Genomic DNA, 243,793 nt, shown 5'->3' with positions numbered 1-243,793 from the left:
GTTTTTCTTTATCAATCACACCTATACATCAGTTAGGCTGAATGCTAGTGGAAGAGTGCATTTTTTGCCTGCTGAGGATTGGGGTGACATGTACATACCAGAGGGAAAAAAAAAAAAAAAAAAAAAAAAACGTCCCTCCCCGAAATATAATATGGTTACTGTACACGATGAATACCATCGTCTTACTTTGTTATTGACTGGTGTAAATAAGAAAATTCACAACTATGATATTTGTTACAATTAAAAATGTTTTTATTGAACTTTCTAGTATTAGATTATTTCCCACACAGGCTTTGTGACTAGTGGGGACTAGAAGGCAGTACAGCAGTTTGGTCAATGAGAGGATGATTCTTCAGAAACGTCTTTTCCTACAAGAAAACAAGAGACTAATCAATCATACAATCTAGATGCATGGTTATCCCATAGTCAGACAAGACTACAAATGCTATATATATTGCCACTGCTAGAACCAGAACCCACCGCCAACCAACTATAGCCCCTCATTTTTGATTCTGCAGGGAGGGGACAGGATGCAATGGGAACAGTGCCCTGCGCCACCCCACCACCTTTTATCAGGATGAGATATCAGATTTCTTTCCACTGGAAAGGGCATTCCCTTCCCCCTCCCCCTTCCCCCAGTACAGTGCAGACATCCCAACCTGCAAAAACTAATTTCAGGGAGGTGGCAAACTCATTTCAGGGAGATTTTGCATTGCTGCTGAAACCCCCCCCCCCCCCCAATTAAATGCAGCCTCACCGTGTCCATCACTGCAGTATGGTCAGTGCCTGCATTACACGCAGCAGGCATCTTCCGCTGTGTCTCGGAATGCAGTGTGAAAACTTCGGCCGCGCTTTGACAAAAGTCCCGCCATCCTCCTAGACCAGCTCGTGTGATAGAGGCAGTGTTCTGTCTATAACACAAGCTGGTCTAGAAGGAAGGGAGGGACTTGTCACAGCACGGCCAAAGGGCAGGCAGCCCTACTGGGAAACATCCTGGTAGGCCAGTCCGGCCCTGCCTTATGTCACTCAGCCACAGACAGAGCAGCCCGAGCAGTCGTACTCCATTGGGCTGCTCTGTCTGTGGTTGAGTGACAGGCTCAGCCGGGAGATTGCCTGGCATGCGCAAGGGACCGGGAGCCCACACCCAAATGCGGGAGACTCCTGCAACTCACAGGAGAGTTGAGATGTCAGACAGTGGTAAGCTGCTTTTTCATTACAACACTTTTCAGATCTGGCACCAGTCATGTAGTGTGGCAAAGCTTTATAAAATTTCCCCTCTGGGTCCATTCCATGTGATCCGCTACTGCTGGCACCTGTACCCTAGTAATATTCCCCAAGGCAGTTTACTGGGGTACCTTTGGCCACAAATCTGTGTGGAGACAAAATATACTGCATACTTTATGTATAACCATTTTTATATTAAGAGTTGTAATATATTGTGACGCCCTATAGTTCCCAGCATCCTGGAAAAAGTAGGGACACTTATCCCTTAACTAGGGCTTCTTTAAATAACAGCACAAATCAAATCAATGGGTAATTGCATTTTTACTTGTCTATCCATTTCAGGCTGAAAACTTAACACTTCCGGAATGGAATCTGTTTCTCTGTCTGAATGGTTCTTGTATTTATTAAGCAAATGCTAAGATTAAGACATTTTTGGTATGCATGCATTTAAGTGAATTGTGTGCAGTGGGTAGCCTTAATCAGTGGTGACCTGTCCATTAGGGGCGCCTGGGCACCTCCCCCTCTATCCATGGCTGCCACATCCCAATTAAAAACGTTATTATTCACATCCCCTGCCCCCTATTCATGCGCCCCAGGACGCCAGGTGCATGAATTACAGCGGTGGGGGTGTTTTTTGAAGCACCTGATTAGAGCCAGAGGATCTAATAGGCTTCAAAATAGGGTGGCCTCGTGGTGGAGAGTATTTTTTTACATATAATGAATGGTTTCTTAACAGAATTCCAGCTACAAAGTAAATAGCCCAAAGAAAAAAAAAAAAAACTGCTAAAATACACTGTGCCCCTGCAGCAATTAATGTGTTGCCGACTCTAAGTGTCATGGTTCTTCCATGTCTAATGATGGCAAACATCATTCAACCCACTTCCTCTGTGCACATGCTATCCTGGACCAGCCATGGGGAACATAATTCTGTTAGCCTGGGCTCAGGGCAGTGGCGTAGCGTGGGGGGTGCAGGGGTCATGGCCCCGGGCTCGACATTTAGGGGGGCACCAGTGTGGGTCACTACTGGCTGCCTCCTCCCAACTTTAACTTCCTGCGTCCCCCGTGCTCCCCCTGTGTTCAGTGTCCGGCCGGCACCCTGTGATTAGGCGTATGGGGGTCATGCGAGGCGTAGCGCTGGCCTATCTGAGATCGCTCCTGAAGTCCCGCCTCCACACATGACCCCCATATGCTCAATCACAGTGCACCAGCCGAACACTAAACATGGCAGCTAGAGCGAAGGGGAGAGAAGCAAAACTGAGCCGCCGTTGTCGTGGTACTGCCCGGGGGGGGGGGGAGAGAAAGAGGGAGATACAGTGTGGTGGTCAGTGTAGTGGTCACAAGGGGGTGCAAATTACTTGCCTTGCCCCAGGTGCCGACAACCCATGCTACGCCACTGGCTCAGGGTACTACTGCACCAAATAGTGCTCACTTTATGCAAGTGCCAATTATTGAAGCAGTAAGAACAACCAACCTCCTCTAGAGGAAGGGCCTGTAATGCTGACGGATATTCTAGAGGGGAAAAAAAAAAAAAGGAATCAAGGGGACATCAGGAAGGGGGTGGAGGGTGAACAGTCAGGACTCTTGTGGTCACTTGAAAAGACATTGGGCTCTATGTGCATGAGAAACAGATACAACTGTATGCATTTTCATTATTCTACATCAAATGAAAATGGGTGCATCGCCCCACAGCATTAACCAACATCCTTTTTACCTTTATTCTGCATATTAGAAAATATTGCATATACATAGAATTATCCTAAGCGGCCTTACTTTATTTAGCCTAAAGTGCATGGGTGGTGCAATTCAGCAGAGCCATTTTCATCTGTAAAAAATAAAAATAAAAAAAATAAACACCACACATTAAAGAGGCACATGAGATTTAATATAATACAACGAGCAGAAAAAAAAAAGAAAACCACCAATAAACCGCACTAAATCTGTGTGTAAATTAGAATAGGGACAGCAAGAAATAACTCATCCAGCACCAGCAGGTTTACTGACTTTATTAAAATGAGAAGCCATTGTCAAAGGTTAAGGCAGGCTTGGATCCTGTGCCAATTTTTTTTTTTACTGTCCATGTCCCTGCCGAGAAAACTTCCTGCCCCAGACACACCCAGTGCAACGCCAAGTTCAACTGCCAGGTTTTTCCCTCTCTGCTAAACATTATCTATGGGAATTTGGTATCTTTAGCCTTCTGTGAGTCTTTTACCGTGTTAGCCAATAAGGGGCATCACTTCTCAATTCCAATTTCTGTTGTCACAAGGAAGAAGCTAAATGGGAGTGCCATCTGTACTCCATTATCTTCAGTGAAAGGCAGGCGAGACATCAGGAGTCTAAAAGAACCCCCGACATCTAATTAAAAAGAGAACATCTTCACACCTTGGTATAATGATAATCTCATGATCTGGTCTTTTATTCGCATAAGTTAACAGGTATGTAGGCAGGCATAGTATGACCTCCCTGCACAGGTGGCACTGTTTTGCAGCCACCATGTAGAGAGAGGGCCGGGGGAACTCTAGGCGTCATCCAGTGGGCAGTTGTCCAATTCTACTCTGCCCTGGATGACCTCTGTGGCCAACTTTAGTGTGGGTAGTGCTAATAAATAGAACTGCCCCCATCAGTTGGTGTGCATTTTTTGCATGTGGTTAGGTCAGGGACAGGAATCTGCTAGTTAGGGAGAGTACCTAGCATAGGGAGAGGTTCTAGCGGAGGAGGGACAGAATAAGGACTGTTTAGCAGTTCTACAGACAGGAGCCTTTCTGCTACAGGTCTTTGATATTCTGATGCCAACATCTGGCAGAGGGGGTGGCTGGAAGTCAGTCACTCTGCAATTTCTGCAGAGTTCTCTGTAAGTGTTGGTCAGTTTGATGTTGCCAAATAGACTAGGTTACTGTTTAGTTAGAACTTTCACATTAATACACATCAGATCTGAGTCTTCCCTTCCCCCTGGGTATCCAAAGATTCAGCCCCGCCTACAGACATCACAGGCCAACTTTTCTGGACCTTGCAGAATCCATTTTTCAAGGGAAAAAAAAAAAAAAAGGGAAGGAGGGATACTGCAAGACACGTAAATGTCAGACTGATGCCTGTTACTTTATGTGAATAAAGCACAAGATTTTCACTATATCCAAGTATGATCGTGAAGATCCCCAATTCATTATAGCCGCGAGTACTTTTAAATTACTTTTTTCCCCCTTTAGAAATGTAATTTTGCTCTTGGACTGTTCTAAACACAGGAAACATGCGCCACTTTACAGGCATACTATAGACACCCCCCAGGTATGAAATTGAAAGGAATATGTCACTAATTGTTTCACTTTAAGCATTATTAAAATCACTGCTCCCGAAAAAAAAAAAAAAACAGTTTTAAAAAACTTTTGCATTGATGCATGTCACCTGGAGCAGGACCCAGGCCCCCAAACACTTTATGGCAATAACTGGCATATAAGCCTTTAAAATGAGCACTTTTGATTTCTCTAGACTTTTACACAGACTGACTTTTTTGTCATGTACATCCCAAATTGTTCGCTATGCGGCGAACACCTGATGTTCGAGTTGAACTTGCGTCATCCCTAGTTATGACTAAAGAAGGCTGTGTGTCAATGAACGAATGAGAAAATGACACTTTGCTACAATGTAAAGTAACGAGTGTACATCTTGTATAACAGTTTAAATTGGCTGCCCCCTCAAAATAACACAGCCATTAATGTCTAAACTGCTGGCAACAAAAGTGAGTACACCCCTAATTGGAAAATTTCCAAATTGGGCCCAATTAGCCATTTTCTCTCCCTGTTGTCATGTGACTCGGTGTTACAAGGTCTCAGGTGTGACTAGGGAGCAGGTATGTTAAATTTGGAGTCATCACTCTCACACTGGTCACTGGAAGTTCAATATGGCACCTCATGGCAAAGAACGGAGGATCTTAAAAAAAAAAAAAAAAAAAAAAGAAGAATTGTTGCTCAACAAAGATGGCCTAGGCTATAAAAAAAAAATTGCCAAGACCCTGAAACGGAGCTGAAGCACGGTGGCCAAGACCATACAGCGGTTTAACAGGGCAGTTTTCACTCAGAGCAGGCCTCGCCATGGTCGACCAAAGAAGTTGGGTGCACGGGTTCAGTATCATATTCAGAGGTTGTCTTTGGGAAATCGACGTATGAGTGCTGCCAGCATCGCTGAAGAGGTTGAAGGAGTGGAGGGGTCAGCCTTTCAGTGCTCAGACCATATGCCGCACGCTGCATCAAAATTTATCTGCATGGCTTTCGTCCCAGAAGGAAGCCTCTTCTAAAGATGATGTACAAGAAAGCCTGCAATCAGTTTGCTGAAGACAAGAAGACTAAGGATATGGATTACTGGAACCATGTCTTGTGGTCTGATGAGATCAAGATACACTTATTTGGTTCAGATGGTGTCAAGCATGTGTGGCGGCAACAAGGTGAGGAGTACAAAGGCAAGTGTGTCTAGCCTACAATCAAGCATGGTGGTGGAAGGGTCATGGTCTGGGGCTGCACGAGTGCTTCCGGCACTGGGGAGCTACAGTTCATTGAGGGAACCATGAATGCCAACATGTACTGTGACATTCTGAAACAGAGCATGATCCCCTCCTTTCGGAGACTGGGCTGCAGGGCAGTATTCCAACATACCGACCCCAAACACAGCTTCAAGACTACTACTGCCTTGCTAAAAAAGCCGAGGTAAAGGTGATGGACTAAACCCTATTGAGTATCTCTGGGGCATCCTCAAACGGAAGGTGGAGGAGTGCAAGGTCTCCAACATCCACCAGCTCCGTGAGGTTGTCATGGAGGAGTGGAAGAGGACTCCAGTGGCAGCCTGTGAAACTCTGGTGAACTCCATGACCAAGAGAGTTAAAGGCAGTGCTGGAAAATGGTGGCCACAAAATATTGACACGGAGCCCAGTTTGGACATTTTCATTTGGGGTGTACTCACTTTTGTTGCTAGCGGTTTCGACATTAATGGCTGTGTGTTGAGTTATTTTGAGGGGACAACAAATTTACACAAGATGAACACTCACTACTTTACATTGTAGCAAATTGTAATTTCTTCGGTGTTGTCACATGAAAATATATAATAAAATAGTTACAAAAATGTGAGGGGTGTACTCACTTTTGTGAGATACTGTATACTGCAGAAGGGGTGGCCCTTAATCAAGAAATGACCTACCTGTACGTGATTTCTTTCAAGGGCTCTGGGGTGCAAGTGTGCGCTCCCAGAGCCCCACTTCCGCTGTGATTGGACACAGTGGTGAGCCAATCAGCAGGTTTGTAGACACTAAATTTTGCGCAAACCAACCAATATTTGGGTATAGTGTCGCGAGACGGCGCAATTGTCAATTAACGCAGTGCAGTATCTAAAAAAACAGCCGTGTCAGGAAGGAGGTTAAACCTTTTCCGGAACTGAAGTGGTTAAATATAAAAACAAAGTTTAAATCTGCATTTTTATCCCAATTCCAGTGTATTTTTTGCAGACATTATGCGTAGGTCACCTTTCTCATAGTAGTCGTAGACCCTAACTGTTCTTGGCTGGAAGTTCTCCACTCTAGGTCTCATTTCTTGTGTCACATTAAAGGAGACACCTTGACTGGTCATCTGCAAAAGGGAAACAAATAATCAGTTTAAACACAACTTTGTAAAATTGATCACAAAGGATTATGCAGAAGGACTCTAGTTAGGCTGCTAAGCTAAATTAAATTTTTGGCTTTGTTGCAGTCATTGGAGAAGTGGTTGATTGTCTGGTCAGGGTTTCCTAGCTGGGGTTCTTTATTTCTCCCACCTGCATCTGGAAGAAGTTTTCAGGATATAGGACAGAGTCACATGACCAGCATGAATATTATGTTCCATCCAATCCCAGGATCGCCTCCAGAAGGTGGTGGGGGGGGGGGGTGATAAATGCCCTCTCCAGCAGTTCTCCTGGGGCTGCTGCTCCTGGGAGATAGCCACTAAGACAATTGTAGTCTGAGCCTCAGGAGCTGGGATGAGGTCCTGTAGATGATTGCTAAAGGAATTTTGCTGGAGGGCACTGTTCAGAAGTCCAGGTCTGGCGAAGTATCCTGTGACCCTAAACTCCTCTCCTGTTAAAGTTATTCAGCAATAAATAGTAAAAACATATCTCCTAGGCAGAAAATTCCAAAGAGAGGTTCAGTCTGGCATCGTTAGATCCTTGATAGCTGCTGATCTCATTCCAGTATTCTGGTTTTGGCTGCGATGCATTCTCCCCGTTTGTCCACTTGTAAGGCGATTGATGTGGCCAGTCTCTGGGTGGAGACCAAACCAGATTTAAGCCAGCCAAGCCTGCAGTCTCATGCTGGTTAGAGAGTTTGGACATATAATACACACTAGGTTTGTCTGCCCTGTTCCTTTGCCTGCTCTGCTGTCTTGATTGCCTTGTTGATGACCTCAGATTGGATCGACTATTCTATGAACTCTGTCTGCCTTTTGAATAGGGATTTGACCCAGACTGTTCTGAACCTTGCCTGCCTTATATCTGGACTGTCATTGACCCACTCTGCCTGTCTGCCAACTGCAAGTACCCGTTTGCTGTGCTCAGTTCATGCCTGCCCTGGCGTGGTAGTTAGGCACCAAATTCTGCATAAGTCCTGGGGCAACAGAGTACTGGTAGTCCTGATTGCCTTATGGAAAAGTGGGCTGCTATAGGTGAAGAACAGAGGCCAGATATTGTGTCCTTACCACCTGCGTTAGGGATAAGCACGATACTGCTGATGGAACCATCATACATGAACTATATCCTAAGGCCCAGTGTCTATGCATGTGAATCGATTGAGTAGATTAGTCCAATTTAAGGACAAAAAAAATAAAATGAGTAACCAATTTATGGAAACTGGCCCTATGGAAATGGTCTATACTGACAACGCTCTTTAGTGAATATACACATACTTTGTTTTAAAGACCAATGTTCAACCACATGGGTAGCATATCCTACTCACATGTGCCTCTGAAGAAAACATGAATGTTCAATATGCATTGAGCCTGCATCTGGAACATTCTAGTTGATATCAACATGTGTGTACTTTGCTGTAATGCATGGACATGGTGCTACATGTATATTTTATTATTTGCATAGCAAAATATGAATTTTTAAAAATATGTATTTGTGTGGTACCTTATACACCCTTCAAAGTCCTTTAGCTACAAAAATTGGGTCTTCTCTATCCCCTAGATGGAGCCAATATTTTCAGTGTGCGCGAGACATTGTGCGAGCCTCTGTACTAGCAAGGGAGACCAAGGAATATTCTCAGTGGCTCCTCTGGGGGTGAGCACTACATTCAGAATTCACTTCAGGGGAGGACTTACATCGTTTAAATACACAATGAGATGGTTTTTCATCTGTTCAACTTTGGGAAACCTAGATTGCAGCTGAAAGTTAAAAATAAAAAAAACACAAGTATAAGTAAACCAGGTGACACATGGCACATGATACAAGTCTGGTACTAAAGTATATCAGATGCAACCCCTAAAGTGCACCATATAATTTGTTTGGCTCTACAAACTGTTGTACAAGATCTACCAACAACTTCATTGTTCAGGAGCCTAGTTTGTTGAGGTAAGCGTCCCTATCACATAGTCAAAAACAAAAGAATCCTGACAATTATGCCAAAGGTTGTGGGTACCTGACTATATTGGCTTAAGTTTACCTTCTCACATTTTAAAACCATGACCATTAATTTAGGGCCCCAACTCCTTCAATCTTTGTGGCTATAATAGCCACCGATCTTCTGAAGAGGCTCGCCACAAGATTGTGGAGTGTCTTGGGCAATTTGTGCTTATTCAGTCTAAAGAACATTTGTGAGATCAGGTACTGGTGGATGAAAAGACATGGCTCACAATTGGCATTCCAATTCATCCCACAGGTGTTTAGTGTTACAGTTAAAGTGGATGTAAACCCAATGTCATCCTTTCTAAACTACCGCCATAGGGGTTATTTATAAGGATATACATGCCTCCTGCATGCATCTTTACCTGTCAAATGTCTCCCCTCTGTCTGCTATGAGACCCGAAAAACTGCAGATTCTGTGGGTGGGTCTGTTGTCTGGAGCTCGGTGGGTGGAGTCATGATGTTAGTAGACTCCCCGTCCACCTCTACACTCCCCTTGTCAATATGCATATTCTCCTGTGTATTTCTTACACTGAACTTCTGCTATTATCTCCAACATCCAGTGAAAAGACAGGAAAGTAACCACATGACTTCAGCATGCCAAATCATGCTGGAGGTGTGGAACATCTAATTCTGGCAGAGCAGCAGAAGAAAGGAGTGGGAGGGAATTAAAAAAATAATGCATGTCTTAGGCTAGTGCACAAGATATGTAAATCACCTGTCACTCACAGCGAGGGGGAGAATGTGACAAAGTTTTTCTCCGTTTGTCAAGATTTCTCACTGAACAATAAAAGGATTGCTCAGAGATGGAATAACTTTGTGGCAAGACTGGGGTCAAAATAATAGGAAAGGTTATACTTCTCTACATTATATATAAATTTGGGTTTACATCCATTTTAAGGCTCTGTGCAGGATACGCAAGTTATAAAGACGAATGGGGAAAAGACAAACACTTAGTGCATTACCTAAAAAATGTTTTATTCAAAGACAACCAATAGAATGCATACTCCCAAAAGTGCAGCGTTAAACATGTTAGCTGGAAGATGCTACAGTCAAGTCCATAAATATTGGGACAGCGACAGTTCTTATCTTTTTGGCTCTATATACCACCCCAATGGATTTGAAATGAACAAGATGTGCTTTAACTGCAGACTTTCAGCTTTAATTTAAGGGTATTTACATCCAAATCAGGTGTAGGCATTACAACAGTTTGTATATGTACCTCCCGGGTTTTTAAAGGGACCAAAAGTAATGGGATAGATTAACAATCATCCAGCAAACTTTTTTTTTTTTTTTTTTTTTTTAATACTTGGTTGCAAATCCTTTACAGTCAATTAAAGCCTGATGTCTGGAATGCATAGACATCACCAGACGCTGGGTTTCCCTGGTGATGCTCTGCCAGGCCTCTACTGCAACTGTCTTCAGATTCTGCTTGTTCTTGGGGCATTTTCCCTTCAGTTTTGTCTTCAGCGAGTGAAATGTATGCTCAAATCAGATGTCAGGAGATTGACTTGGCCATTGCATATCATTCCACTTCTTTCCCTTAAAAACGCTGCTTGGATTCGCAGTATGCTTCGGGTCATTGTCCATCTGCACTGTGAAGTGCCGTCCAATGAGTTCTGAAGCATTTTTCTGAATATGAGCAGATATTGCCTGAAACACTTCAGAATTCATCCTGCTGCTTTTGTCAGCAGTTACAGCAGCAATAAAATACAAGAGAACCAGTTCCATTGGCAGCCATAAATGCCCATGCCATGACACTACCCCCACCATGCGTCACTGATGACATGGTATGCTTTGGATCATGAGCAGTTCCTTTCCTTCTACATAATCTCCTCTCTTCCCATTACTCTGGTGCAAATTAATCTTGGTCTCATCTGTCCATAGGATGTTCCAGAACGGTGAAGGCTTTTTTAGATGTTTGGCAAGCTCTAATCTGGCCTTGCCGTTTTTGAGGCTCACCAATGGTTTACATCTTATGGTGCAAATGGCACACTTGAAATGAACACTGGATTTTTTATATGCTCCTTGTAAATGGGATAATGAGGGAATGACACACACCTGGTTATGAAACAGCTGAGCAGCCAATTGTCTCATTACTTTTGGTCTCTTAAAAAGTGTGAGGCACATATACAAACTGTTGTAATTCCTACACTGTTCACCTGATTTGGATGTAAAGACCCGCAAATTAAAGCTGAAAGTCTGCAGTTAAAGAACATCTGATTCATTTCAAATCCATTGTGGTGGAGTATAGAGCCAAAAAAAAAAAAAAAAAAAAAAAAAAAAAAATAAAAAGATTAGAATTGTGTCCATGTCCCAATATTTATGGACCTGACTGTATGTGGCGCAAGGTTCAAATGCGCCAACAACCTCCCATATACTAGCTAGCCAATGCTTTTCAGCTCTGACTCCTCTGAGCAAGGAGCAAGGGGGTGCAATGCCAAAACACATCAGTTTGCTACTATACAGTTAGAGCATTTGAACCTTACACCACATGGCATCTTCCGGCTTACAAGTTTAAAGCCTTCCACATTTGCTGCCTTTGTAGTCTCCTATTGGACTCCCCTATCAGAAGCAGGCTGCATTCCACAAGCCTTGGCCCGTGTCGCTTCTGTAGCCATTTCTCTCTGTGGAGGACCTTTGAGTGCTGGGAGTGATTGTTTCTCTCTTATGTGGGTACTCAAGATGCTCAACACCAAAACTGGTCAACCAGGTCTTTATGGAGCTGGTTTTGTACAAAGTGGCACAGTCATTCCTAAACAGAAAAAGGTCTCTCTCAATGTTGCAAAAAAGCTGAAACAGTACTCTTGGTCTGTAAGCTGTAGTAGTTACAATACCCTTCACACAATAAAAATGGATGTTTTACTTCTGGCTGTATGGTATGTTTACAGGCACATTTTTTAGGACTAGTGTTTTCCTTGAGATCACTCCTGTGAATCTGCCACAATCGGTGTTGGAATTCAAGCACTTTAACAATTTTTTATGCTGCACCTGGTAGCCTGCCCCCTATTGTTCCCACAACAAATCCATTATGATGCTTTGCCAGGTAAAATCTACTACATGGCTTTAAGATCGATACCTTAGAAAGAGAATTATCTTCCATTACATAGCCCGATAAGAGAGGGATGTCTATCACAGCCATGTTGGACTTATTCTGCATACCATGATAGCTGAGAAAAGAAAAAAGTAAAGCAATAAGCCAAACAAAAAAACAAAAAACAAAACAAAAAAAAACACACCAAACAACTAAACAGTACAGGGAATTATTCCCACATCCTAACTTTGTATTGGAGCCTTGTGTAGAGACACCTTTTACAAAGCAGTTGCAGAGCTTTCAGCAAGTTTTGTCGAAGGCTTTAAAGTTCCCTTTTGCTCAAATTTGGGGGATGTTAAAAACAGACCTTAAAGTGGCGACTGTCAACACATTTATACAAGTGTATGTCAAACATCAAAGCGATGGATGGTCATTTATAAATGGCACTGGATAAAGTACCACTGGGCAGTTGCTGCACCCATTAACGCCAGTAAAGTGAGCAGTCTTCAATCACCGAGGAAAGCTGAATGAATTAATCCGTGCAATTACCTGCCACCCCACCTCCTATACATTTTGCACATTAGCCCCTTAATTTCCATCCTCCATCTGTATGTAACCTGTACATTAACCCATTTTCCTTTTCCATGTATGACCTGTATGCGCCATATCTAGTGCACCATTACCAGCTCCATGTTGTACCCCCATTAATCACAGCAGGTTGCTTGATTAAAAAAAATCTATATAATAATGATTACCTTGGTGGTGTCTGCAACAAGTGGGTCATTTTGGGGGCGTTTGCCTGCCATTTTTAACAAAGTAAGAAAAACACACTTTCAAAATCCTTCATCTGTAAACCATGTCTAGACTTAAACCACTGAAACTTATTTCTTTCATGTAACACTGTACCCAAATTTTTTTTACATTTTTTAAATGTGTTAAATGGGCTATGGTAACAAACAATGTCCATTATATCACTTCTGAGTTCAGCTGATCTGTGCTCTATTAGCTTCAGTGGTAGGCGAGGGAGACATCAGGTTAACCTGTAGCAGCAAAATGCAATGACATGGGAAGCTATTGAACCTCTTGTGTGAGCAATAAAGTTAATTGTTAGAAAAAAAAAAATATGAAAGCCCCATGTACACATACAGAACATAAAATGCATGTGATGGATGCACCTATATATGGAGAAAAAAAATAAAAAATCACCATGAATGTTGGAGTGCAATAATTCTAGTCCATCATTCATTGTCAATACTAAACTGGTAACTTGTGGGAAATTTCAGTTATCAAGTTGGTGGCCATTTCAAAGGAGTGTGCAATTTTAAGGCTCGACATGTTGAGTATCCGTTTACTCACCACAACCTCCATATTTGACAAATTGGGTAATGTATTGTGCTTGGGTAAAAAATAAAAAAATACATTTTTTTTTTACCAAAAATGTACACTTGATAAACCTTTGAGAACATATTGTCCATTTCATTTTCCAAGGTCTCTGCTTTCAGAAATTATAGAATGTTTGGAGGTAGTTTTACCCAAGCTTCAGACCTAAAAATTTTTTGTATATATTTAATAAAAACTTGTGTTTAGCAAACGTGCTTTAAGATCATGTGAAAAACTGCAACAACCCCCATTTTATTCTCCAAGATCCTTGCTTTCAGAAAATATACTGTTTGGGTGGTTTAACTATTCTCCATGCGTAAAATGGGCATTTTTAACATGTTTGCAATAAATAAATGCCTTTGATAGACATAGCTTTCTGCTTTGCAAAAGCTTGCAGGAAACAAGTTTTTTATACAATCTGAAGCCTAAAAGTTTTACCAGACCATGACCCCAGATCAATGGGGACAAATCAATATTTCTGAGGGAGTGATTAAAAGTGAATTTTGAAGGAGAGTTTGGCTTGCAGGCTATGGAGCGTTTGCTTTAACCTGCTGTTCTCTGTGCAATGGACTAAACAAGAACCTATATACCGAGTTATTTACTGCTGTGAGGAAAGAATGAGAGGAAGAGGAACAAAAAAAAAAAAAAAGGAAAAGAATTCTGCGGTTTCCATCAATTGTTCACTGGTGGCTCCTCATTTGTGCTTGCATTCATATGTGTATACAAGTTATATACAAAGTTATAGGTAGTTATTCAGCAGAGAATTTTTTTATTTTATGAAACCATTTTGGATTAGAGTCACCTTGCTGGTTGGCAGGTGTAAGTGCTGAATAGCAAAAGCTGCTCAAGATCTAAAAGACAATTCTTTATCCTACCTGGCATTCACTTGACAGTCAACCAAGTACGCCACTCCATTCTGACAATTGCCTGGGAATGTGGTCACTGACAGTGAAAAGGCAGAATTTTTCTGTCTCACGGGAACATTGAACTCAACTCCAGTCTGTAGGGAATAGACACAAACAGCAAATTTTATATTGTCTGATTATTGCTCCCTTGAATGCACATGACAAATGCAAAAGGTATCCATTCACTATGGAAAGAAGGAAAGGAGGATCAAAAAGCAGATTGGGTAGGCACCTGTAGATGTTGTACAGAGGAAAGGATCGCTGGTGCTTCCGACCATCCAAGGTGAACGATAAGGAGTGGCCTCGGCCTACATATCTCCAAACCAAACCACACACCCTAATGCGATTTGATGGAGACATGTGGGCCGAGTCCACTCCTTATCTGGTCTGGAGTAGCAGTGATCCTTTCCTCTTTACAGCTACTAGCCCTCTGGATTGGTATCAGGACAAACCTGCACCCCGTGCTCTGGAACACAGGGATATGCTTTTCACCTCCGCTATGAGATCACCAAAAGCAATATAACAGGTTGTAGATGTACAGTTTTGTTGTGGAAGAAAAATATGCAGAGCTTTTGGAGAAAGTCCAAGATTTACTGTTCAATCTGTATTTCCATCCTTCTCTATGATAATAAGCAACAGTTACTGACTAAAAGAAAACTGGATTGTGGAGCTAAACAAGTTCGTACAGGAGCACATCATCTGAGAGACAATCTAAAAGGCGAGTTGTGTGGAAATTTGTGGTCACTGCCAACTGATTTCTGCCAGCCATCAATTTTCATGAGCAAAAAGGTTTCTGGTCAGCTGCATGTCCAGTAAAATCACCTTTATTTCAGCAAGTCCATAAAAACAAATTTTTGAAAAAAAAAAAAACACACACAATAGAGGGGAACAGCATCACCATCTAATGTGTTTTACACTCCTTTAGTGCTTAGTCATAGCCGACTTTCAGCTATGACTAAGTGCTAAAGGAGCATGAAACGTGTTAGCTGCTGATGCTGTTCACCTTTATTTCAGCAAGTCCAAAAAAACGGAGGGGATTTTATTTGATGTGTAGCCAACCAGAATTTTTTTGCTCATTGGGCCAGCACCTGGTGTATGCATTAGTGGAGGTGGAGATGGGAGACTGGCCTAGAACGGTGTTCAAACACATCTGTCACCACCTGAATACAAAACTGGGGAAGACATGAAAGTAGGGAGTGGAGGTTGCATTATGCAGTAAATATGGGATCATACAAAAGGTAAATGGCAGATTTGTGTCCTGTGCACATCGTTTTCCATAGCTACTATCCTGAATCCATATTGTATCCAATTTCCCCAGTGGAAGGGTGGGGAGAAAAAAAAAAAAAAAAAATATTGGACTTTAAAAAAATGTACCTTCTAGAGAGAATAGGCATCCTAAAAATATAAAATATAACATTTTATTACAAAAGTTAAAAGGTATCCAACACATAATGCAGCTAATCAACTTATTATCGACAAAATCATTCCACATAATACAGTAATTTGGATATGGCCATTATCCCTAGAAGGCATATTTAAAGCGGGAGTCCACCGGGACTCCGCGTTTTTTTTTTTTTTTTTTTTTAAAGCCAGCAGCTACAAATACTGCAGCTGCTGACTTTTAAAATAGTGACACTTACCTGTCCAGCGCGCCCGCGATGTCGGCACCCGAAGCCGATCTCTAGGTCGCCTGTCGGGTCCTGCCGCCGCCATCTTGGGTATGGGAATCAGGAAATGGAGCCTTTCGGCTTCATTTCCCGGTTCCCTACTGCGCATGCGCGAATCGTGCTGCGCAATAAGGACGCTCCCCGCTGCCTCTGGGATCTGTGTGTTTCCCAGCAGGCAGCGGGGCACTTGCGGGAAGGGACGGGCACTTGCGGAAAGGGGCGTAAGTTACGCCCCTTTCCGCAGAGAGCTATCCCGGAAGTGGGTGCAGTTACCTGGATTATCCAGGTAACTGCACCCCCCTCCCCCCTGAAAGGTGCCGATTGTGGCACCGGAGGGGGGGAGGGTTCCGATGAGCGGAAGGTCCACTTTAGGGTGGACCTCCGCTTTAAATTCCCAATTTGTATGTCTCTCCCTACCCTCCCTTTTTGGTTTGGTGGTTGAAGTGAAAATTTGATACTATAGAGCTGATTTAATAAAACTGGAGAGTACAAAATCTGGCGCAGCTGTGCATAGGAACCAATCAGCTTCCAAGTTTTATGTCATAGTTTAATTGAACACGTTGATATTAGAAGCCAATTGGCTACCATGCACAGCTGCACCAGATTTTGCACTCTCCCGTTTATAGTACATTTACCCCTATGTGCAGTTATGGTGCAATAAGTCATGGGGCCTTTTCCTTCCAAAGTTAAGTTCCATGTTGAGCATTCACCAAGTTATCAAGCAATAGATCATTACCTGCAGCAGTACACAGCCATTTCCAGAAACCACCATGCTGTATTTCCCAGGAACCGGATTAAGAATCTCAGACTGGAGAAGGATTCTGCTGGATTTGGAAACATTGAATTCTCTGATGACTCGATCTCCATATTTCAGCTGAACAAGGTTTCTGGCATTTTTTTGGTACACCAGAGCTCCATAACTACACTGGGCATCCAGCACTGCCATGGTGTCCTGAGGGACAAAACAAACAAGCAATTCAGTATATCCAAAACACTTAGTTCTGATGTGTAGAAACAATCAGCACTTGCGGAAAAATTAGAGGAGGAAGCAAAGACAAAAGTTTGGTACACAAGACTTATAGAAAATACAATCAAAAGTTTTGCAGTGCAAATATACCAGGTTGCATTACTTTTCAACATTAAACCTCATTTGCCATGTAGTTGCCCAACCCATTAATTTATTGAGGTCTTCCTGTAAGGTTTCCACATCCTGTTGTGAAGTTATTGCCCTGCTTAGCTTTGTATCTTCAACAAACACTGAGATTGAGCCATTTATCCCAGCCTCTATATGATTTCTAAATAAATTAAATTAAGCATAATTGGTCCCAGGACAGATCTCAGACCATAATTATCACCACCCTTGGACAGGGCCCTGTAACCAGTATTCTATCAAGGAACATATGCTATGGTCCACAACGACATACCTCAGTTTCTAAAGTAAACTGTATCAAATGCCTTTGCTTAATCCAGGTATACCACATCCATAGGCCTTCCTTTATCTAGATGGCAGCCAACGTCCTCATAGAAGGATAGTAGATTGGTCTGACAAAAACGATCCTTAATGAATCCATGTTGATTACTACTAAATGATACTGTTTTCATTAGCAAATTCTGAGATATAGTTCCCTTATCCCCTCATCCCCTCTAATCATTTACAAACAATTGATATACATATACGTTTTATTATGGACTAACAGTTACATTGATAAGGACCCATTTTGGACCCATGTTATTCAGTTTGGTTGTTTCTTTGATTGGCGTTTCCAATAGAGCAATAATTCTCACACCCACCAGAGCTCCTGTGTACTTCAAAACTGATGAACTGTAGGGGCTTTGAAATGAGAAGTCCAGCCTGAGCTTTTTGGGCTGGTGTTTTCCTAAGGATTACAGGAGTGCAATTGGTTTTGCAGTTCTGTGACCCGGTTTCAGCGGAGAACGGTCTGAAGTCCACTCTCTGCTGATGTTACCAAGTTCAGGCGAGGCAGCGTGTCATCACGACTTCGGAAGTCTGGATCCCCCAGCTGCCTGGACTGATGGCAGTCTCAGCCTCTCAGCGAGCAGCTGAGACAGCCACTCCCCAACCTCTCCACAGCTCAGCTCTCAAATGAGCATGGAGGAGCAGAGCAGGAGAGATGATGACTGACAGTCAGCAGCTCTCCGCTTGGGGAGGTGAGAGAACCGATCCATTGGCTGTGTTTGTTGGCTCGGTTCTAAGTGAAGAGGCGGCGGGGGGCAGATGCAGCATCAGGCTGATACTGCATCCACCTAGGCAAGTATAAATAGGCAAAAAAAAAAAAAAAAAAAAGAAGATGTACTTTTTTAAAATGTCGCCTATGGAAAATAGAGGGGTACAGAAGTTGGTCACCATATTTTAAGGTTTGAGATTTGACATTGACATGTTTGGTATATATTTACTTGGCGCAACTTCAGCTTTTATACACTTTACCAATAAATAAATTGATTTATTGTGCCCTCAATGTTACGTTTTTTGTGTATTTTCTTTGACAAAAAAAGTTTGACTGTAATGCCTACTTAAAACGGAGGTCCACCCTAAAGTGGACCTTCCGCTCATCGGAACCCTCCCCCCCTCCGGCGCCACAATTGGCACCTTTCAGGGGAGAGGGGGGTGCAGATACCTGTACAGTACAGGTATCTGCACCCACTTCCAGGATAGCTCTCTGCGAAAAGGGGCGTAGATTACGCCCCTTTCCGCAAGTGCCTGCCCCTTTCCGCAAGTGCCCCGCTGCCTGCTGGGAAACACACAGATCCCAGAGGCAGCGGGGACCGTCCTTATTGCGCAGCGCGACTTGCGCATGCGCAGTAGGGAACCGGGAAATGAAGCCGAAAGGCTCCATTTCCTGATTCCCATACCCAAGATGGCGGCGGCAGCACCCGAGAGACGATCTAGAGATCGGCTTCGGGTGCCGACATCGCGGGCGCGCTGGACAGGTAAGTGTCACTATTTTAAAAGTCAGCAGCTGCAGTATTTGTAGCTGCTGGCTTTTAGAAAAAAAAAAAAAAAAGCGGAGTCCCGGCGGACCTCTGCCTTTGCCAACATCATAGAGACCATCTGCTGCATGTGCGTTAAAGACTTGCTTGGCTGACACCCCTTCTGGCTCCAGATCCTGCTTGCGGTTTTACTACGCTTATCTCCAGCTCCCTGACGTTTTTGGCTTGTCCGACTATCCGTTCTGGTTCCTGAACTCTGGCTATGTTTTGACTAAGTTTGTTCTATTTACTTTCATTATTAAACAAGTGTGATTTAACTGTACTTCGGTATACTGCGGTTTCCCGGCACAGCGTCAGAAACCATGAAATGAGACCGGAGTTATTTGGCGTACAAACTTCAGACAAGGGGTCGCACTGGATCCAAGATGGTGTCGCTGCAGCACGAGGCAGACCCCAGTGAAGACTTCCTGTCAGCTTCGGAGGATCTGGTAAGGGACAGACTACACAGATCATCCACTGCAGCTATGGAGAAACACAGATCGCTGCAGAAATAAAAAACACCTCATCAGCAATAACTGATTTAAAAGCTGGCTTCCTCTCCCGCAATGAGTGACTGGCCAGCACAGAGAGAGCAGAGGCTAAAAGACGGCAATAGAGCACTTGGGTATCCACACATGCCACTATATTAAAGTCAATAGACATTTGGAGGACCTTGACAACAGGGGAGAAGGCAAAACAGTCAGGGGGATCCCTGAAAAGTGTAGAATCTGCTCAGATCAAACAAGCTGTTTTCAATGAACGCCTGGAACGTCCTGAAGACACCGACATAGAATTTATTAGGGCACTGAACCCTCACCCATCAGACACAGCACTGAGACATATGCTGCTTACAAAGCTTTTCACTTAATCGCTTGCCAACATTTCACTGTGGCAGAATGGCATGGCTGGGCAAAACGATGCTACCTTAGCAAGTCTGGTTTTCCCAGAGCCCAGTCTTCCAATGGAGAGGACTTACAGGCCAAACCCCGCTTCTTCGGGTGACGAGGCCCGGGTACCATACCATCTTGGGAGTCAAATATCGACCCGAGATATGGATCCGGTTTGTTGTAGCCCTTAGGCCCCCGCAGGGACCTGCACAGAGCTTTCTTCATAGCACATGTTTTACGTGACCAACCACCATAGACACTGGCGAAAAAACTGAGGTGCCTCCCATATGGGAGGGATTATATAGGGGAGGAATTCTCCTTAATTGGGGCTAACCAGTGTCCAATCACCAGAGGTGACTATATAACCCACTATGTAATGAAGCTCCTGTGTCCCGTGATGTATGATCAAGAAATATTTAGTGACTTTTTTTTTTTTACAAAATTAAGTAAAAAAAAAAAAAAATTTTTATTATATATATATATATATTATATATATATATATATATTATATATATATATATATATTATATATATATATATATATTATATATATATATATATTAATATATATATATATATTATATATATATATATATTATATATTATATATTATATATATATATATATATATATATATATATATATATATATATATATATATATATATATATCTCAATTGCTTGGGACAAAAAAAATGTAATATTTAGTGGGCTCAACATGCCTCAGCAATTTCCTAAAATTTAGTTTATTGGAGGTTTCTTATGACAGAAAGTAGAAAATATAATTTTTCTAAATTGTCCGTTTTTCCATTTATAAATCGAAAAAAAAAAAAAAAAAAAAAGAAGGACGCAAATTTAGTTTGGGTACAACCGCGCAATTACCAGTTAAATCAGCACAGTACCAGATTGCAAAAAGTCCTCTGGTCTTTAGGCAGTCAAATGGTCTGGAGCTTAAGTGGTTAATTAGGCAAGCAGACAAGAAGCATAACAATGGGAATATCACCAGATTTATAGCTTCATCTCCAACCCCAATAAACGTAAATACTATACTAGGCCCTTATAACAAGGGAGAGGTATGCCTAAAGGCTGGAAAAAATGAAAAAATACTATTTGGCATATACATGGCTGCAATCATCAGGATCCACAGAACTAAAGAAACACGAAAAGGTTATGGGAAGATGCTCTAAACATGCCTTTTCGTGATGATCAATGGCTACATGCATGTATGTTGGTGCACAAATGCTCAATTAGCACACGCAACCAAAAAACTTCCTACATACTTTTGACAAATTGGTACAATACACCATTTAAAATTCATAAATGGCTCCCCGTGACTTCAGATTTATGTTGGAGATGCAAGGGAGCAAAAGGCATCACACGTACCATAGATGGTGGGATTGCGACCCCATATGTCCATTTTGGCAAAAATGTTTGTGACATTATTAAACACATTTCAGATCCTTCAATTCCACCAATGGCAGCATGCTGCCCATTACACATTTCCAACAACCCAATGAAAAGATATGAGCAATGACTAGATTTCTTCTTACAGCTGCAAAAGCCCTAATTCCCAGATATTGGAAAACCACAAAAACCCCCACTATTAAAGAATGGCTTTAATGTACACGATATGTATGGCATGGAGGAAACAAGGTCTATAGCTCACAAAACTACAAAGAAATGTAACACTTGAGAGTATGGGTTATGTAAAAAATATGCTGAAGAATTTAAATCCCTTACAGCTGTGTGAAGAGCAGACAGCCACCTAGCAACCCCTTGGATTATCTAAATCTCCCATTTCTTTACACTTATCTCCCTTTCACCTCATACGTATTATTTCTATATCTATCCCTGTTACCTTGTAAGGTTACTTAAATTAAAACCAATACCGTTATAACATTTTTAAAGTTAATACACTTTTGTGAATAACACAGTCTGGGCCCCTGGTCAGAACTGGGAAACCCAGCCAGGTTAAATTTTTTTATACATTAAATGTAAAACTAACAATCTGTCAGAGCTACAACATATCGTGCTCTTGTGAATTGTTATATCTTTCATTACGTAGTATACAATTAAGATTTTTTGTGTTATTGTAATGCTTTCATTGTATTGCAATACAAGTTTGAGGAAAAAAAAAAAAAAAAAGACATACAAGGAGGATCATAAAATTTGTGTGTGTTTTTTTTTTTTTTTTACAGAATTTTGCTTCTACTACAGATGGAAGTTTTGTTTACGTAATTTGGCAAACAAATGCAAACCATGCAGTGACCAGTCTACTTGCACCGTTTAGTATACACATAGAAGGTCTCCAGCTGCACTTGGGTGTTGCTGTACCTTTGCACCAAAACTACATAGGGACTACCGGGTCGATTTAAATCCTGTATGCCCAGATGTGATTGTGACTGTAGATGGTTGTCTACTGGCTGCCGTTGTCTACAAATGGCTGCAAACTAAACACAAGCAACATTAAAAATAGGCAAACAAGACAAGAGAAGTGAATGGATGCAATTTGTTTAGCAACTGATTGCAGTAATCCAGAATATATAGCAGTCAGCATTTCATTCTGATGTTGGAATTTGCCCCCTTTTGATTGGGTTTCAAGAGGACTTCCATAGAGCTGAAATAAGCATGGCTTTTATTTGATAACAAAGCATTGGTACTTGGTCTTGTGTATTGGAGTAGAATAGCATGTGGAATTCACATGCTTAAAAATGTATTGCAAAGTAAACCACAACATTCTAAGCAGTTCTGTTTCCCTCTGAAAGCATACTGGCCATAAAGACTCTTTCAAACTCTACAAAACAGTCTGGTCCATAACTGAGTGAAAAATTCTGGAGCATTCCCAAGAACAGAAACCTTACCGATGTGGTGCTGTAAGAGCCATGTATATTCTGCTGCCGAACAAGCCAGCTGCTAATCTTGGCCATTTCATTCAGGTCCTTTGTAGATACTGAAGAGCTACTCTCCCCATAAACCATAGCCTTAAGGACAGTGGCTGTTAGCTCCAACTCTGCTGAGGGTGCACGAGGAGAAAACAGGTAGGGAGTCTGCTGCTCTGGTAGCTTTTTACGTTGCCAGTGAAGAGTGTTACCTGGAGGAGGAGGAGAGCAGAACAAATACACAGTGATTTACCAAAAAAAAAAAAAAAAAAAAAAAAAAAAAGCAAAACAAGAAAATGCAGTCTAAACAAGAACCTATTGTTTCTAATGTAAGAATTAGGCCGTCCATGCAAAGGTGTGAAGCTATGAGTTCTTTTCACCAGCATAGGCATCCATGATCTACAGAGCCCAATCCTTCTAAGGAATAGGGGTTTCAGAGAAAGATGACAGAAAAAAGGTCCATATATTGAGTGACCAAGATTTCATGCTTTTTGACCTGCTGACCTGTGGATAGTTATATCACAGACCCCTGCAGGACCTACAATAGAATGGTGGTATATAGCGACTAACTTCATACCCGACTTCATCACCTCACTGCCAAACTTCATACATCTTTTCCAGAGACAATGAAAAGTCATTTACGAGCTTTATTTTTGTTGTTTTATTGGGGGATACAACTTGGATAGGGATATGGGATGCCTATATAATAAGTCATTGCCATCATATTTACAGGTTTCAATATACTTGGATAATAATTAGAGCCTGAAGCTAGGATGTGAACACTTGGCCAAGTAGAAATCTTCTCCTGCAGCTCCCTGCAGACTGTTACTCCCTCTGCATCTCCTATGCAGACTATTGCTCCCTACATCTCCATGCAGACTACTGTTAACCAAGTTCCCATCCATCACCGTGTGAGGGACAGAAACATCACTTTTTACTGTGTAAAGTAATGGTCTTGGTTCTCGTCACCACCAGCCCAAACGTGCTTCTCCTTGCACAGTTGGTTTCCTCCTGCACAACTTGTAGTTCTATTAGGGTATACCACATCCTCTTCAAATAGGTATGAAGAACTCACTTTAAATAAGCCCCTCTACTGGCTCTGGTGACTCGCTGCTACTAGGCCTGAGACCTGCAGAACCTCTCTCTAGAGGCCTAGTAGGTTAAAGTCTATGTTCTAGGAAATGGACTACTGCTCCCAGCCAGTCCAACATGCAAATCATGTGTTCCCCAGCCACACTGATTTGACACACATCCCCACAGTCTTTTCCCTTATCCAGGATTCTCCATCACCCACCGTGTGTATTGATGCAGACTCCATTAGTGCCCGTGTACTAACAGAGGTCCCTTCACAGACTCCCTGGCACCTCCAGCCATCCACTGTGGCAACACTCACAAATCTTCCAACCTTCCAGCCCCGAGTCCTTGATGAGGAATTTGCCTGGACCATGCGTTCAAACAGCTTTTCCTGCCCTCTCTGCTCCAGTAGCTCCCTGCCACCGACTGTGTGGTGACAGAGATTGCCAACGACCACATGAAGGCAATGTTCCCTCACAGCTCTCCCCGGGCCTTCTCCTGCGATCTCCCCCCCCCCCCCCCCCAGATGGGGGTACGGTCCTGCAGCTGTATAGCACTCCATTCCTCACTTCACCCAGTCAACTCTCCTCCCCAGTAGCATGTGACCTCAGCATATATAGGAGGCCCACCCCCTGCCAATGCCAGTTAGGGATTGGTCAGAGCTCCCGCATGTGCTACCTGCCACTCCAGCTCTAGGTCCAGCCTCTTCCTGAACATACTGCCTGGAAGCAGGGGAGGTGCCTCAGACTGGAGCCCAGGTGTTCACACCCACTGCTACTCTAAACCCTCCCAGCCCCAAAATAAAAATAGACAGACCTAGCTTGCAGCATAAGCCTGCCTAAAATTTTCCTGTGCTGAGTAAACCTAGTAAAAACAACCCTTACTAGGCACCTACCTTATGATAGAGGGTGCTACACTCATACTATCCACTTTAATTTTAGGACATATGTACAGTGCGTGTGTTTGACAATAAAAATTATTTGTTGGCTTTCATACCTTCATTAATGGCCAAAGTTTTCAACTTTTCACGCATAGCATTGGCACGTTCCACATTTCCAGACACCCGGAAGGCATTGTAGAGCATAGCGTAGTTATACACGGACTGATCTTTTTTAGAAGCGGCATCCAGGTAGGAGAGAGCTGGACGTAACAGTGAAGGCTGGGAAAAGGTCAGGATTGGGTGTTCATTACTATACAAAACATATATTGCATTTGCTCTATTTTAATGACAGAAGTCATTCTATCCTTTTAGCTTAAACATCTTTTGGGCATGTCAATGGGAGGTACAAGAAGACAAGGCATTAACCCACAGTAGCCAATGAGAGTTCATTCTTCATTTATTCAATTGGTAGCCAATATTTGCTCATGGTTGTTGCCTTACAATTCCCCTTGTTAAGCTGGCCATGCACTTTGGTTCTGTAATTGCAGCACAGGATGCCACACGTGTTTGTTTATAAATTAGGTTGTAAAAAAAGCAAAGCATGAAAATTAGTTTTTTGCCTTTTTTACAACCCAATTTACAAGAAAATCATGCAAATGTGTAACTTTATTTCAGTACCATTTCTTTGCATGGCTTAAAACAGTCTGCATAATTATGGAATTCTATTACATGCTACAAACCCATAAATACTGCACGTTTCTCAACCTACATTCATACAGCCCAAACGTCTACTTTTTTTAATAGCATTAAGGCTATGCATTTTTTAGTGCATTTTCAGTTTTGCAGAAACACACTACAGTCCATTTAACATGTTTTCCTATGGATGTAGTTCACATCTGTGCATTTTATAGAAAGGCCAGGGATTTTCAGTTTTTTGGTTCCATAGACTCCAATAGATCAACAATGTGTATTGAAAAACATAAAATGCACCTGGAATATGCAAACTGCAATCTTCATAGATGTGAATCAGGCATAAAGAAATGGAAATTTCCATACAGAATTAGATTTTGTACATTAAACACAATACTTATACGATTGTATGGAGCTTGTGGTAGAATCATGGGGTGCTTATCATTAGAACGATTAAGTACAGTTGATTGGGAAAGAAATACGTACAGTAGATGCATAAGTGGTCTGAGCCATGAAAATGACCACAGCACATGTAAAGCCAACGTCATCATCAGCACCTCCCTGAAAAAAAAAAAAAAAAAAAACAGATATAAAGCAGTTAAATCCTACATGTGAATTGGAATCTTGAAACCACTTTGGACTACAATGATGGAACCCATGTAAAACTTCCTCCTGCACCTTGTTTTGGTAGGACTTTTTTTTGGGCATAAAAAATAAAAAAAAAAATAAAAAATCTAAAATAAATAAGCATAAGACTGGGCTTTTTTTGGCTTAGTGGAGCGGCTGCTGATGTGGGAAAGGACCCCACCCTGTTCCTAGACAGCAGCATCAAGCAAATACCAATTATTTTTTTATTGAAAGTCTTTAAGGGGATGGTGCAATGCAGGATTTTACAAACGCCCACTTCTAGATTTTGTTTAAGACATGTGTTAAGCATGTGTAATATCAACTTCTATTCTTATATTCACCAACTATATTATAGTCTCTTATATTCACCAACTGACACAGCTCCTCTCTGCAACAAATGGGTTGTTAGCCTTATCACTAGGAAAATACTAGGCATAGTTGTAACACCACAAAGAACTTAGTTCCGCCCAGGGGGCGGTCCCTCAGGCTACAACCCTCCCGTCTGCCAGACAGACCTCAGTTTTTTGCCTAGTGAAGGAGAAAGACCTAGAAACCCTGCGAGCCCATTGGTCCGAGCTTTTTTATGCAGAAGCTTGGCTTTTTGCGCAAGATGAATGATTCTGTGATCAGCTATCACAAGCCGGCTGGGTAACAGGCTGGATACCCTTATCCTTGTAGTCTCCCCAGTCCGGCCATTGAGCGTGTGCAGGTCGCAGCTACGGCTCGGCAGGCCACGATGAAACCTCAGCTCCAGGAGGTGGTCGGTAAGCTTTTATGCTCCGGGGTGTACACGTAATCGGGCTACTGATGTCTGCGTCACAGTATGCCGAGGCCAGCAGGTACCCTGTACTGATCAGTGCGTAGTTCTGCAATGGAATGTCTCCCAGTTCTTCGAGACTGGCAAGTACAGCTCTCCCTTCTTCGGCGGGGCTGAGCAGCTGGGCATTCCATGTGAGGTCGATTCGGGGGTCCCTCACCTCCCTCTCTGCTCTCCCCTGTCCCAATCCCCCCCCGGGGGGGGGACGCTGCATGTGGCTGCTGAGCGGTATATGTGTGCTCTCACCTGAGATGGAGGCGCTGGCTGGCTAGCGGTGTCCTGGGTTCTCTGTGTTAAGCTCCTGGAAGGTGCCTGTGAGGGTCTGCTGTGGTCGGGTGCGGCGCTGGGTGTGTCATATTGCTTTCTTTCTTGCCTCATGGAGCTGCTGGCAGCCATTTTAGGTGTGGGCAAGGCAGTATGCCCTCCTGGGCTTCAGCAGCCATTTTCCAAGTGCTCTCCTATTCAGGACACTGGTGGACATTTTCTGGAAGCCTGAACAAGTTTTTTTTTCAGTGTTCTCTAGCAGCAGCATGGCTTTGGTGCTTCTCACAGCCATTTTCCCTGTGTTTCCTGTCATTGTACTGGACGCAGGGCAGCCATTTTATTGAAGCCTGAGCACGTTTTTTTAGAACGTTTAGCGCTCATTACGGCGGCTGCCACCGACACAGCGTTTGTTTCCTTTGCACTTGGGAGCACTCAGGGTCTACAGGCACTACTTATGAACAGTGCAGAACTGAGGGTGGCGAGTCCGACGGGAAAGAGCTCCTCAGTCAGCGGCAGCAAGGAGGGTGGGACTGTCCCTGTCCCAAGTCTCATTCGGGTGGCAGACAGGATAGGGTCAGCATGGCTTCAGAAACTGGTGTTTCTTCCCCCGAAATCCAGGCAATTGCAACTGGGTCACCTGCCAACTGCGCAGTGCCCATAGGACACCCTGACGGCAGTCCTCAATTCGTTCATTGCCAAGATGGAGGCGGAGCGTGGGAAGAAAGGTGCTAAAAAGCGGCCCCTGCCCCCCCCCCCGTCCTCTGGGGAGAGCTCTGACGCAGACTCAGACGCAGTCCTGCTGAGTGTGGTGACCCCTGCCCTGTCTTGTCAGACAACGCTGACCAGGACCCTTTGGACAGTGAGGATGAGTCCCCGTCCGGGTCCAGGCGTGACAAAGCGCTTGTTGGAGCACTTATCACAGCTGCGCGAGATACCCTGAAGATTCAGGAGACAGTGGATCCCTCTGCTGATGTACCGGTCCCGGTTTTGGGTCCCGCAAGCCAGCACGTTCACCTAAGGTGTTCCCGTATCGGACTTATTTTGACAAATTCATTTACAAGGAATGGGGTGGCCCGCAACGGACCTTTTTGGTCCCCAAATACATGGCGGTGCGTTACTCTTGAGGAGAGCCTTCTCAAAAAGTGGTCGGCTCCTCCGGTCGTGGATCCCCCCCTGTATCCAGATTAAATAAAGTAACCACGATCCCGATTGAGGGAACTCCTGCATTCAAGGATCCCACGGACAGGAAGGCCAAGGCAGTGGCTTGTTCCTTGTTTATGGTTGTGGGGTCAGCCACGCGACCAGTACTGGCATCCGCACTTGTGTCGCAGACACTGACAGTGGGCAAAACTTTTGCACCGCAAATTGGGAGAGCAGCAGGCTTCCTCTGTCTGCGTGCAACTAGCAGACCAACTAGTGCAAGACCTTAACTATGTCTGACACGGCCCTGGATACTCCCCCTCTGCTATCCAGGGCTTCAGTGTCAGCTATGGTGCTGAGGCGCCTAATTTGGCTGAAATGCTGGTCTGCTGACCAGGCATCCAAAAAAGCCCTGACGGATCTTCCCTTCCTTGGCGACCGCCTCTTTGGAGCCTCAGTAGATGACATTATTAAAAATGCCATCGGTGGTAAGAGTACTCTACTCCCACAATCCAGGAAGGCCAAGGAGCCACGCCGTAGGCAAGGGCCCGCTTTTTCCGCTCACAAACTGCTTTTTCGTCCGCCCGGAGCTTCGACAAAACGTCCCCAGCCCAACAGGACGCCCACGGACGGTCAAAAACGTCCCTGGAACCCCAAGCCTAACAAGCCTTCGAATAAAAGTGCTACTGCACGAAGGTTTGCCCCCACCTATGTCTCGGGGGGGGGGGGTCGCCTTGTGGAGTTTGCAGCCCGGTGGTCCTCCCAGTTGTCCGACCAATGGGTCTGCGATCGGATTTCCACCGGCTACAAGATAGAGTTTCTCTTGGCCGCAAAACAGATTCTTCCCCTCCAGCATACCTGTATCCCTGGCTTGCCGGAGGCCCTCTTGGGGGCAGTAAGGGATTCGCTGAATCGCAGGGTGATTGTACCGGTTCCGGAACGCTTCCAGGGATTCTACTCAAATCTGTTTGTGGTTCCCAAGGAAGGGGTACGTCTGGTCTTGGACCTAAAGACCCTCACTTTGTAAAAGAGCAGAGGTTCAGAATGGAATCAGTTTGCTCAGTAGTCACTGCACTCCATCAAGGGGACTCCCTGGAGTCCTTAGACATCCAGGATGCATACCCACAAATAACCATGTGCCTCTGGCATCAAAAGTTTCTGCGGTTTGCAGTCGGGGAAGCCCACTACCAGTTTGTGGCTCTTCCTTTTGGTCTGGCTTCAGCCCCCCCCCCCAATCCAGATCTCCTCCTGAGGGCATCTTCCACCTCAGAATTAGAGGAGGATGTGGCGATCACCATGCAGACCTTGCAAGAATTTGGGTAGCTGTTGAACCTAAAGAAGTCGGTGCTTGTGCCGACCCAGCATCTGGAGTACGTAGGCTTGCTGCTGGACTCCAGGGAAGCGAGAGTGTTTCTCCCTTCAGACAAATTGCAGACTCTCAGATCTGCGGTAAAACTACTGATGAACCGCAAATGGTCATCGCTCTGCTTTTGCATGCGAGTGCTGGGACTCATGGTAGCTTCCGTCGAGGCAGTACCTTATGCCCAGTTCCATACCAGAGTCCTGCAGAAGGAGATTTTGATGAAGTGGGACAAATCTCAGTTGTCCCTGGATCGATCGACAGATCCAGGTGAGCCAGTCAGAGTCTCTCTGATCTGGTGGTTGAGGTCCCCGGTAATGCAGTCCGGAAAATCGTTCCTTCCTCTGAAATGGACAGTGATCACAACGGACGCCAGTCTATGCGGCTGGGGTGGAGTGATGGGGGTTTAGTCAGCTCAGGGCCTCTGGTCGACGGAAGAATCCAAGTTGCCGATCAATCTGCTCGAATTGAGAGCGATCAGGCTGTGCCTCTCCACATGGTCGATGAGACTGCAAAGGCGCCCGATCAGGATCCAGTCAGACAACACCACAGCATACGTCAATCACCAAGGGGGAACAAGAAGCTCAGGCGCTGCACGGGAAGTCACCCACATACTTCGGTGGGCTGAGCGGCACGTACCGGCCCTGTCGGCCATTTACATCCCGGGAGTGGAGAACTGGCAGGCGGACTTTTTGAGTCGACAGATGCTGGACCCAGGAGAATAGGCATTGCATCCGGAGACATTCAGGTTGCTGCACCTGAGGTGGGGCACACCAGACATGGATCTGCTGGCCACCCATATCAATTGGAAGGTGCCAAGACTTGTGTCCAGGACAAAAGATCAGTGGGCAGACGCGTCTGACGCGCAGGTGGCTCCGTGGGATCAGTACCAGCTGATCTACGCCTTTCCTCCACTGAAACTGTTATCACATCTGCTTCGCTGAGTGGAAGCCGAGGGGATCCCAGTAATACTGGTTGCCCCAGATTGGCCTCAGCGTCCTTGGTACCCAGACCTGGCACGTCTTGTGGCAGACGCTCCCTGGCAACTGCTTTTGCGAAAGGACCTTCTGTCTCAAGGTTCCCTGGTTTTTGTGCCGTTTTTCTTCCACGCAGTTTTTTGTGGGTAAAGTTTCACTAGTTCCCACTTGCCATGGTGGATGAAGTTTCTATGCCGATTTCCCACCCCTCGTTTGGCACTGCTTGGGGACGTCCCATTTGTTACAGAGAGGAGCTGTGTCGATCGGTGAATATGAGAAAATAGGATTTTTTTGTACTCGCCATAAAATCCTTTTGTCTGTAATTCACCGACCGACACAGCACCCGCCCCTCCTTTTATCTTTACGTTATACTGCTTGTTGACCTACTGAGGTCTGTCTGGCAGACTGGAGGTTTGTAGCCCGAAGGACCGCCCCCTGGGCGGAACTAAGTGCTGAGTGTTGTGTTACAACTATGCCTAGTATTCTCCAAGTGATAAGGCCAATAACCCATTTGTTACAGAGAGGAGCTGTGTCGGTCGGTGAATTACAGAGAAAAGGATTTTACAGTGAGTACAAAAAATCCTATTTTTTCCCCGTTTTGGATAGAGTGGAAAGTAGTATTTTAGTGTTGAGCCCCCCTTGAATGCCCCTTTATTTGTCCTGTTGACCACAGTATCCAGACAGGTCACAGTAATTGGAGGTAAGGGAAAATATTTAAATCGGTAAACCTATTTCGATGGCAATCTTAGAATAGATATCCCCTTGCTTTTTGAGATTTTTTTTCCCCTGCTGTGTTTCTGGTACAGAAAGTGAGAGATAGTCAGATCAGATTACATACAATGACAAAAGTTAAACCTCCTCCCTTCATCCTGTAGAGCTGAGGGCCATCTACCATCTAGCTTAGCCATCTCTGTCCACCAGTAAAGCCTAGTACACACCATTATTTTGTTTTTGGTCAACCCAGCAGGTTGAACGAAAAAAAAAAAAAAAAAAAAAAAAAACTGATGGCTCTGGTGGGAACCACTGTACTTACACATTCTGATGCTAGTACAGCAATCTCCCCTGCCAAGCACTAGTGTTTTGACAGGGGGATGGCCCCCTCACCAGAATACTTTGGTCAGTGTTCTCCGCCATTAGCAGAGAGTGCTGATTGGGACCCGTCGGCCACAGTTTTTTCAGTATAGTTTTCCGAATGGCCTGGCTTCTCTCGGACAGGCTGTCATACACAAGGGCCAAATGTTGGCTGTTTATTGAACGGCCGATGTCGCCTGACATTCAGGCCATGTGTACTAGGTTTAAGTATTTAGCACTAGGTTTCTTATTTGCCTCTGGCTGAAAAAGATAATACACAGTGCTCTTACCTTCAGTCCACTGTTAAATAAGGTTCCCACTGGCTTGAACCTTCCAGTATTCAAGTCCTGCAAACCTTCCAAAAAGAGAAGACCTTGCTTGAAGATGTTGTCATCAACAAAGGTATATGGTCTTATATCCCACAAGGTTTTCAAAGCCAACACAGTCAACCTACAAATCAAAGATAAAGTCATGCTCAGGCCATTTTCACCCCTTCCGCTTTTAATGACAGCCCCTCATCCCAATTTATTTTCTTCCTTCCTCATTTTATTGCATCTCCCCCTCCCTTAATAAAGTCTTCTCACAGGGGTCACTGAGGTCTTCATTCTTCATGGATCTAAAAAAGGTGCTGTGTCCTTCAGGTTTAGGGCAACCTATAGGATCCTACTACTGCAGTGGTAGGCAGGTAGGGGGAGATTCTGCTTTAGAGACATGGTCACTTTGTCTAAAACCGAGTGATGGCATCTTTAAATATTAATCAGCAACAAATTAAACTTTAAGCAAGGCAGGTTTTCATTTGAAACATGGTTTGGCCTGTCTCTTAATTTAGGGCATAGTTAAATTAAGAAAAAAAAAAAAAAAAAAAAAAAAGGATAGCAGTTCAGAACCATATTGGTGCTTTGTGAGCCCCACGCATCCAGAGTACTTGATGCAGCCTCAGATGCACCCAATGAGAGCATTACTCAGGTTCATTTAAATTTATTATATTTTGCTCCTATTTTGTGAAGCCCCTAAGTGGACCCTGGTTTTGAACATGGCTTAGAGTGATATTAGATCCTACCTCCTGTACCAATCAGTCTCCATGTGTATAGCAGGTTATAGATAGGTTTCAGCCTCAGTGCACATGTAAGGCGGTATCAAGTAGGAATCAGGATTTTTACATCTACTACTACTCTCCATTACTGTACGCAAGAAGCCTGTGGGGTTCTCGTTTGGCCGCTAGGGATCCCCCGTTCACCTTTAGAACAGAATATTACTGTATGGAGCAGGGGTAGGCAACCCCCAGCACTGATGCCACAAGTGGCCCACAAAGCCTCTTACCGGCACTCAACTCCCTCCCCATCAGCAGCTCCCCCACAGATTGGAAAAGATGGGAAACATTGGTTCTCTAACTGCTGTAGCTGCGATTGTCAGCTTTTGTGATGAAGAGATTGGGTGCAGTTTGCTGGGGGGGGGCAGTCCCCGTTTTCAGGAGGAGGACTGTTTTGGCCACTGCTAAAGCCAATCACAGTTCTGCTAGCCCCATCCACCATCTAGAGCAGTGGTCATGAACCCACCAACAGGCCAGGTTTGGAAGATAACTGAAATACACCACACATGATATTGTTGTTCAGTGATTGCAGTATTCTAGTCTGCATCTCCCCAAGGTGATACATAAAACCTGGCCTGTTAGTGGGCCCTGAGGACAGGGTTGATGACCACTGATCTAGAGGAAGATGACTCACTTGGTCGCCACCTACCAATCTTAGAAAGAAGGGATTTCACTGTGATTGAGAAAACCACAATCAGGTGACAGTTTATGGAATTACTGTTGAGCTCCTAGGAACTTTGTTGAAATTATTCCTGAACCTTTGCATCACTTACTACTGAACCCCTGCACTTTGTGTCCCTTTAAGCCACAACCAGTTTTCAGCGCAATGAAAATCATGCCGAACCACTTTCTCAGCTGCAGGGGCCCCAGCTTGTGAACCTGCACACAGGCTCACTGCTTTCAGAAAATACCCCTGACCTGAGCTCATCATTGCGCATCCATTCCATATGCTTGTATGTGACATCACATACAAGCACGTAGATCAGCAGGATGAGTGTGCCAGGACAGGTAGAGAGGTCTCATCTCTGCTTCCTTTCACCAGTCTGCATATAACGCATATCATAGATAAGGGGCTTACAGCGGTGGGGCAGCTGTGCAGGGGCTTACAGCAGTGCTCTGATGCGTGGCGTTGCAGGAATTGGGGCTGATCTGAGGTATGAGAGTGCAGGATGTTATAAAAAGTCCTTTTTGTGATTGAGAGAGTGAACTTTAAAAAAATTTGTTAAAAATCAGCACTCATTTCATTGAAAACAGCCACTCTGTTCCATCTTGGATACAAGATGAATATGGCTTCTTCAGCGGTTTGGTAGATCCTTGTACTAGTTCATGGCCTGCGATGGTTTGGATGTCCATATCAAAGAGAGATTCCACGCTATACTGACCTGCTTTTAGGGGATAAATACTTGATATCCCCTCTAGACTAAATGTATACCAGTGTCAAAATATCTAGGCTACCGGCCTTTCCTCAGTGGGACTATTCTGTCCTATGTAGATCACTAGTTGTCGCCAACCTCCTGGTCTGATACCCGTGTGTGGTTTTGACGGACAAATCTTTCAATCATTGAGTTACGATTTCTCTTTGTCTGGGTGGAGCACTAACACTTGGGATTTACGCTACAGATTTGGAATTTGCAAGCCCTCTGTCCCTGAAGATCTGCATTTTGTTTTTTCAAAACGCGCTGGTCGCTCTATCAGTTTTGGGCTCTCGTTTCAGCTGTTTCCATTTCTGCTCCCAACATATGCATTTGTTTTTATATCCACTTTGTTGTTGTTATTAATGTCTAATAAATTTGTATATTTTTATATAAATACTGTTTGTGGTCCGTTTAAAGTCCCAATTTGAGGAACCTGCTTTTACTCCATGTATCAGGGATGTGGTCCATAATCAGTATAGTCAGCTAGTTCTAGTAAAATGCTACAAGGACATACATTGTAGAGGAATATGGGGGACTGAGCAGACATTGGCAGACCCAGAATAAATGGAATTGGTCAGCCACAGGTCATACCTGCTTGTGTTACTGAATTCACTAAAAATTTACTAAAGCTGAAAATACAAAAAGCACGAGTCTTGGCTTGTAACAGTGTCAGCACAAAATTTTAATGTTAGTGCTGCAGTCTATTCTTTTTGAAGCTTACCATCCACTTGGCTCAGACCTCCCTGGACCAAAGGCGCTGAAGCTTCCATCAGACTTTCTGAAACGCACTTGTCTTACGTATCCTAGGAATAACCATTACGGAAGTTAGAATTTAGGGTACATGTCAATATTAGAATAACTAGAGCATCTTGCAAAAAAAAAAAAAAAAAAACAACAGTCTTGTAGTACAATTATCGCATCCAAGCTACATCATGGTAGTGGGAAAGCACCAAATTTACATTCAAAATTGAACTTCAATGGCTCAGTGATCCAGACATTAAATATAGGGACATACACTGGGGGGGGGGGTGTACATGGATTGATAGCTTTCTCTGACTGACTAAGCTGTTGATTACAGCCAATGATGCAGTTTCCCTAAATATACAGTATCTGCTCCAAGTTGGTAATCATGGTCATTTCAATCAGCTGGTTAGGCAGTGTTGCTTAAAGTAGGTAAAGCCCAAGTCCACTCAAAGCTTTCAACCTTTCCCACCCCACCTGGTTTTATAGCCGCTGCTGTGGAGACTTTCCCTCACTTTCTGTGTAAGCAAAAGTGATGAAAAATCTGTCCAAAGGGGCCCCAAAATTAAAAAATTAAATTAGGCTTTAAAAGGTGTTTTCAGATCTAGTTATAAAATTAATTTTGCATTTGGTTATATTTTTCCCTTAAAAACACGAGTTTCCCATTGGTTAATGGTTTCCATTGTTAGTTTGAAGAAATGTAATTAAACATTAATCCAAAAGCAAGGATTTGTAGGTGGAGCCATGCAGAACATTACCTTAGGCTCCAGTCACACCTATGCATTTTTAGTGTTTTTTGCATTTTGCAGAAACACACTACAGTCCATTTAACAGGATTTAATATGGAACACATTTTGCAGTTCAAATCTGCAAAAAGCACTAAAAATGCATAGGTGTGAATCAGGCCTAATGCCCCAATGGTCAGCTGTGAAAGGCTGAAATGAACGTATCTCGCCTATAATAACAGAGACAATTAAATCTGCAGAAGATAAATTTGGCTCGCATATGACATCATGAAAACTGACTTTCATGAAATGGCGCACAATCCCCTTCTTTGGCCAACTTGTCCTGCAAATTATTTTTTGGCAAAACAGTTGAATACCCTTGAACGAATAAAGGAAACTTGTAAAAAATAAAATAAGGATTTTCAATTACCATTTAATGCCAAATAAATACAGTAGTTGCAATTTAACAGGAGTGCTTCTATATAGAATGCTTGTAGGAATAAAAGATCAAAATTACCATTAGCCATATATTGCACTGCACGTTGTCGAATTTCTTCAGTAAGACGACCGGTTAAATTCAAAAACTCCATCGCACGCACTATTGGCATTAGTGTAGCAAGAGTTTGCTCTCCGCATCCCGTGGGCTCAACGATTAAGTCCGCAGGATTTGTCAAGGCTCGGCCCAACATGTCCCCTGCAAACAAAAAAGATCAAAAATTCAAGGTACTTTGCTAAATAAACTTGAGGCAAAACTGAAAAGAAATATGGAATTCACAATGGAACTTGTTAATGGTTTCAGTTCTGTCAAAGAAACACACAAGAAATTCAGTTCCTGTTTATTATAGTACTTCTTGTACAATCCTAAAAACAGACCAACTGAGAATGCAGCTTTCTGACCATATAGGCATACAGTGGTGTGAAAAAGTGTTTGCCCCCTTCCTCATTTCCTGTTCCTTTGCATGTTTGTCACACTTAAGTGTTTCGGAACATCAAACCAATTTAAACAATAGTCAAGGACAACACAAGTAAACACAAAATGCAATTTGTAAATGAAGGTGTTTATTATTAAAGGTGAAAAAAAATCCAAACCATCATGGCCCTGTGTGAAAAAGTGATTGCCCCCTTGTTAAAACATACTATAACTGTGGTTGTCCACACCTGAGTTCAATTTCTCTAGCCACACCCAGGCCTGATTATTGCCACACCTGTTCACAATCAAGGCATCACTTAAATAGGAGCTGCTTGACACAGTAAGGTCCACCAGAAGATCCTTAAAAGCTACACATCATGCCGAGACCCAAAGAAATTCAGGAACAATTGAGAAAGAAAGTAATTGAGATCTATCAGTCTGGAAAGGGTTATAAAGCCATTTCCAAAGCTTTGGGAATCCAGCGAACCACAGTGAGAGCCATTATCCACAAATGGCGAAGACATGGAACAGTGGTGAACCTTCCCAGGAGTGGCCGGCCTCCCAAAATTACCCCAAGAGCGCAGCGACGACTCATCCAAGAGGTCACAAAAGACCCCACAACAACGTCCAAGGAACTGCAGGCCTCACTTGCCTCAGTTAAGGTCAGCGTTCATGCCTCCACCATCAGGAAAAGACTGGGCAAAAATGGCCTGCATGGCAGAGTTCCAAGGAGAAAACCACTGCTGAGCAAAAACAACATCAAAGCTCGTCTCAATTTCTCCACAACACATCTTGATGATCCCCAAGACTTTTGGGACAATATTCTGTGGACCGATGAGACAAAAGTGGAACTCTTTGGAAGGTGTGTGTCCAAGTATATCTGGCATAGAAGGAACACTGCATTTCATAAAAAGAACATTATACCAACAGTAAAATATGGTGGTGGTAGTGTGATGGTCTGGGGCTGTTTTGCTGCTTCAGGACCTGGAAGACTTGCCGTGATAAAAAGGAACTATGAATTCTGCTGTCTACCAAGAGATCCTGAAGGAGAATGTCCGACCATCTGTTCGTGTACTCAAGCTGAAACGAACTTGGGTTCTGCAGCAGGACAATGATCCTAAACACACCAGCAAGTCCACCACCGAATGGCTGAAGAAAAACAAAATGAAGACTTTGGAGTGGCCTAGCCAAAGTCCTGACCTGAATCCTATTGAGATGTTGTGGTATGACCTTAAAAAGGCCGTTCATGCTCGAAAACCCTCTAATGTAACTGAATTAGGACAATTCTGCAAAGATGAGTGGGCCAAAATTCCTCCAGGACGCTGTAAAAGCCTCATTGCACGTTATCGCAAACGCTTGGTTGCAGTTGTTGCTGCTAAGGGTGGCCCAACCAGTTATTAGGTTTAGGGGGCAATCACTTTTTCACACAGGGCCATGATGGTTTGGATTTTTTTTTCACCTTTAATAATAAACACCTTCATTTACAAATTGCATTTTGTGTTTACTTGTGTTGTCCTTGACTATTGTTTAAATTGGTTTGATGTTCCGAAACACTTAAGTGTGACAAACATGCAAAGGAACAGGAAATGAGGAAGGGGGCAAACACTTTTTCACACCACTGTAGTTGCCAACTGTCCCGAATTTCCCGGAACATTCCCGGGATTAGGACCCTTGTCCCGGGAAATTCAATTTGTCCCCGTTAATTTCGCCGCTGGCCGCTAGAGGTTCGCGGCCTGCAGAGACAATGTCTCCACCGGCCGCCATTTAAAAGAAGACCAGAAGCTGGTCTACAAAAGAGATCCTGCGGCGCCACCCACCCCCGCTGCCAGTGTCTATGGAAGGTGGGCGGCGCCGCAGTTCAAACTCTCCGTGCAGCAAGTGAGCTCTTGTCCTGCAGTACTGGCACAGCCCGTGTGGTGTCAGTGCGCACGCGGTCAGCCGTGGGATGTCTATGTGCGGCTGTGTGGTAATGTGACGCGAGGCTAGGCCTGGCAGCCGTAGTGAGGATTATGCACTGAGCTCCCGATAATTCAAACCTCTGGGCTTCATAAGAGGCTACCCGGCCGGCTCTATGGCGGAGAGAGGCTTCGACCTGTCAGCCCTCCCGAAGGAGATGAGAGAACAGCTGGCCGAGCTGGAGCTCAAGCTGTCAGAAGGTGAGTGTGGTGTATGTGTGGCTGCCCTGACACTGGAGGAAGGGGGGGGGGGGAGATGAGGTGCTGCTTTTCATCACATCCAGACCTATCACAGGGGACCCCCATGGATCAGGAGAGCCCCAGTAATGACATTGTTACCCTTGTCTTCATATGTCACCCTAGGTGATCAGCTGTCATTCTCAATGCTCAGCCCATCTATGATTGGCACCATTGTCCATGCTGAGTGATGACATGTATGATGAGCCCCCTGTGATGTCTGCCATTGTCTGCTGCCGCTTCCTGGGCCAAGAAATGTGCTGGCATCTTATCAATAAGTGCTAATTAATAGAGGGTGGCTGAGCCTTCCATCTGCCGGGGAACAAAGAGGGTCCCTGAGAATGTGGCTCTGCAGATTGCAGGCATGTCACATGTAGAGCGGGCGGTGGGATCCTTCCACATAGACCGCATGGTGGCTTCACCGGGCAAGGTGGCACCTGTAGTTCTTCAGCAGATGGTAGACACACAGATTGTTTCTGATTAAAGTCGTAATCAGATCAGGTAGAGCAGGCAGTGGAAGCCTTCCACATGGGAGATTGCATGGTGCTGGAGAATCTGTCGGGGGCCAGTCAGAGCGAGTCTGGAGAATGTCGGGGGCCAGTCAGAGTCCCCCCCCTTTCCCTCTCCATCCCTCATTCATCTCAGACTAACCACACCCTTCTAGCCACGCCCATATAAGCCCCGCCGCATTTTCAACTTTCCCCTGTGCCACGCCTATCTGCATGCCCAGCCCCCTAATTATAATACAACTCCGCCTACTGCAAAAAAAAAAAAAAAAAAAAGTGTCATGAATTTTTTTTTTTTTTTACAATGTTGGCAACTATGCACATAGGCATGATAGAAAGGTCTGGTTGGGAGTGGTTTTGAGTTTCAAAAGGTAGTCCGTTTAAAAAGGTCTAGAGAACACAAGGCTAATAGACTTAATTTAGTTGGTGTCTATTTGTTGAGGGAACTCCTGAAAGTAGACATTAGGGATGAGCTTCGTGTTCGAGTCGAACGTACGTTCGACTCGAACATTGGCTGTTCGGGCGTTCGGCGAAATCCGAACTCTTGGTCCGTTTGCGTCAAAATTCGTATGGCGCGCGCGAACCACAATGCACTGCGATACTCAGCGCCATACTCAGTGATACTCTGAAATACCCAGCCATAGACGCCCCCCACCCCTCACCCCCCTCCGATGCTTCTACCGTGTTTCCCCGATAGTAAGACACCCCCGATTGTAAGACGTATCGGGAGTTTCATAGGGGTCGGCTAATATAAGCCGTACCCCGAAAGTAAGACGTATGTCTTACTTTCGGGGAAACACGGGGGTATTGCCGCCTCCAGTGACGTACGGTACTAAGAGTGGGGCGGGGGGTGCGGGCCGCACCCTGGGGGGGGTGCCAGGCCAGCGCCCTCCCCCTCTGACTGAAGAGACAGCGCCGTTTTGATCAGTCTCGGCCGAGCAGAGTGAAGCCGCCTCCCCCTCCTCTTGTATGGCTACACAGTGCTGTGTATGGAGGAGGAGGAGGGGGAGGCGGCTTCAGTGAAGCCGCCTCCCCCTCCTTCTCCTTCATGGACAGCACTGTGTAGCCATACAAGAGGAGGGGGAGGCGGCTTCACTCTGCTCGGCTGTGAGTGACAGCCGCTGCCCAAGACTGATCAGAACGGCGCGACGCAGGTGTCACTGGCTCTGTGCCCTCCCGGAAAAAGGTCAGTGCATACAGAGAGAGACCAAGGAGGGGGAGGGGGAGGGGGGGTGTGAAGAGATTCTCTGCAGCTCTTGTAACCGCAAGATGCAGCTGAGGAGGACTACAAGTCCCAACATACCGGGCTGTGTGTGCTTACAGTTCTCCTCTGCTGAGCATAGCAGCTTTGTATGCTTGGACTTGTAGTCCTCCATAGGTTAAAACAAAAAATTTGACACTTTTTATTCCAATATAAGACATACCCCGAAAGTAAGACATAGTGGGGCTTTTGGGGATAAAAAGAAAGTAAGACACTGTCTTACTTTCGGGGAAACACGGTACCAACTCGCCAGTACGATCAAAGCCAGAATCTTTTTTTTATTTTTTATTTCAGGCTTCCCAGCCTAGAGGTGAGATGTGGGGTCATATTGACCCCCAGATTTCACTGTAAAGAGGACCTGTCACCCCATATTCCTATTACAAGGGATGTTTACATTCCTTGTAATAGGATTAAAAGTGATCAAAAATATATTTTTGGGGAAAAAAATGTCAAACTAAAATAAAGTAAAAATGAAAATAATATAGCAACCGGGGTAAAATGGCGCTACCTAAAAACAGGTTCTCACTTCATCTGGACTCATAAAAGATAGATGTAGGTAAAAGCCAGGGTTTTTAACCAAAGACCCCAATAGCCCCCCTATACCTTATATTAATGAACCCAGGAATAAATGCAAAAAACCACAGCTTCACCCAGAAAATGTTATATCAAACAGTATGTGTAATAAATCTCCAGACCAGCAAAAATATTGTTTTCAAAAACTGGAATTCTAATAACAGGGACTACTAATCAAACAAATTATATAATGTGTCTCCAATCCAACGGAGATTCTGAAATCAAAAACTGATAATGCTAACTGTGATAAATCACAGAAACATATCAGTGCTGAAATAGGCCAAAAAACTCCCCACTGAGTATAATACGACAACCTCAATCCCAAAAACTCAAAAAAGTATTCAAAAAATCGTAAGATCCCACGTGTAACAAACTCCATGTATGACCCACTGCGATTATAACTCAAGTCGCATATATGCAAACATATATATAAAAAGTGTCATTCAATAGTAAACCTATTAACCTAAAATCCCATAAGTGCACTATACCAGGGAGCCCGCAGCAAAAGGACAGAAAGGAATAGGCGAAGGGCGGGCATGACTGGGTTAACAGTTAGGAATGGAAAGGCTAGAGGAGGGACTTAGGTGCCGAGGGGGGACGGGCTGGGGCTGAGTTTACTTATACTCCCGGTGCATCATGGGAGTTCAACAGAAGGTCAGGGGAAACGTTGAGCATGGCGTCGGTGGAGCTGCTCATGGCTCGTGTGCTGGCACAGGCGGCGGAGCGGGGGGATGGATGGCTGCAGGACACTCTGGAGGGCATATTACAGCGGCCTGTGGAGCAGCCCGGCGGGGAGGTGAGGAGCGGTACCAGGACCCGACGATCGCGGCCGCCTGAGCGCTTTTCTCCGGCCCGGGAGGGGGGGGGCAGGGCGGGCGGCGGTGCAGCGGCACGGGCTTCGGCGCCCCCGGCCAAGCGGCAGGCGGCTGAGGGTGCGGGTTCCCCTTCAGTGTGATCCAAGGATGGCGGGGGCGGCCACGCGGGGGAGGCGAGGTGCGGAAGAGATGGCGGCCAAACACAGACGGCGGGGTGAGTCGCGGAGTGCGGGCCCCGCCCCCAGGACGGATTCAGCAGCGGTGGGAGAAGGAGTCAGCGGTGAGAGAGCTGGGGTCCCTGGGCTTGCTGTCTCGGCGGCAGGGGATGCTCCAAGCGTGGCCAGAGGTCGGATGGGACCAGCAGATGCCAGAGCGGAGGCTGCCCGGTCCGTGGCTCCAGGCGCCAGATCCGGAAAGGCCGTCCACAAGTCGGTGGGGGGGCACGCAGCGCGCAGGAGGAGTCGCATGTCCACGGCTGCAGCGGCATCCAGGCCCGAGCTGTCTGGTGGGCCGTCGTCGTCAGAGGAGGATGAGCGGGAGCTGCGGGACGTGGATGATTCGGCGGGGGCGGACGAGCCGGCCCCTGCTTTCGGGAGGAGATCGGTGGTGGAACACAGACATTCGGCTGATGGGGCGTCGCCTGTGCAGCCTGGTAAGTCCCCGCTACGTATGGACGGTGTGTGTGTTTCGGGTACTGCGGGGGGTGGGGGAAGTGTGTGTGTGGTGAGGCTGTGGGTGTTGTTGCAGGGGGGTCTGGGGGTACCTCTGCGGGCTTGCTGGGGTTTTTGGCAGGGTTAAAGGAATTGGTGGCCAGGTTTGAGCAGGGTGAGAGGGCTGTAGCTGGGCCGGCGGCAGCGTGGGTGCCGGCATCCGTGGGGGCGGTCGTGGCAGGCGCTGCGGTGGCCCCGCCGGTGGTGGAATCTCCGCCTGGTGGGAGCACGGTGAGCGCGGCGGTGGCGCCCCCAGTTGGAGAGAAGGTGGCGGTTGCGGCCGACAAACCGGGTCGGCAGGACATCACGCGGCTGGCGGACGCGGCCAGCTGCGAGGTCTACATGTGTTTTGAAGGGCCGTTAGGGGCTCATCTTAAGCAGGAGGTACGGGAGAAGTTGTGGAAGGGTGAGTATGTGGAGATATTCTCCCTTCTTCCGCTGGAGAAGTTTAACCTGGATGGGGTGAAGCCGGACGACTCCAAGAAGGAAGATGAAGAAAAGCGTAGGTATAGGTTGATACCGCGAACGTTTTCAAATTGGCTGCAGGCATTCGCTATTATGGCGAGCGTCATAGGGGAAAAGCAACCCGAACATTGTTCGGCGCTTTTCTGTTATCAGGATGCGATAGGGGAGGCCTATCGGGTTTATGGTGGCACGGCTTGGCTTCGTTATGACGAACAGTTCAGGCAGCGGAGAGCGGTGAGACCGGCGCTACGATGGGACCACAAGGACATCAGCTTGTGGATGCGATTGATGACGTCGGCGAGGGCCCCGGGGCAGTTTTTTCAGGGGGGGGGGCGGCGGTCCTTCGTCCCCTGGACAGTCGGCCGGAAATAAAAAAGGGGTGTGTTGACAATACAATTCGGGGGTGTGTAAGTTTGGGAACAGCTGCAGGTTCAAGCACGAGTGTTCCGGCTGCGGCGGATCACACCCGGCGTCCAGATGCTTTAAACAAGGAAAAGGCCGCCCTGGAGAGGTTAACAACAAGAGGGAGGACTCCGGTGATGGTGGAAAGGATGCGGCCGTTTCTCGGTAGGTATCCGGATAGGGCGGCGGCTCAGGTTTTGGAATTGGGTTTTACTCAGGGCTTTCGGATTCCGTGTTCGCTGGTGGTCGTTCCCCCGTTGGCACCCAACCTGAAGTCAGCGCTGCAACATCCGGAGGTGGTTTCGGAGAAGCTACGGAAGGAAGTTGCACTGGGTAGGATGAGTGGCCCCTTCTCTGCCCCCCCCTTGGTCGGACTTGGTTGTGTCTCCATTGGGTGTGGTGCCCAAGAAGGAGCCTAATAAGTTTAGGCTCATACATCACCTGTCCTTTCCCAGGGGCGGGTCGGTTAACGATGCGATTGATCAGGATGAGTGCTCGGTGTCGTATACGTCGTTTGATGCGGCGGTACGCTGGGTGCGGAAGTACGGAAAGGGGGCGCTGTTGGCCAAGGCTGACGTGGAGTCGGCCTTTCGGTTGTTACCGGTTCATCCGGAGAGTTTCCGTTTGTTGGGGTGCCATTGGGCTGACGGTTTTTACGTTGACCAATGCTTGCCGATGGGTTGTTCGATTTCGTGCGCGTTGTTCGAACAATTCAGTTCCTTCGTGGAATGGGTAGTGCGAGATGTGTCCGGGGTGAATTCCATTATTCATTACCTCGATGATTTTTTGTGTATAGGGCCGGCGGGTTCTAAGCTCTGTGCGATTTTGTTGGCGACGCTACAACAGGTGGCAGGCAGGTTTGGCATTCCGTTGGCTCCGGACAAAACGGAGGGACCTCGCACGGTCATCACGTTTTTGGGCATTGTGCTTGATTCCGAGGCCATGGAATGCCGGTTGCCGGAGGGTAAGCTGTACTGCTGGTGTTCGGTCTCCTGCGCATTTTGTGCGTTTGGTGCGGTCGCACAAGGAAGACTTGAAGGTGTGGAATACCTTTCTGGAGTCTTTTAATGGCAGGGCTATGTGGATGTCGGGTCCGGTCAGCAATTTTGACCTGGAGCTCTTCACCGATGCCGCGGGTGCTTCGGGTTTTGGAGCATTTTTTCGGGGAAGCTGGTGTGCGGGCCCGTGGCCCCCTTCTTGGGTATCTGCGGGATACACCAAGAATTTGGTTTTGTTGGAACTGTTCCCGGTGGTTCTGGCGGTGGAACTGTGGGGTGCGACATTTAAGGACCTAAAGGTGCGTTTTCACGTGGACAACTTGGGGGTGGTGCAGGTTCTCAACCGTAACTCTGCGTCATCGCCGCCGGTTGTGCGGTTGCTGCGGCATTTGGTGTTGCGTTGTCTTCAAATGAACGTTTTCATTCATGCTGTGCACATACCGGGCGTGGAGAATGTGGTGGCGGATGCGCTTTCCCGGTTTCAGTGGGAGAGGTTCCGGGAGTTGGCGCCAGCTGCAGATCTGCATGGCATGCCATGTCCCGAAGGGCTGTGGAACTTAGCTTTGGGAGAGTCTCTGGAGGGGAGTTGAACGGGTCCAAGGTGGGTGGCTGCACGTGTGCTGATCGGGGGATTTCCCCTTCCTTGGTATGTTGGAGTGCTGTTGCTATGCAAAAAAAAAAAAAAAAAAAAAAAAAAAAGAACAATCATTTTATAACGGGGAACGCTGGGACGACAGTCTGCGGGCGAATGTGCTAGTTTGATGTTTGCATGGGGTCTGCGCTGTGGTTGGGGTATGTTGGGTGAGTTGGCAGGTACATATGATAAGGGGGTTTAGGTTTACCTGGTTGGGTGTCGGTGTGGTTTGTCATGCATGGTTCTCTGTTTTTCTTCTATTTTCAGATTCAGCGAAGGGATTGATCTGGATAATGGGCCATTCCTACGTGTGCTGGGGGGCACGGAGGGGTGATGCTAGGAGAGGGGGCAGGCAGCTGGATTTTCCTAGGCGGGACGTCTGCATTAAGTGGTTTGGCTTCCCCGGTATGTTATGGGGGAGGTTGGTTTCGGAGGTGCACCGCTTTGCGTTACGGGATAGACCCCCGGATGTTTTGATCATTCATGCTGGGGGTAATGATCTGGGGTCGCGATCCATGGTTGACCTTACCAGAGACATTAAGGAGGATGTGGGGCGGTTGATGACTGATTTTCCAAAAACGGTCATTGTATGGTCAGACATGGTGGCCCGCACGACATGGCGGTTGGCCAGGTCTGTGGTGGGTGTTAATAGGGCCAGGAAGAAGGTGAACAGGGCGGTTAGCAACTTTATGGTCAGGAACGGAGGCCTGGCCATCCGGCACTTGGAGCTTGAATTCGAGACCTGGGAGGTACCTGCGAGCGGATGGAGTACACCTGAATGATGTGGGCATTGACCTATGGACTCTGGGCCTGCAGGACGGCATAGAAAGAGCGCTTCGGGTGTGGAGGGGCATTCGGGAATAAGTAGGTTAATCCCTCATGCTGTAGCGGGTGTTGGTCTGTGCAGGGGAAGGAGATATAGAAAGTAAAGTTCAGGAACTATCGCTGGATGGCTCCTGATGGTGGTTTCCGGACAACTAAGGTAGACGGAAAGTGTTATGGGGGCACTGCGGACAGTGTTTGTCTCTGAGCCTGCTTGTCGGCTTGAGGCCTAATATTACACTTGGAGAGGGACCGCAGTGCCAGTTGGGTTATTTGTTATAGAAGTTTACAAAATGCCTGCACAGACCAATGCCAGATAGTGTTTTTTGATAAATGAAGTTTTTATATTCATACAGAATTTTATTGGTTTATTGTTTATTTGTTATTTAAAATAAAGTAGGCCACTACGGCCTTTGTTACTCCAACCCGGTGTCGTCTCAATTTAATGGGGGATAATAGGGTTAAGTGTGGGGGGTTGGAATGAGTATACTGTTATACAACAGTCAAGTGTTTAATGGAAAAAAATGTATATATAATGTATCAATCACTAAAAAAACCCATCAACCTGAAATCACATAGGTACACTATATAGGTGTTTAGTGACAAAGATATATAACCAATAAATAAATGTGAAAAATGTGCAAACACTCAGAAATCAAAAAACGTGACAATACCAAGTGAAAAATGTGGAAAATGTGTATGTCTATACACACAGGGGGTACTATGAAACCTAATATAGTACAACCCCTAGTGATGAAAACCCAAAGAAATGCTTATAAAAACATAAAAGACTTATAAATATGTGAAAAATACAAAATACGGATAGAAATAATAATTATATAATATATAATTGGGACTCATTTAATATATATATTTTCTTGTTGCTTATCAGATATATATATATTTATATATTTTTATATATATTTTTTTGTTCTTCATTCTTATTTTTTATTTTACTTTTATTTTTATTTTATTTTATTTTTACTTTTATTTTTATTTCTATCCGTATTTTGTATTTTTCACATATTTATAAGTCTTATGTTTTATAAGCATTTCTTTGGGTTTTCATCACTAGGGGTTGTACTATATTATTAGGTTTCATAGTACCCCCTGTGTGTATAGACATACACATTTTCCACATTTTTCACTTGGTATCGTCATGTTTTTTGATTTCTGAGTGTTTGCACATTTTTCACATTTATTTATTGGTTATATATCTTTGTCACTAAACACCTATATAGTGTACCTATGTGATTTCAGGTTGATAGGTTTTTTAGTGATTGATACATTATATATACATTTTTTCCATTAAACACTGGTATAGTGCACTTATGGGATTTTAGGTTAATAGGTTTACTATTGAATGACACTTTTTATATATATGTTTGCATATATGCGACTTGAGTTATAATCGCAGTGGGTCATACATGGAGTTTGTTACACGTGGGATCTTACGATTTTTTTGAATACATTTTTGAGTTTTTGGGATTGAGGTTGTCGTATTATACTCAGTGGGGAGTTTTTTGGCCTATTTCAGCACTGATATGTTTCTGTGATTTATCACAGTTAGCATTATCAGTTTTTGATTTCAGAATCTCCGTTGGATTGGAGACACATTATATAATTTGTTTGATTAGTAGTCCCTGTTATTAGAATTCCAGTTTTTGAAAACAATATTTTTGCTGGTCTGGAGATTTATTACACATACTGTTTGATATAACATTTTCTGGGTGAAGCTGTGGTTTTTTGCATTTATTCCTGGGTTCATTAATATAAGGTATAGGGGGGCTATTGGGGTCTTTGGTTAAAAACCCTGGCTTTTACCTACATCTATCTTTTATGAGTCCAGATGAAGTGAGAACCTGTTTTTAGGTAGCGCCATTTTACCCCGGTTGCTATATTATTTTCATTCTTGTAAGAAACCCAATAGGGGGTTTCTTTTCTTCGGGGGCAGCAGCCTATATAGAGTTTTATATACAGGTATACTAGACACATAGAGGATTTATATCTATCCGGCTAAGGCTTGGGTTTACCTACTCCTGGTGGTGATTAGCGCGGTTCTTCCATCCTTAAAATAAAGTAAAATAAACAATAAAAAAAAAAAAAAAAAAAAATTAAAGTGCCCATGTCCCCATGTGCTCGCATGCAGAAGCGAACGCATGCGTAAGCCCCGCCCACATATGAAAACGGTGTTCAAACCACACATGTGAGGTATCGCCGAGAACGTTAGAGCGAGAGCAATAATTCTAGTCCTAGACCTCCTCTGCAACTCAAAACATGTAACCAGTAAAAAAAAAAAAAAAAAATTTATGAAGAAAAAATTACTAATCTGCTAAATTTTATAAAAGAAACAAAGAAAAATTCATTTTTTCGCAGAATTTCCGGTCTTTTTTCTTTTATAGCACAAAAAATAAAAAAAACAGAGGTGATTAAATACCACCAAAAGAAAGCTCTATTTGTGTGAAAAAAAGGACAAACATTTCATATAGGTCCAGTGTTGCATGACTGAGTAATTGTCATTCAAAATGTGAGAGCACCAAAAGCTGAAAATTGGTCTGGTTATTAAGGGTGTTTAAGTGCCCAGTGGTCAAGTGGTTAATAGAGCTTGCAGTCAGTAGTGTTAGGAGATAGTGCGGGCTGTCTGCGTGCTCTGTACCCAGTACATACCGCTATAATATAGGGCAGGCCCCTACTTTCAAACATCCAACTTACAAACATCTCCTACTTGCAAGGAGACAGCAGCAAGTGAGATGAAAAAAGACAGATGGCAAAACAAATTATACAGGGGTGATAACCCTTCCCTATGTTTTCCAAAAAGCTTAAAAATAGTTTTCCTGATGCATCATGGCAGCACACAGTGGGTTGTGACTCCGCCTCCACAACCTGATAGGACTGGTTAGCTATAAGATTTGAAGAGGAGTCCACCGTTGCATTCTCCTTTTTTTCCTCACCTGTATGGGACATTACGTTTCGAGTTCGGTTAGCATGGAACCCCTTACCGCACTACCCCAGCTAGGTTCAGCCTCTCCTACTTGGAAGTCCCTGTCAGTACGGTCTCTAAATGAGCCATAACGCAGGGAGCCCCACTCTGGTGGTCTCAGGGGCAAAATTACAAAGCAGCGGACTTTTAAAAGGAAAAACCTTAACCACTGGGCACTTAAACACCCTTAATAACCAGACCAATTTTCAGCTTTCGGTGCTCTCACATTTTGAATGACAATTACTCAGTCATGCAACACTGGACCTATATGAAATTTTTGTCCTTTTTTTCACACAAATGGAGCTTTCTTTTGGTGGTATTTAATCACCGCTGGGTTTTTTATTTTTTGTGCTATAAAAGAAAAAATACAGAAAATTCTGTAAAAAAAATGAATTTTTCTTCATTTAAAATTTAGCAGATTAGTAATTTTTTCTTCATAAATTTTGGCCAAAATTTATACCACTACATATCTTTGGTAAAAATAAGTACAAATTGGTGGATGTTATTTGGTCTTTGTGAAAGTTATAGAGTCCACAAGCTATGGTGCCAATATCTGAAAATTGATCACACCTGAAGTACTGACGGCCTATTTCAATTCTTGAGACCCTAACATGCCAGAAAAGTACAAATACCCCCCAAATTACCCCTTTTTGGAAAGAAGACATTCCAAGGTATTTAGTAAGAGGCATGATGAGTTTTTTAAAGTTGTCATTTTTTCCCACAATTCTTTGCAAAATCAAGATTTTTTTTACTTTTTTTTTTTTTTTTCACAAAATTGTCATATTATCAGTTTATTTCTCACACAGCATATGCATACCACAAATTACACCCCAAAACACATTCTGCTATTACTCCCGTGTACGGCAATACCACATGTGTGAGACTTTTACACAGTGCGGCCACATACAGAGGCCCAACATGCAGGGAGCGCCATCAGGCGTTCTGGAGCACCCAGGACAATTCTGACATTTCTCTCCTACATGTAAAAATCATAATTTATTTGCTAGAAAATTACATCGAATCCCAAAACATTATATATGTTTTTTTAGCAAACACCCTGGAGAATACAATGGTGGTCGTTGCAACTTTTTATCTCGCACGGTATTTGCGCAGCAATTTTTCGAATGTTTTTGGGAAAAAAAAAAAAAACACAGTAAAGTTAGCCCAATTTTTGCATAATGTGAAAGATGAAGTTACACCGAGTAAATCAATACCCAACATGTCACTCTTCAAAATTGCACAGGCTCGTGGAATGGCGCCAAATGTCGCTACTTAAAAATGGCCATAGGCGACGATTTAATTTTTTTTTTACTGGTTATATGTTTTGAGTTACAGAGGAGGTCTAGGGCTAGAATTATTGCTCTCGCTCCAACGTACGCAGCGATACCTCACATGTGTGGTTTGAACACCGTTTTCATATGTGGGCGGGACTTACGTATGCGTTCGCTTCTGCATGCGAGCACATGGGGACAGGGGCGCTTTAAAAAAAAAAAAAAAAAAAACATTTTATTGTTCATTTTACTTTATTTATTTTAGTTTGACATTTTTTTTCCCCAAAAATAAATTTTTTGATCACTTTTATTCCTATTACAAGGAATGTAAACATCCCTTGTAATAGGAATATGGCATGACAGGTCCTCTTTACAGTGAGATGTGGGGTCAATAAGACCCCGCATCTCACCTCTAAGCTGGGAAGCCTTAAAAAAAAAAAAAAAAAAGATTCTGGATTTGATAGTATTGGCGAGTCGGTAGAAGCACCGGAGGGCGGCGGGAGGGGGGGGGTGTCTATGTCTGGGTATTGCAGGGTATCACCGACTATGGCTGGGTATGGCTGGGTATATCAGAGTATGGCTGGGTATCTCAGAGTATGGCGTTGCAGAGTATTGCGTTGCAGAGCATTGCAGAATATTGGAGGGTGTTGCAGAGCATTGCAGAGTGTTGCACGGTATTGGCGGGTGTTGCAGAGCATTGCAGAGTGTTGCAGGGTATTGGTGGGTGTTGCAGAGCATTGCAGAGCATTGCAGAGTGTTGCAGAGTAATGGCAGGGTATTGCAGGGTATTGCAGGGTAATGCAGAGTAATGGCAGGGTATTGCAGAGTAATGGCAGGGTATTGCAGAGTAATGGCAGGGTATTGCAGAGTAATGGCAGGGTATTGCAGAGTAATGGCAGGGAATTGAGGGGTTAATTTTCGGTGAGCAGCGATGTGGGCACTGCAGATGCAGCCCACATCGCTGCTGACACCGATCTCCTCCCCCTCCGCTGTTCCGATCGGTACAGAGAGGGGGAGGGAGGAACCGGCGTCATAACATGACGCCGGTTTGTTTACAAGTGATCACTCCGTCATTTGACGGAGCGATCACATGGTAAACGGCCGCGACGAGCGGCCGTTTACCGTGATCCGTGATGCGCCGGGTCCTGTGGACCCGGCGGTCACGGATGCTCTCGAGTGCGTGCCCCAGGGGGCGCGCGAGAGCGGAATTCTGGGAGGACGTCATATGACGGCCTCCCAGTTAAGAAACCACCCTAAAGCCGTCATTCGGCTATAGGGCGGTTATTAAGTGGTTAAAAAGGTTGTAATGAATGCAGCGGTCTCCCCCTTCCTATCTGTTGTGCTCCCCGGCATGTCTCCTTTTCTGCCTACCTTCCGTTTTCAGTCCTGTTTTCTTCACCTTTTTTTTTTCTCTTTCCTCCTTTTTTTCCCCTCTGGGCACGCTGAGCCCTGTAGTTCCACTGTGCTGTGACCTCTCCATCATGGCGGTTCCGTTCGGACGATCGGCGCTCAGGAAGTGACGTTTTCCCCTTGCCCTCTGCATTTGCCAGCATCCAAGATGGCGCAGGACGGCGCAGGTGGCCAGTGCGCATGCGCGGCGGTGACGTCACTCCTCCAGCGACGGCGGGCTATTTAAAAAATGTCATTTTCGTTTGGAAGTGCTGCTTGTGCTTTCCACACCATCTACCATCCTGATCTCTGCACACAGCCTGCTGCCTTGCAAGACAAGTCCTCCTGAACTCTGGTAAGCCTCTTTTCTTTCATCTTTATGCACTTTGCCATTCATTTATGTGCTGCACCTTCTGCCCATACTCTGCATTGGCTCTTACACTGAAAACCTCTGGTCACAGGTGTACTCTATTCTTCCCTATGGAGACCGCTGCCTTAGTAGACCATCCTAGAACCGCAAGGTAAGGGGATGTATGGATTGGTAAGTAGTGAAGAGGAGAAAAAGAGAGCACTGCCACTAATACCTTTCATTTTGGTAGCTCTGGCAGGTCTTCGGGGTCATCCCATTCTAAAAGAAAGGAACGTTCCCCCTCAAGACACTCTCACTCTCGGCGAAGTCAGTCAAGGTCTTCCCATCATCGCAGAGAAGCGCCATCCTCACATCGAGAGGAACACCATACCCGTCCTGCGGTTAATACCTGCTGGGTCTGTGGAGCGCAAGCATTACCTAGTAAGCTTGTTTGCCAAATCTGTCTGGAGGAAGCAACTCGGGACAAGGAAGCTGACGCTAGAGAAGCCTCCAATATTATAAGAGACTCAGTTAAGGAAACAATCCTACAGGTGACAGCTTATGATCCAATCAGGTCATCTAACTCAGCCTCAACCTCTCACACCCCTCAGGATCCAGATGACTCCCCAGAGGAGGAGGATCCCCTGACCCCTACAGTTTTCGACTTTGCATTAATAAACCCTTTTGCGAAATCGGTTAAGGAAGCGATCGGTTGGGAGGAAGAGAGAGATGTCCCGCCTAAGTTAAGGAAATACTTCCCTAACCTAAAAAAAGACCCTGAGGTCTTCCCCTTTATTGAAGAGCTAGAGGAGCTCATAAAAGATGAATGGCAAAAACCAGAAAAGAAGTCCGGCTTAAACAACAGATTAGCGAAGCTCTATCCCCTAAAAGAGCCAGCAGTGAACCCTCTTATCTCCGCTCCCGTGGTAGACTCCTCACTGATGCGCTTAGCGTGCCATGTAACCCTACCAATAGAAGACGCCGTAACCTTTAAAGATGTGATGGATCGCAAAATCGATCTCGACTTTAAGAAGGCCTACTCAGCAGCGGGGGGGGGGGGCCTGTAGGCCAGCAATCGCTCTAGCAGCGGTCGGTAGAGCCATCACCTCCTGGACGTCTGGAGTTGAAAAATTAATTGCAGAAGCAGCAGACCAAGACAAAATTATTTCAGCACTGCAGGAACTCAGCCTTCCGGGTGATTTCGTAGCGGAGGTGGACGTTATTCGGTCCTCAGCAAGAGCAATGCTGGCCTCAGTAACTTCCAGAAGGGCTCTCTGGCTAAAACCTTGGGTTGCTGATGCGACTTCCAAATCCAGCTGGTGTAAGATCCCTCATGATGGCACTAACCTTTTTGGTTCAAAATTAGATTCTGCAATATCAAAGGTCACGGGGGGAAAATCGGGTCTAATACCGTCGGACAGAAGATCCAAGCAACAGAAAAATCCGCCCTTCAGACGTCACCTTCTGGAAAGGTACCGGGACGCAAGGTCTTATAGACCCAGGAAAGAATTCAAACGGAATTGGCGAAGCACACAACCCTCTTTTGTGAGAGTCCAAAAATCGAAGACAACCATGCCGGGAGACCAACAAAAATCTTTTTGATGCCACGCATGCCCAGCCCGCAATAGTAGGTGCGAGGCTGAGACTATTTGCCCAAATTTGGATAGACAAAATAAAGGAACCCTGGGCGATATCCACCATTCAGCAAGGTCACAGGTGGAAGTTCAAGCGAAAACCGCCAAAAAACCACTACAAACCTACCAAACTTCCCTTTTTGCACCTAAAACGAAAGCTTTTGGTCAGATACATTATGGAGTTACTCCAGAAGCAAGCAATCATAGAAGTTCCACAGGAGCAGAGAGGAGAGGGGTTTTACTCTCCCCTTTTCTTGGTGTCAAAGAAAACAGGAGACCTGAGGCCCGTGTTGGATTTAAAGAAGTTAAACCAAATGATTCTAGTCGAATCATTCAGGATGGAGAGTCTCCAATCAATATTACTAACAATAGGGGAGAAAGATTGGATGCTCTCGGTCGATTTATCCAACGCTTATCTTCACATTCCAGTGCATCAAACCTTTCAAAAGTACCTACGCTTTGTGATAGGCAGGCAACACTTTCAATTCAAAAGCCTCCCATTTGGGATATCAACGGCACCCAGGACCTTCACAAAGGTGTTACTTCCGGTTATAGCACTATTGAGAGAAAGGGGTCTAAGAGTCCTACACTATCTCGACGATATTCTTCTTCTAGCAGATAGTCGAGAAACACTTCTACGACATGGTTCAATTCTGATTTCCACGCTCCAGCAATTCGGGTGGATAGTGAATTGGAGGAAGAGCAGCCTGGTCCCAGTACAGAAGATGGTCTTCCTAGGAGCCGAATTGGACACCAGATCCAACACAGTAGGGCTTCCCCAGGAGAAACTTCATCCTCTTATCCGCAAACTGAGAAAGCTACTATCGGTAGACCACCTGTCTGCAAGAAAATGCTTAAGTGTTCTGGGCTCAATGTCATCAACCTTTCTAATGGTTCAGTGGTCTCAATGGAACTCGAGGGTATTCCAGAATTCGTTCCTAAAATAATGGAACGGGGTGTCAATGTCACAACAAATAATCACCAGGGCAGTCAAGGAGTCAGTACGTTGGTGGACTCAAACCAGCAATTTAACTCGCCGTCGTCCCATCGTTCATCCACTCCCAGAAATAGTAACGTCGGATGCCAGTTACCTTGGCTTCTGTCCACAAGGGATAGTCTCAAATGTTCTGGAACTCAGGGCTGCATGGCAAGCACTTCTAACTTTCAGTCCCCTCCTTTCAGGGAAGAGTGTCCTCCTGCGTATGGACAACACAGTGGCTGTGAACTATGTCCACAGGCAAGGGGGCACCAGAAGCAAAGTCCTAATGCAGGAGGTACGACCTATAATCGAGTGGGCTGAAGTCTACCTGACGGATCTGAAGGCAGTATATGTACCCGCGATTCACAACCAACTCGCGGACGATCTAAGTCGAATATTTATTTCAAACAACGAGTGGTCTCTCAGTCACAAGGCCTTTACTCTTCTGACACACAAATGGGGTGTTCCCGATATGGATCTGGCAGCAACTCCAGCGAATCGCAAATGTACTCGCTTCTTAGCAAGGACCGCCTATACAGCAGCAACAGGGATCGACTGTCTCCACCATCCTTGAGAATTTCGCCTAGGTTACATATTCCCTCCGGTGCCCTTTCTGGCCAGACTGAGGACTTCGTCTTCCACGGTAATAGCAGTGTTGCCCTTCTGGCCCAGAAGACCATGGTTTCCGACCATCCTGCAATTAAACACAGAAGAGCCTCTCCCACTTCCGCTGTTCCCAGACTTGCTCTCACAGGGGAAATTTCTACACCCGTCACCAGAGCGACTACACCTGACGGCTTGGAAACTGAAAGGGAAAGGTTACTAGATCAGGGTTGTTCATTAAGAGTAATAGCCACCTTACAACAAGCAAGGAAGAAATCGACAAACAACATATATAATAAGATTTGGAAAAAAAATTCTGCAATAGCCCAACTACAGTCCTGGAATCCCCTTTCTCCATCAGTCTCTCAGGTGTTAGAATTCCTACAACTAGGCCTAGAGAAAGGTTTAAGGTCAAGCACCTTAAAAGTTCACGTCTCTGCCATATCCGCAATGACAGGAATCAAGTGGGCTTTAAACCCCCTCATCATTCAGTTTCAGAAAGCATGCCTAAAAATAAGGCCTCCTAGAAAACCAATTTTTCCGACCTGGGACCTATCGATCGTCCTGGAAGCTTTAACAAAAGAACCTTTCTCGACGGGGGGATCAATATCCCTATGGGACTTGACACTAAAACTATCGTTTCTAGTTGCAATCACATCGGCCAAAAGGGTCTCTGAGCTGCAAGCTCTATTAATCAAAGAACCACACCTAGTTTTTTTTCCCAGACAGGGTCGTACTCAGACCTTCGGAATGGTTTGTGCCAAAGGTAGCATCTAGCTTCCACTTTAATCCGGAGATCAATCTTCCTGTTTTTCTCAACACAGATGGAAATCCACACCCTCTGGACGTGAAGTCTGCAATATCCGCCTACCTAGAGGCTACCGCTCCATTCAGGAAGTCAGAAAACCTCCTGGTCATTCCGCATGGCGCCAAAAAAGGTCAAGCGGCTTCTTCAAGGACAATATCCTCATGGTTGATTAAAGTCATCAAGAAAGCATATCTAGTTCAACACCTTCCAATACCGGAAAACCTGAAAGCGCATTCAACGAGAGCGATGGCGACCTCATGGGCAGCGTACAGCAGAGTATCACCAGAGACTATTTGCAAGGCAGCAACCTGGTCGTCAAAAACCACATTCATGTCACACTATAGAATAGACCCGGCTCAATTAACTACGGTTGAGTTCGGGAGATCAATTATTCAATCAAACTCATCCATATCCTGTACTTGAGTAAATAAAAAACTTCTGAAAGGCACCCTCCCATGTAGCGAGTTATTTCCCACTGTGTGTGCTGCCATGATGCGTCAGGAAAATGGAAAATTGTATACTCACCTTTCCGTAATTTTCCTTTCCTGACGCATCCCATGGCAGCACACAGAATCCCACCCCTCTAAGGTGATAGTTAGTGAGAATGCAACAGTGGACTCCTCTTCAAATCTTATAGCTAACCAGTCCTATCAGGTTGTGGAGGCGGAGTCACAACCCACTGTGTGTGCTGCCATGGGATGCGTCAGGAAAGGAAAATTACGGAAAGGTGAGTATACAATTTTCCGTTTTTTTGACTGGAGCTACACTTTAAAAATGTACCAGTTGAAAATTACAAACAGATTCAACTTAACACAACAAACGGACACAGTCCCTGTCTTGTTTGCACCGCCTGTATACTGCTGTTCTGAGTATATAGGGCCTGGGGGCCACACGCATTTCCTTTTTTTAATATGGGTACAGGGTTCCCCTTAATATGCGTACAAGACCCAAATAGGCTGGTAATGGGCAGGGAGGGCTACCCATGCCATTTTTCTGAATGATTTTCAACCATATTGCAGGAACCAGATATAACATTAAAACCGCAAGCAGTTTTAAATGGTGTTATTTCCATTAAATGTCATTTTGTGCAGGGACTGTTCTAAACACGGGAAACACGGGGCACTTCACAGGCATACTACAGACACCCCCCAGGCACCATATTTAAAGTAATATTTCACTTTTTTTTTTCACTTTAATCGTCATTAACCACTTCAGCTCCGGACCAATAAACACCTTAAGGACCAGAGGTCTTTTTGCAATTTCGCACTGCGCTGCTTTAACTGGTAATTGCGCGGTCATGCAATATTGCACCCAAACGAAATTTGCGTCCTTTTCTTCCCACAAATAGAGCTTTCTTTTGATGGTATTTGATTGCCTCTGCGATTTTTTTTTTTTGCGATATAAATGGAAAAAGAGCGAAAATTTTGAAAAAAAAAAAAGATATTTTCTTCTTTTTGTTATAAGAAAAATCGAATAAACTAAATTTTAGTCATACATTGAGGGCAAAATTTATTCAGCCACATGTCTTTAGTAAAAAAAATGTCAATAAGCGTATATTTTTTGGTTTGCGCAAAAGTTATAGCGTCTACAAACTAGAGTACATTTTCTGGAATTTACACAGCATTTAATTTATGACTGCCGATCTCATTTCTTGAGGTGCTAAAATGGCAGGGCAGTACAAATCCCCCCCCAAATGACCCCATTTTGGAAAGTAGACACCCCAAGGAAATTGCTGATGGGTATGTTGAGCCCATTGAATATTTATTTTTTTTGTCCTAAAGGATTGAATAATGACAAAAAAAAAAAAAAAAAAAAACTAAATGATATATTGCTCACACATGCCATGGGCATATGTGAAATGACACCCCAAAATACATTCTGCTGCTTCTCCTGAGTACGGGGATACCACATGTGTGGGACTTTTTGTGAGTCTAGTCGCGCACGGCACCCCGAAAACCAATCACCACCTTCAGGATTTCTAAGGGTGCAAATTTTTGATTTAACTCCTCACTACCTATCACAGTTTCGAAGGCCATAAAATGCCAAAATAGCACAAAACCCCCCCAAATGACCCCATTTTGGAAAGTAGACACCCCAAGCTATTTACTGAGAGGCATGTTGAGTCCATGGAATATTTTATATTTTGCAAAAAGTTGCGGGAATATTACAAACTTTTTTTTTTTTGCACAAAGTTGTCACTAAATTATATATTGCTCACACATGCTATGGGCAGAAGTCAAATTACACCCCAAAATAAATTCTATTGCTTCTCCCGAGTACGGGGATACCACATGTGGGGGACTTTTTGGGAGCCTAGCCACGTACGGAACCCCGAAAACCAAGCACTGCCTTCCGGATTTAAATATAAATATAAAATGCTACCAAAAAACCTGTTAGCGATGGCAGGGATCAGGCCTGACTCTGCGATCGCTGCAGTTATGTGTTTAGTGTTTTGTAAGTGACAGTGATCGATCGATACTGCACTTGGGTGGGCTGGGCAGAGGGGCAAAACGCAGGTGCTAGCAGGTATCTGGGCTGATCCCGCTAACAATGCGTTTTTTTGGAACCCTAAACTGCTGGGGACGCTAGTATAAATCTGATCAGATCAGATATTGATCTGTTCAGATTCTATAGCACTACGGGAGGTGTATGCTTTGCGTGTGGGTGTTAGCGGTACTGGCACTAACCTAGCGCTGCCTGGGGCGACGCAGACCCTGACCCTAAAACCTAATTGATATCGCCCGCCGGGTGATCAGGGGGTTAAACCTTTATTGGGTAATAAATGGTGGGTGCCCTGATGCTATAAAAAACAAACTAACCAGAGTCACCCGTAACACTTATACGGTGATCAGTGGTGAAAGGGTTAACTAGGGGCAATCAGGGGTTTTCACATTTTTATTAGGTAGTATATATGGGGGTCCCTGGCGCTATATAAAAACCTGACGGGGAACCTAAATAACTAACTGGCTAACCAGCGTCACCAGTGACACTTATACTGTGATCGCTGGTGAAAGGGGGTGAAAGGGTTAACTAGCAGCAATCAGGGGGTTAAAACCATTATTGGGTAGTATATTGGGGTACCTAGCGCTATAAAAACCTGGCGGTGAACCTAAAAAAATAACTAGCTACCTAGCGACACATGCAGCGATCAGAAAAATGATCGCTTAGCGACACTGGCAAAAGGGGGTGAAAGGGTTAAAACCATTATTGGGTAGTATATCGGGGTACCTAGCGCTATAAAAACCTGGCGGTGAACCTAAAAAAATAACTAGCTACCTAGCGACTGTAGCGACACTAATGCAGCGATCAGAAAAACGATCGCTTAGTGACACTGGCAAAAGGGGGTGAAAGGGTTAACTAGTGGCAATCAGGGGGTTAAAACCATTATTGGGTAGTATATCGGGGTACCTAGCAATATAAAAACCTGGCGGTGAACCTAAAAAAATAACTAGCTACCTAGCGACACATGCAGCGATCAGAAAAATGATCGCTTAGTGACACTGGCAAAAGGGGGTGAAAGGGTTAACTCTAGGGGCAATCAGGGGGTTAAATCTTTATTGGGGGGTGATAGGGGGCTACCCTGGACCTAACACTAACTGTCCTGACAGTTTTTACTGTCACAACTGACACTGAATGCATTGATCAGTAAAGAAATGATCAATGCAATCAGTGACACTGTGACCGGGGGGGGGGGGGGGAGGGGGGGGGGGGGTTGTGTGCCTGTGTGTACCTACATGTCAGTGTAGTGTTGGTGCACACTTACTATTAGTCTTCTCCTCATAGTCCGGTCAAAAAGACCGCCCCGAGGAGAATGACATCACTTCCTCCTTCCTGTGTAAACAATACACAGTGGGAGGAAGCTTCTCATTGGCCAGGAGCGATCCAGAGGGGGTGGCCGAAAACCAACGGCCATCCCCTCATCACGGAGCGCTCCTGGAGCGAACCGGACCGTCGTATCCAATGGGAGGGGGTCCGATCGGACCCCCCACCCGCTGGAAGGCAGGCACGTACATCTACGTGATTGTGCCTGCCTGTGCCATTGTGTTGACGTACATTGGCAATACGGCGGTCCTGAAGTGGTTAAAATCAGTGCTCCCGCCAAAACGGCCGTTTTTAAAACTTTTTTTTGCATTGACCCATGTCCCCTGAGGCAGGAGTCAGGTCCCCAAACCCTTTTTAGGACAGTATCTTGCATATTAGCCGTTAAAATTAGCACTTTCCATTTCGAACGTTCGAGTCCCATAGACTTCAATGGGGTTCTAACGTTCGTAACGAACGTGGGGGGCCGTTCGCAAGTTCTGGTGCGAACCGAACCGGGGGGTGTTCGGCTCATCCCTAGTAGACATGTGCATTTGTTTTTGTCTGAATGCATTTTCATCTGAATTTCAGGTATTTTCGTTATCGTTTTAACAACCGATAACGAACGTGCAGAATCCGAAAACCGAAAGATCCGACCTAAACAAGTGCTTCATTTTTGTTTTCGTTGTGACTACAGTTCGATATAGATAGAAGATTCGACATGACGTTGACAATAGTGATCTGTGTCCATCGAACCTGTGGTCAAATGTGCCTAACCTTAGCTCTATTAGTCCAAGATTATTCAACAGAGAAAAGATTTGACATGAAGATTCAATGAATGATTGCAGCGTCATACAGTTTCGCTGTGCTGTCTAATCTTCTTAGAACATTCGACAGACACCATAAGCCTTCAATGACAGAGTTGACCTTAATTATTTTGGATGGATGCATTTTTTAATAAAACTAAATAAAAATGAATTTCGGGAGTAACTAAAATGTATTTTTCAGACGAAAACGAAATTCAGAAACAAAATATTTCAGTGTGCACATGTCTAGAAATAAGTGCAGCACCAAAAAGATTAACTAATGAATTGGTCGGGTTTGGTTCTTCTCAGTATAAGATTTCAATACCAGTTAGCACACCTTGGACTGTAACACCAATTCTCCTCACAGAGGCCACTTAGGACACTTTCTCAAGCCTTGAAGAGTGACTTTCCACAAACAAACAAACAAACAAACAAACAAACAAACAAACAAACAAACAAACAAACAAACAAACAAACAAACAAACAAACAAACAAACAAACAAACAAACAAACAAAACAAACGTTGCTAACATTGTATATGCAGGCATGTAGTATTTCTAATACACTCGTTTTGTATTTTGTGTGTGAATTCCATAGTCCACAACTGGCTGTACCAAGTGTAACTATACCTAAGCCCAGAGTAAGTATTCTCATGATTTAGCTTGCTTCAGCAGAGTGTGCTTGAGTTTCCGGATGAAGAGAGTTTTGTTAAGGGTTTTAATAGCCTACCCAATCAGAGCCTCATCTTTGGTCTGCATTAGTTCCCTGCTTAAGCTGGCCATACACAATTTTCTCCCATTTAGCTCACCGATTTCCCAATATATGCCAAGCAGTGTAGCTAGAGTAGTAGTATCAGCTGTTGGCATTCAGATATTTCATTGAGATTGGATGCAGATGTCGGTTGAAAATTTTCAGATCAGCTCTTGACAAAAGCTGATTGATAAATAAGTTTAGACGACCTTAGGTGTTTACTGACAGGGCACCCCACAGCTTAAATTTCAGCCACATTCAGCAGGATATGGACCCAATTCAAACAGTATATGGCCAGCCTAAGGATAGCTAGTGACCAACCTATTGTGGGGGGGAGAACCACAGACACACTGCATTGCATATGTATTTGATGACTTTTCCTGCAAAGAAAATATAAGAACCCAAAACAGATTTTAAGAGTTCAAACTCGACAGGTTTTAAAAAAGTTATTGTTTATGTCCCATTGGGAAGACTTCACTTTATTTCCTGTCCAAAAGACAATAGGACTAGGGATGAGCTTCGAGTTCGAGTCAAACTCATGTTCGACTCGAACATTGCCTGTTCAGCGAACAGTGAACAATTTGGGCTGTTCGTAGCAAATTCTAAAAGCAGGAACACCCTATACAAGTCTATGGGAGAAATCTAAAGTGCCAATTTTAAAGGGTAATATGCAGGTTACTGTCCTAAAAAGTATTTGGGGACCCGGGTCCTGCCCCAGGGGACATGGATCAATGCAAAAAAAAAAAAATTTTTTTAAAAACGGCCGTTTTTTCAGGAGCAGTGATTTTAATAATGATTAAAGTGAAACAATAAAAGTGTAATATTCCTTTAAATTTCGTAGCTGGGGGGTATCTATAGTATGCCTGTGAAGAGGCGCATGTTTCTGGTGCTTAGAACTGTCCCTGCACAAAGTGTCATTTGTGCAGGAAAAAAAGTCTTTTAAAATCACTTGCGGCTAAATTGTCGGGTCCCGTAATACAGAGAACACTCAATGAGTGTTCTCTGTATTAGCCGACAATTCATTCATTGATAAAAAAAAAAAAAAAAAAAAAAGCGTGGGGGGTTCCCCTAAATTCAATTACCAGGCCCTTCAGGTCTGACATGGATATTAAAAGGGAACCCCGTGTCAAATTAAAAAAAAAAAATTGCCGTGGGGGGTCCCCCTAAAAATCCATACCAGACCCTTTATCCGAGCACGCAACCTGGCAGGCCGCAGGAAAAGAGGGGGGGGGGACTAGAGAGCGCCCCCCCTCCTGAACAGTACCAGGCCACATACCCTCAACATTGGGAGGATGCTTTGGGGGTCTGTGACCCCTCAAAGCACCTTGTTCCCATGTTGATGAGGACAAGGGCCTCATCCTCACAACCCTGGCCGGTGGTTGTGAGGGTCTGCGGGCGGGGGGCTTATCAGAATCTGGAAGCCCCCTTTAACAAGGGGACCCCCAGATCCCGGCCCCCCCGTTTGAAATGGTAAGGGGGTATTTCACAAAGAAAGTGTAAAATGGTTAAATAAGACAAACACACTTTTGAAAAATTCCTTTATAAAAAAAAAAAAAAAAAAAAAAAAAAAAAAAAGATTTCAGCGGTGCTAATCCACTCTTGCTATCCAGCGACGAATCTCCGGGGTCCAGCGATGGATGATCATATCCAGCGACGGGGGATCTCTCAGTCCAGCGCTGTCCATACATCCGTCTTCTGTCTCCAGTGCGGAGACACTGCGGAGATCCCAGCGCTGACGTTTCTTATATTAGGAGGGCGGGGCCACCCGTCACCTGACCCCGCCCCCTCTGACGCTGGTGAAGGGAGCCAGGGGTTCCCCAGTGACGTATGGGTGACCCCGCCCCCTCTGATGCAGCGGAAACCTGTGTTACATCAGAGGGGGCGGGGTCACCCACACGTCACTGGGGAACCCCTGGCTTCCCTCTCCAGCGTCAGAGGGGCGGGGTCAGGTGACGGGTGGCCCCGCCCTCCTAATATAAGAAACGTCAGCGCTGGGATCTCCGCAGTGGAGACAGAAGACTGATGTATGGACAGCACTGGACTGAGAGATCCCCCGTCGCTGGATATGATCATCCATCGCTGGACCCCGGAGATTCGTCGCTGGATAGCAAGAGTGGATTAGCACCGCTGGAATCTATTTTTTTTTTTTTTTTTTAATAAAGGAATTTTTCAAAAGTGTGTTTGTCTTATTTAACCATTTTTACACTTTCTTTGTGAAATGGTAGGGGTACTTTTGTACCCCCTTACCATTTCAAACAGGGGGGGGGTCAGGATCTGGGGGGTCCCCTTGTTAAAGGGGGCTTCCAGATTCTGATAAGCCCCCCGCCCGCAGACCCTCACAACCACTGGCCAGGGTTGTGATGATGAGGCCCTTGTCCTCATCAACATGGGGACAAGGTGCTTTGAGGGGTCAGACCCCCAAAGCATCCTCCCAATGTTGAGGGTATGTGGCCTGGTACGGTTCAGGAGGGGGGGGCCGCTCTCTCGTCCCCCCTCTTTTCCTGTGGCCTGCCAGGTTGCATGCTCGGATAAAGGGTCTGGTATGGATATTTAGGGGGACCCCCACGTCAATTTTTTTTTAAATTTGACACGGGGTTCCCCTTAATATCCATGTCAGACCTGAAGGGCCTGGTAATTGAATTTAGGGGAACCCCCCACGCTTTTTTTTTTTTTTTTTATCAATGAATGAATTGTCGGCTAATACAGAGAACACTCATTGAGTGTTCTCTGTATTACAGGGAGCCGACAATTTAGCCGCAAGTGATTTTAAAAGACTTTTTCCTTCACAAATGACACTTTGTGCAGGGACAGTTCTAAGCACCAGAAACATGCGCCCCTTCACAGGCATACTATAGATACCCCCCCAGCTACGAAATTTAAAGGAATATTACACTTTTATTGTTTCACTTTAATCATTATTAAAATCACTGCTCCTGAAAAAACGGCCGTTTTTAAAACCTTTTTTTGCATTGATTTATGTCCCCTGGGGCAGGACCCAGGTCCCCAAACACTTTTTAGGACAGTAACCTGCATATTACCCTTTAAAATGAGCACTTTAGATTGTGAACGTTCGAGTCCCATAGACTTTAATAGGGTTCTAAAGTTCACACGAAGTTTAGGTCTGTTCGCAGGTTCTGGTGCGAACCGAACAGGGGGGTGTTTGGCTCATCCCTACTCTCCAGTACCTTTTCAGTGTGTGTATTTATGTGTGTAAACTGTATGTGTGTGTACTGTATGTGTGTTTGTGCACTGTGTGGCCCCATAATCTATTGCCCGGGGGCCCAATTATCTGTTGCCCAGGGGCCCATAATCTTCTCCTATTGTCCGGGGGCCCCTTGAGTTTTCAGTCCGCCCCTGGTCTTAGTGGTGACCAGGACAAGGCATTAATCTCCCCCAGCAGAGACAGAATGCTGTAGGAGTTTCTACAGCATTCAAAAACAAGAGGTTTGATTTTAGGAAGAGGACTTGCTCAAGACATTTTTTCCAGCAGTGCATCCACTGTAGGATGGTTGCAATAAACATTTGATTACATTAACATTCCCTCTGTGGCAGCTTGGACAACTTTTTTTTTTTTTTTTTTTTTTTTTTTACATTTTAGAAAACAAAATGCAGGAATACAAAAAACATTTATGGTAAGCTCCCATCTATTTTCACTGAGGAAGTGTGCACACTTCTATTATCACTATTTATCGTAACAAGGTATAGCACTATACTTTTTGGTTTGTAAATGTTATCTAGTTTGTATCGGAGTATTGTGTTAGCTGCTTATTATATATCCCTGAGAGCACATTTAGGCCTGAGCGTGAATCTCTTTCAACTTACCTATTACTTGAACTTTCGCAAACATGGATCCAGGCACAATGCTTCCGGAGGGGTTGATGTCAACTTTTACGATGGAGTTTGAACCTGCGATAAAAAATAAAAAACTATAAAACCTCCACAGTTCTTCAGGACAGTCAGTTCATATTGAGAGCACAAAATGAAAACGCCATTCTGAAGACTGAATGCAAAAGTAAGACCAACCTTGATTTACTAGTCAACCAATGGTCCATGGACTATGAGAAAATTTTGGTGGCCCCCAGTGGTTCTGCCGCAAATCAACATTGTGTATGCGTATGAGATCTTTAATGTGAACATTGCAATGATAAAAGCACAGATTCATTTTAAGCTCTTCATACAATACTATATTTAAAGCAGATTTTTCTTGAGACTGCTGTAAATGGTTAGTTGAATTATATCCATAACATACTCAAAGAGGTGCTGGGAACTTTTAGACTTGCATGTGTAGTCAAATGAAAGAAAACTTCATACATGCTCAACAGATCTGGTAAGGCAGCTCCCACACAGCACTACTTACCTCAATGGACATGCAAAAGTAGCTCAAACCATAGAAATATGGAAAGGAGAACCAGACCAAAACCAGATAAAAGCTCAAGATTTTAATTGTTAAAAAAAATAATTAAGTCATACAAACCTCTAATGTATTTGGGGAGGCAACACCACTCCCCTATCATGACTATATTAGAACTAGTACTGAACTCTCCAAGTAACAACTTGACAGCAGTTGCTGAGTGGAAATCGTATACAAGACGGTTTATTCTATACCCATAGTTTTAGGCATTTCATATGAAAATTCTGAGAAAAAAATAAAATAAAAAACCTGTCCAAGTTGGTGTGCAACAATGTTTTATGATGTGAACAGTCACATACTTAAAGCTTCCATGTCTCTTTGGAGTCTACTAGCTTCAAGTGATACACACCCCGTTATAAGTATTTATAGCGGTTCTAAAAACTTAAGGTTTCTTTTTACCTCAATGAATTGCATTAAGGCAAAAGCCTTTTGTGTCCAAGATCCTCCCCAAAGACCCTCTCTTACACTTACATGAACCTGATCGAGCCAGAGTTGTGCACGAGAACAGTGGCTATCGCTCCATCCCCATAGTGCAGATTGATAGCAGCAGGAGCTATTGGCCATTACAAATGGGTGTACTTGCACGCTGCTATGTTTTGCTATGGAGTGCTATAAGACTACAAACTTACTAAGTGGATCGCTCGCAGTGTCCTTTGTTATGAACTTGCTTGCCTATCCATCTTTATGTTCCCATATCCAAAAAAATACCCGCTTCCTTAATTAGGGTTCACCATAATGTGCTACAATCACCCACATACATTAGTGATAATCCCCTCTTCCGATGTGCCCTCACCTTGGGGGGGGGTAAGACCAACCAATGAGCTATATGCACTTTTGTCCCTCTGGTGATCTGTTTTATGCTGTTTCACTCATTTGCTGGCACTCTTGAGATTAGAATCCTCCTTCTCTTACACTTATCGCCATACATCCAAATCATAAAGAGAGAAAGCTGGACATAGTGCTTTATCTCTTAAAACAACCGGTTTATTATGAAACCAAGTATTAAAAAAAAAAAAAAAAAAAAAAAAAAATCCTGGTGTATAGAGTACCAAACTGTAAAAAGCATTCAGTCCTCACAGTGCAGGTATAAGACAGACAGTATTACAACGGTGTGCTCATAATGCACGCATTAGCATGACAGATTGGCCCCTCCTATACACGTTATGACACAGGGTCACATAGCTTCCTCATGGGGATAATAGGGGAGGGGCCAATTTGTTGTCCAGCTTTCTCCCTTTATGATTTGGGTGTATGGAGAGTACGGAGGATTCTAATCCTTTTGTTGGCAACCTTGGAGTTTCTAATCTCAAGGTTGCCAACAAAAGGAGTGAAACACCATAAAACAGATCCCCCAGAGGGACAAAAGCACATAGACCATTGGTTGGTCTTATCCCCCAGGTGAAGGCACATCGGAAGAAGGGATTATCACAAATGCGTGTGGATGATTGGAGTACATTAGGGATGAGCCGAACACCCCTCGGTTCGGTTCACACCAGAACCTGCAAACGGACTGAAAATTCGTACGAACTTTAGAATCCCATTAAAGTCTACGGGACTCAAACGTTCAAAATCAAAAGTGCTAATTTTAAAGACGAATATGCAAGTTATTGTCCTAAAAAGGGTTTGGGGACCGTCTCCTGCCCCAGGGGACATGTATCAGTGCAAACAAATTCTTTTAAAAAAACGCCTGTTTTTCGCGGGCACTGATTTTAATGACGCTTAAAGTGAAAAATAATAAAAATGAGAAATAAAATATTCCTTTATATATCGTGCCTGGGGGGTGTCTATAGTATGCCTGTGAAGTGGCACAGGTTTCCCGCTTTTAGAACACTCCCTGCACAAAATTACATTTCTAACGGAAAAAAAAAAGTAATTTAGAAGTGATTGCGGTTTTAATGCAATGTCTATTCCCGGCAATACGGATGAAAATCATTGAGAAAAATGGCATGGGTAGCCCCCCCCCCCCCCGCCCATTACCAGCCCCTTTGGATACGGATAGTAAGGGGAACCCCGTACCCAAATAAAAAAAAAAAAGAGAAAGGTGTGGGACCCCCAGGCCCTATATACTCAGAACAGCAGTATACAGGTGGCACAAACAAGACAGGGACTGTGTAGGTTTGTTGTATTAAGTAGAATCTGTTTGTAATTTTGAACTGGTAAATTTTTAAAGTGTAGCACCAGTCAAAAATTTTTTAAGCTTTTTGGAAAACATAGGGAAGGGTTATCACCCCTGTATAATTTTTTTGGCCGTCCGTCTTTTCATCTTACTTCCTGTTGTCTCCTTCCGTTTGCAAGTAGGAGATGTTTGTAAGTTGGAGGTTTGAAAGTAGGGGCCTGCCCTATATGCTCTGCAGTAATTTGGGCCTAAGGTGTTGGTGTTGCCACAACACTGTAAGCCCTCAAAGTGATTCTTGGTGGGCGCCCTGCTGTGAACCATTATATCAAGAATTGTAATTACATGCCATTGAACAGTGGTAGAAAAATTGGGCTTTTGGTGGTTGTGGTGGTGCTGGTGCCACAACACAAAGTCCTCACAGTTACTCTCGGTGGGTGCTAGAACAGGCCCTGCTGTGAAATATATCAAGAATTGTAATTACATGCCCCTGTTAAACAGGGGCTAAAAAGTTGGGCCGTAGCCACTGGTGGCGGCGCCCAGAACCAAAAATGTTCTTCCAAGCTATCAGCAGGATCATAGAGGAGGAAAAGGATAGTCAAACAGCATAACAGGATAGTCACTCAGCATAGGCAGTCTTGAAGGGATGTGACATTTCAAAAATGATTATTCGGTTACATCAGCTTCAGGTGCTTGGTAGCTGGTGGTGATCCAAGACTGATTCATCTTTATGAAGGTCAGTCGATCAACCGAGTCGGTGGACAGGCGCACCCTGTGATCGGTTACAAAGCCTCCAGCAGCACAATGTGCGTTGTGAAAGAACGCTGGATGCAGGACAGGCCAGTAGCTCAATTGCATACTGTGCAAGCTCTGCCCAGTAAGCCAGAGGATTTTCAGTGGGAAAGGTGTCCAAGTCTGACCTTACCCCTAGGTATTCCTGCACCATGTAAATCAGAAGCTGGTGATGGTTGCTAGAACCCATCATATCTTGGGGCTGCGGACTAAAAAAAAAAAAAAATAAAAAAAAAAAATAAAAAAAAAAAATTGTCGGAACGCATCAGTCAGATGGCCACCTTCTCCACCACTCCTTCTGTGACTGACCGAAGCCTCAGCAACACGTTGTCCAGGACCAGGAATTTGTAACCTCCCAGTCTCTGGGAACGCAATGCACAGACCTTTCTGCAAGGCCTCCCGGAGATGTCTCATCCTCTGCTCCCTCTGCTACAGCAAGATGGGGTCTGCAACCTTACCCTTGTACCGTGGATCAAGGAGAGTTGCCAGCCAGTAATGATCCCTCTCCTTGATCCAAAGAATACAAGGAGCCTTCCGCAGGCTTTGCAGGATCAGGGAGGCCATGCAGCGTAGGTTAGCTGAGGCATTCGGTCCGGAGTCCTCTGGGTCACCAAGGACGTCATGATCCACAGCCACAGGTTTCTTGGGACTGTAAATCATCCCTAAAAGACTGTTACTAATGCTAAGTGCTAGGCTCCACCTCCATGCTGACACAATCCTCCTCATCCTCTTCCTGTGTGATCGGCAGGACAGCAGGAACACTGTCTGGATAAAGGGGGCCTTGAGAGACAAGGAAGTCCTCCTCTTCCTGCCTCTGTTCTGCCTCAAGTGCCCTTCCACTATTCCACGCAGAGAGTGTGCTCCAACAAGTGGACAAGAGGTACAGTATCAAGAGTCTAAAGTGTAAGCGCCGAACTTATATATACATTAATATAAAAGTGAAAAAAAGGGAACAAACAAACACCAATATGTGCACACACCTATAGCAGATGAACACAACGTGACCCCCAAATATGGGGATATTTATGACATATGATTGAAAAACTGGATAGTGAATATAGTGATAATCAAAACATATGTATCAATCCAACTGGACATATACGTATATATTTCCGTGGAAAGCTAACCCAAAAGGTCACACTGTATCATAATGCGACCCAAAAACTAAAAAGTGGCAACAAAATATAAAAGAAACATCAATGTGAACACATGAAAATATAAATAATGCAGGTGATGAAGTCCATTAAATAGAAAAAGTGCATATGTAAGTCCCAATAAACTTCAGTGTCCAAAGAGGTCCCACGTAACAATGACCAAATGTTGTTCCACCCAGTGAAGCTCCCACCACCGTAAGAAGCGCAGGCTTACCAGATGGACATGACCCAAGTAGACGTATGTCTCAAGGGTCAATAATAGCTTGTAGTCTCGGCCAATGCGATCCTGGATTCAACATTCAAGTCCTACCACACATGGTTCATTCGATATGGACGACTGCGTGTAATCACTGTTTTCGTATATATGGACAGCTCCGACAACAGTTCAGGCATAAAAGATAAGGAAATGGAGCCGACATAGCATAATAACAGTTTTAAAAAAAGATTTTTTATTAAAAAGTATTAAAACTCACATTTCCATAGTAGTCAATAGAGCGTATGAGAGGAAAAAAGGCAGTGGCAGAGTCCTCCCGACGCGTTTCGACCTACAGGTCATCACCACCCCAGCCCCCCCCCCCCACCCCAGATGATGACCTGTAGGTCGAAACGCGTCGGGAGGACTCCGCCACTGCCTTTTTTCCTCTGATACGCTCTATTGACTACTATGGAAATGTGAGTTTTAATACTTTTTAATAAAAAATCTTTTTTTAAAAACGTTATTATGCTATGTCGGCTCCATTTCCTTATCTTTTATGCCTGAACTGTTGTCGGAGCTGTCCATATATACGAAAACAGTGATTACACGCAGTCGTCCATATCGAATGAACCATGTGTGGTAGGACTTGAATGTTGAATCCAGGATCGCATTGGCCGAGACTACAAGCTATTATTGACCCTTGAGACATACGTCTACTTGGGTCATGTCCATCTGGTAAGCCTGCGCTTCTTACGGTGGTGGGAGCTTCACTGGGTGGAACAACATTTGGTCATTGTTACGTGGGACCTCTTTGGACACTGAAGTTTATTGGGACTTACATATGCACTTTTTCTATTTAATGGACTTCATCACCTGCATTATTTATATTTTCATGTGTTCACATTGATGTTTCTTATTTTATATTTTGTTGCCACTTTTTAGTTTTTGTGTCGCATTATGATACAGTGTGACCTTTTGGGTTAGCTTTCCACGGAGATATATACGTATATGTCCAGTTGGATTGATACATATGTTTTGATTATCACTATATTCACTATCCAGTTTTTCAATCATATGTCATCAATATCCCCATATTTGGGGGTCACGTTGTGTTCATCTGCTATAGGTGTGTGCACATATTGGTGTTTATTGTTCCCTTTTTTTCACTTTTACATCAATATATCTATAAGTTCGGCGCTTACACTTTAGACTCTTGATATTCTCTCAGCTAAAAAGATCCCAGTTTTAGCGTGTTAGCAGCCTTTGTTTTAGTTATATTTTTTTCATTGCCGACTACTGCGCAGTATTGTTGTATATACAAGAGGTACAGTATCACTGATGCATGCACTGTCACTGCTCACCATCCTCATGGCCTCCTCAAATAGTGACCGGACAGTGCATGCATCCCTGATCCCCACTGGCATCTGGGGAAAAAAAAAAAAAAACCACACAAGCTCCCCTGACCCTGTCCTGGCGCCGTAGTCACACATGTACTCCTTGATGGCCCTCTGCTGCATGTACAGCTGCTGCAGCATAGCCAACGTTGAGTTCCACCTGTTTGGCATGTCACAGATAAGGCGGTTCTTGGGCAGGTTCAATTCCTTTTGGAGCTCAGTCAGCCAAGCGATGGCATATGACCGGCGGAAATGAACATAGACTTTCCTGGACTGGCTCAGGACATCCTGTAAGCCCAGGTATCTGCCCAAGAACCATTGCACCACCAAGTTAAGCATGTGAGACAGACAGGGTACATGGGTCAGTTGTCCCTGTTGGAGGGCAGAGAGGAGGTTGGTGCCATTGTTGCAAACCACCATTCCTGGCTTAAGCTGGCGTGGCATCAACCACCTCTCAGTTTGCCCCTGCAGAGCTGACAAAATATCTTCCCCAGTGTGGCTCCTGTCCTCCAAGCACACCAGTGCAAGCAAGGCATGGCATCTTTTTGCCTGTGTGCGTACGTAGCCCCTTGAATGCCTACAGAGCACCTCTGGTTCCGAAGACAAAGCACAGGAAGAAGCCACAAAGGAAGAAGAAGAGGATGGGGTGGAGGAGAGGTGTGTCACAACCAGTAGTAGCATTTTGGAGGCGTGGTGGCGGAACAACCTCCAACACTACTGCACCTTGTCCTGCATCTTTCCCAGCTGCCACAAGAGTGACCCAATGGGCCGTGAAAGACAGGTAACGTCCCTGTCCATGCCTGCTGGACCATGAGTCATTGGTAATATGCACCTTACCGCTGACAGCCCTGTCCAGCGAGGAATGGACATTGCCTTCCACATGCCGATAGAGAGCCAGAATCAAATGCCGTGAGAAAAAGTGGCGTTTGGGAACCTGCCACTGAGGAACCACACATTGCACAAACTCACAGAAGGGGGCCAAGTCTACCAACTGAAAAGACAGCCATTGAAGTGCTAGTAATTTAGCCAAGCTAGCATTCAACCCCTGGGCATGTGGATGGCTGGGAGTGAACTTCCAGCGACGGTCCAGCAGCTGGGGCAGGAAAGTTTTCCTGGTAAAATCAGACATCGATTTACTGCTAGCAGAGTGCCCGCACGTACTTGGCTGTGAGACACCTAATTCTACACCTTCATTCCTCTCAGTGCAGGTTTCAGAGAGGACTGAAGGTCTAGTGGGGTTGGAGATGCCAGCTGATGAGGAGCAAGGAGAGGTCCGCTTTGTTCTTTGGTGTGGGTCTTTAAGGTACGCTTGCCAATGAACTGCATGGCAGGTCAACATATGTCTGGTCAAGCATGTGGTGCCCAAGCGTCTGATGTTTTGGCCACGCGAGATACGCTTGAGACATACATGTTGCAAATAGCAGCAGTGCGATCTGATGCACTCATCTCAAAAATGGCCCACACAAATAAACTTTTGGAATAACGCACAGATGCAGCGCCCTGCACTGGCGGAGCTCTGCGGTGTGATTCAGTCGGTGTGCTGCCCTTAAGCTGGCCCCTGGAGGGCATCCTGCCTTGTTGGAGATGTGCCGCTAGGGATGAGCTTCGTGTTCGAGTCGAACGCATGTTCGACTCGAACATCGGTCGTTCGTGCGTTCGCCGAATTCCGAACGTTTGGGCCGTTCGCGGCAAAATTCGTGTGGCCCACAATGCACTGCGATGGCGCAATGCATTGCTGTCTCACGATTGGCCAAGCATGCACTGTGACCCCGCATGCTTGGCCAATCGCAGCGCCAGCAGCGAGGAGAGCCATGGTTGTCCACAGGCATCCTGCCTGTGGCCAATCATAGCTCAGGCTGTGTAGTGCACGCCCCACACTATATAAGGCCGCCATTAAGGCGGCCTCGTGCAGTGTGTTGGCGTCTGAAGCAGTGGGTGTTCTGTGTACCTTCAACACAGTTACACACCAATCGTTTTTGGCTGATTTACTATCTTGCTCTTGTGTAGTGGTTACTGTCTGTGCCCTGACCGCAGTATACACCACTATATTCACCTCACCTATATAGCTAGTGATCTAGCTTTAATAATAGAGCTTGCAGTCAGTAGTGTTAGTGCGTGCTGTCTGCGTGCTCTGTACCCAGTACATACCACTATATACACTTGCATAGCTGTTCTCTATTTGAGCCCGATTGTCATCTGCAGGAGTTATTGGAAGTTGTGTGTGCTTCCAGCACAGCACAGTATACATCTGTATATACCCCTTTAACTCTGCTGTTTTCTGGTTATTGTCTGCGTGCCCTGACCGCAGTATACACCGTGATATTCACCTCACCTATATAGCTAGTGGTTCATCTTTAATAATAGAGCTTGCAGTCAGTAGTGTCACTCAGGAGATAGTGCGTGCTGTGTGCGTGCTCTGTACCCAGTACATACCGCTATAATCCACCTACATAGCTGTTCTCTATTTGGGCCCGATTGTCATCTGCAGGAGTTATTGGAAGTTGTGTGTGCTTCCAGCACAGTATACATCTGTATATACCCCTTTAACTCTGCTGTTCTATAAAAAAGGCATCTGCAGGAGTTAGTGGGTGTTGTGTGCCTCCAGCACAATATAAACTACCCAACTACTGTTTTACCCAACTCCCTTCAGGCCATTACCATGTCTGGAAGGCCAGCAAGGAGAGGCAGACAGGCGCGAGCCGATAAAAGAGGGCAAGCAGGCTCTGTGTCTAGAGACAACAGTGCTGGTCGTGGACGCGGTGCATTGTCATCAGCAGGGGGCCATGGGACATGCTTGTCCTTCTTTTCTGCAGCTGGACATGTTGAACCGCAACATGCCAACGACTTGGTAGAGTGGATGACCAAGCCCTCTTCATCCTCCTCATCCTCTCTCACCCAGTCTCAGGGTAGTAGAAAAGCAGCTGCCAACACATCGTCGTCCCTCCTCTCAATGTCATCATCAGTGACTCCTTCCCTAGACCCACCACGTCCTCCTGAGGAGTCTCCTGAACTCTTTGAGCACAGTGTTGGGTACATGCTCCAGAAGGATGCCCAGTGTTTGGTGGGCTCTGATGATGACACTCAGCTAGAGGAAGGCAGTAGCGTGAGCGCAGAGAGAGAGGATGCTCAAGAAGCACAGCAATCTGGCAGTCATGTTCCACAAGCTGCAGCATACTGCCAGGTTTGCTACAGCGATGAAGAGGGAGGGGATGATGAGGGCACTGACTCCACGTAGGTGCCTGGAAGGAGGGAGGAGGAGGAGGAGGCACATGTCCAACGAGGCAGGATGCCCTCCGGGGGCCAGCTTAGGGGCAGCACACCGACTGAATCACACCGCAGAGCTCCGCCTGCGCAGAGCGCTTCCTCTGCGCGTTATTCTAAAAGTTCTTTGGTGTGGGCCTTTTTTGAGACGAGTGCATCAGATCGCACCGCTGCCATTTGCAACATATGTCTCAAGCGTATCTCACGTGGCCAAAACATCAGCCGCTTGGGCACCACATGCTTGACCAGACATATGTTGACCTGCCATGCAGCTCGTTGGCAAGCATACCTCAAAGACCCACACCAAAGAACAAAGCGGACCTCTCCTTGCTCCTCATCAGCTGGCATCTCCAACCCCACTAGACCTTCAGTCCTCTCTGAAACCTGCTCTGAGAGGAATGAAGGTGTAGAATTAGGTGTGTCACAGCCAAGTGCTTCCGGGAACTCTGCTAGTGGTACATCCACGTCCGATTATAGCAGGCAAATGTCCCTGCCCCAGCTGCTGGACCGGCGGAAGAAATTTACTCCCAGCCATCCACATGCCCAGCGGTTGAATGCTAGCTTGGCTAAATTGCTAGCACTTCAACTGCTGCCTTTTCAGTTGGTAGACTCGGCCCCCTTCCGTGAGTTTGTACAATGTGCGGTTCCTCAGTGGCAGGTCCCCAAACGCCACTTTTTCTCACGGAAGGCGATTCCGGCTCTCTACCGGCATGTGGAAGGCAATGTCCTTGCCTCGCTGGACAGGGCGGTCAGCGGTAAGGTGCATATTACCGCTGACTCATGGTCCAGCAGGCATGGACAGGGACGTTACCTGTCTTTCACGGCCCATTGGGTCACTCTTCTGGCTGCTGGGAAGGATGCAGGACAAGGTGCAGTAGTGTTGGAGGTTGTTCCGCCACCACGCCTCCAAAATGCTACTATTGGTTGTGACACACCTCTCTCCTCCACCCCCTCCTCTTCTTCCTCCATGGCCTCTTCCAGTGCTCTGTCCTCAGAACCAGCGGTGCTCCGTAGGCGTTGCAGGGGCTACGCAAGTACGCAGGCAAAACGATGCCATGCCGTGCTTGCGCTGGTTTGTTTGGGGGGACAGGAGCCACACTGGGGCGGATGTTTTGTCAGCTCTGCAGGGGCAGGCCGAGAGGTGGTTTACGCCACGCCAGCTTAAGCCAGGAATGGTGGTTTGCGACAATGGCACCAACCTCCTCTCCGCCCTCCGACAGGGACAACTGACCCATGTGCCCTGTGTAGCTCACGTCCTTAACCTGGTGGTGCAGCGGTTCTTGGGCAGGTACCCCGGCTTACAGGATGTCCTGAAACAGGCCAGGAGAGTCTGTGTGCATTTCCGCCGATCATTTAATGCCTGTGCTCGGCTGGCTGAGCTCCAAAAGGAGTTGAACCTGCCCAAGAACCGCCTTATATGTGACATGCCCACCAGATGGAACTCAACATTGGCCATGCTGCAGCGGCTGCACACGCAGCAGAGGGCCATCAATGAGTACCTGTGCGACTACGGCACCAGGACAGGGTCAGGGGAGCTTGGTTTTTTCTCACCACGCCAGTGGGGCATGATCAGGGATGCATGCACTGTCCTGTCACCGTTTGAGGAGGCCACAAGGATGGTGAGCAGTGACAGTGCATGCATCAGTGACACTGTACCTCTTGTCCACCTCTTGGAGCATACGCTGCGTGGAATAATGGACAGGGCACTTGAGGCAGAACAGAGGCAGGAAGAGGAGGACTTCCTTGCCTCTCAAGGCCCCCTTTATCCAGACAGTGTTCCTGCTGTGCCACCCATCACACAGGAAGAGGGTGAGGAGGAGGAAGAGGAGGAGGAGGATGATTGTGTCAGCATGGAGGTGGAGGCTGGCACTCAGCATCAGCAGCAGCAGCAGCAGCAGTCTTATAGGGATGATTTACAGTCCCAAGAAACACGTGGACTTGTACGTGGCTGGGAGGAGGTAGCTGCGGATCATGTTGTCCTTAGTGACCCAGAGGACTCCGGACCGAATGCCTCAGCTAACCTACGCTGCATGGCCTCCCTGATCCTGCAAAGCCTGCGGAAGGATCCTCGTATTCTTCGGATCAAGGAGAGGGACCATTACTGGCTGGCCACTCTCCTTGATCCACGGTACAAGGGTAAGGTTGCCGACCTTATCTTGCCATCGCAGAGGGAGCAGAGGATGAGACATCTCCGGGAGGCCTTGCAGAAAGCTCTGTGCAACGCATTCCCAGAGACTGGGAGGTCACAAACTCCTGGTCCTGGACAACGTGTTGCTGAGGCATCAGTCAGAAGGAGCAGTGGAGAAGGTGGCCGTCTGACTGATGCTTTCAGACAATTTTTTAGTCCGCAGCCCCAAGGTATGATTGGTTCCAGCACCCAACGCCAGCGTCTAATTTACATGGTGCAGGAATACCTAGGGGCAAGGTCAGACTTTGACACCTTTCCCACTGAAAATCCTCTGGCTTACTGGGTCTTGAGGATGGATCACTGGCCAGAGCTTGCACAGTATGCAATTGAGCTACTGGCCTGTCCTGCATCCAGCGTTCTTTCGGAACGCACCTTCAGTGCTGCTGGTGGCTTCGTTACCGATCACAGAGTGCGCCTGTCCACCGAATCAGTTGATCGACTGACCTTCATCAAGATGAATCAGTCTTGGATCACCCACAGCTACCAAGCACCTGAAGCTGATGTAACCGAATAATTTTTTTTTGAAATACCACATCCCTTCAAGACTGCCTATGCTGATGCTGAGTGACTGTCCTGTTATGTTGATTGTCTATCCTCTTCCTCCTCCGCTGATATGTTGGAAGAACATTTTTGGTTCTGGGTGATGCCAGCAGCCCAATTTTTCTGCCCCTGTTTAACAGGGGCGTTTAATTACAATTTTTGATGCAATGCTTTGCAGCAGGGCTAATTCCTGCAATAAAACTACAGTATATGGCAGAGGTTGCAGTGTGATGGCACCAGTGCCTAAGGCCCAATTTTTCTGCCCCTGTTTAACAGGGACATGCAATTACAATTCTTGATATAATATTTCACAGGAGGGCCCCTTCCTGTGCCCACCCAGAGTAACGGTGAGGACTTATAGTGTTGTGGCACCAGCACCACAACCACCAAAGGTAAATTTTTCTACCACTGTTCAACAATGGCATGTAATTACAATTCTTGATATAATCATTCACAGCAGGGCGCTCCAGCGCCCACCAAGAGTCACTTTGAGGGCTTACAATGTTGTGGCAAAACCAACACCTTGTTCCGCCATTTCTGCAGAGCATATAGGGCAGGCCCCTACTTTCAAACATCCAATTTACAAACATCTCCTACTTGCAAACGGAAGGAGACAACAGCAAGTGAGATGAAAAAAGATGGACGACAAAACAAATTATACAGGGGTGATAACCCTTCCCTAGGTTTTCCAAAAAGCTTAAAAATAGTTTTTTTGACTGGAGCTACACTTTAAAAATGTACCAGTTGAAAATTACAAACAGATTCAACTTAACACAACATACCTACACAGTCCCTGTCTTGTTTGCACCACCTGTATACTGCTGTTCTGAGTATATTGGGCCTGGGGGCCACACACATTTCCTTTTTTTTAATATGGGTACGGGGTTCCCCTTAATATGCGTACAAGACCCAAATAGGCTGGTAATGGGCAGGGAGGGCTACCCATGCCATTTTTCTGAATGATTTTCAACCATATTGCAGGAACCAGATATAACATTAAAACCGCAAGCAGTTTTAAATGGTGTTATTTCCGTTTAATGTCATTTTGTGCAGGGACTGTTCTAAACACGGGAAACACGTGGCACTTCACAGGCATACTACAGACACCCCCCAGGCACCATATTTAAAGGAATATTTCATTTTTTTTTTTTCACTTTAATCGTCATTAACCACTACAATACAGGGCACTTTCACCCCCTTCCTTCCCAGCCCAATTTTCAGCTTTCAGCGCTCTAGCGCTTTCAGTGACAATTGCGCGGTCATGCTACACTGTACCCAAATGAAATTGTTATCATTTTGTTCGCACAAATAGAGCTTTATTTTGGTGTTATTTATTCACGACTCCGTTTTTTTTTTTTTGCGATATAAGCGCAAAAAAAGCGGAAATTTGGAAAAAAAACTATAATTTTCTTTTTTCTATTTGAAAAGAAATCCAATAAAATCAAATTTTGTCATAAATTTAAGCAAAAATGTATTCTGCTACATGTTTTTGGTAAAAAAATTCCGTTAAGTGTATAATAATTGGTTTGTGTGATCACGGACATATGTACGCAAATGATCATGTACATATGTGTGCAGGTGATCACGTACATATGTGTGCAGATAATCATTGGGACATGTGATTTTAGTGGGACATATGTGGGGGACATGTTTTTATTATTAGGGACATGTGTTTTTATTATTTGGGGACATGTATGTTTTGGGGACATGTGTGTTTTGGGGACATGTGTGGGGACTGTGTTTGTACTGTGTGGTGTGTTGTGTGTTTACACTACACTGATGATCAGTGAGTAAAAAGCTGTAAAAAGCAGCCCATACTCACTTATCATCAGCCGGCTGCAGCGATCTGCTCTCCTCTCCTCAGCGGTGACTTCCGTGTGAGGAGAGGAGAGCTGATTGCCTAGCAACCGGCTGTTTGTTTACATCACATGACGGCCGTGATTGGACACGGCCGTCATGTGATCAGGAGGGCCAATCACAGAGCCCTCCTGCCAATCTGAGATGTGCCGTGTCCGGATGACACGAGCACATCGGGATCGCGCCGCTGCGCGGGCACGCGCGCGATCCCGCTACTCCTGAAGGACGTTCCTGAACGTCCTATCAGGAGTAGACGGCTCCCACCCGGCCGTATATATGCATTGGCCGGGTGGGAAGTGGTTAAAATCAGTGTTCCCGCCAAAACGGCCGCTTTTAAAACTTTATTGCATTGACCCATGTCCCCTGAGGCAGGAGTCAGGTCCCCAAACCCTTTTTTAGGACAGTATCTTGCATATCAGCCGTTAAAATTAGCACTTTCCATTTCGAACGTTCGAGTCCCATAGACTTCAATGGGGTTCTAACGTTCGTTACAAACGCGGGGTCCGTTCGAAAGTTCTGGTGCGAACCGAACCGGGGGGTGTTCGGCTCATCCCTATGTGCCGCCTCCTCTCGCCTATCAGGCACCCATGTGGAGTCAGTGACATCATCCCCTCCCTCATCACTGGAGCAAACCTGGCAGTATGCTGCAGCTGGTGGAACATGACTGCCAGATTGCTGTCCTTGAGCATCCCCTCTCTGGGCTCACGCTACTGCCTTCCTCTAGATATCATTATCAGAGCATTCAAAAACACTGGGCATCCTCCTGGAGCATGTAACCCACACTGTGCTCAAACAGTTCGGGGCACTCCTCAGGAAGACATGGTGGGTCTATGGAAGGAGTGACTGATGCCATTGAGACAAGGGAAGAGGCTGCATTGGCAGCTGCTTTGCCAGTAACCTGAGCCTGGGTGAGAAAATGAGGGTTTGGTCATCCACTCTACCAAGTCTTCGGCATGTTGTGGCTCAACACATCCAGCTGCTGAAAATAAGGACAAGCGTGTCCCATGACCATGTGCAGACGATGCACCGCGTCCACGTCCAGCACTGTTGCCTCCAGACAGAGCCTGCTTGCCCTCTTTTATTGGCTCTTGACTGTCTGCCTCTCCTTGTTGGCCTTCCAGACATACGAATGGCCTGCAGGGAGATCAGAACACCAGCAATTGGGGTAGCTTTAAGTGCACACTGAGCAGACGACACATTACACCGACTAACTGCTGTAGCTGCCTGTGGTATAGGACTAGAACACCACAAGCAATTGGGGGCAGCTTCAGGTGTACACTGTGGAGGGGGCACAATACACGACTAATTTCACTAGGTTCAAAAGAAATGTAGACACTGCCCCTGCCTGTCTTCTGTCTCTCTATGAGCTGCCGCAACACACTACGCAAGGCCGCCGCATAGGCAGCCTTATATAGTGTGGGGCGTGTACTAAACCCTCTGAGCTATAATTGTCCACAGGTATCCTGCCTGTGGCCAATTATGGCTCTCCTCGCTGCCGGCGATGTGATTGTCCAAGCATGCGGGTCATGGTGCATGCTTGGACAATCATCAGCCAACAATGCACTGAATACCATGCGAATGTGACACAAACGGCCCATAAAGTTCTGGCTTCGCCGAACACATGTTCGACTCAAACACCAAGCTCATCCCTAGACTACATAGTGGTGAATACCAATTAAGGAAGCAGTTATTTGGATATGGGAACATAAGCCTGTTTTTTTTTTTTTTAAAGAAAGATTGAGCATATGCAAGCAAATGCATACCAAAGGAAACTTTATGGACTGATGCATTGAGTGCTTTGTTAAGCTATTGTTATATATAGTTTGACATGATGTGCCGATTTTGCTATGCAAGCAAATTTAAAGGGAGCCTTTGGCTTCTGCTGCTGTCAATCGAATCCTGCAACTTAAGGGAGCTAGTGGCACCTGCTGTTGTCAAATTATGTGATGGGAGGCGGTGTGGGGTCTGTCAATGAACACCGGCAGAGGGGCTCAGGAGCAAGACCACGTGAGTACCCCACCCTTAGCAAGTGGCTTTCTAGGGGGGTACTCAAAAAGTTGGAAGAGCCAGGAGCGCCAGTAGGAGACCCCATAAGAGGAAGATGGAGGCTGCTCTGTGCAGAATTATTGCACAGAGCAGGCAAGTATAATATATAGTCTTCAGCTGCCCCCCCCCCCCCCCCCATGGCTCCTTTACTGAATCTTTAGTGAAGTTTTTACTAAATCTTTACCTGTCCTTTTTTTACTTTGACCTCAGATCTGTGAATGGAGCAGCAGCAAGCCCCTCCATCTGCCACCACAGCAGAGGGATCCATAGTTATTAATGGAACAGTGCAGTGTCATCATACATTAATACTTCCTCAAGCTTTGTAACTGCTGGGGGACACAACTGGGTACAGGAGCTGCAGCTTGAGAGTTTGCAGAAGCTCAAGAATTGCTACCGTAATCCACTAATCATTGTTTCAATGCTTGGCAGGTTCAAATGCAAAAGGTTGTGAAATGCACTTTAAATGAACAGGAGTACTTTTTTTTGCAAATGGTGGAATGTGTCATTAAATGGACCAGTAACAGTCCTAGGAAGCAACCAGATATTCTCTTACCTTTGACACAGACAAAGTCGGTTTTGGTGACTTCTTGTTTGATACCTTCAGGCTTAAATAGAAAAAAAAAAAATAAATGTATTTTTATACTGTCCTATCAAGCTATAACCAGTTTAATGCATAGACATGATTGTGGAGTTAGGCAACATTTAATATTAAATGTTATGTAGTGTCATGCATTAGCATATGTATCCAAGTATAAAATGTTGGCAGTCCATAAAAGTTTTTCACAAAAATAGGAGAGCACAAGTTATAAGACAGAGCAAATGTGGGAAGAGACCCATACCAACCACGAGAGCAAAAAGAATGACAGAGAAATATATACAGAACATAGACATGCTACAACATATAAGACTTCTTTTCCAGGTTGTAAATTTTAGCATTTTTGTCTTTGTCAACTCACCTCCACAGTGAAACTCCGCACTATGGTGTCCTTGCGGTTTGATTCGCTAGGATCAACAGGTCCCTCACATGATGCGCCAATGTGAATTGTTTGAGCCGTCACAGAGACATTAGCAACACCTGTACAATTGAAGTACATGTTATCACCATTTTCACAGTATACATTGGTATGGACATCAGTCATGGGCTGCAGTGACCAAAAGGCAGATGCGAGTGAGGAACTGGTGCAACAAACTACAGCAAGGTTTACATATTAAGGCCCATTTATCAAGGAAACTCAGTACTTCAACCATGCCTACGTTTCCCTCCCCAGCAATTCTGACACTGAACTTCTCACATGCTGAATCTTCTGTGAATTTATGGGAACATTTTATACAACATACATACATAAAATCACTGCTAGTCTGTACAGTACATATGGTTAGAACAGCTCATGATCCATGACGGCAAAACTTCTCATGATAATCATACCCAAAGGACAACTTCTTTTGCAAGACCTGCTTACTACCTCTATTCCTTCCAACTTTTAGGCTGTAGGGCATGTTTGAAAGCTTCTCATTACTGGCTAATGACATGTTAGTATAGGCTTAACATGTTTTAATACCTTAACAACAATTCCCATAGCCCTGTATATTCTGCTTCCTGAGAAAAGGCATCTGAAAGTTTTTTGATGTAGTTAACACACGAAAAACAGTGCCACATCATTGGTGCCAGGGGGAGTAATTGTGCCCCATCAGTGGTGTCAATGGCAGGAATTATGCCCTATTTTTGGTGTCAGTTGGAGAAAGTGCGTTTTTTTTTTTTTTTTTTTTTTTATCAGTGGCAGGAACGGTGCGCCAAAGGCCAGATAAGAGCTAACAAAGGCCATATCTAGCCCATGGGCTGCAGTATGGAGACCACTGCTCTATAACAAATTGATCCACAACCCTGGGGCACACCACTTACAGCATTAGACCATTTGGAGAAGGCGTCATATCCCTTTCTTAATGCAACTGGTTTCCTATCCATGTACATACATTGATGTAATTTGTCCCACACCACTTTAATAAGGTGCAAGGTTAATCCCACCAACATCAAGAAATTCCTAGAGAAACCATAAGGTTCTTTGAATCTCTTGTAAAGAAAGGTTTAGACCATGAAGCGATAACCAACCAAGCATACATGGTCTACCTATACCCACGGTGATTCTGCATGCAAGCAGAATGACTGGGTAGAAGAATAGTGCTCTATTGGCATGAATTATGCCCCATTGTTGGTGTCAGAAAAATTGTGCCTTTTATCAGTGGGAGGAATAATGCCTCAAGGACCAGCTAAAGGCTATCAAAGGCCACATCTAGCCCACACACTGCAGTTTGGAGACCACTGCTCTATATCAACAAATTGAACAGCATTGGCCCAATACAGAACCCGGAGACACATCATTTACAACATTAGACTAGACTATTTAGAGAATGAGTCATATCTGTCTTCATGTAACCAATTTCTTATCCACGTACAGATGAATTTTATAGATTAAAGTTTTATGTTGTAAAATAGCAAAATGTTTCAGTAAATCTAGATAAAAACTTCATACTATACCATGTTGTACTTTTGTAATTCTTTTTTTTATTAAAAATTGAATTATTGTATTACCTATGGATGTAGCATTTATCTTCCAGGAGTAGGAGACTCTTTTCTGTGAGCAAACGCATTTCACCGATTCTGTGTGAACCGGTTTTGCTGCATAGTCACCTGAAGACTGTAAATCGACACGTACCTGGGGAAGCACAATACAGAGAAGTCAATAGAACATTCTGATTGCAGAATCACCAAGACAGCCCTTGTGTCTAGTAGGCAATATGCTCAGAATTCGAAATACCAATCTTCTCAGATGGCAATTCTGGAGCTGCCTGCCAATGAGGGCATGTAACCCTTCTCTTGACTGGATTACTAAAGTTTTTACACTAGGTTTAACTTTGTGGGGAGGTACAGCATAGAGCCTTGACAGTAAGCACTCCGTCCAGTTGCAGAGAACTTGTATTAATGTAGAATCCAGAAAATCACAACCAACCAGGTGGGAAGGCACCTGACTGGGAACTCTCACACTATAATAGCAGTGTGTAGTGGAGCAGGTATCAGACGTGCCAACAGAGTCTATCGTGAGGGGTGGAATACAGCTTGGCTGGTCATACCCAAATGGGGAAATTTCAAAGGAAGGATGGCATGTTCCTATCCTTTCACTACTCATCTGGAACCTCTCCATGCCACTAATCACTGTCAGTCAGCTGGGTGACCTGTCCCTACACTACCCACATGCGCGTCAAGCCTGAGAGCAGGGTCTTAAATAGAGCCAAGATGGCCAGAGTCACATTGGATGGCAGCCAACCAGATTGCTTCCCCAGGGATCCAGGAAACCATGGAGGAATCATGTTCCTCTTGGCTTCATCTCCCCTGCAATGTGACTGTGGTTCAGTGCCACCTGCAGTGGAGAAAGCCGACTGCACCTGCCCAAGATTTAATAAAACTGAAAAAAAAAAAAAAAAAACTTGATCAAATATCTGACTAAACAAGTATACATGCAGTCAAAATGTACAGTTTCTCCAAGTTTTAATTGTGGAACAACATCTATGTGCATATCACATTACTACCAAATAACCAAAAATAGAGACAGACAGTCACCTTGGCACATTTGTCCATATAGTTAGCAACAGAGGCCACTAGAAGCAAGATTTCTCCACGAACTATGGAATCTGGAAGAGAGAGGTCTACAAACATCTTCTGGAAAGAAGTGAAGTTGGCTGGGTATTTGGTCATGCCAAAACCAGTCCCATTGGAAAGACACACCACATCACTTTTCCACTTTGTGATGGTGCCTGGGACCTCAAGGATTGAAATGGTACCACTTTCCCTGAAAATTGGATTAGAAAATTAAATATACAAATGTTAATGTATGTAGCAGACATCTGGTTTTTTACATCAGGAACAAAATGGGTGGGGGCAACCTGGTAAAGGATGTAAAATGATCAATCCTGTCCTGATATTCACACAGCTTTGCCCCATTAAGCAATCCAGTTTGCAGTGGGAAGGAGGATTTCTCTCTACTGTAGTTCAGCAACAGATCTTCTACATCCCCCTCAACTGTAGGTAGCAGGTTACACTGCACTTAGCTTAAGATCTTGGGGGGGGGGGGGTGGTGGTAAAGCTGGCCTATCTGCAGCTCCACTGCTTCAGCCAACAATCACACAATCAGCCAATGACAAATGCTAATGACTTTTGGTCACGTGCTTAGGCTCTGTAAAACACTGAAGCATGTTCTGTGGAACAGGTATTTTTAAGTGAATGGGAAGAATAGAATGTAGAAGCAGCATTTCTCAGCCGTTCTATCACAGACAAACCCTTGAAATAAATTTCAGCAACCCCAGTTTAAAATTATATTTAAATCTCAAAGTTGTAACTCTCTCAAGTATTTAGAACATGAGGACCCTGCAAACACCAGTGGTCTGGCGCAGAAGTGCCCCATGACACCGGTGGTCTGCAGGAAAGGTATCCCCATGACACCGATGTACACTGTGGTCAGGTAACATGCTGTTAACAACAGCTCATCAGGTGCTCAGTCATCTAATGAAGAGCAACATTTTTCTTTAAAAAGGTTTGTACTTTTGAATCTGATGATCAAAACTAATAGAAGAATTTCAAAATGGCAAATAAGTTTTTTGGTCCTTTTATTAGTTAGTCTAGTACACCCATACATTGGATGTCATTTGTGCCATACCACTGACTCAACTGAATCAGGCACAAGGTCAATCCCATCAATATCAAGGAACTCCTAGAGAAACCCGAATACCACGTACACACGACCGGACTTTGACAGCAAAGGTCCGACGGAACGAATCCATCTGACAATTCTATTGCGTGTGGGCTTCATCGGACCTTTGCTGTCCAAAAATCTGATGGACTTTAGAAATAGAACAGGTTTCCCATAGAACAATCCATTCGTGTGTCTGCTAGTCCGGACGGACAAAAACCGACGCTAGGGCAGCTATTGGCTACGAATTTATTCTAGTCCGGTCGTACGTCATCACGTTCAAATCCAAAAAGTATTACTGCAAGTTGACATATTTGCAATAAAAATTTAAATTATTTAACCAGAGAAAGATTGATTTAGACCATTGGGTAATGGCCAACTAAGCATAACTCTACCCAAAGTCATTCTGGGATTGTATTTTACACACATATTTGCAATAGTTTTTTATCCTACCCACAAAAAAAAAATAAAATAAAAAAAAATAAAAAAGGGACAAACTCACCCCACATATGTGGTCCCAATAAACCACACTTCTGGAAAGTATGTCCGCATGGTTGTCACTGGGGCTCCAGCATTTTCTAGAAAAGGAAAATATTCTATTTGCATACAATTTGTTTGCTTTATGAAAAATAAAAATCTTGAATTAGCAAGTCAAAATGGGTTAAAGAATGAATGAGGTATGTCTCAGCTTGAGGCTTTTGGTATCCAGACCAGGTGAAAATTTTAATGTGCCCTTAAGATATATACATACCTCCAAACCATCCCAAATTCTGTAGGATTGTCTCCTGGGATTTTAGCAAAGTCCCAGAGTCCTGCAGATTCAGGATGTGTCCTAACACGCTAATACATGAAGGCATCTTATGGGCAGCGGTGGTGAAGATTGTACCCTCCAGGCCACAGCCTTGCTCAGGGTGGTTTCCATGATGGTGGAGGAGAGGAGGAGTAGAGCGCCTCAACTTAATGCAGGGCTTTGCAAAAAATGCAGAGGGGCAGTGAGCATCAGCAAGATAGGCAATAATGGCTGCATTTTTTTCTTGCACCTGTACTGCAAGCAACTTTTAGACAGAAGAACCTGCATACTGAGGACCGCCCTTCCAGGTCCAGAAAGTGAAGGGTCACTTCTCCAGGATATGGTGTGTGGTGCTTTTATACTTGTGTGTAGAAGGTAGCGGCAGCAAGCAGGGATCTCACCAACTGTATGCATATTGCCAAACAATATATTCAGCAATTCATTCTATACTCTGCACTGTGTTCTCCATTTCATAACCACTTCATCGTATACTCTGTCTGCACTGTACGTTCTATTCCACACAGATTCATTCTGTACTCTGCACTATACATGCCTCATTCCACACTGCCTTATTCTGTATTCTGCGCACTCCCTATGCCACACCACCTCATTCTGTATTCTGCGCTGTGCATTCCTTATGTCACACTGCCTCATTCTGTACTATGTGTTCCCTATTCCACACTACCTCATTCTCTACTCTGCACTATACATTCTTTATTCCACACTTTAGCCTTTGCTGCACATTACATACTCCAGGATTACAGCATTTATTGCCTCACCAGTTACTGGTTGATGTGTAGAGCAACAAATTTTAAATGAAATTATCCTTTGAAGTAGGATCAAAGTGTTAGCTGTCTGCATATATTTTATGCAGTGAAAGGCACGTGTAAGATAGTTTGTTCAAAATGTAACTTTTTTTTTTTTTTTTTTTTTTTAATATTGATTAGGGATGTGTGTCTAAGACTTATTAGTGCCTTTTTAATTAGAGTATTAAATTGTGGCATATGTGCTATTTAGGGTAATTTAACCATATCCCATCCCTTGTGTGTACCTTATGCCCAAGTTTTAAAGAAAAACCTAAATCAATATTTGCTGTGACCACCCTTTGGCTTCAAACCAACCCCAGTTCTTACACTTGCACAAAGTAGGATTTTGTAGGAATAGTCAGGTGTATGATTAACCAATTATACCAACCAATCAGGAGATAATGATCATCAATTTCATATGTAGGTTGAGACACAGTCATCAACTCAAAACAGAAACAGCTGTTAAAATGCTTAAAAGGCTTAAAATGGGTGAGCAACAGCCAAATTCTCCTACTAAAAAGGTGAGATTGTTGAAGTTTCATGTCTTAGGCTTAGTTGCCAACATTGTAAAAACAAAATGTATAGGGACACTTTGTAGGCAGAGTCTTATAGTTAGGGGGCGGGGCAGCCAAAAGAGGCGCAACACTTGGTGAGCCTCTATTTCTGCACTAGGGCGTCCACCCCGAGTGCTCCACCCTTTAAAGAAAAGAAGGTTCGGACTTTCATGTTTTCTTTCGATGCAAATAGGTCCATTTGCAGAACTCATCTTTGTGTAATTATCTTGAACACTTCTTGGTTTAATCTCCAATTGCCTGCTCTCAATATTCTCCTGCTGAGAAGGTCGGCTACTTGGAGTTCTCCTTTTAGGTGGACTGCTGATAGGGAAAGAACGCATTTTTCTTCCCAATTTAGTATCCCCTCTGCCAGTGACCTCAAAGTTCCACACCATGTTCCCCATTGCTTGTTTACCTGAGCAACTACGGTAACCTTGTCAGACCGGACCTGTAAATGGTGACCCTTCAATTGTTCCTCAAAGTGTTTGAGTGCTAGAAAAACTGCCTTTAGTTCCTTCCAGTTTGATGATCTTTCCACACACCTCGTGTTATCCATGGGCCTAGATGGGCCCCCCAACCTATGCCACTTGCATCTGTAGTCATTACTTGAGTGACTGGCAAGCTCCACATCCTTCCTTTGGTTACATTTTCTGGCTTTCCCTACCACAATAGACATTTTTACTTGTGTTGGTATATGTACCCGAGTGTCTAGTGAGTACTGTCTGATTCCATATTTTTAAAATCAATATTTGTAGTGGCCAAAAAAGCATTGCACTGCCGGGATTGCTGAGGTTAATAGTCCCAAAGTGGCCATCGTCCATCTTATTGTGCATGGTTGCTTTTTTTTAAGCATCTTTTTTGTACCTTTTCTCTGGGTAAAAACACCTTTTGTTGTTTTGAATCTAGGATGTACCCCAAGTATGTAATCTGCTTAGAAGGGGAGCAGGTTGGATTTCTCTAGATTTAGTAACCACCCAAGTTTTTGTAGGAAATCCTGGGTGTAGTTCAGATCCTTGGTTAATTTTTCTGGAGTGGTGGCAAAGCGCAGCAAGTCATCTAGGTAGGCAATGACTGCGATGCCTCCGAGTCAGAGTGTCGCCAAGGGTTCTGCCTCCATTTTTGTAAATATTCAAGGTGAAGATGAAAGCCCGAAAGGAAGAGCCTGAAACTGAAGGTGGCATATCTCTTCCTTCGTTTTTATTGCCAGTCTTAGATATTTTTGGCATTTTTGCTCTATTGGGATGTGTAAATATGCATCCTTTAGATCCAGGGAAGCCATGTAGCAAGATGGCTGTAATAGTGCCTTTTACGAAAAAGATTGAGTCCATCATGAACCATTTGTAGGTCACCGATTGGTTCAAGGATTTGAGATTTAAATATCGGTCTGAATTTCCAAGGGTTTCTGGACCACAAACTTGTTCATACTCCTTATGTCCTTTTATTTTGTACTTCATAAGCTTTAATAAAAACCTTTGATTGTGAAAAAAAACAAAAAAAAAAAAAACCCTTGCCAATTTTTTCTTGTGGTACATAGCTTACCACTTGTTCTATTAGTTTCTTTAGAGCTTCCAATAGACCTCTGGCCTTTTCTTTGTTTCTTGCCAGTTCAGTTGCATAAAACCTGCTTGGGGGTAGGGTTGAAAAGTCCAAACAATACCCCTGTTGCAGAATTCCTAGTATGAATTGGCTTAAGGATATTGCCTCCCAATCTGCCCCCCACCGTGACCACCTTGTCACCGTTTGTTACGGGTTTGCTCAGGATGAAAAATTTCCCCTCCTTTGCCTTTCCCTCTCTGGTTCCAGGGTCTCTTGATTCTCAGCCCTGGGTGGTCCAAAGCGAGGACTCGTATCTGCTCTTGGTCTTTTCTTTAATTGTTGTGGTTGCCCCCAGGTTGGTTTACGCTCCAACGGAAATCCTCTTTATCTGCTGTGCGGTCTAGTACCTTTTCCAATCCCAGCACAAACAACAAGTCCCCTGTTAATGGGATTCCACAGAGCTTAGCCTTAAGCCGCGTACACACGGGCGGACTGTATGGCCAACTTAGTCAGTCGAAACACATTTCAGCAGACAATCCGCTCGTGTGTGGGCTTCAGCGGACTTTCAGCGTGCAGTCTGGCGGACTAAGTATTTCGGAATTTCCGTAATACTGTCCGTCATACTTTGGTTTCAGCGGACAATCCGCTCGTGAGTAGGCTAGTTCGACGGACTAAGAATGGCGCATGCTCAGAAAGGATTTACACGGCGGAAGGTTGCATTGCTGTGTATTGGACTTCCTATTTCTAGTCCCGTCGTACGTGCTGTACATGTCATCGCGCAAGCTTTCGACGGACTGTTTGTGCATCCGTGTGTGGTCAAGTCCGTTCATTCGAAAGTATGACGGACTGTCCGTCGGATTGTATGACGGACTAAGTAGGCCATACAATCCGCCCGTGTGTATGCGGCTTTAGAAGCGCAGTCACACTGCCACGTCTAACCACAAGGCTCTTATTGCGGAATTTGACAGGACTGAGGACCTTGCAGCCATCTGTACTGACTCCGTGGATACATCCACTATATAGGCAATACCCCTGAGAAGCGTAGGAAAGGTTGAGAATATTTGCTCCTTTGGTGTTCCCTCCTCAATGTGGGCCTGTATCTGTGCAAGCCAGAACTCCATGTTTCTGGCCACCACAGTCAATGGCATAGCTGGCTTTGGACTCCCTACTGTAGAATCCCACGATTTTTTCAGAAGAGAATCCATTCTTTTGTCCATTGCATTGGACCACACTCCCATGTCTTTGAAGGCTAGGTCTGTATGTCTAGAGACCTGGGAAAATGCTGCGTCTAGTTTAGGAACCTTGTACCAAACAGACACAGGGTCATCTGCAAATTAAAAATATAATTTTTATAACAGCTTACCTGTAATATACTTTTCTTGGAGTACATCTTGGGACACAGAGCCTTAAGTAAATTAATGGGTTATGGGCCACCTTCAGGTGTTAACACTGGTATACCAAATACAGAAAGTTGACTCCCCTATATAACACCTCCTCCTTCCAGGAGTACCTCAGTGTTTGTAGCCAAGCAATATACTTAAACCCCATAAAAAGAAGGGAGGGCCCATGATGTACTCCAAGAAAAGGATTTTACAGGCAGGCCATTATAAAAATCCTATTTTCTTTATCGTACATCATGGGACACAGGGCCTTAATTACTTAATGGAACATCCCATAGCAATGCTACTTGAGGGGAGGGAGACAACCCATAGGGCACCCCCAGACCTGAGGGCTTATACTGCTGCCTGCAGAACACTGAGCCTGAAGGCGATACCCTCATTCCTCCTTACATCCACTTGATAAAACCAAGTTGTGGCCTTGCAGATCTGAGACATGGAGGCCTGGTGACGCACCGCCCAAGAAGCACTAGCCGTTCTGGTAGAGTGCGTCTTAACTTAAAAGAGGGGAATTTTACCCTTTAAATCATAAGTTTGAATATCACTTGTCAAATCCACTTAGAGACAGTGGATTTCGACGCTGCCTGTCCTTTCGGACCCTCTGGCAGAATAAATGAGACCGTCTTAAGAATCTGAGCAGTTTCCTTTAAATAGATTTTCGCTGCTCTCGCCACATCAAGACAATAGTGACTTTTCTTCCCTGGAACATGTTTTTTTGAAAAAAACGATGGCAGGACAATATCTTGGTTCGGGTGAAAACCTGAAACTACTTTTGGCAAAAAGCCTGAATGAGGAGGGTGTAACACACTGTTCTCATGGATCATCAAATATGGCTCTTTACAAGAAAGAGCAGCCAATTCCTCGTTGAGGATATAGCAACCAAATATACCAGCTACCTTGTCAAAAGGACAAAGGGAATATGATGCATCATGTGTTCAAATGGCTGTTTTTGTAACTGACAAAATTACATTCAAGTTCCAAGGGCTCAAGGGCGATTCAACTGGCAGATTAATCCGCATCACCCCTTGCATAAAACCCCAGACTTAAGAATGCTTGGTAAGCAGTCTTTGAAATAACATTGATAAGGCTGAGACGTGGCCCTTAACAGTACTCAGGGCCAACTTAATCTCTACGCCTTATTGTAGAAAGGCAAGAATTCTGCCTATGATATATCATATCTTAGAGGGTGCCAACCCTTGGATTCACACCAGGAAACAGAAGCCTTCCTAACTCTATAATATACAATTCTAGAAGCTGGTTTCCTTGCATTAACCATCATTGAGATAACTGACCTGGTAAGCCCATATTTCTTCACAATATGAGTTTCAATAGCCAGGCCATTAAATTTAGCGTTCGTAAAAGTAGGATGGAATATCGGCCTATGTGCGAGCATGTCTGGCCTTAGTGGGAGGGGCCATGGACCTTCCACTGCCATCTTTACGATTTCTGCATACCATGACCTTCTGGGCCATGTTGATGTTACCAGAATTAACAGCTTTCTTTCCAGCTTGATCCTGCAAAGAAGTTGTGGTAGCAAATTAATAGGGGGGAATGCATAGATCAGTGAGAACTGATCCCACGGGGTTACCAGCGCATCTGTTCCACATGCAAATGGATCCCTTGTCCTAGACACAAAGTTGAGTAACTTTATGTTGAATCTGGACACTAAAAGATCTATGGCCAGAGTCTCCCATCTTTGGCAAACAGCCCAAAAAAACTTTGGGGTGAAGAGGCCATTCCGCAGAAATAACTACTGGCGACTCAAGTAGTCTGCCTGACAATTCTCTACTCCCGGAATGAAAACTGCTGATAGGCATGGGACATGCTTTTCTGCCCAAGTTAGAATATGGTCCACCTCTCTCTCTGAGCTGAGAGACTCTTGGTGCCCCCTTGGTGAAAGATGTAGGCCACAGCCGTGGCATTGTTGGATTGGATCCTGACAGGAAAATTCTTTAACCTAGAAGTCCAGGTTTCCAGAGCCAGATGCACTACCCAAATCTCTAGGATGTTGATGGGCAAGGCTCCTTCGGTTCTTGACCACTGTCCTTGGACAGTTTTCTCTAGTACTTAGATGCCAGCCTGAAAGGCTAGCATCTGTCGTTACTACTTTGATAAATGGTCTGAAGGACTTTCCTTTCAGATTCTGGGTTAGTAACCACCAACTGAGGCTTTGGGAAACTGATCCAAGCTTTGGACTTGCCAATGCGGCTGTCCAATTTTATTCCAGACAGGATACTGTTTACAACAGTCTCAAATTGAACTGGGCATAGGGAACTGCTTTGCATGAAGCTACGATCTTTCCCAACAACCTCATGCAAAGGCGAATTGAGGGATTTCTTTAACCTGACCATCTGCACCAGCTCTCATATGGAGCTGACCTTTGTCAGAGGCAAAAAAAAAAAAAAAAATGCCCTTTTCTGGGCTGTGCCTATGATCAGGCCCAAATACTCCAGCCTTCTTAGTGGTTTTAAGGAGGACTTCTTTAGGCTGAGAATCCAACCCAGACTTTCCAGGTAACTGGTTGTAATGCATACACTTTGCTCCAAACAAGCCACCAACTGGTCTATTAATAGATAGTCTAGGTTGTAGGCAAGGCTACAAAATTGAAAGTGCTGTTCTACTTCAAACCGCAGAAACCTCTGGTGAGCAGGAAATATAGGGACATGCAGATCTGAATCTCAGATGTCGATGGATGCCAGAAGTTCTCTTCCTTGTAGGATGGAAACTACTGGACTTGATTGACTCCATGCAAAAGGAGCGGATCTTCAGGAACTGGTTCAGATTCCTTAGATCTAGAATGGGTCTGACAAACCCCCATTTGGCTTTGGCAACGTAGACAGGTTTTAAAACCCTGAACCTTGCTCCTCTGTGGGGATCTTTATGATCACCCCGAGACAATAATTGGTCCAATGCTTTAAAACAGGGATTGCCTTTTACCCGGATCCTTGGGAACGTTTGATCTCAGAAAACGAGATGGTGGAAACTCCCAAAATTCTACTTTGTATCCTAGGAGACACCAAGGAGAGAACCCATCTGTCCTGTATTTCCCAGTTGCTAGACTGAGTATTTCATAAGTCTTCCCCCCACTCCGGTGAGGGGGGACACATGAGGCTTTAGTATTCTGCTTTGCAGATTTATTGGCCCAGGTCTTTTGTGCCCGGGTCTGACCCTGACGTTTCCTTTGAGTGACGGTGGAGGCCGTCGCCACTGCCTAGAGGCAGATGCCCCTGGCGTAGGAGAAAAAAAAAAAGAAAAAGTGTTTAAATGGACGTTTAAACTTTGACTGGCAAAAGAGTACCCTTTCCATTAGAAATCGCCTGGATGTAGTTATCCAAATTATCGCCAAATAAATCGCTTCCCATGAAAGGGGAAACTAGTCTGAAGCTTTTTGCACGCTGCATCACGTTAGGACCCGATTAGGCATCCTCCCTGTCTTCCGCCCTAGTGTATGCAATGTGTGCGCCATATGAATGCGAGATTGCGCACACAGCACTGCCCATCTGAGCCACGTCTCTCTGCAATACCCACCCCCCTCCCTTATTTTAAAATGACACTAGTCCGCGCGCAGACGGCATTCCAGTCTGCATGTGCAGACTCTAGAGCCTGCAATGCTGCCTGTCCAGGCTGGGGATACCCACATGAGAGTTCAACAAAGGCATGTCTGATAGTACAAACTGTGGAAGCCGTTACTGCACCTCTTCAGGAGGGGAGGAGAGGGGGAGGGGAATTTGTGTCAGCAGTGTTTGTTTGGCTCACAATTTTAAAGGAAGACCTTTCTTATACATAAAAATCACCGCTCTAACTACAGCCACTCTGTTACAAGCATACAGGCTACATGGGGTGGGGTCAGAGCGTCAGTGGAGCTCCTGGCCCCGCCCCCTCTGCTGGCATGCGAATACAGCCTCTATCCTCTGTGCACTCTGTAAAACGGTCACCCGGTAATCCCGTGCAGTATATCTACACTCTTTGACCCTCTCCTGTAGTATTAAGGTGCCGCTTTACTTGCTCATGGGATTGCTCCACTGCTCAGTGAGTGGCAATGTTGTGCATTAACCTATAGCAACCAGTGAGCGCTAATAATGTGCAGTAACCTCTATCAACCAAACGGCAAGCAGAAATTATGTGTTGTAACCTCTAGCAACTAGCCAGTGAGTGGTGAGGATAAACTGTAACCTCTAGCACAGCAATCGCTGTGTGATCTGGTGCAGTAAGCCGATTTTGAGTCTGTTATTTTTTGTATGTCTCAGAATGGAAGAGAATGTTTGCCCAGGGCCCAATCAAAATTAAAGACGGCCCTACACACCTGCTGCTATAGTCAGACACAGAGCTGCTGAAAAAGGCATTGTACAAGGCAAATGTAATATACTCCCTCTAGAGGAGACATTGTAAGGCATACAAATGAAGTGCCAACCCCATTTTGGAGGTGGGAGTGCAGCTACCTGGCTCAGAGATCCCCTCAGCCTTTCAGCAAAATGTTTTGGAAGGGAGGCAGGACTTGGGACTAGAGAGCTCTGGACCAATCATTTGAGGAGGCCCAAGATGTAGTGTGCAGCAGGAGTAGGCTTGAAGGTCTGGGGTTCAGAGGCCCCAGAGCTGGATAAGCCACGCAGTCATCACAATGTAATCCAGAGGAGAAAATAGGTGACTCAACCGGGGATGCGCCGGACCATACGGAGGAGGAAGTAGGTGTAAAGCAGACGGAGGAAACCGGGATCGACTTTCTGTGGGAAACATGGACTGTGGATGGGAGGTGAGCAAAGGAAGTGCAACCCAGTGGTGCTCATCTGTAAACTTGCCATGTGCCCAATGACCTAGTGAGAGACACTTTCCAGAACCAACATTGGGCGGATTTGCAAGAGTCAAGGAATTAGGCAGGTGAGGCCTTGGGACTTTGGAATCTACAACCCACAGTATTATTCAGAGTAATGCTGGTCAGGTCAACAAAGGGAAGTACACAGAATCAGTCAGGAACCAGATTAGAGGCAATTCATATCCTCTACTTAAATGCAACCTCCATTCAAGCTCAAGAAATAAAGCCTTTTAAAAAGATAGACTGTCTGCTGTTTGTGGATCTTTGCATGGGAGGAACAGAATCAGTTAACACAAAAGGTAATTAACAACTTTGCAGCTCCCAAGGAGTAGTGCCCTACACAAAGTTTTATTATGGAAGAAAAAAAAAACCCATAGGTGGACCTTTTACGGTTCCTAGGCTTCTTTTCTTACCTTATCCTTGCTGCAGGATACTGCTGAATACCAGAACCAAACTTCACCCATCACAGTGGGCAGCGTAGTTAAACCTTCAAAGACCAGGTCCCTTTTAATAGGGGTTCCACTCCTTTGGACCTGTATAGCACCCCTCAGGAGAACTTTAGGTAAAGTAGGAAAGACCAAAAAGTCCTGGTTCCTAGGGTCCAGGCCTCAAAGAAACGTTACAGGCAAAAACTCATTCTTCTATGAGGAGGGGTTATATAAGGGAGTCAACTTGCTGTATTGGGTATACAGTGTCAACACCTGAAGGTGGCCCATAAACCAATAAGTAATTATTTAAGGCTCCGTGTCCCATGATGTACGATAAAGAAATCTTTAAAGCTTTTGAAAAGGAGTGTTTTCCTACCATTCCTTAGTCTCTACTAAGACTTCATGGACCGGGAAAGGTTTCCTCTAGCTCTCCTAGGCCCTGGTACATTTGGTCATGTAATGTTAGGGTCTTTTCGGGTTGCATACCTAGGGTAGTATAGATGGCCCCCAGAAGGTTCTCTACTTGCTCCAGCGAAAGTTTATACTGGGATGGTTTCTGGAATCACCTTCCATTGCTTCCCCCCCCCCTGATTCCTGGGAACCAGAAGCTGCACTATTTGGCTCCTCCTCAGCCTCCTCCCTGGAGGCTGCCGATGGGCTCACACTTGGAGGGTACCTGCAACTTTGGCAATGCTACCTGCCGAAGTGGTGGAGGAGCAGTTTGAGGCTGTGGGATCTGCAAACAAGGTTTTGAAAGACTGAAAGATATTGGATAGTTCTTTAAATGAGGCTGCTAACTCATTGCCTTGTTCAGTGGAATGTTCCTGAACTACCATGCCTATGCATTCATTACAGAATGTTTTTACCCAGGAGTCCCTTAGTGTGGTTTTACATGAAGGGCTCCTCTTGGAACTAGGAGGTGGTTTAGTTTTGTCTGTTTTGCACTGAAATATAGGCACCAAATATTTTTTTTTTTTTTTAAAGAAAAGGACATGTGAGCTTCCTTCCCCAGGGCCCCATGGTTTATCCCCTGGCACTGAGGATATAAACCCTCCTCAGCTGGCAAGGGTTGGGGGGGGTAAGAGATGAGGTAAGGGGAGCTCCTCCCTAGGACCCCTTACCTTGGAGTGACTGGAGCTGGCCTCAGTTGGAACAGTCTGCCATTCCTCTGCATCGGATATGTTAAAAAAAAAAAAAAAACAGGTCTTGCTTGTGCTGCCAGTGGAGCCTAATGCTGTCTCTACAGCAATGTGGCTCTTCTCCAGTCCTCGCCCAGCCCCTCTTCAGTGATCTGTGGCTGGAACCAGAAGCTGCATGTCAACCGCCCCTTCCACTGGACATGACGTCACCCAGCTAAAAGTCAGTGTCTCCCCTCTGGAGGAAACTACTGAGGAACCAGCAAGGGAGGAAGAATTTTAAAAGGGGATGGCGCAGTGTTTCCTGCAGAGGGGAGGAGCCAATGTCTCTGGTGGCTGTCCTGAAAGACGATAAAGGGAAAATGGGTTCAACTTAAAGTGGTTGTAAACCCTTACAACACACTTTGACCTACAGGTAAGCCTAGATTAAGGCTTACCTACACGGTTTAGGAGATATTTGCCGAAAGACAGGCACCGATGTCTACGGCGCATGCGCCGTAGACAGCGGCACACTGAGCGCGCCATCCGTCAACGGCGAAGGCGCTTGGCGGCTCCCGTGCGCGGGAGTGACATCGCGGCATCGCCGAATGACAGCGGCGGAGCGGCGAGACCCACCGAGAAGATGGATGCGCCGGACTACAGGGGACAGTGGTAACTTCGCTGGCTCCTGTGTCAGGTGACACATAATGGGCTACTATGCGATGCATAGTAGTCCATTATGCTTTACCTTTGCAGGGAATGAAAGATTAAATATTGGGTGTGGCTTATAGTAAATATGGCAAATATTGGGTGTGGCGAAAAGGGGGTGTGGTTTGAGATGCATGAGAGATGGAGGGAGAAAGAAAGAATTAGGGAGAGAAGGAAGGAAAGAAAGCGGGATGGAGGGACAGCATGCCAAGTTCCTACACCACAATAGACACTCCAAATACCTGCTGTTAGCACATCAAACATCCCGGCTAGGGATGAGCCGAACAGCCCCTGGTTCGGTCCGCACCAGAACCTTCAAACGGACCAAAAATTTGTACGAACTTTAGAACCCCATTAAAGTCTATGGGACTCGAACGGTCAAAATCAAAAGTGCCAATTTTAAAGGCTAATATGCAAGCTATGCAACAGACAACACCAGCAATAAGGGGCATCTTCAGGTGTATAGGCACATCTTCAGCTGGAGGCACAACACCCACTTTAACTCCTGCAGATGCCTGAGAAAAGAACAGTGTCCCTGCCTATCTAGCCCTTTCCCTGCACACTGGAAAACACTACACAAGAACGCCGCGCTGGCGGCCTTATATAGTGTTGGGCGTGTACTAACCCCCTGAGCTACAATTGGCCACAGGCATCCTGCCTGTGGCCAATTATGGCTCTCCTCGCTGCCGCGCTGAGATTGACCCCGCATGCTTGGCCACAGAGCATGCTTGTCCAAATCATGAGCCAGCAATGCACTGCGAGGCGTAGTGCATTGTAGGCCGTTCGTGCCACACGTATTTGGTGCGAACGGTCCACAAAGTTCTGAATTCACCGAACAGACGAATGCCCGATGTTAGAGTCAAACATGCGTTCAAGTCGAACACCGAGCTCATCCCTAATCCCGGCACCATGGTTGGCATAGTGTCAGGATGATTGAAGCGCATTATTTCTATTATTACATTGCAATATAAAATTAAATAGTTCAACTTACCATAATGCTGAATCAATGGGAGCCCTGAGCGTGTCACCTTACATGTCATCTGCAACCAGGTGCCATCATGCGTCCCCAACAGAGTCCCTCCTTACATCAGGTGTCCGCAGGCAGTGGAGTCCCTTGGCTCTGCCTCTCGTCGGCAGCAGTTCACGGGGCGGAGGGTTGGCGGCAGCTCCATTTAGGTCTCTTTCCCGTGTGGAGAGGGGAGAGGCCTCCAATCCGTGCAGCTGACTTCAGTGTACAAGAGAATTGTCTACTTGTACACTGAGGGAAAAAAAAGCTGATTGGCTGCACGGATCAGAGGCCCCTCCCCTCTCCTCTGAACACAAGGGGAAAGAGCCAGAAAGAGAACCCACGGCAGCAGACATTTTCAGAGCCAGAGTTGCTTTTTTTGCCAAAACCAGTCCCGATTCCCGGGAGAAAAGAAAAATCCCAGGATTTTCATCAGGACGGAGGGTCCAATTATTGGGATTGTCCCGGGAAAAAGTTGGACTATTGGCAAGTATGCACAGGTCATACACCATGGCAAGACTGAGCACAGCAATAAGACAAAAAGGTAGTTCTACTGAATCAGCAAGGTCTGAGGCAAAGATTTCAAAGCAGACCGGAGTTCCAGTATGTACTGTTCAAGCTCTTTTGAAGCACAAAGAAACGGGCAACATTAAGGGCTTTGATCAGCCTAGGAAACTTAAAGCGTAGCTCCACCCTAAAGTGGAACTTCCGCTCATTGGAACCCTACCCCCCTCTGGTGCCACAATTGGCATCTTTCAGGGGGGAGGGGGTGCAGATACCTGTATAAAAACAGGTATTTGCACCCACTTCCGGCATAGATAGCCGCAGATTCTGCGGGTATTTACGTCACTTCCTGCGGGGCCCCCGCTGTCTGCTGGGAAACACACGGATCCCAGAGACAGCGGGGACCATCCTTATTGCGCAGTGCGACTCGCGCATGTGCAGTAGGGTACTGGGAAGTGAAGCTAAAGATGGTGGCGGCAGCACCCGAGAGCTGATCGAGAGACCAGCTTCGGGTGCCAACATCACGGGCGCGCTGGGCGGGTAAGTGTCCATATTTTAAAAAAGTCAGCAGCTGCAGTATTTGTAGCTGCTGACTTAACAAAAGACGGCAGAACTCCCGCTTTAAATGCAGCAGATGAAAGACACGTCATGCTTACTTCCCTTCCACATCTAAAGATGTCCAGCAGTGCCATCAGCACAGGACTGGTGGAAACCAGTGGGACCTAGGCACACCCATCTACAGTTCAGAGAAATCTGACCAAAAGTGGTCTTCGTGGAAGAATCGTGGCCAAAAAGTCATCCCTCCAACATGGAAACAAGGCTAAGTGACTCAACTATACAAAAAAGTAAAAAAATAGGAACTGGGGTGCAGAAAAGTGGTAGTAGGTGCTCTGGACTGAGTCAAAATGTGAATTACTTGACTGTAGCAGGAGGCAGTTTGTTGGGGTAAGAGCTGGAGAGCGGTACAATGTGTCTCCAGCCAACTGTGAAGCATGGTGGAGGCTCCTTGCACATTTGGGGCTGCATTTCTGCAAATTAAGTTGAAGATTTGGTCAGGATCAATGGTGTCCTTAATGCTGAGAAATACAGGCAGATACTTATGCATCATGCCATACCATCAGGGAGGCATGCGATTGGCCCCAAATTTATTCTGCAGCAGGACAACGACCCCAAAACATACAGAAAGTAAAAAGATAAAAACCACACACCCACACCTTTGGTGTAAAGAACAAGCAGTCCTGGAAGTGATGGTTTGGCCCCACAGAGCCATGATCTCATCATGGAGTCTGTCTGGGATTACATGGAGACAGGATTTGAGGCAGCCTATATCCACAGAAGATCTGCGCTTCGTTCTCCAGGATGTTTGGAACAACCTACCTGCTGAGTTCTGTGTGCAAGTATACCTGGACGACCTGAGGTTGTTTTTAAAAGGCAAAGGGTGGTCAGTCACCCCAAATATTGATTTGGATTTCTATTCTGTTTATTTGCATTCCATTATCTTAATTGAGAACAAATAAAACTATTAACACATCTGTGGCTGAAAGCATTTTTTTTTCGCACCTGCCAAAAAAATGTAAAAAAAAACGCACACCACACCCTTTTGCACAATAGGGGTGTGTAGATTTTCTATAATATGTATATACACACACACACACACAATTATAATAAAAAAGGTCAAACTATGGTCAATTTTCCCATTATACAACCCTGTTTTTTTATCCTCAATTTCTAGTCCAATGCAAAAAACAAACAGCTGATTTTATCATTTTACAGCAGCCTTGCAGTGAAGAAGCTGCCTCCTAGCAGGACAGATGCAAAAATCACACTGGAAGGAGAACAAATCGAATCATAGAAAAGAAGTGTCGTTTGTGCTTAGAGACACACACACACACAAACTAGTAAGAAAAAAAAAAAAAGAAGAAGAAAAGTTTTGGCAATAGCAACTTCTTAAAAGGTTTACACATTTTCATAACATATGTATTATATAGATTACTCTGGTTTTTATATGGTTTTAGTAGACCAAGGTATCACACTGAACTTTTACCTGATACAGTAGTTGAGATTTCAGCGGTATTTATGTTGGATAATGAAAACTCCCCAGCAGCAGCAAATCTCCTAGACGGCTGTTCAAACATCATTGAAGGAAAAAAATTTGGTCGCGAGCACAGCTGTGGCTGCTGGGAGGGCGTATCAGTGATCACGTGCATACCAATACCCTGATAGGAACAGAAATGTGACAACATGCAATGTGCAGGAGCGCATTGAAATAAAAATAATTAATTTATATTTTTGAATATATTCATATACAGTATATAGACATTGTGCCTTGAAAAAGTAATCATACCCCTTGAAATGTGCCACATTTTGTCATGTGACAACCAAAAACAAAAATGTATTTTCTTGGGATTTTAATGCGATTGACCAAAATAAATAAAAAAATGGCACATAATTGTGAAGTGGAAACAAATACATACAGACCTCCCATTTTTTTGTAAATATTTTATTCTATCTTTTCTTGTGAGATCACTGAAGAAATGACAGTTTGCTCTAATATAAAGTAGCGATTGTACAGCTTGTATAACAGTGTAAAAATTAGCTGACCCCTGAAAATAATTCACACAGCCATTAATGTCTAAACCACTGACCAGAGTACACCCCCAAGTGAAAATGTTCAAATTGGGCCCAATTGGCCATTTTCCCTCCCAGGTATCATGCAACTTGTGTGTTAAATTTGGTGTTTTTGCCCTCACTCTCATACTGGTCACTGGAAGGTCAACATGATGCCTCATGGCAAAGAATGGAGTATTAAAAAAAAAAAAAAAAAAAAATTGATTGCTCTACACAAGGATGGCCTAGTCTATAAGAAGATTGCCAAGACCCTGAAACGGAGCTGCAGAACTGAAAACATTTTTTAAAAAAAAGACCCCCTTAATGGGACTTTAAATCAGACCACCAACACCAAACGTATGAATAAAACATAGAATTTTATTTATAGAATACAAAAATGATGAGACAGACACAATGTCTCCAATAAAATATACAGCAAAAAAGTACAAAATATATAAATAAATAAATGTACAAGAACCACTAATACTCTCATAGGTATCCCAAAACCCAACGAGTTTCCAGTTTGTTACAAAACTTTCATCACGGGTAGAGAGCAGGAGATAACAATATTGTGGTAATTCTACAGTAGGGAGACAAAAGAGAAAAAAAATAAAATAAAAAAAATAAAAAAAATAAAAAAATAAAAAAAAAAGGGGGGGGGGGGGGGGGGGGTTCCACGCCCCCGGCCCATGTTTTTAAATATTACCCACCTTAAATGGACACGCTCCTCTATATATGGTGGTAAAATTGCCAAATTAACCCCCCCCCCCCCCGGTGGAAAAAAAAGGTTTATATTCACTTCCAAAGGGGTATCAAAATGAAAACCCCTTTTCAAGGACATTTGCGAGGGTTGGAGTAGAAATAGATGTAGGTATATGTGAATGTCTATATCCAGTGCAACTCCGTTAGTGGTTACCCCCACAAGCCAGAACAACGAAGAGTAAAACAATTGTGCAATATGAAAATCATATACACAAATAAAAGACAGACAGACACCAACTCCGCCCCTTCACACCGGTGTAAGTATAACAGTGAAATCAGTTAACAAGACTACTATAGCTTACCCATAGGATAAGGGGGGGGGGGGGTAAGAATGACCTAGCAACGTGGCTGTCAGCCCCAAATGCGGTTCCCACAATAGCCTATGGGTGTGGATTCCTATGAAATTATTACCTGTAGATAAACCAATGATTCCATAAGGTTGATGGTGAGAAACTGTCACCAAAAATGCCACAATCTAAATTACTACCGAGAGGCCGGGGTGTACGATACGCTGTCTCCTTAGGCTAATAGTATTGCTCACTGGGGGACGGCTTACTTGTGTTTAAATAGGTGCCTGGCGCACAGACACCAGTGTTACGAGTGACACCAATCTGTCTGCGACCAGGCGTCCAAGCATAGAAGAGATGCCATCAGGACTGCGCATGCGCGGGCACACAACCACAAGACGACCACGTCATCCACCACGTGCTTACGTAATGGCGTAACCGCGCATGCGCAAACGACATTCAACAAGATAAAAAGGTGGAAGAAGGGCGGAACTGCATCATGGCCCAACTGCACATGCGCCGTGATGCAAGTACACAACAGTCAAAAAAGGCCACATCTCGTGTAGGCCGCCCCAACTCGCATATTCAACAGCCTCCCGATGTCCGCTCCACACGTCAGGGAAACACACACACACCATATCTCAATGACACAAACTAGGAAGAAAAATAAATAAAAAATTCACAAGGGAAAGCATACAAGCAAAAATCCATACGCATATAAAATATACTTCCACAGTTCCCATCTATCAAAAAAATTATTAACCCTCCAGCCCATCCCAGGTACCAGATGTAAATCCTTCTAGAAAGGGTCTGAAGCTAATAGAGTTGTTGAGGCCAGGCGGTCGTGTGGCACGCATGGCCACTATCCACCTTGTCTCATGCTGTAAAAAGGTCTTGTCCCAATCCCCTCCCCTAGAATTGGGATGTACACAATCAGATACTATCTGGTACAGATATAGCGACAATATATATCTTGTGTGGACTGGCACGTTGGAAACCCTCAATGTATGATAGCTATGGGGAACAATTTCTACCTGAAATTCACCATGACGTGCAATTTTGCAAAGGTGAATTTTTTTGGGATGTTACACTATTCAAGAACTCTGATGGCCAGCTGTCGAGTTCCTTGTACCGCAAGGAAACAGCTGGCAACACAATTTTGCACGCAACAAGTTCCCACCCGGCCCCACTGGTGTGATCTATCCCCCATTTCCAGTGTTTACGAATTCGAAGGAATTGCGCTAGTGATTTTACGTTTGAGGTTGAATCAAGAAAATTACAACAGCGGTTGTTACAACGTGGCTATTATCATACTTGCCTCAAAAAGGCTTTTAATAGGGCACGTATGCAGACTAGACAAAGCTTGATTTTTGAGAAATCGAAATCAAAAAAGGTGTGAAGTCAACATTGGAACAAAACAGATTAGTTATGATGTATAGCAAACATCTGACCCTTAGGAACATCCTGAAGAAACATTGGCACATACTTCTTATTGATCCTACAATCAATCAATTTCTGAAGTGCCTCTGATCACTTTCAGACGCACAAAGTCCCTAAGGGACAAAATTAGTCACCAGCGAGTCCACAGGGGAATTTAGGGACGATCCCTGCAAACACCGGTGTACCTTTAAATGTGGGGGTTGCCCTCAATGCCAATTTATCAATATAGAGAAGACGATTAAATTGCAAAATGGCAAGATATTCAAACCTCTACATTTTGCGAATTGTCGCACTTTTGGAGTAGTAGACCTATTGACTTGCTCCTGCGGATGCTTTTACGTAGGAAAAATGAAATAATAACTATGTAAAAGAATAAGCAGACACATACTGAGCATACGTGTATGCAACCCTGATTTATCATTAGGGCGACATGGGCAATTTCCCTAAAATTAGGTTCCTGGTACGCGATCATGTACAACCCAATTCTAGTGCACATGCTCAGCGTCATCTCTAGAGGTTGTCTTTGGGGGAAAAAAAGCTGCGCATGAGTACTGCCAGCATTGCTGCAGAGGTTGAAGGGGTGGGGGAGGTCAGCCTGTCTGCGCTCAGACCATACACTGCATTAAATTGGTCTGCATAGCCGTCATCCCAGAAGGAAGCCTGGAAAGATGCACAAGAAAGCCTTCAAACAGTTTGCTGAAGACAAGCAGACTAAGGAAATGGAATTACTGGAACCATGACCTGTGGTCTGTTGAGACCAAGATAAACTTGATTCCGATGACGTCAAGCAAGCTAAAGGGTAAATGTGATGGACTGGCCAAGCATGTCTCCCGACCTATAGCCTATTGAGCATCCTTAAAAACAGAAGGAGTAGCGCAAGGTTACCAACTTCCACCAGCCCCCTGATGCCATCATGAAGGAGTGGAAGAGGACTCCAGTGGCAACCTGTGAAGCTCTGGTGAATGCCATGCCCAAGAATGTTAAAAAGGCAGTGCTGGAAAATAATGGTGACCACACAAAAAAAAAAAAATTTAGACACTTTGGGCCCCATTTGGACATTTTCACTTAAGGGTGTACTCACTTTTCTTGCCAGCAGTTTAGACATTAATGACTGTTATATTGAGGGGACAGAAAATTTACACCGTTATACAAGCTGTAAACACACTACTTTACATTGAGGCTTTACAATGTAGCAAAGTGTAATTTCTTCAGTGATGTTGCATGAAAAAAAAATCATAAATTTATTTATTTATTTTTTACACAAAAAATAGGATTTTTATAACAGCTTACCTGTATTTTTTTTTTCTTTGAAGTACATCACAGGAAACAGAGCCATAGTAGTTACTATGGGTTATAGGCCACCTTCAGGTGATTGACACTTGCATGCCCCAATTTAAAAAACGCACTCCCTATATAACCCCTCCCACTGGTGGGAGTATCTCAGTTTTGTATACCAAAGGAGGGAGGGACCTCGGTGTCCCGTGATGTACTTCAAAGAAAAAGGATTTTACAGGTAAGCGGTTATAAAAATCCTTTTCTTATCTTACATCACGGAACACAGAGCCACAGTAGTTATGTGGGATGTCCCATAGCAATGCCAACTGAAGGGACGGAGACAACAAAAAGTAGGGCACAAAGACTAGGAGGACTCATGCTGCAGTACATTGTGCCTATAAGCGATATCCTCATGATGTTTTACATCCACTTGATAGAATCTGGTAAATGTATGGACTGAAGACCAAAGTTATGGCCTTGCAGATCTGAGCCATGGAGGCTTTATGATGCACTGCCCAAGAAGCATCAGACCAGGAGAAATGCGCTTTAAAATGGGGGGGGGGGGGTGGGGGAAAAAAAAAAAAAAAAGGGCTTTTCCCTCTTTAAACCATAAGCTTGACCAATCACTTGACTAATCCATCTAGAAATAGTAGATTTCGATGCCTGTCCTTTTTGGGACCATCTGGCAACAAACAAAACATCTGTTTTATGAATCTGAGCGGTCACTTTCAATTATACTTGACCGTTCTCACCACATCAAGAGAATGTAGTAGCCTCTTTCTTTCACAGAACGAGGTTCTGGAAAAAAAAATAAAAAAAAAAATGTACACACACACACACACACACACACACACACACACACACACACACACACACACACACACACACACACACACACACACACACACACACACACACACACACACACACACACACACACACACACACACACACACACACACACACACACACACACACACACACGGCAGAATATCCTGGTTTAAATAAAAAACCGAAACTACCTTGGGTAAGAATTCAGGATGAGCCCACAATACCTCCTCATCCTTATGAATAAACTAATATGGCCCTTTACAAGAAAGGGCAGCCAACTCTGATACTCCTCCTGTAGAAGATATGGCAACCAAGAAAAATGTTTTTCCTCATCAAGAGGTTTAAGGGAATATCTCGTATTGGCCCAAAAGGCTGCTTCTGTAAAGACAGGACCAATTTAAGTCGCAAGGGTTCAGGGGAGACCTAACTGGAGGATTAATCCGCGTTACCCCCTGAATAAAGTTACGAACCAAAGTGTGAAGCAAGTGGTCATAGAAAACAAACAAAAAACAAACCAACCTACTAATAAGGCCAACATCTGGCCTTTGATAATACTCAAGGCCAGCTTAATTTCTAATCCTATCTGTAGGAATAGAAGGATCCCACCTATGACATATTTCCTGGGGTGTCAACCCCTAGATTCACACCAGAAGACATATGCCTTCCAGATTCTATAGAATATGACTCTGGAGGCAGGCTTCCTAGCATTAACCAAAAGTAGAAACTACTGAAGCCAACAGCCCACAATCTTTCAGAATATGGGTCTCAGTAGTCTAACTGCTAAATTTTGCATTTGTAAGGTAGGATCGAATACCGACCTTGCGAGAGGTGGTCTGGCCATAGCGGTAGGGTCCAAGGGTCCCCTACTGCCATTTTTTTTATGATCTCAGCAAACTAAGATCTCCTGGGCCACAAGAATCACCTCCTTCCCTTCTTGTTTGATTCTGCGAAGAAGACACGGAAGCAGCAGAACAGGAGGGAACACAGATCAGTGAAAACTGATCCCATGGAAAAACCAAGGCATCTGTTCCGTATGCCATCAGATCCCTTGTCCTTGACACAAAGTTGTCACTCTTGTTGTTGAACCTGGACGCAACCAGATCCACGTACGGAACTCCCCATTTTTGGCATATCGACAGAAAAATGTTGGGGTGAAGGGACCATTCTCCCAGGAACAATTGTAGTCAAGTAGTCGGCCTGACAATTCTCTATCCCTGGAATGAAAATTGCTGATAGGCAAGGAATGTTTTCCCCAAGATCGAATAGGATTCACCTCTCTGGGCTGTACAACTTCTCGTTCCCCCTTGGGGACTGATATAGACCACAGCTGTGGCATTGTTGGATTGGATCCTACATAGGACAATTTCGTAGTCTGAGCATCCAGGCCTCCAGGGCCAGGCATACTGCTCCAATCTCTAGAATATTGATGGGCAAGGTCATCTCTGATTTGGACCATTTCCCTTGGACAGATGCTTCTTCCAGGACTGCTCCCCTGTCCAGAAGGCTGGCGTCTGTTGTATCCACCTTCCAGATAACTGGTAGAAAGGATTTTCCTTTTCAAGATTGGACATAAGCCCTTAATGGAGGCTCTGACGCACTTTGGGGGATAAACGCATTGGGAAGTCCAGAGCTTGGACATTGTTCCGAGTTGACAGGATACAGTTTTGCAGCAGTCTTGAATGAAATAGCCTCAAAAGAAGCCACCATCTTTCCCAACAATTTCATGCAAAGTCGAATAGAAGGATTTTTCATCTTGATCAACTGAATCAGTTCCCTTATGGAACTGATCCTTTCCTGTGGCAAAAAGACTCTGGGCTGCCTATGATCAGCCCCAAGTACTGCCATCTCCTTTGTTTTAAAGGAGGATTTCTCTAGGTTGAGAATCCAACCTAGGTATTCCAGGTAGCCGACTGCGGTGACCAAACTTTGGTTTTAAGCAGGCTACTGTTAGACAATCCTATTCTTGATAGATCAAAGTAGGCTAATATCGTTCTACCTTGAGCACATAAACTGACTAAAGGAGGAGCCAGGACTTTTGTAAACACTCTAGGTGCAGTAGCTAGACCAAAGGCAGCTACAAACTGGAAATGAAGATTTTCTACCTCGAAAACGTAGAAGTTTCTGGTGAGCGGGGAAAATCAGCACATGGAAAAGCATCCTCGATGTCTATTGACGCCAGAAGTTCTCCCCCTTTTAGGATGGATACTACTGATTGGATTGACTCCATGCGAAAAGAACGGATATTCAAAAACCTAAATCTGAGATCTAAAATGGGTCTGACATTCCCATACAGTTTTGAAAGTTTAAAGGTTTGAATAAAACCCTAATCCTCGCTCTACCAAGGGGACCACTGATGTCACTCTGACACAAGATACGATCCAAAACTAGAAAGACTTCTTTTCACTGGATCTCTGGGAAAACGAGGAGACAGAAACACTGGGAACTCTAGTTTGTAATCTAGAGAAATTGGAGGAAAAACTGTAGAAGCCTTTCCCCCACTCGAACGAGCGGAGGCGCCCTTTCACAAGGCTTTAGTATTTTATGGGTTTCCTCCCCCAGGTCCTCTTGACCCTGAGGTTTACCTTTTGAACCCGATGGTGGAGGCAGTCGTGACTGCCTGGAGGCTGATGCCCCTGGCACTGGAGAAGAAGCATGTTTAAAAGAAAAATACTTAAACTTCTTAATCTGAAAAAAAGGGAACTTTTCCAATTTGAAATTCTTTGGCTAGACTTGTCCAGATTGTCTCCAAATAACCCTTATCCATCCATAAAAAGGGAAAACTTTTAAAGCATCTACTGTAAAAAACACAATGCTTCTGATATGCCGGCCAAATCCTGGGCCTGGTGATTAACAATAACTGAGCACCTCTATAAAATGGTCCTTTATGGTCCCGATCGCTGCCAGAGCAGGTTGAATGACTGAACCTGCAAGCAAAGTTTTTTTTTTTTTTTTTTTTAAAAGGAACACCAACTTATCTGTTGGAACTTCTGTCCAGGAGATGTTCATATGCCAAATCAGGTTTGTTTACAGAGGATATAGCAGCGTTGATTGCTGGAACTCCCCATTTCTTATAAAACCTCCATAGAATGAAGTATTGAAAACATTTTCGTAGGAAATAAAAATAAATTTAAAAAAAGTTCATCTGGGTGCTCTCACTCAGCATAAACAAGCTTTCCTAGCCAAGAATGGAGAGGAAAGCATGAACAGATTGGATTCACTAAAGCCTCCCCAAAGTAGAAGTGGGCTCATCGACCGACTGCGTTACTGGGAGTAAAAATGTGGAGCGGACCAATTCAGTGAGAGATTGAACCAACACCCTTTCTTGCGAACCTGATACTTCCAAGAGGAGACATCAGCCTTTTCCTGGTCCTAAAGAAATTCATCCTCTCTCGCCCCTTGTTCCTCAGTACGAGGGTCCTGAGCAATGGACGGGGACTTGTTTCACTTAGTCCCACTCTGGAATGCGATTAAACCATCAAACTTTTGCTTCAAGCTTAAAAAAAGGTTGAAGAAAAAACAAAAAAAAAACAAAACAAAAAAACCTCCTTAGTGATCTACACAGGGGCTACAGTGTTAAAAGCAGCTGCATCATCAGCCCCTCCTGACGGCTCACTCTGACCAGCCATATTACTCTCAGGGGAGGATGCCATCTTTACTGGGATGGATCTAGGCTTCAGTGTGACTATAGGAGTCTTTCTAGAGCCCTCTGATAGGTTTATCACCCCCCTTCTGACCTTAGCCCAATGCACAAAGTAGAGGTACTACCAGAAGGAATTCATCCACTGCTTGAGCAATAGTCCATCTCTGTCACTGCTATTAATGTACAGCTTGATGCAGTAGTAAATGTGTCACAGGAATGGCTGTGTCACAAAACCTTATATGCCAGTGTCCCTCCTACAGTATGAATGGTAGCTTTTAAAACATACCTTCCCGCGCTGGACACAGCGCTAAGCCCTGCTCCCCCCCCCCCCATGGCCTAATCCTATAGGATCCACAGAGAGGGAGGAATGGTGAGGGGGGGGGGGGGGTCTGGAAGCAGACGAGCGGTTCACATTTTATTTTTTTTATATATATATATAAACAAACACACACACACACTCACAGAGGAGGCTGGTAGGGAGATGGAAACCCCCCCCCCCCCTCCCCAGACTTACCGGAGGTCTACTGCTTGGCTGGGGGGGGGGGGGGGGGGGGGCGGCGGAAGAGAAACCTGCTGCTTCCTGGACACATGGGCTCTGAGAAGCATGAGACGGTAAGTGCTCAATACAGCCCCCAGTGGTGACACATAGGCGTAGGCACTTACTAAATGTAAAAGGAGACAATCATAAGAAAATGAAAAGCTTCTTAGAAAACTTCACTTACCTTTCCTGTCGCAGGGTTTTCTGTGGTAAACTGACCCAATCTTCACTCTTCACGGTGGGTTCCATTAAACCTTCAGAAGCTGGGGATCCTCAAGGAAACCCACAATCCTGGACCTGCAATAGCACCACCTCCAGTAAAAAATGTATGGCCTTAATACCAAAAAATACTGATCCCGGGATCCAGCTCTAAAGAGGAGCGTTACAGGCAAGACCTTGTTTCTTTGGATACAAGGCCCAGGTACCATTCAATTTGGTGGAAAAGACACTTTGAATGGATCCGGCTGCATGGCTAGCCCCAGCAAGGATTTCTCCAGTGGAGCACAGCACAGGGCACTTTTCAATTTAGGGCATGCCAGTGTCCATCACCTGAAGGTGGCCTATAACCCACATAGTAACTACTATGGCTCTGTGTCCTGTGATGTACGATAAGAAATGTGAGAGTGTACTCATGAGATACTGTACATACACACTATATATTATATTTATTGGCGTTTAAAGATGCCCAGCTGGGAGTGAAGTATTATGGAGGCTGCCTTTGCTGACAGCCTGAAGATGCTAGCTGTAGGGATGGGCGAGCAGTCCGGCCCGAGCAAGAGTTTGCCAAACAGGCAAATGTTTGGCCCGAACACCCAAATTTGCAGGGTATTCGCCCCGACGAACACCCTGCAAAGCACCGAGTGCTGCTTGCTTGAATAAGGGTCTCGTATAGATTTGGGGGTACCCCATGCCATTTAACCACTTCATTACCTGCCCATAGTCATATGACATCCACAGGGGGACCTCCCATCCTGGGCAGGCATCATATGACGTCCTTGGCCTCCCAGGGGGCACGTGCACCACATTGCTCTGACCCAGTGCGCGTGCCCAGCAGCCATGATGTCCACCGGGCACCCGCGATTGCTTGTGAACACAGCAGGACCATGGATCTGTGTGTGTAAACACAGATCCATGTCCTGTCAGGTGAGAGGAGACTGATGGAGTGTTCTCAGTACAGAGGAACACCGATCGGTTGCCTCCTCTTGTGAGTCCCTGCCCCCTACAGTTAGAATCACCTCCTCACTAGGAAACCTAATTAAGCCCTTGATCACCCCCTAGTGTTAACCCTTCCCTGCCAGTCACATTTACACAGAAAAAAAAAAAAAGTGACATTTTACAGCACAGATCGCTGTATAAATGTGAATGGTCCCAAAAATGTGTCAAGTGTCCAATGTTTGTTGCAATTCAGTCAAAATTTTCGCAGATCGCCATTACTAGTTAAAATAAATAAAATTGACATAAATCTATCTCGTAGATGCTATAACTTTTGCGCAAACCAATCAATATGCACTTATTGTGATTTTTACTACCAAATGTAGAATATGTAGAAAATTGGGATATTATATTATAGCAAAAAGTAAAAAAAGTGTGTTTTTTCTTCAAAATTGTCACTTTTGTTTATAGCGCAAAAAAAAAAAAAAAAAAAAAAAAAAACCCAAAACACCCCACAGAGGGGATAAAATACCACCAAAAGAAAGCTCTATTTGTTGTGGGGAGGAAAAAATAAAATAATTTCATTTGGGTACAGTGTTGCATGACCGTGCAATTGTCGTTCAAAATGCGACAGCGCTAAAAACGAAAAATTGGTCTGGGCAGGAATGGGGTGAAAATGCCCTATATTGTATGTACTGGGGGGACCCCAAGTAGTTAAAATTTCTTTGATCTGTATTGCTGGCAATACATTACAGCCGCAAGCAAATTTAAATTAAATTTGCTTTAGAAATGTCATTGCTACGTCATGTTTAATACATCACACAGATGCATCACTTCACAAGCAGACTAAGGGGACCCCCAGGCACAATATTTAAAGGAATTTTTTACTTTTTATCGTTTCATTTAAGCATAATTAAAATCATTGCTCCTGCAAAAATAGTTTGGCCCATCCTTGACTAGCTGCCCAAGAACACACATGCATTCCTGATCTGTATACTTTCAGTGCCCAGTGGTTGAAATCATTGATTCAGGATGACAGCCAGGCAAGAAAGATATACTTACCAATTTTTTTTAATTACTTAATTTTTTTATATTTGGTTTTTGGACTTTAGTTCTGCTTGGCTACCTCCAAGGTAAGCCTGCTCACCAAAGCAATAGTTTTAGGTAGTACATCTACGATCATTTTATTCCACATCAAAAGTAAAACTAAAGGCTCCTATTAGTCTAAAACCCAAGGTCCCCCTCCTAGACAAGAGGGAGTGTTCCAGAAAACAAGCGCTGCCAATCCAGAAAGCAGTGGGTAGGACTGGGTGTGGCCAGGTGCTGACTGATAAGCTACAGCTTGTGACTCAGCAGTGGCAATTCTGATAGCCACGCCCCCTGCATCATCATCGCAACACACTGTAGTACAAGCAAGCACCTCCAACCTGGGGGGGGCGCGTGGCGTAACTCTCAGTGCAGCATTGTTGCCACACAATCACAGGAAGCTGAATTAGTTGGACTTTACTTACAGGATCAACAACAACAGGTATGTGTGGGACTTTCAGGGGACCAAAAGACGACCAACAGTAGAGATGCCCTTATAGTCAAGTGCTACATCACATTATTTTGTATGGGCTATAGTTTGGTGTCAGGTGAATGTATGCCAGTAATGGATATACTTTGGTTCTCACAGAACCTCTCCCTTCAAATGCTTTTTCTCCGGCAAAGATCAGAGCCATCTTTGTTCAGACATAAATCGATGGTCACCATTTACTATGGCATGTACAGTAAATCCTGGTGCCTCTGCAGTTCTTGGCTGAGTTAACACAATCTCTAAAAGGCTGCAGTAGAGGCAGAGGTGTTTTACTTAGTGACTTGCTGCTTACATTTTATAGTCTGAATGATCACGGGAAAACAAGGTGAAGCCCCCTTCTGCCTGGAGCAGGCAGACAACCAGAGATTAGCAAAATTGATAGGCTTTTGAAACTATCAAAATGCAAGATATTGAAAAGGTAAAATTACAGTCCTGACAATAGATAAACAATCAGCAGGTCCTCCCATGGCAAACTTAAAGTGGAGCTCCACCTAAAAGGGAAGTTTACTTATTTGCCTCCTCTCTCCCCCCCCCCCCCCCCACCTCCTAGATGGGGTGATGTCAAACAAAAATGATACTGTTATATTTTAGGACATGTCATGAATGTATTTATGCAGAATTGTGAACATTACCAAGTGGCCTTCTTTAAAACACATTTTTTATGTTCTACTGCACGTGTCAAACACAAGGCCCTTGTACCCAGGTTTTTTTTTTTCAGCTAGCCATTCTACCACCTCTGGTTCTCTGAAACTGCACTGAACTCTGTACATAGCACATACTTAAACTCTGCATAAAAACACACTGCTGTTATTTATTGCCCCTTTAAGATCCTCCCACTGTTAGTGCAATTTGGCCAAACCCTCCTGCACCCAATTCCGAGAATAGCCTTGGACAAAATTTTATATAGTCTCAGATTCAACCAGGTCCTTTGATTGGAATCATAATAGTGATGTGGCCTGGGATAAAATGAAGTTTGACACCCCTGTTCTGCTGCTTTTGAGAGTGTAGGCTTGTGGACCGCGAGCAGTGAATACTTACACCATAAACCTTACTGACATCTTCTTCCTCAGGGAAGCTAACAGGTTGCCAATAAGTACCATTGACCAGAATCTGTTTATTATTATCAATACAGGGAAGCTGAGGAGGTTCTACATTGAATCCTGCGGCATAGTATCCATTCAGGCTGGTGTACTGAAGAGAGTTATACACCTGTAGCAATGGGATAGAATTACATTCAGATCAATATTAAAGAGGAACTGTAGTCTGCACACATAAATTTGTAATAAAAAACATCTTTACCATTCTGAAGCTTCCCTCCAACCACTTTGCATTTTTTATATATACTGTGATTCTGTACTTGCCAAATATTCTGCAGAAATCTCCCCCACCAAGTCTGACTGCAGCCATTTTAACTGTGGGCAGCTGAAGATGCTACCTGTTCACTTACTGTATTTACACAGATGCACATATACCTATGCATTCCTGCTCATTTCTCTTCTGTGGCGTTTGTCATCTCTGCCCTCATCCAGCTTTGCAGTTTGGATTGGCCCTCCTATGACTCATCCCCCTCCCTTGTTGGCAAACTCACGAGCTGTGCATGAGGTCATTTGCCTAGGCCAATTACCAGACAAAAAACAGGAAGTGGGCTGTATAGGGCATTTACTGGCAGAAAAAAAAAAAAAAAAAATTATATATATATATATATATATATATATATATATATATATATATATATATATATATATATATATATATATATATATATATATATATATATATATATATATATATATATATATATCTATATCCAAAGTAAAAAAACAACAAGGGCAGAAGATTTAATAGATGGAAAGTTGTATGCATAGAGCTGACCATTTGGCTGGTCCTGGTGGTATCCCAGGTTCTTTCCCACCAATGTAACCGCAGTCAGGTGCGCAACAGAATCCAAACTTCTGGCTAAGTGAATAGTCTAAGGGTTTCCTTTCTTAGTTTATTGCTGGATAATTTGAATAGGGCAGAGGGAGCGGTGAGGTACTCCAGAATGTCAAATAAGAGATCCCTTTCTTCTGCAGCTATTCCGTCGAAAAGTCCATTAGCAATAGTTCTGGGAATGGACAGCACTGAGACTTCATAAGCAATGTTCCAGGGCAGGCAAGCCTAAGTCTCTGTGCAACTGGTGGTGGGGTGGGTTGGGTAGTTTAACAGCTGTAAACACCCAGACCTTTAGTTTGAAGAGTCTCTCAAAATTAAGTCCTCCCCAACCATAGCTTAGCTGGGGCCTTGCTGAGTTATTGATATAGGTGCTGGGATGCCCAAGAGGGTAGTAGCCCTCCAGGCTGGGTGCTCCTCCTGGACAGGAACGACTGACTCAGACTATTCTCTTTAGTCACCTTCTGAGCATGCATCCCCAAGAATTGTCAGGGAGAAGGAAAGAAGGAAAGAAGTTCCCCACCCCTATTGTCTATGACAATCCTGCGACTGACCTCAGTGTGCAGACTAGGTGCACCCCCAAGATTAGCATTTACTAGAGCACCTGACATCAAAGTGGATGTTGAAGACGACAACCCCTTTGCATACCGCCAACTATTTTTGACCAATGAGGTTATTGAAAAATTAAATTATGAGACAAACTGGTACCAGGAGCAGGGGTTTTCAAGGATCAGAAATTGGGAACCAGTGACCAAAGAGGACCTTTGGAAATGTTTCTAATTCTTCAGGGAGTGGTAGGGAAACCCCTGCAGAAGTGGTATTGGACAACCCATAAATTACTAGCCACTCGATTATTTGGCACGATCATATCAGAGTACAAATTTTCCCTGATAAGGAAGTATTTGCACTTTGAAAATAATGAAGCATTTGATGAAATTACCCATCCCAAGGGGGAGAAGAGGACTGCAGGTTTGCTTTGGAGAAATCTGCTGTAAGGCTTCTTTAGAAGCCAAGTACAGATTCAGTTTACTCAACTCAGAAATTGTGTTTAGTGCACACCTTAGGTGATCTATTGCATATATGGCACCAGCAACCAGTCCATATAGGATTTCAGAAAAGGGCTCTGAAGTCATACAAGCCTAAGCTACCTCCACCAAGTAAGCAGTAGGGTAAAGAATCATTAACATGTATCCCACATGCAAGTATGAAGAGCATGACTTAAGAAGAAAACTGCTTTTAAGCAAACACTGTCCAAGGTCAACGCTTCAACCGCATCAATATCTTACCGTAGCAGCAGAAAAGCTTTGCCCTGCATCAAGAAGCAGGAGGCTTGAATCAAAGACACGAATGAGGCAGGAAGAGTCTGAGGTGGTTTTCACTTCCAAGCCAACAAGAGAGCCAGGGGTTTCTGTTGCTGATGTGAAGTTAGCAGAAACCTGGAGGAGAGCAATTGTATAAATAGCATGTAATACTGCATTTTTCACAGCTGTCAGTCACAAACAATGGTTCCCAGCAGATACAAGTTAACTTTTTTTTATTAGTTTGTTATGGAAAGTATGAATGCTGCCAACTGCCTTGGTTTCAAGGCTTTACATTTTTGACCTAAACAAAGAAATAAAGAAATTCTAAACCAGCCATTCTCAACCAGGATTCCATGGAACCCTATGGTTCCTCCAGAGCTTGCTAGGGGTTTCTGGAGCTTGAGCCTTGAGGGTTGATTGATCTTTTTTGGAGCCTGTAAAATTCCTGAGCCAACACCACTTAAAGCTAAGAGCAGGACACCACTTCATATTTTTAGCTGTCTAATGGTGGCATTCTGACCACTACTGAAAAAGGGTTGCCATCTTCCTACTGATTACCAACTTAAGTGATTTTTTTCTCAGACACTCCAATGAATGTGTTTTAGCAAGGATTCTGAAAGATCTGAAAATTACAGGGGTTAAAAATGTTGAGAAAGGCTGAAACTTGTTCACAGCACATTTGAGCCACTTCCAATGCCCTGTACACACGGAAATTCCGACTAGAAATAGTCTATGTAAGCTTGTTTTCGGAAAGTCCAACCATGTGTATACTCCATCAGACATTTGCTGTCAGAATTTGACAGATGTTTGAGAGCAGGTTCTCAAATTTTCCCCAAAAAAAAAAAAAACCCACACACCTTTAGTCAGAAAATTCCAAGCGTGTGTACACAAGTCCGAGGCACAAGGTTCCACACCTGCTTGGAATCAAGCAGAAGAGCCGCACTGGCTATTGAACTTAATTTTTCTCGGCTCATCGTACATCACAGCGTTCTTGACGTTTGGAATTTCCAACAACATTTGTGTAAACGTGTGTATTCAAGACAAGTTTGAGCCAACATCCTTTGGAAAAAAATCCAGTTTTGTGGTCGGAAAATCCTATTGTGTGTACAGGGCAAAAAAAAAAAAAAAAAAGGACCTTGTGTACCTCACATAATATACCATCTTCATAACACCACAAACATCACACAATACATACCGTGCCTTTATATTAACCTTAAAAATTAGGTGCCAGGGAGAACATACTGTAACACTATCAAACGTTTCATGTTGAAACATCAAAAGTTATGTTCCCAATTCTTAAATGAATTGAGAGAAGACTATAGACTAGACAACTATAGAGACCCAGTTATAGCGCCTAGTCACACTAGTCCTAGTGGAAGGGTTTTACTGCATTAAAAATGCACACAGTAGTATACCATAGAAACTATTATTTGACTGGTTAATAGCCATGTTCGTATCAACAGTTTAGCATGAAAGACATGATGAGTAACTGAGCCTATTCACACCCACGTGTCCGTTACCATATGCTGCATGCAAATGGAACAGGGTAAATCCAGCCTAATATAAAAGAAGAATACACCAGCTACAACCAATGAATGACTTCTGTATGCTGCCATTTTGGAAGCTCCTATATGTAATCCAAGCCCCGACCATTGTCCATAGGTCCCTTCTCCTGGACACAGGTAAAAGCTAAGCAAATCCATTCAGTCCACATGACAAATATGCTATCAACCATACACATTTTAGAGGACTCCTTGGAGGCCATAGCTTCTACAAAATTTTAGAAACAAGTTTCCATGTACCTGGTTTTTGAAGCATTTCTCCAAATTGAGATTAATGGCATCCCCCACCATCTCATCCTTCAGCATGTACTGTATGGCATATTGAACAATAGGGACATGATCAGGAGATGCCTTGTAGGTTAGGTTGAATTCTCCTTTAAGAGCTGAGGAGGAAAGCACAATGTAATTAGTTGGCTTTATAAATGGGAAAAAAAAATAAAATAAAAAAATAAAAGCACTTTCATCACCTCGCTAGCTTGTGAGGAACAGAGCTGCCAGCCTAAAGTTTTGGTAAAAACAAAAATTTAAATGCTCTAATGAAGGCAGCTCTCCTTTCACAGGGGGAGGAATCCAATTTTCTCAGCAGAGGATCTGTCCACTGATCAGAGCAAACCATGGGGATGACAGGTCAGTGTCAGTCCATGTCTGCTCTGCATAAACTGACCAGAGTCCATGGACCAGTGGGTATAAATGTACTTCTCCTGTCTCCTCCATTTACATCCAACTGCCCTTTGACCCGAATGCCCTAGATGGAGGGGGGTGGGTCCCCCTTTTTTTTTATATAAAGTGGACCAGATTGGATTGAAGTTAGGCAGGTGTCAAGGGACACAAGTCCCTTGACAACTACTGGTCCATAGGGGTGAATGGGTCCACCTGAAAAACTGAAAGGGGCCTGAATCACTTCAGCTGTAAAAAAAAAAAAAAAAAAAAAAAAAAAATTGAATACATACGAACATCTAAGTGAAAACCACACACACACCTTACAGATCTGAGCCACGGAGGCCTGATGACGCACTGCCCAACAAAACCCATTCCCCGATCGCATCCCTGCTCCATACATTCCCAATCCCATCCCAGGTTCATCCACTCCCCGATCCCATTCTGGCTCCACCCCCCCCCCCCCCCCTCCACATCCCATCCTGGTTCTAGCCATCCATCCCCACTCTACAGTGCCTTGAAAAAGGATTCATACACCTTAAAATTTTCCACATTTTGTCATATTACAACCAACAAATCTAATTTTATTGGGATTTTATGTGATTGACCAACACAAAGTGGCACTTAATTGTGAAGTAGAAGAAAAAGAGTTTTCAATTTTTTTTTACAAATAAATATCCAAAAAGCATGGTGTGTTTGTATTTAGCCCCCTTTACCCTGATACCCATAATTAAAATATAGTGAAACCAATTGCTTTCAGAGGTCACCCAATTAGTAAATGGAGTCCACTTGTGTGTAATTTAACTACACTAAAAATACAGCTGTTCAATGAAGCCCTTAGAGGTTTGTTAGAGAACTTTAGTGAACACACAGCATCATGTAGGGCAAGGAACACATCCGGTAGGTCATAGATAAAGTTGTGGTGAAGTTTAAAGCAGGGTTAGGTTATAAAAATAAATTCCAAGCTTTGAACATCTCACGGAGCACTGTTCAATAAAATCATATGAAATTGGAAAGAGTATGGCACAACTGCAAAGGCATGGCCATCCAACTAAACTGACAGGACGGGCAAGTAGAGCAATAATCAAAAGCAGCCAAGAGGCCCATGGTACCTCTGGAGAGCCTGCAGAGATTTACAGCTCAGTTGGGAGAATCTGTCCACAGAACTACTATTAGTCATACACTCCACAAATAGGTATGTTTAACAGCTTACCTGTAAAATCATTTTCTTGGATTACATCATGGGACACAGAGCCTTAAGTAATTACTTAATGCGTCATAGGCCACTTTCAGGGGATGGACACTAGTATACCCAATCCAAGAAGTTCACTCCCTATATAACCCCTCGTCCTTTCAGGAGCACATCAGTTTTTGTAGCAAAGCAAATATACTTAAATCCCCAAAAAGGAGGGGAAAGGATCGGTGTCCCATGATTTACACCAAGAAGAGGATTTTACAGGTAGCTGTTCTAAAAATCCTATTTTCTTTATCGTACATCATGGGACACAGAGCCTTAATTACTTAATTGGACATTCCATAGCAATGCTACTTGAGGGGGAGGGAGACAACCCAGAGGGTACCCCCAGACTTGAGGACTTATACTGCTGCCTGCAGCACACTGCACTTGAAGGCAATATCCTCATACCGCCTTACATCCAGCTGCTAAAATTTTGGAAATGTATGCACTGAAGACCAAGTTGCGGCCTTACAGATCTAAGCCACAGAGGCCTGATGACGCACTGCCCAAGAAGCACTAACCGCCTAAGTAGAGTGTGCCTTAACTTGAAAAAGGGGGAATCTTACCCCTTAAATCATACATTTGAATTATAACTTGCCAAATCCACTTAGCGACAGTGGATTTCGACGCTGCCTGTCCTTTCTTAGGACCTTCTGGCAGAATAGATGAGACATCTGAGCAGTTGCCTTTAAATAGATTCACTGCTCTCACCACATCAAGACAACGTAGTGACTTTTCTTCCCTGGAACATTGTTTTGGAAAAACAATGGCAGGACAATCTTTGTTCAGGTGAAAACCTGAAACCACTTTTGCAAAAAGTCTGGATGAGGGCGCAACACTACTCTCATGACCAATCAAATATGGTCCTTTACAAGAAAGAGCAGCCAATTCTGAAACACTCCTTGCTGAGGATATAGCAACCAAAAATACCAACTTCCTTGTCAGAAGGACTAGGTGAATATGTTGTATCAGTTCAAATGGCTGTTTTTGTAACAGACAAAACCAAGTTAAAGTCCCAAGGGTTCAAGGGAGGTTTGATGCACTAAAAAATATATAGGTGTGAATCCAGCCCAAGGGCATGTTTAAATCGGTCCTTTAGGGATTGGCAGATGCTTATTGCAGCAACTGTAGGCTGAGTAATGGCACCTGCCATGGAAAAAAGATTTTTACACTGATTCTAACTTTTTATCTGTTGGATCCTTAAGCATTTGTACATTGTCTACAGGACAAGTTAGGCCTTTATTCATGTTAGAAATCGCAGCATCAACTGCTGGCATTTTCCATTTTTGGAAGAATTTCTCCTCCAGGGGATAGAGTATTGAAAATCTTAGGAGGGAGAAAATGCTTATGCGGGTGATCCCATTTCAGCATGCTCTAGTAATGCATGTTCAGGAAACGCATGCAAAGGCTGAGAAGGTTTTAAAGGAACCCAATCTAGCGCGCTTCCTATCCATTTGAATGGAGGATGCGATTAAAACCACTAATCTTCCTTCCAGACCCTGCAGGGAGGAGGAAATGACATCTTCAGTCACGTATACAGGGGCTGAGATGTGAGAAGCAGCTGCACCATCAATTTGTGCCAATGGCTCACCCTGGCTTGCCATAACTGGTAATTCAGGCAAGGATGACAGCGTGGAAATGCGACATGAGATCCTAATGCCTGGGGGGGGGGGGGTGAAACCTTTACTTCTTTGGTTTTTGTGACGTCTTTAGCAGGCATTAGGGATGAGCCGAACACCCCCGGTTCGGTTCGCACCAGAACTTTCGAACGGACCCCAAATTCGAACGAACTTTAGAACCCCATTGACGTCTATGGGACTCGAACGGTCGAAATTAAAAGTGCTAATTTTAACGGCTAATATGCAAAATACTGTCCTAAAAAGGGTTTGGGGACCTGGCTCCTGCCCCAGGGGACATGGGTCAATGCCTAAAATGTTTTTAAAAATGGCCGTTTTGGCGGGAGCACTGATTTTGATGATTAAAGTGAAAAAAAAAAGTGGGGTGTCTGTAGTATGCCTGTGAAGTGCCACGTGTTTCCCGTGTTTAGAACAGTCCCTGCACAAAATGACATTAAACAGAAATAACATCATTGAAAACTGCTTGCGGTTTTAATGTTATATCTGGTTCCTGCAATATGGTTGAAAACCATTGAGAAAAATGCCATGGGTAGCCCTCCCTGCCCATTACCAGCCCCTTTGGGTCTTGTACGCATATCAAGGGGAACCCTGTACCCATATTAAAAAAAAGGAAATGCGTGTGGCCCCCAGGCCTTATATACTCAGAACAGCAGTATACAGGCGGTGCAAACAAGACAGGGACTGTAGGTTTGTTGTGTTAAGTAGAATCTGTTTGTAATTTTCAACTGGTACATTTTTAAAGTGTAGCTTCAGTCAAAAAAAACTAGTTTTAAGCTTTTTGGAAAACATAGGGAAGGGATATCACCCCTGTATAATTTGTTTTGTCGTCCATCTTTTTTCATCTCACTTGCTGTTGTCTCTTTCCGTTTGCAAGTAGGAGATGTTTGTAAGTTGGATGTTTGAAAGTAGGGGCCTGCCCTATATGCTCTGCAGAAATGGCGGAACAAGGTGTTGGTTTTGCCACAACATTGTAAGCCCTCAAAGTGACTCTTGCTTTGCGCTGGAGCGCCCTGCTGTGAACGATTATATCAAGAATTGTAATTACATGCCATTGTTGAACAGTGGTAGAAAAATTGACCTTTGGTGGTTGTGGTGCTGGTGCCACAACACTAAGTCCTCACAGCTACTCTGGGTGGGCACAGGAATGGGCCCTCCTGTGAAATATTATATCAAGAATTGTAATTACATGTCCCTGTTAAACAGGGGCAGAAAAATTGGGCCTTAGGCACTGGTGCCACGACACTGCAACCTCTCCCATATACTCTAGTTTTATTGCAGGAATTAGCCCTGCTGCAAAGCATTGCATCAAAAATTGTAATTAAATGCCCCTGTTAAACAGGGGCAGAAAAATTGGGCTGATGGCATCACCCAGAACCAGAAATGTTCTTCCAACATATCAGCGGAGGGGGAAGAGGATAGACAATCAACATAACAGGACAGTCACTCAGCATCAGCATAGGCAGTCTTGAAGGGATGTGATATTTCAAAAAAAATTATTCGGTTACATCAGCTTCAGGTGCTTGGTAGCTGTGGGTGATCCAAGACTGATTCATCTTGATGAAGGTCAGTCGATCAACTGATTCGGTGGACAGGCGCACCCTGTGATCGGTAACAAAGCCACCAGCAGCACTGAAGGTGCGTTCCGAAAGACCGCTGGATGCAGGACAGGCCAGTAGCTCAATTGCATACTGTGCAAGCTCTGGCCAGTGATCCATCCTCAAGACCCAGTAAGCCAGAGGATTTTCGGTGGGAAAGGTGTCCAAGTCTGACTTTGCCCCTAGGTATTCCTGCACCATGTAAATCAGACGCTGGCGATGGGTGCTGGAACCGATCATACCTTGGGGCTGCGGACTAAAAAATTGTCTGAAAGCATCAGTCAGACGGCCACCTTCTCCACCGCTCCTTCTGACCGATGCCTAAGCAACACGTTGTCCAGGACCAGGAGTTTGTAACCTCCCAGTCTCTGGGAACGCATTGCACAGACCTTTCTGCAAGGCCTCCCGGAGATGTCTCATCCTCTGCTGCCTCTGCGATGGCAAGATAAGGTCGGCAACCTTACCCTTGTACCGTGGATCAAGGAGAGTGGCCAGCCAGTAATGGTCCCTCTCCTTGATCCGAAGAATACGAGGATCCTTCCGCAGGCTTTGCATGATCAGGGAGGCCATGCAGCGTAGGTTAGTTGAGGCATTCGGTCCGGAGTCCTCTGGGTCACTAAGGACAACATGATCCGCAGCTACCTCCTCCCAGCCATGTACAAGTCCACGTGTTTCTTGGGACTGTAAATCATCCCTACAAGACTGCTGCTGCTGCTGCTGAGTGCCAGCCTCCACCTCCATGCTGACACAATCATCCTCCTCTTCCTCCTCCTCATCCTCTTCCTGTGTGATGGATGGCACAGCAGGAACACTGTCTGGATAAAGGGGGCCTTGAGAGGCAAGGAAGTCCTCCTCTTCCTGCCTCTGTTCTGCCTCAAGTGCCCTGTCCATTATTCCACGCAGCGTATGCTCCAAGAGGTGGACAAGAGGTACAGTGTCACTGATGCATGCACTGTCACTGCTCACCATCCTTGTGGCCTCCTCAAAACGGTGACAGGACAGTGCATGCATCCCTGATCATGCCCCACTCGCGTGGTGAGAAAAAAAACCGAGCTCCCCTGACCCTGTCCTGGTGCCGTAGTCGCACAGGTACTCATTGATGGCCCTCTGCTGCGTGTGCAGCCGCTGCAGCATGGCCAACGTTGAGTTCCACCTGGTGGGCATGTCACATAAGGCGGTTCTTGGGCAGGTTCAACTCCTTTTGGAGCTCAGCCAGCTGAGCACAGGCATTAAATGATCGGCGGAAATGCACAGACTTTCCTGGCCTGCTTCAGTACATCCTGTAAGCCGGGGTACCTGCCCAAGAACCGCTGCACCACCAGGTTAAGGACGTGAGCTACACAGGGCACATGGGTCAGTTGTCCCTGTCGGAGAGGAGGTTGGTGCCATTGTCACAAACCACCATTCCTGGCTTAAGCTGGCGTGGCGTCAACCACCTCTCGGCCTGCCCCTGCAGAGCTGACAAAACATCCGCCCCAGTGTGGCTCCTGTCCCCCAAACAAACCAGCGCAAGCACGGCATGGCATCGTTTTGCCTCCGTACTTGCGTAGCCCCTGGAACGCCTACGGAGCACCACTGGTTCTGAGGACAGAGCACTGGAAGAAGCCATGGAGGAAGAAGAAGAGGAGGGGGTGGAGGAGAGAGGTGTGTCACAACCAATAGTAGCATTTTGGAGGCGTGGTGGCGGAACAACCTCCAACACTACTGCACCTTGTCCTGCATCCTTCCCAGCTGCCAGAAGAGTGACCCAATGGGCTGTGAAAGACAGGTAACGTCCCTGTCCATGCCTGCTGGACCATGAGTCAGCGGTAATATGCACCTTACCACTGACCGCCCTGTCCAGCAAGGACATTGCCTTCCACATGCCGGTAGAGAGCCGGAATCGCCTTCCGTGAGAAAAAGTGGCGTTTGGGGACCTGCCACTGAGGAACCGCACATTGTACAAACTCACGGAAGGGGGCCAAGTCTACCAACTGAAAAGGCAGCAGTTGAAGTGCTAGCAATTTAGCCAAGCTAGCATTCAACCGCTGGGCATGTGGATGGCTGGGAGTGAACTTCTTTCGCCGGTCCAGCAGCTGGGGCAGGGACATTTGCCTGCTATAATCGGACGTGGGTGTATCGCTAGCAGAGTTCCCGGAAGCACTTGGCTGTGACACACCCAATTCTACACCTTCAGTTATCTCTGAAACCTGCTCTGAGAGGAATGAAGGTCTAGTGGGGTTGGAGATGCCAGCTGATGAGGAGCAAGGAGAGGTCCGCTTTGTTCTTTGGTGTGGGTCTTTGAGGTACGCTTGCCAACGAGCTGCATGGCAGGTCAACATATGTCTGGTCAAGCATGTGGTGCCCAAGCGGCTGATGTTTTGGCCACGCGAGATACGCTTGAGACATATGTTGCAAATAGCAGCGGTGCGATCTGATGCACTCGTCTCAAAAAAGGCCCACACCAAAGAACTTTTAGAATAAAGCGCAGAGGCAGCGCCCTGCACAGGCGGAGCTCTGCGGTGTGATTCAGTCGGTGTGCTGCCCCTAAGCTGGCCCCCGGAGGGCATCCTGCCTCGTTGGACATGTGCCTCCTCCTCCTCCTCCTCTCTCCTTCCAGGCACCCACGTGGAGTCAGTGCCCTCATCATCCCCTCCCTCTTCATCGCTGTAGCAAACCTGGCAGTATGCTGCAGCTTGTGGAACATGACTGCCAGATTGCTGTCCTTCTTGAGCATCCCCTCTCTCTGCGCTCTCGCTACTGCCTTCTTCTAGCTGAGTGTCATCATCAGAGCCCACAAAACACTGGGCATCCTCCTGGAGCATGTACCCAACACTGTGCTCAAAGAGTTCAGGAGACTCCTCAGGAGGACGTGGTGGGTCTAGGAAAGGAGTCACTGATGAAGATATTGAGAGGAGGGAAGACGATGCGTTGGCAGCTGCTTTGCTAGTACCCCGAGACTGGGTGAGAGAGGATGAGGAGGATGAAGAGGGCTTGGTCATCCACTCTACCAAGTCGTTGGCATGTTGCGGTTCAACATGTCCAGCTGCCGAAAAGAAGGACAAGCGTGTCCCATGGCCACGTGCTGATGACAATGCACCGCGTCCACGATCAGCACTGTTGTCTCTAGACACAGAGCCTGCTTGCCCTCTTATTGGCTCGCGCCTGTCTGCCTATCCTTGCTGGCCTTCCAGACATGGCAATGGCCTGAAGGGAGTTGGGTAAAACAGCAGTGTAATGGAGTCACACAACACCCACTAAGCCCTGCAGATGCCTCTATTAGAGAACAGCAATAAACGGTAGATACAGGTGTATATTGTGCTGGAGGCACAAAAAACCCACTAACTCCTGCAGATGCCTTTATTATAGAACACCAGAGATAAAGGGGTATATACAGATGTATGCTGTGCTGGAGGCACACACAACTTCCAATAACTCCTGCAGATGGCAAGTGGGCTCAAATAGAGAAGAGCTATGTAGGTGGATATAGCGGTATGTACTGGGTACAGAGCACTCAGACAGCACGCACTATCTCCTAACACTACTGACTGCAAGCTCCATTATAAAAGATAGATCACTAGCTATATAGGTGAGGTGAATATAGCGGTGTATACTGCGGTCAGGGCACACAGACAACAACCACTACAGAAGAGCAAGATCGAAAATCGGCCGATAACGATCGGTGTGTACTGTGTTGAAGGTACACAGAACACCCACTAACTGCTTCAGACGCCAACACACTACACTAGGCCGCCGCGCTGGCAGCCTTATATAGTGTTGGGCGTGTACTACACAGCCTGAGCTATGATTTGTCACAGGCATCCTGCCTGTGGCCAATCATGGCTCTCCCCACTGCTGGTGCTGTGATTGGCCAAGCATGCGGGGTCACAGTGCATGCTTGGCCAATCATGAGCCAGCAATGCACTGCGATGACGCAGTGCATTGTGGGCCGTGAGCGCCACACGAATTTGGCACGCAATGGTCCATAACGTTTGGAATTCGCCGAACGGGCGAACAGCTGATGTTCAAGTCGAACACGAAGCTCATCCCTAGCAGGCATAGTCCTAAGTACAAAAACAGAGGAACTATACAAATTGCACTTAATCTCTGAAAATAATCAAGACATTTAAAGCCTCTATAAAGTTCAGCCTGTCCTTCCTGTATCAGGAATGCCAGTTTTGCAACCCATGTGTGTCCCACAGCTCCTGTGTTGCAGGCTGCTTGTCTCTTCCTCATCAGCTCAGGAGAGAGACTGTCACAGCTGTAGCCTTCTTTGTTTTATCCTGCCGTGCGCCCTTTTATATTTAAAATGTTTCCGCCCTTGTGCATGGCGTTTTTCGGGTCCATAGACCCAAACACAAAGGGGGGGGGGGGTAGGTAGAGACCCATCCAGCAGCAGGCAGACAGAGTAAAATCAGCCACCATAAAACAATTAACAGTGCCAGCGGGACCTCCGCACATGCCCCGCGATATGGGGGGGGGGGGTCTGTGTAAGGGGGTACAGCGCTCATGTCCCCCCTAACCCTTTGGTCCCATCAGGGGGAGAAAAACATTTAACATTTTGTAGATTTTATACCTCTTATACCTGAGCTTTACAGTGAAGACAGTAAGTTATGTGCATAGACTCCCTTCTAGTGGAGAATTAAGGCATGACAAAATTTTCCCCTAATGGAAGAATACATAGACGTTTTTAATACCCAAGTTTTTTCCTCTACCTTATCCCCACCGCAGGATTTTCTGAATTAACAGACAATCCGACCTTCACCCATCACAGTGGGCTGTGTTTAGCAAACCTTCAAGAACTGGGTTCCTAGATATCGGGGTTCTCCCTTGGACTTGTAAAGCACCCCACCAAGAAAGCTAGGTAATGTAGCAAGACCAAAGCCCTGGGTTCCTGGGGTCCAGCCCCACAAAAGGAGTTACAGGCAAAACCTCGTGCTTCAGATACGAGGCCCCAGGTACCATCCTTTTAGGCTTTAGTGGCACTTTGGATGGATCTGGTGTATGGAGGCTCTTTAAATCCAGCATGGATCCCTCTTGGAGCTCTCAGAGCACTCATGACCAACACCTTAGACACGGGCGATTTTTTTTGGTCCATGAGCAAAAACACTATGGTGTTGATTTACTAAAGGCAACTAGTCCGTGCATGTTGCAAAGTGCAGTTGCAGGGCTTAGTAAATGAGATAAAGCTTCACTTCGCAAGGAATACCCAATCACATGCAACTAAAATAAAAACAGCATTTTGCTTACACATAATTGGACGATGAAAGTCAGAGCTTCTGCTCATTTACCAAGTTCTGAAGCAACTGCTCTTTCAGAGTGCAACTGCACAGTCAATTTGCCTTTAATAAGTCAACCCTTATGTGTGGCAGAAAACCAACACTGCACAGCACCCTGAACACACCATCCCCACCATGAAACGTGGTGGCAGCATCATGTTGTGGGGGTGCTTTTCTTCAGCAGGAGCAGGGGAGCTGGTCAGAGTTGATGAGAAGATGGATGGAGCCAAATACAGGGCAATCTGAGAAGAAAACCTGTTAAAGTCTGCAAACAATTTGACACTGGGGCTGAGGTTCACCTTCCAGCAGGACACCCTGAAGACACAGCCAAAAGCTACAATAGAATGATTTAGATCAAAGATTATTCATGTGTTAGAATGGCCTAGTCAAAGTCCAGGCCTAAATCCAATTGAGAATCTGTGGTAAGACCTGGAAATTGCAGTTTAGATGCTCTCCATCCAATCTGACAGAGTTGGAGTTATATTGCAAGGAAGAATGGGCAAAAACTTCACTCTAGATGTGCAAAGCTGGTAGAGACATACCAAAAAAAAAAAAAAAAAAAGACTTGCAGCTGTAATTACAGTGAAAGGCGGTTCTACAAAGTATTGACTCAGGAGGGCTGAATACAAATGCACGCCACACATTTCAGATATGCATTTGTAAAACAAAAAGGAGAAAATGCATTTAATCATTTTCCTTCCACTCCACAATTATGTGCCTTTTGTATTGGTTGATTACATAAAATCCCAATAAAACGTATGTTTTTATTTGCGAAAATGACAAAATTTGGAAAATCAAGGGGTACAAATACTTTCAAGGCACTGTATTTATTCCCCTGATCCCATCCCAGCTCCATCCTTCCCCTTGAACCCATCCTGGCTCCACCCACCCTCTTCATGCTTATTGTACATAGAGATCATCACAGGCCTCAGATCAGCCGCATTCCGGCTGAGTGGTGTTCTGCTCCCCGCCTCCTCCTCTGTGTACAGGAAAAACACAGGACGGCGGGGGGGTTCAGCGCACGCTGCCCTGCACCGTCTGTCAGACAGCTGGGGAGAGATGCTGGCTGTATGCAAAGATAGTGTAGCTCGCGGCGTACGGGAACCAAGATGCCCTGCACACACCGCTGGCATTCTGGGACTCAGCCCCAATTCACCAGGACATGGATCAAATTCCAGGACAAACCCAGCAAATCAGATGGTTGGGATGGTATGTAGCTACAAAGGGTGAGCCACTCAATATTGAACCCTATGGACTAAGGCTAGGATGCCATTAAAAGTTCATGTGCCCCAATACTTTTGGTATTATAATGCATTTCTCACATGTAGTAGGGAGGCAAGGGTTTTTACCCTACAAATGCTAGCTGCTTTTAACATCTCTTCGGATGATCACCTTCAAATTCCCACTCATATGGAATTTAACAGCACGGTACTACACAACAAACAGCTTGGCACCTTTCAGCATATTTGACAAGAGAAGAAACCCCTGGCAATCTGAACTTACATTGTGACACGTCTACAGAATGTTCACCGGTCTCCATAATCTTTGCTCTTGCAATGACCTGCGATACAGTAAAAGTAAGAGGATTATTGGACTATAGATTATTAAAATACAAATGTATGGCGCATGATAGATTACAATATGGACACCAAACACACATTCGACTCACCAATAAATCCTAAACCAAACCTGGTTTAAAGAAGGGGCAAATGGCAAAAGTATTCAAGAAAGTGGTTCAGGATCAGCACATTGTGAGAAATATAATATATTATATGGTTCTAGCTTTGTAAACGTACACTTTGCATTACAATAGGAGTCCAGTTTAAAATGTGAAGCCTTAATGTCCAGGATATTACATTAGAATTGATTGTAGTAAGGGACAAACTCCAATTTCTTTTTTTAATCACAATGGCACTGCATAAATGGTCTATATCAAAAGCTACAAAAAGTTAGGCAGGGGAAAGCAATTTAAATGTACTAAAAGGTTAGCATTATATACGGTTCTCCAGGCGCTTCAATGTCAGATATTACAGCTCACACATCTCCGTAACAGATTCAGGGTTTAAGTTAGAATGCCATCCTGAAACCATTTTTCAGAAACTTACTGATTGTTAGGGTAGATCCTGCCATAGATACCCGTTCAGGGTATCATTTTGAAACTGGCAATATTTTGCATTCTTGCATTATCCTAAACCCATCATATGTCCAAGAACCCCATGATACTTTCCAGAGTCCATCATGTGCTCACCATGTAGACAAATTTGATGGTGGTTTCTCCTGCAGCCAGAGCATCTTTGCCAAATGTGTACTGAACCCGGATGTTGTGTGTTTTACCACACTGCAGATCTTCTTTGGGGCCCTGCAGCTGCACAAAGCTATCCGTGCGAGAGAAGAATCGGCCGACAGAGCGATAATCATTGGAGTAAGTGGGTACAATCCAGTTGCCATCATTGCATTGTTCTTGGTTTTTGTAAATCAGCTGTTAAACCAAAAGAAAAAATATAATTACAATACACCTTAGCTGACACTGAACTATTAGGGCAACCTATTCATCTTTGTCATTTTCAAAATTGCCAGCATTTATTGAGCACCAACCTACTATTCAGGTTCTTTAAAGTCCAATGCCATTTTAGTGTTAATTTTTTGTGAATAGAAAGTGCATAGGCAGGTGCCCAAAATGTCATTTGAGTTTTGCAATTAGAAGTTACCATTCAGTTATGCATTTGCCCGTCAGGAAAAGCATGCTGAAGCCCATGCTCAAAGAAATGTGCATTGCATGCAGAACAGTCCATAGAACTGTGCACAGAACTAGGACCCTGCGTGCATCTACACAAGTTCTTGTGCATGCATGTGTGTATTGGCACACAGTATGAACATGAATGTTTGATGGACTTGGCACCCAGTGGTCTATTTAAAAAGACCTACAGGACTCAGGATCATTGCCAAGTGGTCATCAGCTCCTACTGCTTGTGACCTGATTCTGTATACATCTGTACCCCAGCCTGGCTTATTGACACTGCTTGTTCCTGATCCAGATTCTGGTTATGACCCAAACTTTGCTTCTTGTATGCCGCTTTGGCATCTCCTTTGCCCTCTTGATACCAACCTTGGCCTGGTTTTGACTCTGTATCTAAGCTACACGGTTGTTTCTTCTCTGTCCATCTGACAACACATCTGAAATCCTACATCTGCCTGCTGTCTACTTACTCACTTCAGCTCCACTTCAACTATCAAGATATTCCAAAATGTATCTCCTATGGGCAACTGTGTGCTCTGTTATACCCTGTCATCTTCCCCAAGGGAAACAGGACAAGAGGTGTAAAGGCCAGCCCTCTTGTCAACTCAGAGAAGCACGGATTAAGAATGCAATGATATAAGGAGTGCTGGACATGACAGTGTGGATGAGGGACACAGAGGGTTAAGCTTTATGGGTGGAGTTCAGGAAAAGGTTTGCAGGAAACAAGTTCAGTGTAGGGGAGGGGTCACATAAAAGGGAGAGGTGTGGCTTTAAGGAATCATTCGGAGCCCAGTGTGACACAGAGGAGGCAGTTTTTTCGCTGCTCCTCTGCTATGGCGGACCTCGAGGGACTCGACGGGCGGCGGAGGTGCACGGTGCGGACTGGCTGCGGGAACGTGTGGGTGACCTGACGGACGGCGATGTGGATGGCGGCGGGACAGGTGAGGTTCCACTGCGCGCGCGGAGGTCTCGGCCTCCGGCGCGTTTTTCTCCTGGGCCTACTCCTCGGCCGCCTCGTGACTCCCGGAGCCCGGGGGTGGACCGATCGGTCCCCCCGGCAAAACGGCAGGTTATCGGCTCCCCCCGGTCCGGGCGGTCGTTGCGCCGCCGAACGGAGGGGGCGGGGCTTCGCGGCCGCATGGAAATGGCGCCGGGACCGCACGGGGCCCGGTGGAGGTGGGGGGGGGGAGTGTGGATGGCTCTGGGTCGGCAGGCCAAGGGGGGGTGCACGTGGCGGGGGATCTGCGGCATGCTGGGTCTGGGGCCAGCATCCGCGCGGTGGGGGGGAGGGGGGCGCTCCGGGGGGGGTCGCTTGCTGGAGGGGGGGGGAGGGAGGGTCGCAGAAGGCTGCCAAGGTGCCTGGCAGGGCTGGTTTTAGACGCCGGCATGCCGGGGGCGGCGGGGGGAGGAGGACATTGCCTGCAGTCCCGGATCGCAGGGACCGGATGGACCGCGCGGAGCACAGGGGGATTGCCGCGTCCCCGGTGCGCGCTGGAGAGGTCGGTTCGGAGAGCGAGCTGTCCCAGGAGGAGGAGGGGTCCTTTTCTACACCCGGACCGGTACCGGTCGCCGAGGCCCCTGGGGGCCCGGGTAAGTTGCGGGAGTCTACATTGCTGGCGGATGCCTTGCGGGATCTGATGGGGGTGGCGCAGGGGGGTGCGGTACCCACGGGATCCCGGGACGTATTGGGGGGGGTTGCGGCAGGTTCAGCGCAAGGGGCGGGGCCTGTGGCCCCGGGGGGGCCGTCAGGTCAGTTGCAGGAGCTGTTGGGGGGCTGCAGGCCCTGGTTGGTAAGTTTGCTGGGGGCTCCGGGTCGCCTCAGGTGGCCCCCTGGATGGGTACTGTGGGGGGGGCCGGGGGGGCGGAGGTCATTCCTGCGCGGGATGCACCGCCTGCTGCGGTGTCAGGGAGCATGGATGCGGGGGCTGTGGGCTCGGGGGTCCCCCCGGTGCCCGCGGACCCGGGGGCGCGGTCTGACCTGGTTAGGATCGCGGATGCTGCCCGGTGCGAAGTCTATGTTTGTTTCGAAGGCCCATTGGGGGCGCATTTGAAGCAGGAGGTGCGGGACAAGATCGGCAAGGGTGAGTATGTGGAGATTTTCTCCTTGCTCCCCCTCGAGAAATTTAATTTGGACAGGGTTAAGCCGGACAGTTCCAAGAAGGACGACGAGGAGAAACGTAGGTATCGGCTGATCCCGCGCACATTTGCAAATTGGCTTCAGGCGTTCGCTATCTTGGCTAGCGTGATAGGGGAAAAGAACCCCGAGCATTGCTCGGCGTTATTTTGTTACCTGGACGCGATTGGGGAGGCTCACCGAGTGTATGGAGGGCTGGCTTGGCTGCGCTATGATGAGCAGTTTCGTCAGCGCAAGGCAGTGCGGGCTGACCTGCGGTGGGATCACAAGGACATAAGCCTCTGGATGAGGCTTATGTCTGCTCCGCGGGCGCCCACTCCGTTTCTTCAGGGGGGGGCCGGGAGTGCGTCTTCCTCGGGACTGCCGGCCGGAAAGAAGTGGGGGGTGTGCTGGCCCTTTAATGAAGGGGCTTGTAAATTCGGAGGCGCGTGCCGCTTCAAGCATGAGTGCTCCGGGTGCGGCGGCACCCACCCCCTGTCTCGCTGTTTCAAAAAAGGTCAGAGTGCCAGTGCCGCCGGTCACAAAAGGGATGACGCCGGTGAACCTGGGAAGGATGCTTCCTTTCCTAAATAGGTATCCGGATGGTGCGGTGGCGCGTGGGTTAATTCTGGGTTTTCGGGACGGTTTTAGGATTCCCTGTTCTTTGGGAGGGGTGCCGCCGTTGGCCAGGAATTTGCGATCGGCTTTAGATCACCCGGGGGTTGTGGATGACAAATTGGGTAAAGAGGTGGCGCTGGGCCGGATGGGTGGTCCTTTCGAAGTGCAGCCGTGGGGGGACCTGGTGGTCTCCCCGTTGGGTGTAGTTCCTAAGAAGGAGCCGGGGAAGTTTCGCTTGATTCATCACCTGTCTTTTCCGAAAGGGGGGTCGGTCAATGATTTCATTGACCCGGAGGCGTGTACGGTTTCCTACACGTCTTTTGACGCGGCGGTACGGTGGGTCAGGCGGTATGGTCGTGGGGCTCTCATGGCCAAGGCGGATGTGGAATCGGCGTTTCGCCTTCTGCCGGTCCACCCGGACAGCTTCCGGCTGTTGGGATGCCATTGGCGGGGCAAGTTTTATGTGGACTTGTGCCTGCCCATGGGTTGTTCCATTTCATGCGCCTATTTTGAAGCTTTTAGTTCATTTTTGGAATGGGTGGTGAGAGATGTTTCGGGCCTGGAGTCGGTCATCCACTATTTGAATGACTTTCTGTGCGTGGGCCCGCCTGCCTCCAATGTGTGTGCGATTCTTCTGTCCACGTTGCAGCACATTGCGGGCAGGTTCGGGGTGCCGTTGGCGGGGGATAAGACGGAAGGCCCGGTGACGGAATTGAGTTTTTTGGGAATCGTGATTGATTCTATGGCAATGGAGTGTCGCTTGCCAGAGAATAAATTACGGGATCTGCAGGCGGAGTTGGCAGGCATGCAGGGCCGGCCGAAGGTTCAGCTTCGGGCCCTGCAGTCCCCGTTGGGCAAGCTGAATTTCGCTTGCCGGATCATCCCTATGGGCCGTGTGTTCTGCCGACGGCTGTCGGGGGCCACTGCCGGGGTAACCGCCCCTACCCACTTTGTGCGTTTGCGAAGGGAACACCGGGAGGACCTGCGGGCTTGGCATGAATTTTTGGAGTCGTATAATGGGCGGGCTATGTGGATGTCGGGGCCAGTGAGCAACTTCGATGTGGAGTTGGTTACTGACGCGGCTGGCTCAACGGGTTATGGGGCATTTTTCCGGGGTCGGTGGAGTGCGGAACCTTGGCCACGCTCATGGGAGGTTGCGGGGTTGTTGGGCAATTTGGTTTTGCTAGAATTGTTCCCGATAGTGGTGGCATTGGAGCTGTGGGGGGCGGAGTTTCGTAATTTGAAGTTGCGCATCAATTGCGATAACATGGGGGTGGTCCAGGTCCTCAATCGGATGACTGCTTCCTCCCCCCCGGTCATCCGGCTGCTGCGACACCTGGTCTTTCGCTGTTTGCGGCTCAATGTTTACGTTTATGCTGTGCACATACCTGGGGTGGAGAATTCTTTGGCTGACTCGCTCTCTCGTTTTCAGTGGGACAAGTTCCGGCAGCTGGCGCCGGGAGCGGAGGAGTCGGGGGCGCCATGCCCCGGGTGGATGTGGGAACTTCCCTTGGAATCGCCGCAGGTTGGTTAAAAAGGTCGTTGAGTGAGGCTACATGGTCCGCTTATTCTAGAGTGTGGGCGGAATGGTGGGCGTTCCTGCGGGAGGTTGGAGTGGCTGGTCGGGGCTCCGACCGGCGCTGGGTGGTATTGTACTGGGTTGCCCGGAACATTGAGACGGGCCTGTCTCCCGCGTCTATTGAGCGGAAGCTGGCGGGGTTGGCCTTTTTGTTCAAACTGTGGGGGGAGCCGGACGGGACGAAGGATTTTTGGGTGAGGCAAACGTTGAAGGGGTACAGGAGGGATTGGAAGGGTAGGGATGCGCGCCGGCCGGTGTCATTTGACAATTTGGTGGCAATTTGTTCTCGGCTGGTGGACGTTTGCTCGTCTGCTTACGAGACCGTTTTGTTTACGGCAGCGTTTTCGTTGGCGTTTTATGGGGCTTTTAGGATTGGGGAGTTGGTGTGTCGCTCAAAACGGGTGGCTGGGGGTCTGTTGGATCAGGATGTGCAGGTGGTTGCGGATCGGGTGAGTATACGGTTGCGTAGGTCTAAGACTGATCAACGGGGCAGGGGAGTGGCGATTACGCTGCTCGCCCTGCCGGGCTCAGTAGTGTGCCCGGTGGCGGCGGTACGGGCTTTCCGGGCGGTACGGCCTGTGGGGGCGGGCCCCTTTTTGGTGCACGAGGAGGGCTCTTTTCTATCCCGTTTTCAATTTGTGTCGGTCTTTCGGCAATGCCTGAGGGCGGTGGGTTTGGATGAGCGGGACTACGCGTCCCACTCTTTTCGGATTGGGGCGGCCACGGAAGCGGCTCGATGTGGGCTGGAGGAGGCGGTGGTTCGCCGGATTGGTAGATGGGAGTCCCGGAGGTTCCGGTCCTATGTCCGGCCGCAGTTGCTACTGGGGTAAGGAGGGTGCGGCTGGGGGGTTGTTTGCTGTGGGATTTATGGGGGGGGGGGGGGAGGACTGTGCTTGTAACATTCCTTTGGTTGTTGTGTTATTTCTCTTGTTTTCATTCCAGATGGAGGTTCTCAACGCCTCGTTTGGATCCTGGGGCATTCGTACGTCTGCTGGGGGGCCAGGAGAGGTGATTCTCTACCAGCAGGCAGGCAATTGGGTATCCCCAGGGAGGTAGCTAGGGTGATGTGGTTGGGTTTCCCGGGCATGAGGTGGGAGCGTGTCATGAGGGAGGTGGAGCGCTTCGCTTTGAGGGATAGGCCCCCGGATGTGCTGGTTGTTCATGCGGGGGGCAATGACCTGGGAGTTCGGAAAGTGAAGGACATTTTGGCGGATATCAAGGCGGATGTGTTGCGCATGCGAGTCCTTTTCCCGGGCACCATTTTGGTGTGGTCGGACATTGTGGCCAGAACGGTGTGGCGGGGGGCCAGGTCTTTAGCCAGCCTTGAGAAAACTAGGATTAGGGTTAATAAGGTTGTTGGGCGGTTTGTAGTGCAGAACGGGGGCATTGTGGTAAGACACAGGGAATTGGAGGTGAATGTAGGGCTTTATCTTAGGCGGGATGGCGTTCATCTATCGGATGTGGGGATTGACCTCTGGTCCTTTGGCTTACAGGAGGGCATACAGAAAGCTCTTCGGGTGTGGGGCGGCCCTCAAGGTTGAGGGGGTCACCCTTTCGGGCTGTGGCGGTGTGTTTTCTGGTGGTTTCTGACGGTAGACAGGTACTCAGAAGGGATCTGAGGGTGTGGGGGGCTCATCTAACGATCGGCCCCTCTGGGTATTCCTGAACGTTGGAGGGAATACGGTTATGTTCACTGGCGGAAGTTGTCTCCGACCGGTCACAGGTGGAGGCCTTTGGGAAGTTGGTCAGGTGTACCGCAGTGATTGGGTATTGGTTTAAGTGTGGTCACCGTCAGAGATCACCAGAATGGGCAGTTAATCTTAATTAAAATGTGGTTTAATGTTAATAAAGTTATTTATATATTTATATATATTTATATATTTATATATTTTCATATTTACAAGTTATTGGAGTAATTTTGAGTTATGTTTAATAAAGGCTGTTGTGGCCAGTTTACTCCAACCTATGGTGTGGTCTCGTTTCTAATAGATAAGGAATAGTATAAGGGGAACATTCAGACTACACTAGTCATGCCTCAATCAGGCAAGTGACATTGCTGTTTGTTCTGTGGTGCATTGGTTGATCATGGGAATGAGAAGGTCAATACACGAGGAGATGCAGAGTTGCACCTAGTGGGTATACCCTTTGGTGGGACCCTGAAATCAGGACGTTACCATCATCCCGGAATCAAAATTTTTTATATATATATATATATATATATATAGAGATATATATATATATATATATATATATATATATATATATATATATATATATATATATATGTGTATGATGAGATGCCACCTCATAGCCCAGGCCAACAGTTAAAGATCATCATGTATAACTTGTTGCATTGCTATGTGATTCTTGAAGAACTGTACAAGAATGCCGTTTTATTCATTAAAAGAAGTTGTTGGTCAAGTGGATTCTCTGGTCTGGTTTACTGTGACCACAGGGAACGTACGATGCTGCAATGAATGGTAACAGGGAATGAAGTGTAAACCTTCACGTTAACCTGTGTTATGGAAACATAAGGAGGCAAAAGAAAGGAAGAGCAGCCAGTTTGGGAGTGGAGGATGGTGATAGCGGTTGTGGCGAAGGGGTGGATTGGTGGCTGTGTGGTCTACCTTTCTAAGCAGCAGGGACCTTATGATGGAGAATTCTGCAAAGCAGCAGACTTCTCCTAGGAACTGGCCCACGAGTTTATACAAATAGTTCCCTCATGCCGCATACACACGATCAGAATTCTTGTCGGAAGAAGCTCTGATGGTTTTCCTGATGGAATTCCGACATAAATTCTGCTCAAGCTGTCTTGCCTACACACGGTCACACCAAATTCCGATCGCTTAGAACACGGTGACGTACAACGGGACTAGAAAAAGGAAGTTCAATTGCTTCTCTTAGTTGAATCTGAGCATGCGTGATTTTTGGCATGTTGGAATTGCATACACGCGATCGGAATTTCCGATCAAAATTTTTCGTCGGGAAAATTGAGAACATGCTATCAATTTTTGGCTGGAAGAAATTCGGACAGCTAAATTCTGATGGAGCATACACACGGTCGCATTTTCCGATGAAAAGCTCTCATCAGTCCTTTTCTGGCCGGAATTCTGGTCGTGTGTATGCGGCATTAGGGCTGAAGATTAAAAGTGTAAAGTGTAATGTTAAGGAAATATGTAATATGCATTTTCCCCATTTAAAGTCATCCAGTTGTCTCAATATTTAAGAATACCTCCAAGCCTTGATTAAGGGTTCAAAAAAAAAAAAAAAAAAAAAAAATTTGTATAAATTGAATACAATCCCAAAAAACGTAAACTCATGCATCTGATTAAATAAATGTGTATAAGAACTAGTAGAGGAAAAATCTGTGTTCATTTCCCTCAAAAGGACTTTGTAGTCAGTGCGGGGCTAGGTATAACTGGCAATGGAAAGCAGGTTCCAAGTCTGGTGTGGTCCAGGTGACTGCCCCCTTATGTGGTCCATTTATTACACAATAAATCTGTCTTTAGTGAGCGGATGCCCATGGTGACCAATCTCATGTCATCCTTTATTCTGAAATGTGAAAATGTCCCAAAAAAGGTCAAGACCAAGAGCCCACTTTGTGCATTCCCAGCGTTTGCTTTTTTTATTTTATTTTGGAGAGGGTGGGGGAAACAAAACACTAGTGTCACTATGCAAGCAAGACATACTTACTACATACCCACTATGGTCTTAAGCCCCATACACACTATCAGATTTTCTGCTGATTTTTGTCTTCAGATTTACCAAAACCCTGTAGTGGAAAGGCCTGCCTGATTGCACACACATTGAATCTCCTAAGGTTTGACCTCATATTAGATGGTTTTGGCAAATCTGAAGAAAAACTCAGCAGAAAATCTGATAGCGTGTATGCTGCTTTATAGTGCAGGAGGTTCTTGAGTCCACATTAGGGACCCTAACTGAATAGAGCTTGCATGTTCCATCTTGCATTAATGTAGGGTCTTTTAGATCAGTGGTTCTCAACTCCTGTCCTCAGGACCTACTAACAGGCCAGATTTTAAGTATTACATTGGGGAGACGCAGACTAGAATACTGCAATCACCGAGCAGAAAATTATATCACCTGTGATGCATTTCAGATATTTTGAAAACCTGGCCTGTTAGTGGGTCCTGAGGACAGAAGTTGAGAACCATGGCTTTAGATGGCACGGTTTCCTACAGAGCAGAAGACACTCTGGGTGGTGAATTGGCTTCTTATCAATTAGGTGCAATGCTTGTCTGTATTACTTACAATAGAATGTTAGACTTACTGAACAGCGTTACATAGAATTACCTTTAACTGCTGCAGAATTATTTGGCTGTACACTGCATTATACACTCACCCGAAAGTTGACATTTGAAGTGGTAAATTTTGAGGTATCAACTTCATATTGCGCTTGTCCGTTCTCATCAGATGTCAGGTTCTGAAGAGCCTTTCCGTCCATTTGGAGTTCTACTACCTGGCCACTCTCAGGCTGCCCCTGTGCATTCTCAACAATTATCTGAGGAAAAATGTCAACACATGCATTTATCACAATACCCGTTTTAGTTAAAATATATATGTTTCAGCTTGTACATGTTCCATCAAACAACGCGATAAAAAAAAACAAACACACAACACCAGCATATTTTCAAGCTTCTCTGCTTTGCCATGAGCCCCACCGCCCCCTCCTCCACACACACACACACACACACACACACACTTTGTTTACCAGTTCATGCGAGTTCTCCCATGTATAACCCAGAAACCCGATCTCCCATATTCATCCCTCTTTTCATGATGAGCAGATAGTACTGATGCGTAGACTGTGGGACAGACTGGAGGTAGGGCAGCTATAAACTGGAATACTGTTCAGGCAAAAATAAACTGGTCTCCAACGTGCCAAGCCACTTCATAAAGCGCTGACCCCTTCCCGACAGATAGCAAGTTGGGTTTGACTTTACAGTGTTGGTTGACATGGCTTATTAGTCCACATACTATACACACACACAAAATATGGTGGGGCAACCATTGCTGAACTTTTATCAGCAGGTCACCGAGTTTGGAAAGCGGATCAGCATTCCTGTTGATAGTCTTTTCAGAAGCAGAGGTCAGCAATGGAAGCAGCCATCTTGTTCCCATAACATGTATGTTTTTAGACTCTGAATCATGCCAGAGTATGCAAATCTGACTCATGGTGACAAGCAGAAGTTTTTGCTAGAGTATTACAGTCATACAATTGAGAAGTTCTTGGGAGTTTAACAAACAAAAAAACAAACACTGTATTGGCCACTGGAAGCCCAAATCTGCCATTAAAATATTACATTTTATTGTGCATTGTAAAAAAGGTTACAAGTCAACTCACCCCCACAGTATAAGGAATTCCTTTTTTGAAATATGGAAGCATAACCTTAAAGTCAAAACGTGCTCGGCCTAGCTCGCTGGTGATAGAGATGGTTTTGGTTTCAGTTGCTTGGACATCTGTCACAGAACACAATACAAATACTCATGATCATGTATATACACATCAGGAAGGCTACTGGCCCGTACGCATGGTCAGACTTTGACAAACATACAAATTAGCTGTTTTAAGGCAACATCGGACCGTGAGTACGCTCCATCGGACAAACTTTTTCCTTTTTTTTTTTTTAAATCTGACAAATGTTGGCCGCGCGAACAGACCAACCTTTAACACCACAAGTCCGATGGAGCAAAGTCTGATCGTGTGTACAGAAAACCATCGAACTTTACAAACGTGCATGCTCAGAACCAAGACAAAAGATCAGACAATACAGAAGTTGACCAAAGGCGACGGTAAAAAGCAGGAAAAAAAAAAAAAAAACACACGCACGTGATTTAGTGAAAGTTGGCTGAAAAAGTCCAATTGTGTGTATGCTTAGAAAGTTCATGGCCAACACCATTTGTACAAAAGTCCACAGGAAAGTTTGTATAAAGTCCGATCGTGTGTATGAGGCTTTAGAGTACAGTCATATGTCTGATGCAGCCCAATTATGTTCACTACAGTGAAAATAAACTGGTTCTCTACTGACCGGCCACAAAGTGGTCAGTAGGTAAACTGAACACTGCCTAGAAGCCCCTAGGAGAAACAGTGCAGTAATTAGCACTCCCCACTCTTGACAGGGTTGTGGATGAGATGTTTTTTCCTTAATCTCTCCAAGATCAGTGCTTGCATTCAGATAGATTGGAAGTAACCCTTCTTGAACAGAAACTGAAGCCATAAAAAGTAAATTCTACACATGGATGACATCTTTGGCACCAAACCCCTAAATTAGAATTATCAATTCTAAACAAACAATCTGAATGGGACCATTTTTGGGTCATGTTGCACTGAATTTCCCTTGGTTGTCAACTGGCTGCTGGGAGAGTATTTAGTCCCTCTTCTGCTTTGCTGGGATTTTGCCTTCTTCTGGATCAACTGTGGGTATAGCTTGGACTATGTAACTGCTTGCGCCAGTGTTTTGCTTGCTGCCAAATACTGCCAGCCCATATCTTGTTCCTGCTCTTTAACCGCTTGCCGGCCAGCTGCCGTTGTAGGTGTACGTTGGCTCCTTTAAGTGGGATAGCAGGTGCGCACACGCTACACTGCGAGTGTGCCGATGCACGTGACCACCGGCCACGTGCAATCGTGGGCAGGAGAGGCAGATCGCGAGTTCCTACTAGCTAGGAACAGCAATTTGTCATCTCCTCTAGTCAGACCCATCCCCCTACAGTTAAAACACACACTAGGGAACAATTAACCCCTTCCCTGCCAGCAAGTTACAGCGCGTACAAACTAGGGTACATTTTCTGGAGGTACTAAAATGGCAGGGAAGAACACCCCAACCCCCCCCCCCCCCCCCCCCCCCCCCCCCATGACCTTATTTTGGAAAGTAGACACCAAGGAAATTGATGAGAGGCATGTTGAGCCCATTGAATATTTTTTTTTGTCACAACTCACAAGTGATTGAAAAAATGACAAAAAAAAATAAAATTATACACAAAAAGGTTGTCACTAAATGATATATTGCTCACACATGCCATGGTTATATGTGGAATTACACCCACAAATACATTCTGCTGGTTCTCTTGAGTACGAGGATACCACATTTGTGGGACTTTGACAGTCTAACTGCCTACAGGACCCGAAAACCAATCATTGCCTTCAGGCTTTCTAAGGGCGTACATTTTTGATTTCACTCATCAGTTTTGGAGGCCATGAAATGCCCAGATAGTTTCCCCCCCCCCATGACCCTATTTTGGAAAGTAGACATCCCAAGCTACTTGCTGAGATGCATGTTGGGGTATTTTGCAGATCTTTGTCAGTTTTAAAAAAATTGGGATAAAAAAAAATATAAATTTTTATTCATGTTAAAAAATGAGATCCGCAAAATAAATACTTGCCATGCCTCTTAGCAAATACCTTTAGAAAGCCTGAAGGCAGTGCTTGTGTCGGGGGTCCTGTACACAGCTAGGCTCCCAAAAAGTCTCACATGTGGTAGCCCCGTTCTCATGAGAAGCAACAATGTATTTTGGGGTGTAATTTCACATATGCCCATGGCATGTTTGAGCAACAGATCATTTAGTGCAATTTGTCCCAAACTTGTGGCAAAATATTAAATATTCATTCAATGGACTCAACATACCTATCAGCAAATAGATTGGGGTGTCCACTTTCCAAAAAGGGGTCATGGTGGGGTTTGAACTGTCCTGGCATTTAATGCACAACTATTAGACGCTTATGTCACACATCACCCACTCTAAGCATGTGAAGACAAAGCCCTGACACTTTGTTTACAATTTTAAACTGTTCCTTTCATTTTTTATTTTTTATTTTTATTTTTTTTATTATTTTTATTGTTCTCTCAGGGAAGGTCAAGAGAAAAAAAAAAACAACAACATTTTTTTTGCCCATGGACCACATGTTTGTATGGTGTTTGGGTGTCTTATTAACTGTAAACCAACTCATTTCTTTCCATGGGCATTTTAATAACCGAGATTCATTATTAAACTGATCCAGGTCTTCTAATCATATTGTCTTTGGCTGGCTCTTTGCCGCCCCCCAGTTCATCCTGAAGCTTTGTATAGCCCATAAGACAGATACTTTTTTGTACCAGCACCTGGCCTTACCAGCAACTAGGTACAGCGCCAACTACTGATCGTTAAGGTCAACCCCTCCCATATTAAAGGTTATATTCGTGGACACAGATGGGTTTCTGCACAACACCAGTCGCCGTAGGAATTTGGACTGTCATGTCTGCATGAAGGGGAACAGAACAAAAAATTCCGATTATCCCTCCACTTCACACCAAGCAAATTACTACACGTCAAGCAGGCTCTCTCCCCCAGCCTAAGATGGGAATCTACAAGCCGCTGGAGTAAGCCCTGGCGATTAGATTGCACGGTGCCATAGGCGCCAATTCCATGATCTAAAAAAGTGACTAAGAAACGCTTGTGTAATAATTGTCCACATACAAATGGTACCCCTTGCCGAATAAGGGTGACAACAAGCCCGACAATCTTACCAGTGCTCCCTATGTAGTCTGGGCAGTTCTCCGGCTCTACATGACCATCTCTTCCCTCGTAAACCATAAAACTATATGTACAGTATCTCACAAAAGTGAGTACACCCCCCCCTCACATTTTTGTAAATATTTTATATATCTTTTCATGTGGCAACAGTGTATATTTGCGGTCCCCTCAAAATAATACACATCCATGTCTAAACAGCTGGCAACAAAAGTGAGTATACCCCTAAGTGAAAATGTCCAAATTGGGGCCAAAGTGTCAATATTTTGTGCAGCCACAATTATTTTCCAGCACTGCCTTAACCCTCTTGGGCATGGAGTTCAGAGCTTCACAGGTTGCCACTGGAGTCCTCTTCCACTCCTCCATGACATCACAGAGCTGGTGGATGTTGTTAGAGACCTTGCACTCCTCCACCTTCCATTTGAGGATGCCCCACAGAGGCTCAATACGGTTTAGGTCTGGAGACATGCTTGGCTAGTCCATCACCTTTACCCTCAGATCCTTTACTGTAGTGCTGGTTTGACTGATCAGGGTGTACTAGGCCGCTGGTGCTTGCTAGTTCACCATAAGGATGAGCAGCACTAGTACTGTCTCTCTGCTCCATACGAGAGCCCTGCGTTTCTTGCACCTCAACGGACAGCAGAAGAACCGGGTCTGGTACGCCTGACTTTGGCAGGGACCACAACTTGGAGCCATCTGTCAGGGTACTGCTGCTGTCTACAGGATCGTATTCTGATCTGACAGATGAGTGAATTCCTCTTGGTCATCTGTCATGCTCAGAAACGTGTAGGCCTCTTCACTAGTGTGCCTTAGATTTGACATTTTGGTCTCTAAATTTACTGGTACACTAGTGAGACTCACAGGGGGAAAAAAAAAAAAAAAAAAGCTTTGGACTGTCAGCGACCAAATCAAACGCTACAAAAAAAAAAAAAAAAAAAAAAAAAAAAAAATATATATAGCATTTGCAGGCATCACTCTGCAAATGCTGCAGTTAGGCGTGTTGTGTTTTGTAAGCGACAGTGTTCAATTGATACTGCACTTGGGTGGGGTGGGCTAGGCTGGGCGGAGGGGCTAAACGCAGGTGCTAGCAGCTATCTGGGCTGATCTCGCTGCATTTGAGAACCCTAAACTGATGGGGATGCTAGTATAGATCTAATCAGATGTCGGTCCGTTCAGAAACTATACTACTAAAGGGAGGTATATGGTGCGTGCGTGGGTGGGTGTTGGCACTAATCTGACACTGCCTGGGGCGACGCAGACCCTGACTGATGCTAAAACCTAACATCACCCGCCGAGTGATCAGGGGGTTAAACCTTCATTAGGTAATATACGGCAGGTGCCCTGATGCTATAACAAACTAACCAGCGTCACCCATAATACTAATACGGTGATCACTGGTAACAGGGGGTGAAAGGGTTAACTAGGGGGCATTCAGGGGGTTAACTTTTATTAGGTTATATATGGGGTTACCTGATGCTTTAAAAACCTGACGTTGAAACCAATCAACTGGCCAACTAGCGTCACCCGTGGCACAAATACAGCGATCGATTAGCGACACTGGTGACGGGGTGAAAGGGTTAACTGGGGCGATCAAGGGGTTAAACCTTTTTTAGGGGGGTTGCTACCAAGTGCCCCAACACTTATTTCCATCACAAATGACACCAATGCAGTGGTCAGTGGAAAATCTGAAAACTGCAATTAGTGACAGTGACAGGGGGGGCTGGGGCGATAGAGGGGTGGCACGTGTACCTGTGTGTACTGGTGTTAGTGTAGTCTTGTGCAACTCACTGGAATCAAAAAGGACTCAAGGAGAGACCTCACTTCCTCCCGTCTGTGTTTACACTTAGACAGGGGAAGGTTTCCATTCGTCAGGAGTGATCACCAGGTTCAGACAATAAATCATTGATCTGGCCCTGGGGACTGTTCGGTCAGATTCACTAGAGGGAGGGCAGCATGTAAATCTCCGTGCAGCTGTCGGGAACTGGTTAAAGCGACTCAGTGCTGTATCGCAAAAAATGGCCTGGTCATTGAGCAGCCAAATCTTCTGGGCTGAAGTGGTTAATCATGCTCTCTGCTTAATACCTTTACCCTGAATCCTGCTGCCTTGTTCTTACTCCCTTGTTCTCTATCCCAGTTTTGGTTTCTCAGTTCTATATGTTCCCTGCACCTCCAGTTTTACCCAGCTTTCTGGTGTTCTCCATTAGCATACATTGTATATAGTTTAATATTTAGGCTATTAGGCATCTGGTTCACATATATTTATATGTTTGCTGGTGTTTGGATATCTTATTTTACTAATACATTCTCTTTAATATAAGATGGCCTGGTCTCAGGTCCCCAAGTGTAGCCACACATATCTGGCCCTAATTCCAGACACCCTTGCAATTGTGGAAGCCATGTGGAAACCATCAGTGTCAGAAAGGATTGGCTGCCTCCATCTAAATGTTCTGTCCCAAAAAAAATTAAGTCCATGTACATGGCCTTATGGCCAGTTACAATGGAAGTAGTATGCTTAACGATGAGCTTTTTATTTTGCATGGCTCATTCACATGGGCATTCTGCCCTATACAGTGTGAAGAGCCATTTCTCTTTCTGTACCAACCTCGAGCTGCATGCAGCCAGTGCACATAAGTGAATATGAATTGGCTGTAAAGGCTTATCCACACAGCCAAGTCTCATAAGTACACAGGACAGATGCACATTCCCCTAGTTTAAAAGCCTGTGCATCTGGGTACCTGTCCCTGCATATCTGTCTGTGCGGGCAAGTACAGACAACCAATGCATATCTATTCATTCATTCATTCTTATAGGCTGCACGCAGCTCCGTGCTATGACAGAATGCTAAAAATGTACTGCACTTCCTGGCTCAACTTTAGTTATGATTTCTTGTACAGGGAGAAAAAAAAAAAAAGGCTCACGTGAATGAGCTCTAGGAAGGAGGGCAGATTGAAAGTATTTTACCAAGTATGTATGCAATAGGGGGTCTTCCAATTCAGGGTTGCTTGCCAATTGGCAAAGCAGTCTAAAAAAGATGGAGATAAATTAGACAAGGCCAAAGCAATCAGTACTAAAGTCTAGATTGGGAAAGTCCTGGCACACGTCCAATAGTGTAAAGTCAATATTTTTTCCCCAGTTACACATCTATAGCATCCTCATGGAATACCATACAAGGAAACATTCACATGGCAGGTTGGCCTACACGCTAATACTATATACATATTCACATAGTGGGGAAGGGGGAAAGGGGAAAATTTGGGACTTTAAATGAGGTCATAGCCTCCATCCCTATCCATTGTAAGGCACAAAGTTAAAAAACAGGAGCTGAGCGGGACTTTAAATGAAGCACGGGGTTAAAAAAGACAAATTGGTTATTGAAAAAAAATACTTACACGCTTACACTTACAATACTTACACTTACAATACTTAAACGCTGATTTTGTTCTCACTTATCAAACGCCCTTGTTGTCCCGGTGATTGCCTGTGTGTGCATTCTGCAGGCCTCTTTGCCGCCGGATGGGCCTCCTCAGCTCCCGTACCATCGCTTTGGGTGCCTGGTGGCTTTCAAAACTGCTCCTCTGACTGCATGGCTATGTGTAAGTGACCACTAGGTGGGTTTTTCAACCTCCCCATGTTCCATCACTGCAAAAATTTACTACTATTCTGTATTTTCAGACCAATCACGAGTTTGCTCCTGATGAGCGGCAGTAAGCCGCGAAACACGTAGAGCTAATAGTTGCCGTGCATTTTGGTACCCCAACTCTAACCAGCATTAATTTTTGAAATACTGCATTAATTATGTTTTTTACCAATTTATTGCAACAACCAAGAAGTCATAGATTCAAAGTTGTTGCCTATACTGTATTATTTGTCTAATCTATTACTATATTTGGTTATTCCATGTATATAATGGAGGTGCGCTTTTTTAACTTATTCTGTATCGGTCATGATGATTGTATAAAGCAAAATGTTGATGTCAATAATGTGTCTGTCCGCGCACCTCTCTAATATACGTTATTATGTCTTGTTAGAAAAACGAATAATAAAATTTTTCCTTTTTTTCAATAACCAATTTGTCTTTTTTAACCCCGTACTTCATTTAAAGTCCCGCTCAGCTCCTGTTTTTAACTTTGTGCCTTACTATATACATATCTTTAATGCATCAAGTCAGGGTTTTATCAGATCAGCACACAAGTACTTCCTTTGTAGGCAAGGCTGTGCCATTTGCAGGGTGCAGTGCAAGCGACTACCGCTTGTGTATTCTTCCTTGAAGCTCGGTTCACACCTAAACCAGCCGCAAATTGCACAGCAATGCTGTAGTCCCCGTTTGCCATTTCAGGGGCGAATCAGGGCAAAATCTATGCCCGAGTTCAGCCCTGAAACTGAGCCAAAAGGCGCACAGCCTTTCTGTGCAATGCACTCTTTAGCCACCCTGGAGATATGTGAACTGGCTTTATAAAGAGCCGGTCACATTCTCCTGCTCTGTAAATTGGATGAGGGGAAACCTGCATCCAATTCACATGTGTGTGATTCCAGCCCGAGACTTTTCAATTTGGGACAGGCTTTAACTGATTTATGTAGCTACAACATTAACACTTATGGCAAACCATTCACTTACTTGTCCCCTGCTCGGTCAGGGTGGCCTGCATATTAAATGTCATCAGATATCCTGAGCGGTCAAGCTGGAATGTTGAGAGATCAACATTTCCTTTAAATGTACCCTCTGAATTGGTCTATTGGGAAGAGAGATAAAAATAAATAAAGTCAGACAAGCTGAAACACCACCTGAAGGCTGGTGTCACCTTACAGAATGATCCAGCAACAATGTCCCAAACAGAGTGCTTTAAAAGCTGACACGCTCAACCCATGGCACGTCTGATGTGGCCCCCTCAACCTGAAACCTATGGCAACCCACATAGCCTCATTCGGGTGCATGCTGCTCTACTCCAAAATACTGTTGCAGGTGGATCTCGACTCAGACAAGGGGAGAGGAGCCTTTAGCAAAGAGGATTACATCTAGTGGCATCTATACAGGGGTTCTAAAGGTGGATTCTCACAATTGCGTGTAAAGCTTGGTGTAAATCCAGGAGCATGTGCAAGCATTGTGTCATTTTATGTAATAAAAAATTTACTGCACTATAGTAGTAGTGCAACAACTAGTACATTTACGGCGGCAAGGTGGCTCTATTGCGCAAATCATGTACCTGTACGCGATTCTGTTCAATAGACACCGATTTGCCACAGGGGGAGCCAATTAGCGGGCCTGGCAGATGCGATGTCCGCTGGCCACCCACGATCACTCCCCACAGAAACAGAACGACGGTCTGCCGATGTAGTCAAGCAGACCTCCACGCTTGCAGGCATGGACACTGATCTAGTGTTCCTGCTAATCAGAAACACAGATCAGTGTTAATGCAGTGAGCCCCCCCCTCCCAGTAAGAAAGCACAATTAGGGATTACGCTTAACCCCTCAAGGAGGGGGTCCTGTGTAAGTACACCTTACATATTCTGTAAAAGGTGAACATACCCTTTAACTTTGCAAAGAAAACCCAATCATGTGCATTTATTGCTTGCATGAGATTAGATGGAAGTCAGCAGAGCTTTTTACACATTTACTAAGCTCTGGAGCAATTGTACTTGCAGAGTGCAACTGCACAGTGCATGGCGTATCTGCCTTTAGTAAATCACCCCAATGGCTCCTGCTGTTATCAATCTATCCAATGAGGAGAGAGACAGCAGCTGGAGCTGCTGGGCTTGTGCACATCACTGGACCGGACCAGGCTACAGCACAGGTTTGCTTTAAAAAGGTGAAAAACCTTGGAGACTTTACAACTTTAAGTGGCCTGTGCTCTTCAAAAGTTTGAGAGCCCCAGGCTTTTAAGGCTTTAAGAAAGCCCATTGAAGTAAATGAGAAGTTGTGCAACAGCTTTCTGTACATCACAGTTTATAAAAAAAAAAAACACACACAAGTCGCAATAATTACAGTTTATATTGCAAGCAACCATTCAGACCATAATGCAGTGAGAATATATCCTGCATAAAGTGTTGTGTTAGGCAGCATGTCAATTTGTAATGAGTTGTCACAAAAACAGGTCTTGCACGATGCCCTCTTCTTGCCCCCCCCCCCCCCCCCACACACAGTGTACCTGTATCTCTGTGGTGGGCTACAACACAGGAGCATTGCAGCATACTGAAGATGTGCAATTAAGTTTGAATGACATTGTACATCTACCATGATTTGTGTCATTACAAGGTACAGTGTGAACGATTGTTACGGGTTGGTGTGGCACATGATCTTAATGAATCAAAATCATAAAATGCAACTATTTTGGAAAGCAAGGGAGAGAAATGTGGGTTAATGGCAAAGTATAACATTTGCAAGTATGATTGCAGTTGGCTCTCACCATTCCAGTGAATGGCACGCAGATACCATCAGGACTCCTATTGCAGGGGTTTCCTCTGTAATAGTTTGTTGGCGGTCTGCATAATCTGCCGGATATTTGTCCTGGAACACCCTGATCATATGTGTACCTGGGAAAAAATTAATATGACTTATTTATGCACACTGATCTTGAAAGGTTGTTTGTTGACAGGTTAGAACCAATCTGTGTTCTGGCATTTAGAACTATTTAAAACAAACACAAACTTAAGGGCCGGTTCACACTGCAGGCGCGGCGAGGCGTCTCCGACTTGCCTCGCCGCGACCTGCGGCGGCCTCGGCGGCGACTTGCAGAGGACTTCTGTATAGAAGTCAATGCAAGTCGCCCAGAAGTAGTACAGGAACCTTTTTTCTGAGTCAGAGCGACTCGAGTCGCTCCTCTCAGAACGGTTCCATTGTACAGAACGGGGGCGACTTGCGGGAGCGAGGCGAGTCGTGTCGCCTCGCATCGCCTGCTGTGTGAACCGGCCCTAAGGGAACTAATACAAGGTCCACCCCACTCACTAGGGCTGTCTGGTGGAAAGAGCGAAAAATAAAAAAGTTTTTTTTTTCCCCCCAAATAAAGTTTTTATATGTCATCTCAGCAGAGAATAGTACAAGAACAGAACAAAGTAATACTGAAAACATGAGTACAGCAAGTTCAAGCAGTGTAGTAGAAAATACTAGGCAGATAATGTGGGTATTTTAGTAATATTTGTTCCATCTACTACTTTGTCTAGACAGCCAGAGAAGCATGGAATAAGGACTGAAAAGTACTAAGGAGTGCAGGGGCATGACAGGGTGACTGAGGGACTCACAGGGTTAACATTTGTAGGTGGAGCTGAGGAAAAAAGTTAGAGTGAAGAAGTTTTTGGTAAAAGGGGAGGAGCCATATAAAAAGGGAGGGGAGGAGCCCAAGGGATCATTCGGAGCCCAGTGAGAGCTGACCTGGATGGGATTTTCGAGAGGCTGAGATGGGCGGCGGAGGTGCGCGGAGCGGAGTGGCTGCGGGACCGAGTCGGGGACCTGGAGGATGCCGCGGAGGATGTCGGTGAGGCGGGTGAGGTGCCGCTGCGCGCGCGGAGGTCTCGGCCTCCGGCACGTTTTTCCCCAGGGCCTACACCTATTCCACCTCGTGACTGTCGGAGCCCGGGGAGGACCGCTCGGTCCCCCCGGCGAATAGGAAGGTGCCTGGCTCTCCCTGGTCCGGGCGGTCGTTGCGGCAAAATGGGGCCGGCACCCTGAGAAGGGGGGGGGGTGGGGGGCTCTGGGTCCAGCCACCGTGGGGGGGCAGGGTTTGGCACGGGGTGGGTTCCAGCTCCCGGGATGGGGCGGGTGGGATGAAGAGAGCCGCCAAGGTGCCTGGCAGGGCTGGTCTCGAACACCAGCATGCCAGGGGTGATCAGGGGCCGTGGACACTGCGGGCTATGCCTGCACGCGCTGACCAGGTCTGCGATTCGCCCAGGGGGATGGCGGCTTCCCCGGCGCGCACCGCCGAGGACAGGTCTGAGGGTGAGCTGTTGCAGGAGGAGGATTTTTCACACACAGCGCAAACAACCATGACTGTTGGCAAGGCCCCGGTGCGGCCAGGTAAGTCACATGATCCTTTGGTTCTGACGGAAGCCTTGAGGGATTTGCTGGGGGGTGGCAAAAGGGGGTTTGGGGGCCCCGGTATCGCAGAGCGGCAAGGGGATGGGGCAGAGGGCCAGTTGGCGGGGTGGGGCTGGTCGCCCCGGGGGGGCCCACGGGACAGCTGCAGGACCTTTTGGAGGGGCTGCGGGCCCTGGTGGGTAAGTTTGACAGGGGTACGGGGGCGCCGCAAGTGGGTCCCTGGATGGCTGCGGGCCCAGGGTCGGTGGGCAGGGGGCCGGGGCCACGCCGGTGGTGGACTCCCCGACCGCTGCGGCTTCTGGGGGGTGGTGGACATGGGGCCTGGGGGCACGGGGGTCCCCCCGGTGGTCGCGGAACCTGGGGCGCGGACTGATGTGGCCAGGATTGCGGATGCTGCCCGGTGTGAAGTATATGTTTGCTTTGAGGGCCCGCACTTTAAGCAGGAGGTGCGGGATAGGATTGGCAAGGGTGAGTATGTGGAGATTTTCTCTTTGCTCCCCCTTGAGAAGTTCAACTTGGATAGGGTCAAGCCGGACAGTTCCAAGAAGGACGACGAGGAGAAGCATAGGTATCGGCTGATTCTGCGCACTCTCGAATTGGCTTCAGGTGTTCACTATCTTAGCTAGCATGATCATGGCTCTTCTCCCCTAGCATTGCTTGGCGTTCTGCTATATGGACGCGATTGGAGAGGCTTATTGGGTGTATGGGGGGGGGGGGGGAGGTGGCATGGCTGCGTTATGACGAACAGTTCAGGCAGCGGAAGGCGGTGCGGTCGGAACTGCGCTGGGACCACAAGGACATCAGCCTCTGGATGAGGCTTATGTCTGCGGCTCGGACTCGGGCCGGGAGTGTGTCGTCCTCAGGGCTGCCAGCCGGAAAAAAAGTGGAGGGTGTGCTGGCCCTTTAACGAGGGAGCTTGTAAATTCGGGGGAGCATGCCGATTTAAGCACGAGTGCTCCGGCGGCGCCCACGCACTGTCCCGCTGTTTTAAGAAAGGAAAGCGTGCCGGCGATGTTGCTCACAAAAGGGATGATGCCGGTGACCCTGGAAAGGATGCTTCCTTTCCTAAGTAAGTATCCGGATGGTGAGGCGGCGCGGGGTTTGATTTCAGGGTTTCGGGACGGTTTCAGGATTCCTTGTTCATTGGCGGAGGTGCCGCCAGTGGCTCGGAACTTGCGATCGGCTTTGGAACACCCGGGGATGGTAGATGAAAAATTGGGCAAGGAAGTGGCGTTGGGCCGGATGGGTGGGCCTTTTCGAGGTGCAACCGTGGGGTAACCTGGTGGTGTCCCCGCTGGGTGTAGTACCTAAGAAAGAGCCAGGGAAATTTTGTTTGATTCATCACTTGTCCTTTCCTAAAGGGGGGGTCGGTCAACGACTTCATCGACCCTGATGCGTGTACGGTCTCATACACGTCATTTGATGCGGCGGTGCGGTGGGTCCGGCGTTATGGATGCGGGGCTCTTATGGCCAAGGCAGATGTGGAATCGGCGTTTCGACTGCTTCCGGTCCACTCGGACAGCTTCCGGCTGTTGGGGTGCCATTGGCGGGGCAAGTTCTATGTGGATAAGTGCCTGCCCATGGGCTGTTCCATTTCCTGCGCCTACTTTGAGGCGTTTAGCTCATTTTTGGAGTGGGTGGTGAGGGACGTTTCGGGCCTGCAGTCGGTCATCCACTATTTGGACGACTTTCTGTGCGTGGGCCCGCCTGCCTCCAGTGTGTGTGCGCGCGATTCTTCTGTCCACGTTGCAGCACATTGCAGGCAGGTTCGGGGTACCATTGGCGGGGATAAGACGGAGGGACCAGTTACGGAATTGAGTTTTTTGCCAGTCAATTGCCCGAGAATAAATTACTTGATCTGCAAAAGGAATTGGCGGAGATGCAGGGACGGCAGAAGGTCCAGTTGAGGGCCCTGCAGTCTTTGCTAGGCAAGCTAAATTTCGCTTGCCGGATCATCCCTATGGGGCGGGTGTTCTGCCGACCGCTGTCGGCAGGCCACGGCCGGGGTGAGTGTGCCTAACCATTTTGTGCGTCTGCGGAAGGAACACAAGGGAAGACTTGCGGGCGTGGCACGAATTCCTAGCCTCTTATAACGGGCGGGCCATGTGGATGTCGGGGTCGGTGAGCAATTTCGATGTGGAATTGGTCACTGACGCGGCTGGGTCTGCGGGTTATGGGGCGTATTTTCGGGGACGGTGGAGTGCTGAACCTTGGCCGCGATCTTGGGAGGTGGCAGGGTTGTTGGACAACCTGGTTCTGCTCGAACTATTCCCGGTGGTGTTAGCATTGAAGCTGTGGGGGGAGGATTTTCGTAATCTGAAGTTGCGCATTAATTGCGACAACATGGGGGTGGTTCTGGTCATCAACCGTATGACGGCTTCATCGCCCCTGGTCATTCGGCTGCTACGGCAGCTGGTGTTTCGGTGCTTACGGTTCAATGTTTACGTTTATGCAGTGCACATACCTGGGGTGGAGAATTCTTTGGCTGACTCGCTCTCTCGTTTTCAGTGGGACAAGTTCCGGGAGCTGGCACCGAGAGCGGAGGAGTCTGGGGCGCCTTGCCCCGGGTGGATGTGGGAGCTGCCCTTTGAGTCGCCGCAGGTTGGATTCAGAGGTCTTTGAGTGAGTCTATGTGGGTGGCCTATTCTAGGGTGTGGTCAGAATGGTTGGCTTTGGTACGGGAGGTTGGAGCGGTTGGTCGGGGTTCCGACCAACGCTGGTTGGTGCGGAACATTGAACTGGGATTGGCGCCTGTATCGATTGATCGGAAGTTGGCGGGGGTTGGCATTTTCGTTTAAGCTGTGGGAAGAACCGGTTGGGACTAAAGATTTTTGGGTGCGGCAAACTTTGAAGGGGTATAGGAGGGAACGGAAATGTCGGGATGCACGCAGGCCGGCGACGTTTGATAACTTGGTGGCGATTTGTTCTCGGCTTGTGGAAGTTTGTTCTTCTGCTTACGAAGCAATTCTGTTCACAGCGGCTTTTTCTTTGGCGTTTAGGATTGGGGAGTTGGTGTGTCGGTCTAAGCGGGTTGCTTGGGGGGGGGGGGGGTTGTTGGATCAGGATGTACAGGTGGCTGCTGATCGGGTGAGTATACGGTTGCGGAGGTCCAAGACTGACCAGCTGGGCAGGGGAGTGGTGGTTACACTGTTGCCTTGCCGGGCTCAGCAGTGTGGCCTGTGGAGGCGGTAAGGGCCTTTCGGGCGGTGCGGCCCGGAGCCTTTCTTGCTGCATGCGGGGGGCTCTTTTCTCTCCAGGTTTCAATTCGTGTCAGTTTGTCGACGGTGCCTGTGGGCTGTGGGTTTGGACGACCGGGAGTACGCGTCGCACTCCTTCCGTATTGGGGCGGCCACTGAGGCTGCCCGATGTGGGCTGGATGAGGTGATTGTTCGCCGGATCGGACGTTGGTAATCTAAGAGGTTCCGTTATGTCCGGCCGCAGTTGATCCTGGGGTGAGCTGGGGGCGCGGCTGGGAGTGTTTGCAGGATGGGGTTGGGAGTTACAGGTGTTATGGTGTATTACGTTGGCTGGTTGTTATATGTTCTGTGTTGTGTTTTTTCATTCCAGATGGAGGTTCTTCACGCCTCCTTTGGAGCCTAGGGCACTCGTACGTGTGCTGGGGGGGCCCAGGAGAGGTGATGCTCAGCCGGCAGGCAGGCAATTGGGAATTCCCAGGCAGGAGGCTAGGTTGATGTGATTGGGATTCCCGGGCATGCGGTGGGAGCGTGTGATGAAGGAAGTTGAGCGCTTTGGGATGAGGGACAGGCCCCCAGATGTGTTGGTCATTCACGCAGGGGGAAATGACCTGGGCATACGGAAGGTAAAGGACATCTTAGCAGATATTAAGGCAGATGTTTTGCGCTTAAGAGTCCGCTTCCCGGGTACCATCTTGGTTTGGTTGGACATTGTGGCCAGAACGGTGGGCTAGGTCTGTGGTAAGCATCAACAAAACCAGGATCAGGGTGAACAAAGTGGTTGGGAGGTTCCTTGTGCAGAACGGTGGGATTGTGGTGAGGCATCGGGAGTTGGAGGTCAATGTTGGCCTTTATCTGCGGAAGGATGGTGTTCACCTATCTGACATGGGTATAGACCTCTGGTCTTTGGGCTTGCAGGAGGGCATACAGAAGGCTCTTCGGGTGTGGGGTTGCCCTCAAGGTTGAGGTAGTCACCCTTTTGGGCTGTGGCGGTGTGTTCTCGTGGTTTCTGATGGTAGACTGTTACTCAGAAGGGATCTGAGGGTGTGGGGGGCTCATCGAAAGATCGGCCCCTCTGGGTATTCCTGAAAGGTGGATGGAATACGGTTATGTTCACTGGCGGAAGTGGTCTCCGACCGGTCACAGGTGGAGGCCTTTGGAAAAGTTGGTCAGGTGTACCGCAGTGAGTTAGTATTGGTTTAAGTGGGGTCACCGTCAGAGATCACCAGAATGGGCATTTAATGTTGTTTGACATACATACATGTTATTGGAGTGAGTTTTCATTTATGTTTAATAAAGGCTGTTGTGGCCAGTTTACTCCAACTTATGGTGTGGTCTCGTTTCTAATGGGGGGGAAGGCATTGGAAAAAAGGTAAAATAGAAGGGGGGGGAACATTCAGGCTACACTAGTCATGGCCTATTAAAGCAAGTTGGAAAACAAAAAACCCCAGCACACTTACTGCCTAGGTTACCAGGTGAACAAAAAAAAAAAAAATTCAGTCACCATAGGCATGCTCAGGGGTTGTGCCCGGGCATACCCCAATCACTACATGCGGTGCAGACTTCTCCCCCCCCCCCCCCCATTGCCTAGGTTTCCCCCATGTTAGCCCCCTGCCCCACAGTGCTTCTAGCATCACTCCTCTGCCCCAGCTGCTGCAGGGAAGGTTTCAGGATAGAAAGTGGGGGAAAAGGCTAGCAAATAATGGGTTTTTTATATACAGCTTACCTGTAAAATCCTTTTGAGAGTACATCACGGGACACAGGAGCTTCATTACATAGTGGGATGTCCCAAAGCAATGCTCAGATTAAGGGGAGGGAGACACAGATCATAATTATAGACCGTCAGGGACTGGAGGACCTAAACTGCAGCCTGTAGTACACTGCGCCCGAAGGAGATATCCTCTTGCCCTCTGGACATCCACTTGATAGAATCTGGTGAATGTGTGGACTGATGACCAAGTTGCAGCCTTACAGATCTGAGCCAGGGAGGCCTGGTGATGCACTGCCCAAGAAGCACTTGCAGCCCTCGTTGAGTGCGCTCTCACTTGAAAGGGGGGAATCTTCCCCTTTACACTATAGGCCTGAGAAATAACCTGTCTAATCCACCTTGAGAGAGTGGATTTTGACGCCGCCTGGCCCTTCCGGCAAAATAAACAAGCAATCAGTTTTCCTTAGTCGAGCAGTTGCTTGAAGATATATACGGATTGCTCTAACCACATCCAGAGTGTGCAAAGATTCTTCTGCGGACTGTGGGTCCGGAAAAAAGGATGGTAGGATTACGTCTTTATTCAAATGGAATCCCGAAACCACCTTAGGTAGAAAGGACCTGTTGGGACGCATGACCACCCGGTCCTTATGAAAAATTAGATACGGCTCCTTGCTGGAAAGAGCTGCTAGCTCTGATACTCTTCTAGCCGTAGATACGACTACCAAGAAGACCAATTTTTTAGTCAGGAGAACTAATGAAGCCAGATGCAAAGGTTCAAATGGTTGCCCCTACAAAGCCGAGAGAACCAAATTCAGATCCCATGGGCATACCGGAGGTTTGACTGGCGGCCTTATCCGCATAGCCCCCTGGATGGAAGCCTGTACCAGGGAATGTGATGCAAGTGGCTTCTGAAAAAACACTGACAGGGCCGAAATCTGCACCTTGATAGTGCTTATGGCCAAATTCGTTTCTAGGCCTGACTGGAGAAAGGCCAAGATCCTGCTAATGACATACTTTCTAGGATGCCATTTCCTGAGTTCATACCAGGAAACATATGCCTTCCAGATTTTGTAATAAATAAGCCTGGAGGCCAGCTTTCTGGCATTGACCAGAGTCGAAAGGACTGGCCCCGAAAGGCTACGGTCTCAGAATGTGGGTCTCAGCAGCCAAACCGTCAAATTCAGACTGCGTAAAGCAGGATGGTAGATTGGACCCTGTGAGAGCAGGTCTGGCCGGAGAGGGAGGATCCATGGCCTGCCTACTGCCAACTTCATGATCTCCACGTACCATGGTCGCCTGGGCCAAGCCGGGGCCACCAAAAGGACCGACTTTGTCTCCCTCTTGTCTCTTCCCAGGAACCGCGACAGAAGCGGGCTCGGGGGGGGGGGGGGGGGGGGGGGGAAGGCATAGATCAGATTGTACTGATTCCAGGGAACTGTCAGAGCATCTGACCCCTGAGCAAGTGTATCTCTTGTCCTTGACACAAAATTGTCCAGTTTCCTGTTGAACCTGGATGCAAACAGATCTACGTCTGGAGTACCCCACCTGTGACATATGTTCCGAAACACGTCGGGGTGCAGAGCCCATTCTCCTGGGCACAACTGCTGGCGGCTCACAAAATCCACCTGCCAATTTTCCACTCCTGGAATGAAGACTGCAGAAAGACACGGAACATGCTTTTCTGCCCAGACAAGTATGCGATTCACCTCTTTTTGGGACACCAGACTCCTGGTACCGCCCTGGTGATTGATATAAGCCACTGCTGTGGCATTGTCGGACTGAACCCGAACCGGGAGACCTCGTAGTCTGTAAGACCACTTTATGAGAGCCATATAAACTGCACGGATCTCCAAGATATTTATGGGCAATAGCTTCTCGATCGCAGACCATTTCCCCTGCGAGCACGTCTCCTCCAATACTGCTCCCCAGCCTGTCAGGCTGGCATCTGTCGTGATAATCTTCCATGGAAGAGGAAGAAAAGTTTTGCCCTTCAGCAAATTGTTTGTAACCACCAGACGAGACTCTTGCGTGTCCCTGGGAATAGACGCATAGGAAGATCCAAGGCTTGGGGCTTCCTGTTCCAAGCCGCAAGGATGCATCTTTGCAGAGGCCTTAAGTGGAACTGGGCGAATGGGACGGCCTCGAAGGAGGCGACCATTTTTTCCTAACAGTCTCATGCACAACCGAATGGGGGGGGGGGGAAGATCTCCTGCCCAGAATTAGGCGCACCAGATCCCCAATGACCAAGGCCTTTGGCCTTGGAAGAAACACCTTGCCCTGAGCGGTGTCGATGATCATGCCCAGGTATTCCAACCTGGTAGCATGCTGTACGGGCAACTTTTCTAGGTTTATGATCCAACCTAGGCGTTCCAGGTGTTCTAGCGTTCTGGTGACGCTGTGGTTTAGGAACGCTGCCGTTTTCTCCATGAGAAGCAAATCATCTAGATAAGTCATGACAGCTATACCCTGAGCTCTTAGGTTTGCTAAGAGAGGGTCCAGAATCTTTGTAAAGACTCGAGGGGCCGTAGCAAGCCCGAACGGCAAGGCCACAAATGGAAAATGGTGCCGCTCTACCACGAACCTTAGAAATATTTTTGGTGTGCGGGAAAAATTGGCACATGGAGATATCAAAGATGCATATCTATTGATGCCATAAATTCTCCCCCTTGCAGGGAGGAGACCACAGTGCGGATTGACTGCATTCGGAAGGACCGGATGCGTAAAAAACGGTTCAGATCCTTCAGATCTAGGATAGGTCTGACACTTCCATTTGGCTTTGGAACAGTGAAGAGATTTGAGTAAAACCCTGAACCCTGTTCTTTTGGGTCCACTTCTACTATCACACCCTGGGATAGTAAGTGATCTAAGGCCAGAAATAGCGGTTTTTGCTTTACTGGATCCCTGGGGATCCTTGACCTTAGAAAGAGAGAAGGTGGAATCTCCTGAAACTCTAGCCTGTAGCCCAGAGATACCGAAGAGATCACCCACTTGTCCCGGATCTCTTCCCGCCAGGCTGCTGCAAATCGCAGAAGCCTCCCCCCCACTCGGCCGAGCGGGGGCGGCCCTTCACAGGGAAGCTTTTGGGCTCTGCTTGGCAGGCTTTCGCCCCCAAGTCTTTTTCTGTCCCTGGGCTTGGCCTTGAGCCTTTCCTGTAGAGAAGGGCTGAGAAGGCCGTCGCCACTGCTTAGAGCTTGATGCTCCGGGAGAGAGAGCACGCCTGAATGAAGGACGCTTGCTCCTTTTGACTGGAAGGAGACTAGATTTACCCCCTGAAATTTTTTGGACAAATTTGTCTAATTCTTCTCCAAACAAAACGTTCCCCTTTAAACGGGAACCCATTCAAATGCTTCTTGCATGACAGCTCAGCTGCCCAATTCTTTAGCCATAGGGCCCTTCGCATGTGTACCAACATGAGGGACAAACGTGATGCTTGTTGGACAGAATCCAAAATCGCATCAATCATGAAACACAGAATATGAGGCATTTCTGCATACTTCTCTACTTCCTCGCTGGGAAGGAGCCCAAGCATCTGCTTAACCTGTTCCTTGAGGAACTGACACAACCCCACGGCTGCGACTGTAGGTTGCACCACAGCGCCAGTCATGGAAAAGGAGGCTTTTAATAAGGTTTCCAGCTTCTTATCAGTTGGATCTTTAAATACCTGCGCATTATCCAAGGGACAAGTCAGGTTTTTATTCACGCAAGAAACAGCCGCATCAACAGATGTGACCCCCCACTTCTTGGTGAAACTTTCCTCCAGAGGATAATGCATAGAAAAACTTTTTTTTTTTTTATAGGAGGAGCAAACAGTTTATCGGGATGTCCCCAATCCTCATACAACAATTTATCTATTAAGGGATGAATTGGAAAGGAATAGGCAGTCTGCGGGGCTTTCCTGACTCCCAGGGAAGAAACCGAGGATGAGTTCAGCAGCAGGCATTCTGAATGTGGTACGCACCAATTCAGTATAATACTGCACCTGTTTTCTGAGCACCTGGGAGGAGGGGACTCTCTCCTCTTCCTCTGATTCATCCGACTGCTCATGATCCCTGTCCCCAGACAGGGATCTCTCCTCATTTTCAGAAGAATCATCTGAGAGAGGAATTACAGCAGAGGGAGGGGGATCTACCCCTTTTCCTGCTATCTTTCAGGGAAGCAGAAATAAAATTCATTATTCTCCCTTCAAAACCCTCCAGTGTAGCCCTAGGGGAGTCCTCAGTGACATAAACCGGGGCTGGGACATTAGGAGAGGCTGCAAAACCTGACAGGGGCACCGACTCGTCTTGAGAGGCTGGCTCCAGTCTTGCAGGGGGAGATGGTAACTTACAGGCACTTTTAGAACCCCTGGACCTAGGTGGTGATTTACCAGTGCCTTTGCTACCTCCCCGAGACCCTCTTACGAGGAGACATAGTCCTAAGCTACAAAGCAGAGGTACTAGTACAAGTGCAATCACTGTTGTGACATACATACATACATACATACACACACACACACACACTTAAACTGCACAACCTGATGCTGAGTAGGTGTCTAAGGTTTGCCTGGATCCAATCCCCATGGATGCTTACTGCCCACAGCTCCTGTGTCTCCACTTACAGCCCCCTGACGCTCTGGGCTTTTTAAAACTGGTGCCTGCGTACTACAGCGCCGTGCACACCAACGTGCACGGCTCACAACCACACTCCCCCCTCCTCCATTAGGCCGGGAACGTGCACAAGGACCGTGGGATCCAGGGGGGGAAAGGAGAACTCCACCGGAGCGGTGTGGGACCCCCAGACTACGTGGGACCCCTGTATTACCTGGTTGTGGCAGGGATTGCAGTGGAGACGTGAGACAGCTGGAGAACCAGGCTTCACTGAGCGTGTGTACTGAAAGGCATTTAAGTATGCATCTGGCTGCTCTTACTTCCTCTAGTGGTGGAAACCAGGTAAGACATACAACTACTCACAATGAAGAAATCCATCATATAATATATAGGATTAACTTCCCTTACCTGTCCCCGCCACAGGAATTGCTGAACCAGACAAATTCCAGCCTTCACCCATCACGACGGGCAGTGTTAGCCAACCTTCAGGTTTATCTGGGGCTCTCTCGGAAGAGCCTCCTACCTGGACCATGTAAAAGACTCTGCCAGAAACTTTCGTGCGCTCTGTGTAAACAGTACACCAAGTCTGGTTTTCCCAGAGCCCAGTCTTCCAATGGAGAGGACTTACAGGCCAAACCTTGTTTCTTCGGCTGACGAGGCCCAGGTACCATACCATCTTGGGAGTCAAATATCGTCCCGAGGTGTGGATCCGGTTTGTTGTAGCCCTTAGGCCCCTTCACAGAGCTAAAGTTTTACGTGACCAACCACCATAGACACTGGCAAAAAAACTGAGGTGCCTCCCATATGGGAGGGGTTATATAGGGGAGGAATTCTCCTTAATTGGGTCAACCAGTGTCCAATCACCAGAGGTGCCTATATAACCCACTATGTAATGAAGCTCCTGTGTCCCATGATGTATGATCAAGAAATGCAATTCACCTTTACCAGTGCCTTCCTTTTCTAAATTAAAAGCCACACTCACTGGGGTTGATTTAGTAAAGACAAATAGAATGCACTTTGCAAAGAGCAGTTGCTCCAGAGCTTAGCAAACAAGCAGAAACTCTGCCGACTGCCATCATCCAATCATTAAAAATGTCCTTGCATGCGACTGGGTATTTTTTGCAAAGCTTGACCTCACTAAGGTCCAAAGCAACTGCACAGCATTTGCCTTAGTAAATCAACCCCATTATGTTAATTCATAAGATGATGAATAGCAGTGGCAGCTGGTGGTATATTTGTGGGGGGCGGCAATCCACCAGCTGACACCTGCTTCTAAAAACAAAAATCACCCCATTGAAATTTATGCATCCAGCATGTAGATTAGGGGTGGGAGCATGAATTAGGGAGGCGGTGCTGAATTGCTGGGCTGCAATTTGAAATGTTGGTTTTTAGATTTACTACTGTTTTAACATCTGCTGCACCCAACATAAATAATTTGGGGAAAATAGGACGAACAATGGGGAACAAAAGGAACATCTATCCAAGTTTCCTACACAGTTAGTACTGGCTAGTTACTCTGAATAAGAGAAACTGAAAATTAACAGGCTTCATGTAATGTGATCAAGAGTTTACTGCTGCCCTCCGATGGTCCCTATTGACGACGTTGATGTGATGGGAAAATAAGCATGGATTAGGATGCAACGAACAAGTAGTGTCAATCACTAAATAGACATTCATGGGCAAAAAAATAAATAAAAATAAATTTTAACTACAATGTTCTTGATTAACCTACCTGGCATTCACTTCGACAGAAACATTCTTGTCCAGAATGGTTACACTATTGGGAGCTTTCAGCATTAGGCTAAACTTGGGCAAAGCTGGAATAAAGAAAAAAAAATAATAATAATTTTATTTATCTTTAAACGTTGGCGCTTGTTAACTTCAGGAGGAATTCAGGTATCAGTGGCAACCCAAAAAAGGTTAAATGGGAGAAAAAAAAAAAAAAAAAAAAAAAAAAAAAAAAAAAACAGCAAGCATCTAGAGCTGAAGCAGAGAAGATGGCACAAAATGACAAAAGGCTGACAGAGTACAAAGTGGTTGGTGCTGGGGGTGGAGGCGAACCCAAAAGGCAAGTCAGCCATGATATGCAATGGAAAAAGCTGCCATTGGCTTCCAACAGAAGTGCTCAAAAGAAATCACTAGTCATACATACCATACTGCTCAGCCTTGATCGTTTTAGTAACTGAGGTGCCAGATTGTCTGTTAGCTACGATCTGAAAATTTCCAAGATCTGGGTCATCAAGCATCGTGAAACTTAAGTACAGGAACGATCCCATCGTACTCCGATGCAGCCATTGATGTATCCGATTCCCAGCTGGATCCTAAAATTTTGAAATTCAGGCAGTTACAGAATAAGAACTGAACAAGAGACGCAGCAATTGAGTTACTCCAACAAGACCATAGACAATATTAGTTAATAGTCAAGATTAACAAAAAGGATGTTGGGAGATAAACATAACCAGCAGATATTCCGAGGTGTCCAAAAACCTTGTGAACATGTCAAGGAGCAAGCCTTTTCTGTGCTTTCAAATGTAGTTGAAACAAATATTTGTTGACTGCGCTTCAGGAGGAGAAACTGAAAAAAAAACACCATCTAGTCTCCATGGGTAAACCACTGTATGCTTCTAGCATTTAACCCCCATTCCTTAATTAGCCAATAGCCCTGCATCTTTCTTCAATAACAGACCCCCTACCTTATATGGGCCGGGTAAGTCACTTTCCCCTTGCTAATCCTGTCTCAAAATCTTTCTCCCCCCAATGCCTCCTTTCCTTTGTGACGTTATACCCAAGATGTGTTTTAGGTATACTTTTTTTTTTTTTTTTTTCTTTGGCTTGCCCTCTCTCCCACCACCTTTCTCCTCTTGTGCCCTATCGTATGGGCATAACTTTCCGACCAAGCACGCCATTGACACGCATCTTCCTGCTGCTCTTAGTTTTGGAACTTGTCAGCCTATCCCTTACTATGAAAGTGTAATCCAACTCCTAAGGCCAAACATTTAGCTTATTCGTTATACTGTGGTATATTGCAACAGCAGTACAAAAGGTTATCCTTTACCACCTTAGCAATTTCACGAGTCATTATTGATTTTTTGCACTTGGTAGAGCCACATTTCTCCAAGTATCAGTTGTCTGCCAGCTTGTTATACCATGCTACAATGTTTATTTGAGAAACTGTACTAGAGTATTTTGGGTACCATATGGCTGGTCATTTTCCCATACTATATAGGTCACTTTCCTATTACACTGTACATCATTCACAACCAGGCTTTGGCCAGAGGTTGCTAGTGTTCATTTACCTGCAGCTGATTGACTCAATCTGATGGTGCTTGCATAGGCCTGGGTCCAATGCCATTTGGCAAAGTCAGTACCATGAGACCATTGATTTTTTTTAATTGTCTGCAAGGATGGCATTCTTCCTACAGACCAACAACGTAAGGGCCATTCTATTGCCCCTTGGTCTAGTTTTAGCAGGGGTCCCCAAGGCCTGAAAAATTCCAAGGGTTCCTCTGGGGTAAAAAGAAAGAAAGGCTGCTGTACTCCAAAACTAGGGATGAGCCGAACACCCCCTGGTTCGGTTCGCACCAGAACTTTCGAACGGACCCCAAACTCGTACGAACGTTAGAACCCCATTGAAGTCTATGGGACTCGAACATTCAAAATTAAAAGTGCTAATTTTAATGGCCAATATGCAAGATACTGTCCTAAAAAGGGTTTGGGGACCTGGCTCCTGCCCCAGGGGACATGGGTCAATGCAAGAAAAAAAAATAATAAAAATAAAAACTTTTAAAAAACGGCCGTTTTGGGGGGGGGGGGGGGGGCACTGATTTTAATGACGAGTAAAGTGGGAAAAAAAAAAAAAAAAAAAAAAGTGTGAAATATTCCTTTAAATATGGTGCCTGGGGGGTGTCTGTAGTATGCCTGTGAAGTGCCAAGTGTTTCCCGTGTTTAGAACAGTCCCTGCACAAAATGACATTAAACGGAAATAACATAATTTAGAACGGCTTGCGGTTTTAGAGCGGGAGTCCGCCGGGACTCCGCGTTTTTTTTTAAAAAGCCAGCAACTACAAATACTACAGCTGCTGACTTTTAAAATAGTGACACTTACCTGTCCAGCGCGCCCGCGATGTCGGCACCCGAAGCCGATCTGTAGATCGTCTCTCGGTGCTGCCGCCGCCATCTTGGATATGGGAATCAGGAAATTGAGCCTTTCGGCTTAATTTCCTGGTTCCCTACTGCGCATGCGCGAGCCGCGCTGCGCAATAAGGACGGTCCCCGCTGCCTCTGGGATCTGTGTGCTTTCCCAGCAGGCAGTGGGGCACTTGCGGAAAGGGGCGGGCACTTGCGGAAAGGGGCGTAATATACGCCCCTTTCCGCAGAGAGCTATCCCGGAAGTGGGTGCAGATACCTGTACTGTACAGGTATCTGCACCCCCCTCCCCCCGCAAAGGTGCCAATTGTAGCGCCGGAGGGGGGGGGGGGGAGGGTTCCGATGAGCGGAAGGTCCGCTTTAATGTTATATCTGGTTCCTGCAATATGGTTGAAAATCATTGAGAAAAATTGCATGGGTAGCCCTCCCTGCCCATTACCAGCCCCTTTGGGTCTTGTACGCATATTAAGGGAAACCCAGTAACCATATTAAAAAAAAGGAAATGCGTGTGGCCCCCAGGCCCTATATACTCAGAACAACAGTATACAGGCGGTGCAAACAAGACAGGGACTGTGTATGTTTGTTGTGTTAAGTTGAATCTGTTTGTAATTTTCAACTGGTACATTTTTAAAGTGTAGCGCCAGTCAAAAAAACTTTTTTTAAGCTTTTTGGAAAACATAGGGAAGGGTTATCACATCTGTATAATTTGTTTTCTCGTCCATCTTTTTTCATCTCACTTGCTGTTGTCTCCTTCCGTTTGCAAGTAGGAGAGGTTTGTAAGTTGGATGTTTGAAAGTAGGGGCCTGCCCTATATGCTCTGCAGAAATGGCAGAAAAAGGTGTTGGTTTTGCCACAACATTGTAAGCCCTGAAAGTGACTCTTGGTGGGCGCTGGAGCGCCCTGCTGTGAACGATTATATCAAGAATTGTAATTACATGCCATTGTTGAACAGTGGTAGAAAAATTTACCTTTGGTGGTTGTGGTGCTGGTGCCACAACACTATAAGTCCTCACCGTTACTCTGGGTGGGCACAGGAAGGGGCCCTCCTGTGAAATATTATATCAAGAATTGTAATTACATGTCCCTGTTAAACAGGGGCAGAAAAATTGGGCCTTCGGCACTGGTGCCACCACACTGCAACCTCTCCCATATACTCTAGTTTTATTGCAGGAATTAGCCCTGCTGAAAAGCATTGCATCAAAAATTGTAATTAAACGCCCCTGTTAAACAGGGGCAGAAAAATTGTGCTGATGGCATCACCCAGAACCAGAAATGTTCTTCCAACATATCAGCGGAGGAGGAAGAGGATAGACAATCAACATAACAGGACAGTCACTCAGCATCAGCATAGGCAGTCTTGAAGGGATGTGATCTTTCAAAAAAAAAAAAATTATTCAGTTACATCAGCTTCAGGTGCTTGGTAGCTGTGGGTTATCCAAGACTGATTCATCTTGATGAAGGTCAGTCAATCAACTGATTTCGGTGGACAGGCGCACCGTGACCGGTAACAAAGCCATCAGCAGCACTGAAGGTGCGTTCCGAAAGAACGCTGGATGCAGGACAGGCCAGTAGCTCAAGTGCATACTGTGCAAGCTCTGGCCAGTGATCCATCCTCAAGACCCAGTAAGCCAGAGGATTTTCAGTGGGAAAGGTGTCCAAGTCTGACCTTGCCCCTAGGTATTCCTGCACCATGTAAATCAGACGCTGGCGATGGTTGCTGGAACCGATCATACCTTGGGGCTGTGGACTAAAAAAATTGAAAGCATCAGTCAGACGGCCACCTTCTCCACCGCTCCTTCTGACCGATGCCTCAGCAACACGTTGTCCAGGACCAGGAGTTTGTAACCTCCCAGTCTCTGGGAACGCGTTGCACAGACCTTTCTGCAAGGCCTCCCGGAGATGTCTCATCCTCTGCTCCCTCTGCGATGGCAAGATAAGGTTGGCAACCTTACCCTTGTACCGTGGATCAAGGAGAGTGGCCAGCCAGTAATGGTCCCTCTCCTTGATCCGAAGAATACTAGGATCCTTCTGCAGGATCAGGGAGGCCATGCAGCGTAGGTTAGCTGAGGCATTCGGTCCGGAGTCCTCTGGGTCACTAAGGACAACATGATCCACAGCTACCTCCTCCCAGCCACGTACAAGTCCACGGGTTTCTTGGGACTGTAAATCATCCATACAAGACTGCTGCTGCTGCCGATGCTGAGTGCCAGCCTCCACCTCCATGCTGACACAATCATCCTCCTCTTCCTATTCCTGTGTGATGGGTGGCACAGCAGGAACACTGTCTGGATAAAGGGGGCCTTGAGAGGCAAGGAAGTCCTCCTCTTCCTGCCTCTGTTCTGCCTCAAGTGCCCTGTCCATTATTCCACGCAGCGTATGCTCCAAGAGGTACAGTGTCACTGATGCATGCACTGTCACTGCTCACCATCCTTGTGGCCTCCTCAAACGGTGACAGGACAGTGCATGCATCCCTGATCATGCCCCACTGGCGTGGTGAGAAAAAACCAGGCTCCCCTGACCCTGTCCTGGTGCTGTAGTCGCACAGGTACTCATTGATGGCCCTCTGCTGCAGCATGGCCAACGTTGAGTTCCACCTGGTGGGCATGTCACATATAAGGCGGTTCTTGGGCAGGTTGAACTCCTTTTGGAGCTCAGCCAGCCGAGCACAGGCATTAAATGATCGGCGGAAGTGCACAGACTTTCCTGGCCTGCTTCAGGACATCCTGTAAGCCGGGGTACCTGCCCAAGAACCGCTGCACCATCAGGTTAAGGACGTGAGCTACACAGGGCACATGGGTCAGTTGTCCCTGTCGGAGGGCGGAGAGGAGGTTGGTGCCATTGTCGCAAACCACCATTCCTGGCTTAAGCTGGCGTGGCGTCAACCACCTCTCAGCCTGCCCCTGCAGAGCTGACAAAACATCCTGTCCCCCAAACAAACCAGCGCAAGCACGGCATGGCATCGTTTTGCCTGCGTACTTGCGTAGCCCCTGGAACGCCTACGGAGCCCTGCTGGTTCTGAGGACAGAGCACTGGAAGAGGCCATGGAGGAAGAAGAAGAGGAGGGGGTGGAGGAGACAGGTGTGTCACAACCAATAGTAGCATTTTGGAGGCGTGGTGGCGGAACAACCTCCAACACTACTGCACCCTGTTCTGCATCCTTCCCAGCTGCCAGAAGAGTGACCCAATGGGCCGTGAAAGACAGGCAATGTCCCTGTCCATGCCCATGCCTGCGGGACCATGAGTCAGCGGTAATATGCACCTTACCGCTGACCGACCTGTCCAGCAAGGCAAGGACATTGCCTTCCACATACCGGTAGAGAGCCGGAATCGCCTTCCGTGAGAAAAAGTGGCGTTTGGGGACCTGCCACTGAGGAACCGCACATTGTACAAACTCACGGAAGGGGGCAGAGTCTACCAACTGAAAAGGCAGCAGTTGAAGTGCTAGCAATTTAGCCAAGCTAGCATTCAACCGCTGGGCATGTGGATGGCTGGGAGTGAACTTCTTTCGCCGGTCCAGCAGCTGGGGCAGGGACATTTGCCTGCTATAATCGGACGTGGGTGTACCGCTAGCAGAGTGCCCGGAAGCACTTGGCTGTGACACATCTAATTCTACACCTTTATTCCTCTCAGAGCAGGTTTCAGAGAGGACTGAAGGTCTAGTGGGGTTGGAGATGCCAGCTGATGAGGAGCAAGGAGAGGTCCACTTTGTTCTTTGGTGTGGGTCTTTGAGGTACGCTTGCCAACGAGCTGCATGGCAGGTCAACATATGTCTGCTCAAGCATGTGGTGCCCAAGCAGCTGATGTTTTGGCCACGCGAGATACGCTTGAGACATATGTTGCAAATAGCAGCGGTGCGATCTGATGCACTCGTCTCAAAAAAGGCCCACACCAAAGAACTTTTGGAATAACGCGCAGAGGCAGCGCCCTGCACAGGCGGAGCTCTGCAGTGTGATTCAGTCGGTGTGCTGCCCCTAAGCTGGCCCCCCAGGGGGCATCCTGCCTCGTTGGACATGTGCCTCCTCCTCCTCCTCCTACCAGGCACCCACGTGGAGTCAGTGCCCTCATCATCCCCTCCCTCTTCATCGCTGTAGCAAACCTGGCAGTATGCTGCAGCTTATGGAACATGACTGCCAGATTGCTGTCCTTCTTGAGCATCCCCTCTCTCTGCATTCACACTACTGCCTTCCTCTAGCTGAGTGTCATCAGAGCCTACAAAACACTGGCCATCCTCCTGGAGCATGTACCCAACACTGTGCTCAAAGAGTTCAGGAGACTCCTCAGGAGGACGTGGTGGGTCTAGGGAAGGAGTCACTGATGAGGACATTGAGACGAGGGAAGACTATGCGTTGGCAGCTGCTTTGCTAGTACCCTGAGACTGGGTGAGAGAGGATGAGGAGGATGAAGAGGGCTTGGTCATCCACTCTACCAAGTCGCTGGCATGTTGCGGCTCAACATGTCCAGCTGCCGAAAAGAAGGACAAGCGTGTCCCATGGCCACGTGCTGATGACAATGCACCGCATCCACGACCAGCACTGTTGTCTCTAGACACAGAGCCTGCTTGCCCTCTTAATCGGCTCGCGCCTGTCTGCCTCTCCTTGCTGGCCTTCCAGACATGGCAATGGCCTGAAGGGAGTTGGGTAGTGTATATTGTGCTGGAGGCACACAACACCCACTAATCCCTGCAGATGGCTCTATTAGAGAACAGCAATAAAGGGTAGATACAGGTGTATATTGTGCTGGAGGCACACAACACCCACTAACTCCTGCAGATGCCTTTATTATAGAACACCAGAGATAAATGGGTATATACAGATGTATACTGTGCTGTGCTGGAGGCACACACAACTTCCAATAACTCCTGCAGATGGCTCAAATAGAGAAGAGCTATGTAGGTGGATATAGCGGTGTGTACTGGGTACAGAGCACGCAGACAGCACACACAAGCTCCTAACACTACTGATTGCAAGCTCTATTATAAAAGATGGATCACTAGCTATATAGGTGAGGTGAATATAGCGGTGTATACTGCGGTCAGGGCACGCAAACAACCACTACAGAAGAGCAAGATCGAAAAATCGGCCGATAACGATCGGTGTATACTGTGTTGAAGTTACACAGAACACCCACTAACTGCTTCAGACGCCAACACACTACACAAGGCCGCCGCGCTGGCAGCCTTATATAGTGTGGGGCGTGTACTACACAGCCTGAGCTACGATTAGCCAATCATAGCTCTCCTCGCTGCTGGCGCTGTGATTGGCAAAGCATGCGGGGTCACAGTGCATGCTTGGCCAATCATGAGCCAGCAATGCACTGCGATGACGCAGTGCATTGTGGGCCGTGAGCGCCACACGAATTTGGCGCGAACAGCCCATAACGTTCGGAATTCGCCGAACAGCCGATGTTCGAGTCGAACGTATGTTCGACTCAAACACGAAGCTCATCCCTAACCAACACGGGCCCAATACCCTTGTAATGTTCTGCATGGTTAAGCATTTAAAGCCATACAGTAAAAGGAAGAGTTAAAGCATTGAAAACACAACAGGGGCTTAAGGTGCAACTGCAGAGGGAAATGTATGCATTTGATTTTTGCTGAAAATATCAGTTTAGTAGGAAGGAGGTGGTCAACTAAACATAGAAACGTCTTCACAGGCGAACCGGTTGTCTTTGATATAAGTTGATCAAATAATTGACTTCTGTTTCAATGCTAGGAAGACTAGAATTCTCTACCAATTAGCCTTAAAATTTTAACCACAAAGTATGTAGAAAGTTTGCATTGGATTGTGCTCACAAAACTTCTTAATTTAATCAAATTTTTTCCCTTACCGTTACATAGATTTCAGGGAACTAAAGAGAAAAGAAAAAAAAAAAAAAAAAAGTTAGTTAGACAAATGGATTGATGGTCACATACATTTTGCATATGCTGTTGGAGACTAAGACCCCATGCACACTACAACTTTTGTAGTCCAATTTCCTTTAGATTTAACAAAATCATGTAGTGCAAGGGCCTGCCCGATTGCATACAAAATCAAAACTCTTAAAGTGTTACCAAGCACAGTAAATATGAAAATAGTTCACCATCCCCCATAGCTTATAAATCATTTACATTAAAATACTGCCACCATATACCTTTTTGGATGATCTGAATACCACGGTTACATGATAAACTGCACAATTTGTCCAGTGCTGAGAGTTCAGGTAGGAGTAAATTTCCACCACAGCTTGTATACACGCCCATATGCATGATGTCAATATGTGTCCTGGCTAGCACTGAGAACAAGTAAATGTTCTCTCCAGCATAAAAAGCTACAGGACGACGAGGGGAGGGCGACAACGAGGGGAGGACAACAAGCGTGTACAGAGCGTTCCACTGTAAAGTGAGCTTTATACTGGAGATGACTATCCAAATAGCAATGCCCCTTTTGCTGACCCCAAACATTTCAGGCCGTCTAAATCATACAAAGCAATAACAGTTAGCTACAGTAAAGACAAAGCCACAAACTGGGTACACCATCAACATCCCGTGTAAATTGGATATAAAAAAAAAAAAAAAAATAAAAAAAATAAAAAAAATAAATACATTTTTAGGGTCACCCTTTAGGCTTGTAAATTGGTTTCATAATGAACATGCAGGCTTTTCAATCTGGAAGTTTACTGCAAACAAATGTATGTTTTCCAGCAAGTTAGAATTTGCTTTGCCCTCTGCCCTGAATGGACGGCGATCAAAAAACTATAAGATATTGAGCATACCCCCCCCTTTATTAGCGCAGTTAAGCACCAAGCAAGCAATTCAGCTGTCTTACAGAATAATGGCATCAGTGCCATAAGATAACTGAATGACAATAGGTTTGATAAAGTACTGAACCAAGCCGCTGTGCACAGAAGAACCACTATGGGTGAATACATTTTTTTATTGAAAGCTGTAGATTTAAAAGCCAACTTTGGGCTTGCAGCAAAAATATGTAGCACTATCCGTGGCCATTCAACTAGCATAAAAATGTATCACTTTCTGGGGAACCAGTCGTCTGGAGAAGAGGAAGCCTACAAGTATAGGAGAGCAACCCCCCCCCCCCCCCCCCCATTCTTTCCAAGACTAAACAATCAGTATATTCAGGGTCTGAATGCCAAGCATTCCATCTTTTAGCTTATTCAATTTTAGCAATTGGGTTTTAATCCACTTTAAAATTAGATCTGAACCCTACTCACCGTTTCCTCCACTGGGCGTAAATTATTGTCCATTGACATCACATACACCTGCACTGTAGACAAATAAGACAAGATGTGCACCAATTATTGACACTCAACACAATCCAGTATCCAGACAGAACTAAAGATTGAAATAGAAGCTATGGTTTAAAGTTGTGGCCAGCTGTATCAGATGATCCAGATCTCCAGAAACTAGAGACTTAGTTGCTGCGCTTCTTGTTACGCTAACGTCACGTACACACAGTCCGGCAGCAAAATCCATGTTCCCCCCCCCCCATGACAGATGTTGGCTCAAACTTGTCTTGCATACACACTGTCACACAAGGTTGTCGGAAATTGAAGAAAAAAAATAAAATTGTACTTTGGGAATTTCCAACAAGCACCCAGCGAACATTTTCTGTCGAAAAATCCAACAGTATGTATGGGGCATAAGAGTTCCCAGGCAGATGCACCAAGTGTGACCAGGATTTCCACTTGTACCCACCAGGAATACACAAGTCTTTCTGGTTAGCATTGTGCACATAATACAGGGAAGCCGTTTCTGAAGTCAGGGATGGCTACAAAATGGTAAAGTGTACATCTAGGACACAAGTTGTAGTTTTGGATAAAGTAAGGGTTCAGTTTTATGGCCATCCAGTCCAGTTTAGTGCAGCACCTCTTAAACCAGGTTTATTAGTAAATTAAACTGTGCTAGGTGTTAACTAACCCTGCTGATTTGTAGTCTGATCATTTGGGTTTTCTCCTAAGCCTGGTTTAACTGAGGTTCCTCCCTTCTGTCAATAGGTGGCACTATAGCCTTTGACATTAGCATGATTAGCTACAGCGAGACTGCATTATGAATATGCATATCTCTCTGGGAGAGAGGATATACATTTGGAGAAAATCATGTGATCAGGGTCCTCCCACCCAGACTTTGGTCTGGTGTGGATGTGTGAGGCCTGGAGTCTATGCTACATTAGATATGTTCCTTCAGGGAGATAAGGGTTTCACCAGACAGGAGAGAAAACCTGCACCAGGAACACCTCCATCCCTCCTTAGTAGATTAGGAGGAAGGCTAGAAATCCTGTCAACCTTGTTTGTCTGGGTCAGTTACAAATTTACCTTCACTTTCTGTCTGGGACAAAGTGAGGGCAAATGTGTCCAAACAGAGCAGAAAACACACACACACACACACACACACACACACACCCCCCACCCCCCCCCCCCTACACTGACAGTTCTAAATCATAACCCCTATCCAAAGTTTGGCTGCACACAAACTAGCATGAAATTATACACACTGTTGTGGAAATTTGTTTGTAGAACATTTTATTCTAGGATGTGCGTTTTATAGATTGTCATCTGTCTCCCTGTGTCTGGTTTAAGTGAGGAGCGCTCTAGCAGAGCACAGTTGGGTCAAATAGAGACCAGTGGTAAAAACTGTCAGTATGAAAACCTTCTCATGGGATTTGAGACGTGTTCTGTGTCTGCGGACGTTTGTTGGTTTGTAGGTACCAAGCGCAATGTGCTGGGCTTCTTGCCTTCAAATGGACTATGTGAATTATAGAAGCGAAGTCCACATAATGAGATAAAATATTATGTTTATCTCTGTGTGGCTACATTATCCCTTTTGGATACATATCTGCTTTAATAAGAGGACATTGGTATCTGCCTGGTTAATATACTCGTACCGTATATTGACAACACCAGTAGCAATATCCCCGCAGATATTCTCAAGCCTGCAAGAACCATTAGAATGAGCTCACGCTATATTGTTTACTTTGAAACAGTATCTGCTGTGCTGCATGTAGTGTGTAGATGTGGCTGTGTGCATAGCATACAGCCAGATTGCTACGTCAACGCACACATTTTTTGTTTTACCATTAGGGGGGGGAAGTCATATTTGATTGCATACACATGTTCTGCATATAAGTACTACACAGTGGTTGTGCTTTTGACTCTTCTTCATAAATACAAGTCTAAGCAAGTAGACTCACTAAAGAATGCACTCCTTGTGTGGCCAATATATCAACAAGTCAAAAGGCAGAGTCAAACGTAGAGCTCCTAGTAGCCAACTTGCAAACCTCTAAAAGGCATTAAAATGATGGAACACAAGTTTGAAAAAAGTTCATCAAAATATCACATATATAATTTTATGTGTAATAGCTATTAAAATAAAACACTTTACCCTTCTGGCCACCCTTGTACAGTTCCTTGTCTGTCCGGATGAAGGCAACATTGCCAGTCGGAGCGAGGACCACAGACCTGCGAGCCGTGTAGTTGTAGTTCCCACTGACAGCTCTGACAAGGAGGAACACTGGAGTTGGTTCTGTCACCGCTGGCACCTACATAGATGGGAGGGCAATTAGAGCCCATATGGTTAATGAACGGATTGGCATTTTGTAATAACAGATGAAGCTGCCCATATGAAGAAGAAAGAAGAAAGAAAGTGTATGTGGTTTTGTTTGAGAAACGACGGAAGAAAGAGAAACGACGAAAGAAAATCATCAAGGCATCAGGAGGGTGACTTCAAGTAAAGTCCAGCTGAAGTTCGAGCAATTACTGTATAACAGTTATTATAAACAGTGCCATTTGCTGCAGAAAAGCTAATTTGGCTGCATTTCCCTTTTGAATCACAGGAGTGCTGTGACCTGTGACCAGCTGATGTCGGAGCCGGTCCAGGCTGGGGCAAGATTGCGACAATATGTTTGGGATCCATCCACAACGCTAGATGGGCACCTGGCTCAGCCTCTCAGTGAGCCTCTGAGAGGCTAAGCCAGACACTTCTGCCCCCGCCAAAGCTCAGCAGTCCAGTGAGCAGAGTGTGGTGACCAACAGCCACCAGCTCTGTGCTCATGGAGCTCTGAGAACAGGACGCTCAGTCTTTGAATCATCAGGGGACAGCTGCACCATTGGACCAATGTTCCTTTCACAAAGGCAAGTATTTTTTATTTTTGCCCCAAATAGCCTGTGCTAAAAAGGATGATAGAGAACTGGACTGTTGTGGAACTGAACAGAGGGGGCAACACATATTTCTCCACCATGGCTAGAAGTCAAATATTTAAACACTAACCTGCAATTCATAGGTTTTAAAGATGTCACCAGGTGGGACCTGTTCATCGATAACAGTGTAGTTTGTTTCACCAACTTCAAGGATGGCCTGAACATGCATGGGATCGGTGTGTCGTTTGACTGTTAGACATGCCTTTCCTGTCTCTCCACTCTTCAGGAGGCTAGGGATGGAAACTGAAATTTGTCTGAAAAAAAATAAAAAAAATAATATGTATATAATATATTTCGCAATAAGTGTTCGATATGTGCAAAAGTAATAGCGTCTATAAATTAGGGGATAGTTTTAATGGCACTTTTGATTTATTTTTTTATTACTAATAGCGTGATGAGCTATTTCAGTGATTTTTTTTATCGTGACTGCGGACAGGGCAGACACTTGGCGCCATTATGGGACCATTCACATTTATTCCTTTCATGATAAAACCTATTTCTGACATTTGGTATTTACAAGTTAAAATCTGTATTTTTTGCTAGAAAATTTAGAGTTTATTGTTCCTCCTTGATGGTTGACATGTGCCATCGACCATGTGGAGAGACATAGCCTGATCGCTCAAAGCTCGAGCACATTGATCGGCAACTTGGATCCCTCCCTTGACCAGAGGCCCTGGGTCAACAGTTCTCCACCCCAGCTGGACAGGTCACTGTCCAATGTAGGAGGTAGGAACGACTTCCCGGGGACCTCAGCCACCAGAGCAGGGAGTCCCTGACTGGGTCACCCGGATCTGCCAATCCAGGGATAATGGACATTTGTCCCATTTTGTCAAGATCTTTCTGCAAGACTCTGGTGTGAAACTGAGTGTACGGTAGCGCCTTGAAGGAGGCCACCACGAGTCCCAGGACTCGCATGCAAAAGCGTAGCAACAACCACCTGCGGTTCATCAATAGTTTTACTGCAGCTCTGAGAGTCGGCAGCTTGTCTGAAGGGAGAAACTCTCACTTCCATGGAGTCCAGCAGTAAGCCTAGGTACTCCAAGCGCTGAGTCGGTATGAGCACCAACTTCTTTAGGCTCAACAGCCACCCAAATTCCTGCATGGTGATCGCCACATCCTCCTTCAATTCTGAGGCGGAAGATGCTCTCAGGAGGAGATCATCTAGGTAACCTATGATCGCGAGCCCGCGTTGTTGCAACAATACCAAAATTGGAGCCAAAACCTTGGTAAAGACTCAGGGTGCTGATGCCAAGCCAAAAGGGAGCACCACAAACTATTAGTGGGCTTGCCCCTACTGCAAATTGCAGAAACCCAATGCATATAGGTATGTGCAGGTATGCATCCTGGATGTCCAAAGACGCCAGAGAGTCCCCTTGATAGAGTGAGTGACTAATGAGCGAACTGATACCATTCTGAACCTCTGTACTTTTACAAAGTAATTGAGGGTTTTCAGATCAAAAGATTGTAGTCCCAAAAATGCAAGGGTTACGTCCAAACAGATTGAAGTAGAGACCCTGGAACATTTCCGACTCTGAAACAGGCACTATCACCCCGCGGATTAGCGGGTCCCTTACTGCCCCCAATAGGACCTCCCGGCGAGCTGGGAGTAAGGGTATGCTGGAGGGGAAAAAAAAAAAAAAAAATCTGTTTGGTGACCAAGAGAAATTCCATCTTGTAGCCAGAGGAAATCAGTTTGCGGACCTATTGATTGGACAGCCGAGAGGCCCACCAGGCTGCAAACTCGCGAAGGCGACCCCCCCCCCACCCGAGAGATGGGCGGGGGCAAACCTTCATGGGGTAGCACTTTTGCCCGCAGGCTTGCGGTTCCAGGAACGCCTTTTTTTCCCTCAGAGGTCGTCCTGTTGGACTAGGAGCGTTTAGCCGGAGTCCTGGACGGACAAAAAGCCTTGAGTGGAAAACAAGGGCCCCTTAGTCTTCCTGGTCTGTGGGAGTAAGGTATTCTTCCCACCTGTGACATTAAGGTCATCCAACGAGGCTCCAAAGAGCCGCTCACCAAGGAACGGTAGATCTGTCAAGGCTTTTTTGGATGCCTGGTCTGCAGGCCAGCATTTTAGCCAAATCAGGTACCACTGCTGACACTGAAGCCCTGGAGAGCAAAGTAAGTGTATCCAGGGCCGCGTCACAAAACGCACTTAAGGCTGTGTACCAACTGGTCTACTAGATCCACACAGACGGGAGTAGTCTGCTGCTTATCTAATTCGCAGTGCAAACGGTTTCCCATTGAGTGTCTGACACAAGTGCTGTGGCCAGTACTGGTCGCATTGCGGACCCCACAACCCATAAGCAAGGAACGGGCCACTGCCTCGGCCTTCCTGTCTGTAGGGTCTTATTTTTGTATCTTGGTTTTTATTGTGGTTTTGCACAAAACATAATACAAGACACGCTTTGTCATGTAACCAATCTGGAAGCTCAGTCCCTCAAGAGTAAGCATAACAACATTAGTGAACATGTTTAACATTCAACAATAACTTCTGAGAGGTTGAGAGCGCCATCAGTCAGCCCCAAACACCCCTACTGGCTGTGTTTGGGGGAGAGAGACGGCGCTTCCCATCCCTAGGCTTTAGTGGGTATAACAAGTTGCAATGGTAGGGGGCAAAAAAATAAAAAAATTATAAAGGGGTTCATGTTACCATACATTTCAATAATTGTGTTTCTTATTTGGTTTTCCTTGTTGTTTCTCTGCTTCTCTCCGTTTCCTCAATGTAGTAAGAATGAATATCAAAACTATGGCGATGAGACACGAAAAGTCACAGCGGGATACAGGAGGATGTGGACATTACTGAAGTGGGGGGAACAGACCAGCTGAACACTTCTTGGGTCTTTGATCCATAGGTCCCAGTTCCTGAAGAATTTGCCTGTAGTGAGATAAGCCTTGGCAAAACTATATTCCATTTTGAAGTTACCGTTAAGGATTGTAATGACATCTTGGATGTTGGGAGGAGAAATCTTTTTCCAATTTCTGGCTATTAGTTGAGCAAATGACATTACCGTATATACCCGAGTATAGGCCGACCCGAATATAAGCCGAGGCCCCCAATTTACCCCCAAAAAACTGGAAAACTTATTGACTCGTGTATAAGCCGAGGGTGAGACATGGCTGTCCATCCCTGTGTGTCCGTCCATCCCTGTGTGTGTGTCCGTCCATCCCTGTGTGTGTGTCCGTCCATCCATCCATCCCTGTGTGTGTGTCCATCCATCCATCCCTGTGTGTGTGTCCATCCATCCATCCATCCCTGTGTGTGTGTCCATCCATCCATCCATCCCTGTGTGTGTGTGTCCATCCATCCATCCCTGTGTGTGTGTGTCCATCCATCCATCCCTGTGTGTGTGTGTCCGTGCAGCCTTGTGTGTGTGTCCAGCCTACCTGTGTCCCGAGCCGCCGTCCCGAGCCGCCGTCCCGAGCCTCCTCCGTCCTTCCAGGATCGCCGCTCTTCTCGGCGGCCATTCTAAAATTCAAAAGCCGCGCCTCCGCCTTCGCCTGTGATAGGCGGAACACTGAATTTCCCAGCAGCCTGTGTTCCGCCTATCACGGACATCGTCTCATCCTCGTCCGTAGTACGAGGATGAGCGGATGTCCGTGATAGGCGGAACACTGACTGCTGGGAAATTCAGTGTTCCGCCTATCACAGGCGAAGGCGGAGGCGCGGCTTTTGAATTTTAGAATGTCCGCTGTCTGTCTGCTCGATACGCTGATCGAGCAGTCAGACAGCGGTGACTCGAGTATAAGCCGAGGGGGCACTTTCAGCCTCAAAAAAGAGGCTGAAAATCTCGGCTTATACTCGAGTATATACGGTAAGTTGCAGGAATGGAAGAGATGTCGATGGTATGAATGCCTGCCTCGAGCAAAGAGTTCAGTTGCAGATCCGGGTGTAGTAGTGAAACGGCTGGCAGCGGCATATATTGTAATATGGAGTGTGGTATGCCATTCGATAGTTGAGGAAGGGATGCTGTTATCGAGTCCATTTGGGAATGTGTGGGCATAGGAGCTAGAAGAGCAGCACAGAGATATAGCTGGAGGTCCTTAGCCAAAACAGTTGCTTCTGTGACCAGTTGTAGGCTATTTCGGTGTTCCACCACTGGTTAAGCTGGTCCAGTATGACCGCTTTATAGTACAAGCCGATGTTCGGAGTTCCCATGCCACCCAGTCTCTTGGGGGCCATTAGGTTGTTTTTATGTATTCTGGGCTTCTTGTGCTGCCATATGAAGGAGTTGACTATAGCTTGAAGAGATTGTAGTTGTGTTGAAAGAAATGGCATTAGCATCGTATGAAATAGATGCAAAAATGTATCTCCTACCACACATTTTGTAAGTGCTATTCTTCCGGCCCATGATACAAAGGGGAGATGCAAGTCAGCAGACAGTTTGAGCCTTTCCACGAGGTCTGCCAGATTGATGCGCAGGATATTTTTACTAGGTGAGAGTAGGTGGATCCCTAAGTAGGTAATGGAGGAGTCTTGACCATGCGAATGGGTATTGTTCAGAGATCTGTTTGGTAGATTGGTGAAGTCCAATCGCTAGCATAACAACTGATTTACTACGATTTACCTTATATAGGGATATTACACTGAACGAGAATATTTTGAAGCGCCAATAGGGATGGTTTTGGTTCGGTAATTGAGATGATTACATCATCTGCATATAGTCCAATTTTATGTTCAGTCTTCCCTATGACTATCCCTTTAAATTTGATTTTCCGTCCAGATCTTCTGAGCTAGGGGCTCCATGACCATGGCAAAAATTAGGGGCGATAGTGGGCACCCTTGCCGAGTACCATTCGAGATACTAAAATGGATCAGATATTACACCCGTGGTCCACACTCTAGTGATGGGATTCGTATACAAGCCGAGTATGGCTGTCCGCAGTGTGCCCGATAGGCCAAATCTGCGCAGGACCGCTTCTAGATATGTCCATTGCACCCGGTCGAATGCCTTCTCCGCATCCAGAGAGGAGCAGAGAAGGCATTCAACGGTTTTCTGCCCACTGAATGAGGTCTATGAACCGACGGGTTCCGTCGGATGTTTGCCTGCGGGGTATGAAATCCACCTGGTCGATATGTATTAAGTGGTGTAGAACTGAAGAAAGTCTAAGGGCAAGTAGTTTTGCGTATAACTTAATGCCCGTATTAAGAAGGGAGATGGGTCTGTAATTTTCTGGGACATCATGGGATTTGCTTGGTTTGGGGAGGGTCACTATAAGGGCTTCTAAACATTCTTTAGGTATTGCTCCAGTGGAGGCAAATTGATTAAGTGTCCCGCATCGATGAGGTGAAAGTATGTGTTGGAATTGTTTAAAATATTCATTAGCGAATCAGTCTAGTCCTGGGGTTTTGTGTAATGGGAGGGAGTGGATGACCTTGTTAATTTCGTCGGTGGTGAAAGGGGCAGAAAGAGTAGCCAATTTTTCTGGAGTCAGGCTAGGGATTTGGAGGGACTCGAGAAAGGCAGTTATGTCATTTGAGTGCGGAGGGGCGGTGCCCTCTGTGGCATGTAGATTATATCATTTGTTATAAAAGGTAGCGAATGTATTGGCTACGTCTAATGGGTTAGTCATCCTAGTTCCTTGTGAATTTAATAAGAAGGGGGATTTTGGATCTGACTTGTTGTCTTTTGATTTGCTGAGCAAGAGAGGCACTAGATTTGTTGTTAAAGGAGTAGGAGCGCAGTTTCAATCGTTGAATGTAAAATTCAAATCTGTTATGTAGGTGTTCTCTCAGTTTACGTCTGATCAGTTAATCGCTGCGAGTGTTGCCTGATTGGGTGAGGCTTTGTTAATATTTTCTAAAGGTTTGAGTTGTTTAAGCAGTAATTCTGTCTCCTCCATTCTCTTTTTTCGTGCTTGCGCTCCAAATTTGATGAGGAAACCCCGTAGAAAGGCTTTGTGGGCCAACCAGATCATGGATTGGTCACTAGTACCGTGTTTTCCGGCGTATAAGACGACCTTTTACACTTAAAAAAAACTGAGCAAAAAAGGAGAGGTCGTCTTATACGCCGGGTCAGCTGCTGGGATGCCTTCTGGATGTCCGGTAATACTGTATGTAGCTTCGGCTACATACAGCCTATACCACTGAACCAATCCCAGTGAGCAATGTATTCAAATGAATACAGAGCCTGCTCGGATTGGAGTAGCAATCTCTGCCAATCCGAGCAGGCTACACACAGTAGCCTGCTCCGATTGGCTTTGAGAGTGAGGCGCGGGCTGATGTAACAGCCTCCGCCAATCCCAGCAGGCTTTGTATTCATTAATAGAATACATTGCTCGCCGTGATTGGCTCCAGCACCAGCAAGAAGGAAGAAGGAAATGGCTCCAGCAAGAACGAAGAAGAGGGATATGAAGCGTCGGAAGCCTCGGAATGGGGGGTCGTCTTAAACGGTGAGTACGGGCAAAACATTTTAAAAACCTGCACAGTTAGGGGGTCGTCTTATACGCCGGCAAATACGGTAGATTCACAATTAGTTTCAAAGAAGCCCTCAAGCTCGGATCTGATCTTTCCCTCATATTTTGGATTATTCAAAAAGAGATGTGTTCATTCTCCAAGGGGGTCGTGTGTTTAAGTTGTGGGAACATTTTCAAGGTAATCGGAGCGTGGTCTGACCAAGTGATAAGACCAATTTGTGTTTCTGAAATAGTCAATAGAGCTTGTTTGTTAGTGAGGAAAAGATCAATCCTAGAGTAAGAGCCCCCAGTATGAGAGTAAAAGGTATAGTCGCGTTCAACGTCATGCATACACCTCCATGGATCGTATAGATCTTCATTGGCTATAAATGAGTAGAGAGCAGAAGTTGGCCTTCTGCGTGGGTTGGTAGAGTCTAGCGAGGGATCTGGTGTGTCATTGAAGTCACCACAAATAATTAGGGCTCTATTTCTATATGGGTCTAATTTGGATTTGAGTTTTTTGAAAAAAGATTTTTGGCAGGAATTGGGTACGTACACATTAACCACTACAGCCCTGGACCAATAAACACCTTAAGGACCAGAGGTCTTTTTCCAATTTCGCACTGCGCTGCTTTAACTGGTAATTGCGTGGTCATGCAATATTGCACCCAAATGAAATTTGCGTCCTTTTCTTCCCACAAATAGAGCTTTTTGATGGTATTTGATTGCCTCTGCAATTTTTATTTTTTGCGATATAAATGGAAAAAAAAAAAAAAAAAAAAGAAGATTTTCTTCTTTTCTGTTATAAGAAAAAAATAAAAAAAAAAATAAAAAAGAGAACAAAATTTTAGTCATACATTGAGGGCAAAATGTATTCAGCCACATGTCTTTAGTAAAAAAAAACCAAAAAAAATGTCAATAAGCGTATATTTTTTGGTTTGCGCAAAAGTTATAGCGTCTACAAACTAGAGTACATTTTCTGGAATTTGCACAGCTTTTAATTTATGACTGCCTATCTCATTTCCTGAGGTGCTAAAATGGCAGGGCAGTACAAACCCCCCCCCCCCAAATGACCCCATTTTGGAAAGTAGACACCCCAAGGAAATTGCTGATGGGTATGTTGAGCCCATTGAATATTTTTTTTTTTGTCCTAAGGGATTGAATAATGACAAAAAATTTTTTTTTTTAAAAAGTTGTCACTAAATGATATATTGCTCACACATGCTATGGGCATATGTGAAAGGACACCCCAAAATACATTCTGCTGCTTCTCCTGAGTACAGGGATACCACATGTGTGGGACTTTTTGGGAGCCTAGCCCCGAAATCCAAGCACCGCCTTCAGGATTTCTAAGGGCATACATTTTTTATTTTACTCCTCACTACCTATCACAGTTTTGAAGGCCATAAAATGCCAAGATGGCACAAAACCCCCCCAAATGACCCCATTTTGGAAAGTAGACACCCCAAGCTATTTGCTGAGGGCCATGTTGAGACTATTGAATATTTTTTTTTTTTTTTTTTTTTTATTCCAAGGGATTGAATAATGACAAAAAAAAAAAAAAATTTTGTTTACAAAAAGTTGTCACTAAATGATAGATTGCTCACACATGCCATGGTTATATGTGGAATTGCATCCCAAAATATATTCCGCTACTTCTCCCGAGTATGGGGATACCACATGTGTGGGACTTTTTGGGAGTCTAATCATGCACGGCACCCCGAAAACCAATCACCACCTTCAGGATTTCTAAGGGTGCAAATTTTTGATTTCACTCCTCACTACCTATCACAGTTTCGAAGGCCATAAAATGCGAAAATAGCACAAAACCCCCCAAAATGACCCCATTTTGGAAAGTAGACACCCCAAGCCATTTACTGAGAGGCATGTTGAGTCCATGGAATATTTTATATTTTGCCACAAGTTGCGGGAATATTACAAACTTTTTTTTTTTTGCACAAAGTTGTCACTAAATGATATATTGCTCACACATGCTATGGGCATAAGTCAAATTACACGCCAAAATAAATTCTGCTGCTTCTCCCGAGTACGGGGATACCACATGTGGGAGACTTTTTGGGAGCCTAGCCACGTACGGGACCCCGAAAACCAAGCACTGCCTTCCGGATTTAAATATAAAATGCTACCAAAAAAAAACTGTTAGCGATCGCAGGGATCAGGCCTGACTCTGCGATCGCTGCAGCTATGTGTTTAGTGTTTGGTAAGTGACAGTGATCGATCGATACTGCACTTGGGTGGGCTGGGCAGAGGGGCAAAACGCAGGTGCTAGCAGGTATCTGGGCTGATCCCGCCAACAATGCGTTTTTTTGGAACCCTAAACTGCTGGGGACTCTAGTATAGATCTGATCAGATATTGATCTGTTCAGATTCTATACCACTACGGGAGGTTTATGCTTTGCGTGTGGGTGTTAGCGGTACTGGCACTAACCTAGCGCTGCCTGGGGCGACGCAGACCCTGACCCTAAAACCTAATTGATATCACCCGCCGGGTGATCAGGGGGTTAAACCTTTATTGTGTAATAAATGGTGGGTGCCCTGATGCTATAAAAAAGCAAACTAACCAGAGTCACCCGTAACACTTATACGGTGATCAGTGGTGAAAGGGTTAACTAGGGGCAATCAGGGGGTTCAAATTTTTATTAGGTAGTATATGGGGGTCCCTGGCGCTATATAAAAACCTGATGGGGAACCTAAATAACTAACTGGCTAACCAGCGGCACCAGTGACACTTATACTGTGATTGCTGGTGAAAGGGTCAACTAGGGGCAATCAGGGGGTTAAAACCATTATTGGGCAGTATATGGGGGTACCCAACGCTATAAAAACCTGGCGGTGAACCTAATAACTAGCTACCTAGCGACAGTAGCGACACTAATGCAGCGATCAGAAAAATGATCGCTTAGTGACACTGGCAAAAGGGGGTGAAAGGGTTAACTCTAGGGGCAATCAGAGGGTTAAATCTTTATTGGGGGGTGATAGGGGGCTACCCTGGACCTAACACTAACTGCCCTGACAGTTTTTACTGTTACAACTGACACTGAATGCAGTGATCAGTAAAGAAATCATCAATGCAATCAGTGACACTGTGACTGGGGGGGGGTCTTGTGTGCCTGTGTGTACCTACATGTCAGTGTAGTGTTGGTGCACACTTACTTTTAGTCTTCTCCTCGTAGTCCGGTCAAAAAGACCACCCCAAGGAGAATGACATCACTTCCTCCTTCCTGTGTAAAGGATACACAGTGGGAGGAAGCTTCTCATTGGCCAGGAGCGATCCAGAGGGGGTGGCCAGAAACCAACGGCCATCCCCTCATCACGGATCGCCGTATCCAGCGGGAGGGGGTCCGATCGGACCCCCCACCCGCTGGAAGGCAGGCACGTACATGTACGCGCTTGTGCCTGCCTGTGCCATTGTAATTACGTACAATGGCAATACGGCGGTCCTTAAGTGGTTAACAAGTGCCATGGGATGATTAATGGAGGCGGAGGGGATGATAAAGCGTCCCTCATCTGTTTCAATGTGGTGAAGGGTAAAGGGAGTTGCAGCATTTATTGCCATCATGACTCCACTTTTTTTTTACTGTGGTTTAAAAAAAAATAAAAAAATAAAAGTAGTGTGCAAATTTCTTATTCCTACAATTTGGTGGGTTGGTTTTGTTAAAGTGTGTCTCTTGGACACACAGGATATGAGCGTTATACGAGCCTGCTTCTTTCCATAAGAGATTTCTCTTGAAGGGGGAATTAAGCCCCTTTGCATTAATTGAGGTAATGTTAATTGCCATTTCCCTGGTGAGTACAGTATTCACGGGTAAGACAGAAGTTGAACGGGACTAAAGCTTTTAGAATATTTTTGTATACAGCTGGTTAGGATGATAACAATTGCCAGGAGGAGAGGGGGATAAAAAAAAAAAAAAAAAAAAAAGAATTTATATAAAAGTTTTTAAAGAAAACACAGCAGTTGACACAGTTCAATTATAGGTACTGTTGAGGTTAGAAGTGATAACAGCGTATTGGGTATGTATATCAAGAGGCTTCCGCGCTCTATGGACAATAGAGGAAGAAGGTAAAATAAGAGAAGCAGCAATCACTATACGAGTTGGCTCTCAATGCTGTATACTTAAAATAAGGGGGGGGGGGGGGGGGGTTGTGTTGCGCTACCTTAAAAACCAGATAATATGAAAGAATAATAAACAAACATAATACTAATACTGGCAAAAACGAGTGCAAGTGCAAATGTGTATTGAAAAAACAGTGCCAAGTGCTTACAAGTTTTATAAAAAGTGCATACGTGCATTTATACATAAACTATTTAAAAGTGTCTATGTGCATCTTTCAAGTGTCACAAATTCGAGATACATTTGCTACATGCAACAAAACGCATATACCCAAATAAAAAAAACCGGTATAAAATTGCAGTGTATATTCAAAATTAAAACACACACAAAAAAAAAGAAAATTAATTCCAAACAGGAATCAAATAGCAGCAGATGAGTGAGTTATGCTAATAGTACTAATAGCGGCAAATGAGTAAATTAGGCTAACATCAGTGAATCACACTATAGTGTCCCATACATGATCCAATCGTGCAAATTGAATAATCACAATCCAAAAAAATTATTAAAGTGCAGTGTGCCAAGCCAACATTCTTCTGGTGATAATCCGTGCCAGTGATGCTTATGCTATGTAATTACCTCACAGCTGCAAGGTATGCAGCGAGAAACAAAGCAACTAGATGGCAGAAAATGATCAAAGGGATGGCTGCACAGCAAGCTTCTGGAGATATCACAGACTCCTCCAATTTCCTCGTGAGTTGTAAATGACAGGCAAGCTCAAAAGGATAAGTCAGAAAGGTCCACCATAGTGTAGTATTTCAAACCAACACTTATTAAAGTTAAAACTTGTCTACTCACAAGAAAAGTGGAACAGTGCACAATTAAAACAATAGACCGGCGAGCGCCTTGCTCGGGTGTAAACGTCACTTCCAGAAGTGACGTTTACACCCGAGCAAGGCGCTCGCCGGCACTGTTTTTTCAATACACATTTGCACTTACACTCGTTTTTGCCAGTATTAGTGTTATGTTTATTAATTATTCTTTCATATTATTTGTTTTTTAAGGTAGCGCAACACAACCCCCCCCCCCCCTCTTATTTTAAGATAACAGCGTATTGCTCTTATAAGGAGTAAGGTAGCAAAAACAGTAAGAGAAAATACAGAACTTTGAAACCAAGTGGGCTTAGCACACTATGAACCTGGGGGGTGAGATTCTGACATGTCGCCCCAGCAGGGGAATTCTATGCTGGGGACAGGTGATCCAAATGCAACTATCAATTATCAGGCTTTATCCTTGCGGTGTCGAGGGTGTGAGGCTGAGGAGGCATTCTGATTATTGTGCCCACGATGGGTCGGTGGAATAGGCAGTAAGCCCCAGTTAGTCAGACAGTTTCTTGTATCCATCTTTAGGAGACATTATTGGGACAATTTTTTGCTGGTACGTTACCAGGAGCTTTGTAGGATATCCCCAGCGGTAGGTAATTTTGTTCTCTTGGAGAACTGAAGTGACCGGTGCAAATGCCCTGCGATAAGTCAGCATACAATGGTATTTTAGAGTAAGGTGAAGGCAGGGGTTTTAGACTTCTGGCCGTGTATAGGATTGGTTCCTTTATATGAAAAAAATTAATTCTGGCCAGCACATCTCTGGGTGTATCCGCTGGAAGGTGGTCCGGTTTGGCGATTCTGTGCGCACGGTCTATAGTTAAGTCGTGAGGGGATAAGTTGGGGGATCAGCGAAGTAATGAGTTGTTGTATGTACTGTTGTTGTACTCAGTGGGTGGCACTGCCTCTGGGATCCCCCTGAATTTGATGTTCCTTCGGGCCCAGTCTTCGAGGTCAGCCATTTTTATTTTTATGTATTTCAGCTGCGTGATGCTCACGAGCATCCAGTAACTCATTGTGTGCTTTGCTCATTTCTGACACATGTTCCTCTGTTGTGTCTACCCTGTCTTCCAGGCAATCAAGTCTGTCATGCACTTGTGAGAGCGACATCTGCAGCTCCCTATGCAAGTCTTTTTGTAAAGTAAACAGCATTGATTTTAGCATACTTTCTGAGACAGGGTTGTCTGACAGGTACAGTAGCTAGGGAGGACATATGAGCCATGTTGTGAGAGACTAGAGCTGAAGCAGTGCCATGGTGCTTTTTGGCTTGGTGAGCTTTAGTAGGAGAGTTGCAGAGGGATGAGGCAATTCTCTTACCTCTATCCTGTTGGAGCGCTGCAGCATCCATTTCAGGGGGTGGAAGGCTGTCCATGTCCTCTGGCTCTCCCATCCTGGCTCTCCTCAGCGCTTTGCGGTTGAGAGTAGTGAGGCTGCATCCCGCCGTGCTGTGCTCCCACCAGCGGAGTTCGGCCGGCGCCATCTTGGCTTTTCTTCTGCTCCATGCGGCCGAAATATTCAGTCAAGCGGTGAGGATGTGAGGGTGGATTCCGCCTGCCTGACATGCCCGAGGGTGTCCCGCAACTCTCCTCTCCCTTTCCGAAGAGAGGGGAGCCATCTGTAGCTGTTCCGCTGCTCGTATCCCCTCTGCTCTGGAGCAGAGCTTAGACACCAAGCTTCCATCTTGCTCCGCAGCTGGCCACGCCCCCGTCTGTAGGGTCTTTAAGGCTGGATTCACACCTATGCAGTTTTAGGGCCATTTTGCACTATAGTCCATTTAACATGGTTTCCTATGGAACACAATCTGTAGTGCAAAAAGCACAAAAAATGCATAGGTGTGAATCCAGCCTAAAATGTAGGAGTCCCCCTCTACCGGTATCAAGGTGACTTTATTTAACCTGGATACTGGGGTGGTCCACGACTGGAGAAGCTGATTTTTTTTTTTTTTTTTTTTTAAAGAAGGCTCTCCTCAAAAGGGTATATTCTTTGGGACCGAAAAAGGACTGTTGTGGCCATCCCCATTCCTTGTATATGAACTTATTGAAACAAGTCAGATACGGAAACACCTTAGGTGTACGGGCTGGCTTACGGGACCCAAAAGCGACCGCTACTTCAGCAGAGGGACCTGCTGTATCCTGAATCTTCGGGGTATCACGCACAGCTGTGACAAGTGCTCCAACTAGCGCTTTGTCATGCGCAGACCCAGACGGGGACTCATCCTCACTGCCCGATCGGTCCTGGTCAGCGTCATCTGAAGCAACAGAGCAGGGGCAGCTTTCTACCACCTTGCGCCCACACACTGTCTACACCCTGGCAATGAACATTTCAAGGACTGCCGACAAAGTGTCCAAAGGCACTGCACTGTTTGCAGTTGCAGGGAGTTCTGGGGAAGAAACCAGTTTCTGAAGCCATGCTGACCCACCCTGTCTGCCACCTTTGGGGACTTAGGACAGGTGCACAGCCCCACCCTCCTTGCTGCTGCAGACTGAGGGGCCCCCCCACCGCAGGACTCACCACCCTGACCAAGTTCTGTGCCGTTCAGCTACCAGTGCCTGTGTCCTGCGTCAGCTCCCAGGTGTCCCAAGTGAGAAACCACACTGTTCTGAGCAGCAGCGGCCAGTGCTGAAAATAAAAACCGCGCTGGACTTCAACAAAATGTCTGCCCTGTATAAAAGGACATCAATCAGAGAAAAATGCCACTGAGGCAAACCAAAAACATCCGTCAAACAAATGTACACAGTGAAAGGACGGTGAAAATGGCAGCAGAATGATATACATATGAATACTGCCAGTCTGCCACGCTTTACATATGAATGCCGCTACCATTTACATATAAAAACACAGGGTCTGCAGGAGAGTCAGCTGTAACAATAAGGCAGAGCTGGGCAGCATTAGTAACATAACTTCACACAGATATCAGGACACAGCATGGGACAAAGGGGATTTAAACTGATAGTCGCAAAGTATGAGGCAGCTACTTTGGGCCCCACAACAATGACAGGGCCCTTTTGCCCTGCCTTAAAAATGGCCCTGTGTTGAAAGCATTTCTTTGTCATGATTAAAGACCTAGCAGCCTAGGACGAGAACAAAGTCCACCCACACTATGCTTTCAGTATAGATCTGCTTTGAAGAAAAACCAAAATTCATTTATTTTGGTCCAGGGTCATCATGTAGCGCCCGCGCCCCATAGTGCCATTTGTTAAATTTAGGTTTTGGCCTCCCTGTAGTCATGGAGAGCATTGCTTGATTTTTTAAGTTTTCTCCGGCAGTATAGGATCAATTACTCCTCCTGTTTCCCAGGGGACCCCGTGACATAGTGGGTGGGAGAATATGACCTCAGCCTGCAAGCCAATATCTCACTAGCCAATCCCTGGAGGTGTATAGTCACTAGTTGTGGCTTGAGTGCTTTTATTGTTACCTATTTTTTTTTTTTTAAGATTTGAAGACATGTGCAATTCGTTTAACAAATTGCCGCCCCCCCCCCCCCCCCCCCTTCAAAAAAATAAAAATAATCTGTTGGATAATGCACTAGGTCAATGTGCCCTCTTTTTCATAATTTCTGGAAAATGTGTGACTGGCTGACAAGTCCCTATCAGAATGGAATCAAGGATCAAACTGCCAGACCAATCTAGTCTGTCCACTAAATCAGATATCTGGTTCTTGAATGAGAAGCGCCTGGTAAAAGTGTTCATTTCACGGAGGACTTTTTTTTTAGTTCTTAATTAGGAGCATCAGATACAGCCAACAGAAGCCTCATCCTTCTTCAGGGCTTGAGCAATCTGCATGAATAAACTCAAAACAGGAGAGCCGGTGTTAAGGTTTGATGAAGACTTGCCGCCCGACGACACTGTAGACAGATGGCTGCCCACAGTTCTGTCAGGAGACTCTAGTCTTCTTGACTATGATGCACATTTGTAACAAGCGCTCCTCCGAACATATTCAAGAACTTGCTATCTGGAAAGTGTCTACTTGTGTCGCCATCTGAGGGGTAGCAGCCTAGGACCAGAATAGGGTCCGCCCATACTAGACTTCAATCAGGGATTTGCTTTACAGTAGTAGAAACCGGTTCTATTTTTAATCGGTTCAGCACGTCAGGTCACGTGCATATCAGACATCAGATGTCCTGCCTGTGGGAGACAGATTACTGCTCCGGAAAGGAGAAGAAAAAGGAGACCATTTTTAAAAAGATTATATTGTATATTATGACATGAATTTGTTACTAAAAAGGCCCACTTTAAACCATGTATCAGCTGCTTTTTTGGGTATTTTTGTAAAAAGACTTCCTGGGATCTACGAAAATGTGAAGACGTGACAAAGCAACTGTTGTAGCTTGGGACTAAAACCCCTTTCACACTGGGGCGTTTTTCAGGCGTTTTTTCAAGCGCTTTAGTGTTAAAAAAGCGCTTGAAAGAAGCCTCATCTGCAGTCCCAATGTTAAATGTCAGCGCCCTAAAAATGCTCGTAAAGCGCCGATTAAACTAGCAGCGCTTTACCAGCGTTTTTAGAGCGTTAATGGGGCGCTTTTAACCCCTGCTAGTGGCCAAAGGGTTAAAAGTGCCCACAAAACGCTGCTGCCAGTAGCGTTTTACAAGCGCTTCCCATTGATTTCAATGGGAAGGGGCATTTTAGGAGCGTTGTATTCACCGCTCCAAAAGCGCTGCAAAGAAGCTGCTTGCAGGACTTTTTTTTGACGCTCTGCCAGCGCAGCGCCTCAGTGTGAAAGCACTCGGGCTTTTACATTGGGATTGCAGTTGCAGCTTCTTTCAGGCGCCTTTTTTAACGCTAAATCGGCTGAAAAACGCCCCAGTGTGAAAGGGATCTTGGTGTGAAAGCACTCGGGCTTTTACATTGGGATTGCAGTTGCAGCTTCTTTCAGGCGCTTTTTTTAACGCTAAAGCGCATGAAAAACGCCTGAAAAACGCCCCAGTGTGAAAGGGGTCTAAAATCCAAACTTCAGTCTGATGTAACCATTATAATAAACAGCTGAATTTATAAGATTTTAAAACATCTTGGCTGACTTCCAGAAACCACACACACCCTACAAAAACCTAATAAAAATTATACTAAAGGGTGTAATAATCGAGGAACATGTCATTAAGCTGTAATAAAAAAATCTTGAAGTGTGCTAAAAGGAAGCAGATCATAATATGATCCTGTCCATGTGTCCTTGATAGACAGTGTAGACTAGAGAGCCATAACCACAAATCTTTATACAGGATGTTGGGTAGCCATGAACAATTTTCAGATGTAAAATTTTATAGATTTCAATTTGCCCCAGAGAGCATGAGTTTCAATGTACAAATTTGCAATAGACTCAATGGTGTGAAAATTTTAGGGCTCAGGTCTTTGGGCAACCACTAAGGGATGAATTGAAACAAAAAGGTTAAAGCCTCATACACACGATAGGACAGTGATGGCGAACCTTGGCACCCCAGATGTTTTGGAACTAAATTTCCCATGATGCTCAACTACACTGCAGAGTGAATGAGCATAATGGGAAATGTAGTTTAAAAACATCTGGGGTGCCAAGGTTCGCCATCACTGCGATAGGACTTAGTACAAACTTTCCCTTGGATTTTTGTACAAAGGGCGTCGGCCCTGAACTTGTATTGCATACACACAGCAGGACTTATTCAGCCAACTTTCACCAAATCATGTGGTTTTTCTGCTCTTTGGTCAACTTCTGTATTGTTAACTGATCTTTTGCATTGGTTCTGGAGCATGCCTGTTTGTACTTTGCACAAAAGTCCTATGGTTTTCTGTACACACGATCGGACTTTGCTCCATCAGACTTTTGTTGCCAGAAAGTTTGCCTGTTCACACAGCCAACAAAAGTCTGATGAAAACCAAAAAAAAAAAGTTTGTCCGATGGAGCGTACACACGGTCGGATGTTGCTCCAAAACAGCCAATTTGCATTTTTTGTTGTCAAAAAGTCTGATCGTGTGTATGGGCCTTTAGACATTTGGAAACCCTTTAGATTTAGGCTACTTTCACACCGAGGCACTTTACAAGCACTACAGTGCTAAAAATAGCGCCTCCCCTGTTTGAAAGCCCGAGGGATTTCACACTGGAGCGGCGCACTTGCAGGACGGTCAAAAAAGTTCTGCAAGCCACATCTTTGCAGCACTGTATTCACCGCTCCTAAAAGCACCCCTTCCCATTGAAGACGATGAGGCAGCACCACTAAACCGGCAATATGCAGGCGGTTTTAACCCTTTTTCAGCTGCTAGCAGAGGTTAAAACCGCCTCACTAATCGGCCAAATAGAGAATAAGTTTAAAAATAGGTAAACCCACAAGTGCTTTAACCACAACTATTTCTTTATATTGGCTTTTGAAAATGTACAAATGCAACAAAACTGGGAAACACTTTTTAAAAAGGGTGCATTTTATATAAACTCACTGGCCACTGGGTTGGACCAAGTTTTGCCTCCAGAACTGCCTTAATTCATTAGGGAATAGAATCAGTCAACAAGGTGTTGGAAATATTCCTCACAGATTTAGGCCCATATTGACATGATTGCATCACGCAGTTGATGCAGATTTGTTGGCTGCACATCCATGGATGCAAGTTTCCAGGCAGGACCCATGCTTTTACACCAAATTCTGACCCTACCATCTGAAAAGTGAGACTCAGACCAGGCATCTGTAGCCCATCTGCTTTAAGGTTTGATGTGTTGTGCATCCATCTGACAACAAGGTATTTTCCTCCACACAACTGCCACTTGCCGGACATTCTCTTTTTCAGACCATTCTTTGTAAACCAGAGATGGTGTTGCATGAAAAGCCCAGTAGATCAGCAGTTTAACCACTTGCTTACTGGGCACTTAAACCCCCCTCAGTCCCAGACCAATTTTCAGCTTTCAGCGCTGATGCACTTTGAATGACAATTGCGCGGGCATACAACACTGTACCCAAATGAAATTTTTATATTTTTTTCCCCACAAATAGAGCTTTTTGGGGGGTATTTAATTACAGCTCGGAGTTTTATTTTTTGCTAAACAAAAAAAAGATGCAAAAAAAATAAAAAAAAATGTTTAATAGTTTGTTATAAAATTTTGCAAACGGGTCATTTTTCTCCTTCATTGAAGTGCGCTGATGAGGCGGCACTGATAGGCTGCACTGGTGGACACTGATAAGCATAGTTAAGGCGGCACCGATAGGTACCACTGATAGATGACACTGATGGGCACGGCTATGTGGCACTGGGGTGCAGCACCTTTGTTGAGGCAGATTGTGGGCACTGCTGGGTGGCACTGTGGGCACTGCTGGGTGGCACTAGCAGGGCTGGCCATGATCGGGACTGATGTCCCGATCACGGCCGACCGGTGATCGGCTTTTTTTAGCCGATTACCGGCTTCGTTATATCACATGATCAGCTGTCATTGGCTGACAGCTGATCACGTGATTAGGGGGGGGGGGGGTCGGGATCAACCCCTTGCACGGATCGGTGATCAGGCGAGTCTCGTAGACTCGCCGATCACAGAGCGCTCCCCTCAGGGGGCGCGCAGGGCGCTCGTGCACGGGACTACGTCTATTGACGTCGTCCCGGAAAAGGAGATCCGCGCTGTAGCCGTCATTTGGCTATAGCGCGGATCTCAAGTGGTTAAATACTTAGACTAGCCCAACTGGCACTAACCACCATGCCACATATATCCCCTTCTGATGCTCGGTTTGAACTTCAGCAAGTCCTCTATACCAGTGGTCATCAACCCTGTCCTCAGGGACCACTAACAGGACAGGTTTTATGTATTACCTTGGGGAGATGCAGACTAGAATACTGCAATCACTGAGCAGCAAATGATATCACCTGTGATGTATTTCAGTTATCTTGCAAACCTGGCCTGTTGGTGGGCCCTGAGGACAGGGTTGATGACCACTACTCTATACTACGTATAGATGCATTGAGTTGCTGCCATGTGATTGGCATTATAACAGGTGTACCTAATAAAGTGGCTGGTGAGTGTACAACTATATAGATCAGACCAAAATGAGGGAAAAGTGGGACAAATCAGGGACAGTCTCTGGAAATCAGGGACAGTCTCTGGAGATACGCATTATGAAAAGAGTAGGCTCAGTGATTGGGTAGGTCCTTACATTGTTCCAAAATTATGACCAACTTTAGGGGCTGGAAAGAATTCTGCATGTCAGAAAAGCTGAGTGCTCAGGTTAACAAAACCTTTGTGCCAGTTGGATTTTAGACACAAAGTGGGAGCATTCTCAGTATCCCGTTTTGATTTAATAAATCCCATTTAAGCAACTGCAGCAGTTTTTATATAAAGAAACATTTGCTTTGGCTTCAAGTGCATAACTAAAAAGATAGGCTATAGATATGGTGTGTTAACATGGTAGTAAATCCCACTTAGTAATTCCCCCCCCCCCCCCCCCCTCCCACATACAGGTAGGCCTATAATAAGGCTTATCTGTAGGTATGAATATCTCCTAAAACGTGTACAGTTTAGGAGATAGTCACCCTGGATGCAGACAGCCACGGTGCCAGCAGTCTGAAGGGCACCCATGAACATGCATGGGAGGGATGTCATTGCAGCTCTAGCCAATCACAACTGCAGTGTGCAAACCCAGGAGAAAAAGACCAGGGGAAGATGTCGGCCCTCAGAGGCAAGTACTGCCTTGCAGTATAAAAACAAAAAAACACTCCCCCCCCCCCCCTCAATTTCGGGGTCCGCAGCGGCGTAGCGCTTATTAATTTCTGCTCCTGTTTAGCTGTCTGAGACTGAGTACAGGACAGGAGTCGGGACACAGAGGCAGAGGCGGAGCCTCCATGGTGCTCTCCTCCAATCCTCTGGCTGTAGAAGGGACAAGGAGGTGGGCGGAGCCTCCCCATTCCCTGCTGCTCTGGAATGTGTGCAGAGATCGTGCTGGGACTGCAGCCAAGCTTGTAAGGTAAGTTTTTTCATTGTCAGGTTTTCAAAGTACTCTCACCTCTCCTCCCCCCACCATACACACACACACACACACACACACACACACACACACACACACACACCCTCCCCCCCCCCCCCTACCACACACACACACACACACACACACACACACACACACCCTCCCCCCCCCCCCCCCCACCATACACACCACACACCCCCCCCCCCTACCACACACACACCCTCCCCCCACCATACACCACACACACACCCTCCCCCACCATACACCACACACACACACACACACACACACACACACACACACACACACACACACACACACACACACACCCTCCCCCCCCCCCCCCCACCATACACACCACACACCCCCCCCCCCTACCACACACACACCCTCCCCCCACCATACACCACACACACTCCCCCCCCCCACCATACACACCCCTCCCCCCACCACACACACACTCCCCCCCACCATGCACCACACACACACACACACACCCCCCCCCCAACACACACACACCCTCCCCCCTAACACACACACACACATACCCACCCTCCCCCCCACCACAAACCCCCTCCCCCCACCATACACACACACACACACACACACCCTCCCCCCCCCCCCCCCCCACCATAGTAATTGTTGGTTATCCTCGCGCTACAATGGTTAAACAAAAAGAGCTAATATGGTTGCAGCAAACCACCGACAGAGGTGCAAACCCTCCCCTCAAGTAATACTAGTGATAAAGAATGGTGTTGCGCTCCACACAAAATCTAAAGAAAAAAAAAAACACACCTATGCGATTATAATAAACAAATAATTTAAACTGTATCTATACCCTATATGCATAAAATCATTATAAAGTGACTAATAGGGTATTCAGAATATACACATATTCCTAGTATCATTTATAAAGTGATCAGTAAAGAAATTAAAATAGTCTACGTATTCCTAATAAAGTGCAAGTGAAGCAATAAATAGCGAAATCTCAGGTAATAATAATGATAATCTAAAAGGGTGTGCAATCCAAGATGTGTCTCAATCCATAAAAGTGCATCCAAGTGAAAAAATATACGTTTAAAATTGTATAAAAGTAAAATCCAGCAAATAAATAAACAAAAAAAATATAAAAATATACAAAAAAAAATAAATAAAGCTAGATATAAACCACAATCCAAAAAAAATTCTTAAAGTGTCTCCATTTGTCGAAAAAAATGGCAATCCATATCAGGTCATGCAAATAAGTGAATCCACACTGTGCTGTGTAAAAGGTTAATTCTGTGAACAAACACGGGATAGTTCCACCGGTAATCTTACAACTCCTCAAAGCAAGTGCTCACACACTGAGTGCAGTGGGTACCTTAGCTCACTGCTGTCAGTTAGACAGCAATATGCTCCATTTGGTTAAGGTGTATATCCTCAGTTGATATAGGCACCCCAGACAATTCCCCCCAGGTACTCAGCCATGGACCACAGATCAAACCCGGAAAAAAGAAGAGGGGCTCCAATAGTGAAGTAATGTCACACAGATTTTATTGTAATAAAGGACAAAGTCCTGGGTACTCACATTTAGTAGCACAATTGAAACGTTACAGCAAAAAAAAAAAAAAAACGAACGGACTCCTCGTTCGTACCCCGGACGTCGCTTCCGGTATCCTCCTAGGCAAATCCTACGCGTATCGTCATTGATCACGTGACTTCATCAGGCGCCATACACACACACACACCCTCCCCTCCACCATACACAACACACACACACCCTCCCCTCCCCCCCCCCACCACACACCCCCCCTCCACACACACTTCCCTACTGACACCGTCCACTTTTAAGGTAGGCCATTTTCACTGACATTTCTTTTATTAATCGAATCTTATTTTATGGGTACACTAAATGCTTTTGTTTTATTTAATCATGCCCGTTTAAGTCCCCCCACTTTTAATGCATTTTGGCTATAGCAACTGTTCACTGTAGCCCACCTCATTACTACTTTTTGGGTAACCCAAGGTATTTTACAATCCTATAGCGTGTACTACAAAAAAAATTGCCATGCGCCGTGAAAATGTTCGGGTTTGGCTTGAAGAAAAGGTGCCAACCCTAATCAGACTCCTGAACCATGCACTCTACATAATGCACTCCTGAATCCTTCCACACTTTCATACCATTTGATTGTACTGGGGTTTGTATGTGGCTGTGAGACTCGTGGCACAGCAAGCAAAACATTTTATAGGTACAAGAAAACCTAGTTATTGTTTAGCCATGCCCATTAAGCCCCTCCTGCCACAGTGCAAGTAGCGCGCCGTCAGGCACTTCCTCCTGCAAGTGTCCCTCATGCTGAGATTCAAGAGTTGGGAGGCATGCTCTTTGTAAAAAGACAGGTGATCACATTTTGGCAGTCTGCAGGAATGTACTATACTGAGGAAGAAAATAATAGGCTACACAACTGAACAAGGGCAGTTGATAAATTTGAGGTCATTCATACGGCTGTAAAACAAACAGTTAAGTGCCTTGGGAGCTACTATGTACCACCTATAAACAAACACTCAACTATTTGAATCACCAAATATATGGTGCAACACACACACACGAAACTCATTCAAATAGCAAATCAACCCCAATTTTATTTTCTAAAGGGAACTAGATTGGGCACTTTGCTGTTGCTCCAGAGCTTAGTAAAACAAGGTAAAGCTTCATTTTGCAAAGAACACTGAATCACGTGCAAGGAAAATAAAACAGCATTTTTTTATGCTGCTGGCCATGTTTGAGCCAGAATGGATAAAAAAAAAAAAAAAAAAAAAAAAAAAAAAATTATATATGTATAAAAGCCATCGTCCTCTGTCACCCAGGCTCAGAATAGTTTGCCTTCCAATGCAGCTGTCAAAGTGGCCTATTCCACCGGCCCCTTGTCCAGTCACTCCTTCTGCACCCCCACCATCATGCACGGAGGAGTGCCCAGAATTATTCAACCACAGTGTCTGGTACATGCACAGCGATTTGAAGGCTCTGATGAAGGGGAAAGGGGAAAAGGGAATCCAAGAAGGACAAGAAGGACAAGAAACAGGCAGTCATGTTCCCCCAGCTGCAGTATACTACCAAGTTTACTCCACTGATGAGGGAATGAGGTCACTGACTGTACTTGGGTGCCTGGGAGAAGGCAGGAGGGAGGAGGGTTGTGTCAGCATGGATGTAGAGGATAACACTCAGCAGCAGTCTTAAAAGGATGGTTTTCAGTCCCCAGAAACCCAAGGAGTTGTATGTGGCTGGCAGGAGGTAGTTACAGATCATGTGATCCTTAGGGACCCAGAATCAAATGCCTCTGCAAACTTGTGCTGCATGGCCTCCCTGATTCTGCGAAGCCTGCAAGATGACCCTAGGATTTGTGGTATCAAAGAGAGGGATCATTACTGGCTGGCAACCTGTCTCAAGCCACGTCACAAGGGTAATGTTGCAGAACTCATCCTGCGTTTGCAGAAGATGAAACATCTTCAAAGGGCCTTGAAGAAAGGTTTGTGTAATGCATTTCCAGACCCTGGGAGGTTACAATTTCCTGGTGCTAGACAATGTGTTGCTGAGGCTTTATTCATTTAGGTCATAGGAAGAGCAGTGGAGAAGGTGGCTGGCTGACTGATGCCTTTAAACAATTTCAGTCCTCAGCGCTAAGGTCTGATCGGTTCAAGCAACGATCGCCATTTTTTACATGGTGCAAGACTATCTAGAAGCAAGAGCAGACTTGGAGACCTTTCCAACAGAGCATCCACTGGGTCTTGATAGACCACTGGCCAGAACTTACTGTTGGAGAGTTTGTAACAGATCATAGAGTGCACCTGTCCACAGACTTGATAGGCTCACATTCATGAAAATGAATCAGCAGCTATCAAGCACCTGATGCAGATGTAACTGAATTCTTCAAGGGGTGTGGGATCCCTTGAAGACTGCCCATGCTGACTATCCTATTCCTCTTCAATCTTGATGCTAGCTTCCAACAATATTTTTGGTTTATGGCAGCACCCAAGGCCCAATTTTTCTGCCCTTGTTTAACCACCAAGAGTATACACGATCAGAAGGAAAAAAAACAAAAAAAAAAAAAAAAAAAAAAACAAAACCCACACGCGAGAGCGAGAGACAGACACACACACACACACACACACACACACACACACACACACACACACTTTTCCCTACTTAGTGGATGCATATTTACCATGTGGGTACATTGGTCTATATCATCAGGCATGCTGTCATTGATATTATGACCTTGATACCATTAGGTTATACTATTTTATTTTTAGAATCATGCGTTACTGTATATGCACAGTACCAAGCTTATACTATGTGCACGTCCTTACATGCATATGAAATGAATATTTTACAATAAACATTCCATGGTGAAACTTAAACATGGTCAAATTTACCTCCACTATCCATGTGCTTCATTTAAAGTCCCAATCTCGCTATTCTATCTACCCATTATCAGGATGGAGGCACTCAATGGTGCTTCATCTAAAGTCCCAACTCTCCCCCCTATTCTAGCATACTCCCATAAAAGCTTATGGCTCAAAAACTGATAAATGCAGAATAGCTGCTTCTTTAAGCTGTCTTACAGCTGAAAACCTCCCCTCAAAACCCACTAGTTTTCCCAGACAGCAAAAAAAAAAAAAAATGCCCCCTGCCAAAAACCGCTGATAACAGCCTGTATATAAATAAAAAGAAAAAAGTCTGAAGACAAAACAGCAGCTGTAAAGACATCCAATGTGCATGATGCCCAACATCCCCTGATGAAATCATGTGACAATACATGTCGGGATTGGCTGACAGGCACATTGCAACAAGCTTGTCGCTTGTGGATGATGTATTGTATTCCATCTTGCTTAATGGACAAGTGTTTTGTTTTTATGAATATTTTATACTATATGGACATTTCCCTTCTTCGCTCTACATCCCCCCCCCCCCCCACCGGGATGAGAGCATTGCTCCCAACTATTCCTGATTTCAAACGAAGTCCCTCATTTCGGTCTGATCTATAAAGTTTTTTTTTTGTTTTTTTGGGTGGTCAACGTGTTGACGCCATCACGTGACTATTGGGCGCTCGTTTTGCCGCCCGGCATTTTACTTGTGAGTATGTTTTTTTATGATCCAATTTCCACGCTTTTTATGTGGATTTACGCTATGGGAGTTTCTTTCATCTATATTCTATGAGCGATCCTGCTATTGGAAGTTGTTTGGAAGGGGTTGATGCTATCCTGATCCGATGGTCCCTTGGGAATCTTAATGATATATGCAGAGATTCCTTTTTTGGTTTGGTAAACACACAGATTTTTAACCAACACAGTGGTGGTGAAGGAAGCCTAGATTTTATACAGATTCTGGCTGGAGGAATATCTTCAATCCAACGGACTGTCGCACTTATTTTTCTTCTTTTTTTGGGAGCACTTTATTGGGCACGTTTGTTCATTTTATTCATTGATGGTTGCACGTTTCTCTTTTTAAGCACTATGAGTTTATTAACGCTTATATTTAATTATGCATTTGAAATTTCAATGAATTAATTTGATATTTAATATTTTCAGTGAAACTGTTTAGCGCTGTATATGTATTAATTTCGTATATATGTCACTATTGATTTGGTTTTTCAAATGCTTACTTTTATTATAGCAGTCACAATAGATCGTGGCTGAATTTGGTTGGAGTCTTTGAATGCTCGCCAGGGACTATTTTATGGGAGAGCGCGGTTATACTTTTTATTTTATGTGATCTATAAAGTTGTATAGAATAATGCACTCTTTCAAAAAAGGGTTTCCCAGTGCTTAACCCATCATCCAAAATCTAAATTGTTGCATTTTTTAAATTTCAAAAGCCAGTTGAAAGAAGAAGTAGTAGTGGTGTAAAAATTAACTAATTTTTTTTGGGCTAATTCTCCTTTACAGGGGGCACGACAGTGGAATTTACCATGCCTACATAATTTTGCTACTAAGTGTGCCTTACCTCCCAACTTTTTGAGATGGGAATATGGCGAGATTACATTATAGAGGAATCACTGTCCACCATTGACTCTTGGGAAAACAAGAGGAGGACCTTGTAAGGAAATTGAGATAGATATAATCTCTTTTATGTAAACACCCCCCATAAGATATTGCAATCACTGGGTTTCCAATGCCGTTACCTTATAGTAGTAAGGTGAGAGGCAAATTCACACAGAGTTGTCATTGCATGGAATGAAGAGACACTCGTTTGTACAAGACTGTACCACCACTCCAGTTTCTCATCTTAATCTCAAGAAGATTGCTTCAGAGACTTTATGCGTCACACTGAACAGTGAAGTGAAGGTGTATGTTGATCAGCTTGATGAAGATTGATTGATTAATCACCCACATTTGTTTTATGCCTATACCTGGTTTGTTACAAATCTTCTGTTACCTGTTTAATTGTTAGAAATTTGTCATTTGAAGAGTTTATTTGCATGTTTGGTTTACACTGCCACCTTGTGCACACCTTTATTGCCTTTCCATTTTCAGTACGTTCTTTATTTTGTGACACTATGGGGCCGATTTACTAAGACAAATGCTCTGCGCTAGTTCACACTTCAATTGGTGCACCAGGAAAATCATTGCTCATTCGGGCGCACTTTGAAGCGCAACACGATAAAATATGTAAACTGCAATTGGTGCTAGGGTAACTGTGGTTCTCTCATTGATAACGCACATAAAATTGGTTACTTTCATCTCATTGGATGTGTCTTGTTAGGCAATTAGCAGGTGTTCTCAGTGAATTAATCTTTTTTTCATGCTAATCTCATTCCTATCACTTCTAAGATATCTTTGAAATTAGTTTTTCTTCCATTTGCACCCAAATCTTTCAATACATTACAAAGAGGAGAAAAAAAAAAAAATAATCTGTTAGCCCGCCAACTACTGCCATATAAACTGGTGGACTCGGAGGCCTTTCGAAAATTTTTGCCCATTGGACCACCACAATGGAAGGTCCCAGGAAGGAAGTATTTCTCACAGAAGGGCATCCCAGAGCTATATGGCCACGTTCAGCGGCAAGTGAATGCATCTCTGGCACACAGCGTTGGTGCCAAGATACATCTGACCACAGACATGGTCTAGCAAACATGGGCAGGGAAGGTAGATCACATTTACTGCCCACTGGGTGAACCTAACGGCCGTCAAGCATGTAACCCGTGGCACCTGTGTAAATTTGGTTTTACCGCCACGGATTGCATGCAGGCCTGCCTCTTCTCTTCGGCTGACTCCTTTTCCACTGAGCCGCCCAAGATCCCCAGAACCTATTCGACATGCCAAGTGAGACGTTACCATGTTGTGCCTGGAAGCCAAGAGCCACACTGGCCCTGCACTCCTTTCAGCTTTGCGTTCACAGGCAGATCAGTGGCTAACATCGCTCAATTTCACAGTTGGTAAAGTGGTTGTGTGACAACGGTGCCAATCTGCTTAGCGCATTGAAACAGGGCAAAATTACACACACCCCATGCATGGCACACGTCTTAAACTTGGTAGTGCAGCGAGTCGTTGTCAAATACCCTGGGGTCCAGGACATCTTGCGGCAGGCAAGGAAAATCTCGGTCCATTTCAGAAAATCTTACACAGCCATGGCTCGCCTTGCTGACATTCAGCGGCGACACAATCTGCTGGTCAGACGTCTTATTTGTGATTGCCCGATGCGATGGAACTCAACCTTCTATATGCTTGATAACTGCACGTTTCTGCTGGAGCAGCTTAACAACTACCTGTATGAACTCTGCAGCAAAACAGGTTCTGGGGAGCTTTGTTTTTTTTCCACTGCGCCAGTGGCTGCTCATGCAGACTTCTGCGGCCATTTGATGAGATCACCAAACTGGTCAGTCACAGCCATGGCGCCATCAGTGACATCGTACCTTATGCCTTCTTTATGGAGCGTGCATTGAGTCATGTCATTGATCAAGCCGTGGAGGAGCAGGAAGATGAGGAAGTCGCAATGCTGGATTAATTCCCGGGGGCGGGGGGGTGCTACTCTGAGACAAGTCAACAGGAGTCAGAGGAGGATGGTACCAGGGCAGATGAGGAACAAGAAGAGCATGCTTTAAACCGTTCTGGGATCCCTGTTGTGTGTGGATGGGGAGAGGAGAACAAGGAGGATGATATTGTCCTGGATGATGAGCAGGAGCCAGGCCACCATACCGCTTCCAGTTTAGTGCAAATGGGGGCCTTCATGCTCCAGTGTTTTAACAGGGACCCCGTATAAAAAGCATAAAGGTCAAGGACCAGTACTGGGTGGCAACGTATTTAGACCCCTGGTACAAACACAAAATGGCGGAAATGTTACCACCGTCACAGAGGGCTGTCAGAATGGAGCACTTCCAGGCCTTGATTCGAGAAATGCATCATTCTCCTTTTGCGTGCGCTGGCAGAGGAGAAATTCCCACTCCTAGAGAAAGAGTTGCGGGTACCAAGCCAACAGCGGCTGCAAGAAGAAGAGGGCGGTTTGAAGATGTGTTGGTGACTTCTGAGGTCATTCTTTCAGCCGACCCATCGACAGGTCTAACCGGGTCCAGCATCAAGGAACGCCTAGACCGACAGGTGTCCGACTACATCGGGTTAACAGCCGATGTGGATGCTCTGAGAAGAAGTGATGAACCCCTGGACTACTGGGTGGGCAGGCTTGACCTCTGGCCATAGCTTGCCCAATTTGCAATGGAATGTTGGCTTGCCCCTCATCCAGTGTCCTGTCCGAAAGGACGTTCAGCGCAGCGGGGGGGATCGTGATCGAAAAGCGCACTCGCCTAGCTCACGACAGTGTTGACTACCTCACATTTATAAAAATGAATGAGGCATGGATCTTGGAGGAATTCAAACACATGTGACCAGTAGACCATGTATATGCATAACGCTATAAACGATTTATTTAAAATCGAGCACAGACTTTTCTACCTTTGGCTCACTTCCTTGTACAAAAAAAAAAAAAAGCACCCCGTACTATATGCCTGTACCGTCCTGTTTGAAGAGGTTGAGCGGTGTCATATTTTTGGGTCCCACAGCGTGTTGCTGGTATCAGTGCTCTCTATCTCGGAGCTGGTGTGGCGTCAGTGCTCTCTCTCCCCATCGCGGTGCTGGTGTCAGACAGTGAGGGAGATAGCAGCGGAGAAGCCAATCAACAGGCAGTGCCAGCACCATGGCTGAGGATCAGCACTGGACTGGCACCTCTGGAACACCGCAGTGGAGCCCTGCATAGGTGGGGGGTAAGGGCCAGGCAGAGGGAGGGGCTCAAGCACAGGTTGGCACACGACTGCGCTGCCCTGACTGTGGCACTGATCATCTCCTGCACCCCCTTCATAGCCTGCCCTGACCTTGCCTCTCCTCCATGGCCTTCATGTGTGCCTGAATTGTCAAAATTTCACAGATATATAAAAAAAAAAAAAAAAAAAAAAAAAAAAGCTTGTTGTTGTCGATCCCAGATTCACTTAATACTTTTGTTATGTCAGTGTCCATGTTGTGGGACTGTGTGCACAGCTAGTAAGTATTTTGTGGCTGAAAATATGACCTACAGGTTTTTAAGGTTCGCCTGCCATTAAAGTCAATGGGGTCTGCTGCGAACCTTGCGGTTCACGAAACGTCCCGTCGGAAGTTCGTCCATCACTTCCGATTTTTTATTCTGTCGTACGAGAAATTGTGACTTTAGGGCCATTGACATGCATCACAACTTAGGAATGCATCTTTTCAAAGTTCAACTAAATGAAATCCTGTCATTTTTGCTTGGTGATAGAGTGCAGAGGGATTAGAAGTCTTGACGGTTTTTGGGGATATCTGTACCCCTGATAAGGTGATGACACCTCCCAAAATTTTGCCACTTTCTCCTTCAAATTTATTCACTTCCTGTCACATAGCTAAACAGGAGGTGAGGTTAAAACCCTACCAATGTCTTTCCTTGGGGATACACAAGTCAATCTAAAATAGTTTCCCCATTAGGGAAATTACACGCTAGCATTTCTCTGTACACCCCAAATTAGGAATCTTGGACTTTGAGGTTTATAGACTAAAGGCAAATCCACTTTGCTCTACAAGTGCAGTTGGTGGAGATCCTAAAAGGAGGGGAAAGGGAAAAAAAAAAAAAAAAAAAGGGGGCGGGGGGGGTTCAAACACTCACTTGGGTTTCCTTAAATGCCCACAATTAGAATAGGGACGGTCTTGAGCTAGATTTTAGTGCAGTGCTTCTCAACCCCATCCTTGAGTACCCCCCAGCTATTGTAGAAAAGATAAAATTCACAAAACATCTCCTCATGGTGGAGGGTACTTTAGGACTGAGGCTGCGAACCACTATGCTAAAATGCATATGCTACCATGAAGGCACCAGAAAGGTAACTTTTAGACAAATCACACCTCTTTTTTGATTTGCCATGCCAATCAGCCTGGTTAAGCTACAGCATGAAGAGTAAAATAAATTTGCTACAAATTTTATTGGTCAACGAAAAAGAACCCCCCACCACACACACACACACACACTTGAGAATGATTTAAAAATAGTCACAACATCTTGAGAGATTTTTCTAAATGCAGCACAGATAAATCAACGTGAACAACCTACACACATTGACAGCATCAAATATATTTCAGGGGAATATTTATTTATATATATATATATATATATATATATATATATATATATATATATATATATATATATATATATATATATATATATATATATATAAACCCACACAAAAACTCTGACCATGCCCACAAACATCCAAGTGCTGTACGCACAAAAACCAAAAAAATAAAATAACCCACACATTAAAGTCCCTGAGCATGCCCAGACCAACCCAAAATGCAGCTAGCACAAAATAAGCCACCCCTGTCAAAAATTAAGCACATCACCCAGCATGTCCTTATTTAAGGAAAAAACACCCCAAACACACCAGAACGCATCAAAAACACATACAGACATACATCTGGACTGCGTTTCTATGTAGTGAACTAGCCCTAAAGCTAGTAACTTGGGGGGGGGGGGGGGTACTCTGTAGTGGCGCATCACATCTGTAGCATGCATCCAAAAATGTACAGCTTTTAGAGAACCCTCCCCCCCCCCCCCCCCCCCCCATATACAAAATAGACATTACAGCTGCAAAAATTTTAAAACACAAAATAGCCTGACAACCCCCCCACCCCAAATACATACAAGGCCATTTGGCTCTGTAAAGGCTTAAAATGAGAACCCCCACATGAAAAAAAATACCACCCCAAAATAAAATAGTGCCACTCCCACTCACTAACAAACCCCTAGCCAAACACACAGCAAGCCAAACCATGAAAGGGGGTTGGATGCTTGGGGGCTGGAGGGGCCCGGGCACCCCAAGTCAACCACCTTGTTCCCATATTCAGAGGGACAAGGGCCTCTTCCACACAACCCTAGGCTGGGCTTGTGGGGGGGGGGGGGGCTGCAGAGAGGGGGCTTTACAGAATGTGGAAAGCCCCTTTAAACAAGGTGCTTTGGGGTTGGTATTGGGCTGACCACAACATGCCCCGTAGGCAGCCAGCTATGTTCAGTGCATGTGACCTTGTATGGCTCAGGAGGGGGCAGGGTGATCACTCTTCTCACTCCTTTCCTAGCTGGCCCTGTTGTATGCTCTGAAAAGATGTGGTTTGTATTGGTGAAGGCAGCTCAGCTCAGCCCAGCCTTTTGAGACTGGAATACAGCATTCCCTTTTTTTAAAAGCAAAAGCTAGCCCAAGAAAATCATATGCATTAGAGGGTTACATGCCCTTTTAGGAGGAGAGATGGAGAGAGGGAGTCTTTACATAATTTTAAACAAGGTGCATGTCACATGCTAACATAACCTGTGTGCAAATTGTCAAGTTTCAAGTTGCGCCCATTCAACCCACACAATTGCATTTGCTTGACATTTACTACAACTTTGGCTGCATATTGAGCATGTGAAAACAGCACAGCATCACTTATATACGCACAAATTAGAATTTTTATTTTTAAATTTATTTTGACATTTAAAATATTACAAAAAGTAAATTTTTTTCAACTAGACATATACCACATTTAAATAAATACACAAGCATAGGTGTGAAAGAGCCAACAGTTACATAGGAACTACAAGCAAAAGTAGTATAATAGTTCCCATAAGACATTACTTACGGCTCTGCATTGCCTGCAGGGATGATACACAGAAGGCACAGGGCCAGCAGACTTCTCAGCTCCATACTACCAGGTACACAACTTCTCACACCTGTCTCAGCTCTTCCTCCCTCACCTGTCTATATACACCTGAGAACAGGGGTTTGGACTTCCTCCTTCCTCGTTCTGCTCAGCCAGGACACGGCAAGATGAAGTAATAGGCTACATTTACCGCCCCTGCTTTACATATCACTAGGAAAGCAAGTCTTTTGGATTTGGGGACCGGATCTGTAATATATGAAAATGTGTTTAGCCACTTGACCTCTGGAAGATTTTACCCCTTTCATGACCAGAGCATTTTTTTGCTATTCAGCAATGTGCTAATTTAACTGCCAATTGTGTGGTCATACAACACCGTACACTAATGAAATTTATATCATTTTTTCCCACAAACAGAGCTTTCTTTTGGTGGTATTTGATCACCACTGTTTTTTTTTTTTTTTTTATTATTATATAAACAAACAAAGAACAAAAATTTAGAATTAAAAAAAATGTTTTCTACTTTAATATCTAAAGGGTAACTCCACTTTCGTACAAATAAAAATAGCAAATAAAGAAAAAAATAATAAATGTAAATTTTGCTGCACCAGGTTCTATACAGATGTGCCACTTTACAGGCAGACTAAGGGGACCCCCCCCCCCCGGCACTTTAAAGGGTAACTCCACTTTTGTGGGAAAAAATAATATAGCGTATACAATTGCGACACATATTGTCATATTGTAATTTAATTTTATTAAAAATGACCTTTCCTTTTCAATCTGCAGCTCTGTAATTTTGTGAAATTGCAATGCAATATAGCTACCTGGAGTTGTTCTGTACACAGAATGTGTACAGAACGTGCCAAGCCCCCCCCCCCCCCCCCCCCAGTAACATAATTTCCTGCTTGTATGATTGGCTCTCTGATTTTCCCAGAAGTCTGCACTAAGATGCAAGTCAGATTTCACCCCCTTCAACAAAAATATCATTTTTGGTGAGATACTCCCAATAGAAACACGTCTAAAGGGATGCAGACCCTGCAGCTTTCCTCATTAGTGTCCTGCAGCTGCATAGCTGATTGATAATTATGAAACCACTTACATTAGATTCACTTTCCCACATGGGTACAGACAACACGCACAGGAATTTCTTCAGAATAACAAAACATAGGAATCTGCAACAAAGTTTGTTAAAATCCTTGCAATGTACATATATCACCCAGAGGGGAGTGACCCTTCTTACTGCTAGGTGAGAGTGCTAACCACTACACCACTGTGCCACCCAATCCCAATATTCTGGAATTTACAGTATGCAGCTATAGACACGATACTGGAATGGCAGAGATCAGCAAATTATAGTGTTACTGCGATCGCGCGGTGGGCGATCTGGCGCTAATTTACACTTGGGATTGGGATGGTCACTAACTGACACTGACATTGCTAGTGACACTAATACAGTGATCAGATATAATACTGTATAATAATAATGTATAATATAATACTGTACACTGACACTGTACTAACGTCACTGGCTGGGAAAGAGTTAACATCATGGGGCAATCCAGGAGTGACCTTTGTGCCTAACAAGTGTAATGTGTGCTGCTTTTATTAACAGATCTGGCTGTTTTTTCTGTCTGCTTTTCAAGAAGAAACAGCCAGATCATTGTTCCCATGCACAGAAATATGTGATTGGACACAGACGATCAGCAGGTTTCAGCTGAAATCACTGGCTCCCAAACTTGTGCTGTGTCCAATCACAGCACAGGATGGCAGGGGGCGTGTGACCCGAACCCGGATGAAAGGCTGTGGCGTACCGGCCTGCACCTGCTGCCCATCCACAGTAAATCTAACTGATGGCAAGTGGTTAAAGGCAAAATGGTTTTCTTCTTTAGTTTTAGATAGGGGGGGGGGGGATAGAATCCCTGTCAGGTGGGGGGGGGGGGACTAGAATCCCCTGTCAATTTTTTATTGCTGTGTCCCTGTTAGGGTGTTTTGCTCTCTATTATTATTCTGGCAACCACTGAAATTATGAGTTGTCACCAGAACAGTAATGGAGGGGGAATCTTCCAATGCAGATTTTTTTTCCAGTGACAACTAAGAGGGGAATTCCACCATCTTGGAAAGACTCTCTCACTTTCTGTTGGGTCTACAGGACATTAAGGGAGATCTATCCAAGGGGACACAGATGACCAAAAAGCAAAGCCTACAAGGGATTTTAACCATCCACATCTCCAACCAAAATGGGGTCAAATGTTTTGGCTTAATAAACTTGTAGCACCCTGGAGTTTAGGCAGGGATGTGCCTCACAAATTAACTTGCCAGGGGTAGTTACCCTGGTTGATTGTTAGAGATCTATTGATTCCTCCCTAAGTTTGGCCTAATTGCACTTGTTTCTACTACCACTAGGTGGTCGGGTACTTGGTGGTGCTAGATATGAGAAGTGCAATGCAAGTTCAAGTTATGGGTATATAAGTATCCCAGCCAATGGGCAAGGGTTTCTTTGAATCATATGGCCTGCTGGAAGCGCCTATATATTTGGTTGGAGTCAGGTGATCTGTATTCTGTGCCACCTGGACAGCTGTCTGGGTGGATGTATGTCATGTGCCCTGGGCTGCTAGGCTGGAGTTTGGGCCTATCCCAGGGGTGTCTGACTGCTAGGCTGTCTGAGGGCCTATCCAGAAGCAAGAGAGCAGCGCAGGGTTGTGATTGCAGCTTGCAGTCCAACCAGAAGTGACGGTTCTGCCGGCCATAGAAATTTTCAATCTTCAGGGATAGAGAGGAAGCCATTGCCACTATGGAACCAACCACTTTATTACCAGGGACCACAGTGAGTAACTGAAGTAAGTATCAGAGCAGTATTATCACCGAACGGGCACAGTGGAGCATCAAGAAACTTCAGGCAGTGATCAAGTCAGGGACCCAGCCAGCGGAGGTGACGCTTGCAGAGCAGCCTTGTATGTCAAGCCAGGGACCGAGCGGGCCAGTGGGGTAAATCTTGAGGAGTATTGGGAGTGACCAGCTAGGGACCCAGCAGAGAAGTGAGGGTGACACTTGAGGAAGATACCACCGTGAAGATTGGCGGAACTCAAGGGATTCAGCGACAGTGAATCTGTGGGTCTAGCGAGAGACCGGGAGCTCAGTGGACTGAAGAACTACAAGGAAAAGTTGTTGAGAAGTTGAAAGGACTGTTACGCTTTGTGTTAGGAACTGTTAAAGGGGGTGGGGGGGCAAAGATGGCACACTGAGTGGATGTCTGTGAGAGAGCTCCATTACAATCCTTGGCTTCATTCTCTCTGCCGGGCAAAAACAGCTACTATATTGAGGCCGTAGACACACACATGTGCTGCCACTCATCCCGGGCATTGAAAGGAAGGGGTAAGAAGCTTAATTTCCCCCCTTTGCCAGAGGAACCCTCCCCGGCCCGCAGCAACCGCGTGGGGACACGTGCACGCGCCACCATTAACAGGGTATCCCAGACCGAGCAAATGAAGCAGCCCTTTCCACTCCAACCGGATCTTGCAGATGTTCTGGCAGCCATAGCAAACTGCCAAGCCTCCATAACACCCCTGACCACTAAGGTCGATGCTGTGCAGCTGGATGTGGGGCTTATTGGGCTGGACATGGACAAAATAAGATCCCGGCTCTCCTCTGCTGAGCAGCGCCTGGGCCATGTGGAAGACACGGTGGAGAGCCATAATACCGACCTCTGCACCTTACACACAAAAATAAGGGCTCTGGCATACAAAGCCGAGGATGCTGAGAACCACAGTAGGAGGAACAATCTCTGCATCGTGGCCCTGACGGAGGGGGTAGAGGGCCCGCATCCGACTGACTTTGTGGAAAAGTTACTGTGAACCCTCACCCCCAATTCTCGCCCTTCTATGCAGTGGAAAGGGCTCACCATATCCCACCTGAGCCTGGCTGCAGGGTGCACCACCTCGCACATTTATACTTAAATTTGTGAACTTTAGGGACAGGGATGAGGTGCATAATTAGGGCAGCTAGGTTGCAAGGAGAACTAGCATTCCAGAACAACAAGCTCCTCATTTTCCCGGATTGCTTAGTTGAAACACAAAAATTAAGATGTTAATTTGACCAGGTTAAAGCAGCCATGCGTGTCAAGGGTATTCGATACAGTGTTCTTTTCCCAACACGTCAACACCTCCCCCAGAGATGCATCTGCATAGCTGGAATCTCATGGTGTCATGTCTTGTTTGAGCGCTACCTCTGCTGTTTGCTGTATTGCTCCCTCCTTGACTGACTGATACCCCATGTTCTGATATTTTGTTACCAGGGGATCGCTGGAGGGGTTAATATTCTCTAACAGTAAGTTACTACAATGCACCTGTTGTGCCTGGTATTGACTGCCTGTTTGTAACATACTTAAGTGCCCCTGGTATGACCAAGTGAACTCCATTGCATTTGAACTTCGAGGTTTAATTTGTGCCCCCATTATTCGTGGCAGCACCGCTCTGATAGCTTTTGCTAGGAAGTTGGCCAATGTGTTATGAAATGTGCTATGTACATGATTACCTCATTGCCTACATGAGTGCAGACTCAATCTGGAAGTGACTCCCTTGGCTCTATTACCAAGCCACTGGCAGACTCTAGTGGCCTATCTCAGGAAATGCACGGCTTGCTATTCATAATCTTAACTGCTGACTGCTGCGGCTAGTACATTCTTCCCACTCTCCCACACTACCCACACTATCCCTACTGCACATGTATGGGGTTTATCCTGCTAATCACTGCATTGCTGTCTCCTTCTCTTTTGAACTGGTGCCTCCTCCATCCACCTTACTTTCATTCCTGCTGGTTTGCATTTTTGTATTACAGATGAAGCCCTCCACATATCTGCAATTTCTCCCCACATGGTGGAGCCTCTATTATAATAGCAGACAGACCAACTCCACTATGAGACCATGCCCACTGGTTCACACCCCCTAGCATTGGGTGTATAACATTTGGGGATTTAAGCATTCCTTGGTTGGGGTGGGGGAAGGTCTCTCTCGGAGTCTGGAGTCAATGAGAATGGCAAACGTGATCAACTTCTCCTGATCCGTAGGTATGTCTCCTGCTGCTATCTCATCTTTGATTTTATCCAAGAAACCATGAGAAAAAGCAGCTACGAGGGCTTCATTGTTCCAAGTGACCTCTGCTGCCAGAGTACGGAATTCAATGGCGTAATCAGCAACAGTTCTCATACTCTGATGGACATGAGGGTCTTGGCAGCAGAAGTGGAGTGTGCAGGAATGTCAAATTCCTTTTTTAAAGGAAGTCACAAACTCAGGGTAACTCAGGACAATGGGTTTTTGCATCTCCCATTGGGGTTTTGCCCAGGCCAAGGCAAAGATATAATGAAGCCTACTTTGCTCCTGTCCGTGGGGAACGCCTGGGGCAGCATTTCAAAGTATATCCCAACCTGGTTGAGAAACCCTCTGGATTGAACTGGATTGCCCCCAAATCGTTGGGGAAGCGGATCGAAACCAGACATACCTCTTATAGAGGTAATATTCGAGGCGGGTGCCTGCACAGAGACTGAGAGTAACAGCAGGAACAGCCACAATGGGAGGATCCAGGTGAGCAGTGCGAATCAGGAGCGTCTGTAATGCTTGGGGCAAACTGATCCATGAGGTGGTCCTGCTCATTCAATCTGGAGAAAATATTACCAGACGGTGGATCGACTGCATCTTCTGAATTCATGGCCTTTGCTTACTGTCGGAACCATGAGTCAGACAGACAGAAAATGTAGTAAAAATCACACCTTTTAATTTAATGGTAAAAATGGTACAAATAATAAACATAGTCAAAACATGGACAGGGTATGGTAGCCAAAGAGGGTAGTTAGAACAAGCCAGTAAATCAGGAAGCCAGAGATCAGCATAGTCGGAGGAAGCAGACAGGATCACAAACCAGAAGGGACGTCAGCCAGGCAAGTCTTCAAAAGGAACATAGCAGAGTCTCCAGATATGTTTTATCAAGGCGAAGGCACAGAAGAAATGAACCAGGCAGTTTAACCACTTCAATACAGGGCACTTTCACCCCCTTCCTTCCCAGCCCAATTTTCAGCTTTCAGCGCTCTAGCGCTTTCAGTGACAATTGCGCGGTCATGCTACACTGTACCCAAATGAAATTGTTATCATTTTGTTCGCACAAATAGAGCTTTATTTTGGTGTTATTTATTCACGACTCCGTTTTTTTTTTTTTGCGATATAAGCGCAAAAAAAGCGGAAATTTGGGAAAAAAACAATATTTTCTTTTTTCTATTTGAAAAGAAATCCAATAAAATCAAATTTTGTCATAAATTTAAGCCAAAATGTATTCTGCTACATGTTTTTGGTAAAAAAAATTCCGTTAAGTGTATAATAATTGGTTTGTGTGATCACGGACATATGTACGCAAATGATCATGTACATATGTGTGCAGGTGATCACGTACATATGTGTGCAGATAATCATTGGGACATGTGATTTTAGTGGGACATATGTGGGGGACATGTTTTTATTATTAGGGACATGTGTTTTTATTATTTGGGGACATGTATGTTTTGGGGACATGTGTGTTTTGGGGACATATGTGGGGACTGTGTTTTCACTGTGTGGTGTGTTGTGTGTTTACACTACACTGATGATCAGTGAGTAAAAAGCTGTGAAAAGCAGCCCATACTCACTGATCATCAGCCGGCTGCAGCGTTCTGCTCTCCTCTTCTCAGCGGTGACTTCCGTGTGAGGAGAGGAGAGCCGATTGCCTAGCAACCGGCTGTTTGTTTACATCACATGACGGCCGTGATTGGACACGGCCGTCATGTGATCAGGAGGGCCAATCACAGAGCCCTCCTGCCGATCTGAGATGTGCCGTGTCCGGGTGACACGAGCACATCGGGATCGCGCCGCTGCGCGGGCGATCCCGCTGCTCCTGAATGACGTTCCTGAACGTCCTATCAGGAGCAGGCGGCTCCCACCCGGCCGTATATATACATTGGCTGGGTGGGAAGTGGTTAAAAAAACCGAGAAGAGGCTGGCTGTAGATTGGACTGACGAGCAGGAAATAATCACAAGGTGAGTGGAACGATGAGTACTGGCAATTAACCAACAGCTGAACAACCTGAGCACGGAGGGCAGAGAGCCCAGCCCTGACAGGCACATGCCCAGTCAGATTAAAATACTGGTATATTTTTATAGATTTTGTATAAACATCAAGTATATTTAATAATGGAAGATATTACTTGGCAGATGGTATTCAGGCCTCTTGCACACTGATGCCTAAAAAGACATACAGGCTTTTATTGTTGCTGGTCTAAATTTAGCCCATTGTTTTCAATGTGCCTGTAGACAAAGGTGCACAAGCATGCTGTGTATATACAGTAGATGATTAAAAAAAATGATAATACAGAAATCCATGTTGCCGGTTAATATTTTATGCACGTGTAGCCAGCAGCTGGCTGTCTCTTAGAGTTTCCAGCCCCCCCCCCCCCACACCTGCTCTCTCTCTCTCTAGTGGCCGTTGCTCGGCCAATCAGCAGAAGCAGGACAAGGACAAGGGACCACTGCAAAGCATGCTGGGACATGTAGTCCCTTGGAGAGACTGCTGCAGTGCATGAGATGGCTGCAGAACTATAGATCCCAATAGACTTGGAGACACCAGGAGGAGTGAGGGAGGATTTTTACTGCACTGCCCAGGAAAGTTTGGGGCTTTTGAACCCAGAATCTAGACGAGCATGGCCCTTTTCCAGTTCGCTCCTTCTTGCCCTAAGGACCACAGCGTGAAGGAACCTGATCCTGCTATTTCATGTTTAAGGTACCAGTGGTTAAAGTGAATTGTCGGCTGCACTGGCCGCACCTGCAAACCAGGCGCAGAGAGGCTGGAGCAAATCCATCCACCACCAGCTCACACCGCTGTTTGCCATGGCTTCGAGGACAGACTGAGGAGGGGATACAAGACAGAGGAAGGCTGGTTTTGGGAAGAAGAGAAATATAAACTAAGTTATGTGGATTGCGGCTGCTTTCAAAAGGTGTGGGGTGATGGGTGCATGGGGCACAATTAAACGATGGAGGCCCAGTGTTTGGGGATATATCCAGGGCGGGCACCACCATAAGGCAGCATAGGCAACTGCCTTAGGGCACCATGCTCGTGGGGGCGGTAAAATTCGCTGGTGAAGACAGACCCTGCTGCATGTACCGGATTCTGTGCACAATTTGCCCCCTCCATCTCCCTCGTTCCCGATGTCTTACATTCTCTCCTCCCCCACATCTCCAACTCCTTTTTTACAGCGCTGGCTGTGCGAGGGCTTCCTGCAGGGTTGAGTGCTCCCCAGTCGGGACTCAGCTCTATTGCTTGCCTGCATTGCAGCCCTAGAAGTGGCAGTGGGAACAGAGGGGAGATAGCCACTGCAAAGTGTAAAGTAACAGAAGTACGGCATAATACAGGGAACTGGAGCAGGCCGGGTTGTGATGGAAGCCCTGCCTGCATGTCCTGGCTTGCCACGATTTCCCCCACTCTCCCCTTCTTGGATCTGTTATTGGAGAACAGGCAGCAGTGCCGCTCTCCTCCAGATGACACCATGGATTACATTGGAGTGCATTGTATACAGCGGAGAGCAGATATGCAGGATATTTGTACAGCGGGCAGCAGATTTGCAGGGGGGTGTATAGTAGGGAGCAGATATACAGTGGGGTGTACAGCGGAGAGCAAATATGCAGGGGGGCTTTGTACAGCAGGGAGCAGATATGCAGGGGGGGTTTACAGTGAGGAGCAGATATTTGGGGGGGGGGGGGTGTACAGCAGGGAGAATATATGCGGGGGTGTACAGAGGGGGGCAGATATGCAGGGGGGGGTACAGAGGGGAGCAGATATGCAGGGGGTTTACAGTGGGGAGCAGATATGCAGGGGGGTGTACAGTGGGGAGCAGATATGCAGGGGGGTGTACAGTGGGGAGCAGATATGCAGGGGGGTATACAGAGGGGAGCAGATATGCAGGGGGGTGTACAGTAGGGAGCAGATATGCAAGGGGGTGTCAGAGGGGAGCAGATATGCAGGGGGTGTCAGAGGGGAGCAGATATGCAGGGGGGTGTACAGAGGGGAGCAGATATGCAGGGGGGTGTACAGAGGGGAGCAGATATGCAGGGGGGTGTACAGAGGGGAGAAGATATGCAGGGGGTGTACAGAGGGGAGCAGATATGCAGGGGGGTGTACAGTGGGGAGCAGATATGCAGGGGAGGTGTAAAGTGGGGAGCAGATATGCATGGGGGTGTAAAGTGGGGATCAGATATGCAGGGGCTGTAAAGTGGGGATCAGATATGCAGGGGGGTGTACAGCGGGGAGCAGATATGCGGGGGATGTACAGCGGGGAGCAGAGATGCAGGGGGTGTACAGCAGGGAGCAGATATGCGTGGGGGTGTAAAGTGGGGAGCAAATATGCAGGAGGGTGTACAGCAGGGAGCAGATATGCAGGGGGTGTACAGTAGGGAGCAGATATGCAGGGAGGGTATAGAGTGGGGAACAGTTGTGTTGGTCGCAGTGGTGGCTGGTGAAGTTTTTGGATGGGGGGGCGCCAGACCCCGCCCATCATGACCCCGCCCACCATTTTGGCCCCTCCCACTTCTCATAAAACACACCCCTTATGTAATTGGAGAGCATACCAGGCCCTTAGGGGTCCCCCCCAGATCCACACCAGACCCTTATCCAAGCACGCTACCCGGCCGGCCAGGAAAGGGGGTGGGGACGAGCGGGCGGCCCCCCCTCCTGAGCCGTACCAGGCCGCGTGCCCTCAACATGGGGGGGTGCCTTGGGGGAGGGGGGGCGTGCGGCCCCCCCACCCCAAAGCACCTTGTCCCCATGTTGATGAGGACAAGGGCCTCTTCCCGACAACCCTGGCCGTTGGTTGTCGGGGTCTGCGGGCGGGGGGCTTATCGGAATCCGGGAGCCCCCTTTAATAAGGGGGCCCCGGATACCGGCCCCCCACCCTATGTGAATGAGTATAGGGTGTCTTGTCCCCCTCTTCGGTTCTTCTGCCGGCCACCGCACCTTCTTATAGCTCTTTTAGAGGCGGTGGCCCGGTCTTCTGCTGCTGCCGCCGCCGCCGCCCGTTCTTCTTCTTCTTCTTCTCCTTCTTCTCCAGGAGATGTTGCCTCGATGATCTCCCTGGCCGGAATGCCAGGGACGCGCTGCGCTGCTACTTATATAGGGACAATGGGGCGGTGTCACATGGGTTGATGTCACATGGGTTGGTCACATGGGTTGATGTCACAGTCGCCATGTGACATCAACCCATGTGACCAACCCATGTGACATCAACCCATGTGACACCGCCCCATTGTTCTTCTATAAAAGTGGCAGCGCAGCGCGTCCCTGGCATTCCGGCCAGGGAGATCGTCGAGGCAACATCTCCTGGAGAAGAAGGAGAAGAAGAAGAAGAAGAACGGGCGGCGGCGGCAGCAGCAGAAGACCGGGCCACCGCCTCTAAAAGAGCTATAAGAAGGCGCGGTGGCCCGGCAGAAGAACCGAAGAGGGGGACAAGACCCCCGAAGTCGGGAGAAGAGGCCGGCGGCGAGGAAGAAAGCCGGACTCCTCCGCTAGCAAAAGAGCTACAAGAAGATAGCGGAGGAGTCCGGCGAGAAGACCCCCGAAGACGGAAGACCCCCGGAGCTGTGCAATAAAATATTTTAACCCTGTGTTGTGTTTTTTTTTTTTTTTACTTTTTTTCACAGGTGAATGGGTAGGGGTACATTGTACCCCATACTCATTCACATAGGGTGGGGGGCCGGTATCCGGGGCCCCCTTATTAAAGGGGGCTCCCGGATTCCGATAAGCCCCCCGCCCGCAGACCCCGACAACCAACGGCCAGGGTTGTCGGGAAGAGGCCCTTGTCCTCATCAACATGGGGACAAGGTGCTTTGGGGTGGGGGGGCCGCACGCCCCCCCTCCCCCAAGGCACCCCCCCATGTTGAGGGCACGCGGCCTGGCACGGCTCAGGGGGGGGCCGCCCGCTCGTCCCCACCCCCTTTCCTGGCCGGCCGGGTAGTGTGCTCGGATGAGGGTCTGGTGTGGATCTGGGGGGGACCCCCACGCCGTTTTTTTCGGCGTAGGGGGTTCCCCTTGGAATCCATACCAGACCTAAGGGCCTGGTATGCTCTCGGAGGGGGAACCCACGTCAAATTTTTTTGCAGAAATTTGCCGTGGAGTTCCCCCTTCAGAGCTCATTCTCTGATTGGCCCCGGCAAAAGTCGCCTGGCCTGGGGAAACCTTTCTGGCTGTGAAAGCTTTTTGCATTCATTCAGCTAAATGCACGAACATTCTCCACAAAGTAGAGGCTAGAAAGCCTTTATGCGGTGACTCACCTCTCACTGTCTGGCAGCTCCGCTCGGGCTAAGGAACGGAGCTGCCTACGTCACTTCCGGGTTTCGTGAAGCAGCCGAAAGCCGGAAGTGACTGCCTGTCTAAGAATGACAATGCTCCCGCCCGTAGAATCACAGTGATTTTACGGGCGGAAGCTAGTCGGCGTTCTGCAGTGCGCCGCAAGGCGGGTTTTTAACCCGCAAATGAAGCGCCATGGATGCAATCTTGTGATTGCATGGACGTGGCGCTTCTCATAGTGCACTGTGACCGGCGCCACAGTACACTATGTTAAATTGTTAAATGACATTTTTTTTTTTTTTTTTTTAAATGTCTTAAAGGGCCCGTTATTTTTTTTTTTTTTTTTTGTTTTTCCTTTTTTTTTTTTTTTTTAAACTTTTTTTTTTTTTTTTTACACCTAGGGAGAGGGGGGGGGGGGGCGGCGCCCGGGCGCCCCCTATGGGCGGGCCGCCACTGGTTGGTCGGTGAGCTGTGGGGAACAGGTATGCAGGAAGTACAGTGGGCAACTGGTTTATAGGGGAATACAGTGATGAACAGGTGTGCAAGGTGCTACAGCAGCAGAGTAGGTGTGCAGGGGACTACAGTGATGCAGGAATTGGGGTGATCTGAGGTGTGATGGAGCAGGAATTGGGGTATACTGAGGTCTAAATAATATGTTTTGTGTGTTTAATACTTAAAAGGATACCGTATATACTCGAGTATAAGCCGAGATTTTCAGCCTCTTTTTTGAGGCTGAAAGTGCCCCCCTCGGCTTATACTCGAGTCATCGCTGTCTGCCCGCTCGATCAGCGTGTCGAGCAGACAGACAGCGGCCATTCTATGATTCAAAAGCCGCGCCTCCGGCTCCGCCTTCGCCTGTGATAGGCGGAACACTGAATTTCCCAGCAGCCTGTGTTCCGCCTATCACGGGCATCGTCTCATCCTCGTACTACGGACGAGGATGATACGACGTCCGTGATAGGCGGAACACAGGCTGCTGGGAAATTCAGTGTTCCGCCTATCACAGGCGAAGGAGGAGGCGCGGCTTTTGAATTTTACAATGGCCGCCGACGAAGAGGGCACGGGACGGAGGCAAGGCAAGGCACGGCACGGGACGGGACGGGACGGGACGAAGGCACGACACGGGACGGAGGCTCGGGACAAAGGCTCGGGACACAGGTAGGCTGGACACACTCCATTCCCATAGCTAGTTGCTCATTTAAAAGTTTTTTTTTTCCAGCCAAGTGTTGATGCTTTGTAAGTGCTTTATTTGTGCTTGTACACACCTTTTGTTAAAACTCTTATGTCTTCACTTAGAGTAACCTCAAGATTTTCTTCCAGCTGCTTTTCTGATTGCTATTTGTTCTCATCAAAGGTTCTCTGAGTCCTCTGCAGAAGTTGCTTTTAATCACTGGAACATTGTGCAGTCACAGGTCATCTCACTGTAGAAAATACACCCTTGTACTTTTATTTGCGAAGATTTAGTGGGAAGGTCTGAGCCTCATATCTTTATATGAAACATCATAACTATGTCAGAAAACACATTTTATTGTCTTTAATTTACAGAAGACTTGAATAAGAATGCCACAGGCAACAACTGAATGATGAAACCTTCTAGGAAATAAAAATAAATAATACTCTGAGGGTGAAATTATATATACTGAGCCCAGCCCTGACAATACACACACACACACACACACACACACACACACACACACACACACACACACACACACACACACACACGGAGACACACACACACGGATGGATGGATGGATGGAGACACACACACACAGGGATGGATGGATACACACACACACAGGGATGGATGGATGGAGACACACACACACAGGGATGGATGGATGGATGGATGGATGGAGACACACACAGGGATGGATGGATGGATGGATGGAGACACACACACACAGGGATGGATGGATGGATGGATGGACACACACACACACAGGGATGGATGGACGGACACACAGGGATGGACGGACACACAGGGATGGACGGACACACAGGGATGGACGGACACACACACAGGGATGGACAGGCATGTCTCACCCTCGGCTTATACACGAGTCAATAAGTTTGCCAGTTTTTTTGGGGGTAAATTGGGGGCCTCGGCTTATATTCGGGTCGGCCTATACTCGAGTATATACGGTAAGTTCACCTTTGTAAATGCAATTTTTGCTGCAGGTAAAAAAATGTGCATTGATTATTTTTTTATTAGGAGCCTGTAGAGCATTGCACCCGTGATCAACAGATCGCGGATGCGATCTCATGCTCCTGCAGACTATTCGTTTATCTGTATGACAGGAAGAATCAATTAACTAGCAGCACTCAGCAGTGCCATGGTAAGCCATTAAGAACTACAAGCTGACATCTGCAAAGGCTGTTGGTACTTGTAGTTCTCCCATTCATAGAACTTTTTTTTTCTTAAATCATGACAGCGGGTGTGTGGAGAGGATCCCTGGCCTGCTGTTACAACGGAGGATCAAGGGGATGCAGGGCTGCTGCAACAGTGACATGTCACCCCAACCACAGATTTTCTTTAGAAGTCGGAACAGTTTGCAGCAGTGGCTGGGGCTCAAAATGCCACTTTGCCTACATAGATAAAAATGCTTGCACCGGCTCTGGATATATCTCCAGAAGTTAGGAGAAGCAGAAGGGGGAGGTAATATGGGAGTGTGATTTATATGAAATAACATATTTTAGCATCCTAGAGGTTTTATTAGCATGTGGATTCAGAATTAGCAGGCATTGGTGAGTGCAGTAATAAGGAGAGGACAGAAGTGAGGGCGATGTATATAAGCTGTGGGGTGGAGACGAGGGGTTAAGAAAATAGAGTGTAAGGAATGAGGGCACAACTGTAATGCCACGTACACACGACCGGTTTTTCCGTCAGAATAAACTCACTTTTTTTTAAGTTTTTTGAGTTCCGCTGAAACGGACTTGCCTGCACATGATCACACCAAAGTCCGATCGTTTAGAACACGTTGACGTACAACACATACGACGGGACTAGAAAAAGGAAGTTAGAAAAAGGAAATAGCCAGTAGCCAATAGCTGCCCTTGCGTAGTTTTTGGTCCGTCAGAACAGCATATAGACAAACGGTTTTCCCGATAGAAATTGATCCGATGGAATCATTCCGTCTGACTTTTTCTGCCGGAAAGTCCGACTGTGTGTACATGGCATAAGAAGGAGAGATAGAGAGTGCATGTTACAGAGTGGAAGGATTAAGAAGACTGGGTAAGAGATGAAGGAGCTTGACTATGGTATTAACTATGGCTGCACCCGTTACCAATAGCCCATCCCACCCCCCAATGATCACACAACACGGGGTGGAGTGAATTGGCCACAACAGCCATTCTTATTTTTATTAACCAAAATATAACTTTTATAATTAACATAAATAACGTAATAACCTTTTTACCTATATATCTATATATCTCTTTTCCGTTTTATCACCACCATGGGGCACAAGGTTCAATAGGCATAACACATGACTGTACCTGCTAGCCACTTCTCAGGCCTCAAGTCGCTAAAGCCTCAGACTCAGAGACAACTAGCAGGTACCCATATACCAACTGGGAGCTGCCCTCAGACGGGTCCCTAAACCATGCCCTTTAGGTGCCCATATGACCTTCACAAGTACCTTGCACCCCGCCAAACAACCACCAACCAGTATTCCGACCCCCTCTCCCTACCATCACCACCATCTCTTCAAATCTTAGGGTGGGTGGGTGGGAAGCTCCTTACCCTCGCGGCTCCTCGTGCAGACTGGCCCCTCCCCTTCTGCTTCCTGCCTCACAGAGTATGGAGCCCGCCCATACTTTGATCTGTCCAGCCCCCGGCATTCACCCCTTGCCTGGCTCCGCCCCGTTAACCCCTGTCATGCTGGCCCTCCGCCGAATACCTTCGCCATTGCTCCGTGCCTATCTGGACTATGGTATTAACTATGGCTGCACCCGTTACCAATAGCCCATCCCACCCCCCAATGATCACACAACACGGGGTGGAGCGAATTGGCCACAACAGCCATTCTTATTTTTATTAACCAAAATATAACTTTTATAATTAACATAAATAACGTAATAACCTTTTTACCTATATATCTATATATCTCTTTTCCGTTTTATCACCACCATGGGGCACAAGGTTCAATAGGCATAACACATGACTGTACCTGCTAGCCACTTCTCAGGCCTCAAGTCGCTAAAGCCTCAGACTCAGAGACAACTAGCAGGTACCCATATACCAACTGGGAGCCGCCCTCAGACGGGTCCCTAAACCATGCCCTTTAGGTGCCCATATGACCTTCACAAGTACCTTGCACCCCGCTACCGCCACTCAAACCTGACACCTTAGGTTTGAGAGGCCCTCCACACCCTCAGGGCCCTCTGCACACCCTCCTCCAAACCCAGAGACCACATGTTGATTCCCACATCGGTCAAATGCACACCATCCCCTCGCAAATATCTCCAGGGCTCCTCCTCAAGCTCATGGTGTCTCACCGCTAAACCCCCATTCCTCCTCAAGAATCTGGCCACCTCCCGATTAATTTTTACCCTGGACCTATTGATGCCCACCACAGACCTGGCCCACCTCCATTGCATGCGTGCTACCATGTCAGACCAGACTATGAGCAAGTCTGGGTAATCCATGCGCAGCCGCAAAAAATCAAATTGAATGTCCCGGATGAGCTCCCGCATGGGCCTCAGCCCCAAATCATTCCCCCCAGCATGAAGCACCAAAACATCGGGGGGCCTGTCCAGCCTAGCATAATGTTCAAAATCCGGAACAATTCGGCTCCACAGCAGGCCGGGCCTACCGATCCACCGAACCACAGCCTCTTCCCGGGGAATGCCCAGTTGACGTCCGTCAGGCCGTACGTCCGCTCTTCTCGCTCCCCAGTGGACATACGAGTGTCCCATTATCCAAATAAGGCAGGAGCCCTGTCTGAAAAGAAAAAACAACACAGCACATCCCCAGTATTAAAGGTGCCCAAACCATCCTCCCCTTTACCATAACCGAGGGGACAAACAGGACTAACCACACAAATATTCACTCAAAGCAACTGCGGACAAACATACAGGCGGAAACGCCTTGATTCCCACCTGTCGATGCGCCGTAATACCCCCTCGCTTAACCCCCAGCGGGCTGCCTCAGTAGCTGCCCCAATCCGAAAGGAGTGGGACGCAAAGTCTGAAGGGCAAAACCCCAATACCCCCAGACATTTTCTGAACACTGCCGTAAACTGATACCTAGACAATGCCAAACCATCCGCATGCAACAGAAGGGGTCCTGACCCAGCTGGGCGAGACTCCAGGAAACGAGCCACCACCTGTACCGGGCAAACCGGAGACCCGTCCACACCAAATAACTCCACCCTCGCCCCCCGCCCGACCTGGTCAGTCTTGGACCTCCGGATCCAAAAAAACCCCACTGCAATGCACATCGGCATACTGCAATCCATCAAACCCCCTTTTCGATGAAGCAACCAATTCCCCGATACGCAGCTCCCCAAAAAATGCCAAGGAAAAAGCCGTCTTAAACAGCAGGACCTCATATTCCGACGAACACACTCCGGGCAGCGCCCGAAACAATGCTCCCAACAACTCAAAAGACACCGGGCGGCGACAATCCGCTGATCGACGGCCCCGGCGGTATCCCTTAACCGCTTGCCGCACCAAAAAATCCTTAGTGCAATCCTTGCAACCCATCAAATTAAACAAGAACGCCAACCCCGCTAACTTACTGTTCAATGTCGACATCGAAGCTCCCATTTCTACATTCCGTCCGATAAAATACAACACCAAGAATACCTCATCCTCGACTTCAACCACCTCACCCAAAGTCCGAACCATACCAAACCACTCTTCCCAGGCTCTTGAATATGTGGACCAGGTCTCCTCACTCACCGACCGTCGAATCAGCGCCACGGTCACTCCAAGGCAATCCGCCACAGCCACGCCAGACAAGGAACTCCCGATTGCGCCGCTCCCGGCACCAACAAACGAAACTTGTCCCACTGAAACCAAGAAAGAGCATCTGCCAATGAATTAGTGCACCCCGGGACATGAACAGCATAAACAAACGCATTGTATCGCAAGCATGCCAACACCAGATGCCTCAACAAACGTACCACCGGTGGCGAGGACGCTGACACACTATTAATCGCCTGCACCACCGCCATGTTATCACAATTAAAACTGATCTTTTTGTTACAAAACTGTGACCCCCAAAGCTCCACCGCTAGCACAATCGGAAATAGTTCCAGAAGGGCCAAATTCCGAGTACATGCCGCCTCACGCCATTCCAACGGCCACAGGCCCGCACTCCACTGGCCCCCAAAATACGCCCCATAACCAGCAGATCCCGCTGTATCCGTGAACAGCTCCAAGTCAAAACTGGACAATGCTTCCGACATCCACATAGACCTGCCGTTATAAAAATCCAAAAAGGATTCCCAAACCCCCAGATCAGCCTTATGCTCCCGCGTCAAGCGAATGTAATGCCCTGGCGCTGAAACCCCCGCTGTAGCTGCCGCTAGCCGGCGGTTAAAAACCCTGCCCATCGGCATGATTCGACAAGCAAAGTTGAACTTCCCCAGAAGCGACTGAAGCCGTCGCAGCGTCAACTTACCAGCACCTCGCGCCGCAACCACCGCCGCCCGCAAGTTGGTCAACTTGTCCTCAGGGAGGCGGCATTCCATGGCCACGGTATCAATCAAAATCCTGAGGAAACACAAGGCCGTCACTGGGCCTTCCGTTTTCTCCGCTGCCAGCGGAATGCTAAAGCGTTCCACCATGTGCTGCACAGTCGCTAACAAAATCCTACACTGCTTAGATTCGGCCGGCCCAATACACAAGAAATCATCTAAGTAGTGGATGACCGACTGAAGCCCAGCCACTTCCCGGACCACCCACTTGAAGAAAGAACTAAAAGTTTCAAACAAAGAACAAGAAATGGAGCACCCCATGGGCAAACACTGATCAACAAAGTATGACCCCAGCCACTTGCAACCCAACAAACGAAAACTGTTCGGATGCACCGGCAACAATCTAAACGCGGATTCGATATCCGTTTTCGCCAATAAAGCTCCCATATGCTCAAACCCAACGCACCGCCCCGTCGAAGGAAGTGTAAGAAACTGAACATAGATCCGCATCTATGAACTCATTCACCGAACCCCCTTTGGGATAGGACAGATGATGAATTAACCTAAACTTGTTGGGTTCCTTCTTGGGAACCACCCCCAAAGGGGAAACTACCAACCTATCCAGCGGCGGGGAGGAAAAAGGACCAGCCATGCGTCCCAACTCCACCTCCTTCGCTAACTTCGCAGACACCACCTCTGGATGGGCCAACGCTGACTTCAAATTATCTGCAGGAGGTGGTGGTTGTGCCAGTCTACATGGAATCCGAAATCCCTCGACGAATCCCGAAACCAAGCAGCTCCGCCGCCTCCCTCCGTGGATACCTACCTAGAAATGGGCCCATCCTTGTTATGCTCACTGGCGTCTTCCCTTTTTCCTGCAAGCTCCCCCTTTCCACCCTTGCCGCGTTGTGCACATCTAGTAAAGGGATGGGAGCCACCGCAGCCGGAGCACTCATGTTTAAATTTGCATGTGGTGCCGAACTTGCAAGTCCCTTCGTTGAAAGCCCAACAACACCCCTTACGTTTGTTGGCCGACTGTCCCGAGGCAGAAGATCCGCCGGCCCCCGCCTGAAAAAACAAATTTCCAGGCCGCACCAAAGTCATGAGACGCATCCAAAGACTAATGTCCTTGTGATCCCAACGCAATGACGGACGGACCGCCTTTCTCTGACGGAACTGCTCATCGTACCTGAGCCAAGCAAAACCCCCGTAAACCCGGTGAGCTTCCCCTATCGCATCGAGGTAACAAAAAAGCGCGGAGCAGTTTTCTGGCACCCTTTCGCCCACCACACTAGCTAGAATGGCAAACGCTTGAAGCCAATTAGCAAATGATCTGGGGATGAGCCTGTATCTCCTCTTCTCCTCCTCCTCCTTCTTGCTGTCATCCAACTTACCTCTGTCCAGATTAAATTTCTCCAGCAAAAGAAGCGAAAAGATCTCAACATACTCCCCTCGCCATATCTTTTCGCGAACCTCCTGCTTCAGGTGTGCTCCCAGCGGCCCTTCAAAACAAACGTACACCTCACATTTGGCAGAATCTGCCAAACGTACCCTGTCCACTTCCTTCTCCTTCGACTTACCTTGGTCACCATCCGCCGCACTTGCGACTCCAGCTCCAGTCCCCTGTGCCCCCGACCCCGGGCCAGGAGGCGCCCCCACAGCTGCCAATGGCGCGGCCAGCACCACACCTACCGCCCCGGATCCCCCGGGCCCTGTTCCACTCCCGATCGCAGCCGAGGAAGGTACCCAAGCCGCCGTGGGCAACGCAGCACCCTGCGCCGGAACCAGCCGCCCCAAGATGTCTCTCAAACCCGCCAGTAACAGCGCCAGATCCTGTGAACCGGACCCTGGCCCTCCAGAATCCAACCCCCCCCCCCCGTCCCTGAGACAGACACACCATGCTCCCCACCCCCAGCACTCACACCCCCAGCCCCAGGCGCACACATAGAAGACAACAAAGGGTGGCCATACGGCCGCTTACCAGGCTGCCGCGGAATTGGACCTCCACGAGCCGTCATCACGCTCTCCATCGCTGCCGGCACCGGAACGGACTCGTCTGTGCTCCCATCTTCCAGCTCTCCCTCCAACAAGGGGGCGTCCTCCCGATCTCCAACACTGCCCCGAAACTACCGGCTGCTGGACGCCGCCACGGCCGTCTGTGCTGTCACTCCTCGACATAGTCCAGGAGGGCCCAGGTTGTTCCTCATCACTGACCCGACGGCACTTAGCAGGGCTGGTGCCGCTCTCGCCCCGCCTCTCGCAGTTCCACTCCGGCCGTCCCTAGCTGAACCGCTGCCGATCACCATCCGATCCCTCGCCCCTTCCTGAAAGGGGGGGGCACCAGCCATTCCAGGCATCAGGCTGGTCCTCGAATCCATAGCTCCCCCCGCCGAGCCACCCGGGCGTCCTCAGAGGCCGACCCGGGCACCGCACTGCGGCTCTGATCCCCCGCGGAGAAATGGGCTGCGGGCGAACCCCCCACCCCATCCCGCGAGTCCTGCTGTGGCAGCGGATTCCTCCCGGGCCTACCCGCCCCCGCTTGAGTACAGCGTTTGCGTGCAGGCGCCGGAGGGTCCCTAGAGGCTCGCTCAGAGGGGCTCCTAGCACTGTGCTGGACTCTGGAGGAGAGTTCCGGGCTGAGGCGCTCCAGAGGCCTAGACCTCCTAGGCCATGATGCAGCAGGGTTTGCAGGGACAGCCCCCCCGTCTCCTGTCAATAACCCCCCCACCTGGGCATGCAGCCAATCGGTGCCGTGCACCGCCGCCGCATCCCGCAGCTGTTGTAACAGCCGCTCAACGTCCGCCATGGCCGGCCGTACGAGCAGCAACAATTTTTTTTTTTGTTCGGATACTAACGCAGCCGCTCGAGTGCCCCGGCGGCGATCCGGAACGGGGGGGTGGGGGGTTTCGCGGGGTGCGCGACTGCAACTAACAACGGCCGCAGGGAAGGAAGAAGCTCCTTACCCTCACGGCTCCTCGTGCAGACTGGCCCCTCCCCTTCCTGCCTCACAGAGTATGGAGCCCGCCCATACTCTGATCTGTCCAGCCCCCGGCATTCACCCCTTGCCTGGCTCCGCCCCGTTAACCCCTGTCATGCCGGCCCTCTGCCGAATACCTTTGGCATTGCTCCGTGCCTCTCTGTATAGGAAAACAAGGTCACCTGCAGTTTGGTATCTTGCTGTGGATTTTTACTTTGTGCAGTCACTGAAGTGCAGAGCAGAAGTTCCCACATAATCAAAGAAACACACTTTATTGAAAGAAACTCGGCCTATGCCACCCAAGCCATGTGCTTCCCCCATAAATGTGGTCTAGCTTTATACTGTTACGGATAGGGGTGGTATTTGTCAATTAGTCAATAAGGAGTTAATAAAATGCACATGACTAGCATAGCAAACTTTTCACACCAGAATCAGACTTACAAGAGGAGTAATAAGGCAGAGTTGTAAAGATTACGATCATCCCATAATTTAGGTAAAACACTAAAGAACAACATAAACATCACAATAATGTTGTCAGGGCTACATATGGTTAAAAGCAGCAGCATACCATAGACACATAACCAATCAGTTAGGTTTCAGTTTTAGGCGGATGTGAAAAGCAGCAGCATACCTGTAAAGGGACAGAGATGTTCATCAGAAAGAGTATAAGTGCCCACTTAAAGAAACACACTTTATTGGAAGAAACCCAAGGTCCTTCTCCTTTTTAGTCCAGAGGATACGGTGTTTATGCTTGCCAAAAATTTAAAATTTTGGTTAGTCTGACCACAGAACAGTTTTCCGCTTTGCAACAGACCATTTTAAGCCCCCTGTTCACACCTATGCCAATTAGATGCGGCTTACACCGCATCCAATTCGCAGGACATTTTAAAATACATTCATTTTAATGCATCTGGTTCACATATGTGCATTGCATTCGCACTGCGCATTGCACAAAAAACGCGTGCGGTTTCTGGGCATTGCGTTGCGAAATTACAAGCCCATTATCCTCTATGGGAACGCATCTGATTCGCAGATGCATTCCGTTCTGAACACAAATTCTCTCCTTCTCCTCACTACACCCCCCCCCCCCTCCCTGCTCACTGATCCGCAGCTAAAATGCAGAGGAACCTCTGAACAACTGATTTTTATCTTCGCAGTGAAACTGGAGCTTCAATTCGCAACGCACATGTGCGAAACCGGGCTTAATGAGCTTTGGCCCAGAGAAAACTTCAGCATTTCGGAATCATGCTTGGATATGGATCATATGTTCAAATATTTTATTTAAAAATAAGTAAAATTCATACAGGTATGTCTCACTATCAATAAGAAAAAAACATCATACTCAACCTCCTGGCTCTCTCGGCAGCTTTATTGCTCAGATTAGTACCTCTTGGTTCTTCTGACCATTAGTACCTTTTGATCCTCCTGACCATCAAACATTTTAAAGGCTTATATGCAAGTTATTGCCATAAAAAATTGCAATTTTTTCAGGAACAATGATTTTAAGAATGCTTAAAGTGAAACCATAAAAATGAAATATTCCTTTAACCCCTTGCTTACTGGGCACTTAAACCCCCCCCAGTCCCAGACCAATTTTCAGCTTTCAGCGCTGATGCACTTTGAATGACAATTGTGCGGGCATACAACACTGTACCCAAATGAAATTTTTATCATTTTTTTCCCACAAATAGAGCTTTCTTTTGGTGGTATTTAATCACAGCTGGGAGTTTTATTTTTTGCTAAACAAACAAAAAAAGATGCAAAAAAAAAAATTATGTTTAATAGTTTGTTATAAAATTTTGCAAACAGGTAATTTTTCTCCTTCAATGAAGTGCGCTGATGAGGCAGCACTGATAGGCTGCACTGGTGGGCACTGATAGGCTGCATTGGTGGGCACTGATAGGCTGCACTGGTGGGCACTGATAGGCATAGCTAAGGCGGCACTAATAGGCACAGATAAGGCGGCACCGATGGGCACAGATAAGGCGGCACTGATGGGCAAAGACAGGCACAGATAAGATGGCACGGATGGGTGGCACAGATGGGTGGCACTAAGGGGCACTGATAGGTACCACTGATAGATGGGACTGATGGGCACTGATAGGTGGCACTGATAGGTGGCTCTGATAGGTGGCACTGCTGGGCACTGATGGGCGGCACTGCTGGGCACTGATGGGCACTGATGGACGGCACTGCTGGGCATGGATATGTGGCACTGGGGTGCAGCACCTTTGTTGAGGCAGACTGTGGGCACTGCTGGGTGGCACTGTGGGCACTGCTGGGTGGCACTGCTGGGTGGCACTGTGGGCACTGCTGGGTGGCACTATGGGCACTGCTGGGTGGCACTGACAGGGGGGACACATTTTCTATTCAGGCAGGCAAATCAGGGGGCAGGTGGGCACTGGCAGGGGGCAGGTGGGCACTGGCAGGGCTGGCCGTGATCGGGACTCATGTCCCGATCACGGCTGCCGGTGATCGGCTTTTTTTTTTCTGACAGCGCGAGGAGGAATAATAGCCGATTACCGGCTCCGTTATATCACATGATCAACTGTCATTGGCTGACAGCTGATCACGTGATAAGGGGCGGGATCGACCCCTTGCGCGGATCGGTGATCAGGCGAGTCTCGTAGACTCGCCGGTCACAGAGCGCGCCGCGCGCGCCCCTCAGGGGGCGCACAGGCTGCTCGTGCACGGGACTACGTCAATAGACGTAGTCCCGGAAAAGGAGATCCGCGCTGTAGCCGTCATTCGGCTATAGCGCGGGTCTCAAGTGGTTAACCGCTAGAGATCCGCGCTATAGCTGAATGACGGCTACAGCGAGGACCTGCTTTGCCGGGATGACGTCTATTGACATCGTCCCATGCACGAGCAGCCTGCGTGCCCCCTGAGGGGCTTGCGTGGCACGCTCTGTGATCAGCGAGTCTATGAGACTCGCCTGATCACAGATCGGAGCAAGGGATCGATCCCGACCCCTTACCACATGATCAGCTGTCAGCCAATGACAGCTGATCATGTGATCACAACAGAGCCGGTAATCGGCTATTTTTCCTCCTCGCGCTGACAGCATGAGGAGAAGAAAAAAAAGCCGATCGCCGGCGGCCTGGGGCCAGCTCATCAGTGCCACCTAAGTATAGGAAAAAGTGCCACCCATCAGTGCCACCCATTAGTGCCCATAGTGCCACCCATTAGTGCCCATAGTGACACCTATCAGTGCCCACAATCTGCCTCAACAACAGTGCTGTACCTCAGTGCCACATATCCGTGCCCATCAGTGTCATCTACCAGTGCCCAGCAGTGCCACATATCAGAGCCACCTATCAGTGCCACCTATCAGTGCCCATCAGTCCCATCTATCCGTGGTACCTATCAGTGCCCATCCGTGCCACCCATCCGTGCCATCTTATCTGTGCCCATTTTTGCCAATCAGTGCCGCCTTATCTGTGCCCATCAGTACTGCCTTATCTGTGCCTTATCTGTGCCACCTTATCTGTGCCTATCGGTGCCACCTTAACTGTGCCTATCAGTGCCCACCAGTGCAGCCTATCAGTGCCCACCAGTGCCACCTCATCAGCGCATTTCAATGAAGGAGAAAAATTATCTGTTTGCAAAATTTTATAACAAACTATTAAACATGATTTTTTTTATTTTTTTTATTTTGCATCTTTTTTTGTTTGTTTAGCAAAAAATAAAACTCCCAGCTGTAATTAAATACCACCAAAAGAAAGCTCTATTTGAGGAAAAAAAAATGATAAAAATTTAATTTGGGTACAGTGTTGTATGGCCGCGCAATTGTCATTCAAAGTACATCAGCGCTGAAAGCTGAAAATTGGTCTGGGCAGGAGGGGGGTTTAAGTGCCCAGTAAGCAAGTGGTTAACTCTCCATGCCCCATCTGTACCACATCCATGCCACATCAGTGCTCATTTGTGCCACATCCATGTCACATCAGCGCTCATCTATGCCACATCCATGTTCATCTGTGACACATCCATGTCACATCAGTGTCACCCATGCCACATCCATGTCACATCAGTGCTCATCCATGCCTCATCCATTCCACATCAGTGCTCATCCATGCCTCATCCATTCCACATCAGTGCTCATCCATGCCTCATTCATTCCACATCAGTGCTCATCCATGTCACATCCATGCCACATCAGTGCTTATCCGTGTCACATCCATGCCACATCAGTGCTAATCTGTGCCCACCCATGCCACATCAGTGTTCATCCGTGCCTCATTCCTTCCATATCTGTGTAAAAGTCTCACACATGTGGTATCTCCATATTCAGAAGGAGTAACAGAATGTATTTTAGGGTGTACTTTTTGCTATGTACATGCTAGGTGTTAGAAATATCTTATAAATGGTGAACTTTGTGTAAAAATAAAAATAAAAAAATTTCATTTTCTTTTCCAATTTTTCAAAAACTTGTGGAAAAAAATGACATGTTCAAAAGACTCATAATGCCACCTAGATTGTGTGCTGGGGTGTTTACTTTACAAAAATAGGGTAATTTTGTGGGCGTTTTCATTGTCCTGGTACTCCAGGGCTGTCAGGGAAATAGCCGCAATCTCACGAGGTACGTTCGTGTTAGCGCGCGTCAGCGCCTACGTAAACGCAGAGTAGTTTCTAGACGAACGACCGACGCTACGTCTAACCGGGCGTGCGTACGCGGGGATGCCACGAATACACAACGTACTCGACGTAGACGTACGATCGCTCCGACGCGTTCACGACGTGACCCGGTCATCTCGCCCATTTAAACGACCGCCTGACAGTCTCGCATTGCTGGATTATCGTCAGCTCTCCCGTGAACCTGAACCTGAACCCGTGCTTCCTGTTATCCGACCTCCAGTGTACCGACCCGGCTTGCTTGACCTGTTCCTGTTATCCTCCTGGCTCTGACTCCTGGCTTGTACCCGACGTTCCTGATCTGCTCTCTGCACCTGATCCCGGCCTGTATTTGACCTTTCTCTGGACTTCCGCTGCCTACTCTCGGATTTCCTTGCACAGTTGCCACCCGGACTTACTTACCCAGTACTTGACCTCTGCTGCTGCTACCTGGCAACCTGTGCTACTGTGGGCACTGCATCCCTGTGTCAACTCCAGGGTTGTGCTGCGCTCGGCCGCAAGGGGAGCCCTCTCAGCATTTCGGCCTCACTCCCGACCGTGACAGTATAATCCAGCCATGTCAGAGGTCGACAGAGGCGACTCCCCGTTGGAGGCCGTTTTACAAGAACTTTCAGCCCTTACTCCAGCTATTCAGGAGCTCCGAGAGAGATATCATTGGCTGAAGGAACGCCTGCAACACCCGCTAGAACCACCCACCTTCTCTGGTCAAGTTCCTGTTTCTACTATCTCAGCTGCCCCAGAACCACGAGTCCCAGCCCCGGAACGCTTCTTGGGGGACCGAAGGAAATTCAGATCCTTCAAGAACTCATGTTTCCTCTATTTCTCCCTGCAACCTCAGACCTTCTCTTCAGAAGCAACCAAGGTGGGGTTCACCATTTCATTACTGAGGAACGATCCCCAGACGTGGGCCCATGGCCTGTTGGAGCAATGCAGCCCTTATGTAGAGACTTTGGATCTGTTCTTTGAAGCCATGGCTCGCTTGTACGATGATACTTTCCGGACAGCTACAGCCGAAGCAACTTTGTACGCCCTTCGCCAGGGTGAGCGACCTGCAGAGGACTATTCGGTAGAGTTCCGAACCTGGAGTTCTGACTCCGGCTGGAACGAAGCAGCACTGAAACATCAGTATCGTATGGGGTTGTCCGAAGCCCTTAAGGACGAGTTGGCCAGGTTGGAGATCCCCACTACTCTTGAGGACCTCATCTTACTCGCCATCCAGCTCGACAGGCGTTTACGGGAACGTCAGGCTGAACGCACTCGGACTACTTGCTCCATCCAGGCCCCACCTTCAGCTCACCCAGCAGTAGGCCCCGTTCTGAGGGGCATTCCCCGTCCCGCTTTAACCTACGAAGAGAGACTTCTTCGCCGTCAGGCACACCTTTGTTTTTACTGTGGGAAGTCGGGACATTTCATTAACAACTGCCCCACAAGGCCGAGTAAACCAGTCCCAGGCACCCCATCTCATCTTCAAATAGCAAAGTCAGCTTCTGCTCACATCACTCTTCCAGTCACATTGATGGTGGCAGGCAGCAGAGTCCCTCTACAAGCAATTATCGATTCTGGAGCCTGTAGTTGCTTCATGGACTTAACCTTGGCTCAGAGTCTGGCTCTCCCATTGAACCTTAAGGAACAGAGACTGACCGTCCGTTTGGCCGATGGCTCCTTGCCTAGTTCTGGTCATGTCACCAAGGAAACTAGTCCCATCCTGACGCTCACCGATTCGGGTCACCGGGAATTCCTTAAATTTGACGTACTGAGCTCCCCGATGTTCCCCGTTATCCTAGGGATCCCTTGGTTACAGGCTCACAACCCCCAGATCGATTGGCCCTCAAGGGTGGTTTCCTTCTCATCTGCCTATTGCCAGCAGCACTGCCTAGATTCCGTCCCCCGCAACCTGCCCAGTTGTCTGACTGTCCAACCTGTACCCAGTCCGGCTCCTCACATACCAACAGTCTACCAGGAATTCAGAGACGTGTTTGACAAGAGGAAAGCCGATATCCTACCTCCACACCGCCCCTATGACTGCCCCATTGAATTATTACCTGGGGCCTCCATCCCTTTTGGTCGGATATTCCCCCTTTCGGAGACTGAACTGGAGGCTCTCAGACAATACATTGACGAAAACCTGGCCAAAGGATTCATTCGTCCCTCTTCATCCCCTGCCGGAGCAGGTATCTTCTTTGTGGAGAAAAAAGATAAGACCCTGAGACCATGTGTGGACTATCGGGAATTAAACAATATTACCCTCAAAAACCGCTATCCTCTTCCGCTTATCCCTGAACTCCTCCAGAGGTTCCATACCTCACGTATCTTTACGAAACTCGACCTACGTGGGGCTTATAATCTTGTCCGTATCCGGGAAGGGGACGAGTGGAAGACCGCCTTCAGAACAAGATTTGGTCACTTTGAATATTTGGTCATGCCCTTTGGACTATGTAATGCCCCGGCAACCTTTCAGCATTTCATCAATGATATCTTTCGGGAGCATCTTGACCACTTTGTTGTCGCCTACCTTGACGACATTCTGATTTTTTCAACCTCACTAGAACTTCACAGGGTACATGTTAAGAAAGTACTATGTATTCTTAGAACTCACGGGTTATATGCCAAAGCTGAGAAGTGTGACTTTGAGAAAGAATCTATCCATTTCCTGGGACTCATTATTACCACAGGTGGAATTGCCATGGACCCGCAGAAGGTGAGATCTATCCTGGATTGGCCCGCTCCTTCTGACAAAAAGGGTGTACAGAGGTTCATCGGGTTCGCAAACTTCTACCGAAGATTCATACGGGGTTTCTCCACCATTGTAGCCCCCATCACCCTGACCACTCGCCAGCACACCAAGTTCCACTGGTCCCCAACAGCTCAGTCCGCCTTTGACCAGCTCAAGATCCTTTTTACCTCTGCACCCATCCTGCAGCATCCAGATCCCGCCTTGCCCTTTGTGCTAGAAGTTGATGCCTCGGAGGTGGCCACCGGGGCGATCCTATCCCAACGTCAAGGTCCCAAAGCTTTACTACATCCTGTAGCCTTTTTCTCCCGGAAAATGAGTCCTCCAGAGAAGAACTATGATGTAGGGGACCGGGAACTTCTTGCGATCAAAACCGCTCTGGAAGAATGGAGGTACCTCCTGGAAGGTGCCGCTCATCCCATTCTAATTTTTACGGACCATAAAAACTTGGAGTATCTCCGTACGGCCAAACGTTTAAGACCCCGACAAGCCCGATGGGCTTTGTTCTTTTCAAGATTCAATTTTCATATCACCTACCGCCCAGGATCTAAGAACAGCAAAGCGGATGCTTTATCTAGGATGTTTCCTGATACCCCAGAAGGAGCCCCACCCAGTACAATTTTGTCTCCCCAAAATTTCCTGTTAATACAACCAGACCTAAGGTCTTCTATCGAACTGGCTACCAGGCAGTGTACGGAGACCGAAGTTTCCTCCCTGAGAAGCCAAGGAGGGCTTCTATGGCGCCAGGACAAGATTTTTGTTCCCCAGCAAGCCAGGTTACTAGTGTTGAAGACCTTCCATGACCACCAACTTGCAGGCCACTTTGGAGTACGGAAGACGACGGACCTTGTACGGCGGTCCCTATGGTGGCCTACTTTAAGGGCGGACTGTAAGGTTTACGTAGATTCCTGCACCATCTGCCAGCGCAGCAAGGGATCTAACACCAGACCCTGGGGTCTGTTAAGGCCACTGCCAGTTCCGGAGAAACCATGGAAGGAAATTTCCATGGATTTTATCGTGGAACTACCTCCCTCTGAAGGGTTTACGGCCATCTTGGTGGTCGTAGACCGCCTATCCAAGATGGCGCATTTCTTGCCGCTAAAAGGGACCCCCTCTGCCCTAGATACGGCCAAGACTTTTATAAGAGAAATTGTCCGGTTACACGGGGTACCTGATAGCATTGTATCAGACAGAGGGGTACAATTCACCTCCAAATTTTGGAAAGAACTATGCAAATTGCTCTCAATTAAAATATGTTTGTCTTCTGCCTATCATCCACAGAGTAATGGACAAACCGAAAGGACCAATCAAACTTTGGAACAATACCTGCGATGCTTCTGCTCTTTCTCCCAGGATGATTGGGTTTCCTTGTTACCGTGTGCAGAATTTGCTTACAATAATTCTGTGCACGCCTCCACCAACCAGTCACCCTTCTGGGCAAACTATGGATTCCACCCTTCATTCCTGCCTAACACCATTCCTGAATCATCTGTCCCGGCAGTCCAGGACAGAGTAAATTTCATTCACTCCAACTATCAAGTACTTCAAGACACCATGAGAAGGGCCCAGGAGGAATACAAGAAGCAGTATGATAGGAGGAAGAGAGTCAATCCCACCTTCAAGACAGGGGATAAGGTGTGGCTTTCAGCAGCAAACCTAAAACTACCTTGTCCCTCCCGGAAGCTGGGACCTAAATTTCTGGGTCCTTTTGAGATCAAACGGGAGATTAATCCCGTAGCCTTTGAACTTGTTCTGCCTGAATCATTTAAAATTCATCCTATATTTCATGTCTCCCTCCTTAAACCTGTTACCTTTAGTCCATTTTCAGGAAGAGAAGAAGTGCCCCCGCCTCCAGTTCAGGTTGGTGAAGAAACCGAGTATGAAGTCGAATCCATTCTCGACTGTCGTCGGAGAGGTAGGACCATCCAGTTTTTAATTAAATGGAAGGGGTATTCTGCTGAAGAGAACTCGTGGGAGCCTGCCAATCATGTACATGCTCCTAAACTTTTACACAGGTTCCGCAGCCGGTATCCTGAGAAATGGGCTCGGTTGGGCATCCGGAGGCTGCCCCTTGGGGGGAGGCACTGTCAGGGAAATAGCCGCAATCTCACGAGGTACGTTCGTGTTAGCGCGCGTCAGCGCCTACGTAAACGCAGAGTAGTTTCTAGACGAACGACCGACGCTACGTCTAACCGGGCGTGCGTACGCGGGGATGCCACGAATACACAACGTACTCGACGTAGACGTACGATCGCTCCGACGCGTTCACGACGTGACCCGGTCATCTCGCCCATTTAAACGACCGCCTGACAGTCTCGCATTGCTGGATTATCGTCAGCTCTCCCGTGAACCTGAACCTGAACCCGTGCTTCCTGTTATCCGACCTCCAGTGTACCGACCCGGCTTGCTTGACCTGTTCCTGTTATCCTCCTGGCTCTGACTCCTGGCTTGTACCCGACGTTCCTGATCTGCTCTCTGCACCTGATCCCGGCCTGTATTTGACCATTCTCTGGACTTCCGCTGCCTACTCTCGGATTTCCTTGCACAGTTGCCACCCGGACTTACTTACCCAGTACTTGACCTCTGCTGCTGCTACCTGGCAACCTGTGCTACTGTGGGCACTGCATCCCTGTGTCAACTCCAGGGTTGTGCTGCGCTCGGCCGCAAGGGGAGCCCTCTCAGCATTTCGGCCTCACTCCCGACCGTGACAAGGGCCCTCAAAAGTGTGATAGATCGTAATAAAATTATATGTGGCCAGCCTGTGTGAAAGCCTCACACATGTGGTTTCGCCATACTCAGGAGGAGTAGCAGAATCTGTTTTGGGGTGTAGTTGCCTATACAATGTGTGAGAAATAACTTGATAATATGACAATTTTGTGAATAAAAAAAAATCTTAATTTTGCAAAGAATTGTGGGAAAAAATTACAACTTAAAGAACTCACCATGCCACTTACTAAATACCTTGGAATGTCTACTTTCCAAAAAGGGGTCATTTGGGGGGTATTTTTTCTTTCCTGGCTTTTAGTGTCTCAAGAAATGAGATAGGCCATCCGTACATCACGTGGGATCAATTTTCAATGATTGGCACCAAAGCTTGTAGACTTTCTAACCCTCACAAAGACAAAATAATATACACTTATTTGGGTTATTTTTCCCAAAGATATATAGCAGTATAACTTTTGGCCAAAATGTATGAAGAAAAATTACTAATTTGCAAAATTAAATTTACGGTCTTTTTTAATTTATAGCGCAAAAAAAAAAACACGAGTTATGATTAAATACCACCAAAAGAATGAAATTGCCCCTCCCTGATTTTTTTTTATTTTTGTTTGCATTTTTGTCCCCCTTGAAATGGTTCTAAAGGCAGAAGGTTTTTTTTTTTTTATCTTAATGCATTCTATGCATTAATATACAAAAAAAAAAAAAGTATAAATCTGATATAAAGCAGCCCCTCTCAGCCACCATAATACTTACCTGAGTCCCATCATGATCCAGCAATTGTTGCAGGAGAGACTCGGCTGCCGAGACTCTCCCTCCTGATTGGCTGGGACACACAGAGGTACCATTGGCTCCCGCTGCTGTTAATCAAAGTCAGTCAGCCAATGAGGAGAGAGAGGGGATGGAACTGAGCCATGAATGGACACACATAGTAGTGGCTTGGCTCTGGAAGGATAGTTCAAGAGCGCCGACGAGGGACCCGAGAAAAGGAGGATCAGGGCTGCTCTGTGCAAAGCCATTACACAGAGCAGGTAAGTATAACATGTTTGTTAATTTCAAACAATAAAAACAAGGCTTTAATATCTCTTTAAATGATTCAGATCATCAAACTAATTTTAATATTACACAGTGATAACCTGAGTAAATACAAAATGCTTTTTATAAATAATGATTCATTTATTCGGGGAAAAAAGCTGTCCAAACTTGCCTGGCCCTATGAGAAATAATTGCCACCTAAACTTAATAACTGGTTGTGCCGCCCTTGACAGCAATAATTGCAATCAAACATTTGTTATAACTAGCAATGCATCTTTCACATCACTGTGGAGAAATTTTGGCCCACTCTTTGCAGAATCGTTTTAATTTAGCCATATTGGAGGGTTTTCCACCAAGGACATGCCACAGCATCTCAATCAGTGTAATGCCGTGTATACACGGTCTGACTTTCTGGAAGAAAAAGTCAGACGGAACCATTTCATTGGATATTCTGATCGTGTGTGGGCTTCAGCTGATTTTTTTTCCCGAAAATTTTGATGGACCTAGAAATAGAATATGTTTTAAATCTTTCTGACGAAATCAATTTCTATCGGGATAACCCTTTTGTCTGTATGCTGTTCCGACGAACTAAAAACGACGCAAGGACAGCTATTGGCTACTGGCTATTGAACTTCCTTTTTCTAGTCCTGTTGTATGTGTTGCACGTCACCGTGCTCTAAACGATCGGACTTTGGTGTGATCGTGTGTGGGCAAGTCCGTTTCAGCGGAAAAACATCAGAGTTTATTCTGACTGAAAAACCTGTCATGGGTACGAGGCATAAAGTCCACCCTAACACTAAAATCCCTGCATCTACAGACATTACAATCTAAGACTAACCCATCTAGCCCTGTAAAAAAGAAATCAGTATACATAACTTTTTTGAAGCCGATCCAGTCTTTAGCGGTGGAAGCTCTGCAGAGGACATGGCTGACAATGGCTGTGAAATTAATGAGGAGTAACTTCACTCATAGAGTTACTATGGGGCTTCCATTGTTGGCAGTGTCCTCTGTGCCCGCCTCCACAGCGAAGCCATGGCTGACAGCTCAGCGTGGGATCAGGTCGGATCGGCTTAAAAAAAAAAAGGGAAAAGGTATGTATACTGATTTCTTCTTTACAGGGCTAGGTAAGTTAGTGTTAGATCGTGGATGTCTGTAGATGCAGGGATTTTAGTGTTATGCCACGTACACACGATCGGATTTTCCGACAACAAATGTTGGATGCGAGTTCGCTGGCGGAAAGTCCGACTGTGTGTATGCTCCATCGAACATTTGTTGTCAGACTTTCCGCCAACAAGTATTGGCTAGCAGGTTCTCAAATTTTCTGCCAACAAATTTTTGTTGTCGGACTTTCCGATCATGTGTACACAAGTCCATCACACAAAAGTCCACAATGCTCGAAATCAAGTATGAGCCGGAAGCGCTCGGTTTTGTAAAACTAGCGTTCGTAATGGAGATATCACGTACGTCTTGTACGTCACTACATTCAGAATTGTTGGCTAACATTTGTGTGACCGTGTGTATGCAAGACAAGTTGGAGCGAACATCCTTTGAACAAAAATACACGGTTTTGTTGTCAGAAAGTGTGTACGGGGCATTAGGGTGGACTTCTACTTTAAGTACGGACTACGCTATTCCAAAATCTTAATTTTATTTTTTTGAGCCATTCAGAAGTGGACTGCACTGTATGTGGATAGCTCTGTAACTTTTATTTCAAATCATGAAAGTGTGATAATTCTGCAGTGTGACGAAAGAAGGTTGCACAATGTTTAGGAGTTCTACAATCCTCTGACAGATTGTAGCCACTTGATCATCAGAGATAATAAATTACTGTCTACTTGTTTGTAAAATCTCAAATTATTACATGTTTAGCAACATGGTAGTTTGGGAACTCCTCATCATTGTTGACAATCTTTAAATCTTTCTTCCTCCTTTGGCTGAAGAACACTTTGTTCTCCAAAGTGGTGATGCACTGACCTAAAAATATTCATAGCAGCACATGAAGCTTCTATGGGATCAGGGGATGGAAAGGAGACCCATTAAAAGAGAATTATTGGATTTCTTTTCACCAATCATACTTACCTAGGTGGATGCTGCATCTGTTCCCTACCGACTTTAAGACTGAGAACGGAGCGATTAAAGACTGCTGAATGCTGGGTTCTCTGAGCTCCCTGAGTAGAGAGCTGGTGTCCAGATCACTCGGTGGAGGGTGTATATGGTGTGCGTTGTGGGGTTGTTTTTTAGGGGTTGGGCTTGGCCCCTTAGTTTCAGTGAAGACTTAAGGAGTCAGTATACCTAGACATTTTGGAAAATGTCATGCTCCGAACTTTGTGGGAACAGTTTGGGGTTGGCCCCTTCCTGTTCCAACATGACTGCCAACCATTGCACAAAGCAAGGTCCATAAAGACATGGATGAGTGAGTTTGGGGTGGAGGGACTTGACTGGCCTGCACAGAGTCCTGCCCTCAACCCGATAGAACGCCTCTGGGATGAATTAGAGTGAAGACTACAAGCCAGGCCTTCTCATCCAACAACAGTGCCCGACCTCACAAATGCGCTTCTGGAACAATGGTCAAATATTCCCATAGACACACTCTAAACCTTGTGGGCAGCCTTCCCAGAAGAGTTAAAGCTGTTATAGCTGCAAAGTGTAGGCCAAATCAATATTGAACCCAATGGACGAAGACTGGGATGCCATTAAAGTTCATGTGTGTGTAAAGGCAGGCGTCGCAGTACTTTTGGTAATATAGCGTATTTTGCTGCAAGCATACAGTCTGTGTAAACAATACACACTGATTAGTGATCCCACAATCCCAGCGCTGCAACACTAACAGATGAAAGCTAAATCCAATAAGCAATGCAAAACAAGATTTAAACATTTAATTATGATGGAGGTCGAAACCACCACCCAGGTGCTGCAGGTCAAGCAAAATAAGTCCAAACACCACACACTCCAAAGAGAGTCCATGAAAATAACTGCTCAATATTTACTCCACTCGTAGTTATTCCTCCACTATATCAGGTAATGTCCCCAAGTGGGCACTCCGCCGGAGTCCCCCCACTGATGCTCACCTTTAGCATTGGACTTATACAATAATATAGGTCTCATAACACTTATGTTTTCCCATCCAGGTAGCTCTTGGGGCTG

The 243,793-nt window shown here is 46.2% G+C and overlaps 1 protein-coding gene and 1 long non-coding RNA gene across 2 annotated transcripts; one reads left to right on the top strand and one right to left on the bottom strand.

The window, feature by feature from the left end:
* Positions 1–230: 230 nt before the first annotated feature.
* LOC143930659 (ovostatin-like) lies at positions 231–208,656 on the bottom strand. The gene is made up of 36 exons (XM_077455158.1): positions 208,543–208,656; positions 176,233–176,416; positions 175,348–175,504; positions 173,181–173,233; positions 171,801–171,821; positions 163,981–164,149; positions 163,561–163,645; positions 150,716–150,842; positions 148,930–149,044; positions 141,154–141,269; positions 140,152–140,310; positions 130,993–131,223; positions 130,248–130,305; positions 118,601–118,743; positions 116,784–116,933; positions 114,607–114,777; positions 101,505–101,676; positions 86,309–86,384; positions 84,681–84,909; positions 83,655–83,778; positions 82,024–82,142; positions 81,621–81,672; positions 64,938–65,021; positions 35,978–36,154; positions 34,716–34,797; positions 31,780–31,939; positions 25,720–25,794; positions 24,660–24,822; positions 22,572–22,801; positions 16,573–16,788; positions 14,140–14,264; positions 11,930–12,020; positions 8,550–8,612; positions 6,725–6,827; positions 2,995–3,046; positions 231–368 (listed from the first exon to the last, which is right to left on the bottom strand). The coding sequence occupies exons 1-35, from the start codon at positions 208,605–208,607 to the stop codon at positions 3,000–3,002; spliced, it is 4,392 nt and encodes a 1,463-aa protein (XP_077311284.1). The 5' UTR covers positions 208,608–208,656; the 3' UTR covers positions 231–368; positions 2,995–2,999.
* Positions 132,812–137,719, top strand: LOC143930660 (uncharacterized). The gene is made up of 3 exons (XR_013262805.1): positions 132,812–133,071; positions 135,645–135,737; positions 136,734–137,719. It is a non-coding gene; the product is annotated as an uncharacterized LOC143930660 (long non-coding RNA).
* Positions 208,657–243,793: the final 35,137 nt, after the last annotated feature.

The sequence above is a fragment of the Lithobates pipiens genome, unplaced genomic scaffold, assembly GCF_037356315.1.
Source record: "Lithobates pipiens isolate NorthernLeopardFrog02 unplaced genomic scaffold, aLitPip1_a1.2 Scaffold_25, whole genome shotgun sequence".
Taxonomy (NCBI): Eukaryota; Metazoa; Chordata; class Amphibia; order Anura; family Ranidae; genus Lithobates; species Lithobates pipiens.
The sequence above is the reverse complement of the archived record's forward strand: the minus strand, read 5'-3'. Positions and strand labels throughout refer to the sequence as shown.

Bases quoted from the DNA above. Each gene is read 5' to 3' on its own strand.
- LOC143930659 (XM_077455158.1), bottom strand. From the start codon at position 208,607: ATGGAGCTGAGAAGTCTGCTGGCCCTGTGCCTTCTGTGTATCATCCCT. The intron at 171,822-173,180 runs GTGAGTAGGGTT...TTTTCTCTTTAG, and splicing joins TACGCCCAGTGGAGGAAACG to TTCCCTGAAATCTATGTAAC. The intron at 150,843-163,560 runs GTAGGTTAATCA...ATTTTTTCCCAG, and splicing joins TCTGTCGAAGTGAATGCCAG to GTACACATATGATCAGGGTG.